Genomic DNA, 288,358 nt, shown 5'->3' on the forward strand with positions numbered 1-288,358 from the left:
TGGCCGGACGAGTCTCTCCTTAGGCCCGTCAGGTCTAAGGACGGAACTCCGAGGGCAGGATGACATCGCCTCGGCAAAATCTGCCTCTTCCGCTGCCTCTTCCCCGCTCGACGTCGATCTTCTTGTAATGATGATGATGATCAGGGTATCTGTAAAGCGCTTACTCTACGCCAGGCACCGTACTAAGCGCTGGGGTGGATCCGAGCCGACAGGGTTGGACGGAGTCCCTGTCCCACCTGGGGCTCACTGTCTCGATCCCTGTTTTACAGATGAGGGAACTGAGAGAAGTGACTCGACCAAGGTGGCGCACTAGACCCGCGGCAGAGCCGGGGTTAGACCCGGGGCCTTCCGACCGCCAGGCCCGTGCCCTGTCCGCTACGCTGTGCCGTTGGATATGAAAGGAGAGGGCGTGCCGGACGGGAAGGAGGGCGGGAGCACGTTGTTAACACGGGGAGAGGAAAATGAGGCACGGGGATCAGAACCCTCTAGGCCGTGAGCTCGTCGTGAGCGGGAACGTGTCCGTCCTTCCTCTCCCAAGTGCTCAGTACGGTGCTTTGCACACAGCGAGGGCTCAATAAATACAGTGGAATGGAAGAATGAACCCTCTCTCCCCTTCTCACTCTCTCAGGCCATACACATTTGTGACGACATACGTATGAATGTGTTTACGTGTACTAGGTGTCATATGTCGCGTCCACAGAGAGCCACCATATGCTGTCAACTCCCGGTGGGCGGGGACTGGGTCCACGAGGTAATGATGCCGGTATCTGTTAAGCGCTTACTAGGTGCCGGGCACTGTTCTAAGCGCTGGGGTAGATACATGATAATCAGGTCGTCCCACACGGGGCTCACAGCCTTCATCCCCATTTTACAGATGAGGGAACTGAGGCCCAGAGAAGTGAAGTGACTCGCCTAAGGTCACACAGCTGACAAGTGGCGGAGCCGGGATCGGACCCCGCGACCTCCGACTCCCAAGGCTGGGCTCTTTCCACTAAGCCACACCGCTTCCCTACTCTACTAGATGGCGCATTCCCAAGCGCTTATCGTAGCGCTCTGCACGCGGGAAGCGCTCAATAAATACCGCCGGCTCCCTCCTTTTGCCCTCCAGGAAGAAGGATCCACAGTCCCAACCTCGCTATCCCCGCGCGCGCACAAACGCACAAGACCTCGTTCTGTAGAGATGACGGATATCTGTTGAGATTTCCAACGGCTTCCCCTTTTGCATCCTCGTCTCTGATTCCTTACACAGCTTCCTCTTGAAAAGAGCCATTTTTTTCCCCCTCAATTGCACCATGCAGATCTGAGGCGATTTGCTCAACCCATCAATCACTGGTATTAATTGAGCCATGGATGTGCGCAGAGTACTATGGTAAGCTCCGGGGAGAGTACGACATAACAGAGTTAGCAGACACGTCCCTGGCCCGCCGGGAACGTTCAGCGTACGGGGAGAGGCAGACACGCAAACAACACTGGCTGAAACGCTAATGCCGGCTGTAGCTTCCTTTGCTCTCTTTTTCCTCCCGCTCTTCGCACAGATTTTTTTATCTGCCTTCCTCTGCTTTGGGTTATAAACTCTTTGTGGGGTGGTGGGCGCCTCCTCTCTCTAGTGGATTCTCCCAGGCACCCATCGGTCCTTCGGTCGTACTCACCGAGTGCTTACGGTGTGCCCCGCACTGTACTGAGCCCTCGGGAATACGATAGGCCATCGGCCCATTCCCTCCTTTCTTCTCCTCCATGGCTGATTTTGTTTATTCCCGTTTGACGGCAGTCCTGGCTGTTAAGATCGTAATATTATTAGCAAATAGGACAATCTGCAGGTTCATTGATGCTTTTAAAGTGACACATCCCTACCTATTCATTTACCCGTCCAGGAAATTGCCTGTTTTGACTTTTTTATTAGCATTAAGGTGGGAGAAAGCAAAAAAAAAAAAAAAAAATACGCCGTGCAAGAAAGACTGAAGCCTAAAACCTTCTTGAAAGAGCCTCTTCTTCCAGTCGACATCCCCCAGTTAATTCCTACTTCCTGAGGGCAGCGGAGCCCAACAGTCTCCGCTGGGGTCAAGGGTCATGTCTACCCACTCTATTCTACTCTCCCCCACGCACCTTAAAAAATTTCCTTTTTCTCATGGTCTTTATTTTAAAGCGCTTACTATGCGCCAGTCACCGCACTAAGAGATCTGGGGTCAATTCAATCATTCATTCCTTCAATCGTACAAGCTTCCAGAGTTGGACCCAGTCCCCGTCCCATGAAAGGCTCACAGCCTTCTTCCCCGTTTTAATGATAACAATAATAACAATGTTGGTATTTGTTAAGCGCTTACTATGTGCAGAGCACTCTTCTAAGCGCCGGGGTGATCAGGTTGTCCCACGTGAGGCTCCCGGTCTTCATCCCCATTTTCCAGGTGAGGGAACTGAGGCCCAGAGAAGTGAAGTGACTCGCCCACGGTCACGCAGCTGACGAGTGGCCGAGCGGGGATTCGAACCCATGACCTCGGACTCCCAAGCCCGAGCTCTTTTCACTGAGCCACGCCGCTTCTCTCCACCCCCGTTTTACAGATGAGGGAACTGAGGCCCAGAGAAGTGAAGTGACCTGCCCACGGCCACGCAGCTGACAAGTGGCGGAGCGGGGATTCGAACCCATGACCTCTGCTACGACGACAGAATTTGCCCTGTTAATCCAATAGCAACTTTACGCTTCCCTTATGCCCCTTCCGTGACACTTCGTCCAGGCGATCTGAAGAGGTACCGAGGAGAAACTACATCTCTCATCATCTCCGGAAACTTGAAGGGGACTCAGGACAGGCTTCATCTAGAAGATTCGAGAAACTAATGACATGGAAGCCCGTCTTTTGACTGGCAATTATTAATCGCCTGAGTTTTTCTTCAGTTTTTCCCTGAAGAAAATATGAAAACTATTCTTGTAAATCATAATAATAACGATAGCATTTGTCCAGCGCTTATTACGTGCGAAGCACCGTTCGAAGCGCCGGTAAATCATCCATTCTCCCCAGATTACAGCGTGATCCATTTTCTCACGTCGCTGTTCTGCGCGTCGTTTATAAACGTCCCAGCCTGGAACAGAAACCCCAAAGTTTTCCATCAGATGAAACGGGAACACATTTTACCAAGCTGCCGGCACTCTTCTTCACAACTCCCCACGATTTCTTCAGGTTTTCACCCCCCCCCCCCCGTTCTTGAACGCGGTCGATCGCACGAGACGCGACAAGCCAAAGCCCTTAAGGTGATGATCGCTTCGATAAAGATGACGCCGAGTGGGGTATCGCGTGAAAATCACTCTTCCTCTCCAAGATCCTCTCAACAAGTCACCTCGGCAACGCCGACGCCACCGGGAGATGGCCGCCCACTTGGAAAAGTCAGATTAGACAGAGGACACGCCCAAAGTGCCCAGCGAAATCGGAATGAAAACGTCCAACGAAGAACGGCTCGCTCACTCCGTCTACCCAGATTGCCCGAGATCGTCCCTTTCCCTCACGGCCCCAGACCCCTCTCGCTCCACCGTATTTACTGAGTGCTTACTGTGTGCGGGGCGCTGTACTAAGCCCTGGGGAGAGCGCGACACAATGTAACGGACGCAGTCCCCGCTCCTGCCGTCGTGTTCCAGTCCTTAGTCGACAATCAGGAGACCGACCGTGGAAATTCTACTCTTCCCACCTCAGCACCCCCATTTCTGTATCTGTCTCTGTAGCCGTGTGGCGTAGCGGGTAGGGCACGGGCCTGAGAGTCGGAAGCTCATGGGTTCTAATCCTGGCTCCGCCACTTGTCTGCCGGGTGGCCTCGTGGGAAAGTCGTTTCGCTTCTCTGGGCCTCAGTTCCCTCATCTGTAAAATGGGGATTGGGCCAGTGAGCCTCACGTGGGACAGGGGCTGCGTCCAACCCGATTTGCTCGTATTCACCCCAGTGCTTAGTACGGTGACTCAAACACAGTAAGCGCTTAATACGCTCCCTCTACCCCCCCGCTTCACCTCCCCGCAGCTAAACCCTCTTCTCCCCCCTTTCCCTCTCCTCCTCCCCCTCTCCCGTCCCACCCCCTCGGCACTGTGCTCGTCCGCTCGACTGTATATATCTCCATCGCCCTGTTTATTTTGTTTAATGAGGTGTACATCACCCTGATTCTATTTATTTGCCATTGTTTTTATGAGACGTTCTTCCCCTCGACTCTATCTATGGCCACTGTTCTCGTCCGCCCGTCTCCCCCGATTAGACCGTAAGCCCGTCAAAGGGCAGGGACTGTCTCTATCTGTTGCCGATCTGTCCATTCCAAGCGCTTAGTCCAGTGCTCTGCACATGGTAAGCGCTCAATAAATACTATTGAATGGATGAATGAATTATTACTCTGCCGTTTCCCCTGTCCGAACTTTATTTTGATGCCTGCCTCCCCCTCTGGATTGCAGACTCCTTGTGGGCAGGGAACGCGTCTACCAACTCGAAGGGATTGCACTTTCCCAAGCATTGAGCGCAGTGCTCTGCACCCGGAAAGGGCCGAATCTATACAAATTACTCCATCGGGGGGTCTGCATATGGGTAATTATTTATATTTGTGTCCGTCTCCCTCTCTAGACCGTAAGCTCCTGTGGGCAGGGATCGTGCCTGTTACATCGGTGCACTGTATTCATTCAATAGTATTTACTGAGCGCTTACTATGTGCGGACCACCGTACTAAGCGCCTGGAATGGACAAATCGGTAACAGATACTGTCATCTGTACTCTCCCAAGCACTCAGCACAGCACCCTGCACGCAGGAAGAGCTCAGTACATATGACAGCGATGGAGAGCGTTGTGCTAAGCACTTGGGAAAGCACGCTACACCAGAATTGATTAGACCCCTTCCCTGCCAGCGCTCTGCCCCGAGTAAGGGCTGAATAGATACCAATCCATCAACGGTCTTCATATCTGTAATTCATTTATTTATATTAGGGTCTGACTCTCCCCCTAGACGGTTCGCTCGATGCGGGCAGGGAATGTGTCTATCGTTATATTGTACTCCCCCCAACGCTTAGTACAGTGCTCTGCACACCGTGAGTGCTCGATAAATGTGATCGAATGAGTGATGAGCTTACAGTCCGGAAATACCACCGATCGATCGATCGATCGGCGGTACTGCGATGGATGGAATTTTGAAGGGATTAGGGCAGGTTTTCCAGACACTCCCCTTCCCCCCAACTAACCTCAAGGCTGAGTCCATTCTTTGCTCTGGAACATGATCAAAACACATCGTTCCCAAGATCAAAACCAAAGCCCAACTACTCGGGAATAATAATGATGATAACAATAACGATAATCATGGTCTTGATTAAGCACTATGTCCCAGGAACTCCATTAAGCGCCGGAGTGGATACAAGCAAATGGGGTTGGACGCAGTCCCCGTCCCCCGTGGCGCTCACCGTCTCCATCCCCATTTTCCAGATGAGGGAACTGAAGCCCAGAGAAGTGAAGTGACTTGTCCAGGGTCACACGGCGGACGAGTGGCGGGGCTGGGATCAGAACCCGTGACCCTATGGCTCCGAGGCCCAGGCTCTTATCAATCAGGCCATACCGCCTCTCAGTGCCCCAGGCAATAAAGCCGCCGTGACCGAGCGCCTGCTCGTTTCCGAGACTTGGACGACACTCGCTTTAATAGGGTTTCGAGGCCCCGCAGGAGGAATAATTCAAATCTCTGGCTGTTTCGTAATTCCGAGTAAAGGTCTGCTGCTGACTTCGGAGCGCAGAGGACTTTATTTGTTCATTTGGGAGTTGACAGCCCAGGTTATTTGTCAATAGTGGGAGGGTGAAAGAAACCGAGTTGATAAACAAAGTAACCTTTCCACGGCTCCACCTCTCCCCACTTGTAATGGATAGTGGCTTCTATCCACAACCCGCCCCGCCGGCTCAGCCGATCGATCAGTCGTATTTATCGAGCCGTTACTGAGTGCCGAGCACTGTTCGAAGCATTTGGGAGAGTACAGAACAACGGAAATGGGAGAGGAATTGATAGTTGGTAGGGAAGCGGGATGGCGCAGCGGCCAGAGCACAGGTCTGGGAGAAGGAAGGTCATGGGTTCCAAACCCAGCTCTGCCACTTGTCTGCCGTGTGACCTCGGGCCAGTCACTTCACTTTCCTGCGCTTCGGTGAGCAAGCAGCTCCGAGACAGTGGTAAAAGGCACTTGACGCACGCAAGTCAAATATTGGTTCAAGTGATCGTCAATGAGTAAAAAGAAATATTGGCACGTGTAAATCGGTGGTATTTACTGAGCTCTTACCATGTGCAGAGCACTGTACTAAGGGCTTGGTAGAATAAAATAACAACAGAGTTGGCAGAAAAGTTCCCTTCCCACAGGAACTTACGGTCATCAATCTACATCATTGATGTCTCTCCCCGCCAGCTCTGGTGGAAACTTTTTGTGGATAGGGAATGCATTGCTTTTTAAAAATTTTTTGCCGTTGCCAAGCGTCTGGCACAGTGCATTGTATAAGAGGGTGCTCAATCAATTCTACCACTACTAGTCATCACTCATTCAGTCGTATTTACTGAGCACTTCCTGTGCTAAGGGCTTGGGAGAGTACAGCCTAACAATCTGCAAACGCATTCCCCGCCCGCAACGAGCTCAAAGCCTAGAGAGGAAGGCAAATATTAACAGAAATAAATAAGCCGCCTCCCCAAGTCATCAGAAAAAGTGGTATTTAGCCATTTCCTGCATGGCCACTGTTGACCTCCAGGGATTATTTTTTAGGTTTATTCTCTGATACGCTGACGGCTAAAATCTCCGCATAAGCCCTCACCAGCCCTCTCTATCCCTACGGCTTAAAAGGAACTTAAATAGCTGAAAATAACCCTTTTAAAGATAAAACAATCGGGCCTATATTAAACAACCTGCAAAGGAGCGATGCTAAAGAGCCAATGTCACCACATGAAGAAAAACCTAGGACAGCGAAGAGCGTGGAATGTCCTGAACCGTCGTGGGAGGGAGGGAGTGAAGAAGGAAGTGTTCCTTTCCACTCGGCTTGTTGTAAGGGTTTGACGGAAATCGTCTTCCTGCGACATTTTGAGTAATTTTCTGAAGTGCTCACGAGCCAAATTGCTGATCTTCACCAAGATGAGTAATTATCCGAGCAGAATGCTTCCCGGTGAACACAGCAAACACAATTAAAGCAGCGCTAACATCCATTCCACCACAGGCCCTATTACATAATTCATAGCCTGAGACACATGGAGAAACCATATCCCACCGAGAGAGCATTTCCTCCACTAAAAGCCCCAGTGGATCATCAGTCAGTCAGTCAATACTACTTACTGAGTGCCTCTGTGAGCAGATCACTGTACTAAGCGCTTGGGAGACTACGGTGCAATAGAGTTCGTATACACATTCCTCGCCCACGAGGCCCTTACAGCGGAGAGGGGAGACGGACGTTGAGATAAATGACCGACGGCCGACATCTTGCTTTCCAAAATGACCCGGAAGGGGGTCGTCAGGCAACCCATCAGGGGTATTTCTCGTGTGCAGAGCGCTGCGCTAAGCGCTTGGGATCGTTCAAAAGAGGCGAAACATCCAGCCCCGGCTCTCACGGAGTTTACCGTCAAAGAAGACGTAATGGATGTAGAAGAGAGATTGGAGTCCGTTAGAAATTATCGCTTAAAAATGGCACCTTAATAACCGCGGTATTCGTTAAATGCTTATTAAGTGTCAAGCGCTGGGGTAGAGTCCAGGTAAATTAGGTTGGGCACAGTCCCTGTACCTCACGGGGCTCACCGAAATACGAGGGAGAACAGGTAGTGAATCCCCATTTTAAAGATGAAGGAACTGAGGCCCAGAGAAGTGAAGTAACTTGCCCTCGGTCACACAGCAGACAAGTGGCAAGTGGGACGATGATAATAATAATGATAATTGTGGTATTCCGTAAGCGTTTAATATGTGCTTGGCATCCTCTTAAGTGCTGGAACGGATACAAGCTGATCGGTTTGGACACAGCGCCGAGGTCACAGAGCTCACAGTCTTGATCTCCATTTTGCAGACGAGGACACGGAGGCCCAGAGAAGTGAAGTAACTGCCCCAAGGTCACACAGCAGACGGGTGGTGGCTCTGGGATTAGAACCCAGGTCCCTGTGACTCTCAGGCCTGGGGTCTACCTGACAGGCCACCTTGCTTCTCTGTTTGCATCACAAGCACTCACGCAGGTCAAGGAGCATGAGGATTTTCATCCATTCATTCATTCAATAGTATTTATTGGGCGCTTACTACGTGCAGAGCACTGTACTAAGCGCTTAGAATGGACAAATCGGTAACAGAGACAGTCCCTGCCCTTTGACGGGCTTACGGTCTAATCGGGGGAGAATGAGCACATTGAAAGGAGTATCCAATGTTCGTGTGTGCCCTTGGTGGTCCCCAAACAACCCCCCTCAGAGCTTTGTCACAGATCCTGGATGACTTTATTAAGTGCTTACTATGTGCCAGGCACTGTACTAGGCACCGGGTGGATACGAACGAATCGGGTTGGACGCCGTCCCTGCCCCAAAATGGGGCTCATGGTCTCAATCCCCGTTTTACAGATGAGTTCACTGAGGCCCAGAGAAGTGAAGTGACTCGCCCCAGGCCACACAGCAGACCCATGGCAGACCAGGGATTGGAACCCATGACCTTCTGACTCCCAGGCCCGTGCTCTAGCCACGACGCCACTTTCCTCTGACATGTTTACACAAATCGTGCAAGATGAAGGCTGAGAGGCAGAAGGGGGGAAGAAAGGCGCTAAAATGACCCGTGATGAAGCCGCAGATCTGTGATCGATCCCCCCGGTGAAAGGCCGGGGGTCGGCGGGGGGAGGACGCCGTTACTTCCAAGTAAGTGCGCGATGTAATGAGCCTACTTTCTAATAACTAGCGATTTTGTAATTAACAGATGAATGAATAAACTGAGGGGTGGCATGAAGCATAGGGCCCGAGGGCAGTGAGATGATGAATCCACCCTCGACTGTAATTATGCCCAGTGAGTTGGGACCGCCATTTCCTTTTCCAGCGACAGCACCTGTTTTATAATCGGGTTCCCAGCATGGGGGGGGGTGATAGGAATCCTGCAGGAATGAAAGCAGAAGGAACCTCCTGGAGTTCACCCGCTTCCCCCCCACCGAGGAATCCTTCCACAATTCACGCCGCTACCGTTCCCGGCCAAGTCGGGGCATCCCATCCATCACGGAAGCCACCTGGCTCTTCTCGGACCCGCCTTCACGTCGAGAAGCCCGCGGGGCCCCAGTTAGCTGCTTGGTGAGAGGCAGCGTGGCCTAGTGGGAAGAGCAGGGGCTTGGGAGTCAGAAGGACCTTGGGCGAGTGACTTCACTGCTCTGTCCCTCGGTTGCCTCATCTGTAAAATGGGGACTAAGACCGTGAGCCCCAAATCCCCCCCCGACCTGATTTGCTTATATCCACCCCAGAGCTTAGTACGGTGCCTGGCACACGGTAAGCTTAAACATCACAATAATTATTTAATAATGATAATGACGGTATTTGTTAAGTGCTTACTATGTGCTAAGTGCCGGAGGGGATACCAGGGGATCAGGTTGTCCCACGTGGGGCTCCCAGTCTTAAGCCCCATTTTACAGAGGTGGTAACGGAGGCACAGAGAGGTGAAGGGACCTGCCCAAAGTCACCAAGTTGGCAAGCGGCGGAGCTGGGATTAGAACCCATGACCTCTGACTGCCAGGTCCGTGCTCTTTCCACTGAGCCACGCTGCTTCTCAAGTTGTTATTAACTTGTACCCACCCCGGCACTGAATACTCCGCCCGGCATACATACGTACTTAATAAGTACCCAAAACACAAAAACCCAAGGGAAAAAAAAGGAACAATCACTTTTCATTGTTGATGGATTTCATAATATTGTGTGAACCGTACTGGCTATCTTTTATATGGGGAGCTTCTTTTAACCATATTCCTTCATGACCACCAACTCCTTCTCTGCTGTGCATGATACAACCCAACTCGTAGTGCCCGGCAGAATAAGCAGCGTGGCTTAGTGGCAAGAGCCCGGGCTTGGGAGTCAGAGGTCGTGGGTTCTAATCCCGGCTCCACCACGTGGCAGCTGTGTGACTGTGGGCAAGTCACTTCACTTCTCTGGGCCTCAGTTACCTCATGTGTAAAATGGGGATGAAGACTGCGAGCCTCACGAGGGACAACCTGATGACCCCGTATCTCCCCCAGCGCTTAGAACAGTGCTCTGCACATAGTAAGCGCTTAACAAATACCAACATTATTATTATTAATAGTTCTAGGACATATGATGAGTGGACCAACTGAGTCACCCCTGCCGTTCTGGAGACTACGACCTCCTCAATTGGCCACGTGACCGCTTCTCCGGTTTAAGATTAATTTTCCAGCGGCCCAGTCGGCTTCAGTGAGGAAGTTCTCCAGTCATCCACTAGAATCTAAGTTCCTTAATCGAGGCATCAAGTCTACCGACTCTGTTTTGCAACAATAATAGTGGCAATAATAATAGTTAAAATAATATCTGTTAAGCACCGACCGTGTGCCATGCATTGTACTAACCACCGGGGAAGAGACAAGATAATCCAAAGTATAAGGCCTTGAGAATCACAGGTCTTGGGTTCTAAGCCCAGGTCCACCACTAGCCTACTGTGTGACCTTGGGCAAGTCGCCTGGCATTCCTGTGCCTCAATTTCCCTGGCTGTAAAAGGGAGATTCAACCTGTATTCCCTCCTGCTTAGACTGTGAGGCCCATGTGCAACAGAGACCACGTCTGACCTGATTATCTACCTACCCCAATGCTTAGAACAATGCTAGATACGTAGAAAATGCTCAATCACCACAATTATTATTAGATTGTAATCTCTTCGACTGCTAGGACTGCAAAATTTACTTTTTCTCTATGCCCTTCAAACACCTCAGTGTTCCGCACATCGTGAGTGCTCAGTAAATACGGTCGGTACTCCAAACCTACTGAGCACTAAGCACTCTACTAAGTGCTGGGATGAAAACACCAGAAGCACACAGTCTAAAGGGATAGAAAGAAAACACCTCTAGAAAGAGCAGATACACAAAGATTCAAAACAAGAAATGCTTCAAGTATATCAAGGAGAAGAATAAGGCACTGAATCTATAAATGAAAATCGAAGTAAAATGAGCATCTTGACCTAAGTTCCGAGGAGAGGAAGTGGAGTAAAATAGAATAGGCAAGTGTTACGGCTCTTGGGTCGAAATGACTGGGGGTTGTAAATTATTTGGCGAAGGTTTCCCGAAGCCCTTATTCTGTTAAATAATTCACCAAAGAGAACATTAAGTACATAACTCAGGCAACCCCTGAAAATGTCCCTTGATAAACCTTACCCCGGCTAACCCTGAAACATCGGTAAAAAGCTCTCGTCTGTGGCTGGCACCTAGAAACGTGAATGGCTGTCACCCATCTGTCTTCTCAACTACGCTTGAACAACCTGATAAAAATCTCACCACGGGTAATATCTTCAAATCCCCTGGCTGCCATAGAGCCACGACTTAGTTGGAATTTTACTCCACAGAACTTTTTTTTTTTCCCCCCAAACCCCAGAAAGAAGCAAGAAAATAAAGGAATAAGACAGAAAGATTGAGAGATGGAAAAGTGGAAAGATGGGAAGGAGGAAGAGATGGAAAGAGAGAGACAAAGAGAAAAAAGAGGGAAAGGGAGAGAGGGAGGGAAAGAGAAAGAGGAAGGAAGGAAAGATAAAAAAAAAAAGAAACTTAAATTTTAAGATTTCTTAACCTTCCCACTATCGAAACAGATTTGGGTCAATTCATGGGGGACACGGTCACCTAAGTATTTAAAACACTGGGGATTAAGACAGTGAGCCGCACGTGGGACTTGGACTGTGTCCAACATGATGATCTTGCATCTACCCAGGCCTTAGTACAGTCTCTGGAACAAAGCAAACGCTGAACAAAAAACAAACAGAAAAAAGGACGCTGGGGCGCATCCCCGCCCTACTCCACCAGCCTGGCGAAACTTTGGCAGGGCTGAGGCTATCAGTTACAGAAAAGCAATTTGCTTCAGGACCCGGGAGAGAATTTGGGGAGGCGGAGGAGGGCACCAACCACTTCCCTCTTGTAAAGCTGCAGCGGCCTGATTTATATAACCCAAAGTCCGAAGAAAGCATGGGTACCAGAAAAGTTTTAGGGAGTTTCGACATCCTGACAGGTGTTTTTATCTTGTCTATCTGCCTTGGTGGTTTAAGGCATGTTTTAGGGCTTTTTTAAAAAATTTCATTGGTCCTCCTGTATCCGCATATTCTTAGACTGCGATTCCTAACCCGAGGGGCCAGGACTCTGTCTCATTCCCATCCCCAGACATGTTTCCGAGAAACCGTATGGCCTGGTGGAGCCCGGGCCTGGGACTCAGAGGATCTGGGTTCTAATCCCGGCTCCACCACATACCTGCTTTGGGACCTTGAGCAAGTCACTTAACTTCTCTTTGACTCAGTTCCTTCACCTGCAAAATGGGGAAATAATACTTGTTCCCCCTCCTTCTTGGATCGTGAGCCCCACTGGGGACCTGATTATCTGATATCCACCCCAGCGCTTAGCAGAGTGCTTGACCCGGACAGAGCGCTCATCAAATACCGCCATTACTATTATGCTCTCAGTGTTTACTGCAGTGCTCTGCCCATAGAAAGCACTTAATAAACACTATTACTTTCTAATGGGAAATCTCAAGAGGCCAATCAACCCCCAAAACCATGAATAAGTCTCTTACGGGAAGCAGCATGGCCTAGTTGACAGAGCTCAGGTCTGGGGATCAGAAGGATCTGGTTTCTAACCTTGGATCCTCCACTTGTCTGCTGTGTTACCTCAGGTAAGTCACTTTACTTCTCTGAGCTCCCGCTACCTCATCCGTAAAATGGGGATTAAGCCCGTGAGTTCCATGTGGGACAGGGACCGTGCCCAACCTGATTAGCTTGCAGCTAGGGAAGCGGCTCGGCAGAGCGGATAGAGCCCGGGCCTGGGAGTCCGAAGGCCACGGGTTCTAATCCCAGCTCCCCCACTCCTCTGCTGTGTGACCCTGGGCGAGTCATTTCACTTCTCTGTGCCTCGGTCACCTCACCTGTAAAATGGCGATGAAGACCGCGAGCCCCACGTGGGACAACCCGATTATCTTATATCTACCCCAGCGCTTAGAACGATGCTTGGCACATAGTAAGCGCTTAACAAATACCATAATTATTATTAGTATTATTCTCATCAACTATCCCAGCACTAAGTACAGTGCTTGGCACATAGTAAGCACTTAAATACCATTAAAATGAAAAAACAAACAAAAAAGCTTACACCATTCTGGGTTTCCTGGACCCTGGGCACAACTGCAGTTTATAGGATAGGTAGCTGTGAGGCAAAAAGTTTCTGGATAACCCTTAGAATTGTTAATCTTTCAACAGAAACCAAGACTGGGCTAGGGAAAGAGGCTAGATTCAAGAAGAGTGTAGTTTCCTTATTATTATTTTTTTTTAAATAGTCAAACGTGGACCAGCTAGGCAGTTAACAGCCCAAATATTTTCAGAAAGAAAAGACCCATCTTCAAATTACATTGGCCTCCGACTCCCCTTGCTTGCTACTCCACGAGTCTTCTGGAATTTCAACGCCTGCAATAAAAATGTCGATTTTCTTTTTTCCCATTCATTTCCAAGTCATATTTCCCTTCTTGCAGGAAAGGCCCCGAACAAACGCAACGTGTTATCGTTGACATTATTTATTGTCGGCTAAATGCACCTGACGCAGCACTCGATATCTCTGTCTCCCTCTCCTGTCCGTCACCAGGGGAAGTCCAAGATAACAAGCCCTCTTCTAGTACGCTGCCGGCCCCGTCAATTTTCCCATTGATAAGCAAGAGAATCATTCCCTCGCCACGGATCGCTCTTTAGGAATGGGAAAGCGGGTTCTTTGTCAGCTAAAGCAGCTTGATCTAGAGGCTAGAGCGCGGACCTGGGAGTCGGAAGGACCTGGGTTCTAATCCCGGCTGCACCGCCTGTCCGCTCTGTGACCTTAGGCCGGCCACTTCACCCCTCTGGGCCCCAGTTTCCTCATCTATAAAATGGGGATCAAGACAGCGAGCCCTCTGCGGGACCGGGACGGTGTCCGATCTAATTACCTCGTCTCCACCCCAGTGCTTAGGACAGTGGCTGGCCCACAGTAAGCCCTTAACAGATACATGAAGGCAAGTAAAATAATTCGGTGAGTGGCAAAACCTGTCATGTTTAAGCTTTTACTTGCCTCCAGGAAGAGAAAAAAGAATGAATCTTGGGCGAAGACGCTGACTTCCTTGAAGGAAAGGGGTTATATGAGGAATACTTTGCTATTTTCTTCTACAACCCAGCCTGCACACCACACGTTGCTCCTCTAATGCCAACCTTCTCACTGAACCTCCATCTCATCTATCTCGCCGCCGACCCCCGCTCCACATCCCGTCTCTAGCCCGGAATGCCCTCCTTCTTCATATCTGACAGACTATTACTTTCCCCAGTTTCAAAGCCTTAATGAAGACACATCTCCTCCAAGAGATCTTCCCTGACTAGTCCCTCTTTTCCTCTTCCCCTTTCTGCATCACCCTGATTCGCTCCCTTTATTCACCCCTCTCTCGGCCCCACGGCCCCAAAGTCCCCATCTGTAATTGATTTCTGTATCTTAATGTCTGTCTCCTCCAGACCGCAACCTCCCTGTGGGCAGGGAAAGTATCAGTTGTATTTATACCGCACTCTCCCAAGCGCTCAGTACAGTGCTCGGCACACAGTAAACAATCAATAAATACAGCCGATCGATTGTTTGAGAATACCGGTATCTCTCCTTTCGCGGCAAACGGCCTGTCGCCTACTGGATTCAGAACAACGCCGATGGCACAACGAGAGTGAGAGTCTGAGAAAGGTGTGCTTTGCCTTTAAGGTTCAAGCTGTACCCGGCTTGGGCCCGAAAGAACACGACGCGTGAACCAGCCGGGACTCCATCCAACTTGGTTCTCTCTCGCTTTCCCTCCTTAAGACACGGCTCGGTTCCCTTTCCCATGGCCCGCTCCCTTTCTTCCGGCCTTCCCAAGGCTTCCCGTTAGCCCCTCCGGACTGCGGGGGGGGGGGGGGGAAGGTTGTGGAGGGAGCGGGATTGCGGCCAGCCTCTCTGCCCCTCGCCCTCCCTCCAAATCCTTTCCCACATCCTCCCGACATTCCACCCTCCTTTGGGGGGCAGGTGCGAAATCCTCGGTGCAAGGACCCTAAGCCATATTCCTCCTCCCGGCCACCTCTCAGGGTTGGCTGCTCCCGGGGGAGACGGGGAGGGGAAGGGGTGACAGAGTCCTGGCTCTTTGAAGCAGGCCAACCGGGCAGAAGACACTGAGCTCCTGTGTTTGGAGCAATGCTGGCTGGCTCCAGTTCAACATCTCTGGCACTCTTGCCTGTCAACAGCCACGGGAAGGATTCTAAAAATCCCGCTGGGAAGATCCGGTCGGTGAATATTCAGAAAAGCGGGGTGGCCCAGTGGAAAGAACACGGGCCTGGGAGTCGGGGCTTGCCGTGTGTCCTCGGGCGAAGTCTTCGCTTCTCTCCGCTTCGGTTTCCTCATCTGCGAAATGGGGTGCAATACCCGGAAACGATGAGTCTCATATACTAATCATAATGGTTTTTGTTGGGCGCTTGCTATGTGCCAGGCACTGTACAAGGCGCTGGGGTGGATACAGGCAAATGGGGCTGTCCCTGTCCCAGGTGGAGCACACAGTTTCAATTCCCGTTTTACAGATGAGGTAACTAAGGTCCAGAGAAGTGAGGTGACTTTCCCAAGGTCACATGGCAGACAAGTGGCGGAACTAGGATTAGAACCCACGGCCTTTCGACTCCCGGGCCCGTGCTCTATCCATTACTCCACGCTTCCTGCTTCTTTCGTTCTGCTAAATATCCTCATCTGCCAGATGGCGATGCAATACCTTAATAGATTGCAAGCCCCATACAATAATGATAATGGTATTGGTTAAGTACTTACTACGTGCCAGACACTGTACTAAGTGTCGGGGTAAAGACAAGGTAATTGGGTTGGACACAGTCCCTGTCCCACTCTGTCCCACTCTGGGCTCAGAATCTTAATCCCCATTTTACAGAGGAGGTAACGGAGGTACCGCAAATTAAAGTGACTTGCCCAAGGTCACACGGCGGACAAGTGGCGGAGCTGAGGTTAGAACCCAGGTCCTTCTATAATAATAATAATGATGTCGGTATCTGAGAGTTTACTCTCTGCAGAGCACTGTATTGAGCACATGGCAGAGTACCAAAGATCAGAGTCGGTAAACATGTTACCAGCCCACAGTGAGCTTACGTTCTACAAGACATTGATATAAACAATAAAAGATATTGATATTGACATTGGAGAAGCAGCGTGGCTCAGTGGAAAGAGCATGGGCTTTGGAGTCAGGGCTCATGAGTTCGAATCCCAGCTCTGCCACTTGTCGGCTGTGTGACTATGGGCAAGTCACTTAACTTCTCTGTGCCTCAGTTCCCTCATCTGTAAAATGAGGATTAAGATTGTGAGCCCCACGTGGGACAACCTGATTCCCCTATGTCTACCCCAGCGCTTAGAACAGTGCTCGGCACATAGTAAGCGCTTAACAAATACCAACATTAAACATTAAACAAATCTGATATATGCACGTAAGCGCCGAGCGGTTGAAGGAGTGGTGACTAAAGGATGCATTCAATCGAGAAACAGAGTGGCGCGGTGGAAAGAGGCCGGGCTTGGGAGTCAGAAGGTCATGGGTTTTAATCCCCAGCTCCGTCACTTGTCCCCTCCGCGAGCCTGGGCAAGTCACTTCACTTCTCCGAGACTCAGTTACCTTATCTGTAAAATGGGGATTGAGACTACGAAGCCCAAGGGATTGTGTTCAATCTGATTAGCTTGTACCTGCCCCCGCGCTTAGTAAAGTGCCTGGCAAACAGTAATCCCTTAACAAATGCCATTTAAAAAAAAAGCGCATAGGCGATGCAGAAGGGAATGGGAGAAGAGGAAATGAAAGGTTAGTTAGCACAGGTAGCTTGGGGGACATAAGCTTTGTTAGATGGACGTAGCTAGTGGAGATCCTTTAATAAGAATAATAACGGTATTTGTTAAGCGCTTTACTGTGTGCCAAGCACCGTTCCGAATGCTGGGGTAGATACAGGGTTGTCCCACATGGGGCTCACAGTGTTAATCCCCATTGGACAGATGAGGGAACTGAGGCACAGAGAAATCAAGTGACTTACCCAAAGTCACACAGCTGACAAGTGGCAGAGCTGGGATTAGAACCCACCACCTCTGACTCCCAAGCCTGGGCTCTTTCCACTGAACCACACTGCTTTAAGTCCCTGATAAAGTATTTCTGCTTGATGCAGAGGTGAGGTGCGTGAGCCAATCTTTCCTTTCCTGCCGGGGAAGATTTTTTCTTTTATTTGTGTAAGTTGTCAGGTAATAACAATAATAATAATGATAGTGATAATAATAATAATGGTGTATGTTAAGACATATGCCAAACACTGTACTAAGAACTGAGGAAGATAGGAGATAATCAGGTGGAAACATAGCCCACGTTCCACTTAGGATTCATTCCAGGCTCCCCGCTTACGAAGCAGAGTGGCCTAGTGGAAAAAACGACGACGCAGTCCTGGGAGACAAAAGACAGGGGTTCTGATCCCAGCTAAAACAGTTGCCTTCCGGGTGACTCTGGGCATGTCACAACTTCTTAGTGCCTCAGTTTCTTCACCTGCAAAATGGACATTTCACGCCCATCCTTACCTCCTACTTAAATTATGAACCCCGTGTGGAACCGGAATGGTGTCCAACCTGATTCATTTCTATCTATCCCAGCACTTAGGACAGGGCTTGATGCTTAATAAGCACTTAAAAATACCACAGAAGATATTTGAACACAGATCTCAATACAGTGAATACCCACTGCACATTCATCAGTGAAGCAAACCAGGCTTGCCCACCGCAAGTTAAATCCGATCGTTCCTACCCGCCGAAAAATTCTGGATCGCCCAGCACGGACCTGCCCTCTTAGAAGATCCCCTTCCTACCTAGAGCTCTTTTTCGTTTACGGCGATCAATTCTTTTTCGCTTTGGGACAAAGGGTGGCTCTGTAGAAAGAACTTGGTGTCGGAAGATTTGGGTTCTGCTCCTCATTCGGCCACTTTCCTGCCGTGTGACCTTAGGTAAGTTATTTACCCACTACAGGCTTCAATTCCCTCTCTGGAACAAGGGGATTAAATATTTGGCCTCGCTCCCTTATGGATTGTAAGCCTGCCTCTGATCCGATCTGGGTTCCAATCCCAGCTCTGCGTGGCTCAGTGGAAAGAGCACGGGCTTTGGAGTCAGGGGTCATGGGTTCGAATCCCGGCTCGGCCACTCGTCAGCTGTGTGACTGTGGGCAAGTCACTTAACTGCTCTGCGCCTCAGTTACCCCATCTGTAAAATGGGGATTAAGACTGTGAGCCCCACGTGGGGCAACCTGATTCCCCTGTGTGTACCCCAACGCTCAGAACAGTGCTCTGCACATAGTAAGCGCTTAACAGATACCAAATTTTTTTTTTTTTATCCGTAAAATGGGGATTGAGACCGTGAGCCCCACACGAGACGGGGACTTTATCCATCCCGGTTTTCTTGTATCCACCCCGGTGCTTAGTATAGTGCCTGGCGCACAGTGAGCACTTAAATACCACAATTATTATTACTATTATTTTCCTTGCGTCCAGAGCCTTCCGTTTAAAGTGTCCGTTCTTCAGACACACGCACATTGCGAGTCCCAAAGAAACTACGCAAACATAGTGAAAACCAAATCAGAATAGGCGGCAGCCCTGGATCAATGACCGTAGTGAAAGGAACATCATTTTAGAAATAACCTCAGCAGGGGACTGAGGAAACAGAGATTACACTAGAATATTCTGTTGAAAATTCACGAGCCTCTTCTTTATGCCTCTCCGGTGTTTGAGCGACTCGCCCAAATGCTGACTCAAATAAAACCATTGAGGAAATATGCACGCTTCCCTCAAATACATCGGGATGTTGCTCAGTGACTATCAGTCACTGCTTCGGAAGGCCTCCAGATGTCTACGTCGGGGTCATTCGGAGACCTGATCGACGTGGTCGTCAGGAAACACGTCTAGCAACCCAATCGCGCTGTACTCTCCCAGGCGAGTAGTCAGTGCTCTGCCAACTGTCAGTGCTCAATAAATAAGACTGATCGATTACTTTACCGGACACGAGGCTGCGCTGAGAAGACCGAGAAAAATGGCAGCCGGTTGGCCTAGCACTGGGAGAGGTCTCGCTAGCTATTCTTTCTCTCAGCAGTATTTATGGAGCACTGAGCGGGCACGAAACACTGTACAAAGTGCAGGGGAGGGTACAACGTAACAATAAACAGAAACATTCCCTGCCCACAATGAGCTTACAGTCTAGAGAGGGAGACAGACAAATAGAAATAGTCAGGATGCAGGGCACCATTCCCGTTCTGAATAATTGCCAGTGCAAAATAATTATAATAATAGTAATCATCTTTCATCTGTAAAATAGACCTGCCTCAACCGGTCGGCTAACTTTCTCATAACTGAACGAGAACACGAAAAGAACCTGGACCGGCACGAACCCGTGACCGGCAGAAAATGTCTTCCCAATGAGCACCGTGGTTTTGATAGTCTCGTGTCCGTAGGAAAAAAATCTAAGCCCCGCGCTGTTGACTCTTGTGAAGTCTGGGCTGGTGGTCAAAGCGCGGAGGCCCCTTCTCTCAGCGGAACAGACAGGGCTCTGTCTCCACGGTTACCGAGGGGCTCGTTTTGGACGGAGCCAGGGGGTGACAGGGCCGCCAGCTTGACCTCGGGGCGCCTTGTTGCTCGATACACTCGGGCTGCTGCCGGCTTTGGCAGCCGAGGAAACTGTCAACCCCCCAGGGGTAGGGGCCTGCGGGAAAGGCAGGGTGGCTTAGTGGATAGAGCGTGGGCCTGGGAGTCTTAAGGACCCGGGTTCTAACGCCAGCTCAGCCACTCATCTGCTATGTGACCTTGAGCAAGTCACTTCACTTCCCTGGGCCTCAGTTGCCTCATCTGTAAAACGGGGATCGAGACCGAGAGCCCCATGTGGGACAGGGACAGTGTCCAACTCGACTAATGGTAATAATTATGGTACTAGTTAAGCGCTTACTATGTGCCAAGCACTTTTCTAAGCCCTGGGGTAGATACAAGGTAACCGGGTTGTCCCACCGTTATTATTATTAATAACCCGTACACAATAAAGACTCAGACGAGCAGAAAGGTGGCAAGGGAAAGCTCTGTGTTTAGAGGACAAGACTTCTTCGGACAGCGGTAACAGTAGATCGAGAGTTGCAGCTCCTTCTGCACACCGAAGGAACCACCGTAAATCAAGAAAGACTTCTGGGCCCGGACCACAGCGAGACGTAACGGCGAGGAAAAAAATAAAATCCTCCACTTGATTCTGACCGCCGCAAATGAAATGCCTGCAGACAGAAGTGTGGGGGGAGGAGTTTAACTGACGGCAACCCTAATCCTTTCCGGGAGGACTGGGACCGGGAGTGAGTTAAGAGCAAAACAGGGAAAATGAGGACATTGAATTTTATCAGAAACAAATTGCAAAATGCTGAGGAAAGTGGAAGGTGCAATCTACTAGGATAAAAGAGAGTGGGTAGCAGGGCGCCAAGAGAAAATGAAAAATGATCATTGAGAAAAGACGAGGCGCCCATGGGTTAGGAATACTGCCTTGGAAAAATAGACTCCGCGTAAAAGAGCGCCGTGAAAATAAACAAGAAGTGAAAAGAACAATTCGGCTACGATAAGGCTCACAGCGGAGAGGCACAGACGCTCAAGTTCCGGAAAGCGCGGGGAACGATTCGAATGTAACGGGGAGAATCGTTTTTTAAATGTTAAGAAAGAGACTGGAGTAAAAGTGAACAAAAAAATAAAATAAAAACAACGGAATGAAGAGAGGAACAGAAGGAGACCGGCACGACGATAAGCAGCAGGAGATTGGGGAAAGCGGCAGAAATGTCTGAGACAGAGGGAGAGAGAGAGGATGGGCAATTTAGCTTTAAAAGAAACCATTTAAATGAATCGGTGGCTTCGGCAGTCACAGAGGGAAAAAAAAAAAAAACCACCATGAAGGGGACCGGGGAATTGATGCATATTTTTTTCCTTGACTAGGGCAGAAAAATATTGAAGATATACCCGTTACACAAAGAAATGATCATTTTCTTCAAGCTGCCTGAAGATCTCTCCAGCCGATGCTGTGGTAAAGAAATAGAATGATAGCGTTGGAGATACGTTACGGGTGCAATACGGCAGGACTTCGGGTGATAGATTCGGGGTGAAGCGCTTTCCACTAACTGGCCGCATTTAGAGGCGTCATTCAGTAGTATTTATAGAGCAGCTGTGTGCAGAGCACTGTATCAAGCGCTTGGGAGAGTACCAATGTACAACAAACACATTCTCTGCCCACAGGGAGCTTCCAGTCTAGAGGGGGAGACAGACATTAATATAAATAAATTACAAACATGCACATACGTCCTGGGGGGCGGGGAGGAAGTAACGAATGAAGGGAGCAATGGAGGTGACGCAGAAGGGCGAAGGAGAAGAGGAAAGGAGGGCTCAGTGAGGGAAGGCCTCTCGGAGGAGATGGGCCTTCATTAAGGCTTTGAACTGGGGGAGAGTCATGGTCTGCGGCGTACGAAGAGGGAAGACGCTCTGGGCCAGAGGTACGATGTGGGCGAGAGGTCGGCGGCGAGATGGGCCCATCGAGGTACAGCGAGGTGGTTGGCATTAGAGGAGCAGAGGGCGCGAGCCGGGTCGAAGTGGGAGAGTAGCAAGGTGAGGTAGGCTGGGGGAGAAGGCGATCTACTGCTTTAAAGCCGAAGGTGAGGCATTTTTGTTCCACGTTCCTTTCACGTGGGTGATCTGTGGCGGCCTCTACCGCATCAACCCTTCCCCCGTCAATTGGCAAAGCGGTCTTTACTGAGCTCTGACTGTGGGAAGGGCACTGTAAGAAGCAGCTTAGGAGAGTATAACACAGTAAAACGGGTAGGCACGCTCCTTGCCCACCAGAATTGAAGTCCCAACTTTCCTCATCTCCCCCTCCCTTCTGCGTCACTCTGATTTGTTCCCTTTGCTCTTCCCTCCCCCACCAGCCCCACGGCACCCATGTACACACCTGTCATTTTATTTACTTGTATTCATGTCTGTCTCTACCCCTCTAGACTCTGAGCTCATTGTGTGGAGGAAATGTATCTGTTTATCGTCGCGCCCTCCCAAGCGCTCAATACAGTGCTCCGCACACAGTAAGCACCCCATAAATACGATCGAATCGAACGAATGAAAAAAGCTCACAGTTGCTGGAAGGCAACGACTGTCCGTCACTGCAGTCGCTTCCTACAAGGCCTGGTGCCATTTTCATCTCTCTCTCTTAGCCCCGTCCTCTGCTTATAGCCTCAGCACTCTTGTTATCGCCCAGCGAATCCCTCGGTGGTATTTATGGAGCGCTTATTGTGTGCAGAGCACTGTACTGAGCGCTCTAACAGATAACCACCCAGAAGGGTTTGATATTCGCCCCACCCCCAACCCCACAGCTCTGAAGTACATACCCCTAAATTATATAGTATAAACTACTTATTTATTCATATTAATGTCTATACTGTCTGTATCTGTTGCGAAACTGTCCATTCCAAGCGCTTAGTACAGTGCTCTGCACGTAGTAAGCGCTCAATAAATACTATTGAAGGAATATATTGCCCTCTAGACTGTAAGCTCTTTGTAGGCAGGGAATATATCGAATTCTGTTGAACTGTGCTCTCACAAGCGCTTAGTACAGTGGTCCACACATAATAAGCACTCAGTGAATACGACTGATGAACTGATAGAGGGAGGGCTTTCCCAGAGACTGCCATTTTAGAGGAGTAATTGATCTTCATAGAAAATTCTGATGACATTTTCATTGGTAGGGAAGGAATTTTTCTTTTGTTTTGTTGTTTTATTTTGTTTTTTCTCCCCAGAGGAAAATTCAGGTAGAGAGCTGGTACTGTCTCCATTTTTTTTTTTTTAAAGGAAGGTAAAAACATTTACTTTTCTCTCAGCCCGACTTTAGTTACATGGAAACCAACAGGAATAACAGGCACTTAAACATGAATTGTTTCCGCAAACTCCGCACAGAATTACAACGAGACCACCGGCAAGTCGGCAAATCCGAGAGAATCGTGTTTCTGGAAATCATGCCGTCGACTGAGGAGAACGAGGCGGTGCCGGGCCTCGAGAAGAACGTCGTCAATCACGACCCTGTAGAAAATGAGGTCTACGGTGCAAATAGGTCCGGTGGGGAGATCCCTGAGAGACAGAACCGTCGGGGAGAATGAAGACGGAGCGTCGCTGCCTTCGGAAACGCTTCGGGATGGAAAGAGGAGAGACAGGTGCAACGCACGGGGGACAACTCCACTAGGGATACGGATGTCGCCGGGTTCAAAGGACACAAGCACCGCACCACCTAAAGCGCTGGAGTGGGTACAAGCTAATCGAGCTGGACACCGTCCCTGTCCCACATGGGCTCGCGGCCTTAATCCCTATTTTACAGATGAGGGAACTGAGGCACAGAGGAGAAGCGCGGTGACTTACCCAAGGTCACATGGCAGGCAAATGGTAGAACTGGGATTAGAACCCACAACCTGCTGACTCCCAGACCCTCGCTCTATCAACACCACCATGCAGGTTCATAGATCGATCAATCAATAGTACGTAATGAGCATTACTTTGTACAGGGCACCGAATTAAGCGATCGGCAGACTGCAACAGAATAAGCGGACTTGATCTTTGCCCTCGGTGCTATTTACTGAGCGCTTACTGTTTGCATAGCGACCTACTAAGTCTTTGGGAGAGTATATGGACCCAAAAGCTTAGAATGATGCTTGACACACAGTAAGCAGTTAAATACCATCAGAAAGAAGGCGCCGTACTAGGCGCTGGGATAGATTCGAGCTAATAGGGTTGGATCCAGTCCATGTCCCACAGGAGGCTCACACTCTTCAATCACGTTTTACAGATGGGGCAACTGAGGCCCCGAGAAGTGAAGTGACTTTCCCAAGGTCACACAGCAGAACAAGTGGTGGAACTGGGATTAGAGTTCCCTGTCACTCCCAGGTCCCGGCTCTATCCACTAGGCCACCCCGCTACGGAATGTTAGTAGGAAGCAGTGTGGCTTCCTAGTTACTGTAGAGAAGCAGCGTGGCTCAGTGGAAAGAGCCCGGGCTTGGGAGTCTGAGGTCATGAGTTCGAATCCCAGATCTGCCACTTGTCAGCTGTGTGACTGTGGGCAAGTCACTTCACTTCTCTGTGCCTCAGTGACCTCATCTATAAAATGGGGATTAACTGTGAGCCGCACGTGGGACGACCCGATTACCCTGTATCTACCCCAGCGCTTAGAACAGGGCTCTGCACATAGTAAGCGCTTAACGAATACCAACATTATTAGCAATGTATCTGTTCTTGGCTATCTTTCTCATACCTCTTCCCCCCACTAGCAACCCCAGTCCAACAAACGCGCAGTCAACCACGGCCTACGGTTCCCGAATTACTGCCCGGTTTCCCAGGAAACCCTCCTAGAAGCATCGGGGAGGAAACCAATATCTAAATAAAAAATATGAATTCCGGCCGATGACTCCGGCAGAATCATCACGTCAAGATTAGTGGATGTTTGCTTTAAAGGAAGAAGTAATCTGGAACTTTTTCAAATTTACAAATCCCCATGGATTCACATTAAAAATAGTCCCGTTACTCCGTAATATACAAATCACTGTAAGTGTGCTCCAAGATTAGCTTGCAATGTGAAATTTTTAAATTGGCCCTCTCTCCACATAAATCACGCTCCATGTGAGTTAACGGGGGATGAGTTCCATGAAAAATTAAATTGCACGAAGACTTATTCACTTTTAAAGTGGATCTATATATTCACACCCATCCCAGACCAAGATAGCATGAGCATGAGTTCTCTCCCCATAACAATAATAATAATAATGACGGTACTTGATAGCGCTTACTATGTGCCAAGCACTGTTCCGATTGCTGTGGGACATACAAGGTAACTGGACTGTAAACCCACTGTCATCCGGCGTCTAGATTATGACCTGTCTTCCCATCAATCGCTTGTATTTATCGACTGCTGTCTGTGTGCAGAGCACTGTACTAAGCACTTGGGGGTGTCCAATATTATCGCCCCTCTTCTTTTAGCTCAAGCTTCTCCTCTTTCATTCCGTCACATCATACAGGCCACGAACTCCAAGTGAAACAATCCCAGTCGGAAATTGGAACCATTTTCTTTCTTTCCCCTGGTTTCTGATACTTTTAGCTTTTACCTCATCGCTCCCTAAATAAGCTGTGATGCCCTTATTTAACAGACTGCTCTCCTCGGTCCCAACTCTCCAACTCGGGCTCCAAAACCCGTCTCTATCGACTCTTCTAGGCTCCTGTTGAACGTCTCTTCGCTGCGTGGGGAAACATAATGGCTTCGTGGATAGAACCTGGGCCAGGGAGTCTGAAGAACCTGGGTTCTACTTTCGGCTCTACCGTTTGCTTGGTGACCACGGGCAAGTCGCTTCACTTCCCTCATCTGTAAAACGGGGATTAAGAGGGTGAGCCCCATGTGGGACGGGCACTACGTCCAACTTGATGAACTTTTATCAACCCCAGGGCTCAGAACAGTGCTTGGCTCATATAGTAAGCACTTAAGTCCCGCAGTTACTATTCTCTGTATCCTCAATCCACTCTGGGCCATCCAACCTCTCCCCATGACCCCATTCTGCCTGGGTTGGAAGCCCGGAACGGTCTTTTCTCAATTCTCATTCTAAAACTATCCCCCATGTTAACCGTCCCCATCTTCTGGGAAATTGGGCAGATCGCTTCCTAGCCTCCCATTTCAATTCCTTCCTGACCTCTGTGAGCCGTCTGCCGCTCCTGGCAGCTGAGGCCGGGCTCGCCGGAATGGACAGATCAGTCGGATAATTCTAAGACCGGTCTGAAAGCGAACGGGTAGCCTTTAGGATTTCGAGACTCGCTCCCTACCCGTCTTCTCCCATCGCTTTTCCCTCTTCCCTCTCCCATTGCCTCCTTTCCCTTCTCCAGCCCCACACCGTTAGAAAACCGGGTCTTTAGACTTGGCATAAAAAGGGGGTGGCCCCAGAGAGGGGTCCGGGGGAGAGAGATGAAATGGCGGAGGAGGTACAGGATATATGGAATTGGATCATAGTAAGTAAACTGGCACTAGAGGGGCAGAGTCTGTGGGCTGGATTGGCATATGCGGTCTTATCTTGTCTTACTCTGTCCAGTCGTCCCCGGCCCATAGACACATCCCTCCCCGAACACCCCACTTCCCATCTGCAAACATTCTGGTAGTGGATCCACAGAGTTTTCCTGGTCAAAAGTGGTTTACCACTGCCTCCTTCCGCGCAGTCCACTCGAGTCTCCGCCCTCGACTCTCTCCCGTGCCGCTGCTGCCCAGCACGGGTGGGTTTTGACTTGTAGCCGATGGCCTTCCGCTCGCTAACCACTGCCCAAACTAGGAACGGAATGGATACGTCACCGCTTGACTATCCCTCCCGTAGTCGAGCCCGGCAGAGTTCTGGAAACTCTCCGGGTGACACCCAGAGGGCACAGGCAGTCTTCAGCAGAAGAAAGGAATGCCCTCCTACCCTGATGTTTCCGTAACCACTTCAGAGGCCGGGTAACTTAGCGGTAGGAGCCACAGGCAGCTCACGTAAACAGGAGGGAGAGCAGGGATTGGACCCCCATTTTTCCGACGAGGGAACGGAGGCACAGAGAAGTGACGATAACAAAAATACCCCAGCGCTCACTACGTTATCAGGCCCTCTTCTAAGCGCTGGGCTAGATACAAGGTCGCTGTCCCACATGGGGCTCCCAATCTTCAGCCCCCTTTTAAGAAAAGTGAAGGGACTTGCCCCTGGTCACCCAACAGACGAGCGGTGGAGCCGGGATGAGAGCTCAGGCCCGCGTTCTTCCCACTGGGCCGTGCTGCCCTTAGGAAGGGCTGGGTTTCATCTTACAGGGAAATGAAGCGTGCATCTTGTTTCACCCAGCCTCTGCTGTGCCAGGTGTGGTGTAGAAAGCAATACAGTGGAAGCTTGTACTTAAATACATGTCAGCACCTGGATATTATACGTCGAGGGCTCCTATTAATCAAAACTGCAGCGTGGCGCACGGTGACACATCTCTTTGTTATGCTAATTGTTTCTTCCTAGTTGTTTGGCGAACATCTGTTCTGTGTGGCAGGCTCCGTTCTGAGCACCGTCCATCACGGGCCTAGTAACAGCAGAGGACCTGCCTCCATTTCATCCCGCGGCTTCGTCCCCTTCGATCAGGAGTCCATTGCTCAGGTGCCTCGGTGAACGCCCCCCTTCCCCCTCCCACCCAGTAGCACAAGGTGAACACTTTCAGGTGTCCTTAGGGGACCTGAAAATCCCATCTCCCCGGAGGTTCCCCCGGCTAATCCCCAACCTCCAGGCTCCATTACTCCAACAGCAAACTCAAGCATCTATTTTCTGCATCTGTCCCAAGAACCTATATCATACACACACACATATTATAATAATAATAATAATGATAATGTTGGTATTTGTTAAGCGCTTACTATGTGCCGAGCACCGTTCTAGGCGCTGGGGGAGCTACAGGGTCATCAGGTTGTCCCACTCTGGGCTCACAGTCTTCATCCCCGTTTTACAGATGAGGTCACTGAGGCACCGAGAAGTCGAGTGACTAGCCCGAAGTCACCCAGCTGACAGGTGGCGGAGCCGGGATCAGAACCCACGACCTCTGACTCCTAAATCCATTCCCTTTCCGCTGAGCCACGCTGCTTCTCAGTATATACACATACTGAAGGTATGTTTGCATATGTGCCTTCAACCATGCATTCAGTTATGTATTTACTAGCTCCCCAGACTTGTAATACAAATAATCATAATAGACCATAAGACTGGATTATTAGACTATATTATTATAAACTATCAACTTAATGAGGGCAAGAGAATTGTCTGGGATACTGTCCTCTCCCAAGGGCACAGTAAGCACTCAATAAATACGACTTACGACTACTAATAACAACAGTAATGGCACTTATTTAGCACTTACAATGTGCCAAGCACTGTTCTAAGCACTGGGTGGGTTCATCCAATATTTACCGAGTGCTTACTGTCTGCAGAGCACTGTACTAAGCGCTTGGGGGATCTACAACATAACAGACACAACAAGCAGGGGAGGTACGAGTTAATCAAGGCGGAGACGGTCCCTGTCCCCGATGGGCCTCAATCAGTTGTATTTTTTGAGGGCTTTCTGTGCGCAGAGCACTGTACTAAGCATTGGGGAGAGTACAGCTTGAGTTGTTAGACACACTCTCTGCCCACAGTGAGCTTACAGTCTAGAGGGGCAGATAGGAATATAAATGAATGACGGATGCGGATTCAAGTGCTCTAAGGCCGAGGGTGGCTTTGAATAAAGGTTGGAAGTCCAAGCACAAGTTTCAAGGCTCACAGCCTAAGGAGGAGGAGAACGGGGATTGGGCCCCCGTTTTGCAGATGAGGAAACTGAGCCATAGAGAAGTTAAATGACTTGCCCGAGGTCAAACAGCGGGGAAAGTGGTAGAACTGGGATTTTTTCTATGTTAAGCTCTCCCTTAAATACTCAATGCTGGGGTAGATAAAATCCAATCAGGTCGAACGCAATCCATGTCACACAGATGAGGCGACTGAGGCCCAGAGGAGTGAAGTGACTCGCGCTTCCTTTTTTTGTTTTTGTGATATCTGTTGCGCACTTACTCTGGGCCAGGCACTGTGCTAAGCGCAGGGGTGGATCCAACCTAATCAGGTTGGACCCAGTCCATGCCTCACAAGGGGCTCCCGGTCATAATCCCCGTTCTACAGATGAGGGAACCAAGGCCCAGAGAAGTGAAGTGACCGGCCCAAGGTCACACAGCGGAAGGGGGCAGAGGTGGGATTAGAAGCCTTGGCCTTCTGACTCCCAGGGCAGCGCTCGACTCCGTGGAAAGAGCCCGCGCTGTGGAGTCAGAGGTCATGGGTTCGAACCCCGGCTCTGCCACTTGCCAGCTGTGTGACTTTGGGCAAGTCACTTAACTTCTCTGTGCCTCAGTTCCCTCATCTGTAAAATGGGGATTAAGACTGTGAGCTCCACGTGGGACAACCTGATTCCCCTGTGTCTACCCCAGTGCTTACAACAGTGCTCGGCACATAGGAAGCGCTTAACAAATACCAACATTATTATTATTATTCCAACGCAACAGAATGTTGGACACTTCAACAGCTAACTCTCAGGAGAGATCTCCGGCTCCCGGGGCGATGTTTAATGAAAATATTGTGGAACAGGGTTGCGTCTACCCCGATTATTTTGTATCTACCCTATCACCTAGAAAACTGCTTGGCACACAGCACAGTAACAGCTTAAATACCATAATCATTTTTTTATTAATAATTAAAATGCACACTTTTTCAATAAGTCCAGTGGTATTTGAGTACTTACTAAGCACTGTGCTAATAATAATGATAATGACAATGATGATGGTATTTGTTAAGCGCTTGCTATGTGGCAGGCACTGTTCTTAGCGCTGGGGTCGATACAAGGGAAGCGGGTTGTCCCACGTGGGGCTCACAGTCTTAATCCCCATTTTACAGATGAGGTAACCGAGACCCAGAGAAGCAAAGTTACTTGCCCAAGGTCACACAGCGGACGTGTGACGGAATCAGGATTAGAACCCACAACCTCTGACTCCCAAGCCTATGTTTTTTCCACTATCACACGCCGCTTCTCCTAAAAAATACTTATGGTATCTGTAAAGCGCATACTAGGGGCCAAGCCCTGTTCTAAGCACTGGGGTAGATATAAGGTAATCCAGGTTGTCCCACGTGGGGCTCACAGTCTTAACCCTCATTTTACAGATGAGGGAATTGAGGCACGGAGAAGTCAAGTGGCTTGCCCAAGGTCACACAGCTCCAAGCACTTAGTACGGTGCTCTGCACGTAGTAAGCGCTCAATAAATACTATTGAATGAAAGTGGCGGAGCTGAGATAAGAACCCACGCCCTCTGACTCCCAAGCCCGGGATCTTTGCAAGAAAAAGCAGCTCTGATCTAGCCAATCGCGGTTCTTATAGGAGACACAAAACGGAGGATCCCGGAGAGAACGGTCCAGGTGCCTCCGAGTCGGACTACGGATTAAGCGACCCGTTCCCGTGACAAGAATTAGAGCACGCAACTCGGAGACCTTCCGTCCCAGAGAACCAGCCGCCGCTTGCGACATTATCATCCCACTATTTAAAGACGCATTATTTCGGAACAATGCTGCAATCAAGAGGTGAAGTATAATAGACAATCAATATGCAGAAATGCCGGAAATCTTCATCTAGGCCATGTGTTTCTCCTGGTTAAAATCTTATGGGAGTCATGAATTATGCACGGCGCTACCGAGATCCTATTAAAAAGCCGATCCATCTTCGGGATCCTAAGCCACGGGAGACTCGTCGGGCATCACTCTCAAGGTTGTTATCGAGTGGTCAGGATGGGAGATTTTTAGACGGCATTGGGGAGTGAAGTTCTATGAGGGGAAGGAAGCAAACTGAGGAAGATGGGACGGGACAACCGCCATCATTTATTTAGCGCCGGGCTTTCTCCGGCGGACGCACGACACAGCAGGCCCGGGGCTCGTTGATGTCACTGGCTTGGAGCATTCGCTGAATCCCCGATTCCGGTTCTCGTCTTCGTTTCTGAAGAAAGGGAACTGCTCTGCACCCTCCCAAAGCCCCATGAAGCTCGTTGTGTGCTTTGCGGAGTGTGTCTGTTGGTACATTTAGTACAGTCGCTTAGTGCAGTGCTCTGCACACAGAAAGAGCTCAATAAAAACGAATGACTGACTGAAAACATTTTGTTCTCGTACAGGGTGACCGTGGGAGTAATTCAGAGACTCAGGGAGTGAGGCCGAGTCATCCTTGGCCCAGCGTTTTTCAGGATTCCCCAAATATCCCGGCCTAGCCGCCTGTCATTATGCATCACCGAGAAGCGCCTTTTCTAGTGGAAAGAGCTCAGGGCTGGGAGTCAGGAGATGCGGTATCTAAGCCCCAGGTCCATCACATGCCTGGAAAGCCAAGTGGCCTAGGGGAAAGAGCACGGGCCTAGGAGTCGGAGGATCTGGGTTCTAATCCTGCCTCTGCCAACTGCTTGCTTTGTGACTGTGGGCAAGTCATTTCACTTTTCTGTGCTTCATTTTCTTTATCTGTAAAATGGGGACTGTTCTCCCTCCTACTTTGCGAACCTCATGTGGGACTGGGACTACGTCTAATCCGACAGACTCTGTATCTACCCTGGCACAGTGCCAGATACATACTAAGTACTTAAATACAAGAATAACAACAACAAAATAATAATGATGATGATGATGATGATGATAATAAGGCAAGTCACTTAACTTCTGTGTCTCAGTTCCCTCATCTGCAAAATGGGGATTAAGACTGTGAGCCTCATGTGGGACGACCTGATGACCCTGTATCTACCCCAGTGCTTAGAACAGTGCTTGGCACACAGTAAGCGCTTAACAAATACCAACATCATCATTATTATTATCACATGCCTGCTGTGTGACAGGAAGTGTGCAATAAATATCAGCGATTGCCGGGTACTTTTCAAATCTCCAGGGGATTATCAATTTGATTCATGCAAACTGCTTTGAAATGCTCCCAGTTGGCATTTTGACCCTTTGAAACACCTGGATCTTTACGCTGGACCATCATGAAAACAGTTATGGAAATGCAGACGTCGATAATACCTCGAATATTGTAATAATAATAATGGTGCTTGTTAAGCACAATGTGCCAGGCACTGTTCTAAGTGCTGGGAGGGATACAAGTTAATCATGTTGGACCCACTCTCTGTCCCACATGGGACTCACACTCTTAATTCCCATTTTACAGATTAGGTAATTGAGGCACAGATGAGTGAAGCCATCTGCCCAACGTCACACAGCAGACGCGTGGCAGAGCCAGGATGAGAATCCAGGTCCTCCCAGGCCCGTGCTCTATCCACTACACCACGCTGCTTCTGATATGAATATGTCTAGGGCTTTTACTTTGCCCGAAGGCTTGTCCGAAACATACCTCATTTTGATCTTATAATACTTCTGTGAGGTACCAAGAGACAGCTATTGCTATTCCCATTTCACAGATGAGGAAACTAAGGCCCAGAGAGCTTGAGCCACTTGCCCGGGGTCACACAGGAGACCGGCAGTCCAGGTGGGACTAGATCTCGGATCGCCCATTTACGTTCTCTCCCGTCTTAAGTGTTTCCGGTGATTTTAACGTTTTGTGAAAGCTCGAGATACAAGCGCAGATTATCGCAATGCAAAATTCCGCGCTTAAATCTCCCCAAATAACCTAACGTCCCTCCCCGCCGCTGGCGCTCAAAGCAGAGAGAGGAACCCGATGTACTGTTTCGAGTTTCTCACGGGGAGGAAGGTTAGAGGAAAATAAAAATAAAGGATTAATCTGAGATGTCTCTGTGGAGCTAATGACTTATTTACCATTATTTTGACTGCAATATGTCAATGTGATCTTATTATCAGATTGAGCCTAATTAGCATCCCCAGTAATATGCAGATGCAATCTTCCATGAATGAATGCATTACCCAGCTACCGCGTACGGCGAAAGGATGAGACGTCTTTTGTGAGAAGAAAGATTCTTGGAACGGAGCCTTTTCAGAGGAAGTTTAGCATCGTTCCTCTCATGCCTGATCAGGTAGCCCTCTTCTCTGAAGACACGGACACTCAACTTTGGTACCAAACAACTTTGGAACACATGTGGGTAGGGAATGTGTCCGTGTATTGCTCTCCCCAGCACTTAGTAGAGTGCTCTGCACACAGTGAGCGCTCATTAAATACGAGTGAATGAAGGAACATCATTCCAGCTACCTGGATGGGGGCTTAACGATAAATTCGCTATCTTGCACTTCTATCTGCTTTCTGCTCTGCGCCTTGAGATATAATGGGGGGCGGTCTCACAAAATCATACTGGATCCACGAAAACCAAACCTTTCATGTGCCCTCTCGTTCGGAAAAATACCACAAGGTCACGGAGAAAGGCTCAAGTTCTTCTCCAGTGGCTCCTCCGGAATTAAATATTTCATTGTCAATATGGACACGCCAGGCCCGAAGAAATGTTGTCCTCAAAGCCTGTGGAATGCCTGACCGGGTACCAGAATTAATCTCCAAGGACATAAATTCAATCCACGAGAAAAGGACATGTTATGAAATGCGTAATTAATTTTATCGCTCAGTAATTCATGAATAAGCAGAGGGTCATATAAACTTTCTCCCTCGGTTTCTCACAGAGCGGCAAGAGTCTTCGAGCCTTGGGGAAGCAGCACGGCCCGGTGGAAAGAGCCCGGGCCGGGGAGTTGGAAGGGCCTGGGTTCTAATCCCGGCTTCGCCACTTGTGATCTGAGGCGAGTCACTTCGCTTCCGTATCTCAGTTCCCTCATTGGTAAAATGGGGATTAAAACTGCGAGCCCCATGTGGGACACGGACTGTGTTCAATCTGATTATCTTGTAATTACCCCAGTGCTCGATACAGTCCTTGACACATAAGGACTGTATCTGATACCAATTTGTACATTCCAAGCGCTTAGTACAGTGCTCTGCACATAGGAAGCGCTCAATAAATACTATTGAATGAATGAATGAATGAACCAGAGCTTAACCAAAACCGTTAAAAAACAAAATAAACAAAAATAAAAACCCCTTTTCATGGTATCCTAACTAGATCTTCCCCGGCACTCAGTACAGTGCTGAGAACATAGAAAGGACTTAAATACCATCATTATTATTACATATTATGGGCAGGGACTGTGTCAATTTGTGATAGCATATTCTCCCAAGTGCTTACTACGATGTTTTGCACACAGTAAGCGCCAACAAATACGATTGAGTGAATGAATTGCTGAGGATAATCTGGTGACCCATACATGTCACCACTGCCCGGCGGTGATTCCGATTCTCAGGATCTGGTCACATTCAGGCCCCTTACAGAAAATCTTCAATTATCTCCTGAAAAGTATCGCTAAAACAGTGCTAACGCTGACACGATCTTGGATTATAAAGCATGGCTACATCAACCGAGGGCACATTTATCAAGACCTACGAGAGGACACGTAAATGGTCAGAAAATAAAAGGAAGCTCGCTCGTAACGAAGACGCCAGAAGCTACTTTGGGAAAATATTCTGGAAATATATTTTTTCTGAAGATTCTAGTCAGTTTGATTCAGTAATTTAGGGAGCACAGGGCAATGTTTGGGTCGGATGAAGAATTAGAGGATTTATATTAGAGTGGCCACCCGACTCAGAGGCTAACGCCAATCTAGGATGGAGGAGGGGATCCGGTTCGGAGGTGGCTATGAGCTACGGTAACCCTGCTTTCCTCCTGAACTTTTATTCACTCACTCATTCGTTCAATTGTGTTGAATGAGCACTTACTGTGTTCTGTGAGGCCCAGAGAAGGGAAGTGACTTGCCCAAGATCACACAGCAGACAAGTGGTGGAGCTGGGATAAAAATCCCATGACCCTCTGACTCCCAGGCCCGTGCTCTAGCCATTACACCATCCCGCCTCTCCCGTGAAGCCTAGGAGGTGGGGAGAGCAGGTAATTAAGCCCATTTTACAAATGAGGTAAGGGAATAATAATAATAATGTTGGTATTTGTTAAGCGCTTACTATGTGCAGAGCGCTGTTCTAAGCACTGGGGTAGATGCAGGGTAATCAGGTTGTCCCACGTGAGGCTCACAGTTAATCCCCATTTTCCAGATGAGGAAGTGAAGTGACTTGCCCAAAGTCATGCAGCAAGCAAGTGGCCGATCTGAGGTTAGAAACCAGGTCTCCCAACTCCCAGCCCCAAGTTCTCTCCAGTAGTCCAGGCTGCTTCTCTATCAGAAGTTTGTATATAAACCAACAACAACAACAAAAAAAACACTTTCAGGAGCGAAAACAGAGGCGTTGTAAGAAGTAATGCCCGTTTATCTGGATGAAAATAGCTGAAGCAGTTCCAAAATGGACATATCAATCAATCATTGGCATTCACTGAGCACGTATATGCAGAGCACTGTGCTAAGCACTTGGGAGAGTACGATACAACGGAACTGGTAGAAATGTTCCCTGCCTGAAATGGCTTACGGTCTAGATGAGTTCAGGGACAAAGTCCTCCCTTTCAGTGCGGGTGATTTTTGGAGTGGCGACTGGCAACTACGTCCTTTCTAAAAGACAGGAGCCTATACTCCTAGGCTTGTTTTTGTTTTAAATGGCAGTCCCAGGCACTATACTAAGCGCTGGGGTGGATAGAAGATATTCAGGTAGACGCAGTGCCCGTCTCACGTGGGACTCACACTCTTCATCCCCGTTTTATAGATGAGGTGAACTGAGAAGTCGAGTGACTTGACCAAAGTCACACAGCAAACAAGGGGCGGAGCCGGGATTAGCACTGGGGTCCTTCGACTCCCAGACCCGGACTCTTTCCACTAGTCTACGTCGCTTCCCACGTGGGTGGAGATCTTGTCCACCCCTTAAAAAATTCCCCAGGCTTCCTTTCGTGGTCAATTGGTTGTTGCTTCAGAAGCATTTTTATTAGGAATTCAGAACTATCACGCTCCTTCCAATTAGCTCCCCGCCTCAACCCAAATATTTTGTCTTTATAAGGCAGGCGAGCACCTAAGATGTTCTTTATTGGATTTAGAAGCCTGAAGATGTTATGGTAAATGTCATTGATTCTGTGCCGTCCATTTACAATCTTTCTTGGCTGTGTGCTTAGGATGATGATGTATGGATTTTCTTATTGCTGAAACGACCATTTGAATAGGTGGTCCCTCATCAATCTCAAGCACACCACACCAGAAAACAATGAGAACGTAAGGCATCTCGTATTCAGCGGGGCTCTATCCGAGGCCAAACACCGTACGCTGACTGGAGATTTTATGGTTTAATGTACATCGGGCTGGGGTTTGCTCTATTTTCAGGTAGCACTTCAGAAAATATATGCGCTCCGGGAATGCGTGCTGCCGAGAGGAGTGAGTAAAATGGGGTGGAAATTAGTGGTGTGTGTTTTTGCGTGTGTGCGCGGGGGCGGGGGGAGAGCACTGAACTTCACGGGAGAGTCCCGGAGTCCAGCCTGAAATGCAGCATCTCCCCACGCCATCACACTCTAAGCATACTTCACTCTGCTGCCCAGATCATTTTTCTACCCAAACCTTCAGGACGTGTTTCCCCACTCCTCAAAAAACTCTCGGGGTTGCCCATCCACCTCCATTTCAAACAAAAACTCCTCGCCATTGCTTGCTCCCTCCTACCTCTCCTCATTACTCTCCTACTACATCTCAACCCAAACACTTCACTTTTTCTAGTGTCACCCTTCTCCCTGGGCCTTCATCTCACCTATCTCGCCGCTGACACTTCGTCCGCGTCCTGCCGCCCTCCCTCCTCAAATCCGACGGACCGTCATTCTCCCCGCCTTCCAAGCCTTATCGAAGGCCCATCTCCTCCACGAGGCCTTCCCTGATTGAGCCCCCCTTTCGTCTTCTTCCACTCTCTTCCGCATCACCCTGACTTGCTCCGTTGAATGATCTCCCCTCCCAGCCCCACAGTGATACCGTACGAATCTGTAATTGATTTAGATCAATGCCTGCCTGCCCTCTAGACTGTAAGCTCATCGTGGGCCGGGAATGTGTCTGTTATACTCACCCAAGTGCTTAGTACAGTGCTCTGCCCACAGTAAGCGCTCAGATGCGAATGACTGAATGAAAGGACAATTAAATTTCCTCAGGGGCTTGTTCTAACTTGAGATTTGGCAAGACTGGTGTACAGAGCATGCATCTAAAACAAAGCATTCTCCAGTTGAGAACCAAACTACTCCCCTTAGATGGGATCCTTTCCAGCTTTACACGTGTAATCCTTGTGCCTGGAGAACACAGTTTGGCTCTCCAGGGGTTTTCCCAACTGAGAAAGAGAGAATTAAGGTGTGAGGAGGTTAGAAGCACTGTACGAAGCACTTGGGAGAGTACTGTCCAATAAACAGGCACATCCCTTGCCCACAACAAATAATATTCTGCTTCGGCACTAAGTCCAGTATTTGGCACCTACTAAGGCCTTAACACCACTGTTATCGTTATTATTTAAAGAATTGAGTTCTAGTAGGGATGCCAGAGAGCAGGTTAGAATAACTGACTTTCATGCCAACCCAAACCCTTTCAGCATTTACCTTTTCATCAGAAGGAGAACTCCATCCCGGCTCAGAACCTGACAGCTTCACAAATATCCACTAAGCCTTTCCAATGGAAGGCTAAACCTAGTTCACGACGAGCGCTTAATACGATAACTTGATCATAGACCACATGATCATAGACCACAGATCGTTACAGGGTGGAATTTGTGGAGTCTGGGGAGGAATCTCAGACTCTGATTCTTCTTGCCTCTCCCATTTTTTTTTTTTAATGGCCTTTAAGTGCTTACTACCTGTCGGTCACTGTATTAAACCTTGGGGTGGATACAAGCTACGGGTCGGCGGGTGATGGAAAAGAAGAGGAAGAGGAGGGAGCGAATGTCTCGTCGCCGCTTCCATTTGGCCAGCAAACGGGGCAGGAAGACAACGTGGCCACTAAAATCCGCCGGTAGTCCGACTGACCTTTGGTGATCACGGAGCCACGTCCGATCGCGGTCGACAGTCGTTATCAGTCACACCGCGGGTCCGGCGATCCGGTGTTATCTGTCCTGCCAGGGCATTTTCCTTCACAGTGTCCTGATAATCGGCTTGATTAAGGGCCAATTTTCTCCCCTTGCTGTTTCCCAACTATAAAGAAGTAGGCTTGTTCCTTAAATTCACATTAGTGAAAGAAAATATGACCTGTTTGAGAAACACGGCGTAATGATTATGTTGACAGATGGTATTAATTTGCCGTGATGATAAGGCAGCGCCTTGCTGGTAATTGACACTAGTCAGGGGGCACGGAGTTAAAGAAAAATAGATTGGAAATGTACTTCACGTGCCAAGGTTATGATTGTTGAATAAAATCTCAACCATAACCCAAGTGAAGTTTTAACCTCCATCAATGTCTGATTACTGATTTAATGGGGAAAACATAAATCTTCAGTCGTAGCGCTAATTTTAAATTATTTAGGAATGATTGAGCGCCGCACATTAGACCGCGGAATTGAAAACTCGGGAAAAAAAAAAAAATTGCGGCCCATGGGGAAGAGATCTAATCCTCAGGATGCTGGGTGACTTTGAGACGTTATTTAGTGATTCTATTTTCTTAGGGCTGTCGTTCGCTTTCTCTGACACTTTTCTCCCCAAACAGTTCTCCAGGCGAAGCCTGTTCTACTCTAGTGAGAGCACTCAATCGACCAGTCCTACGATAAACACTTGCGAGGGTACGAGGGAAGTAAGATTCATGTTCGCCTGGCCCAGAGAAACTTACAATCTATGGCGGAGAGTTAGGAAATGCGTTCATTCCTTCAATCCTATTTACTGTGTGCAGAGCGCTTTACTAAGTGCTGAAGTGAGTACAATATAGCAATAAAAAGACAAATTCCCTGCCCACGACGAGCTTACAGTCTCAAGTCAAACTAAATCTACTTTCTCCCACTTAGACTGGGGGCTCCCTTTAGGTTAGGAACCGTGACTCACCCGATTATAACTTATCTCCCCCAGGGTATTCGAGAGAGTAATTGCTTAACCAATTCCATCATTACTGTGAGTAGAATTGATCCCCTGAGGTTCGGGAAAGGACATTCAATAGGATGACCCTTGGATGTTAGCTGGTACAACCCAAACACAGGTTTGAATGTCAGCAAGGGTGATAATCCTACAGGCACCCTGTGGGAAGAGATGGATACCAGGTCGGAATGGACCTCGCCTGATCCAAATCCTGGACTAGGTCATGGTCTTCTGTTCCTCTGAAGCTCAGGGGAAGATTTGGGGCGGGCGGGAAATCGTCAAGTGACAAGATGAACCCAGGAGGAGGTTGGAGGTAGGTTGCCTCTAAGCTCTCCGAAGACGCTGGTCGGGTACCGACAATGGACAAGCAACTGTAGCGAAATGAAATTAGGAAAAGGAACGGACAATGGTGTTCTCGGGGAGAAAGCAGGGTGGTCTAGTGGAAAGAGCCTGGTCTGGGGGTCCGAAGGATCTGGGTTCTAATCCCAGCTCTGCCACTTAGCAGCTGTGTGACCCTAGGCAAGTGGCTTATCTGTGCCTCATCCTTATCTGTAAAAACAGAGATTAAGACTGAGTCCTCTGTGGGACAGGGGCTGTGTCCAATCTGATTCTATCTATTCTAGCACTTAGTACACGTTCTGGCACTAAGTAAACCCTTAAATACCATTTAAAAAAATTTAAAGAAAGCCAGACTCAGACTCTCTCCTTCAGTCAATCGCTACTTCCCTCTAGACTGTAAACTCACTGTGGGCAGAGAACATGTCTATCAAGTCTGTTGTACTCTACTCACCCAAGCTCTCAGTACAGTGTTCTGTACCCAGGAAACGCTCGAATACCATTGATGATGATGGTACTATTTGTAGAGTACCCACTGTACGCAGAACACTGTACTGAATGCTTGGGAGTGCACAAGATAGTCGGCAGGCGTCATGTCTGCCCTCCAGGAGTTTTCGGTGGAGGATGAGAGGCAGGCACTGAAATTAATTACAGATGGGATGGATTGACTGATAGGAGGAGGAAGGAAAAGGCGATTCGGACATGAGTTAGTGCTGAAGTAATGGGGCATGTATGAGATGTGTGTAAGTGCTCTTTAGCTGAGCCAGCAGCTTAGGCACTTGAGGAAGAATAATGGTTGACTACAGAGAGGAAGAAACCGCAATCGAGGAAGTCCTCTGGGCTCTTAAAGAGGCCCTTCATCCCTAAAGAGTTTCTCTGGGGAAGCCAGAGGAGGAGGGAAACCATTCAAGGCCGGTATGGACGAGCAGAGAAGATGGGAGTCAATGGATAAATCAACAGGACTTCCATAAAGGATATTAATAAAAGCAAATGTGGATTGTGTGAAGGGCCAAGCACCGGGCTAAGCGCTGGCGTCGAGGATGATTATGGTATTTGTTGAGCCCTCATTAGGGGTCAAGCACTGTTCTGAGACAATAAGGTTGGGCACAGTCCCTGTCCCACATGGGACACCCAAGGTAAGGCCGAGGGAGGGCAGGAATTGAATCCCCATTTCACAGATGAGGGAACTGAGGCACGGGGGAGTTTCAGTGACTTACCCAAGGTCACATGGAAAGATCAAGATCCGGATCTGTTTGTGAATTGAGACCGTGGCTAAGTCATTTCCTGTTCTGTGCCTTCAGATTTCTCATCATAAGAATGTGTTAAAATACCAGCTCTCCCTCCCATTTAAGCTGTGAATCCCAAGTGGGACAGGGACTGTGTCCATTGAGATTTTCCTGTCTCTACCTCAGTGCTTGGTGAGTAGTAAGAGCTTAATAAATACATATCAATACCACTACCTGTAAAGGTATAGACTCAGGGAGACTTTTCAGCAATTATTTATATTAATATCTATCTACCCCACTAGACTGTAAGTTCATTGTGGACAGGGAATGTTTCTTTTTATTGTTATATTGTACTCTGTACAGTACTCTGCACACAGTATGCGCTCAACTAAAACTGAATGAATATATTTCAAAAGAAGCCCTTTATTCTATTTTTATGGGATGACTTGGGATGAAATATGTAATTTTATTACAGAGGCCCTTTTTCAAGGGAGCTATATAGAGGAAATCTGGTATAAAATTGAGGGTCAAATCCACACCCCTACATGTGATGGCTTCAGTTTGGGGCACTGTCAAAAGCAAACTCTGCCTTTTTCTTGTGGCTAGTTGAAAAAATAAATTCCTCAATGATCGAGGCATTTACCCCCCGGACTGATAACAACGTTTTCAATCTCTACACCTCGCAGAATACCAACATGACGAGGGGCCGGGCTGGGGAGGGCAAGGAGAAAACTCAATCTGTCGTGAAATGAAACAGCCTCTCCAGCTTCTCGTAGCCAGGTTTGATTCTTCTTGAAGCGTTTCTCTTTCCGACTCGCATTTTGTTCCCACCTTTCGGTTTCAAGTCTAATCACAAAGAACCACTGCGATTCATAATAATAATAATAATGATGATGGCATTGGTTAAGTGCTTACTTTGAATATCAACACAAAGCAAGCTCGATGAGACTCTCCGGGAACGAACCGAGATGCTGACTTTGGGATCGTGGGCACAAGCGTGCCTAAAGTGGAAATATCCTGCGTTTGTACACGGCTGTGGCTCAGTCTGTTACAGTGGCGATTTCATTTGCATCCCAAGCTACTTTTTCTGAAATTCTTCTGGAGGAGAGGGGAGAAACGGACGGGGGAGGAAGGGAGAAGAATGACAGTAGAGGATCCCCTTTGTAATCAACCGTCTATGGCATCGATAGTAGAGTAATCCGCAAATGGGCCAGTTTCCGAGTCTCCACGAGGCTCCCAAGGAGTAAATGGAGTTAACCCAAGTCTCTTAATGAGTTTGAAGTTATCCTTTATCATCTGACAGATTTTGGTTTGAGAAAGTATAGTTTTCCCTTTACAAGAAGGGAGATTTTTAGGTGTCTGCCAAAGAGTGACCTCCCACAGTCAATTATTCAAAGTTAGTGAAAACCACTGTGTGCAGAGCACTTCACTATGTGCCTTACGATAGAGTGGGTTGACAATTCCTGCCCACAAGGAGCTTTCAGTCTCTTCCATCTTGGTGCCGGAAAAAGAGGCGATTTGTAATTATTTAAAATCCCCCTGACACAGTGCCTTCCTCGTTTCTCTTTGGTGTCCCCATCTGTGGAATAAAGAAGCGGAACGAGAAGCCGAGTGATGGGAACCAAATGTGAGGAGGAAAGAGGAGTGCTTAAAGAATAATGAAACCTGGCTAAGAAAACCTGGTGAGGCTGTTTTATTTCAAGACAGGTTGAGTTTTCTCCTTGCTCTCCCCAGCCCTGCCCCTCTGTGTTATATTTGTATTCTGGGAGCTATAGAGCTTCAAGGTATTATTATTAGTCTGGGAGGGAAAAGCCTCAATTTTTCAGGTACTTTTTTTTCCGGCTATCCAAAAGATAAAGGCAGAGCTTTCTTTTGCAAGTACCCCATAACCGAAGGCACTAAATATAAGGGTGCAGCTTTGACCCTCAATTTTATACCAAATATCCCCTATATAGCTCACTTGAACAAGGGGCTCCGTGGTAAAATGACACATTTCAGCCCAAGCCATCCCAAAAACCAGATCGAAAGGTTTCTTTCAAATGTCTCCCCGAGGCTGTACCTCTATAAGTAACGGTATTAACGCGTGCCTACTAGGTTTGTTGCCCTGTACTAAGCATTTGGGGAATCGATCAATTCAAAGTGGATTCACTTCACCTCTCTGTGCCTCAGTTACCTCATCTGGAGAATGCGGATTAAGACTGTGAGCCCCACGTGGACAGGGACTTTGTCCAACCCAGGTGCTCTTTTATTTACCCCAGCATTTCGCACAGTCCTGGCACGAGGTAAACGCTTCAACACCATTATTACTAGCACTTAACATATGGTAAGCACTTAATAAATACCATTATTATTATTATCGTTGGCATTTACTGAAGCCTTACCGTGTGCTATACCAATGGCCTGGGAGAGCACAGCGTACGAGAGTCGGTAGACACGTTACCTGACCACAAGGAGCTTCCAGTTCAACAAGGAATTCACAGTTCTGCCTCAACGTGAGAGGAAACAGCTTTATTTCCAAACAAGTCCCGTCAGTCAGGGCAGAAAATATACTTTTCCTGCCCACAGTGATCTTACAGTCTAGAGGAAGCCCAGGCAAAAGGGTGGGAGTCCTCCATGAGAAAATGTGGGAGATGCCTTCGTCTTCCGGCTCGGAGACCATCCTAAAACTAACACTTTCTATCTGTGTCTCAACCTAATGAGAGAAAATGGTGTTTTAAGTGGGGTCCAGAGAGGGAGGCGGGGGAAGAAGAGTTTGGGGCCGGGGTGAACATAAAACCTCAAGGGTAAATTACACACTGCATCAGCTCTCAGGAGAATTTCATGGCAGCAAACCAAAGAATGAGATTTATAACGCGAAGGGTGACGGGGCCTTAATTTTATGGTGTTATTTGGGTGCCACTAGAATTAATTCTCTCACTTCCTGATAGTAAACGCAACCTGTGAGCTACAATTAGCAGTCTCCGATTAACTCCGTTTTCACTTGGGGTGCCTCGTTGTGCAGACTCAAGAGCCGGAGGTTAGGAAGATGGGTTTGTAGTGGCTTAGTGGAAGGAGCCCGGGCTCGGGAGTCTGTGGGTGTGAGTTCTAATCCCGGCTCCGCCACCTATCAGCTGTGTGACCTGAGGCAAGACACTTAACTTCTCTGTGCCTCAGTGACCTCATCTGTCAAATGGGGATGAGGACTGTGAGCCCCACGTGGGACAACCTGATTACCCAGTATCTCCCCCACCACTTGGAACAGTGCCCGGCCCCTAGTGAGCGCTTAACAAATACCAACATTATTATTATCCATGCAAGAGACTACTCAGTAGATAAGGTCGTTTGATGGATTAGACGAAAAGAGCATAAGCCCGGGAGTCAGTGGACCCGGGTTCTAGTTCTGACTCCATCTGCTGGGTGACCCTTTGCAAGCCACTCAACTTCTCCGGGCCTCCTCCTTCTCATTTGTGAAATGGGATTTCAATCCCCGTTCTTCTTCCCTCTTCTTCTTTTTAGAAGGGTACTTTTTAACCATTTACTAAATGTCAGGCACTGTTATAAGTACCGGGGTAGATACAACTTCATCAGTTCGGACCCAGTCCCTGTCGCACGTTCGGCTTACAATCTAAGTAGAAGGATGATAATCATTCCCACTTCACAGTTGGGGAAACTGAGGCACAGAACACTGAAGCGACTTGCCAAAGGTCACACAGCAGACAGGTATTGATGCTGTCATTAGAACCCCACTCGGCGGACTCCCGGGCCCGTGCTTTTTCCACATGTCTGTGCTGCTTCTCAGACCATGAGTCCTGTTCAACGGGGACTGTGTCAGACCTGGTTATCTTGTATCTATTTCAGCGTTTGGCACGTGGCAAGCACTTAGACGGCTAATATTATTTTTTGACCTCAGAGGTCATGGCATTTCGAAGTTTGAGAGAAACTATGGCCTAGCGGAAAGGGCCTGGAAGTCACAAGGGCCTGGGGTCTGATCCCAGCTCTGCCATCTACCCGTTGTGTGACCTTTAAGTCCCTTCGCTTCTCTGGGCCTCAGTATCCTCATTTGCAAAATGGGGGTTCGATCCCCGTTCTGTTTTTATCCTATGTAATGAGTGCCTACTGTGTGCAGAGCACTGCTCTAAGTGCTTGGGAGAATACCGTCTAGCATTAAACAGACACATTCCCTGCCCACAACAAGCCTACAGTCCAGAGAGACAGACACTAAATAAACTACAAATATAAATTACAGATTACACGAATATAAATTACAGGGCCCACGTGGGGCCCTGGTGATCTTGTATCTACCCCAGTGCTTAGATCAGTGTGCTTAGAAGCAGCGTGGCTCAGTGGAAAGAGCACGGGCTTTGGAGTCAGAGGTCATGGGTTTGAATCCCGGCTCTGCCACTTGTCAGCTGTGTGACTGTGGGCGAGTCACTTAACTTCTCTGCGTCTCAGTGACCTCATCTGTAAAATAGGGATTAAGACTGTGAGCCCCACGTGGGACAACCTGATTCCTCTGTGTCTACCCCAGCGCTTAGAACAGTGCTCTGCACATAGTAAGCGCTTAACAAATACCAACATTATTATTATTATCATCAGTGGTCAGCGTATGGTCAGCACTTAACCAGTGCCACCATATCGGAATTCAAAATGCCACTTGAGTCCTGGAGGACGTACGTACAGACTCCTTTTATGCCACCTGAAGTCCCGTTGTAATCAAACCTCTTTTTGATTCCGAGACTCCTGAGGGACACATCTTACCGGCCTTGCCTTTCAATACGCAGAGAACACCTGGTTTGGGAACGATTTGCTTTCAGGGTGGGTATGAGGTGCCCCAAACCCAGTGTTTTAATAGCTATGGCTTGGGACAGCTTTTTGGTGCCACGGTGCCTTGCAGCTAACTTAGAAATTCCCCAAACCCAGGGATTCATTAGCCTCCCCTGCCCTCGGCCTGAAAAAAGGCAGAAGACGACTGCCAAAGAGATCCTTCGGCTTGTCTTGAGGTACAGATGATAATTCTATTTGGTAAGCGCTTGCTACGCTCCAAGCCCCGTCCTAAATGCTGGGATGGATAGAAGATAATCGGGGCAGGCGCAATCCCTCTCTCGGAGACGGCTCACAGTTTAAGAGAGAAGTAATCCCCATCTGACAACCAGAGAAGCAGTGTGGCCTGGTGGAGAGAGCCCAGGCCTGGGAGTCGGGAAGACCTGAGTTCTAATCCTGATTCCTCCACTTGTCTGCTGTGTGACTTCAGGCAAAGTCACTTCACTTCTCTGAGCCTCCGTGGCCTCACCTGTAAAATGGGGATTCCGACTGAGCCCCACTGGGGACATGGACTGGGTCCAACCTGATTAACTTGTATCTACTCCAGCGCTTTTTAAAGTGTCTGGCGTATCCTGAGCGTGGAACAGATATAATTAAAAACAATTAAAGACGGACACTGAAGCCCAGAGAAGGTTAGTGACTTGCTCACGATCATGCAGCAGGCAATCAGGAACTTGTGAAAGAATGCCATCCTCGTGACTCCCAGACCCGTTTTCTACCCTCTTGGACTCACTGCTTCTCGAGAGAGAAAATGCCGGACAATTTGGGGGGGTCAAACCTTTTTTTTTTTTTTCTTTTTACAAAAGTCAAAAAAAAAAAAAAGCAAAAGCCAAACCACCTCAAATTGTACCTAAAGAAAGCATGGCTTTTCTCTGACTCTCCTTACCTCTGTGCCACTGCCATGATGGGTTGATTCCTTAACGAGATATCGCAGGGTGATAAACTCATCCCCGGGAGATAAACGCGACCCGGTTTACTTTGGACCCCTCTCGCGTAAACCCTTTAATGAGGATTAAATCCTGTATGAAATTCGGGGATGCCGAGGCAGATAATTTCCGCCTAAAACACCCCAGTGGCGAGTCCGAAAGACTTCAAACCCGAGATTGGATCATATGTCATTTCTAGACCCACCAGCTCGTACACAACCCTGGAGGTTAAGGGATGGAAGCTAATGGAAGCCATTCCTTCTCTTTTAGATGGGAGAGGCTAATGCTTCTCGGCTGGTCCTATTGATTCGCTACCCACTAGTGCCTCCGTGTTGCTTATGGAATTGGGTCTCTAACCAAGAGAAGCAGCATAACCTAGTGGAGAGAGCCTGGGCCCGGGAGTCAGGCGACCTGGGTCCTCAGCCCGGCTTTGCTACGCGTCTACTGGGTGACCTTGGGCCAGTCACTTCCCTACTCTGGGCCTCAGTTACCTCAACCTCAAATTGGAGATTAAATCCTCCTCCCTCCCACTTAGCGTGGAACCCCAGGTGGGACAGGGACAGTTCCGACCCGATGAACTTGTATGTAGAGCAGCAATTGATACATAGAAAGCACTTAAATAGCAGAAAAATAATACTATCTACCCCAGGGCTTAACAGTGCTGGGCACATAGCAAGTGCTTAAAAAGTACCATAACTGCTAATATCATCTCTGAAGCACTTTAATATTCACCCAACGGCCACAGCACTTTTATTTCTTGTAACCTCCGCTGCTTCCCCAACCTGTCATTAGGCTTGGAAGTTCTTCGTGGGCAGGGAATGAGTCTACCAACTCGGTTAAATTGTATCTTCTAGACTGTGAGGCTGTTGTCGGGGAGGATTGTCTCTATTGGTTGCTGAATTGTTCTTTCCAAACGCTTAGTACAGTGCTCTACCCATAGTAAGCGCTCGGTAAATACGATTGAATGAATTCTCCCAGTAGTGATGAAAATGGTGATTATTATTATGTACTCGAGTGCTCGGGACTGTGGAAACAGGAGGGTTTTTTTTGTGTACGTGTGTGTGTGTGTGTTTTAAATGGCATTTAAGTGCTTTCTATGAGCCAGACACTGTACTAAACACTAGGGAAGATACAAGATAGTCAGGGCGATAAACTCCACGTTCCGCCTGAGGCTCACAGTCAATCCCATTTTAGAGATGTGGGACAGGAACCGTGGCCAACCTTATTAGCTTTCATCTACCCCAGCGTTTAGTACAGTACCTGGCACATAGTAAGCACTTAAATACCAGAAAAAAAAAATCTCCTTATCTTATATCTATGCCAGCACAACACCTAACAAATACCATTTAAAAATAAAAAAGGAATTCTGATTAACTCGTTTCTACCCCAGTGATTAGTACAGTGCCCGGCACATAGCAAGTACATTACAAATGTCATTTAAGAAAAAAAAAAAAAAGGAGAGAGACCACATTCATTTCTATTTGAGATAAGGGGCCGGAAGCCCCCTTATGAGAGTCGATTAAGGGAAGTCTGAGTCTAGGCCATGACAAAAGAGAACTGGTACGGAAAATGAGATTTGACTCAGACAATGAACATTTACGGGTCAGTGGTGTCGCAACCCAGAGCCCACGTGAAATTAAATCAAACCCTCCTAACGGCATCTAGATCTCAATGGGACATGAGAGCCAGGATGATTGTCATTTGACTATTTCACCCACCCCGGAATGTTAAAAAAAAATATCAAATGAAAGTGTACTCTCCATTTGCGGCTATTACCTATTGGATTGATCATAACTACCGCACATGAGAGGGAACATTATTCATTTCTTGAGATTAGGGCAATATCGGCCAACATCAAATACGGGCGGAATGCTCGTCCGACATCTTAACGGCCTGCTCTTTCTTTCTTACTTTTTTTTTTTTTTTTTTAAGTCAAGTTCCTCAATTCATCCAAGGACTTTGGAGGTGTCTTTTAAATTTTGGGGCTCGCAATTCCTTGGGCGATTGCATGTTCGTTTCCACTGGAGGAGGAGCAGAGGTAGCCTTGGTTTTTTTCCGCTAAAGGGTTTCAGTGGGAGGGTGGGATCGTGGCTAAATTTAACACCCTGAAAGGGGGCAATAGCTCTCGGTTGGGACGCGAGTAGTTATGGCATTGGGACCACGGGAGTCCAAGGTTCGGGGGTGTCGGGGAAGTCTTCGGTCAGTCCAGAGCCCCATTTTTCTGACTTTTTCCAAAATCCCAATCCAGGGTTCCAACCACAGCTCAACAGATCCTCCTCCTCTTCATCATAATGATGGTGGATTGAAGTGCTTACTTGCTCACTGCCAAAATGACATGGTGCCAGTGGGATCGGCTGCAAACAAAAAAACCAAACCCAAACCCTAGGCAAACCCAGAAGCGTGGATTAACCTTACCTCCTCTTTGGCCTATTGCGACGGTAACATTTCCCACACTGTTGTTCGCTCTTCTCCTTAATTTTAACAGTGCAGTGGATCTGTCCCATTTGCATGCCTCATGACCTAAGATCTCACACCCGCAGCCCAAGCACAACCAGGCTTCCCCCAACCTCCATCGCATCCAAAATTCAGCAGACCTTTTTACACTGGTATTTGTTAAGTGCTATGTGCCAGGCACTACATTAAGTCCTGAGGTACACACAAGCTCATCAGGTTGGACACAGTCCTTGTCCCTGTCCCTGTAAAGTGCTGAGGTCGATACAAGCTAATCAGGTTGGACACAGTCCCTGTCATGCGAGGGCCTTGTCGACTAAGTAGGAGGGAGAACAGGACAACTGAGGTACGGAAAAGTGAAATGACTTGTCCAAGGTCACATAACAAGCGCTTGGCAGCGTGAGGATTAGAACCCAAGTCCTCTGACTGAGGCCCAGGCTCTTTCCACTAGGCTACGCTGCTACTCTCAGAGTGGCTGTTTCATTTAACTCCTTCAGATCATTCTGCCGGGAAGGATGGTCAGGAAGTCGACGCGCTCCTTGGTTGAGTGGCGGACTTTTCCAAAACCCAAATTCCTTCAAGTGATCAAGTAATCTGCATCTGCTCCCTCCACACGACACCTCCTCCAGGTGACCAATTTAAACCAAACTGACGTCGGTGAAAAAGGAGAACTGTTTCCCCCAAAGCAGCAGAGGAAGGTCACCGCTTCCCCATGTCCACACTTTAGCTTTTTTTTCCAAGTAGCGGCGCAAATTAAACCTTGTTTTTAAGCAGGTTTTGCATCGGGTGGCAGCTGGTAAGCCAAGCGTGGGCTAATTCAGGTGACCTATTATCCCCATCATCTATTTGTTTGTGGTTCCCGCTTTCAGAAGAATTGGCATTAATTAGAACACTGGAAGTAATTTCAAATGTCAGTTCAGAGTTTTACAGCTTGAAACAGCTCATCCTTCAATAATTAAGTCAATAAAATTAACTTAATTTAATTTAAACAGTGCTGCTTTTTTTTGAGGCCTGGAGGAGTCATTACAATTAGTAATTCATAATTAGTATTTTATTGATGTCCATACGCGGGATTGCCAAGCATCAAGGAACGGTGATGATTGGAGGTAATTTGATAAACATTCAGAACCGTTGCATAAATGACATGCCTCCCAATTACGCCGGGAGTTAATGAGTGCATTTAAATGCTACGGAAATGGATCTAAAGGGCAGCTCAACCTTAATTAGAATCCAGGTACCCCTTTCCCCCCGAATTAGAAAGGGTCCGGTCGTGGCTTTTTGCACCAAGTTAGACTGAGCTAAAATACGCAATTTAAACCCGTACGCTTGTTACGGGAAGGGACCGTCTCCGCTAATTCTGTCGTATCGTACTCTCCCGAGGGCTTAGTACAGCTCTCTGCACAGGAGTACGTGTTCTCTAAATACTGAATGGCTCGGTTGTCCAAGGTGACACTGGTGGAGTTAAGCTAAGGAGGGCAAGGGGAGGGATAAGGGGACGTTGAAGGCCACCTCTCATGGTAGGATGTGGAATGAAAACTGCTCTGGGATCAGAGAAACTGGGGGTAGAGGGTGGGTGGAAGGGGAATAGGTCGCGTGAGGGCAGAGGAAGAATGTCCTCTGTCAGGACATTCAGCACATTGTGAATCCCTCTTTTCCACTCGACCCCACGGGTTCCTGGCTCCAGAGAAGCACCTTCCTCCCCGACAAGGCTAGATCCCCATCGTTGCCTCCTCACAGGCTTAAACTAATAGGTTATAGGTGCAGGGACTATTCCCACAGAAAACAGTTGTTGATTCCTGCAATTCAAAGCAGTAGAGAAAGATCTGCTTGGCAGAATGGACCACAAGCTGGACACCAACCAAGCGGGCGGGCTGGGGGGGGGGGGGCACGATCTGAGAAGCCAACGTCAAGGTGGGCTGCACAAACCAGATGACATCACATCAGCCTCCCCTCATCCCCACAATCTTCGGGCCGACGTGATCCTCCGAGCTATCAAAGTTCTTTTCATTTCTAACGAGGGCCATGATATCACGGCTACAGGCCCACTGCAGGTCTCCCTCTGAGAGACATCCATCTCAGACACACCAAACCAGGGTTTAAGGAAAATACAGTTCCCCAAAACAAACATGCTCCCAAGAGACCCTTCCCTGTTCTCCTCCATCCCTTTCTGCATCATATTCTGTGGCTGTTTCGTTTCATGCAGTCTGGCATTTGCATGACTGCAATCACAGCCAGTGTCTCCCAGTGAAATATCACTGCAGTGACTTGCCTCCATCTAATCCCAGCCATTAGATGAACGGGGTGCCACTTGCAAATCTAAAAAAAAATATTCTCTATCACATGACCCGAAATGCTGAGTGTTTTCTCAACCCTCTCCTCCACCCAACTCACACCATCCAGCTAGGGGGAAAAGAACAGACAGTTCAATTCCACTCTCCAAAGACTTGGCGACCTTAGTATGAGCAAAACCCCATTTTCTCAGTTGTCGGGTTAGTAATGCGTAAAAACAAATAAAAAAATCTTACCAGACCGGGTTCTCTTGAGCTAACTTCATCCTGAGCCACTGGATTCGTCACCCTGTTGTGGGAAGAAATCAGATTAGTCTGATAGTATCTATTATGAAGCCTTACAACTTCATAATCCTAGGTAATTGGCTGGGGAGCAAAATTTACACTCTTTCCCTTCCTCTCCTCTTTCTCCACACATTCTCTCCTCTTTCAACTCTCTCCCTACTTTTTCCTTCTTTCCCTCACCTTTTTTCCATTCATTCCTGCCAAGATAAACTGCCTGACAGGAAATGAGAGTCGTCAAATAGCACCCAACTCTTTTGTACATCTTCATACGGTTCAGGGTATACGGTTTGGAGTAAGCCATGCTATCACTCACTCTCTACTCACACTTTTCCCATCTACAAATCAAAGGCATTCCCTGAGCACTTACCATGTGCACAACACAGTAGGTCCATACCCCTCTACCATTTCCCCCATTCACTTGTTATAATGTCCTGTTTCCCCCTGTAGATTCTAACCTTCTTGTGGGCACAAATCGCATACACCAACTCTATCGTACTGCATACCCTTTGTACAGTGCTCTGCATAGAGTAAGCACTCAGTAATACTAGCGATTGATTGCTATAACACAAAGAATAAGTCAGGCATGATGCCTGTCCACAAGGAGTTTACAGACTCTCAGAAATAAATCCATGAAGAGGGCACCGAACACTTCTCCAAACCCGTGCCGTCCCCCTCAGAGCGACCACGTTGTTTTTATTTTCTACATTACATTTGACCTTGGGGCTAGTGGCTCGCTGCCCCTCCATCTCGACTATCTCATCACCGACCGCTGGCCCCACATCCTGCTTCTGGCCCAGACCGTCGTCCCTCCTGACAGACCCTTTCCGTCCCCACCGTCAAAGCCTCGATGAAGGCACGTCTCCTCCCAGAGCCCTCCCCTAAGACCTCATTTCATGCCTCTTAATCTCTATCACCTTAAAAACCCTCCATTTATTATCCATCTTTCAGATTTTTAGAAATGCAGCATGGCCTCGAGGATAGAGCACAGGCCTGGGAGTGGGAAGGACCTGGATTCTCATCCCGGTTTCACCACTTGACTGCTGATGACCTTGGGCAGGTCACTTCACTACTCTGGGCCTCAGTCCCCTCATCTGTAAAATGGGGGTTAAGACTGTGCATCCCATATGGGACCGGGACTGAGTCTAACCCGATTAGCTTGTACCTACCTCAGCATTTAGTACAGTGCCTGGCACGAAGTGTGCGCTTAAAAACTACCATAAAAAAAATGTATTCTGGTCTCCCTCCACGAGGGAGGTGTTTTCTCCTCCCAGTTTCTGAGCACGCCTAATTCCCCCCACGAATATGAATGGAAATCCCAGTCGCGGAGGAGAGACCTCCTAGTGTAAACACATACCCAGAGAAGGGAAAAAGAGCTTTGCAGCAATCAAATATTTGACTGCGTTTAGAGAAAAGGTCACCCCCAGAGAGGTTACCACAAGGCTTTGGGTTTGAGACACACTCAAACTTCATCAATTCCTTCCCGCTTGTAAAATCTGCTCCTCACAAAATCAGCTCTGAATGCTTTCGGACTCAAACGAGTGAGCTGATTTTCTAGTTGGCTCAATCAATCGATAGTATTTGTGTGGATTCTACGGTGTGCAGAATATTATGAAGAGCCCTTGGAAAAAAACAACAACATAGAATTTGCACTTTACACCATAAGCTTCTCCCTCTAGACTATAAAATCCTCTGGGGCAGGGATCGCACCCACCACCGTTGTGTTGTATCAATCAATTGTATTTTTTGAGCACTTTCTGTGTGCAGAGAGCTAAATGCTTGGGAGAGTACAATACAACAGAGTTGATAGACATATTCCCTGTGCACACTTGGGAGAGTATTGTCCTTAACGCCTAGTACGGTGTTCTGCACACAGTAAACGCTCAGAAAATACCAACTGAACCATGTAATCCCTGTCATTAAGGAGTTTATACTATATTATACTATATACAGAGTATATATTATACTATATTATATAGTAATTATTAGAGAAGCAGCGTGGCTCAGTGGAAAGAACGCGGGCTTGGGAGTCAGAGGTCACGGGCTCTAATCCCGGCTCTGCCGCTAGTCAGCTGTGTGACCTTGGGCAAGTCACTTAACTTCTCTGTGCCTCAGTTCCCTCATCTGTCAAATGGGGATTAAAAAACTGTGAGCCCCACGTGGGACAACCTGATCACCTTATATCCCCCAGTGCTTAGAACAGTGCTTTGCACATAGTAAGCGCTTAACAAATACCACAATTAATTAGGTACACAGATTGGGAGGATTCAAGTGAGTTAGGAGACATGAGCCCTGCCCGTCATTCATTTGTATTTAATGAGTGCTTACAGTGTGCAGAGCACTGTTCTAAGCGTTTGGGACAGGACAGTGTAAGAATAAACAGTCTCTGACGTGAATGAGTTTACAGTCTAGAGGACTCAAGCAGTTTATCATCTACTGCATATTAAGAGCTCTGTATGGAGTGTCTGAGAGGGGACAACAGAAGACCATGATCCCTGCCCTCAAGTAGCTAAAAGTCAAATGACGGAGACAGACAAACTGTGCGACTGCACACGGCAAGCACTCGGTAAATACCACCGATGGATCGATTCTCACTGGCCTGACTCTCCCAAGCAACAGGTCGGCCTAAGGACGATTCCTCGGGCAAACAGCAGCGGGACTGGTGCAAAGAGCCCAGATCGGGGACTCACAAGACCTGGGTTCTAATACCAGCTCTGCCCTTTGCCTGCTCAGTGACCTTGGGCAAGTGTCTTGACTTCTCTGGGCTTCACGGTTACCTCATCTATACAATGGGGATTCAATCCCTGTTCCCCCTCCCATTTAGACTGTGAGCCCCATGTGGGACTTGAGCCAAGCCTGACCTGATTAATAATAATAATAACGCTGGTATTTTTTAAGCGCTTACTATGTGCCGAGCACTGTTCTAAGCGCTGGGGGAGATACAGGGGAATCAGGTCGTCCCACGTGAGGCTCACAGTTAATCCCCATTTTACAGATGAGGTAACTGAGGCACAGAGAAGTTAAGTGACTCGCCCACAGTCACACAGCTGACAAGTGGCAGAGCCGGGAGTCGAACCCATGACCTCTGACTCCGAAGCCCAGGCTCTTTCCACTGAGCCACGCTGCTTCCCGTGATTATCTTCTATTATCCCGTGATTATCTTCTATTTACTCTAGTGCTTGGCCATTGGCAAGTGCTTTAAAAATATTACAATGATTACTACTAGGTAAAGGACAGACTGTAATATCTCCAGAATATTAACTCATCAGTCAATAATTTACTGGGTGAATGGCATTCGTTATTAAGTCTGGGTGCAGAGCGCACCTTGAGCTCGTCTATCTTCCACCCCCGGTCCACATCCCGCCTCTGGCTTGGACCTCCTTCCCTCTTCATATCCAAGAGACAAATCCTCTCCCCATCTTCAGAGCCTTATTAAGAGCACATCTTCCCTAGGCCCTCATTTCCTCTTCTCTCCCTCCCTTCTGTCACCCCTTCGCTTGGATTTTCACCCTTTATTCGCCCCGCCTCAACCGCACAGCGTTTGTGTGCACATCCATAAATCCTTTATAAATGTACAATTGATGTGTGTCTTCCTCACAGGAACTTGTCTCCCAACTTATTTTGTACTGTCCAAACCGCTTAGCGTGGCTCTCCGCACAGAGTCGGTGTTTACTAAAATGATTGATTACTGAGCATTGTGGAAAATATTCTAAGCTCTACCGGCTACACTGTACGCTCCTTGACATTAGGGATCGTGTCTACCCGCCTCTGTTCTATTGTACTACCCCAAACCCTTAGTTCAGTGCTCTGCACACAGTAAGCACCCAAATACTATTGATCGATACCAGAACATTGGTAATAATAATGACGATAATAACAACGACGTTATCTGGTAAGCACTTACTATGTGCCGGGCACTGTTCTAAGCGCTGGGGGTAGAGACAAGATAATGGGGTTGGGCAGAGTCCCTGTCCCCCGTGGGGCTCACAGTCTCAATCCCCATTTCACAGAGGAGAGAACTGAGGCACAGAGAAGTGAGATGACTGGCCCAAGGTCACACAGCAGACAGGTGGCAGGGCTGGGATTAAACCCATGACTTCCTGGCCCATGCTCTATCCGCTAGGCCATGCTGCTTGCCCTACAGACATGATCATCCCTGCCTCAAGGAGCAGGGGGAGAGAGAGAGAGACACCAAAATAAATAGGGGAAGGCAACAGAGTAAAACGGTCGCAATGAGGGCAACGGTGGGAAGTGAAGGAGGAGAGAATTTCAGGGGGTGAGAGGAAATCCGTACTGAGGTGTGGTGAAAGTACTGGGGTAATAAAAGATGATGGGGCAATATTGAGAGATATTAAAGCGTAGCAACCTGAAGGGTGAGGGAAAGAGAGAGAAAGACATGCATATCTCACCCATGCATTCATCTCAGTGCCCTTGGATCCATCTCTCTGGCCCTCGGGGGGTAGATCTGGTGCTCACTACCACCGTCACCCAGTTTTGACCCTCCGATGGACTTCAGAGAAGTGTAACTTCATCCTGTCCTGACATTTAAGAGATCCAAGAAGGAAAATGTAACCTGCTTGTTTTCAGTAGGGCAGGTTTTCCCTTTGAAATTTGCTTTTCAAGGCAGGGCCAGAGTGGAATAGAGGGATTTTGTTTTTTGGGTTGGTTTTGTTTTTTTGCCTACAGCTCAATCAAGCCACCTTTGAAGAGGCAGCGCTTTCACCTTGACATCGCCAGGCTTTCGGTTTCAACGACTTGAAAGCATTTTCAAAAGTCTCCTTTCAATGATGGGGACCATGTTAGGGGAAGGAAAGTGTCAACTGAAGGAAAAAAAAATAGGAGTTTACTGATGGGAGAGGGGTGGGGGTCGTTAGTAAGTCCCATGAGGGAATAATAATAATGATGATGATGATACTAATGATTTTTAAGTACATATATCGTGCCAAACCCTGTACTAAGCAATGGAATAAATACAAGATAATCCCACTCGGGGCTCACCTAAGGAGGAAGAAAAGATAGACTGTTCTCTAGACTGTCTACACTGTTCAAGTGCTTAGTTCAGTGCTTTGCACACAGTGAGTGCTCAACAGATAGGACTGAATGAATCTAAACTAAGCTTGTCCTCTAGACTATTAGTTGTGGGCAGGGAAAGAGTCTGCTATATTGGACTCTCCCAAACATTAATATGGTGCTCTGCACACAGTAAGCGCTCGATTAATATGATTGACTAACAGATAATGAATCTCCATTTCCCGGACTTGGGAATTGAGGCATCAAGGACTTAAATGATTTGCCCAAGGTCACACAAGCAGGCCAGGGGCAGTGCCGGCATTAGAACCCAGGTCCTCTATTACTTCCCAGGTAGGTTCCCAAGAGGACAGGATAGCTCTCAGCCCACGGAGGGTATGTGGGAGGGTTACGTTGAGAAGCAACAGTGTACCTAGTGGAAAGAGCACGGGCCTGAGAATCAGAGGACATGGGTTCTAATCCCAGCTCGGCCGCTCGTCTGATGTGTAACCTTAAGTAGGGCACTTAATGTATTTAGGCCTCGGTTTCCTCACCTGTTAAGTAGGGGTGAAATCACACTCTTCCTCACCCTGTGAGTTCCATAAGACAGGGACACTGTCTTACCTAATTAACAATACAAGCATACACACATTCCCTGCCCACAGTGAGCTAACAGTCTGGGGAGGCAGACAGAGACATTCATATAAATAAATTACAAATAAGTACATGAGGGCTGGGAAGAGGGAAGAACAAAGGGATCAAGTTTTCACTAACTCTGCTCTCTGACAGATGCTTAGAACAGTTCTCTGCACAAAGTAAGCACTCAGTAAATATCACTGATGATGACAGGTTGACAGATTTCCCACCTAAGTCCCCTGTGACCAAATGCCCTTCTTGTTCAAGCAAATAGGCTTCAAGAAGGCCTTCCCTGACTCAGCCCGCCTTACCCCTTCTCCCACTCCCTCTGTGTCACCCTTGCACTTGATTTACTCCCTTTTTTATCCTTCCCACTGCACACATGTACAACTCCAAAATATATTAATTTATATGTCTCTCTCTCTCCCTCTCGACTGTATATAAGCTTCTTCGGGGCAGAGAACATGTCTACCAACTCATATTGTACCCTCCCAAGAGCTTAGTACAGTGTGCTGCATATAGTGAGTGCTCAATAAATACCACTGATGGACTGCAGATCTCTATTAGGGTTTAATTAAGCCCCAGGTCACTGCAGATATTTTGGAGAAAAGTGCCAGAGATAAGGGTTAAGAGACAATCCATAATTTCTACTGCAGGCTGGCCGGGGGTGGTGTGAAGAACAGGAGGGTTGGCGACATGGATTTCTTATCTTTTCGGCAGCTTGTATTTTTCAAGCAGATAGGAAAACCTGCGGCCGATTGTTGTTGTGGAACACCTGTTGTTTCCAAAATTTCTCAAGCTTTTAGAACTGTGTTGATCAATTAGACAGCTGATTACTCCTCGGTAAACATGAGAGCCCAGCTTTATAGCCTTAGAGATCAAAAGTGTAAGTTATCACTACAGAATCCCTTGATTTATTATTTTTTTTTAATGTAGTGAACTTCACACAGTTTGGACATTTCATGTACGCTGACAATCAACAACGGGAGAAGAGGGATACTGATAAAACTGATCAAAGTGGACTTGGGAAACTTCATTTGCAAAGGCAAGTAGGGATGTGATCAATCGATTGTATTTATTGAGCGCTTGATAGGTGCGGAGCAGGGTACTCAGAGCTTGAGAGAGCACCGTACAACAGAGCTGGCCAACATGTTCCTGGCCTATAAGGAGCTTACAGTCTAGATAAGAACCTTTCCTCTAAATTGTACTGTTTTACACAAAATGGCTGGCAATAGCTATGCCGTGCAGAATCATTTTCGTTTTTACCAGCTCAAACCCAACCAAGCTCTCTCTCCACATGAACTGCCTCAACATCTGATCCCCTTATTTCAGGTTCTACGTTTATTTGATATTCCTTCCGGAATGTCCTCTAATAAAGTAAATTTGGAAGAGGGGGGGGCGAAGGATGACCTGATATGACTTGGGTTAGTTCCAAAATACTATTTTGTTTTGGTATCCGTCTCCGCTTGCATCCTGAATATTACACAGAGAATCAATTTCTTACCTGCTCTGTGACTTGGGCCTTTCCTACCCAATGGGGATAAGGTGTATGTTCTCATTCCCACTAGATGGTAAGTGAAGAAAGAGAGAGGCAGTGTTGCCCAGTGAACAGAGCACGGGCCTGGGAGTCAAAAGGACCTGGGTTCTAATCCCAGTCCCGCCACTTGTCTGCTGTGCGATCATGAGCAAGTCAATTTACTTCTCTGTGACTCAGTTCCCTCCACTGTATAATGGGGATGAAGACTGTGAGCCCCATGTGGGACGTGGACTGTATCCAACCTGATTAGCTTCTATCTACCCAAGTACTGAGTACAGTTCCTGGAACATAGCAAGTGCCTAACAACTATATAAAAAAAGAAAGTGAAATATGGTTTGGCAGGAGAGAGAGAGAGGTGTCAGGGAGATCAACAAGGAGGTCAATGCAGTAATCAAAGCGGGTTATGATGAACAACCTAGTAGCCATTTGGAAGGAGAGCAAAAGGAGGATTTTAGCAACAAAGTGACGGTAGAATTGACTGTATTTGGAAACAGGTCGAGTATGTAGGTCGAATGAGAGAGGTGAGTCAAAGATATGGTCAAGATTATGGGCTTGTGAGATCGAGGGTAGTGGTATTGTCCACAGTAAAAGGAAAATCTCAGGAAGAAACTGCCCCAGAGCTTGTATTAAGAGCCTAACCAACAATCAGCCCACTGTCTTTCAATTCACTTCATTCGATCGCATTTATTGAGCACCTCCTATGTGCAGACCACTGAAAAAAGCACTTTGGAATGGACAACAGAACAACAGACACATTCCCTGCTCATAAAAAAGCTTACAGTCCTGTGACCATCCCTCCTGGTCCCTAACACCACCACCATCCTCCATCGACCCCCGCGCTTAGACCAATGTTTGGCCCAGAGAATTCATTTCACAAAGACCGTAACAAACACCGTAGAGTTAAGTTGTTCCAGGAAAAGGAAGTCCCTGAAAGGTTTCTCAACCTTTTAAGTTAGAGAACTACTAATCGCTCTAATAATGATGTTAACAGGAAAACTACAGTGACCTTGTTCAAGTGTGAGCCTGGTGAAAACCTTCATAAATTAAGGTCATTCTTTAGGAAGAGAAAAAAAAAAAAGGCCTACACTCCCCTCCAAATGGAAAAAAATATCAATTTTCATCCATTTGCCCATCTTTCATGTTCACTGGTCATTTCTCCACCCTGTGTTAGCTCCAGGAAGGTTTGTAGCAGGTAATAATTATCCCATGACACCTTTTGATATTTTTAAAAGTGGCATGCTTTTAAACCACTTTTTAGTCACGGCCAATTTAATCCAGTTCATCACGCTAATATCCACAAGGCAGAGAGGCACCTGCAACGATAATGTGTCTATAAAGCAGCCGAATACGTCGCTTTAGTCTGAACCTCCTGCCCGAAGGGGAAAGCTCAAGCTACATTTGTCCCGTTCAATATACTCTGCACGGCAAAAGCGCTCGACTAAGTGCTTGGGAGGCTACACTATAACAGACACATTCTCTGGCTTTGGCACTCGCTTACTGTGTGATGCTTAGTACGGTGCTCTGCACACAGTAAGCGCTCAATAAATAAGATTGAATGAATGACCTCAGGCACCTGTCTCACATGCATCAGGTTCTTCGAACTCAGATCTCTGGCTAACTATCCCTATCCCGCCTGCCCTTCTCCCTATAGAACCCCAAATATCCGCTTCAAAAGACATCAGCTGTTAATAAATAATCCTAATAATCATTGTAATGACATTTAAGAGATTACTGTGTGTGGTAAACACGCTACTGAGTGCCTCGGTAGATAGAAAATGATCAGGTTAGATGCCATTCCTGGCCCACGTGGGTTTCTTGGTCTGAGGGGAAGGGAGAACGTCGTACTCGACAATCATATTTACTGAGTGCTTACTGTGTGCGGAGCACTGTACTAAGCATTTGGAAGAGTGCAATACAACCCTTAACTATAAAAAGCCCATTGGGGAGGTGAATAAACAAGGTATGGAGAAGTCAAGGGACTCTGAGGAGGCGAGAGCTGGGATTCTCATATCCAGGTCCCCTTATTCTCAGTCCTGTGTCTTCTTTCCACCAAGTCAAGCTGCTTCTCAATCCCCCTGGCCCACATACACTGGAGTACAATGTGGCACTGGCCAAGCCCTAACTATGTGCGAAGCACTGTACTAAGCACTGGGGTAGATACAAGATAATCAGGTCAGACACGGTGTCATCAGTCAGGTCGTCAATTCCCATAGTACAGATAAGAAAACTGAAGTCCAGAGAAGCCATGCTACTTGCCTAAGGTCACCCAGCAGGCATCTGGAGGCACTTGGGATTCGAACCCAGGTCTTGGGACTCCCAAAATTGATCCGTATCTTCGGTCTCCGAAAAGTGTTTCTATTTCTCAGGGTCCCCTTTTATTCTTTTTGAAAACTTAGGTCAGGCCCAAGGATTCCCCTTGAGGCTAATCTAAAAGTTTTTTGAGAATAAACGTCGAATCCGATCGTAGAAACGAATGCCTTGTGCCTAGGACCTAGTAAGGGCAGATCTTTTATAGAGTCAACATGTAGTAATTCTATTTGGAGAAAAATAAAAAAAAGGCTTTCAGCTGAAGTCAATCTGTGGTCATTGCCTTGAAAGCCAAAAGGCAAGTGGAGGAAAATTAGGCTTTCATACAAGGCTACAAAAGGTGATGGAAAAAAAAAAAAATCAAGCGATCAACAATCGTTTGCTATTTCTTCTGGGCTATTTACTAGATCAGAAAGAAATGTTTATGGCCGTTTTCTTAGAGCGAACCTTCTGTTCGGCCATTTCGGAAAATAGATCTGTACTTGCTTAATAGTCTTCTGATTGACCCAAAGAACGTTCACCACAGAAGTTTTCTTAATGCTCCTGGAATGGAGTGAGCGTACATCTCAAAATGCCATGGACAACCTGGGAAGCCAGCTCTCTAATGGACATGGCTAAACCCTCTTCTCCCCACTTTCCCTCAGCTCCTCCCCGTCTCCCATCCCATCCCCTCAGCACTGTACTTGTCCGCTCAACTGTATATATCTTCATTACCCTATTTATTGTTAATGAGATGTCCATTACCTTGATTCTATTTATTTGCTCTTGTTTTAATGAGATGTTCTTTCCCTTGATTCTATTTATTGCCATTGTTCTTGTCTGTCTCCCCCGCTTAGACTGTAAGCCCATCAAAGGGCAGGGACTGTCTCCATCTGGTACCGATTGGTACATTCCAAGCCCTGAGTACTGTGCTCTGCACATAGTAAGCGCTCAATAAATACTATTGAGTGAATGAATTAATATATCTTCATTCTTAAGCACCTGTAACCCTTCTTCCTCCTATCTCTAAATTACATTTGTCTGTCACTCTGCTAGCCTGCAAAATCCCTATAAGCAGGGGTGAAGTCTAACTTTCTCCATGGAATCAAGTGTGTAGGGGGTTATTCCAACCACCAGCTGCATTTATTAAGCACTTACTGTGTGTAGAACACCACGCTAAGCACTTGGAAGACTACAATAGAACAATATAAAAGAGTTGTTAGACATCCCCTCCCCACAGCTTGCTTACAGTCTACAGAGATGAAGGCACGTCCTCCAAGAGGACTTCCATTCATTCATTCGTATTTATCTAGCATTTACTGTGCTAAACTGTGCAGTATTTTTAAGGTTTAAAAGTACTGTGTGTAGCACATTGAACTAAGCGCTCCGGAGAGCGCACTGTAAAATAAAGACACATTCCCTGCCCACAGCGAGGTGCCTCAGCCCTCCTTCCGTATTCTCCCACTCCCTTCTGTGTCACCCTGACTTGCTCCTTTAATTCATCCCCCCTCCCAGCCCCACAAGCACATATCTGTAATTTATTTGTTTTTATTAATGTCTGCCTTCCCGTCTAGGTAGTAAACGCTTCGTGGGCAGGGAATGTGTCTCTTTACTGTTCTTTTGTCCTCACTCAAGGGTTTACTTCAGGGCTCTGCACACAAAATGCTCAATAAATACAACTGACTGAAATGAGAAGAAAGTTCCAGAACCTTGGCACTGCACTATTCAAGCTTTTCATCTTCATTTATTCATTTGTTCACCATAAGGTCACGTCCCACTTTCTCCTAGACTGTGTCCTGGTTGGAAAGGGTGAGAAACAAACGTCCCGCTTGAATACGCCCGCGTGGATTTTTATCACTCCCAAGCGAAAGGAGGGAAAGAAAATGTTACTGGGCAAAGGAGCTATCAGTCAGTCAATCAATCCACCTACCAGTGCTTTTAACCGAATTGTACTAAGCGCTTAGGAGAGTAGAAAGGAAGCAAGACGCACGTCTCCTGTCCTCCGGAAGCTTACGGCCTATTTAAAAGCCTCGGTTCCACGGGTTCCAAAATCACTAATGGTCGAAATCCAACCAACTCCACCACTCGCTGAGTCGAGGGAGCGCAGCGGAGATTCCTTGCCTTTGGAGACGGGGAGAAGTGCCTGCATTGCCGACATAAATACTTTATGGAGGAAAAGTGAAGAAAAGAAAAAGGGGACAAAATAAACTTGATGGATCAGCTAGATATTTCACAGCTCAGGTTCTCTATTCTCACGTTTGGCAGTTTCTTATCTCCGTAGACGGTACCTCTCTGCTTTATCAATTACCTTAGGTACACTTTCCTGCAAACACTTTCCGTTCTATGGACTCTTCGGGGAGACCCCTGCTGTTACCTTTGGCTTTTTATCTTCGGTTTGTATCAAATGCTTTCGAGAGAACTTATCCGCAACAAACTCTCCAAAGCTCAGCACTCCACTTTTCAGATCTTTGATGCGAGCAAACAGCTAAGGATCTCGGGATACCTAGTTAGAAGCGAACAGCTTTTTTTTTTAAATAAGGAAAAAAATCTCTCTGATCCCCTGCTACCATAAGGCAAGTTTTATATCTTATTTCTGTTTGCCTTTTTAAATACCATTAAGCGAGTTCTTTTCACTCAAAATTCAGCGGGGTTGGATCCTTGTGACCCCGGAGGAAATATCGGGAGATACATGCGATAGGGAGGAAAAAAATCAAGCCGAGGATCAGAGGTAACGAAGAGCTCCAAGATTCCACAATGCCGATCCAAGACTTCGTGTTGCAGGTTCTCCATTTTGGAGTTGCATCTATTTCTGGCCCTTTTGATAACACTGCTATTTGTTAAGCATTTACCTGACAAGCACTGTTCTAAAGCCCTGAAGTAGATACAACTTTATCAGGTGGGACACAGTCCATGACCCACATGGGGCGCACAATCTAAATCCCCCTTTTCCAGATGAAAGAAGTGAGGCACAGAGATGTGAGGTGACTTGCCCAAAGTCCCACAGCAGCCAGGACTAGAACCCATGCTCTATCTACTAGGCCTAGCTTCACTTACGTATAGATCTGTAGCTTATTTCAACTAATCCCCCTCTAGACCGTAAGGCAGGCAGGGGATGTGTCTACAAACTCTTCTGTACTCTCCCAAGCGCTTTACACAGTCAACGCTCTCAAGACCCTACAAACACGCACACTTATACCAAAAGTTTCTCTGCATTTGAAGATGAGATTCACGCGGGCGGGTGCGCAACCTTCCACACAAAAATGTCAGCGCTGAAAATTTCACTACTCTATCGGGTGAAGCATAAAGGATACAACCGTATTTCCTTGAATGTGTATCTGTAGATCGGCTCTAGACTGGAAACTCGTCGTGGGCAGGGAATGCGTCTGTTCGCTGGTATAGTGGGCTCGCTCAAGCACTTAATACAGTGCTTTGCACACATTAAGTGCTCAATGAGTGATTGGATGAATGAATCTGGTTCCCCAGATTGGTCAGTTCCCTCTCCCCACATCTCACACTCAAATCCCCTTCCTCCTCGTCCCCCATGCCAGCCCATTTCCTCTTTTTTAATGGAATCTGTTAAGTGTTTACTATGTGTCAAAGCCCCAGGGGAGGTACAAGCTAATTTGGTCAAAGTCCCCATCGGGCACAGGGCTCACAGCCCAAGTAGGAGGGAGAACAGGTAATTAATCACCATTTTAGGGTTGAGGAAACAGGCACAGAGAAACCAAGCGACTTGCCCAAGGCCACGCAGCAAACAGTCGGCAAAAGGGGGATGAGAACCCAGGTCCTCCGACTCCCAGGCCCGTGCTCTTTCCATCAGGCCACGGTGCTTCTCTTCAAGCAAATTCTACATAGGCAATTTACTTGCACCCACCCCACTTCTCGGTACAGTGCTTGGCACATAAATAAGCACTTAATAATAATAATAATAGCACAATCATCATCATTATTCTACTTGTCGCCTTTTAACTCTCAATCAACACATTTCCTCCCGCTCTCCACAGACACAGTTTCGGTCCTAAGGTGGAAGGCAGTCACCCCTGACCAGACGTACTGCTGACTCAACTTCCTCCTCAACCCTCCCCTTTACCCATATTCTCCCGCGCTTCCGTCTCTCTGTGTCTCACGGTGGGCGAACTATCGATCTGAAACTCACCCCCGAGCTCCCAGCTGCTAATGGACTGAGTCCGGCCGGTCTCTGGCAGTCAGAGACCAACAACTCCCTTGGAAGTCTTCTCCTCCGCTTTATTACGAACCAGGTGGACAATCGATACCGACCGAGGAGCGGCGTCGCGGGGTTTGGAACGTGATATATTTGGAGAAAGCTGCCCTGGGAAGACCCAGCTTTACGGAACTTGACAGAACTTCAACATGGCTCGTTTTTCCATTTTCTAGGTCGCAGGGAATGCGTCTACCAAGTCTGCTATATTCGTCTGATTATATTTGAGTGCTTACTGTGCGCAGAGCGCCGTACTATAAGGCGAGAAACTCAGGGTGGATGAATTTCAGCAGCAAAGGCACATGAACGTTTTTGTGCTTTCACTGTCTTCACTTCCTCCTGTCCTCACTCCAGTTCACACTTCACTCTGCTGCCTGGATGATTTTTCTACAAAAATGTTCATTCCACGTTCCCCCTCTCCCTCCGGAACCTCTCGTGGTTGCCCATCCACTTCCTCATCCAACAGAAACTCCCCACCATGGGCTTTCAAGTATTCAATCCCCTTGCCCCCACCCACCTCACCCCGCTTCTCTCCTCCCACAACCCAGCCCGCACACTTTGCCCCCCTGACGCCAACCTACTTGCTGACCCTCCATCTCGTCTATCTCTCCGCCAACCTCGGGCCCACATGCTGCCTCTGGCCCGGAGCATCCTCCCTCTTCATAAAATAATGTTGGTATTCGTTAAGCGCTTACTATGTGCAGAGCACCGTTCTAAGCGCTGGGGTAGATACCGGGTGATCGGGTTGTCCCAAGTAGGGCTAACTGTTTTAATCCCCATTTTCCAGATGAGGTAACTGAGGCACAGAGAAGTGAAGTGACTTGCTCACAGTCACATAACTGACAAGTGGCGGAGCCGGGGTTCGAGCCCATGACCTCCGACTCCCAAGCCCGCGCTCTTCCCACTGAGCCACGCTGCTTCTCTAACCGACAGACACAACTACAAAGTTGTATTGAATAATAATAATAATAATAATGTTGGTATCTGTTAAGCGCTTACTATGTGCAGAGCACTGTTCTAAGCGCTGGGGGAGACACAGGGGAATCAGGTCGTCCCACGTGGGGCTCCCAGTCTTCATCCCCATTTTACAGATAAGGGAACTGAGGCCCAGAGAAGTCAAGTGACTTGCCCACAGTCACACAGCTGACAAGTGGCAGAGCTGGGATTCGAACTCATGAGCCCATCTCCTCCACGAGGCCTTTCCTGTCTAAACCTTTCCTCTTCTCCCACTCCCTTCGGCTTCACCCTCATCTGCTCCCTTAATTCACCGCCCCCCGCCCCCGTCTCGGCCGTAAATAGCCGTAATTTATTTATAGTAAAGTCCGTCTCTCCTCCAGACAGTAAGCTCACTGTGGACAGGGAATGTGTCCCAAGCACTTAGTACAGCGCTCTTCACACAGTAAGCGCTCGATAAATACGATCCATTAATTGTTTTCTAGACACCGGGCCTAACGGCCTGTAGCCGGAGAATCATCCCGCTAAGAAGGGGCTCCTCATTTACTCTTTCGCTCCATGTTTTGGCTGCCCGAATTCTGGCAGGGGGCTGGGCCCGTCATTTCACCTTGCGCCTCTGAAGGGCGAGAAAAAGCCGGCCGCCAACTTGCACTAAAAAAAAGAAAAATTTTGACGTGTAAAATGTCCTAATGTATTTCTCCAAAATATAATCTTCCGGCCCGGAAAGGTCCCCAGGGCGTCTTCAAAGGAAGAACTATTTCTTCGGGAGAAGTAAGCTCGGGGACCGAAAAACACTATCATTTTCCCTGTGGCGTTTGGGTGGGACCGGTTTATCGGACTGGGGACGAAAGAGCCAGGTCTGTACTCCGAGAGATCAATCGGCAGACTGAAAAATACCACCGTTAAAGCTGTCTCGCAAATTCCACCTGGTCCTTGACGGTGCTCAAAAGCGTTTCACAAATACCGCCTGGGTGGCGACGGTGCTGACGCTCTACACTGTAAGCTTGTTATAGGCAAGGAATGCCTGCTAGCTCTATCGTACTAGACTCTCCCAAGTGCTTAGTACAGTGCTCTGCACATAGTAGACACTCAATAAATGCCACTCACTGATTGACTCGGACTCTAACAGGGTTCCGAAAAGGGGATCGACCACCGTCATCGTTATCAGAAACAACCTGACCTGGTGGAAAAAGCACGGTCCTGGGTTCTAATCCCACTCTGCCATTTGTTTGCTGTGTGATCTTGGGCAAGTCACTTCTCTGTACCTTAGTTCTCCTGTTCCCCCACCTACTTACACCGTGCACCTTACGTGCGACAGGAACTGGGTTCGACCCGATACACTTTAATCTACCTCAGTCCTTACAACAGCGTTTGACACATGATAAGCGCCTAAATGTCATTATGAAGAATTTCAAAACTGAGCGTATCTCAGGTGCAGATCCCAGCCCCAGGCTAAGCTCTTCCCTCTAGAATGTAAGTTCCTTGTAGGCAGGGAATGTGGGTACCTACTGTGTTGTAGTTATTCTCCCAAGTGCTTAGCGCAGAGCTTCGCACCCAGTAAGGGCTCAATGAATGCCACTGATTGATTCATGCTCAAGAACCACTGTAGTGAGCACTAACTGTGTGCAGGACACCTATTATCGTGGCTCAGTGGAAAGAGCACGGGCTTTGGAGTCAGAGGTCATGAGTTCGAATCCCAGCTCTGCCACTTGTCAGCTGTGTGACTGTGGGCGAGTCACTTCACTTCTCCGTGCCTCAGTACCCTCATCTGTAAAATGGGGATGAAGACTGGGAGCCCCACGTGGGACGACCTGATTCCCCTGTGTCTACCCCAGCGCTTAGAACAGTGCTCGGCCCATAGTAAGCGCTTAACAAATACCAACATTATTATTATTATTGTGGGCAGAGCTCAGTTCCCAGCACCTGGGAACCAACAGGAGCAGTGTGGCCTAGTGGATAGAGCCCTGGCTGGGAGCCAGAGGACCTGCTTTCTAAACCCAGATTCGTCACTTGTCTGCTGTGCGACTTTGGGCAAGCCGCTTCACTTCTCTGGGCCTCGGTTCTTTCATCCGTCCAACGGGGATTGAGACTGGAAGCCTCATGTGGAACATGAACCGAGTTCAACTTGATTAATCAGCGCCTAGCATAGTGCCTGATACATAGTAAGCACTTAATAGCTTTTTTTTTTTTAAAAAAAAAAAAAAAGACTGTAAGCTCATTCTGGGAAGCTAAAATGCCTACCAACTCTGCAGTGATGAACTCCCAATCTCTTAGTCCTGTGCACTCTATGCTCGGAGCACTCAATCAATACCACTGAATGAAAGGAGAAAATGATTTAAAATACTACAAGCATTAACAGCCTAACAAGGGATGACCCTTTTTTGCGCTGGCGGTGTAGTTTTCGCATTAGTCTTTTCAGTCATACATACAGTCTTAAGTGATTTTCACAGTCAGTGGTGTCTTCTCAAAAACACAGGACAACGATATAACGTTATTGACTATCTTTTCTTCCTCACCCTTCTCTCTTGCTTCCCCTCACCATTTCCCAGTCTGCCTTTTCACGTGTTTGCCTCGCCGTTCCTCTCGCCATCTCTCGACCGGCCTTTCCCTGTGTTTCTGTCTTCCCACCCGTCTCCCTCATCCACTTCTCCCACCATTTTTCTGTCCATCCTAATCTCTCTCTTCCCATCCCGCCTGCTGTGTGATCTTGGGCAACTCACTTGACTTCTCCGATTCTCATGTAGAACGGGGTTACGATAGCCTCATGTCCTTCTTCCCCTCTAGACTGTAAGCTCTTTATGGGCAGGGAAGATGTCTGCTAATTCTGCTCTCCCAAGTATTTAGTACAGTGCTCTGCACATAGTAAGCGCTCAATAAACGCCAGTGGTTGTTCGATCCATCTCTTTCTCCACAGATCCACACTCTGAAGCCGGCCCGTTGCCACCTAGTTCCGAAAGCCAGCATTCACGGCTAACAAGAAAGAAAAAAAATAGAGCCAGACGACCAACCACATAAATACTAATGTCTCCGGCCAACCTGACAAGATGGAACCGCTTAACGGGCTTTGATTGCTTCAGACCTCTGCGGTAATTATCGCTTTGGTAACTCTCCAACTGGTGGTTTTCTCCGGCTTCTGCTGCCATACTCTCCCGGCGTTCTGACCGTTAACCTTTCCCGCACAGCCAGAGATGGGGCGGGAGAACCTCGGCTCCGGATTCACTCTTTTAGGCCAACGGAGACCATCTGATTTCCCAACTGCGCTTCCAGAGCCAAGGCGCGACAGCTACTGCTTTACTGACCAGTCAGAGCTTTTAAATTTGGCTCTTGAGATCTCCCGCAGGAGTAGAGGCAAGGGGAACCGAGTCCCCTATCACCAGCAAGGATGTTTGGAGTCCCCAGTTGGCCTAGACTTCCACGTTGGCCAGCAGGGCACCCAAGTCCCTCCCTTCATGCTAAGTTTTAAGCTCTTTGCGTTCAACACTGTCCCAAGAGCCAGCATCGATACTAGTAAATTAGGGTGGACACAGTCCCTGTTCTGCATGGAGCTCACACTCTAAGTGGAAGGGAAAACGAGAGTTCACTGTGGGCAGGCGATTTGTCTGTTTGTGGTGTATTGTACTCTCCCAAGCTCTTAGCACTGTACTTTGCACATAGTGAGCGCTCAATACGATGAAATGAATGAGAAGAGACTGTAAGCTCTTTAACAGGCAGGGAACGTGTGTTTCTCGTTATATTGCACTCTCTCAAGTGCTCAGTACGGTGTTCGGCACACCGTGCGAGTTCAACTGAGGTGAATGAATGAAAAGAGAAGTCAAGTGACTTCCCCAGAGTCACAGAACCCAGGTCCTCTGAGTCCCAGGCCCGTGCCCTTCCCAGTAACCCTTACCGCTTCTCCATAATAATAATTGGATTGACTTAGCGCTTTATGTGCAGAGCACTCTACCAAGGGCTTGGGAGAGGACAATACAACTGAGTTGGTATACGCGTTCCCTGCCCGCAACGAGTTGACTTTCTAAGGGGGCAAACATTAAAAAAAAAATCACAGATACAGATGTAAGTGCTGTGGGGCTGAGATGAGGGTGAATAAAGGATCCGGATCCAAGGGAAAGGGAGACGCAGAAGCAAGAGGGAGTAGGGAAACTGAGGGCTTAGTTGCCTAAATCAGTTTCCCCACCCTCATGAGATCCTCAGTCCTGGAAGTCGCTTGACCCCCCAAAACCACAGCTGTCAAAGATCCTCCAAGTCTCCATCCCCATTTTATGGATGAGGTAACAGAGGCCCAGAGAAGCTTGAGTGACTTGCCCGAGGCCACACAACAGACAGTCGGTGGGATCAGGATTAGATCCCAGCTCCTCTGTTAAACTACATTTGGTGCTTTTTCCCCTATAGGTGAAAATACATAGGTGGCCCAGGTACATCGACCACCGGCCCCGGGGATACTTGTGTGGCAATTGAAATAGTAATAATATTAATAGTATCTGTTAAACACTTACTATCTGTAAAGCACTGTTTTAAGTGCTGGGGTAGATAAAAGTTCATGAGGTTGGACACAGTCCCATTTTTCGGTTGAGGGAACTCAGTAACTAAGTGACTTGCCCAAGGTCACTCAGCTTGGGAAACCAAGATCACATAGCCATCCCACGCACTGAATCACTTTTAAATGTGTCTCCCCCGGAGACGATGAGGTCCTTCTGGGCAGGGATCTTGTATACTGCATGCTCCCAAGCGCTGAGTACATTTCCCTGTACACTCTAAGAGCTCAATAAATACTGCTGATTGATGCACGGATTGATTGATGACCAAGTTAAGCTCACTGTGGGAAAGGAAAACTGTGAGCAAGCCTTAGTATGGTGTTCTCCACATGGTAAGCGCTCAATAAATATCACCGATCCATTCCCAAGGTGTCCTCGGCTCTTATAGCGGAGAGGTAGCGTGACCCAATGGTTAGAACACGGGCCTGGGAGTGAGAAGGAGCTGGATTCTGATGCCGGCGCAGTCACCTGTCTGCCGTGTGGTCTTGGGCAAATCGATTCACGTCTCTGGGACTCAGTTACCTCACCTCTAATATGGGGACTTGAGACTGTGAGCCCCACGTGGGAGAGAGGCTGTGTGCAACCCTATGTGCTTATAATAATAATGCTAATAATAATGATAATTATGGCATTGGTTAAGCACTTAGTTCCAGGCACTAAGCTGTGGGGTGAGTACAAGCTAATCAGGTTGGACACAATCCCTGTCCCACTTGGGGCTCACAGTCTCAATCCCCATTTTTTTACAGATAAATCACCAGGCACACAGAAGTAAAGTGACTTGCCCAAGATCACACAGTAGACAAGTGAGCGTGGCTAAGTGGAAAGGACCCGGGCTTGGGAGTCAGAGGTCGTGGGTTCTAATCCCAGCTCCGTCACCTGTCAGCTGCGTGACTTTGGTCAAGTCACTTCACTTCTCGGTGCCTCAGGTCCCTCATCTGTAAAATGGGGATTAAGACCGCGAGCCTCACGTGGGACAACCTGATTAGCCTGTATCTACCCCAGCGCTTAGAACAGTGCTCTGCACATAGGAAGCGCTTAACAAATCCCGACATTATTAGTGGTGGAGCTGAGATAATGAACCCATGACCTTTCGACTCCCAGGCCCGGGCTCTCTCCACTAAGCCACGTCACTTGTAGCCACCCCAGCGTTCAGTTCGGTGTCCGGCGCGTAGTCAGCACTTAAATACCACGATCATTACCGTATCTGACGCTCCCTGAACATTAGGGGGTAATAACCCGCTGTCTGCTCAACTAGCCGGGAGGCTAGAAGCGCTGAGCACAGTGCTCCGTACGCAGTAAGCGCTCAATAAATACGATCGATGGAATGATCGCTAAATCGCAACCCTCCCTCCCAGAAGCCGTCCGAGCGGACGGAGCGTGATTTAATCAAGCGCAGTTTAACAGGGCCCACATAGCTCTGCCACTTGTAAACATACATCACATTAGGCTGTGGTTCCTGCTAGGGAATCAAACAACCAAATGAGAAATAAAAGCCGTTCGGATGGAGGAAAATGCAGCTAAAGATGGAAGTAAATATTGAGGGATGTGTAAGCCCTTCAATTGCCACAATAGATCGGTTGGAAACCGTTTAGTTTTCGACTGATTTATCGTCAGCAAACCCAAAACCTATCCCCAATCTGTAACTCCGCCGGCCTACTGTATATGAAAATGCATTTCATATGTTTCCGATTGATCGGGTAAACGTAAATCAATCGGACTTTTCAGGAGCAGTTTTGTCTCCCCAAATCACCCGTCTTTTCAAACCATTTTCATCTTTCTTCCTCAAATCACGGCCCCCTTGTCTTGCCAAGGTTAAGCCGACCTTGATTCTCAAACGCGGGTCCCACGTTAGCACTCAAGAAGTAGTTAGTAAAATGAAAAGAACGAGCCTCTGAACGATTCTGATCAGATGGAAACGAAAGGCAGAAGAGGAAAGGAATTCAATATGCCACATTATACTACCACCAAACTGCCTCCCTGAATCGGCCCCGTCTATATAGCACATTTGAAGTTATCGCTCATCAATTTTTGCGAGGCAAGTACAGTCCTAAAATTTTCCAACAGATCATCGATCCGACGTTCGGTTGTCGGGAGGTTTTGCGTCTACCAACTCTCCCGTGCTCTCCGAAACAGAACTCTCTACATGGTAAGCGCTCGATAAATGCCATTGATCGGTGTCGATCATATTTATTGAGCGTTAAGCTGTCAATCACCGTTTTTGAGCCCTTTTTGTGTGCCGCGCACTGTATTGAGAGCTTGGGAGTGTAAAATATAATAATAATGTCGGTATTTGTTAAGCGCTTATTATGTGCAGAGCACTGTTCTAAGCGCTGGGGGAGAGATAACGTAATCAGTTTGTCCCATGTGAGCCTCACAGTTTAAACCACCATTTTACAGATGAGGTAACTGAGGCATAGAAAGTTAAGTGACTTGCCCACAGTCACCCAGCTGACAAGTGAAAGAGCCGGAATTCGAACCCATGACCTCTGACTCGGGCACTCTTCCTGCCCACAGTGAGCTAACAGTCTAGAGGACGAGACACGCATTAATATGAGTAAATTAAATTATAATGAATAAATTGATCAGTAGATGGAGGAACGCAGGCCTTCTGGGCTAGAAGAACTAGGGGTATCTAAGACCCAACCATCTGCAGTTATCCCGGCTCCCCACGGAGCCGTTCTGTTTTGCGTTTACTATACGTCAAACACTCTTTTAAGCAGAGGGGGGAGATACAAGAGAATCGACTCTGACACAGCCCCTGTCCCACCTGGGGGCTCCCAGTCTTAATCCCCGTTTTACCAATGAGGCCACTGAGGCAAAGAGAAGTCAAGAGTCGCCCAAGGTCTCGCAGCCAAGTGGCGGAGCAGGGATTAGAACCCAGCTCCTGCCGACTCCCAGGCCGGGGCTCTAGCCACTAGGCCAGGCTGCTGCTTTGCCACATCAAGCGGAGACGCCTGATGATTCACTTTAAGGCCTTCGTTCCTCTCCCCCTGCTTACCTTCGCTCCTGTACTATACCCCGGTTTCATTCCTCTCAAGCCATTTCACTCTGCCTCTGGCCTGAAAAAGCTCCACCTCCTTAAATCCGAAATACGACGACTCTCCCCCTTCAAAGACTTACCGAAGGCCCAACTCCTCCAAGAGGCCTTTCCTGACTAAGCCTTCCTTTCTTCTCCTCCCTCTCCTTGCTGCGTCTCCTAAACTCGCTCCCTTCATTCGTCACCCCCTTCCATCCACTCATTCAATAGTATTTATTGAGCGCTTACTATGTGCAGAGCACCGTACTAAACGCTTGGAATGTACAAATCGCTGACAGATAGAGACAGTCCCTGCCCTCTGACGGGCTCACGGTCTAATCGGGGGAGACGGACAGACGAGAACCATGGCGATAAATAGAATCGAAGGGAAGAACATCTCATTAAAACAAGAGCAAATAAATAGAATCGGGGTGATGTACATCATTAACAAAATAAATAGGGTAATGAAGATACATACAGTCGAGCGGACGGGTACGGTGCCGAGGGGATGGGACGGGAGAGGGCGAGGAGCGGAGGGAAAGGGGGGAGAAGAGGGTTTAGCTGCGGAGACGTGAAGGGCTTCCAGCCCCACAGCACTTAGGCACGTATCTGTAATTTATTTATTGATATTAATACCCGCCTCCCTCTGTAGAACGAAAGCTTACTGTGGGTAGGCAACGTGTTGACTTATATTGTCCCCTCCCATGCACTTAGTACAGTGCTCTGCACACAGTCGGCGCTCAATAAAACTGAATGAATGTTTCTCTAGTTCTCGCTCTCCCTTCCGGCTGGGACCCCCTCGCCCTTGACATCCATCCACCTGCCGCTCTCCTCACCTTCGACTCACTTCTGAAATCCCACCTCTTCCGTTAAATCGCATCTATTGAGCGCTTGGAAGTTGAGGATGAAAACCGAGGCGCAGAAAAGCGACCTACCCAAGGCCTCGCAGCAGGGCAGTGGCGGAGCAGGAATAAAAGCCATTCGTCAGCTGTGTGACTGTGGGCAAGTCACTTCACTTCTCCGTGCCTCAGTTACCTCATCTGCAAAATGGGGATTAACTGTGAGCCTCACGTGGGATTACCCTGTACCTACCCCAGCGCTTAGAACAATGCTCTGCACATAGTCGGCGCTTCAATACCAACATCATTATAAAAGCCTGGGTGGCTTTTTCCACTAGGCCACGCTGCTTCTCTGCCGGAAGAAATCAACTATTGGAAAGGGGAAAGCAAGGTGAGGTGAATGGCTGAAGAGAAAAAATGATGTTGTTCCGCCCCTGTGGGGAAACATTTTTAACCTGAGATACTTCCATTATGAAATGAAAAGTTACTGTCAAGGAGATCTTTGGCAACAGACTATGGCGGTGTGACTTCCACACTATCCTCTAAATATCCCCTGTGAGGTAATGAAGAAATCTATAAAGAGATTGAGCATAAATTTTACCCAGGTGAAGTAGATTTTTTTTCTTTTACGGAGTGCTCAGTCTATCTCCTGCGTTAAAGGATGGCTCTCTCTGGCTATGGCAAGTCCCTCTCCCGGAATGTTACTGGCTTCCTGGGGAAATCGGCTTGGAAAGCGGGGCAGCGGCCTGGTCTAGTACATCAAACACAGGCCGGGACCTGGGTTCTAATCTCCACCGGCTTCCTGGGGAAATCGGCTCGGAAAGCGGGGCAGCGGCCTGGTCTAGTACATCGAATACAGGCCGGGACCTGGGTTCTAATCTCCACCGGCTTCCTGGGGAAATCGGCTTGGAAAGCGGGGCAGCGGCATGGTCCAGTAGATCGAATACAGGCCTGGGACCTGGGTTCTAATCTCCACTCGGCCACTTGCCTGCTCTGTGACTTTGGGCAATCAATCAATGGTATTTTATTCCACTTGCCAAGCACCGTATTAGATAATTGGAAGAGTATTCTTCCACAGAATTAGTAGAAATGCTCCCTGCCCATAATGAGCTTACAGTCTAGAGGGGGTGACGCGCATTAATATGACCAGATAAGTGATAATATGATTTAAAAACATGTACACAGGCACAACTTCTCTGTGCCTCAGTTTCCTCACTGGAAAATAATAATAATGTTGGCATTTGTTAAGCGCTTACTATGTGCAGAGCACTGTTCTAAGTGCTGGGGTAGATACAGGGTAGTCAGGTTGTGCGTGAGGCTCACAGTTAATCCCCATTTTACAGATGAGGTAACTGAGGCCCAGAGAAGTGAAGTGACTTGCCCACAGTCACACAGCTGACGAGTGGCAGAGCTGGGATTCGAACCCATGACCTCTGACTCCGAAGCCTGGGCTCTTTCCCCTGAGCCTGAGGATTCGAATTCTGTTCTCCCTCCTGCTTAGACTGTGACTCCATGTGGGATAGAGGCTCTAACTGGCTTAACTTCTATCTGCCCCAGCACTTGGAGCAGCGTTCGACACACAGTAAGCGCTTCAACAAGTACCATTAAAAAAAAAAAAAAATCCCAAAAGCAGGTTGGCTGATTTCAGGGAATGAGATGCTATCTGCAAAACTAGGATATTAAAGTAGCTGGTCAGAATCCTAAAACATAATGACTAGAAAGTGATGAAAGGAAAACTAATTAAAAATGGTCAGGGTCATTTCTTTTGGGGAAAAAAAAAAAAAAATAAAAAGGGCAGTGAAACGCCAACCGAATCCCCGAGCGATACGGCACGGAATTCCACCGCGCGTATTCATTACAGGAAGTTCTCAAAATGTCAGCCTGGCAAATGCGACCAGAGGTGAGCTTCTTGTTGGCAGGGAATGTGTCTACCAACCCTGTCGCTTGGGTCTCTACTGAGCGCTTAATGCAGTGTGCCGCAATAGTAAACCCACACTAAATGACAGATTGATCCATTGATGAAATCAGCTGGGGAAAGTAATTTCTTTTTAAGCAACAGGGGCAAATCCTGGTGCCAAAGTGGGGCAAGAGGGGACTCCTGTGTCCTCTGCCCCGTCACATGCCAACAGTTCCCCCACACCTGCTCACCTCCTCCAAGAGACCTTCCCAGACTGAGCTTCCCCTTTTCCCTCTGCTCTCTCTCTGACCCCCCTTCACCTCCCCTCAGCTAACCCCCCTTTCCCCACTTTCCCTCTGCTCCTCAGCTCCCTTCCCCTCCTCTCAGCTCATCTGTATATATTTTTATTACCCTATTTATTTTGTTCACGAGGTGTACATCCCCTTGATTCTATTTATCGTGATTAGGTTGTCTCGTTTTTGTCCGTCTGTCTCCCGCGATTAGACCGTGAGCCCGTCGACGGGCAGGGATTGTCTCTATCTGTTGCCGAATTGTACATTCCGAGCCCTTAGTACAGTGCTCTGCACATAGTAAGCGCTCAGTAAATACTATTGAATGAATGAATAGTCCGAAACCCTGCTCCTTCTCCTCCAACTTACTGATAGAAAGGGGCTGCTGGGATCAATTCCAATCTGGGAATGGAACTAAATGGGGCCCCAGTACCAAGTAGTCGTAATAATAATAATAATGATGGTATTTGTTAAACGCTTACATTGTGCCAGGCACTGTTGCAAGCTCTGGGGTAGATACAAGATAGCCGGGTTGGGCACGGGCCCTGTCCCACTTAGGGCTCACAGTCTTAACCTCCATTTTAGAGATGAGGGAACTGAGGCCCGGAGAAGTGAAGTCACTCGTCCAAGGCCGCATGGCAGACAGGTGGTGGAGCTGGGATTAGAACCCAAGACCTGCGCTCTATCCATTATCTATGATGATAATACAGCCCGCATCCCATATGGAGTTCAGAGTGTTTAAAGGAAGGAAAGACCCTTTATACAGATGAGGAAAATGAGGCCCTGAGATCTTCAATGACTTGTCTAAGGTCACGCAAGCGGCAGGAGGCAGAGCCAGGGTGAGAATCAGCCAGCGGCAGTGAGCGCTTATCGTGTACAAAGTGCCGAACTGAGTGCCTGGGAGAGTACAGTACCGAATCGGCAGTGGACACCCATGTCTCGTTACCATCAGGCCTGCAGTCTTTCCACTTGGCCGCTTCCGTGCCCTCTTTCCAATAGACCACACACGTTAAGCCTGACTGCATCAAGACAAATCAGAAAAAGGCCTTGGAGCCAGTTAATAGGAGAGGCGAGAGTTCAGTTCTCCTTCGATGGCACCGTTCAGCAGAAAATCAAGTCGGCCCGGTCACGAAGGGATCATCGCGTGACGCGTCACGGGATCTGTGCACCTGTTGGGCACGTTTCCGTCTATATTTCATCCGCTGACCTATAACACTCTTCTGCCTTCGGGGTCCATGAAGGTCCGGGCATTTTCAACGGGAGTCGTAAGCATCTAGAGATTTAGAATGGGTGTCAAATGCCTAGTGTCATCAGATTTTATAGGCTAACTAAAATGACCTATTCAGAATATAAAGCAATCGCTCGGTCCACCAGCCATCCGATCGGCCTACAGAGCTCAGCTCGGCAAAGCTTTGACCCCCAATTCTAGAGAAGATGTCTAAATGCTCAAGAGGACGGCTTGGCCTGGTGGAAATAGCCAAGATTGGGAGTCAAGGGCCCTGAGTTCCAAGCCCGGCTTGATCACCTGCCTGGCGTGTGATCTCGAGCAGTCCACTTATCCACTCTACCCTCAGTCTCCTCACCTGTAAAATGGGGATAAAAATCCCTGAACTCCCTATTAGATTGTAAGTCAGCTGTGGAACGGAGACTGCATCTGTCCTGATAACCTTGTGCCTACCACAACAGTTTCACTGTAAACTCTATCTAAGTGAGGATCATAATAAAAACGAGAGTATTTGTTAAACCCTATGTGCCAAGCACTGTTCTAAGCGCTGGGGTAGATACAAGGTAATCAGATTGCCCCACATAGGGTTCAGTGTCAATCCCCATTTTACAGATGAGGTAACAGAAGTGACTTGCCCAAGGTCACACAGCAGACAAGTGAGGAAACCCGGATTAGAACCCACCACCTCTGACTCCCAGGCCCGTGCTCTTGCCACTCGGCCATGCTGATGATGCCCTGTATTATTATTAGTGATAATTTCTAACACAGGACATTATTTTTGCACTATTATTATTATATCACTTCAATCCTGGGGTAGAACAAAATCCGGGTGGACCCAGTCTATGTCCCACCGGGGCCTCACGCTCTAAATTGGTTTTAATGGGGGTACCCCCAGTTTAGATATTTTGAGGGTTCACGAGTCACCTCGTCTGTTTTCCCTGATTAAAAAGAGACCTACTGTCTTCAGGCAATCTTCATATTGAGCAACCTTCGTGTTAAAAGACACGGTAAACTTAATAAATGTGTTGCTATGAGTGCTTTGATAATTATAATAATAAGGACAATAATAATAATGGTGATTCCTCACCTGGTAAGGTTAAAGGGGAAAAGCTTCTGGCTGAGTTAACCCCCGCTCGGTGTAAAGAATAATTACGCATGGCCCTCTCTGTGATTCTTCTTCTCCCAATAGCTAGATTCTCACTCAGCTTTAGGAAAGGAATCTGTTTAACACAACAGGTGCGAAGAAGGAAGAAATTTGACCAAGGAGGAAAAGAGAGTCAGAGAGGTGCCCCTCCTCCATCGCCCCCACGCCCAGCTTTCTAGTAGAATAACCGATGTAATTTATCATATAAAATGTAAAGACATGTACATAAGTGTTGTGGGAGCGGGCAATTTCAATTCTCTGTGCCTCAGTTACTTTGTCAGTCAAGTGTGGATTATTACTGCCAGAGTGGGAGATCCATGTGGGACTTGGACTGGGTCCAACCTGATTAGTCCGTCTCTACCCCAGCGCTTGGCACAGAGTAAGCGCTTAATATCTTCTTAAAAAAAAGAACAGATATTTATGCCCATTTTATAGTTGAGGGAACCGAGGGCCCGAGAAGTAAAGTGTCTTACCCAAGGTCAGGCAGCAGATAAGCGGTAGAACCGGGATTAGAACCCAGGCCTTCTGACTCTCAGGCCCGTGCTCCTTCCACAGTACTAGTGGATACAGCACGGGCCTGGGGGTCAGAAGGATCTGGATTCTAATCCTGGCTCCACCACTTGCTTGCTGTGTGGCCGTGGGCTAGTCACTTCACTAGGCTCAATAAATACCACTTACTGATGATTTCCTACATAAACGCAAGTATACAAACAATAGATGGTATTGACGCCTACTCGTTTTGCTGCCTTTCACCCCCTTTTAGACCGTGAGCCCGTTGTTGGGCAGGGATCGTCTCTGTCTGTTGCCGAAATGTACATTCCAAGCACTTAGTACAGTGCTCTGCATATAGCAAGCACTTAATACGACTGAATGAATGAAATTTTAAAAAAAGTCTCCATGTGGAATCAATCATATTTACTGAGCACTTACTGCGTGCACAGCACTGTACTAAATGCCACTTTTTCTTTTGGAGCACGGGGTCGGGGGGGAACAGGAGCAGAAATTTGATGTGGGGAGAGATGGTGACTAGGAAGGGCAGATTTACAAGAGATATCCGACCAGAAAGTGACAATCTTGGTTATTTGCAGCCATGAAAAGGACAAAAAAAAAACAAACCCAACAACCCAACCTCTAAAATCTCGTCCGACTTGGTTTGATCAAGGCTGGGTGTTTAGCTCAGAAAGCCAGACCCGGGGAGAGGGTGCCTGAGGGACTTAGATATTATTTGATAGTTTTGACATTTCTCACTTATTAGATTTTATAATCCCTGGGCCTGTGATGATTATTACCGTGGGAATATTACTCTCTAGATACTGAATAAATCTCTGCCCCTTTCCTTAACCTCCAGCTCCTGCAGACAAGTAGATTTAAATAGAGACTAGAGAGACTGGATTGAAATGAGAAACATGCTCGCGGTAGAGTTCATTCTCGCCTGGAGGGCAAAACAGCCCTTTCCTCCATCTTTCACTCTAAGTTCTCAAAAAAGAAAAAAAAAAAAAGACACGCTCACACACATTTTCCTTCTCATTTGTGTTTCTCCCCACGAGGTGGAAAAACACAAGGCGACCAGATCTTTTTAACGTGCGACGTGAATTAAAAGGCTCCCTCTCCCCGAGCTTGGCCTCGAGAGAGGGGGATCCATCAATCGGCTCACAGATTTCTCACTCCATTTCTCACTCCAACCCGGGTCTCCCACCCAGAGGAAGATGACTCCTTTGATGGTACCTGAAAACTGCCAGTAGATCCGAGCCCCAATCCAGCAGCAACGCGGTCCAGTGGATAGAGCCCGGGCCTGGGAGTCAGATGACCCGCATTCCAATCCCAGTTCCGCCACTCGCCCGCTGTGTGACCTCGGGCAACTTACTTCACTCGTCTGTGCCTCGGTGTCCTCACCTGCAAAATGGGACTCAACCCCTTTTCGCTGCACTCACACTGTGAGTGTCGTATGGGGCCTGATGATAATAATAATGATGGTATTTAAGTGCTTACGTGCCATGTATTGTTGTAAGCGCTGGGGTTGACACAAGTTGTCCCACGTGGGGCGCACGGTCTTAATCCCCATCTCAGAGATAACGGGCACAGAGAAGTTAAGCGACTTGGCCAAAGTCACACACGTGATAAGTGGCGGAGCCGGGATTAGAACCCACAACCTCTGATTCCCAAGCCCCTGCTCTTTCCACTAAGCCACACTGCTTCTCTGCACGTCACTGATGATGAGGTATCTCAGCGCTCAGTAGAGTGGTTGGTACATAGTAAACGCTTAGCACGTACCACTGACAATATGAACATCCACGTATATCAGTTTATACCTTCCTTAACTGCTTCCTATTTTCCTCTGCAGTTATGGCTTTAGCTATTTAGCTAAGCAGCAGCATGGTATAATGAATAGAGCACAGGCCTGAGAGTCAGAAGGTCATGGGTTCGAATCTTGGTTCCTCCATTTGTGACCTTGGGCAGGCCACTTTGCTTCTCTGGGTCTCAGTTCCCCCATCTGTAAAATGGGGATTGAGACTGTGAGCCCCACGTGGGACGGAGACCGTGTCCAGCCGGATTTGCTTGTATCACCGCCAGCATTAATACAGTGTCTGGCACACAGGGTTTAATATCATAATTATTATTATTATAAGAAAATCCGGTTGGCAACAGTCCCTGTCCCACACGGGGCTCACGGTCTCAACCCCCATTTTGCAGATGAGGTAACTGAGGTAAGCGAAGGAAAAAGGGACCTTTCAAACGGATCTGCTGGGCAACACTGAACACGTCCAGTGAGTTTTCCAATTCTGAAAAGCTCAGTATTCTGAAACTCTTCGGGTGCCTCAGAACGCACAAAGAAAAAGGTGTATCTGAGTGAACTGGCACAGCTTTAGGCAAAGATTCTTCCAGTCCCCACTCTTCAACAATTCATAATTACTCTCTTCAACCTTCCGCAGTGCAGTTGAGTTATTGAGACTGCCTCCGTATTAGATTCAAATTTATTGATTCATATTTCAGGAGGGTAACCGATAAACCTCACCCCCTTTCAGAAGCTCAGAAAAATACTTTCTGGAAGAGGGGCCCATAATTAGAAGAGCTGGGACGCTAATTGGAATGACGGTAAGGTTTTCAGAAGACGGGGCTCGTGGCGCTTTTCAAAATCATTAGTGCTCAAAATTAATCTTGGAGCTAGATGAGTTTGGAGGCTCACACTTCCTTCACACTTGTCGAGCACAACTCCGCTGCCATAAAGTTCAAGGTGCCCTCTCGGAGGCTTTAGAGATGAAAGGGAGCTTGTCGTAACTCGGGAAAAATCTCTCTTTCCCGCCTCCACGCCAGAGACAAGTCAGAGCCCTTGAGAAGGCGGCAACGCTGAAGGTTGAATGTTAATAAATCGTGGTGTTTGGTAAGTGTTTTTCTACGTGCCAGGCGCTGTACTAAGCGCTGGGGTGGATACAAGGAAATCAGGCTGGTCAGGGCCTGTCATTCATTCAATGGCATTTATGGAGCGCTTACTGTGTGCAGAGCAGTGTACTAAGCGCTCGGAAAGTACAATTTGCCATCAGAGAGATACAATCCCTACCCAACAACGGTAGGGCTCAAAGTCTTAATCCTGATGATACAGGTGAGTTGACTGAAGCCCAGAGAAGCGAAATAATTTGCCCAAGGTCTCACAGCAGGTAAGGGGCGGAGTTGGGATTAGAACCCAGGTCCTTCTGACTCCCAGGCCCGGGCTTTATCCACTAGGCCACGCTGCTTCACACTGCAGGGAGTCTGGTGGTTTGTTTCTGAGCTCTGTCAGCTCCACAGCACTTAAGCACATAATAAATATCCATAATTGATTTATATTTATGTGCCTTCCCCTCTGGACTGTGAGCTCCTCGTGGTCAGGGAACTCGACTACCAACTCTGCTGTATTAGACCCTCCCAATCACTTAGTATACCACTCGGCACACAGTGAGCACTCAAGAAATGCAATTAATTGATTGGCCTATGTCCCCACAACAACATTTGCTCCCTGGCTTATTTAAAAGTTTTTCCCATTAACACAAAATCTAGGTGCCTAATAAATACCATATATATATATACACACACACACACACACACACATATCATTACCATTATTTTTCCAGCTCTACATTATTTTTCCAAATTTCCCTACAAATCCTTAACACCAGAGTTAAAAAGCCTCAATGCTTGCCCTCCTGGAGCTTTCAGTCTCTGAAGGGAGACAGACACAAAAAACGTACATATGGGAGAAAGAAAATAGGCCAAAAGATAGGTGAATAAATAAGTGCACAAGTAGTAGAGAAGGTAAAAGCCTAATGGATGGTACTCTACAGAGAAGCAGCGTGGCTCAGTGGAAAGAGCCCGGGCTTGGGAGTCAGAGGTCATGGGTTCGAATCCCAGCCCTGTCACTGGTCAGCTGTGGGACTGTAGGCAAGTCACTTCACTTCTCTGGGCCCCAGTTCCCTCGTCTGTCAAATGGGGATTAACGGTGAGCCTCACGTGGGACAACCCGATTACCCTGCATCTCCCCCAGCGCTTAGAACAGTGCTCTGCACATAGTAAGCGCTTAACAAATACCAACATTATTATCACCAAGTTCTTAGTACAGTTCTCTGCCCACAGTAAATGCTCGATAAATACCATTAAGACGACGCCTCTTTCTAAAATGGTTTCAGCTATAAGAAACAAATGCGCCATTTCGTTCTTTTATCGGAGGTCTCTGCTTGAACGACTTAAGATCCGTCAGTCCAACGGTGGTATTTATTTAGGGCTTACTATGCACAGGGTACTATACTGAGCACTCGGGAGATCACAACAGACTCAGCAGACGCGTCCCCCAAGAGCAACTAGCTTCCAGCCTCAAGGGACGAGGGAGCCATTAATTTAAAACAATCAGATTGCTTCAACGGCTGTCACCGGGGACGAGAAAGAAGCCCGACGGTTGTAAAAGTATTTCACGGTTTCGTTCTCTTTGAGATCGGCCCGAGATTAATTCCTCTCCCCCCCCGCACTCCTGTGGCTCACCCGAGACGAGTCGGTCCTAAGAGTCTTTGTTCTGAGATTGTTATTCTCCACGATGGGTTTCAAAGACCAGATGACCCCAGAACCTCTTTCTTAAGGACATACTGGAAAATGCCATTTGTGTGAAGGTTGAAATTGGCTTAAGCATTTGAAATAATTGTCACTGTAAGCTCACTGTGGTAAGGGGACACGTCTACCAACTCTCACATTGTACACTCCCACTAAGTGCTCAATAAATACGATCCATCGATGCGCCTTCTACGTGTCAAGCACTATGTCGCTGGATACAGTCCCTTTCCCACATGGGGTCGACGGTCGAAATAGGAGGGAGGACAGGGGTCAAATCCCCGTTTTACAGGTGAGGAAATCAAGGCACAGCCAAGTCAACTGCTCTGACCCAAACCCTACAGCGTCAACCGGCAGAACTGGGATTAGAACGCTGATCGGCTGACTCCCATTTTCTTTCTGCCAGTCCTCGCTGCTTCTCTTTAACCAACAAAAATAGCTAGAATTCCCGGGAACAGCCCCAGTGAAATGAAGGGCCCCTCAGTTGCCTCATTTTTACTTTCCTCCTCTAGCCCTCCCTCTCCTCCATCCGTGGGAGCCTTTTCCACACTGGATGAGGAGGAAATGGGAAGGGAGATTGGGTGGGAAGAAGATGCATTACCTTGACTGATGACAAGGGGTCTTTTAATTTTCTGGTGTCCGTTAAACACCTATGTGCCACGCACTGTACTACGTGTAAGGGTAGGTTCAACTTAACGAGGTTCAACAAAGTCCTCGCCTCACATAATGATTACTAAAAATTATGGCATCTGTTAACGCCATGTTAAGCCACTTTCAACCTTCACGTAAGCACCGTTCTAAGGCACTGTTCTAAGCGAGGGGGTGAATACAAGCAAATTGCACTGGACACAGCCCCCGTCCCACACAAGGCTCGCAGTCTCCATCACCATTTTACAGATGAAGGAACTGAGGCGCAGAAGCAAAGTGACTTGCCCAAGGTCACACAGCAAATGAGCGGTGGATCCGGGATTAGAACCCACGACCTGCGCTCTATCCACGACGACATGGGTCACCGTCTTAATCTCCATTTTACAGATAGGGTAGCTGAGGCCCGGGCAAGGGAAGTGACTCGTCCAAGGTCTCACAGCTCACAAGCGGCGGAGCCGGGATCAGAACCCGGGTCCCTCCCGTCTCTCGTGCTGTATCCATTGGATCGCACTGCGTCCCGGACAAAATCAGTCAGAGCCGCAGGCAAGTCTGACCAAGAGTTCCCGCTCCCCAAGACCCCAGCCTCAGGGGAGGGGTGGCACCCCAAGCCCTCCGGCGACAGGCGAGTGGCACTGCCAGCCGAAGTTACTCAGGCCCAGTGTCTCATCAGGTTCAAGAGGGTTTTGGCTCATTTCACGGATGAGAAGTCCGTAAACGGTTACGGCAAAGAACGACAGGGAGGGTGGGTTCCGCAGCCCTAACCCTGAAGCTCGGGGAGATAACCTCCGCAGCAACCTTCGGGCACTCCAGGGCACTGACCCCCAGCCACCATCATCACGGTATGTGCTAAGCACCGTGGCAGATATTCAAAGTTACGCCAACAGACAGAGCCTCCATCCTACCAATGTTTTACCACCATTTTAGAGATGAGAGGCTACGTGACCCGACGGACGCCACGTAAGCACATCAGAGAGGCGACGTACGCCGATGGAGGTGGGATTTGTCAAGCTCTGATTATATGCCAGGCGCTGTACTAAGCGTTGGGGTGGATACGGGTCGGACACGGTTCCTGATCCACGGGGCTCACGGTCTCAATCCCCATTTTACAGATGAGGTAAAGGAGACACAGAAAAGTGAAGTGACTCGCCCACGGTCACACAGCAGACAGGTGGCGGAGCCGGGATTAGAACCCGAGACTTCTACTCCCAGGCCTGTGCTCTATCCGCTACATCGTGCATTATGATATTGTACAATACTCTGCACCCATTAAAGTCAATTAATGTGATGGGAGGATGGACTGATTGATGGAGGCATCCCATCAGCACCAACCCCAAGATCCGGGAGGGACTAAAACCAGCAGTGAAATTAGACCGTAAGCTCATCGGGGGCAGAGAAGGTGTCTATTGCTTTATTGGGAAGCAGCATGGGTCAGTGGAAAGAGCCCAGACTTGGGAGTCAGAGGTCATGGGTTCGAATCCCAGCTCCGCCACTTGTCAGCTGTGTGACTGTGGGCGAGTCACTTCACTTCTGTGCCTCAGTTACCTCATCTGTAAAAGGGGGATGAAGACTGTGAGCCTCACGTGGGACAACCTGATTACCCTGTATCTACCCCAGCGCTTAGAACAGTGTTCTGCACATAGAAAGCGCTTAACAAACAACATTATTATTATTATCATTATTGTACTCAAATGCACAGTACAGTGCTTTGCTCACAGTAAGCACTAAATACGATCGAGTGTCAATATACGGAGCGTCTCCTTTCTCTAGGGCGTGAGAACCGTGTGACAAAATGGGAAATGTCACCTGCAATTTCGATTCCCCCACCGCCGGCCCAAGGAACCGCTCATTACGGGGTGCGGGAAATCTTTTGGTTCGGTCGCCGGTCCTTTAAACTGCACTTTCCTTTAGAGATAGCAAGTCATCCTGGCTGGAACGTAATGGAAAAGGACATCCCAAGGCTTAAGGTCGGTTGGGAAAAAAAATCACCAGCTAGGCGGCCGCCGAGCTCAACTGATCAGAAAACATTTCTGTTCCTCTCTGAAAGGTCAAATTTATTTATTTGCTACCACACGGATAACGCGACTCCTTTTGTCGGCATACACAGTTCACTTGTTATCTGGGGCCGGGGAGGCTACAGAGATCCTCTGCATGTCGTTAACATTTGCAAGGAATTAAAGCCGGGAGGTGGGGGGAAGGGGGTCTAGCAGAGCCTTGGTGGGAGACATTTTTAATGTGTCGTTTGAAACGCCGAGATGGGGGATGAGGAGGACGGGAGAAGTAAACTTTATTTCTGTCACGGAGATGAATCGCTTCCACCGTGCCTTCTTGAAGAATAGTATCCTGATTTTTCCCCCGGAATAATCATTTCCTTCCGCGGGGAGTCCGGGGGGGGGGGGGGGGGGGGGAGAGGCGAGGCAGGTCTCTAGTGTCGCTTTCAGCATTCGAGGAATGGATTTCTGCTTTGTCAAAACGCCTTATCATTGTTTAATGATATATTTACTGAACTATTTTATTGCTGAAGAGGAGAGAAAAATGACAGTCCCTTTCAAGAGTAAGAATGCCTAGAACTACAAATAACCCCATTCATGGTTCACCAGCCGATCAATATTTTAGGTTCATCAGTGGTATCTATCGAGCACTTAACAGACGTGTGCAGAGCACTGCACTAAACTCTTAGGAGAGTACAGTGTAACAGAGTTGGCCGACACGTTCCCTGTTCACAGCGAGTTTACAGTCTAGACGGTTTCCAGGCTACAGTTTGGGTAATTACAATAACACTAATAAATTGGGGCATTGGTTACTTGCTTACTATGTTCCAAACACTGTACTAAGCGCTGGAGTAGATTCGAGATCATCTGGTCGGGCACAGCTCCCATCCCACACCTGGCTCACAGCTTTTATAATAATGGTGGTATTTGTTAAGCGCTTACTGTGTGCAAAGCACTGTTCTAAGCGCTGGGGGATACAAGGTGATTAGGTTGAGCCACGTGGGGCTCACAGTTTTAATCCCCATTTTACAGATGAGGGAGCTGAGGCACAGAGAAGTGAAGTGACTCGCCCAAAGTCACATAGCTGGCAAGCGGCGGAGCCGGGATTAGAACCTGTGACCTCTGACTCCCAAGCCCGGGCTCTTTCCACGGAGCCACGCTGTTTAGCATCATCAGCGGTACTTACTGAGCGCTAACTGTGTGCAGAGCAGCCTCCTAAGCGCCAGGGACAATACAGTACCACAGAATTGGTCGACACGACCCCTGCCTATCGCAAACTGATAGTTTTGAGGGGCTATTGCGGACCTTCAAAATATAATCTCGTGATAATAGTGGATTGGATGATTGCGAATCACCATCGGTTGGGGGAAGAGCCCGGGTTTAAAATCATTCCTCCTCCAAGAAGCCTTTCATGACTAACCTCTCCTTTCCCCATACAATTCACCCTCCCTCTGACGTCGCTTCAACACGTGAGTGTGTACCTCTGAAGCCCTTGGAAACTCACCCGCCCGCCAGCCCCACAGCGCTCGTGTACACCCATCAGTTATATTTAGTGAACATACATCTCCATGCTATGTCTTTTTCCCCATCTGTAATTATTTTAATGCCCGTCTTCCCAAGTAGGCCCCGGGTCTTTTTGGGCCGGCCTCACGCCCACCAATTTTATCCTACTGTACCTTCCCAAAACCTCGGTAATCTCAACCCCAGTAAGCTCCCCAGTGCCCTTGATCGTTTGATTATAAGGACCAACTCAGTCCACCTCCACTGCCCTCATCGATTTCAGTCTGGTGCATAATCGCTCTGTGTCCTTAGAAAAGCTGCACGACTTCTCTTAGCCTAATCTCAGCTGTGTGACAAGTCACTTAACTTCTCTGTGCCTCAGTTACCTCATCTGTACAATGGGGATTAACTGTAAGCTTCATGTGGGACAATCTGCTGACCCTGTATCTCCCCCAGCGCTTAGAACAGTGGCTCGGCACATAGTAAGCGCTTAACAAATACCAACGTTATTATAATCTGGCCAACGGGTAAGGAATAAAGAAGATACCAGTAGGGAAGAAGCTCCCTCTTCTCCCACATCTGCCCCCAAATCTTCACTCTATCACTCTCTTCTCTCCCCCACCCTTGACTTTTGTTGTTACTCTTTTCCTCTTTGCTCCTCGCCAATTCCTTGTCTTTCATTCGGTCGTATTTGGATGCTTATTGTGTGCAGAGCACTGTACTAGGCGGTTGGGGGAGTCCAATACCACAATAAACAGTCCCACGCCCTGCTGCCGTGTCTGCCCCTCTGAGCCCTCTCCATTTCCCAGACTCTCTACTCTGTCCCAAATCTGTTTGCTTGTGTTTTCAGGCTGCTTTTTCTCTTCTGCTCCATTTCCTTCTCCCCCTTTGCTCCGCTCCCCTCCACCCCTCTCTCTGCATCTCTGTTCATTCATTCGGTAGTATTTATTGAGCGCTTACTATGTGCAGAGCCCTGTACTAAGCGCTTGGAATGGACAAATCGGCAACAGATAGAGACGGGCCCTGCCCTTTGACGGGCTTACAGTCTTGACATCCTTGCTGGGCAGGAGACCCAGACTGCTGGTCCATGTGGAGCTGAGACAGGATAATCCAATCAATCGACGGTACTTACTGAGCGCCCACCATGTGCAGGGCACTGTACTAAGCACATGGATAAGAACTTAGACCGTGAGGGACTGTATCTACCCCAACACTTCGATAAGTACTCCGCTAGGCACCAAACACTGTTCTAATAGTAAAAACCAAAAAGTATAAACCAACTGAAAGCCTTTGAAGACCCCATCAAGCAAAACGTCAAGCCCCGGGGCATCGGTCGACAGTTGGAATATCGTCGGGATCTCGGTGCCTCAGTTCCCTCATCCGTAAAATTGGGATTCGATACCTGCTCTCTCTCCTCCGACTGCGAGCCTCAGGTGGGACAGAGATAGAGAAGCAGCGTGGCTCAGTGGAAAGAGCGCGATCTTGGGAGTCAGAGGTCGTGCGTTCGAATCCCAGCTCTGCCGCCTGTCAGCTGTGTGACTCTGGGCAGGTCACTTCACTTCTCTGTGCCTCAGTTCCCTCATCTGGAAAATGGGGATTAAGAGGAGCCCCACGTGGGACAATCTGTACCCTCCCCGGAGCTTAGAACAGTGCTCTGCACATAGTCAGCCCTTAACAAATGCCGTCATCGTTATTATTGAGTCCGGCCTCTCTGATAACTCCTCCAGAGCCCAGTAGAGAGCTAAGCACACAGTAAGCTCTTAAATCCCACCATGATCATAACATTATTATTATCATTAGTAATAATAACACTAGCCATAAGGGATAACATTCAATCTGGCAGCAGGGAACAATCTCCATCAATCAAGGGACCGTCTATCACTCACACCCTCACCGACAGGTAACGGTCTTGGAAGCAACGGCGAATCCTCCAATCTCAACAACGATTTCAATTTAAACGGATATTCTTCTGCCTTCCCCTTTGTCCCTCTTCCTTTTAGTGCATTTCGCCTCATGAAAACAGAAGCCCTCTTCTCTTGGTCTCAGTGTCCTTGTTTTTGTATTTTTTTTTTTTTTTTTTAACCGACGGAGACGCAATACCCGTTCTCCTTAGACTGAGCGTCTCATGCAGGACAGACTGTGTCTGACGTGACCTCTGATCTCCTCCAGTGCTAACAATCCCACTCCTCCCGGCTTCAGAGCCCTACCTACGAAGCAGCGTGGCTCAGGGGAAAGAGCCCGGGCTTGGGAGTCCGGGGTCATGGGTTCGAATCCCAGCTCTGCCACTTGTCAGCTGTGTGACGGTGGGCGAGTCACTTCACTGCTCTGTGCCCCAGTTCCCTCATCTGTCAAATGGGGCTTAAGACCGTGAGCCCCACGTGGGACAACCTGATTACACTGTATGTACCTCAGCGCTTAGAACAGTGCTCTGCACATAAGTGGTTAACAAATACCAACATTATTATTACCAAAGGCTCACCTCCTCCATGAGGTCTTCCCAGACTAAGCCCCCCTTTTCCTGTGCTCCTCCTCCCCTCCCCGTTGCCCCGACTTGCTCCCTTTGCTCTACCCTCCCGCCTTACCGGACAGCACTGACGTATGTACATATTAATAATTCTATTAATAAACTTTGACGACGTGTATATATCTACAATACTATTTATATCGATGCTGCTGATGCCTGTTTACCTGTTTTGATGACTGTCTCCCCGCTTCTAGACTGTGAGCCCGCCGCGGGCCGGGATTGCCTCTGTTGCTGAATTGTACTTAACTGCTTAGTCCAGTGCTCTGCACACAGATAGCGCTCAATAAATACGATTGAATGAATGCTTAGGACCGATCTTGGAACCCACTAAGCACTTAAAATCCACCAGTATTATTATTATTTAATGGAAGTTATTGAGCATTTACCACACAGCAGGCACTGTATTAGGCGCTGCGGTAGATACAAGCTAATCAGGATGGATACAGTCCAGGTCCCACATGGGACTCACAGTCATAATCCCCTTTTTACAGAGGAGGCACAGAGAGGTGATCCTGCCCCAGGTCACACAGCAGACAAGCAGAGCTGGGATTAGAACCCAGGCCCTTCTGATTCCCAGGCCCATGCTCAAGTCCCTGGGCCATGGTACTTCTTCTTCTTCTTCTTTTTTTTACTTGTTAAGTGCTTACCATGTGCCAAGCGCTGTTCTAAGCTCTGGGGTAGATACAAAGTAATCAGGGTGTCCCGCGTGAGGCTCCCAGTTAATCCCCATTTTCCAGATGAGGGAACTGAGTCACAGAGAAGTGAAGCGACTCGCCCACGGTCCCACAGCTGACGAGCGGCAGAGCCGGGAGTCGAACCCATGACCTCTGACTCCGAAGCCCAGGCCCCCTCCCCTGAGCCACGCTGCTTCAGTTGAGAATTGAGATCAGAGACGCCAACCACCAAGGCTATCTATCCAATCTACAGCCTGAAGGGCAACCAGATGTACAGAGCAGGCTTTCGGACCATTTCCCCACATATCTGGGTGAGATGTGGTGGATTCCCGCTGCAGTGGACCAAAAAAAAAAAAAAAAATCAACTCGAGGGTGAGGACGGACGATTCTTTTCCCCTGTCCTCAGGCAGGGGCAAAGAAAGTGGAGCAGAAGGGTCTCGGCTGAATCACTGCCTAAAGATTTCTGTGCCACACCGCTGATTGGATGTGAATTAGTAACCCTCTGATCTAAGATGATGGACTATGACTTCCTATTACACCACGGCTTCATCTGTCCCATTGTCAGAATGTGCTGGAAACCCAGAGCTGCTGAGCACTTTTCCTGATTATCAATAGCGCTGGACTCTGATCTACGTGAATTATTCCCACTTTCTCAGCAGCCTTCTGCACGCGCACCTCGTTAAAATATGGGCCAGTGCCTGGAGAAGTGGAAAGGCAGAAGGATTTAGCTTGGCAGGGTGAGACCTGCCCCGGGCTCGATCGTGGAAAGACGAAGTTTGTCCGTAGAGCTGGGGAGGTCGAGCTGTGCACGGTCGGGCAAAGAGCAGAGGGAAGAGAGGCGTAGGCCTGGGAGTCAGCGGACCTGGGTTCAAATCCTAGCACGCCCCCTTGTCTGCTGAATGACCCTGGGCAAGTCACTTTTGGTTTCTGCGCCTCACTTCTCATCTGCAAAATGGTGATTCCAAACTTGTTTTCTCTCCTACTTAGAATCTGAACTCCGTGCAGGACCCGATGATCTTACCTCACGACTTAGTACAGGAGGTCTTATCAAATACTAAATTATTATTACTAGCATTATGGGGAGTGACTTAAAAGTAGCCCACTCACTTGGTCCTCTAATGCCAACCCTCTTGCTGTGCCTCCATCTCAACTTGACCACATCCTGCCTCTGGTCTGGAAGACCCTCCGTCTTCCTATCAGACAGACATTGACTCTCCCTGCCTTCAAAGCCTTATTGGACGCCCATCTCCTCCAAGAGACCTTCCCTGACCGAGCTCTCCTTTTCGCTTCTCCCACTCCCCTCTGCGTCACCCTGACTCGCTCCCTTTATTCATCCCCCCCTCCCAGCCCCACAGCACTCACGTCCGGATCTGTCACTTATTTATTTCTATTAATGTCCGCCTCCCCCTCTAGACCGGAAGCTCGCTGTGGTCGGGGAATGTGTCTTTTCAGTGTTATATCGTACGCTTCCAGGCGCTCAGTACAGTGCTCTGCACACTGCAGGCATTCACGTACGAATGAATCAGTGAGGTTTAGCAGCTATTTCTTCTCATCTTGCTCTTCTTACTGAAGCCCTAAATTATGTTTGGCGATGACACCCTACTGGACTCATGTACATATTCCTGTTTTATTTTAATGTCTGCCTCCTTTTCGTTCATTCATTTCATCGTATTGATTGAGCGCCTGCGTTCAGAGCCTTGTACTAAGGAGCAGTCTGGCAGTGTGGATAGAGCACGGGCCTGGCAGTCAGGTCATGGGTTCCAATCCCAGCTCTCCCTCTTGTCCGCTGTGTGACCTCGGGCAAGTCACTCCGCTTCTCTGGGCCTCATCTGTCGAATGGGGATTAGGAATGCGAGTCCCATGAGGGACGGGGACTGCGTTCACTAGACAATCTCGTATTCACCCCAGTGCTTAGGACGGTGCCCGGCACAGAGTAAGCTCTTAAATACCATGAGAAAGAACAAACCAGACATCTTGACGGATGAGGTTCTTCACCAACAGATCTGTGGGTACCGAGGAACCCATCTCGATTCCCTCCTACGTTCGACAAGCCACGCTGGACGCTGCCGTTCTATTTGGCCGAGTGTGGTTTCCCGATTTAACCGCTCTCGAGGAAGCTGTTTGACAATGAAAACCACCCACTGAAAAGGCCTAGTACAAAGGAAATCTTCCTGCCTGACGGCCATCTGGCGTTTTTAAGAGAACCTAAGCGCTTACTACACGCCAAGCAGCGGACTAAGTGCTAGTTTGTTGTTTCTAACAACATAGAAGTCCATCCGTCTGCTGTGTTACCTGGGGCAAGTCATTTCCCTTCTCCGGGCTTCGGCTCCCCCATCTGTAAAACGGGGATTGAGACTGTGAGCTCCACGTGGGACGGGGACCGTGTCCAACTCCATGCCCCAGCACTTAGTTGAGTGCCCGGCACAAAGTGAGCACTTACATAGAATTTTTTTTAACCATGTTTCAGATGGGGCTCACAGTCTGAATCCCTATTTTACAGATGAGGGAATGAGGCACGGAGAAGTGCAGTGAGGAAGTCACAGCAGACAAGTAGCCAAGCCAGGATTTAGAATAATAATAATAATGATGATGTCGGTATCTGTTAAGCGCTTACTATGTGCAGAGCACTGTTCTAAGCGCTGGGGTAGATACAGGGTTATCAGGTTGTCCCACGTGAGGCTCACGGTCTTCATCCCCATTTTTACAGATGAGGGAACCGAGGCCCAGAGAAGTGAAGTGACTCGCCCACAGTCACACAGCTGACAGGTGGCAGAGCCGGGATTCGAACCCAGGCCCTTCTGACTCCCAGGCCCGTGCTCTACCCATTAGGCCTCTCTGCCTCTCAGTTGGTTTATGTCCTCAATCACCAGAATTCGGAGTCTTCTAAATTCTATGCCAATGGCACACGGTATCTCATACGGATAAAAATACAATCTTTGTGGAGCACGCGCTCAGTGGAAAGAGCCTGGGCTTGGGAGTCAGAGGTCATGGGTTCGAATCCTGGCTCTGTCACTTGTCAGCTGTGTGACTGTGGGCAAGTCACCTCACTTCTCTGGGCCTCAGTTACCTCACGTGTCAAATGGGGATGAACTGTGAGCCCCACGTGGGACAACCTGATTCCCCTGTATCTACCCCAGTGCTTAGAACAGTGCTCTGCACATAGTAAGCGCTTAACAAATACCAACATTATTATTATTATATTCCGGGAAATACGCTCCCCTCGTCTTTCTCCCACAAACCCTCAGCTTGTACACACCCTTGTTCTCCAGAATGGAAGTCAGAAAGGTTGTTTAAGCTGTGTGCCTCAGGGACAGTGGCACTGAATGCCACAGAAATTGACTCTGCACTCCAGTTTCAATTTCCCCTAGCGAGCGGTTGTTATATGCCAGCGCGAGGTTCTGGGATGGATTCAGGCTAATGCCACCCGACACACTCCCTGTCCCTAAACTTCACTGTCAGATACACTGCCTACATCAAAATCGATGCCTTCAATGAATATCTGCCTTTAGTGTACCAAAAATGGTCATTTTACCCTGTTGGTTTGAGTTGACAATGGGTATCTTTCAAGCATTGAAAATGGTTCAAGTGCCACTGTGGCTGTCAAAAAGAAAAAAAAGCCAATAAAAGGAGGCGCCTCTGATGTATAATCTCATACTGGGATTTACAGAGAGCTGAACAGCAGAGACATCTGGAAGTCAGAAGACCTGGATCCTAATCCTAACGCGGCAAAATGAGGATTAAACATTTTCTCCTTCCTAGACTGCAAACGCAGTGTGGGACAAGGACTGTTGTATCTGACTTGACTGTCTTCATTCAAATCGTATTTACTAAGCACTCACAGTGTGCAGAACACTGTACTAAGCTCTTGGGAAAGTAAAATACAATAAACAGTGGCATTTCCTGCCCACAACGAGCTCACAGTCTGGGGGGGGGTGGGGGGCTGAGGGGGAGACCGCCTTCAAATAGATAAAATTACAGATCAATACACAAGTGCTGTGGGGCTGGGAGGGTGGGGGAAGAGCAAAGGGAGGAAGTCGGGGGACAAAGAAGGAATGGGAAAGGAGGAAAAGTGGGACAGTCTGGGAAGGCCTTTTGGTGGAGATGAACTTTTAATAAGGCTCTGAAGCGTGGGGAGGGTCACTGTCTGTCAGATTTGAGGAGGGAGGGCCTTCCAGGCCAGAGGCACGATACGGGCTAGGGGTCGGGACGTCAACAGGCGTGAGGGAGGTACAGTGAGAAGGTTAGCACTCGAGGAGTCAAATAAGTGGGCTGGGTTGTAGAAGGAGAGAAGCAAGGTGAGATAGGAATGGCAAGATGAGAGAGAGCTTTCAAGCCAACGGTGAGGCCTTCTCGTTTGATAAGGAGGTGGGTGGGCAACCACTGGAGATTTGAGGAGGGGGTGACATCCCCTATATATCTATCCCAACACTTAATAAATTATTGATACTCTTCAATGGAGTTGTTCTTCCTGGATTAGGATTTCTGCTATTTTTCCTCTGTTGCTTCACCCCCAAGCAATTAGTACAACGCCCTGGATAGGATAAGCACCGGAGACTGTGCTCTGCACACTGTAAGAGTCCAGTAGAGCACTCTGCACTCAGTAACGCCCTGGTACAGTGCTCTGTACACAGCGGACATCTAATGCATCAACTGACAAACTCTTTGAGATTAAGTGATTAGCTTTTTCAGTGACACTGAAGTAAATATTTTTAGACTTGACATTTCTCAAAAACTCAGGTACAGAATTAATACGTCATCAATGGTATTTATTGAGTACTCACTGTGTGCAAAGCACTGTACTAAGCGAACTCAGGTACAGAATTAATACGTCATCAATGGTATTTATTGAGTACTCACTGTGTGCAAAGCACTGTACTAAGCGCTTAGGAGAGTACAAACGAAGAGACATTCCCTGCCCACTACGAGCTCGCAATCTAGAGTTTCCCCTCACTTTTAGGCCTGAGCTCTTTCCGCTGGACCTTGCTGCTTTGTCCCTTAAGATCATAACACCCTCCATAGTAGACAGGTATTAAAATGTACCCAGTTACCTATTCTGCCAGATTGAGTTGAAAATATTTTTAATGTTTGTCTCTCCCATTAAAGGATAAGATCACTGAGGGCAGAGACCATGTCACTTTTTCATTCTGTCCTTAGTACAGTGCACTATCCCGAGTGGGTGCTCAATAAATACTCCCGCTAATACTTGATCTTTGGCTTCCCGTGGTTCGGTAGAATAATAATGTTGCTATTTGTTAAGCGCTCACTATACGCAGAGCACTGTTCTAAGCGCCGGGGGAGATACAGGGTCATCAGGTTGCCCCACGTGAGGCTCACAGGTTCATTCCTCATTTTACAGATGAGGGAACTGAGGCACAGAGAAGTGAAGTGACTTGCCCCCAGTCACACAGCTGACAAGTGGCAGATCTGGGATTCGAATCCATGACCTCTGACTCCCAAGCCCGGGCTCTTTCCACTGAGCCACGCTGCTTCTCTAAAATCAACTCTTTTTTCCACTCAGCATCCAGGCAGCGAGGCAGGCGGAGATAACAGTACCGGGCAAAGGCTTTAAAGGGTTTAAATATGTCTGACAGAACAATCAATATCTCCAAGCCACCAGGAAAAAAGCCAAGAGAACTGCAGGGTTAGCTCATCTCCCACAGACATGGGATTGGGATTTGGCGAGGAATTCAGAGTCCCGCTCCGTCTTTCCCAATAATCCCAAACGCAACACAAGAGAGGCCTGAGACACAAAGGGGAGAAAGAAAGATCGGAGGGGAAAAACAACTCAAAGTCCAAATCCCAACTAGACTTGGAAGCTCCTCGAGGATGGGGGGGCTCGGATATACCAGATTTAGTACAATGCATTCTCCCCAACGCTTAGAGCTCTGCACATAGCACTCAAAAATCATAATAGTGCTACTTGTGGTTAGAGCACAGAATCAGATGGGCTTGGGTTCTAATTTCGCTCTCCCACTTGTCTGCTGTGTGATCTTGGACAAGTCCCTGTGACACATGGTAAGTACTTAGCCAATACCATTAAAGAAAATAAAAATACTTTGGGTTCAGAAGCTCTTTCCTGCCTGAGTGAGCGTTCTAGATGCTATGCTCATTATGGGCAGGAAACGTGTCTGATTCTGCTGCATTATAGTAATAACAATGATGATGGTATTTATTAAGCGTTTACTATGTGTCAAGCACCGTTCTAAGCACTGGGGCAGATACAAGGTAATCAGGTTGGCCCATGTGGGGCTCAGTTTTAATCCCCATTTTACGTATGAGGTAACTGAAGGACAGAGAAGGTAAGTGCCTTTCCCAAAGACCCACAGCTAAGTGGCGGAGGTGGGATTAGAACCCATGGCCTCTGACTCCGGGTACTCTCCCAAGCACTTACTGCTGCGCTCTGCACATAGTAACCTCTGAATCAATACCATCAATTGATTGTAGAGAATACTCAATCCCGAAAAAAGGTATAAAGGCAGAGATCACTGTAGAGGTAATGCAGTTTAAGTCCTCTCTGTAAAATGGGAAAAAAAAAAAAGATATTTCATGACCTTGCTGCTTTTTGTAAAAAAAAAAAAAAGTAACGAAAATCAAATTACAAACTACTTCTGCAAATGAAGTGTCATATGAATGCTGAGTAATAATAATGTTTTTCTCTGAGGACATAATTGGTGGTCTGAACGTTTTGAGATTCTGTACTTAGAAGAGATTTTGCAAATGAGAAGCTGACAGGACACAGTGGAGCGTTAATGGCTTTGGAGATATTTGGGGAATGCGTTTGTGAACGTGGCATGAAAAATAAAAGCAGGGCTTCCTAGGTAGCCCTTGGCCTTCTTGGGCATCGGACGGGAGTTAGGATTGGAGAGGGGAAGCATTCTCCCAAGCACTTAATCCGGAGCTCTCCACATAGTAGACTGGAATCTTCCCGAGGCAGGGGTTGGGTTTGCTAACTATTATCCTCTCTCAATGCTTAGGACAGTGCTCTGCACACAATAGACCCTAAATTCCTAGAGGACAGGGATCCCTAGCTGGAGCCCCTAAGCTAGTAAACTAATCTAAACTAGATTTTTGTCTGCAGACTGTAGGGTTTTTGGGTTAAGAAGCAAACTTCCTTGATTGAAGAGGCGGTGGACGGAAGGAAGCTGACTCTGGGGAGAGGGAACTGCTTAGAGAATGACTCCAATCCACACTTGAGTTTCTGTTGTAGGGAGGCCTAGGATCATAGAGGTTCTCTGAGCCCCCAATACAAGCTCGTTGGTGAGAAATAATAATAATGACGGGAATAATACCGATAATAATAATGATACTATTTGTTTTGTGCCTACAATGTGCCAAACACTGTTCTCAGTGCTGGGGTAGAAGCAGCGTGGCTCAGTGGATAAAGCGAGGGTCCGGGAGGCGGAAGGGTGTGGGTGCCACAATCCCATCTCCATCCCATGTCTGCTGTGTGACCTTGGGCAAGTCGCTTAACGTCGCTAGGCCTCAGTTACCTCATCTGTAAAAGGGGATTAGGCGTGTGAGCCCCAAGCGGGGTAATGACCGTGTCTAATCTGATTATCTTATATACACCTTAGTGCTCAGAAGAGTGCTCGGCACATAGCAAGCACTTTTTAACAAATAGCATCATCATCATTATCATCCCAGATGCTACTGAGCTGAATCTTTGCCATCCAAAAAGAAGAAAACCGGAACAGTTCCCAAGCCCCCAATTGTTAACCTGAAAATGAGTTGCTAAACTCGGTGCCATTAAGAAACAGGAAGAGACAAAAAGAATCCTTGAACTTCATTATTATTTTATACACACTATTGTGCACTTTGTCTAGGCCAGACATGCTCAGCTTCTCTGACTGATTATTTTAGGTTATAACAAAAACTCTCGCTCTTCAGCATCTTTTATTTATAGTAGCAAGCCAAATATAAGGCAGAGACAGTGACAGGGACCCAGAGAGAGAATCATATACGTCTCCTTAGCCTTTTCACTGATAGAAGAGACACACTTCCACCCTGCTTCCCTATCTCAGAGAGAACTTCCAGTTCTCGTCGACCACTTCTCTACTTCCCCCCTTAACTCCAACCCCTCCTTTCCCTTAGATTTTCCAGCATCAGCCCCTTAAGCGGGTTTTTCCATCGCCGTCTCTTCCCTTTTCATCGTGACTGATTTTCCCCACAGCCTCCATCTTGGGTTGACAACTGTTCCCTCCTCGGACACTCCTCAGGCCAAATTCAGAGCCTCTCTCTCCTCCACTGTCCTTTACCTATGACTCTTTTTCGGACAGGGACCCTGGCTTCAAAGTTGTGGGACTACCTTTCTTTTTCTTCCATCTTTCTAGCTGCCTCCAACTCCTCTCTTGAGCTCTCTTTCTTTCTTATGGAGACATTTATTGAATGCTTATCCTGGGCTAAGCACCGAGCTAAGGGCTGGAATAAGAAATGACATCCTCGGTTCAGATAGAGTCCCTGCCACGCAATCTAAGAAGTACAGAGAGGTGGGATCTTCTCCGCAATATACTCATGAGAAGATTGAGGTGCAGAGACATTCAGTGGCTTGCTTAAGATCACACCGCAGGAGAATAACAGAGGACTCTCTTTTATGGTATTTGTTAAGTGCTCACTCCTGTGTCAGAGGTAGAAAGCAAGCTTATCAGGTTGGACACAGTCCATATCTTAATCCCCATTTTAAAGATGAGGGAAATGAGGCACAGATAAGGGAATTGCCTAAGGTCATAGGGCAGGCAAGTGACAGCCAGGAATCTGAGGTAACTGAGGCACACAAGTCAAGTGATTTCACCAAGGTCACCCAGACAAGTCGTGAAGGCAAGAATTAGAACCCAGGTCTCAGTTCTAGGCCCATGCTCTAACCACTAGACCATGTGGCTTTTCACTGACTCTCAGTGCCCTGCTCTTCCTGCTTGCCTTTAGGATTAATAAGGGCAAGCAATTAGGATTAGCAATTAGGATTAGCAATTAGGATTAAGAAGCAGCGAGGCGCAGTGGAAAGAGCACGGGCTTTGGAGTCAGGGCTCATGAGTTCGAATCCCAGCTCTGCCACTTGTCAGCTGTGTGACTGTGGGCAAGTCACTTAACTTCTCTGTGCCTCAGTTCCCTCATCTGTAAAATGGGGATGAAGACTGTGAGCCCTACGTGGGACAACCTGATTCCCCTGTGTCTACCCCAGCGCTTAGAACAGTGCTCTGCACACAGTAAGCGCTTAACAAATACCAACATTTTTTTTTTTTTTTAATATTCATTCATTCATATTCATTTTGAGCATCAATGGCATCTACTAATTTCTCTGAGGACAAAGCACTGTATTAAGTGCTTGCGAGAGAACAATTCAAAAGTCAGTCGACTGTATCTACTGAGCTCTTACCACGTGCAGAGCACTGTACTAAATGCCTGGGAGAGTACAATCCCAACAGTAAACAAATTCCCTGCCCACAGTGAGCTTGTAGACCTTCAAGGAGCTTACTCGTGTTCAATTCCGAGCCCTCTCCTTTTACATTCACCTCCAAAGGGGTGCCACATCTGTGCAGATCTCCAGATCTACCGTCTCTCATTCTGAACTCACCTGCCCTACAAATATTTTCCTTTTGTCTCTAAGACAAACCTCTTGGCTCTCTCCCCGTCAACTCCAACGTAACACGCCTAAAACAGAAGTCCAGGTCATCCTTCCCCACTTCCTCTCTCGCCTCCATCGACCACAGGAGCAGAACCCGCCTCTTGTGTGTGGTAAAATGGGCCACATCTTTAACTCCCAGTCCCCAACAGCTCTCGTTCACTTTGGACGTTTGGACTCATCTGTCCGGGCTGGAGCACGCTCAGTATACGTGAGGTTGTCCCACGGCTTTCTGGAATATGGAGCAGATTCACACTGAGGAGCATATCTACTCCTCAGCGAAACGGCACGGCCGAGTGGATAGAGCGTTGTCGAAATGACTTGGGCTTTAAACCTAGCTCTGCCACGTGACCTTGGGTAAGTCACCGATTCACTGTGACTGTCATCTCACCTGTAAAATGGGGATTAAGAGAGAGAGCCCCACGTGGGGCCTGGACTATATCCAACCTGGTTAGCTTGTATCTACCCCAGCGCTTAAAACAGTGCCTGGCACACAGTAAGCACTTAACCAATACCATAAAGAAAATAAATAACCCTCCTCAGTTGCCCTTCCCGTTTTTCCAACCGACGACTTCACCTCTCTCACTCTCGTCTATTCCAGCTCCAAGTAATTGCTCACCAGATACACAATCGCTCCTAGACTTCGCCAAGGCCCAACCCGTTAACCTTAACCGCCGACCATCTCGCTTGATTTAGCTCTTCACAAGCTTGTCGGCAGCGGGCAATCGTCAAGTCTGAGTTTCTCGGACTCCACTCTGGGCCTTCTTCCCTTACATCTGTTTTCATAACTTTACCCTCTGTGGAAGAAAAGTGTTCAGGGCCTTGCATTTAACGCTGAACTCCTGAGCTGTTTTGTCTCTAAGCCTGCTTGATTATCTCCTAACCATCTAAAGCGAACAAGAGTAATTCCGGTGATTACTACTATTACTAACTGGTATTTGATAAGCGTTCACCACGTGCCAGGCACTGTACTAGACACTGGGGTAGATACAAGGTAATTGGGTTGGACACAGCTACTGTCCCACCCTGGGCTCACAGTCTTAATCCCCATTGTATAGATGAGGCAACTGAGGCCCAGAGACGTTACTTTATTTATCCAAGGTCATAAAGCGGACAGGTAGCAGAGCCGGAACTAGAACCCAGATCCTCCCGACTCCCAGGCCCGTGGCTCTATCCACTAAAAGGTAAAAAAAAAAAAATGGTGGTATTTGTTAAGCACTTACTATGTGCCAAGCACTGTTCTATGCGCTGGGGGATACAAGGTGATCAGGTTGTCCCACGTGGAGCTCGCAGTTTTAATCCCCATTTTACAGATGAGGTCACTGAGGCACAGAGAAGTTACGTGACTTGCCCAAAGTCACACAGCTGGCAGGCGGCGGAGCCGGGATTAGAACCCACGACCTGTGACTCCCAAACCCGGGCTCTTTCCACTGAGCCACACTGCTTCCCCTAGAGTCCCCAAGAGTGGTAGAATACGAGGGGATGGAGTGTGAAGGGCATTTAGACCTGGATTCCATCTTGTCAGGCCAAGCCTCCAGTTGGTTACTCAAAACAGCACACATCACCTATCCCCCCATCTCCCATCATTTCTCCTGTCCAGATGTCTGCCTTATTAAAAGCCTTGGTACATCAAGTCTCGAGACAGGATGGAGCGCATCTTCCTTTAGCAGGATCAGGCCCTCTGACCTGAGCGGTGTTATTTGCTCACCTTTCTAATGAGGAGAACCAGGGAGGGCCGAGCAATTACCCCAAATGGAAATTTACTGCCGCTTTTCTTAAATTGCACGGCACGCATCGCACTCCTCGATCACGTGCAAAATTCAGGTGCCGGACCCACGGTATATAAAGAAACTCTGTATTGTGTGGAGGCAAGTTGGCCTTGAGTAGTCAAAGAAAATGCCCAAGCGCCACTCTCTACTAACTGGTGGAAATAAACTCGTCTCTGACATCTCCGCTTCAGCACGGCGCAGAGTCCTTGAAGTTCTCTTTGACACCTCCCATTTTTGAGAGTGCGTTCCTCAGCGAAACACTTCTTTTTTTTTGGATAAATAGGGTCAGAATCAGCCTGGAGACATTCGTGAAGCTTTCTGGGCGTTCGCAGCACGAGAGGGCATGAATCCTTTTGCCGAAATCCTTGTACTTACACCAACCGCTGAAAGTGTTAATTTGTATTTAAGTGATTACTCAAATTTTTAAATGGCTCACTGGCGCATGAAAAGCTAGACCTTACTCTGTTGTTCAGTAACCATTGCAGCTAAAAAAAAAAAAAAATACGTCCTTCCAAGGTGGAATAGCTAACACTGATTCTTGAAAAGCCTCCCCGCTTTACTGAATAAGGTCGGTAACGCTTTATCGAGAAAGTTTGTCACCACTCAACTGGGGGAAAAAAAAAATAGTACCCTAAGCAATTACTACATCCCAAGGCTCTGTACTAAGCACTGGGGAAGATGCAAGCGATTTGGGTGGGACACAGTCCCTGTCTCACAAGGGGTCGAGTCCTCATTTGCACTGTACAGATGAGATAACTGCAGCCCGGTAAAGGCAAGTGACTCGCTGTAGGTCGAACAACACGCAAGTGGGAGAACTGGGATTAATGGGCAGGTCCTAAGACTCCAAGACCCCACCTCTACTAGGCCACAGAGGTCCTCTTCCCACTTTCCCTTCACATCCCTTCACTTCTCTATGCCTCAGTTACCTCATCTGTAAAATGGGGATTAACCGTGAGCCTCACATGGGACAAACTGATTACCCTGTATCTACCCCAGCGCTTAGAACAGTGCTCTGCACATAGTAAGTGCTTAAATGCCAACATATTATTATTATTATCCTTCCATGTTCACTGAGGGAATCCAAGTTGCAGAGGCAGACTCAACCTTCCCCACACAGTCACTACTCTACTCCTTCCCCAACCCATTCTCTATATTTCCTCTCCCCATCTGCCCCACCTTCAGGAGTTCCTTGGTCCCTGGAGACCCACCAAATATCAGCTCCTCTCCGTCTGGAGACAAGAACCCATGGGGCACTGTGGAGGGTGAGGGCTGGAGTGGGAAAAGGAGGGAAGGGAAGAGGCTTTTTTTTCCCCAAAGCAGATGGAAGGAACAGAAAGGCTAAAAATAAGCACACCCAGTTGTTTCTTCAGAGCAGAAAGCAAAACCCTCCAAGGTATTTATTGAGCGCTTACTGGCTGCAGAGCGCCGTACTGAGCCCTCGGGAGTGTACAATATAGCAGACACATTCTCTGCCCGACACGGAGCTTCGAGTCTAGCAGGTAAAAACCCTCCTTTTAGTCCAGCTTAGTTCATTGAGAAGACCCCGACTGGAGAAGTGTTCTTCGATCAGCTGCCCAGAACGTTTTTCTACAAAAACCTTCAGGCCACGTTTCCCCCCTCCTCAAGGAACTCCAGTGATTGCCCATCCACGTCCACATCAAAGAAAAACTCCTCACCACTGGCTTCAAAGCACTCAGTCACCTTGCCTGCCTCCCCTTACCCCCTCAGAGCACATCACCTCGCTACTATCCTACTACAACCCAGCCCACAAAATTCCACTCCTCTACGTGGCTCAGTGGAAAGAGCACGGGCTTGGGAGTCAGAGGTCATGGGTTCTAATCCCTGCTCCGCCACTTGCCAGCTGTGTGACTCTGGGCAAGTCACTTAACTTCTCTGTGCCTCAGTTACCTCATCTGTAAAATGGGGATTAAAACTGTGAGCCCCACGTAAGAAAACCTGATCCTCTGTATCCCCCAGCGCTTAGAACAATACTTTGCACACAGTAAGCGCTTAAATACCACAATTTATTTTATTTTAATGCTAACCTCCTTACTGTACCTCCGCCTCGTCTACCTCACCGCTAAACCCTTGGCCCATGTCCCGCCTCTGGCCTGGAAAGCCTTCTGTCCTCAAATCCAACAACTACTCTTCCCCGGTCAACTCCTTATTGAATAATAATAATAATGTTGGTATTTGTTGAGCGCTTACTATGTGCAGAGCACTGTTCTAAGCGCTGGGGTAGATACAGAGTCAACGGGTTGTCCCACGTGAGGCTCACAGTCTTAATCCCCATTTTACAGATGAGGTAATTGAGGCACAGGGAAGGGAAGCGACTTGCCTACAGTCACACAGCTAAGTGGCAGAGCCGGAATTCAAACCCATGACCTCTGACTCCCAAGCCTGGGCTCTTTTCACTGAGCCACGCTGCTTCTCTGAAGAATCATCTCCTCCAAGACACTGTGAGCCCCACGTGGGACAGGGACTGTGTCCAACCCAGTTTGCTTGGATCCACCCCAGCGCTTAGTACAGTGCCTGGCACAGAGTAAGTGCTTAATATCTTAAGCCTTCCTTTCCTCTTCTCCCACTCCCTTCTGAGTCACCTCATTTGCTCCCTTTTTCCACACCACCTTCCAGTCCCACAGCTCATGTACATCACTATTTTTTTTTTTTAATATTAATGTCTCTGTCCCCCTCTAGACTGTAAGCGGGCAGGGACTCTGTTTATTGTTGTATTCTCCCCAAGTAATTAATACAGAGCTCTGCACACACCAAGCGCTCACTAAATACTACTGAATGAAAGACGTGCAGCCCCATGTTCCAGTTCTTGAAAATCCCCTATGGGGTTGCCAGAATTCTGCCCTAGTTATGTGGCAGACTGTCTTTCAGAAACATTGCACTGCAGAATCTAACCGCAGACCCAAGGCAAGGCCAACATCATACACTTCTGTTTTATGAGCGGCACGGTGGAGAAGTGAACTGTTTGCCTTTTATATGGATTAATAGAACTTGAGTTATTTACCACTTGGGAGTCTGTTGGTTGGTGGGCATGACTTCGTTGGAAATTCACTTGTTTAAAATCGCTCTTCTAGGTGCCTTCCATTCAGTTCCCCAAAACCCTTCCTCTCCACCACCTACGTTCTCTGGGAATTACCGGGGCATTTTGAGGTATTTCTTTCCCCGTGCTGGTATTCCTTCTGCCTCGCTCACTGGGTAAAAGGAGGAAATTCCCTGAGGTCAGTCAAGCATACCTACTGAGCGCTTACTATGTGCAAGGCACTCGACTAAGAGCTCGGGAGAGTGCAATATAACAAACACGTTCCCTGGCCCCAACAAGCTCGCGGTCTGGAGTTCTGACTCCAGAGGTTTCCAGCTTTGAGGGCTGAAACAGTAGTTTCCCAATAATAATCATCATGGTCTTAAGTGCTTACCACGTGCTAGGCCCCGCACTAAGCGCTGGGGTGGATACACACAAATCAGGTGGGACACAGTCACTGTCCCATGTGGGGCTCACAGTCTCCTTCCCCATTTTACAGATGAGCTAACTGAGGTCCAGAGAAGTTAAGCGACTTGCCCGAGGTCACACAGCAGGCAGGTGGAGGAGCGGGGATTAGAACCCATGACCTTTGACTCCCAGGCCCATGGCCTCCCCCTCCAGCCTCACACATCTCAAAGAGAGCCCAGAAGGACCCACAGTTTGGATCGCTCTGTCCTTCTGACTCGTCCAAGGCCACGGCCCCTCCCTGCCTCAACCCACACAACCGAGCTCACCGCACAACGTTAGCACACAGGGGCTGACTTAAAATTGGAGCTTGATACTCGCCCCAAACTGGGATTTGGTACCATTCAGGGACTCTTTACTGCTTAATGCTGAGTCTCCCTTAAATCTTTTTTTGTATTTTTTTTATTACTCTCTGTTAAAGGGATTTTAGCTTAATCCCAAGAAAAGAATTTAACAGCGTTTTAATATGCTTTTAATGTTCTTTCTTCACTTAAAAGGCTAAATAATGACTGCCTAACAGTCTGCCCTTGAAGTGCACCATGCGTTCTACCCTGCTCTCGCCTCCCCTCCTTTTCTCTCAAAGCCCTGACCAAGGAGATTAATTGGCCAAGATTGCTTTAAGTTCTCAATACTACAATAGTAATAATAATAATAGCAACAATGATCATTGTGGGATTTGGCAAGCACTTCCTGTGTGCAAACAACTGTATGAAGCACTGATTTCTTCAACCAAAAATGCCTGGTAAACAAATTTTCTGATATCCCCCAATTTTAGAACAATCTGGTGCTCTGGTAATAATAATAATAATAATAATAATAATGCTGGCATTTGTTAAATGCTTACTATGTGCAGAGCACTGTTCTAAGCGCTGGGGGAGATACGGGTAATCAGGTCATCCCACGTGAGGCTCACAGTCTTAATCCCCATTTTACAGATGAGGCGACGGAGGCACAGAGAAGTTTAGTGACTTATCTACAGGCACACAGCCGACAAGCGGCAGAGCCGGGAGTAGAACCCATGACCTCTGACTCCCAAGCCCGGGCTCTTTCCACTGAGCCACGCTGCTTCTCAGTACAGTGCCCTTTTACACAGTGGGCGCTCAATAAATACCACTGATGAAGTGAGGGCAAGGATCGTGTCCACCAATTGAAATAGCCCTGTTCCAAGCACACAGCACAGTGCTCTGCACACAGTATGCACTCAAAAATACTACCGATCGACAGTAAAAGACCTGCTTCGGAGAACGCTGTCACCAATAGTATTTATTTCTATATTCCGCTATTTTTTTTATGGTATCTGTTAAGTGCTTACTATATTCCAGGCCCCGTGGAAGCAAGGCAGCGAGGTCGGAGCCGGTCCCTGTCCTACATGACGCTCACGGTCTCAATGCCCATTTTACAGATGATGTCAATGAGGCCCAAAGAAGCCGAGTGACCCGCCTAACATCGCACAGCAGACGAGCCGTGGAAACGGGATTAGAACCCAGGTCCCAGGCCCGGGCTCGATCCACGCTGTGCTTAGGACAGTGCTCTGCACATAGTAAGGTCTTGTCCACTCTATCTAGCCTTCCTTTCCCCTTCGGATTCATACTGAATATAACACGACCAGTTGGAGCCCGTGGCCACGAAGCCAACCATTCCTCTGTGATTTTATTTAGAGTATTAACGAGTGCGGGTCACTGTACTGTGAGTCTTAATAGACCCAACAGAAACATGATACGTAACCCTGCCCACGAGCAGCTTACCTGCTAAGGGGGTCGGCGTATACGCCTTCTAACACGTTCTAACACACTAATTATCTCCCAAATCCCACCGTGCTCATCTACGAGGTGGCTGCACAACTTACATGGCTTCAGATCACTTGTTTTTCAGTTCTATTTGCTCGACTTCGGGGCGGTAGATATAAGATCATCAGGCCCCGCCCCACTAAGAAGGTTGGTCGGAGAACAGGCATCTCATCCCCATTTTCTAGATGAGGAAATCGAGGAACGGAGAGGTCAAGTGACTTCCCCCGTGACACGCGGAGGATGAGTCGTCCAGTTGGGGCCAGAATCCGTCTCCCGGCTTCCAGGCCTACGCTCTTTCCACTCGGCCACACTGCCTTCCAATCCTCACTCTACTTGATGAAAATACTCCGCATTTCATTCCCTGACCTAACCATCACTCAGCTCTACCATCCTACTTGCTCCCATCATTTATTGCTTTACTGTACCTTCTCAGGCGCTCAGTAAAGTGCTCTGCGTACGGTAAGCGCTCAATACAACGGAATGAAATGAATACTATTGCAAAAGTCCTCGGACAGAGATGTTCCCGTCAGATAACGCAGCATCTCCGGATGGACTTCACAGCGGACGAGGAGCACGTTTTCAAGCAAACCTTTCCTCCGTCTCCAAATAACGACAGAACGCCCTGTGCTTCTGTTTTGTCAAAACCGGCTTTCGGCATCCCCGCCCGGGGCCGGATTTGATTACTACCTCTGGCTCTTGGTTGTCTGGGCCCCCCAAGTTTTCATCTTGCCGCCTCGGACTAAAAGCAACGGTCCCTTTGATGGGCTTTATCCATCTAAAGCAAGAGGACTCGTTTCTTGTTTTGTCATTTGCAAAACTGGATTTTTTCCTCAGTTCCTTTGTACTGGGGGAAAACGTGCTTCTGGGTTTCGCCTCTAAAAAAGCCCTGGGAGTTTGCCATGCCTAATCCATATGGAGCGTATAATAAAGATGAATAATTTTAACAGTGGTATTTGTTAAGGGTTTACTATGTGCCAAGCTCTGCCCTGAGCACTGGGGAAGATACGAGATAATCAGCACCCACATGGGGCCCACAGTTTGAGGGGGGGAAAGCGTATTAATCGCCCAGCGTGCTGATGGAGTAATTAGGGCACAGCAAAGTGAAATGACTTGTCCAGCGTCACATAGGTAATAATAACGATGACGTCGTTTGTCAACAGCTTACTACGTGTCAAGCGCTGTTCTAAATGCTCGGCTAAAACAGGTTGGAGAGAGTTCCTGTCCCATATGGGGCTTTATACCCTTAAAACACCATTTTCCCGACAAAATAGCAGCGGCACAGATCAGTAAAATGACTTTCCCAAGGTCACAGCAGCCACGTGGTGGAGCCGGGATTAGAAGGCGGATCCTTCCGACTGCCAGGCCCACGCTCTATCTGCTAGAGGAGGGGGAGATTAGCACCCAAGTCCCCTGACTCCCCGACCCGGGCTCTTGCCACTGGTACACTTCTTTACTGCTGCTTCCCTCTAGGGTTAATCGTGTGATCGTGGCTCATTCGTTCATTCAATCGCATTTATTGAGCGCTTACTGTGTGCAGACCACCGTATTAAGCGCTTGGCAAGTGATGTTTTTAGAAATTTTTCCAATTCCCTTTGCTCCACTTCTCCCATCACCCCTTAGAGACTATAATTTCCTTGAGGGCAACTACCTTGTCTACCAGCTCCATGGTATCCAACTCTGAGCGCTTAAAACAGTGGTTTAACACACAATAGGTGCTCACTAAGTACCACTGATCGATTGACGTGGCCCAACGTGACCCTTGCTCTCCGTAACTGAGGCTGTGAGCGACGCTATTACGGAGTCGGGTGGATGCGCCATCTGGACCAGAACTCTGCCCGCAACCATGACAGCAGGATGCTTGGGACAATCGTCCTCAGGTTCACGCCTGGGACTTAGAGAAGGAGCGCGGCCTCATTGTAAGAGTACGGGCCTGGGAATCAGAAGACCCGAAATCTAAAGCCAGCTCCGCCACTTGCCTGTGATATTGTGATATTGGGCAAGTCATTTCACTTTTCTGTGCCTCGGTTCCCTCTTCGGCAAAATGAGGTTTCAAAACCGGTTCTCCCTCCTTCTTAGACTGGGAGCCTCACGTGGGCCTTGCTTATTTTTTCCTCCACCCGAGCACTTTGTAGCTAGGAAGCACCTATCAAAAACAATAATCATTATTAGGTAGGGTGTAAGACTCGATGATCTTTTAATCTATCCCAAACCCTCAGTACGGTGCTCGACCTATAGCAAGAACAAAAAGGGAAACTATTATGGGATTGAGTGTTGGACTCTTCGGATGAGCAGTAATAAGAGCCAGTGGTTCTCAGAGCCATCTGCATTTCTTCTGGAGCAAACAAATCCCTACTGTGTCACTGTGTGACCCTGGGCAAGTCATTTCACTTCTCCGGGCTTCAGTTATCTCATTGGTAAATCCTACTCAGTCCCTGTCCCACACAGGGCTCACGTTCTGTGTCTAACCTGATTAACTTGAACCTACCCCGGTGTTTGGCATGGTGTTTGGTGCACAGTTAACATTTCAAGAGTGCAGTAATCATTATTTCATAATTTAAACTATCAAGACGATCCAACTGGAGCCTCTATAAACGGCTTATCAGAGTTTACCCGATTAACACGTCACAGCACAAAAATGGGACGCTCTTCCGTCAAGGGATCCGAAAGGGTAAGACAGAAGCAGGGCGCCCGGACCCTGCCCTCGAGGGGACTGCCAACAAATCTAGAAAACAATCACTATTCACAGATCTCAGAAGGAAGGTCGACACTAAAATACCCCTGGTAATCAATCGTATTGATAGAGCACTTACTATCTGCAGAGCACCGTACTAATCGCTCGGGAGAGTACAACACAACAAAATCTCTTCCCAGAGGCCTTCCCAGACTAAGCCCTCCCATTTCCTCTTCTCCCACTCCCTTCTGCATCACCCTCACTCGCTCCCTTTATTCTTCCCCACTGCCAAGCCCAAAACACGAGAGCGCAGACCTGTCATTTAGTCATTTAATGGCCGTCTCCCCCTCTAGATCGAAGCTCGTTGCCGGCAGGGCACGTGTCCGCTACATTGCACTCTCCCAACGCGTATTACGATGCTCCGCACACAGTAGGCACTCAATGAATACCGCTGATTGAAGCCCCGTGTCTTAGATCGCGAGGCTCTGGTCGCGCCTCGGACCGCGTCTCCTCCGTCCTTTATTGTCTCTTTCCCCAGTGCTTCAAATATTGCAATGCGTGGAATAGATGCTCAATTAATATCCCTGAATGAATAGCAGGAGGTAGCACAATTGCATCAGAATGAAGAAGCCCACGAGCATTAAAAAACATTAAATTGCAGCAAATGGCGCTCACAGTAGATATTGGCCGAGAGACTGTGCTGGTTTTCCTTTTTTTATTTTCAAATCAGTTCCCCCATTCCCACAACATTATGAGATTTAAACCTTATCCGTCAAGCCGAAAAATCTGTTCTCAGATTAAAAATACCAGCAACGTAAAGTGTATCTGACAGCCCGATTTTTTTTCCCTTCCAGAGCTTCCCGTGTTGCCCTTTAGTTAACAATCTTTCCTGAGTGATTCTTTAATGAGATCTCTCCTAAACAGATTTTACGTTCTGCTATCGCCAAACTCTTCCAAAATGAAGGTGAACCAATCGCCAGCGAAATCCTCTTTACATTGCTCTTCTCCTTGAGCTACTGAGCTCCAAATGAGGAAAAAAAAAAACCCAGGACTGCATCTCTCCATGTGTGGGGAATTTCTTTAAAAAAAAAAAAGCAGCTATCGATACCTATTGATTCTGTTGAATCATTCTGATAATTATCAGCCGATACCAGCCCAAGGGGGGGGGGGGTCACGTAATTTGAAGTCTACCCATCAGCTCTTTTCTTTGGGGATATCTGAGGGAGAATGTCGGTCGTCTGCTTCGATTTCAGACCTAGAAAATTCTGAATTTTGAAGCACGTCAAATGCCCTACTTAATTGAAAACAAAGGGTGATGCGGAACACTTGAGGAACATCCAGAGGGAACCAGGATTCATCTAGACCCGGGAAATCCCCGAATCGCCCGGGGAAATCGTATAACCTTCGGGAATCGATGGCAGTTATTGATTGCTTCCTACGTTCGGGGCACTCCAAGCCCTTGACAGAGTACAACACGACAAAATTTAGCCGACAGTTCCTGCCCTTAACGAGCTTTCAGTCTAAAAGGGACTGGCAGAAACCCTGGGGCCCAGGGGAATGAGCACAGGGCCGAGAGTCAGCAGGCATGGGTTCCAATTGCAGCTCTGCCACTTGCCTGCTGTGTGACCTTGGGCAAGTCACTTCTAGTGGATAAACAGTTTAATCCTCAGCAAAATGGGGATTAAATATCCATTTTCCCTCCAGCTCACACAGGGTCCAATACGGGACAGAGGCTGGATCTTGTCTGCTTCTCTTTCATCTTCCCCATCACTTGGGCAATGTTATTAGCAGTAGTAGTAATAATAACGATAGTTAAGTTCTTAGTAGTTGTCAAGTACGGTACCGACTCTCAGTGCTGTATCTGGCACCCGGTAAGTGCTTAATGAATATTATTATTCCTGGGTCTGGGAGTCAGAAGGACCAGGTTCTAATCACTTTGCTGTGTGACCTTAAGCCAGTCACTTCACTTCTCTGAGCCTCAGTGACCTCATGTTTAAATTGAAGATTATGACTGTGAACCCCATCCAAGTAGGGGTCTGTACCCAGCCCCATCTATCTGTATTCACCCTAGCGCTTAGAACAGTGCCTGGCACATCGTAAGCATTTAATTACTACAAATTATTATAATTTCTGGGGAAGAGAAGATAAATGTGACCGCCATCAAATGGTGGAGCTCGGTGTAGATCCCAGGTTTCCTGCACGCAAACTCTCAATAAACATGATTGATTGACTTCATATTTATTGAGCTAAACACGTGGCAAACGCAAACAACAGAGAGACAATCGCTGCCCAAATGGGCTCACAGTCTAGAAGGGAGGGGTGGGGGTGTGAGGGACTCCCAGAGAAGCAGCATGACTCAGTGGAAAGAGCATGGGCTTAGGAGTCAGAGGTCATGGGTTCTAATCCCAGCTCTGCCACTTGTCAGCTGTGTGACTGTGGGCAAATCACTTCACTTCTCTGGGCCTCAGTTCCCTCATCTGTAAAATGGGGATTAACTGGGAGCCTCACCTGGGACAACTTGACTACCCTGTAGCTCCCCAAGTGCTTAGAACAGTGCTCTGCACATAGTAAGCACTTAAATACCAACATTATTATTATTACCCCCTTCCCATCCAGAAGTTCACTTCTATTCCCATTTTCAAATCTTTCTGAAATCACTGCGCTCCCAAGATCGTTCCAGATTCAATCCCTCTTCCCCCAGAATACACAGCTCCGTAATACACATCATGACCCTTCTGTGTCAACTACACACTTGTGTAGTACTCACAACCCCATAACTCTCATTTACACACCGTCTCCCCATACCCCTTATTGAAACACTCCTATCTACGCAGTGACATATCCTTCTTCCACCTCTCTGCCAAGTACTTTTGTGACTCTCTTCCCTGCTAGACTAGCAGCTTCTTGAGGTCACACTGATCATTTCCTCAGTTCCATCATACTCATTGAGCACTTATTTTGTTAATGAAATGTACATTGCCTTAATTCTATTTATCTGCTATTGTTTTAATGAGACGTTCATCCCTTTGATTCTATTTATTGCTATTGTTCTTGTCTGTCTCCCCCGATTAAACTGTAAGCCCGTCAAAGGGCAGGGACTGTATCTGTTACTGATCTGTCCATTCCAAGCGCTTAGTACAGTGCTCTGCACATAGTAAGCGCTCGATAAATACTATTGAATGAACGAATGAACTGTACCGTCTCCTAGTTCCATTGTGTTCCCCCCAAAGGCTGAGTTTGGTGCTCTTCGAGCTCCTTGAGGTCGGGGATCTTGTCTCCTTAAATCGACTGGACCCCTCCAAGCGCTTAATACAGTGCTCTGCACAGAGCAGTTACTCAGTGAATACCGTTGAATGCTGTACACCCCCCCAGTACACTGATCTGTTCCCAGCGGGCAGGGAACACGCTCACCCATCCTGTTGTCTCGACTCTTCCAAGTCCTTAGTACAGAGCTCTTTTCACTTTTTTAAATGCTTTTAAGCACTTACTATTTGTCCAAGACTGTACTAAGCGTTGGGGTAATCAGATTAGACACCATCTCTGACAACATAAGGCCAATAGTTTAAGTAGCAAGTAGGAACAAAGGTATTGAGTCCCCATTTCACAGATGAGGAACCTGAGGCCCAGAGAGGTGAAGTGACTCGCTCGAGATCACGCAGCAGGCCGGCGGCAGAACCGGGATTAGAACTCGGGTCTTCAGGCTCCCGGGCTCTTCCCACTAGGACACGCTGCTCCAGTTTGTCCCATCTCAGGGACAGAAGGTTTCTCCAGCTGGATCCCAACAAAGTTAGTCAAGCACTCGATAATTATCCCTTTGTAATCTGATGCTCTATTACTAATTGCCAATGTGTACCTCCGGATCCGCTAATATTTCAAGTACGAGCCTCCACAAAACTGTCCAAATATTTCCCTCCTTCTCTCTTCCAAAGTTGACTTTTAAGTGGGTTTTGCTCGCCGTTTACGACGTTTGTGTCTAATTATACCCCAAATGTCAGTGTAGTAGAAATTGTCCATTTAAGAACCGCTTTAATGTTTCCAAACCCGTTTGACTTTGTTCTTTCACTCCTGAGAGTTGAGAGCCTATCCTCTATTGTGTGCTATTTTCTTTGATGTTTGTTTGTTTGCTTTAATATGCATTCTTTAGAATGTCCATTCTGCTCCATTTTCCATTTACGGGGATGGCAAAAAAGCACCCAACCGGCGTCGGGGGCATTTGGGGCAAGAGCTTTGATTGTGTTTGGATTAGTTTGATTGGCCGATTGGGGCTTTTTGATCACGTTGTAGATTTCTTTTTTCTTGTCCGCCTAGCGTGTTGCTTTGATGCTGATCAGGCGAGAGCCTGCATGATTTATTAGACAAGAAAATAGCGCGTGTGATCGGCTTCAACAATGTCCTTGAGGGTGCAGTTTTCATGTGCCGCTCTTCCGTTGATGACGTCTAGCCCAGAGGGCGCTTCCTGTTCTTTTAAAGCCCTACTGAAGGCCCATCTCCTCCGGGAAGCCTTCCCTGACTAAGCCCTTCTTGCCTCTTTTCCCACTCACTTCTGTGTTGCCTGGATTTGCTCCTTTTATTCATCCTTCCCTCAGCCCCACAGCCCTTTAATAACTACCTGTAATCTCTTTATATTACTGTCAGTGTCCCTCTCTACAAGGTGAACTTGTGGTGATCAGGGAAAGATGTCTACTAAGTCCGTTGTACAGTCCATGCCCAAGCGCTTCACGCAGTTGCTCTGCACAAAAAATACAATGGATGATTCTGGAAGTTCCCCTCCAAAGTAAACTCTCAGTCAATTGCCGGTACTGAATGAATGCCCAGCGCTCTATCAGGTCCTTGGAAGACTGCATGAGGCAACAGCTGTCTTCTTTCCGTAGCAATCAACTGTAATTTGCCGAGCGTTTAGTGTGTGCGGGACACTGTGCTGAGCGCTTGCGAGAGTACAACACTACTGCAGACTCTCTGACCCCAAAAAGCTTACAGTCTAGAGGGAGAGACAGACATTTATAATGATGTTGGTATTCGTTAAGCGCTTACTACGGGCAGGGCACTGTTCTAAGCGCTGGGGGAGATACAGGGTCATCGGGTTGTCCTACGTGAGGCTCACAGTTAATCCCCATTTTACAGATGAGGTCACTGAGGCCCAGAGAAGTTAAGTGACTTGCCCACAGTCACACAGCTGCCAAGTGTGAGTCTATTTACTGCTATTGTCAATAGCTTGTCTGTCCGTCTCCCCCGATTAGACCGTAAGCCCGTCTCTGTTACCGATTTGTACATTCCAAGCGCTTAGTACAGTGCTCTGCACAGAGTAGGCGCTCAATAAATGCTATCGAATGAATGAATGAAAGTGGCGGAGTCTGGATTCGAACCCATGACCTCTGACTGCCAAGCCCGGGTTCTTTCCACTGAGCCACGCTGCTTCTCTGCTGTCATTTATAAAAATGAATACATTACAGATGGGGACAAAAGTACTTTGGGACTGCGGGGGGGGGGGGGGTGGTGAATAAAGGGAGCAAGTCAGGGCGACTCAAAGGAGTGGGAAAAGAAGATGGCGAGGCCTAGCGGATAGAGCGCAGGCCTGGGAGTCAGAAGGATCCAGTTCTGCCACTTGTCTGCTGCGTGACCTTGGGCTAGTCACTTCACTTCTAGGCCTCGGTTACCTCATCTGTAAAATAGGAGTCGAGACCGCGAGCCCCAGGTGGAACAGGGACCGTGGCCAACCTGATGAACCTGGACCTACCCCAGTGCTTGGAACAGAGCTGGGCACCTAGTAAGTGTTGACTAAGTCCTATGATTATTATTAGTCAGGGCAGACCTCTTGGAGGAGATGTGTCTTTAAAGGTGGGGAAAGCGATGGTCCGTCAGATGCAAAGAGGAAGAGCGGTCCAGGCCAGAGGGGGGACGTGGGAGAGAGGTTGGCAGTGGGACAGGCGACATCTCATAATTCAAGGGAGGAGTTGGACAAAATCTATTTTGGAATATAGTGTGTACAGGAGGCTGGCTCAGCAAGTGCTGCTGCCTCTTCATCCAAGCTGCAAATCCACTGGCGCAAGGACATATCACTTTCCACTGCCCAGCGCACCAGTCTCCTGGCTGACCTCTGCTTCATCTCTCTCCTTCTCCGGTTCGCACGTCGCTCCGTCGCCCAGATCATTTTTCTCGGAACATGTTCAGTCCCAGTTTCCCCACTCTTCCTAAACCTCCAGCGGCCGCGCCCGCAACCTCCCCCGCCTCCAACTCCCGACCAACAGGTTTTAGGCCATCCATCAGCTTGCCCCTCCTGCTTTACCTCCCTATTACCCAGCCCGCATACTTTGCTCCTCTAGGGTCCAGTCCATCTGCCGCCCTCCAATACCTTGGGCACGCCCTTCCTCTGGCCCAGAACTCCCTCCGGCTTCATAGTCCTCTGTGTGACCCTGGGCGAGTCACTTCAGCTTCTCTAAGCCTCAGTTAACTCATCTGGAAAATGGGGATTAAGATTCTGAGCCCCTTGTGGGACGTAGACTGTATCCAACCCCATTTGCTGGTATCCACCCTAGTGTTTACACCAGTTCTGGCAGAGTAAGCACCTAACCAATATCAAAATTATTTTTATTATTCTATCCAACAGGCCATCACTCACTGAAGCCTTCCTGAAATCACAACTCTAAGGGGCCTTCCCTACGTCCTCGTTTCTTCAACTCACCTGTGGACTCGGCTCTGTACCTTTTACGCACTGATACTAGAAGCAGCGTGGCTCAGTGGAAAGAGCATGGGTTTTGGAGTCAGAGGTCATGAGTTCGAATCCCAGCTCTGCCACTTGTCAGCTGTGTGACTGTGGGCGAGTCACTTCACTTCTCTGCCCCAGTTGCCTCATCTGTAAAATGGGGATTCGGACCGTGAGCCCCATGTGGGACAACCTGATTCCCCTGTGCCTACCCCAGCGCTTAGAACAGTGCTCTGCACGTAGTAAGCGCTTAACAAAAACCAACATTATCATTATTACTCCACAGCAGTGATGTATCCGTTATTAGATTCTGCCATTTCCCCTGGCTGTAATTTCTTTTAATATCCGTCTTCCCCTCTAGTCCGCAAGCTCCCTGTGAACGGCAGTCATACCGACCAACTCTACTGTTGCGTATTTTCCCAAGCATTCAGCATCATGCCTGGCACGCGCTAAGGACGCAAGAATCAGTGGCCTAGTCGATACAGGACGGGCCTGGGAGCCCGAAGGGCTTGGGTTCTCATCCCGGCTCCGCCTCTTGAATGCTGTGTGACTTCGGGCAAGTCACTTCACTTCTCCGAGCCTCGGTCACCTCATCCGCAAAATGAGGATTAAGACCACCAGACCTAGGTGGGACAGGGACCGCGTCCAACCTGATTATCTATACCTATTCCAGCCCTCAGAACAGGGCCTGGCACATAATCAGCGCTTAACCAAACTCCCCGCGAAAGAGAAATAGCACCGCCTGATTGATGAAATGACAGAACAACAACTTGAAAATACACATGGAAAATCGAAAACCTGTCCCAACGACCCGATTGTTATTCGACTCCAGCTGCTTCCTCTTTCTCAACAGCGCAGGTTCTTGGACAAAACAATACCTTTTCCCTTAAGGATGATTTCCTTGTCGCTAGAAGATGAGGAGCCAAAGATAGATGAAGAGTCAATTCTTTCTTTTTCGTCTGGAACAACGGTCGAGTTTCTCTACTGGGGGACTGTCGGTCCGGTCAACTTAGTGACCTTGTGGGGCCATTGTATTTTTCCAGCAGCTCATCTGTCTTGCCGCTGACCGTGTTTAACTCCTTCAAGAATCGAGTATGTACTTAGCGTATTTGGGGGGTGAGGGGGTGTCCCGTCGAGTGGATAACCGCTCTTACGGTTTTGCGTTCCGACTCCCCCTTTCGCCGCTCGTCGGTGAAATCAAAATAGCATTAGGGGAGGAGGCGGACTCCCCTTTTCAGTTGAAGTGGTCATTCCACAAATAAATCTGCTCGCTTGAAAACCAATTTCCTGGAATGTGAGAGAATCAGTGGCCCCATGTGAGCCTAGGTCAATAAGCATTATAATCTCTATCCCTTCCAAAGGATGAGTCTCACCTTTCTGAGCTAGGGACATTTGAGGGACTGGAGCGGAGGAAGGATGGGGACAGCCAGGGTTACGGCGTATCCGTTACAGAAGTGCCAGTCATTAGGGTATTTGTGAAACCTTTTCTACATGCCAAGCACTGTACTGAGCACTAATCAGGTCCCCGAGGGGATTCACCGTCTGTGTAGGAGGACTAACAGGTACAGAATCCCCACTTTTCAGATGAGGGACCTGAGGCCGGGAAAGTGAAGTGACTTATCCAAGGTCACACAGCACATGCGGCAGCACCATCTGCGGTCGACGAGTGAGGGAAGAAATGCCCCGGCAACAGGGTGCCCTGGCAACAAGGTACCCCGACATCCGGCGCATCATCTTTAGACCTCGGCTGCGCTCACTCGGGGCACCGACGGGGAGAGGAAAATCACCGGGAGCACCTGGCCTCTGCCGGGAAACTCCCTTTTGCATCCACTTCCCGGGTGGGAACATGATTGGTGAGGAAGATGGTGCGAGAGTACTGTGCAAATCGCTACTATCAATTCCCTGATAGAGGCTCTCCATCCTCGGATTCTCGGGACCCGAGGAACAATAAACGTGATGGATTAACAAGTACTGAATCCCCATTTTACAGATGAGGAAACAGGCACAGGGAAGTGACACGCCTAAGGTTATCCCGCAGACAAGTGGCAGAGTCGGGATTAGACTGTGAGCCGCACACGGGACGTGGACAGTGTCCAACCTGAATTAATGATTATCTTGTATCTCCCCCGGCTCCGGGTAGAGTGCCCGGCACATACTAAGGGCTTACATTAAAATAAAATAATGCCAAAACCTCAACGGCACAGCCCTGTGCTCTGAAGGCTGGGTGACCAAAGGACACCAGTTTTCCAGATTTTCACAGCACTGCTCTGCTGGTATCTCTGCCTCCATTAGGCTAATTCTTTAATATCCCAATTCTTCCAAGCGTTTTGCAGATCCAAACCTACTTAGACTACCCCATCAACAGCAAAATGGGGACTTCATTCAGTAGAACGAATGCCTCCTCTCTCCCCCCGCCCGGTAACCCCACAAAAGCCATCCCTTATTCTGCCCTAACGGGCTTAAGGGAATTAAAAACATGTAATCCCGCGACATGCTATGGCAACTTAGTAAATATTGACTTAAGCAGACTAAAGCCTTGGGGAACACTCATGTTGTTTTATGACTCCTGGAAAGGGCATCGTCCAAATCTCCGTGTCCTTTCCTATTTACAAATCAGCCCCCGGGGAATTCTAGATCTTTGCAAATTGTGAGTTAGGATTATCAGTGTGGACCCAGAGCACCCGGTCGCTTTCGACTTGGCATCCAAACTCCATCCTAACAGCTACCCCGTTAATACTCATCCTATCCCTCCTGGATGACTGCATCGGCTTCCTCCCTGACCACCCAGACTCTTGTCTCTCCCCACTCCAATGCGTACTTGACCCTACTGCCCGAATCCTTTCACTATACAGACGCTCCGGACGTGTCACCCCGCTCTTCAAGTAGCTCCGGCGGTTGCTCGCCGTCTGCTCCGAAGCACTCCATCATCTTGCCTGCTCCCACCTCACCTCAGCCTGCCTCAATCTCACCTGTCTCGCCTCCAACCCCTAGCCCGCATCCTGCCTCTGGCCTGGAACTCTCTCCCTCCTCAAATCCACCAATTCCTCTCCTCCCTGTCAGAGCCTTACTGCAGGCCCATCTCCTCCAAGAGGCCTTCCCTGACCGAGCCCCACTTTTCCTCCTCTCCCACTCCTTTCTGCGTCGCCCTGACTTCTTTGGCTCCCCCCCCCCCCCCCGCCCGCCCCTCAGCTCTTATCTACATATCTGTAATTTTATTCCCCTCAGCTTTTATCTACATATCTGTAATTTTATTTATTCACATTGATGTCTACCTCCCTCTCTCTAGACCATGAGCCCGTTGTGGGCAAGGAATTTGACTTACTGTACTGTACTCTCCCAGGCGCTTAGTACAGTGCTCTGCGCACGCTAAGTGCTCAGTGTGATTGATCGAATCAACACACGAGTACCACGCCAGGTAGGATAGTATCCTGAGGAAGCCCCATGTCTTCCATGGGGGACTCTGTCATGAACGCCCTGAGAGAAGACGGCAACTACTTAGCTGCCAAGGGAGCCCGTGGGCAGAGAGAAAAAGGGCAGATAGAGTCCGGCTCAATTCCAGACAATCCTTCTGCGGCCCACCTTGAAGCTTCCTGAGGGCAGGGAACCAATGATAATGTTGGTATTTGTTAAGCGCTTCCTATGTGCGGAGCCCTGTTCTAGGCGCCGGGGTAGATACAGGGTCATCAGATTGGCCCACGTGAGGCTCACAGTCTTCATCCCCATGTTACAGATGAGGTAACGGAGGCGCAGGGAAGTGAAGTGACTCGCCCCCAGTCACCCAGCTGACAAGTGGCAGAGCAGGGATTCGAACCCATGACCTCGGACTCCCAAGCCCGTGCTCCTTCCACTGAGCCACGCTGCTTCTCTATATTTCTGTGTAACTCCCACTCTAGACTGTAATCTCAATGTGGGCAGGGAATGTGCCTGCTCAGCGTCATACTGCTCTCTGCCAAGCGCTTAGTATTGTGCTGTGCACACATTTAGTTCTCAGAGAATGCTCTGGTACCTAAACAGAGGTGAAACTGAGCATGTTTCAGCCTCTAACCTGGCCCTCTGGGCCTTAATATTCAATCATATTTACTGAGCGCTTACTATGTGTAAAGCACTGTACTAACTGCTTGCGCGAATACGGTATAACAGAAGGACAATCTGGTTCCCAGTGAGCTCACAGTCTAGAGAAGAGGGAAGAGAAGCGGCGCGGCTCAGTGGAAAGAGCCCGTGTTTGGGAGTCAGGGGTCACGGGTTCGAATCCCAGCTCTGCCGCTTGTCAGCTGTGTGACTGTGGGCGAGTCACTTCACTTCTCTGTACCTCAGTGACCTCATCCGGAGAATGGGGATTCACTGTGAGCCGCAAGTGGGACAACCCGATGACCCTGTATCTTCCCCAGGAAGCGCTTAACAAATACCAACGTTATTACTACTAGAGGGGGAGTGAGTTCATCAGCTAGGGGTTGGTGCTAAGGAGGCTAGTTCAGATGGCACGGCCTCAACCTGTCGGGACCCCGGGGATGGGGTGGGAGAAGAATCAGGGGGTCCGGTCATCTTGGGAATTCCAATCCGCCTTCTGGACATTTCATTAATAGTCCATTAAAGTAACGTCACGTCCCAGAAGGTGGTCCGCGATGAATGCTTCGGTGGAAATACTGGCACTCTTCCTATTCCCCCGACCCTCGCCGTCGAACCAGCTAGAGAAAGTTTTCCGCATTAATTGATAGTCCGGGGACATGTGCTTAATAGCCCTCCCCATACTTAATGGATAGATGAAATACCAGATTTTTCTGGCTTTAAAAGGCTCGCCCTCGAGGGAGAAGAGAACTCTGAAACTTCTCCCTTAATGATTGATGCATCAGGCTCAAATAAATAATCACCAACGGGAATATTGTAATTTTTACTAATGTCTCTCCATCGCCTCAATAAATCAGACGACTCGCCTCCGAAAGAGTTGTAAAATCTACGGCGATTAGTTATACCCGCAACGGATTACTGCTAGTCCAGGCTGACGTGACCATTTACGCATCACCTTCCGGCAGAGGGGGATTTCATATTTATCTCATCTGACCGTTTTTCAAGCGACTCACGATACCCTTGCATTACTATTAAAAGACAACCAGAGGCACCAAAATTCAATATAATTATCGGCCTCAGACGAGGGAGGGAAGCTCCGATAAGGTTGAGCTGCACGTTGGCTATCGGAGAGCGCCACAGGTTCCCTCCTGTTCTATTGGTTTTCCACCGCAGCCCAGCCCCGGTCCTCGAAGGGAAGCATAGATGAGGATGATGATAACCATGCTATTTAAGTTAAGCTATTAAGCGCCACTTCCCGCTCATTTTGGATGCCATCCTAAAACCTCACCTCCCTTAATAATAATGTTGGTATTTGTTAAGCGCTTACTATGTGCAGAGCACCGTTCTAAGCGCTGGGGGAGATACAGGGTAATCGGGTCGTCCCACGTGAGGCTCACGGTTAATCCCCAATTTACAGATGAGGGACCTGAGGCCCAGAGAAGTGAAGTGACCTGCCCACAGTCACACAGCTGACAAGTGACAGAGCTGGGATTCGAACCCATGACCTCTGACTCCCAAGCCCGGGCTCTTTCCACTGAGCCACGCTGCCTCTCATGATTTTTCCCTGATAAATTGAGAGATTTTCCATAATAAATTCAATCCAGGGGATTTACTGAGCCCTCACTATGTGCCCAGCACTTTTCCCATTATTACAATATAATAATGGGAATGAGTATGGCCTAGTGGATGGAGCACGGGTCCAAGAGCCAGAAGGACCTGGGTTCTAGTCCTTCCTCCACCGCTTATCTTCTGGGTGACCTCGGACAAGTCGCTGAACTCCTCTGCACCTCAGTTACTCATCTGTCAAATGGGGATTAAGAATGTGAGCCTCATGTGGGACAAGGTCTGTGGCCAACGTAATGGATCTATCTACTCCAGTGCCTAGAATTACAACAACTATAAGAATAATTATGGTGGAATTTGCTTACTATGTGCCAAGCACTGGGCAAAGCACCAGTGAAGGTAGAAAATAAGCAGGACAGACACATCTCTTGCGTCTCTCAGTGTAAAGTAGAAGGGGGAACAGGTATTTAATCCACATTTTTACAGATGAGTAATCTGAAGCACAGTCCGATTAGGCGACATGCCCAAGGTCACACAGCACTCGAGACGGAACCTGGTTTAAGTCCTCTGGCTCTGAGGCCCATTTTCTATCCACTATGTCACTAGCTCAACTTGGCAAACTCTCCGGTCAGATGTTTGCAAAGCTAAATGAGAAAGTCTTTTACACAGTCCCCCTAGGGTTGGAATTTAGTCTAAAGACTGCAAAAAGTTTTCCCTGTAGGACAGTCTCTTTTTAGAAAATATTTTCCGTTATCTGCGAGTCGAAGTCTCCTATCACTCATAACCTTTGTGACGGCTTTCAAATGAAAATAAAAATTAGGTCACCATATCTTTCGAGTTTACCGAGGAAAAATTCTCCGGTAGAAAGAGCGAATTATTTTTTTTTTAAGCAAGCAATTCAGATCAAAGAACATTTGTGAGGAAACTGGAGGAGTTCCAAAGCAAAATGGGAAACAATAAAATCCATTACATGTTGGACATGGAATCCAGTGCTAATTCAATCGTCGTCCTCTAGAATTTCCAATGATTACGCTTAATCCTCAAGCACCATCTGCTCCTAATAACTTTAGAAACAGATAAGCAAATGGAAGGGTAGGTGTGATGCCAGAAATATGACTTCATTGTGGAGATAAATAATGCACCCGTAATCGTGTGGATATCACATGTGTCAGGGCCGGATTTTCTAGTAGCTCTGCCTAGCATTTGGAGATTTTATTGCCTTTCCATCAGAGCTTCTCTGGGTAAAGGGACCCGCTTTCATAGGCTAAGACAATCAGGGTGTTACTTCTAATCCTCTCCCAAAGTTTAGCCTTCTGTCTTGTCAAGTCACAGAGAAAGGATCTCCATCGTACTGAGGGACAACTCGCCTCGCATCACCAAGGAGGGGCAGAGTAATCAATCAGTCGTATTTATCGAGTGCTTAGTGCGCGCAGAGCACGGAAGCCGATACCCGGTCCTGTCTCCACAAAACCTTGGGAAGACCGTGGCTGGCACAGTGTTTATTAAATACTACAATTATTATCAGTCTACTCCCCCAAGTTCTCAGTACAGTCCTCTGCCTAGAATACTCAATAAATACCACTGAGTGATCGTGATTTGACATTTGAAATTCTTTTAGCTGCAGCACCCTACTGACTCTTGTCATTCCTTTGTGTGGGTCCACGTCATCTGGTTGATTTAGTGCTTTGTTTCATCTCTCCTGATGTGTCTGTCAGCAGTCCCCTACCTCCACTTGTATTTTTAGATCGCGATAACCATCTCCACTTCGGCATTCTTTTCTAGTGTTCAGCACGCCTCTCCGCACGCAGTAAGCGCTTTACAAATGCTCTAAATCTAACTCAGGTTGGGCCTTTCAACGTGGAGCCATTGAGAGCACTGATATGTTGGATGCGGGGGAGTTTTCGAAGGACTGAGGGTCTCCCCGGAAGCCACTACGGTGCTCGAGAGAGAATTCGGCCACCCTGTCAGCCAAGTTTCTGCCGCCGGGCCGGACCCCCACAGCCGACGGACTGAGGAAACCGCCGAAGTGAATGGCGGAATTCAGCCTCCCGCTCACTGAGCTCTCGTGCATTTGCCGAGCGGAGGGCAGTACTGAAAAACATCGCCACTCAAGCCATCCTCCTGTTGGGGTCCCTTCCTTGGCAGTGAATTCAAAATGCCCTTTCCGTCTATAAACTCAAAAAAAAATGGTAATAAAGTGTGTTTTTCATTAAGCACTTGCCACGTCCCAAGCAGTGGGGTAGATAAATCAGGCTGGGCTCTGTCTCTGCCCAACACCAGGCTCGCAGTCTAAGGGGAGGGAGGTCGGGAATTTAATTTGATGGCCAATTTTACAGATGTAGAAACTGAATCCCCGAGACGCTGAGAGCTTTACCCAAAGTCCATTCATTCGTTCATATCTGAGTGCTCACTGTGCGCGGAGCACTGCACTAGGCACTTAGGAGAGTACAAGATGAGATCTATTCCCTGCCCATGACCAGCAGGAGAGTGGCAGAGCTGCCATTAGAACCCAAGTTCCCCGATGTCCAGTTGGTCTATGGCTTTGCCATTTTTTAAATCTAGAAGGCCAAGCTGGAGCCCTGATACCGGCCCACCGTCAGGATGGAGAAGCCTCGGGGATGCTCAAGTCCACATCCTTTTAGCAGGAGAAGGCCTCCAAAATCCAAATGGGGGCACTTGGTTTTCTCCATCCTTCCCTCCTTCCAAATGTATATTGATGTCTTGCTTTAAAACTCCACCTGGAGGAATTCAACTTAGCAAATTGCCTGGCTTTCTGAGCGGGAAGTCTCCTGATGATACTGAAAACATCTTGCTTTTTGCACATCTGCCTAGATAAAGCCCCTCTCTACGTATGTGGCTGAGCCTCTCTAGCCAAAGCAGGAGCAGGGAACAGGAGCCTGATTTGTGACATTTGGTTACACGATATTGAAACCGACTTGGGTGCTCACACCTATTCTGTCCAAGCGACTGGCTGTTTAGAGGAAAACATCGCTACCTCGCTGAGTTTCTTTTATTTTTCTCCCCGGCACGTAGCTAGGCTGACTATATTTTGCTGAAAACAGAGGCATGAGAAACCATTTCACACTGACACGCGTCACAGAGGATTGGCGATCCGTAGACGAGGAGGGTTAGGGGAAATGGGTAGATTTCTCTGGGGTATTTGTTCAGTGCTTACTAAGTATCAAGCACTGGGGTGGAAACAAGTTTATCAGGTTTGTCACAGTCCCTGTCATTCTTTCAATCGCATTTACTGAGCGCTTACGGCGTGCAGAGCACTGTACCAAATGAATATCAAGTGCTTAAAGGGTACAAATTCAGGAACAAGGACTGATACAGAAGTGAGAGATTAGTCAAGAAGCAGCATGGCTTCGTGGAAAGACCACGGGCTTGAGAGTCCGAGGACCTGAGTTCCGATCGCAGTTCGGCCAAATGTTTGCTGTGCCATCTCGGCACGTCACAACCTCTCTGGGCCTCAGTTCTCCCGTTCTCCCTCCTACTTATCACTGTGAGCCTCACGTGGGACAGGGACTGTGTCCAACCTAATTCACTCACATCTACCTCCGTGCTTAGAACAGCATATGAAATGTCGGAATCGCGTAACAAATGCCATGAAAAACAAAAACGGAACAAGAAAAGGGTCACGTTCCAGATTGCTGTGGGACCTGAGCCCAACACGATTTGAAATGCCATCTACCCTAATGCATTGCAGACAATGGGCAGTTAAATATCACAATATTATTATTCTATAAGATTAGCAGACCCCCTCCACATTTTATGGCTTTTTGTTTTTTTTTTTTTTTTAAAGCACTGAGTACGCCAAACACCGTCCCGATTTGGGTAGATACAAATTCATCAGGTTGGACACAGTCCCTGTCCCACATGGGGCTCATAGTCTTCATCCCCATTTTACAGTTGAGGTAACTGAGGGACAGAGAAGTTAAGTAATCTGCCCAAGGTCATCCGGCAGACCAGTGGCGGATCGGATTAGAAATCAGGTCCTTCCGACCCCAAGGCCCGGGCTTTAGCCAGTATTGATTCATTCGATCGTATTTATTGGGCGCTTACCGTGCGCAGAGCACCGTACTCTGGGCTTTGGCAAGTATAATCGACATTCCCCGTTGACAATGAGCTTATAGTCTAGAGGGGAGACTCCCTTGCTTCTTCAAGCCCTTAAGGAGCTTACAGTCGAGTCAGGGAGACTGTCACTTGAATAAAATTATGGAGCCGGGGGGGTGAGGTAGGACAAAAAAAAAAATATCCTCACACAACTGCTTCAGGGCTCGGGAGAATTTGAGTCCCTGGGTAGCAGAGGCCAGTCATTATTGGCAATTATGTTGGCTCTCCACACAGAGAGCTCTAGGGGACCTGAATGCACAAGACAACGGGGAATGAAAATCTGGGCTCCCGCTCACTGGTTCGAATCAATCCCCAGGATCCGGGGGTGGGATAGAAGGATGCCTCGCTATTTCTCGTTCTGGGCCAGCTTAATCTCTTCTAAGGCTGATTGACAACTACACTGAAAAAGACAAGTGTTCCGATGGAGATTTGGGTCAGCACGACAATTCAGCCATTCCCTTAATTCACTGCAGCGCAGTACAGGTCCGACGGCGGGTTGCTTTAGCTTGAGGCTACCGCAGCCGGGCCTCGCCAAGCTCAGAGAGACCTGGGGAAATCCACCTCTGGTGATTTTCAGCAGAATATATTCAGTACATTTTCTACCAGCGATTCTCACGACCCTTCTCGTTTTGGAAATAATAAATCCTCCTGCACTTGAGCTAGCTCAGTCCCCGGAAAAAAAAAATGAAAATCAATCCTAGGAGGGTTACCTCTGTGGGATCCTCCTATCTGGGAGCTCAATTCCTTTTCACTCCAACGATGAACTCAATAATAAACAACAACAACAAGAAGCATTTAAGTGTTCACTATGTGTCAAGCACCGAATTAAGTGTTGAAGTAGATACAAGGTAATCAAGTCCCACCCGGGGCTCACGTTCTAATCGCGTCTTCTGAATCCGCTGTGTTTGGAGCACTGTATTAGGCGCTTAAAAAGCAGGAGAACAGATACTGAATTCTCCATTTTGTAGATGACAGTCTAAAAAAAGCTCGATAATGACCGTCTATAAGCCTCTTGGATCGGAACGGGGCTTGCCCAGTTACAAGAACGGTTATTCTCGTCTTCTGAATCAGCCGATCCATCGGTGACATTTATTTGGCACCTACTACATGCAAAGCACTGCACTAGGAACTTGGGAGAGTACAGTCAAGTTGACTCACCACGGTCAGAGGACACGTCGACCGACTCCGTTACACTCTCCTTTCCGAAATGTTTAGTTCAGTGTTCTGCACGGAGTGAGCCCTTAATAAATATGTCTGCTTGGATCCCTGACCGCGAGGAATTTACAGTCAACTGGGAACTATTTTGAATATTGAGATGAGTTGAAGCTTAAGTCTCAAATTCTCAGTATCTTCTCCAGGAGAGGGAAATGTAGAAATCACGGCAACAACCGTCGCGGCTGTGATCGATTGAGATCCCTCCTTAGGAGCAGGAGAGCCCTGCTGGAATTTTCCTTTCTCCCCCGTTATCGCTTCATAGGCAGCTTGAAAGTTATCAGGATGCATATGCCTGCTCAAGTATGTTCAATTTCTAAGTTTACCCACTGAAATATGAGTTTGTTTTACATGTTCGGGCTCTTCTGGAAATGTTTTCTTCTTTTTCTGGATCATTTGCAATGCCCATATGCTGCAGAAAGCCACACACTTGCCAATGCAAGAGACAAACATTTTTAAGGTGGAAATATGGCTCTTCATATGTCTGTTTTGGGGCAGAAATTACACTGCACATTGGCCAACTTGCTGCCCAGGGAAAGCGGAAGACACGGGGCGCGGGTCTATGTCTGGGAAACCGGATGGGTATGCGTTCAGTAAGGTGCCCTGCACACAGCGAACGTCAGTGAACACCACTGATGCAACGAGAATGCAATCGCCTACGGAACCTCCTCTGGCTCCCAAGCCCGGACTCTTTCCACTAGACCATAGTCTTCCCAAATATTTATGGAATTTCCCTAGGAGCTACATACCGCGATAAGCAGGGACAGGACCCTGCATCCAAAGGGTAAATCAAGTGAAAATCGATGTCCTCAAAATGCCATCTAGAAGGGACTGCTAGAAAAAAGTGTTATTTTTGCATGAACGTATTCACGCTAGGGAGTGACACTGGGTTATAGTGTAATAATAATATTTGTATATTTATCTCTGCATTTATATTAATGTCTGTCACCCCCTCTAGACTGTGAGCTCGATGTGGGCAGGAATATGACCGCTATATTTGACTCACCCGAGAACTCAGTACAGCGATTTGCAGGCAGTAAGCGCTCAAGTACGATTGAATGAATAATAATGCTACTTGTTGCATGTTTACTTTGTGCTAAGCACTGTTGTAAGCGCTGGGATCGACTGAAGATAATCAAGTTGGACACAGTCCCTGCCCCACATGGGGCTCACTCAGTCTCCATTTTACAGACGAGAGAACAGAGGCACAGAGAAGTTAAGTGACTAGTCCAAGGTCACCCAGCAGACGTGGCGGGGGCTGAATTAGAACCCAGGCCCTTCCGACTCCCGGGCCCATGCTCTATCCACTAAGCCACACTCTCTCTCTAATTACACTCTCTCCCTCTCCTCCAGGTTTCTGGTTTACATAGCCAGTGTAGACCCAGGCCCAAGAGTAGGCGATGAGCAAAACCATCCAACCTCAGCCTCCTTGATCCGTGTCCGCATGGCTGGGCCGACGCTTTCACTGTGAAATCCTGGATCTCTATTATAATTCCCTCTCATCTTACTCTTTCCTGCTTGAAAACCTCTGCTTGCATAAGGTTACTTTTAATCCATCTGTGGAAAGACAAATACAATTATCCGCCAGTAACAGCCCCTCGAGGGAGAGGGATTGCTCGGTCTCGATTATCTCTTATTTACCCCAGTGCTTAGTATAGAGCGGGGCACATAGTAAGCACTTAACCAATACCACAGCAATTATTTCATGCCTCCACCCATCTGTCCTTGGAGGTATATGATCAAGCAAGAGTTTTCCTTGGTATATCAAACATCAAATCCTTACTGTTGGCTTTGGAACACTCCAGCAACTCACCCCTTCCTATTTTACCTCCATCGTCCCCTAATACTAAACACTCTCCATACGCTTCTCTCGTCTCGCGCCAGCTTTCTAACTGTGCCTCGGTTTCCATCTCGCCCCCGACCCATTTTCCACATCCTCCCCCGGCCTGGAACTCCCTCCCCCTCCATATACGCCAGTTCCCCGACTCTCCTAGCCTTCGAAAGATTTATTAAGGCCACACCTCCTCCAAGAGGCCTTCCCTGATTTCGCCTTCTTGCCCTCCACTCCTCGTTCTGCGTCGTTCGGATCCGTGACCTTTAGATCTACACCCCACCGCACTTGAGGATCTACATATAAAATAGATTAGGAGCCGCATGGCCGAACGGAGAGAGCACGAGCCTGGGAGTCGGAAGGACCTGGGTTCTAATCCCGGCTCCACCAATTGTCTGCTGTGACCTTGGGCAAGTCACTTCACTTCTCCGTGCCTCAGTTACTTCACCTCTAAAATGGGGATTAAGATAGCGAGCTCCATGTGGGAAAGGGCCCGTGTCCAACCTGATTCACTTGTAACCAGGGCTTAGGACAGTGTCCGGCACTTAGTAAGCTCTTAAATACCACAATTGTTATTGACAGTAATATCGGTCACCACCTCTAAAATGAAAATTCATTACAGAAAGGGAACATATCTATCACCTCTGTTGCTCTGTACCCTGAGTGCTTAGCACAGTGCTGTGCACACACAGTAAGCACTGAATAAATGACGCATCGGTTCAGCTAGGATTGCTTATACTTTTCGCCAGTGCGTCCCATTAGATCGAAAAGGCCAGGAGGCCACAGGTCACGAGGCTCGTTCTGCTGTACTCTCCCCAGCTTTTAGCTCAGTGCCATTGGCCTAACAAATTGCTCCACGAACCTCACCCGCCCAACCCGGATAGGATCTCGCTCTCAGCGATGATGCCTTAGAGCACGCGGGACAATTTCCTCTCGCCGTATAAAATTAACTCCTCCAAGAGGTAAAGGTTGTTTCTCAGAGAGGAATCGGATGTGTCGCTCCCCAAGGTGGGGTGTTTTTTTTTCCAAGGAGCAGGCTGGCCTATCGCTAAGGGGCCCGACGCACAGCTTACATGTGTTGTTAAAGCAGAGAGTGTCACGAGAGATCGGTGGCCTAACAAGAAGGCCGTCTGCATTGCCGCCCTCTCAAGAGCCAGTGCCGGGATTACCGGATTAACGGAGACGTTTTCAAGGAGCCGCGATTTCCGTCTGGGGTTTTTTTTAAAATCGAGCCGTGATCCACGGCCGGATTTCCCGGTGACACGTCGGGGGGGGGGGGGTCCCTATGGCCTGCGGCTTCATTTTGGGGTCCCGGGAGATTTCGACTCATCACGTTCCTCCTCACGGCTCTCTCTCCTGACACCGGTCGAGGCCCAGACTCAAACCGGTAAAGGCTGGAAAGGGGGACAGTCTAATAGTCAACTTTAACGTCTGCTTTCCCAGCAGATGGTGTTCGGGAAACAGAAGAGGCAATTCGAACTTGCAACAGTGGAATTACAAGCTTCACAAGCCGCAGTTTCGGGCCTACCTGCAATCCCCCTGGCCACGGGAATGAATTGGGCTTGTTAAAGCTAAGCGATCCCCTTTTAATATTCAAGAAAATAAGCCCGTTTCTCATAGGTTTTAATTTGGGCTGCATCGTAATTAAAAACCCATCTGGGGGAAATCCAGAAGAGCATTTCAGCCACGCTGGGTTGCAACGGAGAGTGTTTCACAGATATTTTGAAGCGGGGAATGGGCATGAAAACATTTTGGGTTCTTGTTGAAATCAAAGCACTTGTTAACCATTTGATGGGTTGCTCTTTTGTTGTCTTCTCTTCTTTTATATCCACCCAACTACCATTTGAGAACTTCTGTGTCACCTATGCGTTTTCATGTTTACAGTTCCACAGAGCTCTTCTGTACCTATCGGTTTACCCCATTATTTAAGCATAATACACCTTTTTCCATTGCTTCCTCCTATCTATAAGTTTTTTCACAATCCGTCTCCCTTACTGCACATTAAACCCCTTGAATAGAGGAATCGTGTCTCATCCTCTACCAAGCCCTTCATCAGCGTTCACAGTAGGGGCTCAAGAAATATGAGGGGGGAATTGTATTTTACTTTCCCAAGTGCTTAGGACAGTTCATTGGCTCATTCATTCATATTTACTGAGCACTTAGTGTGTGCGGAACACTGTACTAAGCTCTTGGGAGAGTACACTGCAGCAATAAACAGATATTCCCTGCTCCAAACCAGTCTAGAGGTGGGGGAGACAGACAAGAGAAATAATTGTACATAAGTTCTGTGGGGCTGGAAAAGGGGGGAGGATGAATAATAATAATAATAATAATAATGTTGGTATTTGTGAAGCGCTTACTATGTGCAGAGCACCGTTCTAAGCGTTGGTGTAGATACCGGGTCATCAGGTCGTCCCACGGGAGGCTCACAGTCTTAATCCCCATTTTACAGATGAGGTAAAGGAGGCACAGAGAAGTGATTTGACCACAGCCACACGGCTGACAAGTGGCAGAGCTGGGATTCGAACCCATGACCTCTGACTCCCAAGCCCAGGCTCTTTCCACTGAGCCACCCTGCTTCTCTAATAAAGGGAGCAAGTCAGGGTATGCAGAAGGGAGTGGGGGGAGAGGAGAAGGGGGCTTATGGAAGGACCCTTAGAGGAGATGTGCCTTCAGTAAAGCAGTGTTCTGTTCTCTGTACACAATAGAGTGCACAGCAAGCCCAGTACAGTGCTCTGCACACAGTAAGCGCTCAATAAATAACAGCCCCGATGAACTGAGTGCTTCCTAGGGAGTCAGGCACGATGATAGGTCCCGGGTAATCCCACGGGGCACGATTCCCACCCCACCCGAGGATCGTAATCTATATCAAGCTTGTTTTACAAATGGGGAAACTGAGGCGTCCCAAGTTGAAGCCTCTTGGCCAAGGTCACAGTGCAGGCCTGTGGCCCAACTGGGCCCAGATCCCGTGTCTCACTGCCAGCACCGAATGCGCTTCGCCGTTGGCCAAACCCCCCTCGCGACGTGAGCGGCACTTCAAGATCTCCAATCAGTAGCCGGCGGCAGTCCAGTGCTGATCAGCTTTCACAGTTACTTTTTAAGGACAAATTGCATTCTAAATGGCAATCCAGAGTTTTTTTTGGGGGGACACGTTTCAGATTCGAAGAAATATCAGCCAAATGCCACCTCCCTACTCCCTACTTTTTGTGCCGCGGCAGCCGAGTTGCTTCTGATTAGGCTGCCGACGGAGACGAGCTTTTCACGGAAACGGCGGCCGTGGATTTGAGGACTCGCGTCGGGCCTCATCAGGAAAATTGCCGGCTACATCCCAGTTGCCTATTTTCATGATTGAAGTTTTTTATGGGATGTGTTAAGCGCTTACGATATGTCAGGCACGGTTCTAACCGCTGGGTTCTATATAAAATAATCAGATCTTACAGAGTCCGTGACCCACATGGGGCTCACGGACTTAATCCCCATTTTACAGAAGAGGGAACTGAGGCACAAAGTGAAGTGACTTGCCAATGGTCATCCAGCAGACAAGTGGCAGAGCCTGGATTAGAACCCAGGTCCTTTGACTCCCAGGCCCGTGCTCTATCCACTACACCACAGTTCTCGTCACTTAAAGAGGCAAAAGGGATATAATGTCTTCCTTTTTGAGGACGGGGTGGTGCTGGGAATAAAACCATCTATTTTTGACCTGTTACCCAAGCACACTTTATCACCCCCACCCGAAAGGAATCACCTAAGACCTCTTCTGCTGCTCTTTCTTTTTTTCTCCCCATCTGTAATGTATTTCAACATCTGTCGCTTCCCGAAAACTGTACGCTCCTTGTGAGTAGGGATCGTTTATACCGACTATTATTTTGTACTTTTCCAAATGCTTTGTACGCAGCAAATGCTCAATGAATATTATTGATGGGGTTCAAGCACACGCAATGAGAAAGCTTTTTCATTGCCTAATTCTCTATTCCCCCCGCCCATCCTCTTCTCATATCCTTGTCCGGGTTGTGGACGCTCTTCAAATCTGCCAGACCACGGCTCTTTCCATCGTCAAAGCCTTCTCAGATGTCTCCACCTCCAGGAGACCTTCTTTGTCTTATTTTTCTTCAACCCGGGTTATAACTTTCAAACTATCCTTTAGTTCCTTAATTCCCTCAGGGACCTCCCCGGCTCCACGCATACAGTTGGAGCACAATGAGGCTGGTGGATAAGGAGGGTTACCCCCAAGACAGCGCTCTGCTTTTCCTCCAGAAGAAATGCAGACAAGCTCCAAGCATCACTGGTTGTCACAACAGCTCATCCGTCGCAGCCCACCCTTTCTCCAGTAATAACGGTTGTTTTTCAGTGCTTCGTATGTGCTAAAAGATCAGCAGGGCTCACATGGGGCTCGCCGTCAAAGTAGGAGGGAGGACAGGGATTCAATTCTCCATTCTGCAGAGGAGGGAACTGAAGCAAAGACAAGCCAAGGGACTTGCTTGAGGTCACACAGCAGAAAAGCGGCAGAGCTGGGATTAGCTCTCAAGTCCTCTGACTCTCAGGCCCGTGCTCTTTCACCAGGCCACGCTCCCTCTCCTCACGATCTCCTGAAGCCTCTCTGCCAAATCTCCTTCCGAGCTGTGCTCTGCAGTCTTGGGGGAGAGCTAAACGCTACAACCTCTTGGGCGAGCGACAAGATTCAGCAGTAACCACTCCAGGAAGGATTCAGCACTCCATCCTTTGCTTTCCACTCCCCTCCCCGCTCACTAAGACCATCTGAAACTCAGGTGTCTTGGAATCCCCCTTTGGGTGTGATGAGTCCAAGCTTCCTGCAGCAAAATTAATCGTCTTCAAAGGCCGGAACACAAAGCCTATTCAGAGCGATACGGTCTCATCCCTGCCCAGAGTCAACTTCATCTGTTTCCTGTTCAAATCCAGCCCCGCTTCACCCTTCGTCCGACAGCTTGGGTACTGAGACGGACAAGAGTTATGGGCACGTGGGGGTCGGAGGATGGGAAAGCAGGCCTTCCATCCCCATTTGCATTACGATGAATTTAAAAGCAATTGCCAACACTGGCGTTGGCAGGATTTTACTTATTATGGAGTGGGAGAAGAATAAGGGCTGTCAGGATGAGAAAACCGTCAGCCCTCTCCAAGTGCCGTTTGCATATCACAGACGCCAGGATCAACCAACTTGTACCAAATAGGTTGTGTCAAAAAATAAGAAAAAATCCGTCACACCTGCCAATTTTAATACTCATCCCATGGTTACGTTGGGGGGAAAAAAGTGCATTTCAATACACATCAAAGTGGAGAGGGCTATTTCTTTTTGTCTGTTCACTGATACATTATACTCTCCCAACTGCACATAGTAAACACACAACAAATACAACTGACTGTGACTGGAAGAAGTTAAGTCCTCCTTAAGTTTTCCCTTGAGGATAAAGTTCCGCTTTCAATGTTATCTAGCAAGGACTTACTGTGTGCAGAGCATTCTATTAAGCCCTCTGGAGAGTACAACGTCACAGAGGTGGTAGTCACATTCCCTGCCCACAACGAGCTGACAGTCCAGAGGACTCTCATTCCGACTCGGCTTTCTACATCCAAATCCTGCCGTGTGAAAATGCTTCCCGCCTCTGGCCCGGGACGACTTCGACTTCCCTCCTCCCATCCGACAATTACGCGGACCGGCGATTAGAAACCATGACCTTCTGACTCCCAGGTCCTTGCTCTACCCACTACATCACTTGAAATGACCTCCCAAGGTACCACATCAGAAAAATGGTGGATACAAGATACCCAGACCCTCGCTCTTTCCTCCAGAACCACCTATCGTGATGTGCCCATGCTTCCTCGGCTCACTGTAAGATTGTTTATGAACATTTAAAAGAGGTTACTCTCATATTTGGCCCGTTCCAGCTGCTAGTGGAATAACCTCAGAGGCACAGAACCCTTTTGGGAAATTTATCTGTCCTCTTAAGTCCCCGCGAGAAGGACGCTCAAATGTCAGTGACAATTCAATTATGAAGTTCCACGCACAAGGCAAGCACCGTTTCCGAACCGGTCCTGACATTTTCATCTAGCGCAGCGTTCGCCCCCTGAAGGGAGAAGCAGTTGGATTCCGGCCGTCTCTTTTGTACAAGGATTTGGCCACCGTTCTTCTCAGTGCGTACCACTGTTATGACCTCTTTCTTGTGAAACAACTCCTCCTCTTGGTGGCCTTACCTGGTTAACCTCTCCTTTCTTTCCACTTTTGTCTCCCCCACTGCCATTCCTGTCCTTCCATGCTGTCTATTCATTCAATCCTACTTACTGAGCACATACTTCGTGCAGAGTATGTGCTTGGAAAGTACAATTCAGCAACAGAGAGAGACAATCCCTACCCAACAGTGGGCTCACTGTCTAGAAGAGGGGAGACAGACACCAAAACAGGTAAATGGGCAGCAATGGCATCAATATAAATTAGATACACACGCACGTCATCAATAAAGCCCATGAACTTGAATTCTCTGTAAAATGGGAATTCAATCCCACTCCCTATTTAATAATAATGTTGGTATCTGTTAAGCGCTTACTATGTGCAGAGCACTGTTCTAAGCACAGGAGTAGGGTCATCAGGTTGTCCCACGTGAGGCTCACAGTCTTCATCCCCATTTTTACAGATGAGGTAACTGAGGCACAGAGAAGTTAAGTGACTTGCCCACAGTCACACAGCTGACAAACATTGAGCTCCATGTGGGACAGGAACCGTGTCCAAACTGATTAACCTGTATGTTGCCTGGTGCTTAGAACAGTGTTTGGCATCAAGAAAGCACTTGCCAAGTACTGTAATTGCTATTCACAATGACCTCTAGCACTTATGTTTCATATACATCTCATTGCTTGAATCTGAACTCAGGAGCCATACTCTTTTCCCTCTCCCTTGAAACAGTTTTGAGTGTGTTGCTCCCACTTTTTTTTTTTTTTAAATGGTCTCTAAGTGTTTACTGGGCAGGTACTAGGTAATCAGGCTCGATACGGTTCCTGTCCCACATGGGGCTTCACGTTCCAAGTGGGAGCGAGAACGGGACAACTGAAGCACAGAAAAGTTCAAGTCATTTGCCCGAGGTCACATAGAAAGCATTTGGTGAAGCCAGGATTAGAACCCAGGTCCGCTGATCCCAGGCCTGTGCCCTTTCCACTCGGCCACGAGGTGTCAACTCCTTGAGGGTAAGCACTCACTTATTGAATTTCCTGATAATTGATGGGATTTCTCAGATCTGGCTTTCAAGAACCAATTCAAGGTGGATTTGATAATTCCAGAAATTAATGTATACTGGGAGAGGTCAAGGTGCTTATTCTGGGACCGTGGACACCAGGAACAGTGACAAGGTAACCAAGATGAACTGCTTTTAGCAAACAATCTCATTTACGGAGTGCTTACTGTGTGCAGGGCACCGTACGGAGGTCTGGGGAGAGTACAATTTAACACAGTTGGTAGACATGTTCTTTGCCTACGACGAGCTAAGCGTCTAGAGGGGCGAAAAAGACATTAACATAAATTATCTTCTCCAGTGGTGGTTGACGGAATAGGTACAAAAAATGTACCCATCGTAATAATTGTGGCATTTAAACGCTTGCTACGTACCAAGTACTGCACTAAGCACTGGGATTGATACATGATAGGTCAGGGCAGACCTTGTCCCATCCCATCCGGGGCTCGCAATTTAAGTAGGAAGGAGGGTAGGTGCTGAACCCCCATTTTACAGATGACTCGACTGAGGCCCAGAGAAGTCAGGTGACTTGCCCAAGGTCACACAGCGGCCACGTGCCCAAATGGAGAGTAGACCTACTCTAAATGTGGCTAACACAGCAGGCCTCCTTTCTATTGCACTTGGATTCCATCCCTGCCCTTTTGAAAGATATTAGCGCAAGAGGGGTGAGAACGAAATACTCAATATGACAGAGAGTCACGTTCCTCGAGAGCTTGACCATCCTGTTGACGAGGTAAAATGTCACAGGAAGTAGGGCCCCCGTGCATCCAACGTCCTGGGCACCCCTCACCCAAAGCCAAGTGCTTGTCATCCTGCTGCTCTGTCCGCTTCCCCGGGCCCGACGTTTCGTCATTAATTGTGTCTCCTTCACGCCACCTTCACTGTTACAGTTTAATTGATGGGGTGGACTATTCTTATCCTGGTACTTAGTCACAATAATATCAGGTTGCTGATGATCTTCTTGAAGTATTTTTAGGCAATCCTTTTTAGATCGCTTTGCCAGGCGAGGTTTTTTTTTTTTTTTTTTTGCGGGGGCAGAGCCGGGAGCGTAGTAGGAGGAAATGGGCTGAGACATCTGGGGGAGACTGGAGACGTGAGCCAACATGGGTTCTAATCCCAGCTCCAGCACTTGTCTCCTGGGTGACCTTAGTCAAGTCACTTCACTTGCTGGGAATATCACTCCCCTCCTCGAAAATCTGCAGCCGTCGCCTGTCAACCTCCGTATCAAGCAAAAATTCCTCACTATTGGCTTCCAAGCTCTCCGTCATCTTGACCCCTCCTACCTCACCCTCCCTTCTCTCCCTCTCCAGCCCGGCTCGCACACTCCGCTCCTCTGCTGCTGCTAACCTTCTCAATGGGTCTCCTCCTCACCTGTCCCGCTGTTGACCCCTGGCCCCACGTCCTGCCTCGTCAAATCTGCCAAACCATCCCGCTTTCCCCCCTTCGAAGCCCTACTGAACGCTCACCTCCTCCAGGAGGCCATCCCAGATTAAGTCCCCCTTTTCCTCAGCTCCCCCTCATCACCCCAACTCTCTCCCCCTGCCCCACAGCACTTGTGTACCTATGTACCTACAGGAGCCCGGGCTTTGGAGTCAGAGGTCATGGGTTCGAATCCCGGCTCGGCCACTTGTCAGCTGTGTGACTTTGGGCAAGTCGCTTCACTTCTCGGTGCCTCAGTTACCTCATCTGGAAAATGAGGATTACGACTGCGAGCCCCACGTGGGACAACCTGATTCCCCTGTGTCTACCCCAGTGCTTAGAACAGTGCTCGGCACATAGTAAGCGCTTAGCAAATACCATCATCATTATTGTTATAATTCTATTTATATTCCTGCCTGTTTACTCATTTCGATGTGTATATGTAATTCTATTTATATTAATGCTATTGGCGCCTGTTTACTTGTTTTGATATCTGTCTCCCCCCTTATAGACTTTGAGCCCATTGTGTGCAGGCATTGTCTCTGTTGCTGAATTGTAATAATAATAATGTTGGTATCTGTTAAGTGCTTACTATGTGCAGAGCACTGTTCTAAGCGCTGGGGGAGATACAGGGCCATCATGTTGTCCCACGTGACGCTCACAGTCTTAACCCCCATTTTACAGATGAGGGAACTGAGGCACAGAGAAGTGACTCGCCCACAGTCACACAGCTGACAAGTGGCAGAGCTGGGATTCGAACCCGTGACCTCTGACTCCCAAGCCCGGGCTCGTTGCACTGAGCCACGCTGCTTCTCTCTAATATAACTCTAATATATAGAATTTGGATATCATATACATATATATATATAATGCATCTATATCTTACGTAATGTATTACATACATTATATACATATATTTTATATATATATATATATTATATATACATTGGAATTGTACTTTCCAAGCACTTAGTACAGTGCTCTGCACAGAGTAAGCCCTCAATAAATATGACAATGCCGCTATTCTGTGCCTCAGTCCCTCATCTGTGAAATGGGGATTGAGACTGCAAACCCCATGTGGGACAGTGACTCTTGTCCAACCCCAGCACTTAGTCAAGTGCCTGGCACACAGTAAGCATTTCAATATCACAAATATTATTAAAATGAAGGAGATGGAGTCTAAAACCTATTAGATGCAGGAGAATTTAGGGATTGTTCAGAAACCCAAACCATCTCCACTCTCTCATAAGGATAGCAGGCAGAAGGGGAAGAAAATAAAAAAATCATATTTATTGAGCATCATATTTATCTATGCAGGGCACTGTATTAGGTCTTGGGAGAGTCCAATATGGGACAATTCCTGCCCACAGTGAGCTTACAGTTTGCGGGGGGACTGGCATTAAAATAAACAAACTACAGATATGGACTTAAGTGCTGTGGGGCTGAGGAAAGGGGTAAAAGGGGAAATGAGAGCTTAGTCAGGGAAGGCCTCTTGGAGGAAGTGTGCCTTCATTAAGGCTGTGAAGTGGGGCAGAGTCATTGTCCGATATGCAAAGGGAGAGAGCTCCAGGCTAGAGGCAGGATATGGGAGAGAGGTTTGTCGGGAAGATAGACGAGATGGAGGAAAAGGGCGTCAGGAGAAGGGAGAGAAGGAAACCAAGCAGAATTATTCTCTGATGGTAGCACAGAAAGCTTTTAGTTGATTTCCCTGCGGTTCTCCCTCGGTGATCCCACGTCCCAATGGAAGGAATGGAGAAGATATCTCCCACCTAAGCCCTAAACGAAGACAACCGTTAAAAATGGCAAAAGTTATATCGATAATAGCTTCCGTTAAGGGCTTAGGAGGTGGCGAACACTGTACTAAATACGGGGGTAGGTGTACAGTCTCATCAGATCATCCCTGGGGGTTACAGTTTTTGCACATCCCCCCCGCCGGCTTCTTTTTCCTCCTCTGTAAAATGGTTAATGGCTGCCTGCTCTCCCAACTCGGATGTTAAACCCTGGGTAGGTCAGAGTTTGTATCTGTTCTCATTATTTTCTATAACCCAATCGATACCCAATCGATACCCAAACGATTATCTATATTAATAATAATATTGGTATTTGTTAAGCGCTTACTATGTGCAGAGCACTGTTCGGAGCGCTGGGGGAGATACAGGGTAATCGGGTCATCCCACGTGGGGCTCACAGTTAAATACCATTTTCCAGATGAGGTCACTGAGGCCCAGAGAAGTGAAGTGACTCGCCCACAGTCACACAGCTGACAAGTGGCAGAGCTGGGAGTCGAACCCATGACCTCTGACTCCGAAGCCCAGGCTCTTTCCACTGAGCCACGCTGCTTAATACTAAACGGCCCCTGTTTACCTCATCCTTTAAAGGTCATCTGTGCCGTTGGATCCATGATGATGGATGCCAATCTGGGGGGACTCGAGCCCCCCAAAACAACCCCGTTCTGGAGCTCTGTCCTCCGAGCAGGAGGGAATCTCTCCATCCTCTCTTGGATGAGAAAGGCAGATGGCTGGCACAAAAACCACAGGTGTGCTTGGCAACAGTTATCATCATCCTGACTTCGCAATCACCAAACCCTCTGAGGGACTCGTTGAGAGAGTCAGCCGGGTCCGTGACACGTCCCCACTCAAGCGAGAGTCTGGAAACGATAAAAGCGAGGGGAGACGGCAATTACGCAGCCACTTCCGACTGGGCTGAGTGTTCTGTTTGGTCCAAGTGTTTTATCCCCATAACTGTCTCCACCGCCTAAGGTCGCTAGATAATTGCTCCACCCTCAGTTCTGCTTTCCTTTGTCTGAATGACCCGGTCCGTGGGCGACACAGAAACAGCACGAGTTCAACTTCTAAACGGGAGTTTGATCCGTGTGGGAGTTGGCTATTCAACAGATAAAGGATGGGGGCCGGGGGCGGGAAAAAAAGAGGCCTGAACTAGGAAAAAAAGGAGTGAACAGGAGAGATCGTTCACAAGAAGAATCCAGAGGACTCATCTGTCCCAAGAGGATCACGGAAGCAAAGACTCGGTTACCTTCGACAAGCTTTACCGAGTCTCTGGGGGCTGCATCAACAATTCAATAGCCAACTTCAAGGACTAAGGGAGCAACTAGCCAGTCGAGATGAACGTTAGCAACGTCAGCCCCTCATCTGCTCTTTCCCTCAAGCCCACAGCCTTTATGTACGTATTTCAATTATATATTAAAAGTGTTTATATCAAGGCCCGTCGCCCCGGCTGGACTAACTCTATTTCCCTTAAATCTGCCCTACCACGCTCTCCCAAGGATTTAGTACAGTGCCCCGAGCAAAGTGTTCAAATATAGCTTTTAATCAAAATCATTGTTTGATTTAAAAAAAAAAAAAAAAAGCTCCTTTCATTTATGGGGGTGATTGGATATTCCTGGTTTGTTCGTTAGGAGGATGGGAGTTTTTGAAGCTAGGACATAGGGATAGAATGCTGTTTCTGCTCAATTCTAAGGCAGCAAAGAGAAACCAGGTGGCCCAGGGGAAAGAGCACAGGCCTGTCAGAGAACCTGGGTTCTAATCTCAACTCAGCCAGTTGCCTGCTGTGCCACCTTGGGCAACTCATTTCAATTGTCTGGGCCTCAATTTCCTCACGTGTAAAATGAGGGATTCATTACATCCCGTAAGCCCCGAAAGGGTCTGTAGTCCAGCGCAAGAAGGCTACATCACCAACTTGGAAAAAGACTTTCCTGGTAACTTGGCCGACAGATTTCTACTGCTTCTGATTACCGGCTTTTGAATTTCGATCCCACCGCAGGCATTGCAAGTGTATTCCATGGATTCATGTTGGTCCACTGAGTAACAACATGATACCATCTCTTAATAATGATGATAATGGGCTGCAGATACTAGACTCTAGACTGTAAGCTTGTCCTGGATAGGGAATTTGTTATGCTGTATTCTCTCAAAAGGTTAGTGCTCTGCACAGAGTAAACGTTCAATTAATACTATTAACTGACCGACCAACAGGACTGCAAGCTAGTTACGCGAAGGGAACGTGTCTGCTCGTTTTGATGTACTGTACTCTCCCAAGCACTTAGCACCGTACTCATTATATAGTAAATGCTCCAAAGATACCACCGACTGATGATTAGGATGTTTGTTTAATACTTACTATGCCTTAAGCATTGTTCTAAGGGCTATGTTAGATACAAGCTCAGAAGGTCGGACCCACCAGTGTACCACAGTCTCCGTAAGGAGGAAAAGGGGCCCTGGGACCCCATTTTACCGATGAGGAAACCGGCCCAGGGAAGTTAAATGGCCTGTCCAAGGTCTCATAGCGGTCACTTGTCAGAGCTGGGATTAGAATCCAGGTCCTCTGAATCCCCGGTCTGTACGCTCTCCGCTAGGCGACACTGCTCTAGTAGCATTTGCTTCAAATTAGACTGGATTCGACTTGGCACATTCCACCTTCTTTCAGTAGCCTCTTTTCTGACCTCCTTTCCTCCAGCCTTTCCCTTCTCTGGTCAATTTGCTGCTTGGATTTTTTTTTTTTAAAAAAAAACAATTTAGGATTGCACAATCCATCAACGGCATTTATTGAATATATTGTATATATTTTCATTACCCTATTTATTTTGTTAAGGAGATGTACATCGCCTTGATTTTATTTATTGCTACTGTTTTTGTCTGTATCTCCCCATTAGACCGTAAGCCCGTCAATGGGCAGGGACTCTATCTGTTGCCGATTTGTCCATTCCAAGCGCTTAGTACAGTGCTCTGCCCATAGTAAGCGCTCAATAAATACTATCGAATGAATTTATTGAGCACTTACTGTGTACAGATACTGTACTAAGTACTTGGGAGAATACAAGCGAATTAGTAGACATTTCCTGCCCACAAGGAGCTTACAGCCTAGAGGACTGTCCACCCAACTCTAAAAACACCAACACCTCACCGTCGGCTCTCCCCTCTTAACTGACCTCTCTGATCTCCCACGACAACTCATTCGGCACGCTTCGTTCCACCGGACCAGGGCCGGGATCTCGGGGAATGGAATTCATGCTGGTCCTGGGGATACATTAAGTAGAAGGCGGACAGTTGGAGTGGGATGCTTCAAAAGGACAGAGGGCATTTCCTCCCAGGGAAACGGAGCAGGGAGCTCCAATAACTGGCTCTACAGAGCAATTTTATTTTATGGAAGAGGAAAGGACGGCAAGACACTCGATCCCCAAATGGACTTGTGCGAAAGAGACAGGATCCTGGAACGAAAAATGGAATAACGCAGCAGACTGCAAACTGTACAGAGGGAGCCGAGATGGACGAGGAATTCATTCATTCGACTGTAATTCCCTCTACTGTCTCTCTAGCTCTCTGATGCGTGAACAGTGGACGCTTGCAAAATATCGGCTAAATGAGGGAACAGAGACCCACAGATGAGGCAGTGTTGCCTAAAGGAAATAGCCTTGGAGTCAAGAGACCCAGGTTCTATCCCTGACTCTGCCACTTACTGGCCGATTGACCTTGTTCGAGTCAATTACCTTCCCTACTCCTCAGTTTCCTCATTTGAAAACTTGACTGAAAACGTTTATTCTCCCTCCGCCTCAGACTGAGAGCTCTGTGGAACAAGGGCCGTATCCCAACCGACGATATGTTCTACATCCCAGTGCTTGGAACAAAGTAGGCATTAATAAGCTCCATCATTTTGACGGAGACCTTTTTTAAAAAATGGTATTAAGTGCTTCCTCTGTGTTAGAAACTGTTCTAAACACGAGATGGGTACAAGCTCATCAGGTGGAACACACTCCACGTCCCACGTGGGGCTCACGGTCTTAATCCCCATTTTCCAGATGAGGGAACCGAGGCGCAGGGAAGTGAAATGACTTGCTCGGGGTCACACAGCGGACTAGTGGCAGAGCTGGGATTAGAACTCAGGACCTTCCGATTCCCAAGCCTATGCTCTATCCGCTAGGCTACTCTGCTTCTCACGGCGCAAAGTCACTAGGGGTGTACGTATGAGGGAGGCAACACCTCTTTCTCACGTTTCTTTGAGTCGGCCGACATTCCAGTAGCACGCGGAAGCCAACAGAACATCTTCCCGCCCCTCTCACCGCTCGCGACCGAGTGCCAGATGATTCCTTCGTCTGAAACGCCACAGGCTACCCGAGACCCCCGCGGCACCATCAACAGAATCAAAACCTGGCACTTATCGCAGCTACGGAAACACCTAGGCTAAATAGCTCCGGGGTGCCAACCTGGAGTGCCTCGGTAGCCTACAAAACGGGTTCGGCTTCTCATTTCGAAGGGAATCATCCGGGAGAAAGAACTTGGCGAGCGCTGAGCCGTACCTTTATCACGGCGGAGGGAAAAAGTTACCCTCTGGTGGGGGTGATAATGAGCAGTCATTCAAATCAGTCAGTGGTATTTATTTTCTCCGGGCCTAGCGTTTTACTAAACACCTGGGAGAGTACGATTAAGGTTGCTATACAGTAATAATAATGTTGGTATGTGTTATGCGCTTACTATGCGCAGAACACTGTTCTAAGCGCTGGGGGAGTTACAGGGTCATCGGGCTGTCCCACGTGAGGCAAATAGTTTTAATTCCCATTTTACAAGATATTTGCCTTCGAAAAACCTAACAGTCTCGTGTGTGGAACAGTGTACTAAGTGCTCAAATGAGTGTACTAGAGTTACTACGCATCATCTCTGCCCTCGACAAGGTTACTGTTAAAAAAAAAAAAATATGCTATTGGTTAAGCACTTACTATGTACCAGGCACTGTACTAAGCGCTGGGGTGGATACAAGCAAACCGGGTTGGACACAGTCCCTGTCCCACGTGGGGCTCACAGTCTCAATCCCCATTTTACAGATGAGGTCACTGAGGCAGAGAGGAAGGGAAGTGACTTGGCCAAGGTCACGCAGCAGACAAGCAGTGGAACCGGGATTAGAATCCGTGACCTTTTGACTCCCAGGCCCATGCTCTAGCCACTACGCCATGCTCCTCCTTTACTGTCTAATATGTGTGGATCAGTGTACTGAGCGCTCGAGAGAACAGACCTGGGTATGTAGATGCCATCTCTGCCTGTGAGAAGCTTACAATCTGTAGTGTGTGGAGCGCTCTACTGCTAGAGAGGCAGCGTGGCTCAGTGGAAAGAGCCCGGGCTTGGGAGTCAGAGGTCATGAGTTCGAATCCCGGCTCGGCCACTTGTCAGCTGTGTGACGGTGGGCACGTCACTTCACTTCTCTGGGCCTCAGTTACCTCCATCTGTAAAATGGGGATTAACCGCGGGCCTCACGTGGGACGACCTGATGACCCTGTATCTACCCCAGCGCTTAGAACAGTGCTCTGCACATAGTAAGCGCTCAACAAATACCCACGTTACTGAGCGTTAGAGAGCGCAGACACGATCTCTGCTACTGTCTGTGTGTGTAGGAGTGTACTGAGTGCACTATATTAGGGTCGGTTAACACAATCCCTGACCCCCAAGATTCTTCCAGGGCCACCTAGGCACCTGGGTTCGTGCCATTTGGATGCCCACGCCAACCCCAGGCCACTCCCTTCCACTCCGCCGGCTCCTCTATCTGGAATTCACGTCTCTCCCCTACTGGACCGTCACCTCTCCTCTAGATGGTGAGCTCACCGGGGGGCGGGGATGTGTCCGTTCGTTATAGTGTACTCTCCCGAGTGCTCAGCACAGTGCTTTGCCCACAGTAAGTGCTCAATAAATGAGCTAACCAATCAACGAGGGCAATGTCCATGTGCTTAAGTGCTTACTATGTGCCAGGCACTGTAGTAAGGGCTGGGGTGGACATAGTAAGCCCTTAATACAAGAATTTTTACTCTGATGATGCAATTATACCTATAATTCTATTTCTTTATTTTGATGCCATAAAGCTATAATTCTATTTATATTGATGCTATTGATGCCTCTCTACTAGTTTTGTTTTCTGTCTCCCGCCTTCTAGGCCGTGAGCCCGTTGTTGGGTAGGGATTGTCCATTTTTTTTGCCCAATTGTACTTTCCAAGCGCTTAGTAGAGTGCTCAATAAATACGACTGAATGAATGAATGCGACCAAAGTCCAGAGAGGCTAAGCCACTTGCTCACAGTCACACAGCAAGCCAGTGGCAGAAATGGGACTAGAACTCGAGGGTTCTGACTCTAGTCTCAATGACCTTTTAGGGAGCACTGATGTCTAAATGATTATAAAACCCGTATCCACCTTTTCAACTGACGGAGATTGGTCTTCAAAAAAAACCAAACAGTTTTAGAGCATCTACTGCGTGAAGAGCATTGAACTAAACGTTACGGATGGTGTACAAGTGCTACCACCACGGTTTCTTCATCTCAAAAATGAGGATTAAATGAACTGTCGTCTCTCCTGCTTTGACCACGGACTCCATTGGAGACAAGGACTGTATCTGACTCGATTAACTTTTATCCCTACATTGAGTACAGCGCTTCGCGGACAGTAAATGTTGAACAAATAGCACCCGATTATTCCTGTCCTCAGCGATATCATCATTTAAGTGGGGGAGACCGACATGAAAATAATCATACACAATATAAGAATACAGAGAGCGGTTACGTTCCGTAGTGCAATCATAAATAAGCAGAAGGGCTCAGATGTCTGGGCAGGGAATAGAAAATGGGGAGATGAGAGATTTATCAATAATAATAATAATAATGTTGGTATTTGTTAAGCGCTCAGTCTGTGCCGAGCACTGATCTAAGCGCTGGGGTAGACACAGGGGAATCAGGTTGTCCCACGTAGGGCTCACAGTCTCAATCCCCGTTTTACAGATGAGGTAACTGAGGCCCAGAGAAGTCAAGTGACTTGCCCACAGTCACACAGCTGACAAGCGGCAGAGCTGGGATTCGAACCCATGACCTCTGACTCCAAAACCCGTGCTCTTTCCACTGAGCCACGCTGCTTCTCTGCGTGGAAGCCTCCTGGAGGAGGTGGATTTTTTTTTTATGAGGAGGGAGTTTCAGGAGTTCCTGGGAAAGCAAAAATAAAGGATTAAACCAGGATGATGGGGGACAAGCTCTAACCCAGGTTTGTTAGTTTGAATGGTTCAGAACAAGTCGTGTGTGTCCAACTTTAAGCTATGAACTGTAGCACTGAAATGAAGCCTGCAGGCCTCATTTGAAAAATCTTTCTGGGGCAAAAAATTACGTTGGTGGGTAATTAGTTGTTGGGAAATGAAATTCTGGACGGAATCACTCCTAATTTTCCGTTGCCACGGTTTTAATACCAACCCGTTTTCAGTCAAGCAATTTCTGTCCTCCTGACTTCCCAGAAAGTTTAGAGATCCTGTTTTTCTTCCTTCTGCTCCCAAACAGCATTTCTTTAACCTTCTCCCCCCATTTCCATCTGATTCAAGTACCACTAGATAGTCTTGGAGTGCCGTCTCTGAGTAAAACAGTTTATTTATTGCCTTTTTGCCCTGTGTCAGTCGATTCAATCACTTTTGATCGTTTCCACCCCTCCCCCAGCTGCCATTACGCATCGCCAAAGAAGTAAATCATCGAACTATGAGTAAAACTGATAGTTAAGGCAGTGACTCAGACTGCTCTGATTGTCTGTCTCGGTTCACCTAATTCTTCTGTAATTTCTGATTTTCATCCAAGACTGTCAAGGGCCTGGAGAGAGATGCTTTGCTGTCCAAGACAGTCACTGGAACAACACACTCGTGTTCACACATTTCAACCCCGCTGAAGTATCTCTCAAATCAAAATCAGAACTGCAGTGCCAATCTGCATTCTGGGGCTATTAGATATGATGATAATGATGAAGGCATCGCCAGCTAGCGGGTCTTAATCTGCACTAATTGTATTTATTGAGCACTTACTACGTGCAGAGCACTGTACTAAGCACTTGCGAGAGCATAATACCACAGAATTAGCAGACTTGTTCCCTGCCCAAGAGGAAATTAAGATCTATGAATAAAAACTACAGCGTAACAAGTCGGTAGAGCTGTTCCCAAGGAGCTTACAAGGGTTTAGAATCGTCCACGCTCCTTAGCTCCAGGGAGAATTGGGAGCAGAACCCAGGTTTCCTAGTTCCCAGGGGAAGGCTCTTCTTACGGGAACCCCAGAGGGGCTGAAATCAATTAGAGAGCAGTCTTGCCTTCCAAAAAAAACCATCTCTTGTTCTGATAACCCTTCCCACTTCCATTCATTTCGACTCTCGGATGCTCCAATCTCATTAGCGCCCTTAACTGGCCCCCTGAAAATTAGTGTTTCATAAAGAGCTCTAAGTAAACACTTTACAAGGAAAATATTCAATACTTGATCGCGTTCCCAGGATTGGAAACGGTTACCAAATTAGAGTAAGGGATTAAAAAAAAAAAGGTAAATAATGAAAGAGCAAGGAAAGTATGTACCACGGAGGATTAGATATTGGTGTACGTGTGTAAGATACTTACTAACCGAAGCCAACTCTTAGATAGTCTAATCGGAGAGGCCCTTTTACAGAAATACTAGAGATCGATCATTATCTGTGCTAAATGGGCTTTAAGCAAGCCACGATCCAGTCGTCAAAATACTTTAAAATGTAGCTGCAGCAAAGGGAATGGGTTAAATCACGGAAAATCTTTAGCCTCATCTCAAAATGAGAAAAAGCAGCAAGCCAGGGAATGTCATTTTGCAGCCAGGTAGTCTTTCCCAGTACTGAATCTAACCTGAATTGCTTGTATCCGCCTCAGCGCTTAGTACCGGGACAGGAATATACTAAGCGCTTAATACCGCAATGATTATTATTACAATGCTCCACATACAGTAAGCACTTAATAAATGCCTTTACTATTATTACTATTAATTTCTGTTTCTGTTCTCTCTCAAAACAGTGTGATGCTCTACAACCAAGCAACCAATTCACTCATGTATGGGTACTGACTCTATGCAAAGCACTGTACTAAACACTTGGGAGAGTACAATAATTAACTCATTCGGTAGATATATCGCTTGCTCACAATAAGCTGTTAAGCCTAGAGGATTTATTAGGTGCATAATAAATTTCACTGGTGGGTGATTCCTCAATTCAGATCATTTCATATGGTTTTTTCTGGATTCTTCATCCAATTCAGGGGACTGTAAACTTGTTGTGGACAGGGAACATTTCTACTAAACTTGGTTTATCCCACTCTCAACCACCTTGGCCAGCGCTGGGGACACAATAAATGTTCAATAAATACCACGGATGACGACGGCCACCGGCCGCTTCACGATAACCCATCGCCATTCCAGAGATACCAAGATCTGTCTCATCCTATCGACTCAGCATTGGGGCCACATACAGTTGGGTTCGTTAAATGTGGTGAAAGATGGTTTTATTTTAAGATGCTCTCGGCTTTCTATCGGGGAACTTAGTGTCAGGCTGAGGAAAATAAAAGACTCCTGACCGCTAGATGTTTTACATCATCACTTCTCGGGTGGTTGTGCCCACTATTTTGTCCTGCCTTCCCCTGAGCTGAGCCAAGCTTGGCATCGAGTTGGCTTACAGTGACTGACTCCATGATAACGTGGAAGAGTGAGAAGAACCGTGGCCTAGTAGAAAGATCACGGGACTGCGAGTTAGGGGAACTGGATTCTAATCCCAGCTCTCCCATTAGACTGCTTTAACACCTTCACTTCTCAGGGCCTCAATTCCTTCATCTTTAGAATGGGGATTCCTTTACAGTGCCTGGCACAGAGTAAGCATTTAAATATCATAAGTACTATTATTTGTTTCCCACTTTAACTGTGAGCCCCATGTGGGACAGAGATTGTGTTCAACCCTTATTAGCCTAAACTTACCCCAGTGTTTCACACTGAGTAGGTGCTTGAGAAATACCATCACGAGAGTTAAAATGATTTTTCCCCAAATAGAAATAGAAGGCTGCTTCGTCAACTGTTCTCAGAAGAAATAGGAGGGAAGAGGATCTTAAGATTCAAAACGTGCCAACTTCAAAGTGACCAAGGGCACTAAGATTCACCTCCTTTTTCCTGCGGTGAAGGCAGCCGTCAGGGAGATGTGCTTTTTAGAACTTGGGGACCCGAGACACGGTGCTTTTCCCAAGGCACTTTCAAACGTGCAGGTGTCCGCGCTCGCATATCACGAAGCCAACTAGGAGAACAAACTCCTTTTGAGCACCTGCTGGCCCCCTGATGATCCGTCTCAGAGAACGAACAAACTAACGTGTTTTTCCCCGGGGACAGCCGCCTCGGCGGGGTGATTCAACAGAGGGGAGCCTTATTTTCCAACGTGCAGTTCACTGAGCTGGAATTCAAGCCGAAGGACTCGGCCAGTTGGAACGAGACTAGAACACCCGTTTGTCTGGTGTTCAGTAGGGTAGGGGGCCAGGTGGTGAGGCAGCGTAACTAATATGAGCAGATGATTCCCAAATCTTGAACTCCAGCCCTGATCTCTCTCCCTCTCACGCTTTTCCTCTGGCCTTCGAGACATCTCTACTTGGATGTCCCGCTGACACCTCCAACTTAACCTGTCGAAAAGATAATTCCTCATCTCCCCATCTAAACAGTGACCTCCCTCTGATTTTCTCCTCACTGTAGACAGCACCACCACCCGTCCTGTCTCTCCAGCTCGTAACCCGGGCATTTCGTTCGACTCTCCTCCGACCAAAAATTCCGTTGATCACTAGATCCTTTCAGTTCAACCTTCTCAGCAGTTAAAAAATCAGCCTTTCCCACTCCATCCAAACTGCTGTGTTTATCCAAGCTCTTATCCTTTCCTGCTTTATTAGTCTCTTTCTGACCTCCCTGCCTCTCTCTACTCCAATCTATACTTCCCTCTGCTGTCCCAGATCACTTGGGCAAAAAGGTTCCGTCCATGTTTCTCCACTCAAGAACTTCCAGTGGTTGTCCATCCACCTCTGCAAACCAACTTACCACAGGTTTTAAAGCACTGCGTCACCTAGCCCCCCCCACCTCACCCCTCTATTACAACCCAGGCCACACACTTGTCTCCACTGTCAACCACTAACCGTGCCTCCATCTCATCTATGTCGCTGCCAACATCTCACCCATATCTGGCCTGCAATCCCCTCCCTCTTCATATCCAACAGACAACTACGTGGCTCAGTGGAAGGAGCCTGGGCTTTGGAGTCAGAGGTCAGGGGTTCGAATCCCGGCTCTGCCACTTGTCAGCTGGGTGACTGTGGGCAAGTCACTTCACTTCTCTGGGCCTCAGTTCCCTCATCTCTAAAATGGGGATTAACTGTGAGCCTCCCGTGGGACAACCTGATCACCCTGTATCTACCCCAGCGCTTAGAACAGTGCTCTGCACATAGTAAGCGCTTAACAAATACCAACATTATTATTATTATTAACTACTCTGCCCATCTTGGGAAAGTCTTACTGAAGGCACATCCTCTCCAAGAGGCCTTACCTAAGCCCTAATTTCCTCTCTTCCCACTCCCTTCTGCATCATTCTGATTTGCCCCCTTTATTCACCCTGCCTCAGTCCCACACTTATGTCCATATCTGTAATTCATTTATATTTTCTCTCTCTCCCCATAAACTATGAGCTCCTTATGAGCAGGGAATGTGTCTACTCTCTGTTATATTGTAGTCTCCCAAGCCCTGAGTACAGTGGTCTGCACACAATAAATGCTCAATAGATTTGGTGGATTCTAATCCCAGCTCTTCCAACTCTGTTTTGCTGCACTCTCCCGAGCACTCAGAGCAGTGTTTGGCACCCAAATGCTCAGATACAAATGATTTTAATCCTGGCTCCACCACATATCTGCCGTGTGACCCTTGGGAGAATTATTTCATTTCTCCGTCCTTCAGTTACCTCATCTGTAAAATGGTGATTAAGACAGTGAGCCTTATTTGGGACAGAGACTGTTTTCAACCTGATCATCAAGCATCAACCCCAGGGATTAGTACAGAACCAGGTACGTAAGAAGGTCTGAACCGACGCCATGAAACACTAAACACTTAGGTACCAAAAAAAAATCTGATTCAATTTCATGTGCGTCTCTCCTCACCTTTATGGTCAACTCCTTAAGGGGTGGGATCTTTTCAATCACCTATATTCTACTGTATTCTCGTGCCACTTACCCTATCAATAGGCTCACCCCTAGCTGTCACTGATTTTAATGTCGGATTCCCCTGCTAGACTGTAAGCTTTCTGAGGGCCAGGATGGTGCCTATTTATTCTATTTCTCTCTCGCAAGTGCTTAATCCAGTAGTCTGCACAGAGCGAGTGCTCCAAAAATACCATTTGATCCTTTGGGTTTAAGATCTCACCAACTGTCTCTCAGTCCTGAACATGGTCAGTGGAGTTTTCCATCAAAAAAAAAAATAGCAACCGGCCATGTCCTCTGCTGGTTTATTGGTGAAGGAACAAAATTCTATTTCTCATTTCCGGGACTCATTATGCATGTATCTTTGTGAATTGTTTAATGCTCGTGACAATACCAGGGACACAGATATACGATCACATGCGACAGTAAACTAATAAGAAAGAGAGAGAGAGGGAGATAGCCAAAAAAAGCAGTTTGCATTAAAACAGTTCTAAGTCTCAGTTAATAACTTCTTGTGAGTCTTAGTTAATAACTTGTCGTAAGTCACCTAAGTTGCGGGAAATACTAGTCAAACCCTGATGCTTTCCTTCTTAATAAATTGTCGCAAATAAAGTCTCAGCACCAAACAGCTCAAAGCCATTATTTCAGGAGATAGCAGTACCCAGAGCTGGGATAATCCGCAAGGACCCTTGATCTCTTCGTGTCCTTCTTGTGCTTGGCTTTCTCTCCTTCTCTTTGAACAAAAGGCAATTTTAGCTGCTCTCTTTACTCTGATGGAGAAAAAATGACTTTTCCCTCTCTTTGTACTCCTTGAGGCCACAGACCATTGGTTCATATGCCGTTGCATTCTCCCCAATTCTCAACCCAGTGCTCTGCATGCAATAGCTGCTCAATCAACACTATAGATTTACCGATAAGTCCCCTAATAGGTTCATAATTCCAGATTCTCAATTAAAAGCCTTCCTCAAATCAAATCTTTGATTCTCCATGGTACTACCCTAACTAGCTAGAAAAGGATGTGGTTAGTACTTTAACCTACAGCGTAAGGGGAACATCTGGATTCTCTATCTTTAAAAGGACCAGTTCAAGTTACCTTCATGGTATTTTGCATCTTGAGTGTGTCAACGGCCAGCCATATTGACATCCTAGAGTACTTCTGAAATAGACACGACTGCAAGCGTATGTCTCTGAACTTTGAGATTTAACACACACACGCAGGCAATCCTAGCCGTGGCATGATCCTATTTGTGTGGAATGGGCATTATCATTTTTTCTAAATTTGATTTATTCAATTTACTTGAGCTGTTATTGAAAAATTACATTTGTGAGGGGAGGAAAAAAAAAAAAACCATCGGAATTTTGGGAAAAGCCACACAAAACCACACAAATGATCTATATGACTTGCTCGTCTCCGACTGCTTGTTTCCATTTGCCTCGTAAGGAAAATTCAATTAGAAAACCAAAAAAAAATCAAATATTGCTCACTCTAATTTCTGTTTCAGAATTGTGGACGGCATTTTGAAAATGAAGAGCTGGGTAATCGAACCAAAACAAGAGACCCCCAAAAAAAAAAAAAAAAAGGCTGATCTCATCATTTCTTCCATCCCTCTGATTTATCACCCCAAAGAAACTCGTAATTAGCATTTTGACCTTTAAAGGAGGTAATTCAGAGGATCTTTAGAGCCCGCCAGGCAAAAATCGGGCAGCAACTGGCTAGAGGCGTGCGAGGTTGAAGGCAGCGTGTTCAGCAGAGCGCGAACACAAGTCTAGTTCTGCACAAAGTAAGCGCTTAACAAATACCAACGTTATATTGTATATGGGGGAGCAAAAATTTGGCCTTATGTTTTTTTCTTTAGGAGAATCAAATAGGCATGCACAACACTATCTCTAGATCAAACCAACGGATCATCCAACAAGATCTCCACCTACTTTAGTGCTAAGGGGATGCCCACGGGATGGCTGTCCTCATGATTAATACTCTTCCCCCCTCCACCATCTATCAGTGCTATTTACTGAGCGCTAATTGTATGCAGAACACTGTCCTAAGTGCTTGGGAGAATGCAATACGACGGAGTTGGTAGACACATTCCTTGTCCACAGTGAGTTTAAACCCTGGAGGGACAGACATTAAATATAAATATCCGAATTACGGCTGTGCATCTAAGTTCCGTGGGACGGAGGGTGAGGTGAATATCAAACGCCTCAAGGGTGGTAATAATGATAATTACAGTATTTGTTGAGCACTTAGCATGTGCCAGGCACTGTAATAATGTTGGTATTTGTTAAGCGCTTACTATGTGCAGAGCACTGTTCTAAGCGCTGGGGGAGATACAGGGTTATCAGGTTGTCCCACGTGGGGCTCACAGTTATTTAATCCCCATTTTACAGATGAGGTAACCGAGGCACCGAGAAGTTAAGTGACTTACCCACAGTCACACAGCTGACGAGTGGCGGAGCCGGGACTCGAACCTATGACCTCTGACTCCCAAGCCCGGGCTCTTTCCACTGAGCCACACTGCTTCTCTACTAAGCACTGGGAAGCATACAAGCAAATCGGGTTTGATATGGTCCTTCGTACTTCGCGGGGCTCCCAATCTCAATCCCCATTTTACAGATGAGGTAACTGAGGCACAGAGAAGCGACTCGCCCATACAGCTAAGAGGATAAAAGACAGAAAAGAGGGAGGGAGGGGAAGAAATGAAGACTTAGGAGATGCCTCTTGGAAGAGATGGGATTTTAATAAGGCGCTGAAAAAAAGGGAGAGCGGTTGGGAAAGGGGAGGGATTTCCAGAGAGGGAGGAAGTGGGGAAGGGGGTCAGGGGTGAGACACGAGATCGAGGTACAACCTGTCGGATGCGTCTGCTGCTGCTTATTATTTCCAAGTCAACGACCGATCCCCAAACTACCAGTACTGATAGTGTGGCTCAGTGGAAAGAACACGGACCCGGAGGTCAGAGGCCCTGGGTTCTAATGCTAGCTCCCCCCGGCCGCTTGCTGTGTGATCCCAGTCAACTCGCTTCACTTCTCTGTGCCTCGGTTTACTCCTCTTTGAAACTGGGACGAACTCCCGGTTTACCTTAACAACAACAACAATGTGGTATTTGCTAAGTAGTTGCTATGTGCCAGGCCCCGGGCTAAGGACCGGGGTGGACACAAGCGGATTGGGTTGGACAGTCCCTGTCCCACACGGGGCTGCAAGTGTCAATCCCCATTTTACAGACGAGGTAACAAGCACGGAGAAGTGAAGCGACTCATCCAAGGTCACGGGGAAGACAAGTGGCGGTGTGGGATTAGAATTCGTGACCTTCTGGCTCCCAGGCCCAGGGATGGGCCCAGCCACTAGGCCACGCTGCTTCTCCAGGGCCTCCCGAGGAAGGACGCCGTGTCTCACCCGATTCTCAGCTCTAACTCAGAACTGAGTAGCGGGCCCGACATCCAGCTTACCGGACGCCACCATCGTGATCATCTCTCGGACGAGGCCTGACGCTCCCCACCGAAAATGCTCTTTTAGGAATGGGGGAAGAACACGACACGACGAAGTCACGGGAGAGAGAGACGGGGAGGAAGAAGGCTGGATCGACATCACAAGCTGCCGACGCACGCATCCTGCAGATAGCCATTAATTGGCACCGGACGTACCGCCTGACCTGTCACCGATTCCGAAGGGTAATTGCTTTGGCCATTGACAAATCTGTTGCTGCCATCCAGGTGGTGCGGCTGACGTCCCAGTTAACATCAAAAGCGCCTTAACTGCGTCGGGGCAGGAGCTGACTGTGCATATTTGTGTTGGAGGGGAGTGTGTAGGTGTTTTACTTGTCAGATTTTGATTAAATTCCCATGCGCCTTAAAGTGGCAGACAGGCGACAGGTCCTTTGATGAAACGTTCTTTTGTTGGAAGTTGTGGCTGGAGTTGGAGGAGGGGTTTTTTTTTCGGTTTCCCACCCGGAGGGGGCCTCCAGACTTCAATATCTGAGGCTCCCTCGAGGCAGGTCCATCCATCGGAAGGTGAAGCGGTGCCTTCCGCTGGAAAGAACCCGACCCTGGGAATCTGAGGACCTGGGTTCTAATCCCACCTCTTTTGCTTAACATGCCGTGTGACCTTGGACGAGTCACTTCACTATCATGATCAATTTACAAGGCGCCTACTATATGCGGAGAAGCAGCGTGGCTCAGTGGAAAGAGCACGGGCTTGGGAGTCCGAAGTCATGGGTTCGAATCTCTGCTCCGCCACTGGTCAGCTGTGGGACTGTGGGCAAGTCACTTCACTTCTCTGTGCCTCGGTCACCTCATCTGGAAAATGGGGATTAACCGTGAGCCTCACGTGGGACAGCCCGATGACCCTGTATCTACCCCAGCGCTTAGAACAGCGCTCTGCACATAGTGAGCGCTTAGCAAATACCAACAGTATTACGCAGAGCAACGTACAAAGCATTTCAGAGAGGACGATACAGCCGTCAGCCGTCACGTCTCCCGCCCACGACGCGCTTACGGTCTCTGTGCCTCAGTTTCCCGATCCGCATAATGGGGATTCCATATCTGTTCCCCTGCCTCTTTGGATTTTAAATCCTAGGTGGAGCCTGATTACCTTTGATCTACCCCAGGGCTTAGTCCAGTGCTTGGCACATAGTAAGCACTTACATACCACAGTTATTAGAGAGGAAGGAAAATGAACACCCGCACGCCGCCGCATGCTACTATAGGTTCCTGGCACATCCTCGGATGAGAAGAAATCAGTGGTGTTTACTGAGCAGCTCCTGTGTGGGGACCACTAGACTTAGCGCTTGGAAGATATAAAATAAATCCTTGCCCTAGAAGAGTTAGCACTCTAACAAAAAAATAGTTTGACAATTTAATTACAAAGGGTTGGAAAATGACAAAGAAATACAGCAACTACTGTTGATAGAAGGACGTACGGTAGGGCACGTCACTTAATTTCTCGGTGCCTCAGTTCCCTCATCTGTAAAATGGAGATGAAGACTGAGCTCCATGCGGGACCTGGGCTTTGTCCAACCCGATTAGCTCGGATCCAGCGATTTATATAGCGCACGCTTAAATATGGTAAAACAAATTGTAATTTAATGCCGGTGGAGACCCTAACAGGGATGACAGGGTAGCATTTAAATATTAAGTTTCTGGTTTAACTACTGGACTCACGTAGCTCGGGGAGGTGAAGCTTAATGAGAGAAGCGCAGTACTTTGGTAGAAAGATCACGGACCTGGGAGTGGGAGGAGGTTCTTTCCTCAGTGGCGTTTGTTAAGTGCTTATTATCTGTCACTGTTCTTAGTGCTGGGGTACGTTTGGATTAATTAGGCTGAGTACAGTCTCTGTCGCGCACGTGGCTCCGGGTACGAGGCAGAACGGGCATCTCTATTTTACAGTTGAGGAACCTGAGGTGCAGAAGAGTACAGTGACTTGCCCAAGGTCAAGCAGAGAAGCAGCGCAGCTCAGTGGAAAGAGCCGGGGCACGGGAGTCAGGTCATGCGTTCGAATTCCCGCTCTGCCACTCGTCAGCTGTGTGACTGTGGGCAAGTCACTAACTTCTCTGTGTCTCAGTTCCCTCATCTGGAAAATGGGGATGAAGACCGTGAGCCCTACGTGGGACAACCTGACTACCCTGTATCTACGCCAGCGCTTAGATCAGTGCTCTGCACATGGTAAGTGCTTAACAAAAATGCCAAGGTCGCACAACCAATGGGCAGAATCGGAATTGGAACCCAGTTCCTTAAGACTCCCAGGCCCCTACTCTATCCATTGGCTCATGTCGCTTCTTAGATTTGAGTTCTAATTTGGATGCTAACGTGCTTCTGCCTCTTGCCTGCTATTTGACCTTGAGCAAGTGGCTTGACTCCTCTGTGCCTCACTTTCCCCGGCCCGTTCTCTCAGACTGCGAGAACCACGTAGGACAGTGATCTGTTTATAGAATATCTACCTTTGTGCTTGACACATAGTAAGCACTTAAACATCCCTATTACTATTATCATTATCACTATTTAAGGTGGGATTCCTGGTGCAGGAGGAATTTAAGGAGAGCAGGGAAGACGTGGAAAGCCGTGACCCGGCACATTTTTAACCGGGAAGGGGCTCCACGTAGGAAAAATGGTGTGAAGCAATGGGTCAACTAAGAGGTGCAGAAGTCAAGAACACGGGAGAAATCTTAGTCTCCCCGTTTAATTTATATCCCGTAGCCAAAGATTTCATCTTCCTATAGGCTTGCGAGGAATCCGACACAATTACCATTTGCAGCTCAGCTGTGACACCAGAAATGCTATCTTGACTTAAGAAATGGAGTCCGGTACTACAGTGGCGATAAGCTTTCTTTCAAAGAGAAAACCAATAGACGATTTAAGAAACGTACTGACTTTTGGGGTTGAGGGGCAGCTGGGGGTACTTCGAGTCTGGTTGTTCTTTGGAATAACAATCCTATTGGCTTTTGCCGTCGGCTGACAGTCACGTAAATATGAAGTTTTAATTGCAATGGGATGAAAGTGCCTGTTTAGTGGATGGAAAACCTTCTCCACCATTTTCTTATTCTGGCTCCGCACCGACATTTTGTTTTCCGAGGGAGCTGCAGGAAATGCTGACGAAAATCACTCTCTTTCAGATCCCACTACTGAAGCAGCGTGGCCCAGTGGACGGAGCAGGGGTCTGGGAGTTAGAGGACATGGGTTCTAATCCCACCTCTGCCACTTAATTGCTATGATCTTGGGCCTCAGTTACCCATTCAATTTTATTTGGGCGCCTACTGTGTGCAGAATACTGTATTAAGTGTTTGGGAGAATACAATGCAACAAGAAATGGACACATTTCCTGCCCATTAAGAGTTTTCAGTCCATAGGGGAGAGGAGACAGACATCAGTACAAATAAAATTACAGATGTGTACCTCAGTGCTGCGTGTTTGGGAGATGGGAGGATTAAGACTGTGAGCCCCAACTGGGACGGGGACTGGGAACAACCTGATCATTCATTTATTCAATAGTATTTGAGCGCTTACTATGTGCAGACCACCGTACTAAGCGCCTGGAATGTACAAATCGCTAACAGATAGAGACAGTCCCTGCCCTTTGATCGGCTTACAGTCTAATCGAACGTCTTATCTCCCCCAGCACTTAATGCCTAGCCCCAAATAAGCTATTCAACACCATAAAGAAAAAGATACTAGCATCTCATCTAGAACGACAGATCCGTGTATGACAGAGAGACGGAACTCTATTTCAGCGGTCGTCGGATTTAAGGTAGAGTCACCTTTTCATTCATTCATTCCATTGTATTTACTGAGCGTTGACTGTGTGCAGAGCACTGGATTAAGCCCTTGGAAAGTACAATTCGGCGACCAAGAGACAATCCCTAGCCAACAACGGGCTCGAGGGTTGGAAGCGAGTGGTTCAGTGGGGAATCCCTCCCATCCTTCAGCAGGGGGATTCGAGGCTCCATCTTCCAGCTTGGCTGCGTACCTAACCCTTACCACATCTCTGACAGCTGGATGCATCTTATCTCCAAGCAGCCTTTAACGCAACCCCCTCGATGAGATTCTGAAGGCAGCCACCGAGCGAAAACCTTTTCCCTCCGCTGTTCTTTGGGAGGGGGCAGGCATAGGAATAGACTTTTTCAGAAGTCTTGTTCATTTGGGAAAGCTATTTAAATGCTAATTTAGATGTTCGGGGGGGGGGGGGGGGATATTTCTGTGCTGTATAGTATAAGCACCTGTTTCAATGGAAAGACTATCCATTTGCTAATTGGAGAGAAACTCTAATCTATCGACTAGAATAGAGGCAATTTGGGGACGATTATCAACTCCAATGAGGCCTTCCGAATAATTGTGGGCAGGGTTATTTAAACAAAGGTAGTTATTTTTAAAGAGAGAAATGTAGTGAGAATATTAGAGCTGATGACAGAAGATTGTTTAGGGTTTTCAGTCTAGAGAGTTGTTCACAGTGCCTGTCCCACATGGGGTTCCTAGTTTAAGTAGGACAGACAACTGCTATTCAATCTCCATTTTAGAGGAGGAAACGGAGGAACAGAGAAGTGAAGTGGCTTGCCTAAGGTCACATAGCAGGCAAGTGGCAGAGGCAGGATTAGAATTCAGGTCTGCTGACCGAGGTTTGTGTTCTTCACATTATGCCACGCTGCTTCTGACTTGTTCCACTGGCTACATTAATCAATTATTAATATTTAATCCAGCTCTACTGTTAGCAGAGCACTCTACTCAACACTGGGGAGAGTACAAGAGAAATTATAAGACAAGAACAGTGCACTAAAACATCATTATCTAGAGGGGAAGGCAGATGCTAAAAGAAGGGGCAAATAGAGGAATAAGTTTAAGAAATACAGAACCACCGAGAAAGAGTGTGGCTAGTGGATAGAGCACAGGCCTGGGAGTCAGAAACACCAAGATCCTAATCCCAGCTCCACCACTTGTCTGCTGTGTGACCTTGGGCAAGTCGCTTACCTTCTCTGTGTCCCCATTCCCTCATCTGGAAAATGGGATTTACAACCGTGAGCCCCAAGTGGGACATGGACTGGGATTAGCTTTTATCTACCCTCAATGCTCAGTAGAGTGCCTGGAACATAGTAAGCCCTGAAAAAACCGTTCAAGAGCTGAAGGGTTTGATTTATGATAAGAAGGATCGATGGACTCACGAAGTGGTTTGGGACATAAAATGGGAGCAGGTTAGATCTCATGGAAAGTCTTGTGGAGATGTGATAACAGAACCAATCAGTGCTATCAATTGAACACCTACCTTGCACAGAATTGTAAGACGCCCTTCTCTCCCTGCAAGGAGGTGACAGACTAAAAAGAGCAAGAGAGACATTAAAACAATCTATGGGCACGTACCCAGTGCTGTGGGGTTCAGAACGGATTTGAATACGTGAAAGGTTAAAAGTCTAAAAGGGGAGGGAATTCAGAAAGGCTCAATATGGGAGAGGCTGTGGCTAAGAGAACAGCTATTAATTATAATTGTGGTATTTGATAAGTGCTTGCCTTGTGCCAGACGCTGTACTAAGTGCTGGGATGATTCAAGCCAATTGGGTTGGACACGGTCTCTGTCCCACATGGGGCTCAGTCTCAATCCCCATTTTACAGATGAGGTAACAGGCACAGAGACGTGACTTGCCCAAGGTCACACAGCAGACAAGTGGCAGAGCAAGAATCTGTTAGATTTTACTCTCGCAAGCGCTTAGTACAGTGCTCAGCACATAAACTCTCAATAAATACCAGTGATTGATGTGACACCCATATTGGTCCCTTCTCATTTTTAAGAAGCAACGTGGCTTAGTGGAACGAGCACCGGCTTGAGAGCCAGAGGTCATGGGTTCTAATCCCCATTTGGGCACTTGTCAGTTGTGTGACTTTGGGCAAGTCCCTTCACTTCTCTGTACCTCAGTTACCTCATCTGTAAAATGGGGATTAAGATTGTGAGCCCCACGTGGGACAACCTGATAACCTTCTATTTTCCTCTGTGCTTAGAAGAGTGCTTGGCACAGAACCACTTAAAAATCATTTTCATTTTAAACTTACAGTGAATTCTTTGAGGGCCAAGGAAAACCTGTCTGAGTCCCACCAGCCGACTCTCACCCAGGGCTTAAACCCTAAGCTCCTCGTGGGCCGGGACTGTGTCTGTTAGGTTGTTATATCACTCACCCAAGCGTTTAGTACAGCTGCTCTGCACACAGTAAGCATCCCGTAGAGACGACTGGCTGCCTTACAGTGCTCTGCAAAGAGTAAATGCTTAAGACTATGACAAAAACCTACATCGGTAACTCCAGTTCCTGTTTTTCCACTGGCTTCCCACATCTCGTCTCTAGGAAACAAGCCCATCTCTCCGCCGCTGCCAAGAACCGAGAAACTCATGGTTTTCCCACTCGCAACTCAAAAAAGTCTCCTGAAACTGCCAAAAATGGATGTCAACTCCCTCTTCCAATCGAGGTATTGGTTAAGCATTTAAAACTTGCCAAGACTAGTCCTACTCCCTGGGCTAGAATCCGTCTGAGCGGGTCACTCGATAATAATAATAATAATAATGTTGGTATTTGTTAAGTGCTTACTATGTGCAGAGCACTGTTCTAAGCGCTGGGGGAGATACAGGGTAATCAGGTCGTCCCACGTGAGGCTCCCAGTTAATCCCCATTTTACAGATGAGGTCACTGAGGCACAGAGAAGTGAAGTGACTCGCCCACAGTCACACAGCTGACAAGTGGCAGAGACGGGAGTCGAACTCATGACCTCTGACTCCAAAGCCCAGGCTCCTTCCACTGAGCACGCTCACCTTCCCCTGGCCAGCCCCACTTGGAATTTGACCTTTTTGCCACAACTCATTCCCACCCTGGGCTTAAAGAGCCAAAATTAACAACCTCACGGGCCTCTTCAAAACTTTACGTAGCCCCGTGACATGGCAGTGATACTGCCCGTCTCTCCACGGAACCGTTTGGAGGACTTAATCACCAGGCAAGAAAGTCATTTTTCTAACCTCTGAGCTAAAGGAAAGGGGAGGCAAGACACCATCTCTCTCTGACATTGACATGGTCTATTAATATGATTCATGTGAAGGACATTAAGCCAGGCATTAATATTAATTCTTCCAAGTGGGACAAAATGTTCTCTGAAGAGAGGTCTGTTATGGCTGAGGCCATCTCTCCAGATCCACCACACACGGCACAAACGGTTACTGCTTGCCGTCACCCAAAGTGACCAGAGATTAGCATCAAACACTCCATTTTCCTGCGACTTAATGCTATTTGTTCAGCGCTTCCTATGCGCCAGACACTGCCTTAAGTGCTGGGGTGGATACAAGCAAATCCACTTGGACACAGTCCCTTGTCCCGCATAGGACTCACAGTCTCAATCCCCATTTTACAGATGAGGTAACTGAGGTACAGAGAAGTGAGATGACTTGTCTGCTTTGTGGCCTTGGACAAGTGAAGGAGCTGGAATTAGAACCCATGACCTTCTGACAACCAAGCCCGTGCTCTATCCACTAGACTACGCTCTGGTCTGAAAAAGTCTTTTTCAAAGGAGTCAGGAAACCTGCATTTTCATTTCGGCTCGGCCACTTGCCCGCTGTGGGGTCTTCGGCGAGTCACTCGCTGTGCCTCACTTTCTCCATCTGTCAAGTGGGTATTCAATGCCTGTTCTCCCTCCTTCTGTGAGCCTCATGGGGGACGGGGACTGCGCCTTATCTGACTGTATTCCACCTACCTCAGTCCTGAGCACATACTGAGATGTAAACCAAGAAAAAAAGCAGCCTGGCCTAGTGAAAAGAGCCCAGGCCTTTAAAAGTCAGAAAGTCACAGCTCCACCACTTTTCTGCCACGTGACCTTGGACAAGTCACTTGGCTTCTCTATTCTTCAGTTACCTCTTCTGTAAAAGAGAGTTTTTAAAGTCAACTGGCTCCTCTTTCGACTGTGGCCTCATGTGGTACAGGAACTGTGTCCAACCTAATTGTCTTGCATCCACCTTGGAGATTAGTACAGTGCCTGGCACATAATAAGCACAAGGACCATTAAAAATAGTACCAGGTACTGCGGGACTTAAGCGCTCACTATGTGCCAGGCACTGTACTAAGCACTGGTATGGATACAAGCAAATTGGGTTGGACACAGTCCGGGTCCCCCTTGGAGCTCACAGTCTCAATCCCCTTTTTACAGATGAGGTCACAGTGAGGCCCAGAGAGATGAACGGACTTCCTAAGGTCACACAGCAGACAAGTGGCCGAGTCAGAATTAGAACCCATGACTTCTGACTCCTAGGCCCGTGCTCTACCGTACCACACACAGCTGTTTCCCAGGCTGCAGCACACCCATGGAAATTTTTAAACAACTTAGTCTTGAATTTGGAGAAAGCATGTAGGCATGTTAGTAAGAAACCTTTCGAGTTGGAGCATTTTTCATTATCCCCAGTGTTAGAAACCACCCCCAACTCTACATTATCCAGCTACAAGTCATCGTTACCATAATTTTCCTCCACCACCTCCATTTTCCCTCACCGCTGGGTCCCATCAGCTGGTCAATTTCAGGAAGTGATACAAATTTCTTGTTTAATATGGCATTTAAGGGCTGAATATGTGGCAGGAACTGTACTAACCACTGAGGTGGATACGATCAGGTTGGACACAGCCTGTCCCGTATACAGCTCACAGTGTCCATCCCCATTTTAAGAGTTGAGGTCACTGAAGCACAGAGAAGTTAAGGGACTTGCCCCAAGTGACCCAGCAGACAAGAGGCAAGGTGGGATTCGAACACAAGTCCTTCTGATTCCCAGGCCTGTACTCTGTTACATCACACTGCTTCTCTAACAGTTAGCTGTTTAGGGGAAGAGAAAGGAGGGGCTACCGTGCTTCTTTTCAAACTTTTAAGGATTTGAGAGGGTGAAAGAGGCTGCCCCTTAATCCATCTGAACTCCTCAAAAGCTGGGCCCCCACATCTGTGTGAAATGAACTTGATCATCTCAGCTTTCTCAGAGTTTCCAGTCAGAGACGGAAGAAAACCCCAAATGGAAGCTTTCTGGCATGTTAGTTGTTTTTTTTTTTTTTTTTGCAGATTGGCACTTCACAGAATACCTCCTTTCTTACTACCACCCACTACAACCCGTCTCATTCTACTCTCAAAGATAGAGATTCTCCCTCTTTAGAGTTAAGAGGGTCACAGGGCAAGAGAATCACAGGGTAAAAATGGTGCAGAACATGAATCTTTTCCACTCCCAAATCAATTCCATCCACAGCCCCTTTTACTAAATCAAGTTCACTCCCCCATAATCCCAGGGAATCCTACTCTTTAGAACGGTGAAGGAATAAAGTCCAGCTCATATAAACTAGACTATCAGACATGAAGCATGCAAATTTTTAATATCTTGAAAGAAGAACATTGAGGCCAGAAGTTTAAACACCAGGATCATCTTTCAAAGAAATTTAAAAATCACAGCACTGGTTCCACACGGTGAATCTGCATACAGCATTCCGTTCACCATATAGACCCCATTTTGACCCGCCTGTCGTCGACTGATTTGTTTCTCTCCACAAAACGGTGGCTGGTCTCTATTCTCTCCAGGGAATCACCGTGTCTCTTTTGAAGACATTCAAAATCCCCGACTCAAATCGGAAGACACCTAAAACGGAAAAACCTTTCTTTTTCACGTTGCTTCCCTTCGAAGATGACAGAACAGGGACCCAAAATTCAAACCTAAAAGGTCCTCGGTTCCATTACAGGAACGGCCCAAGCAGAGACGCTCAAAGAAAACACAAGGAGTGAAAGCGATGTCCCATTCCTGAATTCACAAAGAACATCGGGAACCCTAATCAACAAGCAGTGGAAAATAGGAAAGTAAAGACTTACCGGATCTGAGGCAGGCAGAGCGGGTTGAAGTTTTCCTCAGGAGGGGAAAGGAGCGAAGGAACTGAAGACCACTGACCAAACTTGCGGCTGCCTCCCAGCTTTTACTGTCCCTGAGTCTGCGGATTAATCAGAAGACAATCAGTGCCAACCATAAGCAGCTGGACTCTCTTGCCTTTCTCCTCTTTTTCTTTCTTGGTCCGCCGCTCTTTCTCTTCCACACTAGTCCTCTCTTCCTTTCTCTTTCTATCCCTCTCTTCCTTTCTCTTTCTATCCCTCTCTTCCTTTCTCTTTCTATCCTCTTTCTCCCCCGAGGAGAGAGGATGGAGAAATGCACGAGTGTGGTCAGGGAAAAGGGATCTTGCCAGCAGTAGACGGGTAGGCATCCTGGGTAACTGGGTGGGGCCGTTTGAAGCACAGGTGTAAACACTTCGGGGATTAGGACCTTCACAGCTGTGTGTGATGGACTTGATCATCCCAGCTCTTTCAGAGTTTCCAGGCAGAGACGGAAGAAAACCCAAAATGGAGGCTTTTCGGCCAGTTAGTTTTTTGAGGATTGCCCCTTCACAGAACGCCTTCTTCCTCACTGCCACCAACTACAACCAACGTCTCATTTTTCTCTCATAGACAGGGATTCTCCCTCTTTATTTGGAGTCCCAGAACGGAAAGAAGGTAGGGATTTTAGGGAAGATGAAGACAGAGAACAAAGACTTCAAAGAGGAACAGAATAGCTTGGTGGAAAGAGCACGGGCCTGGAAGTCAGACAATCTGGGCTATGCCGGTTTCCAGTTTCACGGCTGTGAGAAAGTCACGTAGATTCTCCGTGGCTCAATTTTCTCATCTATAAAACGGAGGTTCGGTGTCGGTTCTCCCTCCTACTTAGACAGCGAGCCCCATGTGGGACAGGAACTGTGTCTGACCTTATCATGATGTACCTACCCCAGCGCTCGTACAGTGCTTGACCCAGAACATGGACTTAACAAATACCACAATAAGAGTCATCACACTAAAAAAGGTCTCTTTGATACTCACCCCAACCCCTCAGCATTTTGGTTCATATTCATTCAATAGTATTTATTGAGCACTTACTATGTGCAGAGCACTGTACTAAGCGCTTGGAATGTAGAAATCGGTAACAGATAGAGACCCTTGTATTCTACTATTTCTCCTGTCTGTAATTTATGTAAACTCTCTAGACCGTAAGCTCATTGAGGACAGCGAATGTGTCTGTTTATTGTTATATCGTACTCTTGCTAGAACTTAGCACGGTGCTCCGCACGCAGTAAGTGCTGAATAAATAAATGAATTTTAATGTCTGTCTTCACCCTCACATACGCCAGGTCTTTAAGGCAAGGATTATTTCCACCAAATTTATGGCACTATATTTTCCCAAGAGCTCAGGAAAAGCAGCATTATCTAGTGATAAAGCTGGGAGTCAGGGCTGTAATCCTAGATGTACCACCCATCTGCTGAGTGACCTGGGGGAAGTCACTTCACTTCTCTGGGCTTTGGTTCCCTTATCTGTTAAAATGGGAATTGAGGCTGTGAGTCCCATATAGGAGAGGGCCTAGCTAGTTCCTATCCCAGGACTTGGTACAGTGCTTGGAACACAGTAAGCGCTTAACAAATACCATAAAAGCATTGTGATATTATTTATTAAGCCCGTACAGCATGCAAAGCACCGTTCTGATTGCTAGGAAAGAGTATATCCTGGACTGTCCCGTGAAGAACTCACTGTTAGGTCAGTATGAGTGCCCCTCTGTCCTCAATCTCATCTGAAAACGCTTCCTGGAGGAGGCGGACTTTCTGCTGGTCCTTGAACCACAGGAAAGAAAGCAAGTTCTTGGTGGAGGGGGGCTTTCAGAGACATAAGGATGGAAGCGGCGTGGTCTCGTGGAACGAACGAGGGACTTGGAGTCTCAGGAGTCCTGGGTTCTAATCCTAGTTCTGGCCTGCCTTGACACCTTGGGCTAGTCACTTAACTTCAGTTTCCTCATCCGTAATAAGGAGCTGGGACGCCTGCTCTCCCATACCTCTAGACTGCGATTCCTAAATAGGGCAGGGATTTGGGTCCAGTTATGATCGGGGAAGCAGCGTAGCTCAGTGGAAAGAGGCCGGTCTTGGGAGCCAGAGGTCACGGGTTCGAATCCTGGCTCTGCCACTGGTCGGCTGTGTGACTGTGGGCAAGTCACTTCACTTCTCTGTGCCTCAGTTACCTCATCTGTAAAATGGGCATTACGATTGTGAGCCCCACGTGGGACAACCTGATGACCCTGTATCTCCCCCAGCGCTTAGAACAGTGCTCTGCACGTAGTAAGCGCTTAACAAATAACACTTTACTATCTTACATCTACCCCAACCCTGAGGGCGTAACATTGAATACGTAGTTATCCGAGTTACCACGGTTTCTCCCTCTACACAGTAAACCCACTGCAGGCGGCCATCATAACTACCAAGGGCTTATTACAGTGCTCTGCTCACAGTAAGCGCTGAGTAAATATAACTGATGGATAAATACGATCGATAGATTATGGTTCCCGACACCACCTAAAACTCTGGAAATGGACATCGCCCCGCCCAAAAACTTGCTCGGTAAACTCTTTTCGGAGTACCGAAAGATCAGTCGACTTGGAGTTTTACTGGGAACTGTGTCACAAGGCCCACCGAGTTATTTTGGGCCGGACGCATGAAAAACAACTTCCCTATTGGTAAATGGACCTTGCTCAAATTGACCAGGCATGTGAGTTTTCAAGAACAACTGCTTAACAACGAGGGTTCATGATCTCTCAAAGTGACTCTTTATGATGTTCCCGCTGTGAAGAACAAACTAATTAGATATCAAAATGTCACCGGGAGTGAATAAAATTCTCTAAACACTTAACAGGGAACGGTTTCGAACCCGCGGGTCCCTAGAGATGGGTTCGGTTTTGCTCACAGCGAATTCAGAGGGACCGTCAAAATGTAGGGGAGAAACAGAAAAGCAAACCTCACAGAGGAGGGAAATCAACCCCGAGAGTGTGTACCGGTATATTGGAAAACACTTGCAAACCTGTGGAAAATTACTTCATTTCCAGATTTACAACAACGAGAATGAGTCAACGGTGATATAACTAAAAATACGGAAGCATATTGGAGCTGGGGGCCTGAAGAGCTGGGTTCGAGTCCTCGCGCTACACCGACCCTGCTGGGTGAGCTCTGGGGGGAAGAGAAAAAGAGAAATCAACCTTTCAGGCCTCGGCTTCCACATCTACAAAACGTGCATGATGAAACCTGCCTCTGCCCGCTGCACGGGTACGTTGTGAGGACTGAAATGAGATAACTCACGTGAAAGCGCTTTGTAAAAGTGCTCTACCCTAAATAAGGTATCATTATCATGGCTCCGAGCCCCATGAGGACAGGGATTGAGTCCAACCTGATTACTTAGTGCTTAGAAGAACGCTTGAGTCACAGTAAGTGCTCACCCAGTACCAAAATAATGATTATTTGTAATAATAATAATGCTGATATGATGAATCTAGCAAAGGTATTTATTGGATGCCCGTGTGCAGCTAAGTGCTGGGAAAAGTACAATGAATAGGCTGGATCTCTGCCTCGAAGGAATCTAGCGGGAGAGGCTTTTTCCGTTTTTAGAGGTTATTTCAGCTTCCTCTCTGAACAAAATAGAAACACAAGGGCTCTCGCCTGTTGAGAACCTTTCCTACCCCCAAAAGGAGGAAGTACCGAGAAGCGTCGTAGCCTAGTGGATCGAGCACAGGCCCGGGCATCAGGAGGACCCGGCTTCTAATCCCTGCTCCACCTCTTGTCTCCGTGACTTTGGGCGAGTCACTTCATTTCCCTGTGCCTCAGTTACCTCATCTGCAAAAGGGTGATTAAGCCTGTGAGCCCCACGTGGTACAGAGACTGTGTTCAACCTAATTAACTGGGATCTAACCCAGCTGGGAGAGCAGTGCCTAGAACATAGAAGCAGGGTGGCTGGGTGGAAAGAGCCCTGGCTTGGGAGTCAGGGGTCATGGGTTCGAATCCCTGCTCTGCCACTTGTCAGCTGTGGGACTGTGGGCAAGTCACTTCACTGCTCTGGGCCTCAGTTCCCTCATCTGTAAAATGGGGATGAAGCCTGTGAGCCCCAAGAGGGACAACCTGATTACCCTGTATCTACCTCAGCGCTTAGAACAGTGCTCTGCACATAGTAAACGCTTAACGAATACCAACATTATTAACATCATTATTATCACATTCAAAGAAAACTGCTAAAAAAAAGGAAACTCCCTATCGATTATGCAATAGTGCACTCTTGCTAATATGCTTTAGTGTCTCTGGCAGAATGCCGGAACTATGTCAGCAAAGGACAGATTTTCAGAGGTCAAAAGGAGGGAGGAGGCTTGGGGGCAGACGGCAGCAAACCATACAACTGTCCAGTATCGGCGGCGCCGACTGCAAACTAAGAGAATCCTGTCCGGTGTTTGTTTCTCGCACTACTGCTGTCCGTGAAGAAAACAAGATGGTGACTCTGACAGAAATCCATTTCGTTTGACCAGTGTAGAAGTAACGGGAGGCCACAGGAAGGTCTTAAGATCTTTTGTGGAAATTGATACGGCAATTTCTTCTAAAGCATCAATAGGGAACCCGTCCAGAGTTTGAGCGAAGCTCCCGGACATTCATTTTCTTGATCCCTTGTCACCCAGATTTCAGTGATTCTTTGGCCGCAGAAATGACAAGAGAGTAAATTGGAACGGGAGGCGGCGTGGTCTGGCAGAAAGAGCACGGGCTTTGGAGGCAAGAGACCTGGGTCCCAACCCTGTAATTGGCCTGTCGTGTGACCTCGGGCAAGCTGCTTAACTTTTCCGCACCTAAATGTCTTCGGATGTAAAAGGGGGAGGAGATTCCTCTCTGAGAGAAGCAGCGAGGCCTAATGGAAAGAGCACGGGCCTGAAAGTCGGAGCAACTGGGTTCTGATCCCCTCACTGTCATTCGTCGGCCTTGTGACCTCGGAAAAGTAACTTGACTTCTCTGTGCCTCAGTTCCCTCAACTATAAAATGAGGATTAAGACTGTGAAGCCCAAGTGGGACAGGGACCGTGTCCAACCTGATTACTTTGTATCCACCCCAGCGGTTAGAACAGTGCTTGGCACACAGTAAGTGCATTATTATTATTAATAATAATCAGGTTGGACACATGGTCCCTGTCCCTCTTGGGGTTCACAGTCCAAGAGTCTAAAGAACATTTTCACTTCTGGATATCAGAGATTTTGTGTCTGATGCTGTCTGGGGCAGGAGTCAGGGCTGAATGGAGCGAAAAGGTGATTTGCAGCGCTGTTATTAATTACCAGTAATAGTAATTAAGAAAGAACATGCTTCAGGGACTCTAGTGCCAACTTGTTCATCGGGTTGCCCTCAATTCTCAGAACAACGAGAATGCTGACATTCGCTATTCCCTAGCGACGCAAAACTTGAGTCGTCCTATCCCGCCGGACTCTCCCAAATCAATCACTGGGTGGTACTTACTGAGCGCCTAACTCGGTGCAGAATACTGTACTAGATGCTTGGGGAAGTACAGTACAAGCTAGTCGGTAGGTGAGATCTCTGCCTACAAGAGGCTAAAAGTCTAGAGTGGGGGGGGAGAGACATTAAAATAAATTACACGTAGGGGAAATAAATCCCCAAACGCCGTTCCAAGACTGGCTCGATTCCAGCTAAGCAAATTCCTCATGGAATGTTTCTTTTCCAAGCCAAAACGGCCTTGTCGGTGGGAAGGGTACGAGATTGGGAGCCAGGAATCCGAAGTTTTGGTCCCAGGTCCCCTGTCCTGCTGTGTGACCTCGGGTAAGCTACGTAACCTCTCTGGGCCTCAAGTTCCACACCCATAAAATGAGAATTCAATATCTATCCTCCTTCCTAGTTAGCCCGTGAGCCGGACGTGGGCCAGGGGCTGTGTCCGGCCTGATTTAGTACAGTCCGTGGCATATAGTAAGCGCTTAATGAAGGGCCCAATTATTATTATTTGTGATCTGATCCGACCGTGTATCTGGCAGATAGTGGGGGAGAAATGCAGTGACTCCCTATAGACTGTAAACTCGCCGTGGGTAGGGAATCCGTCTGTTCGCTGTTATATCATATTCTCCCAAACGCTCAGTACACTGCTCTTTGCGCTTGAATGGATGAATGACTGAATGGCATCTGAGAACTATGTGACCTGGTGGAAAGAACACAGGACTGACCCGATGCCTGACCCTGACACTTGCCTTGCTGTGTGACTTTGAGCAAGAAACCGCCCTCTCTGAGTGTCGGTTTCCCCCTCTGAAAAATGGGAATGCAACGCCCGTTGTCGCTCCTCAAGGGTGAGCCCCCACGTGGGATGAGGATTATTTCCAGTTTGATTATTCTGCATCCACCAAGCCATTACCGGTACCAGTACCTAATAAATACCATCATTGATATTAATTTAGCGGCTGAGATCTGACCCAAAACACAGCTATTAAAGAGAACATCAGCCAATCATCTTTCCCTCGGCTTCCTATCCGGGTTTCTAGTCTTGAGAGTCGGGTAAAGATTTACAGTTATCAGCAACCGAATCCACTGCATTTTTTGAATCCTCTGCATCTCTTCAAAAACATAGCCCGAAGCAGCAACGCCACACCAAATGACATGGATAATTAGAGGGAGTATTTGTTTTCCATCAGAGAGAACATTTTTTGGGGAGGAGGGGGTGAAAATCCTCTCGCTCCTCTAATCGCATCTCTGTCGGCAGAGCGTTCTCCTTTCAAACATCGGTACAGAAGACTTCATCTTAAACTTCTCTTAGCATTTTTGGCATCATTCTAATTACTTCAGCACAGAGCTCTTAAAACTTAAGTCAGACCCAGTCTTAAGTACCGTCATCAACAAGAATGAACGATTTGGTGGGGGGGGGTGGAGAAGTTAAATAACAACATAAATGGTAAATTCATTTCTTGTGTTCTTCCTGAAAGCCTAATCATCTAAAAAAAACGTTTTGCATTTTCTACATCCTCTCCTCTCCAGATCCTGCAAACTTGTCAAACCACTCGGCGAGAGAACGCTCATCTTTCATTCAGGTGAGAATAGAGACCGTGATAGGCTCACCTTCCAAAATCCTCCAGGCAATGATCATCCCCACTGAATGATTAAAGACCTCACACTTGAGATTAATTCCTTAGAATTACCCCCACGTTGCTGTTTCAGACGTTTCTGAAGCTACAACCCTCCCGTTCCTCATTCCTTATTTCAAAGCCTGTTCTGTTAGAAAGATTTCCTGAGCAGAACAGGCCAGCAGGAGGGATTATTTCACATTTTCAATGGTTGGTTATCTCAGGGAACCTAAATGTCAGCGCTCCACGACAAGCCTAGAACGTCTTTCAGATGAGCCACCATCTTATCTCTTGGGTTTCATTTGCATTAACCCGCCTTCCACCTCCCGACTACAGTCCGCCCCGATTGCTGTCACTATTTAATGAGACTGTTTATAACCGAAGGAAACCGCGGATTGGATCTGGTACTATAAACCACTTGAAAGATCAAAGCGTGAAAACCTCAGTCCTTTAACGTTCCCAAACTGGGCTGAGAACTAGAGAGTTTTAGGAAAATGAAAATATTGACTCATCTTTAAGGTCCACCTTTGCATATCTGCTTGGCATGAAACTTGGAAGCTTTTCTGCCCCAAACACAATTCCCTAGATGACACCGCACGGCTTTCTGGTTTCAAGGCAAGACACTCCTCTAGGAGGGAATTCCTTCTTTCGGGAGGGGAGATAGTCAAGGAGATGAATTTATCCACATGACAACATGGGAAAATTCCACACTTGTAAAAGATTTGATGACGTGGCAGGGTAACTTATTTCTAACGTTGCTGTGGACAGAAAAATAAGCAGGTACACTTGAAAACGGGAATTAACAAACGTGGGAGCCGCGGGAAAAAATTACGATAATTGTGTAAAACTCTATTTTCTGATCAGTTGTAAGAACTCAGAGCACGAAAAGGAGGCCTAGGCATTTTGCTGACAAATTATTCTTCTCGCCTTTTTTCAACCAGAGACTTAAAAATAGCTGCATAAAAATTTGGGTTATCCATCTAAGTCTATGAAAAAGTCATTTGATAAAGAGCACCAAAATTCAGACGGATATTTAAACTGCAAAATGCCAATGTTTCCTGTTACTAAATGGACCTCTATAATTTAAACAACTTCCACTGAAAGTCAAAATTTGCAAAAAAAAGGAAAAAAACAACCAAAAAAAACACCCAACAGAGTTTTAAATAACCGCTTCTTCCCGATGCTGGAATAATAGTCCTAACACCGAAAGGAGACATTTTCTCAGGTCACACGGCTTTATGGTATTTAAATATTTAAGCTGCTTTCAAACATTATTGAAGTCAAGGAGGAGGTTAGAAACTATTTTTGCTGCCCCAGGTTTTTTTCCTTATGTAGATGCGCTTAAAGCCAACGTGTTTTCTTAATTTTCTTAGGATAAAAGAAATCCGACTCCTTTTCATACAAATATAGATTTACGAGAGGAGAACGCAGATCGTCTGAGCGGAGCAAATGACAAACGACCGCCATCCCGGTTGAGGTACTTGTCGTACGTATCCTGATTCGAATATTGCTTCAGTCTCCCTGCAGACCTCCCTGCCTCCAGCCTCTCCCCTCTGCCGTCCATTTTTCACTCTGCTGCCCCGATCGCTTTTCAAAAGCACCATTAGCTCATGTCTCCCCAATCCTCAGGAACCTCCGGTGGTCCCCCAACCCCCTCCACGTCGACCCTAAAACTCCTTACCCTCCGCTTTAAGACACGCAGTCCGCTCCCTCCTTCCTACCTGTGTCCACTCTTTTCCCGCTTCGACCCGGCTCCCACTTGGTTCTTCTAATACCAACGTAATATAATAGCTGTGTGACCTTGGGCAAGTCACTTAACTTCTCTGTGCCTCAGTTGCCTCATCTGTCAAATGGGGATTAAAACTGTGAGCCCCACGTGGGACGATCTGATCACCCTGTATCCCCCCAGCGCACAGAACAGTGCTTTGCACATAGTAAGCGCTTAACAAACACCACCATTATTATTTCCACTAGGCCACCCTCAGCAGCCGCAGGGTAGACAGAATCGAACGAGGTGGAATTTACAAAGCTTGGCATGTTCTGACCGGACATATTTCCATGATGCTTTTTCTCGTACACAGGAAATGTGCATCTTTCTACCAACTCAGTCATTATCATCAGTGGGATTCATTGAGCGCTTTGTACGTGCAGAGCACTGTACTGAGTGCTTGGGAGAGGAAAACATAACATAGAGACACATTCCCTGCCCACAGGAAGCTTACAGTCCAGAGGGGGAGACAGACAGTGATGAGAATAAATAATTTTTAATTTGCGATTTATAGATATGTCCAAAAGTGCAGTGGGGCCGAGGGCGGGGCGAATACCAAATGCCCAGGGGTCACAGATCCAGGTGCGAAGGCAGGATAGAAGGGAGAGGGACCTGGGGAAAAGAGGGCTTAATCAGGGAAGGCTTCTCGGAGGAGAAGGCGCCTGGATAATCCCTTGAAATGGGGGAGAACGGCGGTGTGGCGTTCACGGAGCGGAGGGAATTCTGGAATAATGGATGTGGGAAAGGGATAAACGGCGAGATAGACGAGATCATCTCCCAGATACAGTCAAGCATCCAGGACGCCGAGCAGATCCTCAGTCAATGTCAATGACCGAGTCGGAAGAGGGAACTCGATCAGCCAGACTGAATTGAGGAGAACAGAGGATTAATCTCGTAATTCGCCTGGCTTGACAACATTAATCCTCCGCCTCAAGAGTTTGAATTCCCTTGAATATTCAACTCCAGAAAAGGCAAGTCCTTCTATTTCAGCTACAATCCATCAGGGAACTTTATCGCCCATCAAAATTATGGAGTTTGGAGAATATTCGATTCGAGGCTGGCTGAGAGTCTTAAACGAAACCAACTCGACAGTTAAACGCCCTCCCGTCTCCTATTTCATGTGCAATGAAAGGCACTTTCTCGTCCGAGGCGGTTTATAACGCAATTATGATTTTATCTAAAGTATGAAATCCGAAGCGCCCAGCCTAATGAAAACCAGGTGACCAAACTCAATTTCAATATTCAGTTCCTGTTTGACTATCGTTCTGATTTTATCGCGGTCTTTGTCCACGGAATTAATCTATTAAAAAAAAAAATGGATCCACCAATTCCGAGAAACCATCGTCTCTCGACCTGAAAAGCCGCCTGTGTATCTTTGAGCGTGAGATCGATCTACATTAGTCTTCCAGCCCCTTTCCCGATCTACGAAGTTTCAGCCTCCCGGAGATCCCATTTCCACCTTTCCAAAGGGGCTTTTGGGCCGTGACCTTCCCGAAGCAGTCTCGTGGACCGAGCACGGGCCTGGGTGACCGAAGGACCGGGGTTCGAATCCCGGCTCTGCTCCCTGTGTGCTGCGTGACCTTGGGTAAGCCACTTCTCTGTGCCTCAGTTAAGACTGTGAGCCTCATGTGGGACAGGGATTACGTCCAAACTGACTGGCTTGTATCTAACCCAGTGCTTAGAGCGGTTCTGGACACATAGGAAGCACTTAACAAATACTATTATCGTTATTATTATGAATATGTTCATAACTTCCAGGGACAACGTCTCCATTTTCTGCCGACTGCTACCTGTGAGGAGTAGCAGAGAAGCAGCGTGTCCCATGGGAGCTCTTCCTGCCACTGCTTGCCTGCTGTGTGACCTCGGGCAAGTCGCTTAGCTTCTCTGAGCCTCGCTGACGCATCTGTAAAATGGGGGATTAAATCCTCCTCCCTCTGATTTCAACTGTGAACCCCGTGTGGTAAAGGGATCGTGTCCGGCGTGATCATCTTGTATCTACCCCAGTGCTCAGTACAGTTTCTGGCACAGGGTGAACGCTTCACAAAGTGCGTTACAAAAAAAGTCACGACTTCTCTGTACCTCACTTTCTTCATCTGTTGAATGGGAATTCAATACCTGGTCTCCCTCCCACTTTGAATGTAAGCCCCAGTCAATCCATCAATTATGTATATTTAGCGCTCATTACGGGCGGAACAATACATCACGCTCCCGGGAGGGTAAAATATAACAGAATTAGCGGATGCGTTTCCTACCCATAACGAGCTTACAGTCTAGGTGGGAGAGAGTAATATGAATAAATAATAATATATAATTTAAAGAAGGCACATCTCCCCTTCAAGCCCCCCTTTCCTCTTCTCCCACTCCCTTCTGCGTCATCCTGACATCCTCCCTTCATTCATCCTCCCTCCCGGCCCCACAGCACACAGGTATATATCTGTAATTTTTTTTTTTTATAGTAATTAATGTCTGTATCCCCCTCTAGACTTTGAGCTCACTGTGATTAGGGAGTATTTCCGTTGTGGTGTCGAACTTAGTACGATGCTCTGCACACCGGAAGTTCTCAATAAATACGATTGCTTGACCGAATGAGTGAATGGGTGGGGCGAATAGCAAACGTCCAAAGGCGACAGAACGAAGTGCCCGGACGACGCAGAAGGGAGAGCGAGCCGGGAAAAAGAGGGCTTAATCCGGGAAGGCCTTCTGGGGGAGGTGACCTTAGTAATGATAAAAATGTTGGTATTTGTTAAGCGCTTGCTATGTGCAGCGCACTGTTCTAAGCGCTGGGGTAGATACAGGGTAATTAGGTTGCCCCACGTGAGGCTCACAGTTAGCCCCCATTTTTACAGATGAGGGAACTGAGGCACCGAGAAGTGAAGTACCTTGCCCACAAACACACAGCTGACAAGTGGCAGAGCCGGGATTCGAACCCATAACCTCTGACTCCCAAGACCGGGCTCCTTCCACTGAGCCACGCTGCTTCTCTAACTAACCCTTTGAAGATGGAAAAATGGTGCTCTGGCATATGAGGAGGAATACGCAGAGAATCAGCGTGGCTTAGTGGAAAGAATACGGACTTGGGAGTCAGGGGTCACGGGTTCTACTCCCGGCTCCTCCGCTCGTCAGCTGTGTGACTTTGGGCAAGTCACTTACCTTCTCCGTGCCTCAGTCACCTCATCTGTAGAATGGGGATGAAGACTGGGAGCACCAGGTGGGACAACCTGATAACCTTGTATCCCCCCAGTGCTTAAAACAGCGCTTAACACCAACATTACTCTTTTTATTGTTATATAACACCACCATTACTCTTATTATTGTTATATGGGGGCAGGGACTGGGTCCGACCTGATTCTCCTGCATCTACCCAAGGGCTTAGTTCGGTGCTTGACATAAAATAGGCTCTCGCTGGAGACCATTAACAACAACCACAACAAAAGATGTTGTTATTGCGTGAGCCGGGAGGGAGAGGTCGGGAGAGTGGCAGAGTACTAGAAGTGGAGAAAAAAACCGGACAGAAGTGACGAGGAATGTCGGAAACACACACGTGCCTTGGGTCCCACAGGCTCAGGCTGATGTTTATTCAGGAGAAATGTTAAATGCCGTTTGCTGTCGGTGCAGGACTTGACCTCAATTACCTGGAATTGGCTCGTGCACCTTGTTGACCAACATTTTCTATCTGAAACCTTCCACGCTTATCTGAAATTGGCATTTTCCAAGGTTATTCTCTGATTACCATTTCTCCGGTGATAACTGGGCCGTAAGGACTAGTAACTATTCAGTTCCGTTGAGGTGGGTTCTGCTGTTCCTCCGCGTATGGGGTGAGAGTAAGACACGTATTCCCTGATAGGACGCCAAGCCCCGAGCGGAAAACGTTCTTCTCGCCTCCTAGTTCTGGACTAACTCTGTTAGGTGAGTTCTGGGATTCTCTAAGATGTTTAAAAGCCAGGCCGAGTTTCTCCATCCATGACTTTGTATATATAATGGCATTTGCTAGACTGTAAACTCTGTGGGGATTATTCATTCATTCATTCAATAGTATTTATTGAGCGCTTACTATGTGCAGACCACTGTACTAAGCGCTTGGAACGGACAGATCGGTAACAGATAGAGACGGCCCCTGCCCTTTGACGGGCTCACGGTCTAATCGGGGGAGACGGACAGACGAGAACCATAGCAGTAAATATGACTATCAGAAGAAGCATGGCCTAATGGATGAAGCACGGGCCTGGGAGTCAGAGGGTCACGGGTTCTAATCCCGGCTCCGCTACTCCTCTGCCGTGCGAGCTTGAGCAAGTCAGTCGGAGTGAGAAGGTTTGCGTCAGAGGAGCGAGGTGCGCGGGCTGGGTCGTGGTGGGAGGAGAGCGAGGGGAGGTAGGAAGGGGGAAGGTAATCGACTGCTTTAGGGCCCAGGGTGAGGAGATTCAGTTGGCTGCGCAGGTGGTGAGACGACAACCGGAGGGTCTCGAGGGGGTGGAGAAACACGGACTCGACGTTTTTGCAGAAAGACGGAGTCACCTTGGAACGTGGCCGAAATCAACGCGTTAAAATCAACCGGGCAGAACGAGGCGAAGCCCGTATGGGAGACGGTTTCCAGATTGACACCACTTTCCCTAACCAGAGATTTGTTCCTCCCGAAAACCCACGATTCCTGTCATGTCTCAGCCACACCGTCCGATAACAAATGGGTAGCTTCGCGAGCATCTGAACGTGTAAACTAACATCCGCGCGAACGCGGTGATTTCAAAAGAGCATCAACAAACCCTTTACTTTTGCCTCAGCAAGTGATCATTTGCCACCCGGGCTCACCGAGATTTTCTAGAGCCTCTTTAAATGCCGCTCCGTGGTCCACGTCCTCGGCTTTCGTATTAACACTCGGCTGGCGTCAGCGAATTTACCGGGTAGATGATGACGACTGCGAAGGACTCATTACGCTACTTGAGGTCGGCGATACCTATTTAAAAAGCTTCCTCACAGATACGGCGCTTTCTAGAAACGCCATCGCACCTCCAAATAATCGGTGTTTAAAAAGTCCCCGAATGCCATTTAGGCCACTTGCAAATCAAAATGTCTATAAATATGTACGGTGTTTATTGTACGTGATGGATGGTAATAGTTCCTCTGGAAGCATTAGAGTTCATCATTCCATTGTATTAAGGCAGTTTCCTTTTGAAAACCCGCGGATTTTATTAACTCATGCATTGTTCTATGAGCCTCGATTTATTCTCCACAAAATCTCGAACTTCAAGTTGACAAGTTTTCTCCCAACCGACTCGGGAAGAGTTCGACGCATAAAAAGCCTGTCCACTCTTTCGGGAGTCAGCCGAACTCAGAATCAAGGAGAGATTAAAGACAGCTTCGTAATAACGATAATATTGAGGGCATCTTCCTATCTCTCCACTTCATTTCTTTTCTCACTTCACAGTCTCTTTTCCTCCAGCATTTTCCGATCCTTCTGGTTTCGCCAGTTCTGGCAGAGGGCGGGAATAGATTCACGTGGACGTCTTAGATGGGAAAGGAAAATGAGCACTTTGTTACTCACTGGTGCTGAAGTAAAAACCGACTGGATCCCTGACGGTTCGGGATCATTATATTTCTCCGACAACGCGCCAGGAGCAGATCTCCCCAAATAACTGCCAAGACGATCGTCTGGCAAGGAGGGCGGGGGCATCAGACGGGGTTGTTTTTAATGTCGATGCCATCTGGCAGCGTCGCGGCTGGGGAAAGGATGGGATACAAAATGGTGGCGTACGCGTCTGGAACCCAAATTCCCCCAGACAGGATAGGGCCGGGCCTCGCTCACGAGCTCAGTGACTCTACATTCCTGATGTAGTCGCTGAACAGCGACAGCTTGGGGAGAAGAAAAATGGGTGGGATTTTTTTTTTAATGGTCTGAAGTGCTCAGCATGTGCTCGTCACTGTACTAAGCGCTGGGGTAGATACAGCTGAGAAGCCGCGTGGCTCAGTGGAAAGAGCTTTGGAGTCAGAGGTCATGGGTTCGAATCCCGGCTCGGCCACTTGTCAGCCGTGTGACTTTGGGCGAGCCGCTTAACTTCTCGGTGCCTCGGTGCCCTCATCTGTAAAATGAGGATTAAGACCGCGAGCCCCACGTGGGACGACCTGATTCCCCTGTGTCTACCCCAGCGCTTAGAACAGTGCTTGGCACATAGTAAGCGCTTAACGAATACCGACATTATTATACAAGGTTAGACACAGTCCATACCCCACGGGGGGCTCAGTCTAAATACCCATTTTCCAGATGAGAGGCACGGAGACCTTAAGCAACGCGCCCAAGCAGACAAGGGGCGGAGCCTGGATTCGAACCCAGGTCCCTCTATCAGGCCCGGGCTCTCTCCACCGGGCCACACTGCTTCTCTTGAGGATGAAGCTTCAACTGGCAGCTCGGAAGGGGCGAAAGAGTTTCGAGCAGAGGGAGAGGTGGGTCCCCCCCGACGTTCCCCTGGGGACGCGGAGTGCTTAAAGGTGATTCATTCCTTACGGTCCATTAACTTTCCACGTATCAACTGGTTCAGATGGTGGAGGAAAAACACCAAATGGATTTCAACTCTGGATGCCCCCTTCTCCGTGCTTCCGCTGATATATTTACACCTTTACAGCAGTCACCCGTTCGGTGTTAAAAGCATACTCGGTAATGACACGGTGTTCAGAGGCCCCGGGAAAGAAATGGGTAAGGAGTGTCAAACGCAAAGAGACGGAGGAAGAAGTGGCTGGAGAGAGGGAAAGCACAAACGGGGCCGACGCGGAACACACAACTTTAACCCCAGATCTCTCCTGGGGCCCAAAGGCCGGTACGCTTCTATTAGCGTTCTTCGGGAGAAAAATAATGCAGATCGAGAGCCGGCAGACTCACGGCCCTGGCCGAGAGCCCACGCGTCCCCGAGGTTTGAAAATTCAAGGATATTCGCTACGGTGACCATCCAGCGCAGTGTGTAGAATCGAGTTCCAGGAAGGAACTGGAGAAGCGGCACGGCGTAGCGGACAGGGCGCGGGACGGGGACCTGGGTTCTCATCTCAGCGCCGCCACCTGTCCGCTGGGCGACCTTGGGCGACTCATTCCGCTTCCGCGGGCTCCGGTCCCCTCATCTGTAAAACGGGGGTCACGACTGTGAGTCCCATGCGAGACAGGGACTGTGTCCAACCTGACGGACTTGTAACTATCCCAGTGCTTGGCGCCGAGTGGGCGCTTCATGAGCGTTATAGTAATCACGATTAAGGAGTTGAGATCGTAAAGCTCCAGGGGTGCGGAGCTTAAGGGGGTGGGGCAGGTCCTGATGGACAAAATGGCGGAGCAATAATAGTAATAGTAATAACGGTATTTAAATAAATAAAATAAAATAGTCGAAATTTATTTCACGTTTAAGCATCCAGGACACTACTCTACATCAGAAAGTGTGAGTCCACTGGTCTGCACGCAGAATTGCTCTCATTCAGCAGAAACTCAGATTGTGAGCCCCATGTGGGACAGAGACCGTGTCCAACCTGATTAACTTATATCTACCCCAGCGCTCAGTAGAGTTTCTGGCACATAGAAAGCGCTCAACAAATACCATTAAAAAAGCCAACAAGACCCTTCTCCGCCACTTGTCCACTGGGTGACCTCGGGCAAGTCACTTGACTTCTCTGGGCCTCGGTTCCCTCATCCGTAAAGCCGGGGAGTGAGACCGCGAGCCCCACCTGGGACAGGGACGGCGTCCAATCTGATGAGCGTGTATCTACCCCGGCGCCTTGCACGTAACATCTTGCACATAGGAAGCGCTTAAAAAAGGGAGCTCAGTCTACTGCTTTACGCATGGAAGTCACAAAAAACCCCGCTCTGCCCACGGTAGTCACTCAGTACACTGTTTTGCACACAGAAAGCGCCCAATTCACTGCTCTGCACACGGCAGTCATCCGAAACACCGCTCGGCCCATCGGAGGCAACCAGTACACTGCACTCCACACACAGGCCCAATTCACTGCTCGGCCCACGGGAAGCCGGGACGCCACAGAAGTCGTCTAGAACGGCACCCGACCGTCGCCGGATGCTGTCGCGCAGTAGCTGACACGGATTGAGTCACGTTTCCATTCTAACATGCGTCACTTCTCTCACCGGGACAGGGTTGCAGGAAATGTGTTCCCATTGGTAAAAACGGCTCCGAGGTCCTGGGTTCTAATCCTGGCTCTGCCACTCATCTTCACCCTGGGCAAGTCGCTTCACTTCTCTGGGCCTCAGTTCCCTCATCTGTAAAACGGGGATTGAGACTGTGAGCCCCAAGTGGGACAGGAGCTGGGTCCAAACTCGATTTGCCCGTATCCTCCCCAGCGCTTCGTTGAGTGCCCGGCACATAGGACGCGCTTAACAAAAACCATCATTAATTAATTGATTAGAATGAGACAAGAGGTTGGGGGGGTCCCCACGGGGACGCCCCCCCCCCGGGCCCCTCAGCCTCGGCTGCCTCCCTCCGTGTCCCTGCTATCTGCAACCGCCCCCAATCCCGGAACCGCCCAGCTCTGGCAGCGGGTTGGTTAGCAGCAGCAGAAAGATGGAATTGCATTGGCACCTGGAATTTTCGGAGTCAGAAGGAGCTGGGTTCTAATCCCGCCTCCACCGCGGGTCGGCTGGGTGACCTTGGGTGAGCCACTTGACCTCTCCGTGCCTCAGCTCCCTCAGCTGGAAAAGGCTGTGAGCCCCGGGTGGGACAGGGACCGGTATTCAACCCATTGAACTTGTACCTACCCCAGGACATAGTAAGTGCTTAACAAATACTTCAAAAATGTATCTCAAGATATCTATTCTCCACTCACGATAGGCCTCGGGTGAGATTATCCAGCACCTCATAAATGCCGGCACCACCAGAACTGTTTTAAAGGCAAAAGTAAACTCTCCGCCTCCTTGAATAGCTCTGTTTTCCCCGCTTTTTCCCGCCGAATTAACCTAATTCCGCAGCTCCTCTTTCCTCCGGAAACTCTTCTCATTGGGAAAAGGAGTTAGCCATTTTCTCAACATCCCGTAGAAATTCCACCGGGACCGAACCAGGCCGGGCCGGGGGGAACCTCCAAGCCTGCCGTCCGGGTGATTCTCCGGGGTGTCGGAGTCCTCTCCCGCCGAGCTGGGCCTAAAGAAATGCGTTTTTGATCTTCCCGGAGGGCTCGTCCGCTCCTCCGAAACGCGCCAGACAGAGGGTGATGGATGAGAAGGCCTTTTCCCAGCTTCTCCCGTCGACTTCCTCGCGATGACGGCGGACGGAGGGATCCCGGTGTCCGGGCCCCCTGGGGACGGTCACGGCCGCGACGCAATTAATAGGCCCGGCGAGAGGAATCATTCGTGACGGCGAAGGGGCCCGACACAGCTCGCCGTAACGGACTGTCACGGTCGGCCTCGCTGGCTCCGCACGACGACCCTACGAGCCTGCGGCGAAGCAGCGTGGTCAAGCGGAAAGAGCCCGGGCCTGGGAGTCAGGGGACCTGGGTTCTAATTCCGCCTCCACGCTTAACTTCTCTGTGCCTCAGTTCCCTCATCCTATCTCACCGATCTCCTACTATAGCCCAGACTGCACACTTTCCCCGATCTCATCTATCTCGCCGCCGAGCCCTTTCTCACACTCTCCCTCTGACCTCAAATTCCCTCCCCTTCCACAGAAGCCAAACCGCCTCTCTCCCGAGCTTCCGAGCGATATTAAGGTCACATCTGCTCCGAGAGGCCTCTCCCCGATTAAGCTCTCCTTTCCCCGCCTCCGCCTCCCTTCTGCATCGTCTATTCACTTGGATAAATACCCTTTTAGTACTTGATATTCGCCCCACCTTCAGCCCCACGGTAGTGATGCACATATCCTTAATTTCTTTGATTTTATTCATGTCTGTCCCCACCTCTAGACTGTCAACTCGTTGGGGGCAGGGACTTTTCCAACTCTGTTGTATTGCATTCTCCCAAAGTGCTTAGTACGGTGTTCTACACATGCAATAAGCTCTCAACAATAACCGGGCTGTTTGTCAAGCGCTTACTATGTGCCAAGCACTGTACTAAGCGCTGGCGGGGGGGGATCCAAGCACATTAGGTTAGACAGCGTCCCTGTCCCAAGTGGGGTTCACAGTCTCAAAACCACTTTAAAGATAGAGAAGCGCTCAACGAATACTAACATTATTATCCTCCCTCCTGTCTTCCCATCATTTTTTCACCCTCGACCTCCGCTTGCGCTTTTTTCGTTATCCGTTTACACGTTCTCCTATTTGCGCGCTGCTCTCTGTAAATCATTTAACCTCCGATTCCCCCCTTTTAAGCTCCTCGTGGGATGGAATCACGTCGTCTTCTATTGCATTCTACCCAGAGCTCAGCACAGCTTGCCGCACACAGTGGGCACGCAATCGGTTACGATGGTTGGATTCATCGATCGAAGGGACATTCGACTTTCTCTCCCTACCGGCCCGTGGGGATTAATGAAGCCGAAGAGTCGACGTCGTGGTCGGGAGGTAGGAGAAAAGAAGCGGAAGGCCTCATTTTTTTATTAGATTGTTCTGCCTCAGTCTGAGTTTCCAGTCCAGCGGAAGAGAATTACTCTTCAATCTATGTTTCCCCTCTCCTCCGCCTGCAATCACCGGATTCAGAAAGCTCTCCGGAAGCAGCTGGAAATCCACCCGTCATCCATGTCTTCTCCATGCCCGACTCCCCGGAATATCCTCTCGTGCCCCCCTGAACCCGCTTGGAATAATCCCAAAATGCTGCCTCCTTGGGAAGGGATGAAGTCCCATTTCTCCGCACGACAGGAGAGAAAATGCATCCTCGATCGTTTCAATCCACCCCCTCCCTCCTGGAATAAGAAAGCATCTCAGCGAATCGAGCCAACATCGAGGCCGATGAGGGCAGAGGCAGATGAGAGGGGTAGAACCTGCTGGGTCGGCCACTTGGGCGTTGTGTGACCTTGGACAAGTCATTTAACTTAACCTCGCTACGACCCCTGAATGATGGGTGGGACAGGGACCGTATCCAACCTGATTTTCTGACCTCTCCCCCAGAGCTTAGCACATAATAAATGATTATCAGTGGAGCAAACAAATCTATTCACTGAGCGCAGATTTAAGGAAGGATCACTGTAAACTCGTTGTGGGAAGGCAACGTCGCTGAATTCTGCTGTGTTGTACTCTCCCAAGTGCTCAGTACGGTGCTCTGTTGTATTGTGCTCTCCCGGGCACTTAGGAGAATGTTCTGCACGGAGTAAGCGCTCAATAAATACCACCGGATGACGGAATGAAGTACCATCTCATCAGAGAGTCGGCCGACACTCCCTCTCTCGTTCTGTCCTGCATCGATGAAGCTCCAGCATTCCTCACAATGGCGGAATCCCACCGATTATCACAGTAACGGTGATCAAACGAGCAAGTCGCTCCTTTCCAAACCGATAATTACGCCGTATTTCATGCTATCGGGGTAACGTTAAACTCGAATCACTGTAATTACACTGCGGGCCGCTGGAAAATGGAACTAAACATTAACTTTATCTCTGTTTCGCAACCCTCTCCGTGATGATGCTGACATCAATTTTCTGCCCGCGTTATACGGTGCACACTACACAAAAAACCCGGGGTTGCATTTCGGTGTTTTTATCATCTTGGACCGTTGCGTATCTTTGTTTTTCTTTCCTTTTCGTTTCTGGTGTGCGCACCATCCCTCAGGCAAAGAGTGAGGGACCACCGATATTTATAGCCTACTGTGTGGCAAGCCCTGTGCGGTTAGGAATCTCAAAGAGTTACCTAGAACGGTCAAATTTTGATTATTACGGTATTTGCTGAAAGCTTACTAAATGCTTACTGTACTAAGCGCCGGAGGGAGACAGAAGCTAACCAGGTTGAATACAGTCCCTGCCCCACATGGGGCTCACAGTCTTGATCCCCATTTTACAGATGAAAGAACTGGGGCGTAGACAGGTTTGTTTATCTCTTGGGGGGAGGATTTGGAGGGGAGGATGATTTTATGCGCCTTCAATAAGGCTTTGAAGGTGGGGAGTGGGAAAACCGACCGTCTGTCCTTTATGAAGACTGTAAGCCCTCAGTGGGCAGGGACCGTCTCTATCTGTTGCCGATTTGTCCATTCCAAGCGCCAAGTACAGTGCTCTGCACAGAGGAAGCGCTCAATAAATACTATTGAATGAATGAATGAATGAATGAAGGACTCCAGGTTAGAAGGACGTGGGCGAGAATTCGGTGGCGAGGTAGATGATATCCAAGGACAGTGAGTAAGCTGACGTTAGAGAAGTGAAGTGTCCAGGCTGTATTGTACTAGGAGAGCTCATTCCCCGCCCACGACGAGCTTAAAGTCGAGAGAGATGCGTATTATTATTATTATTATTATTATTGTTATTTGATATTCACCACCCTTACCATCAAGGACCCTACAAACTAACAGGATAGATTATACCCACTTTCTAGGTCCTATTAATTCGCGGGCTCCTAGAGGACTTATATATCCAGCAACTTACACACTTGTGCGCTCAAATATTTCCATTCTCTTCTTCCTTATATCTGCAAACCATTTTGAGACTGTGTCTCTTCTTTCGTCATAAACTCCTTGAGGGGAGGGATCATCTCTTCTGATCCGTGAGACTCTTCCGACACCCAGTACAGTCCCCCGCAAGTCGTAGGTGCTTAATAACTGTTGCTCGACCACCGACTGATCGATGAATGGCGGGACCAGCTAATTCCTTCCAGGGCTCATGGTCAGATAAAGAAGTCATACAGAATGCAATCCATCGATCGGTCAGTGGTATTTATCGAGTGCTTACTTTACACCCGGTGCTGTACTAAGCGCTTGGGAGAGGAAGGCGCCTGCTTATTGTTATGTTGTAATCTCCCAAGCGCTTAGCGAGAAGCAGCGTGGCTCAGCGGAAAGAGGCCGCGCTTGAGAGTCAGAGGTCGTGGGTTCGAATCCCAGCTCTGCCACTTGTCAGCTGGGTGATTGTAGGCAAGTCACTTAACTTCTCTATGCCTCAGTTACCTCATCTGTAAAATGGGGATTAACTGTGAGCCTCACGTGGGGCAACCTGATGACCCTGTATCTACCCCAGCGCTCAGAACAGTGCTCTGCGCATAGTAAGCGCTTATCAAATACCAACATTATTATTACAGTGTTCTGCACACAGTAAGCGCTCAGTAAGTACGACTTACTGAATGAATGTTCTCTGCCCACGAGGGGCTTACGGTCTAGAAGGGGAGATGAGCACTAATATAAATCAATCCAATCCAAGTGCCTTACCTCTCCAGCAATCGTTCAGAGGAGAAAGATACTAATAAATAACTCTTAGAGACACCCTGGGATCCACATTCTGCATACGTTCAAGGGGGGGGGGGGGAATAAATTGCAGTTTTTAAGATTAGCCAATTAAGTTAGGGAAGTTGCTCTTGGAATTAGAAGGATGCTTCAGTTTAACAGGTTAAATGATTACACTGCTCCTCTTAGTTAAGTTGGATGTCGGTCTTTGTCTCTTCATTCCTTTGCTTCCGAACAGATTTTAAATAAGATAACGAATATCCATTCAAACAGAGAGCGAGAGCGAGAGAGAGAGAGCGCTTTTAAGACTAGTCCCCTCTCTCATATCCACGTCTGAGATTTCGAAAGAAACCTGGACTGCTCAAGGGTCAGTCGCTTCAGGATTATCACGTCTGGTCGGTTGCCATCAATCTTCATTACATTCCTAAATAGATGATTTCTCTTCCTGTCTTTGAAAGTTTCAGGAGTTTCACCTGTTCATTTGTTTTCAAGGACACCGAGAGAGGCCGGGGAAAAGCGGTTCCATGACTAGATGGACTTCTTAGCCCCATCCTTGGAAAACAAGATAGCGGAGCGGGTAAATTTTGAATATTTGCTTCCACGGGAAAACACGTTTTTCTGTCTTTGGAAATCACACACTGTAGAAGCACTGTGGCCTAGTGGGTAGAACACGAGCTTGGAAGTCAGAAGGTTCTAATCCCGGCTCTGCGTGACCTTGGGCAAGTCAATTCCCTCTTTCTGTGCCTCAGTGACCTCATCTGTAAAATGGGGACAAAGACTGTAAGCCCTATGGGGGACAGGGCTCCAACCTAATAATACTTTTGGCATCTGCTAAGCGCTTACTATGTACCAGGCACTTTACTAAGCGCTGGGGTGGGTACAAGCAAATCGGGTTGGACACAGCTCCTGTCCCACGTGGGGTTCACAGTCTCAATCCCCATTTTACTGATGAGGGAACTGAGGATCAGAGAAGTGAACTGACCTGCCCAACGTCACACTTCAGACAAGTGGGATTAGAACTCGTCATCTTCTGACCGCCAGGCCCGTGTTCTATCCACTACGCCGTGATAACTCGCATCTGCCCCAGCGCTCAGTCCAGTACCCGGGACATAGGAAGCGCTTAATAAATACCATAAGAAAACCACCCACAGAGGACGCTCGTGTGTTTTATATAAAATATAACACTAATTATATTACGACTAGAAATGATCATAAGAATGGCATATGTCAAATGCTTAGCGAGTGCCAAATGAAGATAATCAGGTCTCACTCGGTCCCTGTCCCACATGGAGCTGACAGTTCCTAGCCAGGAGGGAGAACTGGTGTCAAGTCCCCATTTTACAGACGAGGAAACCGAGGCCCAGAGCAGTAGAGTGACTTGCCCGAGGTCTCGCGCAACATGCCGACGGTGGAGCTGGGTCTCACATCTGGAAAATGGGGATTAAGACTTCGAGCCCTTTTGTGGGACAGGAATTCCGTCACCCCAACTGACAACTTCTCTGTGCCTCCGTTTCCTCAACTGTAAAATGTCTCTTCGATACCTGCTCTCCGTCCCATCTGACCACGGGAGCCACACGGGGCACGGACTGCGTCTGGCCTGATTAACTTGCATCTACCCCAGTGCTCAGAAGGGCAGGTGACACATAGTAAGCGCTCAACCAATGACATTAAAAAATCGGAGCGGTGGGAGGTAGGTAAAACACTTCTGTTCTCCTTCGCTACACCAAATGGCTTTCCTGTCATGATTTTATTCGGCCTTGCCCTCCGATTTCTTCTCCCCACCCATCATCTGATGTTTCGGAGTGGCTGATATCCCCCACTGCCAAGCGCCTGCTAAGCGACTATTCTTTCATTTATCGATTCTGGTTCTGCCACTCCATTGTCAGTCGAATTTGTCCAGGCTGCAATTCAGGCCGTAGTGTCACGCCAAAAACCTTCTAACCTTTCTCGGTCCTTTCATTAACTATCGGTTATTTATGTTCGCTATGTTAATCAGATTATCGAGTGCTTTATCGATCCAGATTCTCCCAGTGGGTAAGGAATCATTTCCTCAGTGGAACCTTACTGGCCTGAAATAATGAATTCGGCTCCCCTCACCCAGCTAACTAGAAGAATGTGCTCATGAATGCCGACAGCGTATCCACCACCTTAGAGCCCCGGAGACACGGTAGGATTCGTGACAGTTCCCTAAAACATCTTCTCTTTTCCCCCACGTCATCAATCGATGGGTGGTATTTATGGAGAACGCACCGCGGGCAAGCACTTGCGAGAGTGCAAACCAACAGAATTGACATTCCCTGCCCACGGTAAGCTTACAGTCTAAACGGGGAGACAGACGTTAATATAAATATCTAAATTCCAGATATTCTTAGAAGTGAATGGAAGAGAGCGACAGGCACCCGCCACGTACAAGTAGGTGGAGGAGAAAGAAGCGACGCCGCGACGGAGAAAGTGGGTCTGGAAGATTAAATAGATAACTATAAATCAATCCAGATCATGTCCGCGACGAAACAGATTAATAAAGAGAGCCAAGAGACCACCCTTCCTTGCAGCAGGCCACGTATTATAGTGCCACACATCGCTACTATGAGGGATTTCATTTCCCGTTCTCTCACCCGCCTATCTTCAGGGCGTTTTCCCGCTATCGGGAAGAAACTGAGATCAAGAAGCACTGCTGCCTAGTGGATCGACCGCAGGAGTCAGAAGGGCCCGGGTTCTAATCCCGGCTCCGCCGTTCGTCTGCTGCGTGACCTGGAGCGAGTCAGGGCGACGCAGAAGGGAGTGGGAGGAGCGGAAAGGAGGGCTTAGTCAGGGAAGGCCTCTTGGAGGAGTCCGGCCCTTAATGAGACTCCGAAGACGGGGAGAATCATTGTCCGAGAGAGGAGGGAGGGAGGGCGTTCCGGGCCGGAGGCAGGACGCGGGCTAGAGGCCGGCGGCGGGAGAGATGCCATCGAAATACAGCGAGAAAGTTCGCGTTAGAGGTTAGCATTAGAGGTTCTCTCTCTTTCTCAGATGCTACCTCCCCCTTCACTGTCGGTATTTCTTGGATCTATATTTAACTGAGTTTGAGCCCCAAACTCTTGCCTACAAAGTCAGAATTTCCCTCAAGACCAGTATCCTGTGGTGTCGGCAAATGGACAACCTGCTGTATTCAGACTCCCAGGAGGGGCTCCCTGGGCTCTCCTGACGCAGGGGAGGGGGGGGGAAAGTCGCAGCTCCTGTTTCTGCTCACCCGACAGAGGACGACGTCTGGGCGTCAGACGCGGGCTGGGCGGTTTGAACCGGTACCGTAGAAAACAATCTCCGCTACCTTCCCAGACCAAGCCCCACTTTTCCTCATCTCCCGCTCCCTTCTGCGTCGCTCCGATTTGTTCCTTTTGCTCATCCCCCCTCCCAACCCCAAAGAATTTATGTACAGATCTGTCATTTTATTTCTCCCTTTGCTCTTTCCCCCTCCCATCCCCAGAGCACTTTTGTAGATATCTGTAATTTGATTTTTTGTATTGATGTCTATTTCCCCTACTCTAGCCCGTGAGCTCATCGTGGGCAGGGAATGCCACTGTTTATTAGTCCGGTGTACTATCGCAAGAGCTCCGTGCAGTGCTCTGAACACGGTAAGCGCTCAATAAATATCACTGAATGAATGAATGAATGAACCATCACGGGGGCATCTGTTGAAGCCCGACGACGTTCCCCGCGCTGTGCTGATGGCCGGGGTAGGTGCCGGTCAATCAGACGCGGTCTCTAAACCTCACGGTGCTCACAGGCTTAGGGAGAGGAAAAGAGGTATTAAATCCTCATTCTCCCCCTCTAGACTGTAAGTGTGAGTTCCTTAATAATAATAATCATGGTCTTTGCTAGGAGCCTACTATTGGCCAGGCACTGTACTAAGCGCAAGGACAGATGCAAGATAATCGGGTTGGACGTAGTCCCTGTCCCACACAGGGCTCCCCGTCTCAATCCCCATTTTTCAGATGAAGGCGCAGGGAAGTGGAGTGACTTGTCCAAGGTCACACAGCAGACTAGCGGCAGAGCCGGGATTAGAACCCAGGTCCTTTTGCCTCCCGAACCCGTGCATCACCCCCTAGGCCTTACTGCTCGTGGGCCTTGCCCTTCAATTTCGTTCCCTTATTAACCCCTCCCTCAGCTCCACAGCACTGGTGTGCATATGCGTAGTTTATTACACATAAGAATGCTGGTATTTAAGCGCTTACTATGGGCAGAGCACTGGTCTAAGCGCTGAGGTAGATACAAGGTAATCAAGTTGTCCCACGTGAGGCTCACAGTCTTCATCCCCGTTTTACAGTTGAGGTAACCGAGGCACAGAGAAGTGAGGTGACTTGCCCACAGTCACACAGCTGACAAGTGGCGGAGCCGGGATTCGAACCCATGACCTCTGACTCCCAAGCTCGGGCTCTTTCCACTGAGCCACGCTGCTTCCCATATGAATGCCTGCCTCCCCCCCCCCCCAGACTCTAAGGTAGCTGTGGACAGGGACCGTGTCCACCCACTCCTTTATGTTTTAGTCACCGTAGTGCTTGGCACAGTGCTCGGCATTCAGAAAGGGCTCAAAAAAGACAAGTGACTGGGTCATCGACTGGCGGGGAGCACGACTAGCAAACCTCTTGCGTTGAACTCCCCCAAGCGCTTAGTATAGTGTTTTGCACTCGGTGTGCGCTCACTCAATCCCACCGATCGTTTGATCTCCTTCCCGGTGACTTCTTCCCCATCGAGACTGAGGAAGTTCATGTTTCTTTCCCCCCGCTCCAAATGCGAACGGAAGGATCGGAGCGCCACCATTACCTCTGAAATTCTCAATTTCAAAGAAGGGCAGAACAGTAAAACGGTAGGGGGGTTGGGAGGTGACACCCTGACGGCGTTTCGGCCCGGGTTCCCCGTCGTAAAATTAATCGAGCGTCCGTTTGTTAGCGGTTGGGCATCGGAGTGGGACGCGTGGAAGCGCGGGTACGTATTATTTTAATGAACGGCGACGTGTGAAACGAATCCTAGCCCCGTCAACAAGATAATGGTGAATTATAGGCTGTTGACGGTTGAGAGGACGGGAAACAAAGCACAGGGGGTCGAGTTCCGAGGTGCTGCTGGGCGACATTTATATTTGAGAAGTAGAGGATAAAGACGGGGGAGGAGGGGCGAAGGCCCGTACGTATGGCGTTGAAAAGGTCTCGCCCGTGCCTAGCGAGGGAAGGGGGCCGGTGTGTTTGAATTCTCTCAACCCTCCCTTAACGTTCATTAATTATAGTGTGAGTTGGAAGGGGACTAGCAGCCGTCCTCCAGACTGTAAACTCGCTGGGGGCGGCGGCCGTGGTTGTACTCCACATCCCCAACTGAGCACGCGGGAAACTACAGTTGAATAAAGAGACGTGATCCCTGTCCGCAAGGAGCTTATACAGAGAGGAGCAGCGTGGCTCAGTGGAAAGAGCCTGGGCTTGGGAGTCAGAGGTCGTGGGTTCTAATCCCGCCTCTGCCACTTGTCAGCTGTGTGACTGTGGTCAAGTCACTTAACTTCTCTGTGCCTGGGTGACCTCATCCGTAAAACGGGGATTAAGACTGTGAGCCTCGCGTGCGACAACCCGATTGCCCTGAATCCATCCCGGCGCTTAGAACGGTGCTCTGCACATAGTAAGCGCTTAACAAATACCAACATTATTATTATTATCTAATGGGAAGACGGATATACAAGATCCACACCAAAGAAAATGATCTGAAAGGAGGTGGGAGACATATACCGAGAGAAGCAGCGTGGCCTAGTGGATAGAGTACGGGCCTGGGAGTAAGAAGGTCCTCGGTGCTAATCCCAGCTCCTCCACTTGTCTGTGTGACCTTGGGCAAGTCATTTCACTTCTCTGGGCCTCAGTTACCTCGTCTGTAAAATGGGGATCGAGACTGTGGGCCTCCTGTGGGTCAGGGATGGTGCCCAACCCGATCTGCTCGTAATCCACTCCAGCACCTAGTACGGTGCCTGGCACATAATAAGCACTTAACCGATATCAGAATTATTATATTTATTATTACGGTCCTTCTGACTTCCTGGCTCTGCCCGTTCCACTAAGCCTTGCGAATTCTCTCTGCTCAGTACCGTGCCTGCGACATAGTAAGCGCTTAACCAATACCATCAATATACGCATTCAGAGGTCTTCTGTGAGATATCTTTCAACGGGTGGCGAAAGGTTGGCCGGGACTCTGATTGGATCAGCTGCACTGGGTCCATACGGGGCAAAGGAGAGAGAACATTATTAGTCTTGTCATTTGAGAAATATTTATGCAACCCGGTTCAATTCTTCTTTATTTGTTCTACACTTGGGTTTCCCTGACTGATCATTTTTAAACCTATTGTAAACTGGAACTTGGGTTCTGTTCATTTCTCATTCCTCCTATTTGGCCATAATATGGAATCAAAAACACGGGCACAAATATAATAATTTTTCTAACCCTTTTTTTTTTTTCCCCTGTTAGCAGTGGGGATTCCTGGCTTTCTTTTATTACTACAAAAATATTTGCTCTGTCACAGAAAATGCATAATGGTCTTACTGAGCGAGCAGGTGGGAATATGGATTTCTCGCCAAGCGGAACATTTTTGTTTCGACGGAATATTTTTCAGAACAAAGAACAGAATGGGAATCCTAAAATATGTAGAAGGAAATGAGATTGTAGCTGGGGCCGTTCCTCGGATCTCTCTTGGTGCTCCTGTCAACTTCTCAATCCGCATCGAGTATGCATTATCCAGAGATTTATTGAGTTGGAGCTGAAAAACCCAACCCGGACAACAACAAAATATAGATGTGGGATTCAGGATGGTGAACAAATACAAGTCTGGGGCAGGACAACGGGTTTTCAGTGGAAATGAAAGCATTGTTCGGGTTAGACTATAAACTCCTTGTGGGCAAGGATCCTAAGCAGCGTGACTCGGTGGAAAGAGCCTGGGCTTCGGAGTCAGAGGTCACGAGTTCGACTCCCGGCTCTGCCGCTTGTCAGCTGTGTGACTGTGGGCGAGTCACTTGACTTCTCTGGCCCTCAGTGACCTCATCTGTAAAATGGGGATTAAGACTGTGAGCCTCCCGTGGGACGACCCGATGACCCCGTATCTCCCCCGGCGCTTAGAACAGTGCTCTGCACGTAGTAAGCGCTTAACAAATACCAACATTATTAACCACTATGACTCCCTTGTATCGTCCTCTTCTGCGCGCCTGATACGCTCCGTGCAACAGAAAGCTCTCTATAGATCGACCAGTGGTATTCATCGAGCGCTTATCACGCGCAGAGCACTGTACTAGTCGGTCGGGAGAATACAGGAGAATTAGTAGACGAGCTCCTTGACCATAACAAGCTCTCACGGATTGATCGACTGAGGCTCACCGGAGTAGAGGCGGAGGGGCAGAGGGGGTGGGAGAGAGGAGTCGGAAAGGCTGGGTGACTCTCTCTGGAAAAGCACGTTGGCAACAGTCCATCTGGATGCAACCATCCTGCATCTCTCCGGAGATTTCTCCCGTGAATTCCCCCCGCCGTGGCTTTTTCATCCCTCGCCCGACGCAGACGCGAAACGCTCGCGTGTGGGTCCTCTGTCGTGCCAGACCCTCGTTACCCTGTAGGAGCAGGGCAATATCTGGGCTGTTTCCGCCTTTCCGGTCCTCGTGGATAAGTCTCGCATCTCTTAATCACTCACGCTTAGCCACGCTAAGTCAGTTCGGCTCCTGCAATTTTCCCTCATAAGGTGATGACTGGATTCCGTTAATCTTGGTCGTTCGTCCCTGAATTCCTTCCAACTTATCTCCCTGCCTTGGCGGTGAAGATGCCCCCAACAAGGCCCTCCCAGCCCAAGCCCATACTACCGGCACCTTAAAGGACAGGGCCGACGTTGTTCTGGACCCTACTAGACGTCCCTCGACACGGGTATTTGAGTGGGGTGCGCTGTGTTCTCCCCAGGATTCTCCACTCCATTTCACCCCAGAGAAGCCAGGACCTCAAACTCAACTCCCGAAGGAGCGGGATACGGCCTAGTGGATAGAGCGCAGGCCTAGGGGTCAGAGGACCTGTGTCCTAATCCCGGCTCTGCCTTGTCTGCTGTGCGCGACCTAGGGCGATTCACTTAGCTACTCTGCGCCCCAGTTCCCTCATCCGTAAAATGGGGATTAAGACTGTGAGCCCTTTGTGGGACGGGGACTGTGTCCGACCTGATTAGCTTGTATCTACCCCAGCGCTTAGTACAGTGCCTGGTATACTGTAAAAGCACTCAACAAGTACCATTAAAAAACAGCAACCCACCCTTTTCCTCTGTTTCCAGCCGTTCTTCTCAGTAATGACAACCGGGATATTCACAGATTGGAAAGCCCTCAAACAGAGCCTGGATCTAATTTTCACCTGTGTATCCTTTCTCAGTGCTTAGTACAGTGTTCTTCACATGGAAAACACTGAATAAATACTAGCACTACAGTTCGTTAAGCCCTTACTTGGTGCTAAGCACTGGATTAAGCACCGGGGTAGACGCAAGATAATCAGGTTGGACACAGTCCCAACCCCACATGGGGCTCACTATCTAAAGGTAAGCTCGCGGGGAGGGACTGCGTCTCTTTATTGTTGTATTGTACTTTCCCAAATAATAATAATAATAATTCCGGTATTTAAGCGCTTACTGTGTGCAAAGCACTGTTCGAAGCGAGGGGAGGATTCAAGGTGATCAGGTTGTTCCACGTGGTTGCTCACAGTCTTCATCCCCATTTTACAGAGGAGGGAACTGAGGCATAGTGAAGTGACTTGCCCTAAGTCACACAGCTGGCAAGCGGCGGAGCCAGGATTAGAAGCCACGACCTCTGACTCCCAAGCCCGGGCTCTTTCCACTGAGCCTCGCTGCTTCTCTACGCTTAGTACAGTGCTCTGCACACAGTAAGCGCTCAGTAAATGCGACGGAATAAAGGGGAGGGAGAACATGAATTTATGAGGAACAGGGAATTCAAAGGACTTGCCCAATGTCACACGTCAAGCAAGTGGCTGAACTGAGTTTAGACTCCTAATCCTGTGCTCTTTCCCTCAGGCCGTGCTGCTTTTTATGTGACCTTTTTAATATTCTTCTTCTTCTTAGTAATAGTATGCAATATTAAGGGCTTACGCGTAAAGTACCGTTCTAAGTGTAGGGTAGAGACGAGTTAGCCGGGTTGGATGCAGTTCCTGCCCCCCACGTAAGTAAGAACAGGTATTTCGCCCCCCCCCATTTCGCAGATGAGGTAAACGACGCGGAGAGAAGTTAAGTGACTCGCCTAAGGTCGTACAAGAAAGCAAATGGAAGAGTTTGGAGAACAACAGGTATTTCACCCCCCCCCCCCCATTTCGCAGATGAGGAAAACGAGACGCGGAGAGAGGTTAAGGGACTCGCCTAAGGTCGTACAAGAAAGCAAATGGAAGAGTTTGGAGAACAACAGGTATTTCACGCCCCGCCCCCCCCCCCCCCCCCGCATTTCGCAGATGAGGAAAACGACGCGGAGAGAGGTGAAGTGACTCGCCTAAGGTCGTACAAGAAAGCAAATGGAAGAGTTTGGATTGATGAACCAACCAGTCGGGGCTCTCCGTTGAGGGCTGAAATGTGCAGAAGTACCACACTAAGAGCTAGGGAGAGAACAATCTACCGGAGACGTAAGAGACATTCCCTGCCTACGGCAACTTAGGGTCTAGAGCGATTGAAATGGCCTGAAGATCTGACTGAGCTCCGAGGATGTCCCTCCTCCTAAATCCCTCCCAGCTCCTGCAGTCCCCAACTCTCCTCCTTCAAGGACAAATGCAAACTGAGAAAGATCCTCCGTGTTCCAGCTCTGTTAATAATGATAATGTTGGTATCTGTTAAGCGCTGACTATGTGCAGAGCACCGTTCTAAGCGCTGGGGTAGCCACAGGGGAATCAGGTTGTCCCACGTGGGGCTCACAGTTTTAATCCCCATTTTTTACCGATGAGGTAACTGAGGCACAGAGGAGTTGAGTGACTTGCCCGAAGTCACACAGCCGACAAGCGGCGGAGCCGGGATTCGAACCCATGATCTCTGACTCCAAAGCCCATGCTCTTTCCACTGAGCCACACTGCTTCTAAAATCTGCTCTGTTCTAAAATCACTCTCCCTCCCTGGACTACACAAGCACCTTAGCCTCGTCTGGCCCAAGCGAAGCAAGGATGGGCAAGGGGAGGCTGGATACGAATGCTCTCTTCTTCCACTCCTCTCTTCCCTCCTCTGCTTTGGAGACGCAGCGTAGGCCTGGTCCAGAAAGCTCAGGCCTGGGAGTCAGAAGGACCCGGGTTCTAATCCCGACTCCGCCACTCGTCTGCTGTGCGACTTCGGGCGAGTCGTTCTCCGTCTCTGTGCCTCGGTTCCCTCCTCTGTAAAAATGGGGATGAAGACTGTGAGCCCCATGGGAGATCCAGTACCGAGAACAGGGCTTGGCACGTAGTAAGCACTTAGAAAATACCATTATATCATTATTAATTATAATTATATTTTACATAGTATATATAAAATAATATACTTATATATTATATATAATAATAATCATGCCCAATGCGACTTGCTCATACCCACCCCAGCGCTTAGTACAGTGCCTGGCACATAGGAAGCGCTTAACAAATACCACAATCATCATTAGTATTCTCCCTCCCCTCTTGGGGCCCGGGTCTGCTCTCGAGAAACATTTCACGGACCCAAGCAGCTCCCGGCCCACAGAAAGTCTCCACCCGCCTGCATCGTTTATCGAGATCCTTTTCCGAACTGCGCTGACGCACCTGAATGTAAAAGTGCATTCCTAAAGTTCATGAAGTGTTCGCCAGCGCAGGAGTTCATAAAAATGAAGAAACGCTTTCTGGCAACGATCCTTGATTGCTTCTCAGTGTTTACGAACCAAGGCAACCTGTAAAATCGAATACATTCTGTTCTCCCTCCACGCCGATGAAACGTAGCTAAGAACGCTCTGGCGCCGTTAGGCTTCTTCTTCCGGGATCTTGGCTCCGAGAATCAGAGGCGAGTTAAGGTCGAGCTATTTAGCCAACGGGAAGCAAGCGTGAATTCACCGGGTTCGGCTGGCACCACGGTGACCACGGCCGCCTTGTTGGAGTACGGCCTTGAAAACCGAGGAAGCGACTCTGACATACAGACTCGGGAACGGAAGTAATGCGTTCCGAGGTAATCGTGACGGCAGAATGCTGGAGAAAATGACCCATATTTTGTGAAAATCACGACTTTGATCTAGAGCGAGGTGTCTTCTCCAGGAGCAGGCGAGCAGCCTGCGCTTCTCCTCGGGTGAAGCAATGAATCTCTTTAACTTTATATCATTTTCGAGAAAATGTTTTCTCGCGGGGGGAAAAGAATCTAAGTGGAAAGCCCTCTTTGGCGACAATTCGAACAAAAACACGCAGACAACGCAAGGCCACATCTGTTGTCGGGCAGGTGTCAAGGACGAGCAAATCGTAATTGTTTGGGGCGGACTCTGGTAGAACCTAACTTCTGAAATGTGCCTTTTTTTCGATCGTTCAATTGGATTAAGGCCCCGAGGGCGGCACGCTGCGATTCTAACTTCTACTGTAGATTGATCGTCAAAGTCTCGGATGCAAACGCACATTGCGCTTTCTCCCAAAGCAGGGTATTCATTCCTTGTGAGCATGGGGTTATGGAGGAACCACAAAACCGGGATGGAGGTACGGAAGAAAATTGTTTTTCTAGAATGCCCACTAGAGTTTTAAGCTCCCTGTGGCCGGGGAAGCTCTCGACTCTGCTGTGCTGTACTCTCCGAAGTGCAGTCCGGTACGGCGCTCTGCTCGATAAATACCTCCCGCTGATTGAAATCAAGCGTAACGGTTGCCCTGCCCAATTCTACCCCAAAATGCAGTATCCCCCTTCGGCTCCTTTGGCCATAGATGGTGCGGTCCTCAAATTGCTCTGTGGTAAGAAAAACTCCTCATACACTGTAGGACGCCCCCAGCTAACACAAATTTCCCTCTCACTACGAAAACCGCAACGTACTGTACTCCCCCGAGCACTTACTACAGCGTTCTGCACACGGGAAGTACTCAGTGAATACCACTGATCGATCGAAGGCCAGCTCTGTGGAAGTAAAGCAGAACTAAACAGGAATAATGAAGACAAGAATGAAAATAATGGAATCTGTTAACCACTCACGATGGGTCAAGCACCGTTCGAAGAGCTGGGGTGGATTTCAAGGTTTTCAGGTTGGATGTAGTTCCTACGGCACATCGGGCTCACAATCCAAGTCGGAAGGAGAACGGGTATCCAATTCCCATCTTTACAGACGAGGAAATCGAGGCACAGCGACTTGCAGACAAGCGGCAGATCCGGGATTAGAACCCAGGTCCTCTGACTCCCGAGCCAGTGCTCCTTCCACTAGGCAAAGCTATTTCTAATACAGTCCACTATTTTTCTGTAATCTCAATGTTGCCTTCCCTTCCACGGCTCTTCCACCCGGTCTCATTTCGATCCCGTTAAACTGAAAACTATTTGTGGGCAAGGGATTTTTCTTGTTTCTTATACTTTCCCAAGCATCTGTACAGTGCGTTTCCACCCAGAGGAGTAGAATATCTCATTCAATCCCATTTACCGAGCGTTTACCGTGTGCCGAGCACTATGCTAAGCACTTGGGTAGAGCACAATATAACGGCGTTCGGGAGACAAGCTCCCTGCCCACCACAAGCCGCGTGGCCTAGTGGATAGAGCGTGGGCCAGAAGGTCATGGGTTCTAATCCCATCCACCACTTGCCTGCTGGGTGACCTTCAGCAAGTCACTTCCCTTCCCTGGGCCTCGATTATTTCGGCTGTAAAATGGGGATTCAGACCGTGAGCTCCACATGGGCCACGGACGGTCTCCGACCCGATTCGCCTGAATCTGCCTCAGCACTCAGTACGATGCCGGGCGCTTACTATGCACTGTAATATCACAAAACAAACCAAAAACCCATTGGCTAGACCATTATTACGATTACTAGGTGCCCACAGGCTTCGTCCAACTGCCCCGGCGCTTAGCACAGTGCGTTTCACTCCTACGGACTGGAATACATATATGGTTAATATTATCACTACTATTGGAACGCAAGCTCCGTCCAACTTTCCCATGAGAATGTCCGCTTCCGGAGGGCAGGGGATGGGTGTCTGGCTTTCCCCGTTTACTCCCAAGAGATGAGAGCAGCCAGCGTACTGCACTTCGGTGGCGTTCAATAAATACCAGCGCTACTAGGAGGTGTATACAAGCTCGGCCTTCCCGCCTCCGTCAGATTACAAGCTCCTTCAAGGTACGTGTCTCTCCCAAGCGACTATTAGAGTGCTGACGACTATTCCGATGTTCAGCGATCCTAACGATCGACCCACCGAATCCAGATCAATCCCACCAGTTTTGATTCACCAGGAATCAATCACGGGAAGACCACCGCATAAATGTTCAACCATCCGCAGACCCGTAAAGATTCCGATCCGCGCTTCGAAATATTTCAGAGTAAACACCCAAGCATCTTTAGACTAATAATATTTGGAGACGGCAAATACGGTTATTTCTCCATTTACTTACCTCGTTAACGTGTCACAACCGGCTTTATTTTCCATCCTTCATTTTCGCCTCAGCTTTCCTCACCCTCCGTAGAATCGTAAAAGGTGTGGGCTGAAAGATATATTAGGTCTCCCGGCCTGGCGGCCAAGAAGTGCAAGATTCTTCCGCGTAATCTATCTGCCGGTGTTTTATTAAGTCTCATTTCGACTGACTCTGGCCACGGAACTCGCAGCCGTTCCCGATCATAACCTCGCGCCATAATAATTCTCGGCAGAAGAATCTTTCCTAGCCTTAGGTTTCACTTCGGGATCACACGCTGAAGAGCGTTCAACGCCTGCTGTGTCCTTGAGCTAGGCCGGGGAGAAGAGGAGCTGTCGTCTTCGTTGAGCGCTCTCCTTCAGGCAGAGCACTTGCGCTCATCGTCTGGGAGAGCACGGTCCCGCCCAATTAACCGACATGTTCCCTGTACAGAGTCTTTAACGTGACGAAAATGAGTAATTTATAATAGACGAGGATGGTGAAGATTGGGTCGAGAACACCATCATGGTTTACTTTGCCCCTTGTCAGCTGTGCCACTGTGGCCAAGTCACGTCACTTCTCTGGGCCTCAGTTACCTCATCTGTAAAATGGGGATGAAGACCGTTAGGGAAGCAGCGTGGCTCGGTGGACAGAGCCTGGGCTTCGGAGTCAGATGGGTTCGACTGCCGGCGCTGCCGCTCGTCAGCTGTGGGACTGTGGGCAAGTCACTTCACTTCTCTGTGCCTCAGCGACCTCACCTGTCAAATGGGGATGAACTGGGCGCCTCACGTGGGACAACCCGATGACCCTGTATCTACCCCAGCGCTTAGTACAGTGCTCGGCACATAGTAAGCGCTTAATAAATACCAACATTATTACATTATCGTCATGAAGGAAAGACGGCACAACGACCCTCCCTTCTCCCCCAAGTAGTAATCAATCAATCCACCAATCAGCGGTATCACTGAACGCTTACTGTGTGCACAACACTCTACCGAGCACTTGCGAGAGCCCGAAACAAAGGTGCTGATAGACTCGTTCCCTGCTCACAACGGGTTTACGGTCCATTCGCTGTGGAGGGCTGACCGTGTGCAGAACTCTGCACTAAGCGCTTGGGAAAGTACAGTAGAACAGTAAGCAGACACATTCTCACAGCGAGTTTCCAGTCTAGAAGGGGACGCTCAAGCAGCGTAGCCCGGTGGAAAGAGCCCGGGCCTGGGAGTCAGCGGACCCGGGTTCTAAGTCCAGCCCGGAGCCTTGTCCGTTCCGCGACCTGGGGCGAGTCGCTTCACTTTTCGGTGCCTCATTTACCTCATCTGGAAACTGGGGATTAAGACCGCGCGGCCTGCGTGGATCAGTGACTGATTATCTTGTATCTACCCCAGGATTTAGCACAGTGCCTGACACGGAGTGAGCCCGTAACGCATACCATGAAAAAACAGCAACAAAAAACCTACTGTCTGCGGAGCACTGTGCGAAACACTTAGGAGGCTTCAGGAGAGTTAGTACACACGAGCCCTGCCCTCAGGGAACTCATACACTTGACTCAGCCTATTGTCTGTGGCCGATATCGCTTTTCTCCCTCAGTCCTTGTGGAGTGGACTGTGACCAGAGCCAGTCTTGCTTAAGCTTCCCTTCTGGGAGCGGGAGGTTATATTTTGCCTCCTCTAGAAGACGTCAGAGACGGTGGCAAAGCGATGACTTCGAGTCGAAGCTATCGTTTTCCTTTCCGAGCATTTCCCCCACGGACCCTTCAGAGCTGAAGTTCCATCAGACCTCGCCCCGCCTTTCTTAGACTTCGTCTTCGTCCATTCTGGCCTTTGTGGGTGATGTTCTTCGGATGCATTTTCAATAATAAGCCATTCACTTGCATTCAGCATTTTATCGTCAAAGTGCGGCAGAGTTAACATTTTGGGTCCAGGCAGGAGAAAATGACTTGCTCTCCCAGTCACCCTTTTAGAGAGGAAGAATGAGAAACGCACCATTTTAATGCACCGGCCGTTCAGCGCTCGCACAATTTTGTTCTTTCGTCGGTTAAATTTCGGTGGGTTATGGCATATTATTTTGCAACTCTCAGTCTAATGGGGAGAAAACATTCTTTTAACATTTTCATTCATTTCACCATTTCAAATTGCAGCTGGTGTGGACATAAAGCAGTCATTCAGAAAGCCGTTCTGGTCCTCCGTGATTTAATTGTTCAAAAAAAGCACAGCGGTCCGATGGGTGGAAACAAACGGACGGTAGGGAATGTTTTCTTTCAAAAGACGACTATTGATTGCGCTCCTTGTCGCTGTTGAGTCCGTCTAGACTGCGCTGTCTGAAAAGCTTCAGAATATGGTGTAGGCACGTGTTCGGAATACGTAAGAAGCGGCATGGCCTAGTGAGAATCGGCCTCGGGCCAGCGGAAAGAGCACGTGCCCGGGAGTCAGAGGACCTGGGTTCGAATCCCAACTTCCCCACTGGCCGGCTGTCTGACCTTGGACACGTCACTTCATTGTTCTGAGCCTGTCACCTCTTTCACACAATGAGGATTAAGAGTGGTGGCCCCGCGTGGGACATGGACTGTGTCCAACTTGATTAGCCCCTATCTAACCCCGGTGCTTAGTACAGTGCTTGGAATATAGTAAGTGCTCAACCAACTCATCGAACAAAAGAATAATTAGCTTCTACTTGATTAGAAGCCGAATCACATGTCAAATTCACGAGAATCGCCCATATCCTAAAAATACTACCGTACTTAGAACTGACCATCCCGGTGCCTTGTACCTAGTTGACACATGGAATGTAACTGTGGTATTTTTGTGCCTCAATCTCGTCCTTCCCATCGCCAACCCTCTGCCCACGTCCTGCTTCTGACCCGGCATGCCCTCCCTCCCCAAATCTGACAATGACCGTCCCCCCGCTTCAAAGCCTTACTGAAGGCACGTCTCCTCCAGGAAGCTTTCCCTAATCCCTCTTTCCTCTTCTCCTACTCCCCTTCTGCATCGCCCTGACGTGTTCCCTTTGTTCTTCCCCCTCCCTTGCAGCCCCACACCGCTTGTACATATCTGCCATTTATTCACTTACACTAACGCTCTCCCCCTTCTAGACTGCAGGCTTCTTTGGGGAAAAGGATGTGTCTGATTATTGTGGTAATATACTCTCCCAAGCGCTAAATAAAGTGTTCGTGATATAGTAGGTGCTCAGGAAATACCACTGAATGAAGCAATAAAAGTTTACCTTGACAACAGTCTTGGGTAAGAAGTAGGGAGGAATTTCTGGGGTAAAGTGGGAGTTGGGTTGTGAAAGAGCTTGTGTCGGGGGTAAAGTCACGTCCGCGTAACAGTTGAATCAATGGGAATCAATGGGCTAGAGCGATTTGGGGGAAATCCCTGTAACGATCAAGTCCGTGTAACCATGAACTGATTGGAAGTCAATGGGCTAGAGTAATTTGGGGGAAATCCCTGTAACAGCACATCCAGGTAACTGCTGACTTAAAGGGAATCGATGGGCTAGAGCCATTTGGGGGAAATCCCTATAAAATCGCACCTGTGTAACCAATAACTCAAAGGGAATCACTGGGCTAGAAAGAAAGAGGGGTCAGAGAAACTCTCATGACTCTCATTTGGGAAAGAAAATCCCCAAACGCTGTTGCATTAATAATAATAGCAATTTTGATATTTGTTAATCTCTCCTTGTGTACCAGGCACTCTACTAAGCCATGGGATGGGTACAGGTAAATCGGGTTGGACACAGTCCCTGTCCCACGTGGGGCTCACGGTCTCATATCTCATTTCACAGATGAAGGAACTGAGGCCCAGAGAAGTGAAGTCACTTGCCCAAGGTCACACAGCAGACAAGAGGCAGAGTGGAGATGAGGATAAAGATTGAAGGCTAAGGATTCAAGTTAGCGAGACCTCACAGAACATTAGGAGAATGCCCTCCACCCCACAGGAGCTCAGTCAAAACCCCTGATAGATTGACTTCTCAGGATGAGGTGCAGGTAATAAAGTCAATTTTCAAGCCAGTCAGTGGTATTTACTGAGCACTTGCTGTGTGCAGAGCACTGTACTAGGGCTCAGGAGAGCACAATATAACAGAGTTGGTCATCATGTTTCCTACCCACAGGGAGTTTACAGTCTAGAGAGGGAGAAAGACAAAATGAATAAAGGACACGAATATGTACGTTGGACACAGTCCCAATCCCACATGGGGCTCACAATTTAAAGGTGAGCTCGCGGGGGAGGGAATGCGTCTCTTTATTGTTGTACTGTACTTTCCCAAATAATAATAATAATAATAATAATGTTGGTATTTATTAAGCGCTTACTGTGTGCAGAGCACTGTTCTAAGAACCGGGGTAGAGACACTGTCATCAGGTTGCCCCCACGTGAGGCTCACCGTCTTCATCCCCATTTTACAGATGAGGTAAATGAGGCCCAGAGAAATGAAGTGACTTGCCCACGGGCACACAGCTGACAAGTGGCAGAGCCGGGAATAAAGGGTACATATCCACGTGAAGGGCGAGATGCAGAAATTCCCTACCCACAGTGAGTTTAACTAGAGAAGCAGCGTGGCTCAGTGGAAAGAGCACGGGCTTTGGAGTCAGGGCTCATGAGTTCGAATCCCAGCTCTGCCACTTGTCAGCTGTGTGACTGTGGGCGAGTCACTTCACTTCTCTGGGCCTCGGTTCCCTCATCTGTAAAATGGGGATGAAGGCGGTGAGCCCCACGTGGGACAACCCGATTCCCCTATGTCTACCCCAGCGCTTAGAACAGTGCTCGGCACCTAGTAAGCGCTTAACAGATACCAACATTATTATTTAACTGAAATTTCTGCCGCTCAAGACCTGGTGGTGTTTTCTTAATTCTTAAAATTCTCTATCCAATGGCTAATGGACAATCTCTCTCCGTTAATTCCGGCTCTGCCCCGTGTCTGCTGTGTGACCTTGGGCTAGTGGCTTCATTTCTCTGGGCCTCAGTTACCTCATCTGTAAAATGGGGATTAAGAGTGTGAGCCCCACGAGGGACAGAGATTACACTGTACCTACCCCAGAACCCAGCACTTAGAATGGTGCTCGGCATACGGCCTTCATTATCATCATCATCATCATCATCTCACCAAGAGTGTCGGCACATAGAGGCGGATGTCCTGACGACCGTCGGTGATTGCCTGATGGACGTAAACCAAAGAGAGACTAACGGCGTGTTTGAGGAAAGCCCCAACAGGAGAAACGAACGGCAGCACAAATCCTTTACAAGCCTTTCCCTGCTGTGTAACAAAGATATCGGAAGCGCTTTCAACCTTAGACGGCCCCAAGCAAATCAACAAATAATTTCCGCAGATATCTGTCAGGTTGTCTATGCCCCCGAATGACCGCCTGCTAGGAGATTTTTGGAAGAAGGGAACCAGGTCGATTCTAAGTCTGCTATTACCGTCTTCGACCCGACGGCGAGGCTTTGGCCGATGGAGCAATCCGTCGATTTATGGTATTGACGGAGATCCTACTGTGCGCAGAACACTGTACTAAACTCCTTCTACACTCTAAGCACATACAATTTAACGGGGGAGACAGGTGCTTATAAATGATTAACGAGGAGCGGGAGAGGGAGGGCAAAACGAGGATATAGCAGGAAGGAATACGAATACGTCCAGAGGAGACGGCCGAATGAATAATTCAGGGTAAGAAACATCATGGACTACCCAAAAGGGCACGCAACCGGCACGGATCCTAATCCCAGCTCCGCCATTGGCCGGCTGTGTGACCTTGGGCAAGTCACTTCCCTAGGCCTGTTTCTTCACCGGTAAAACAGTGAAGAAAGAGGGTCAGTTCTTGGCCCTCTTCTGTTCTCCATTTACACTCACTCCCTCGGTGAACTCATTCGCTCTCACGGCTTTGACTACCATCTCTACGCAGATGACACGCAGATCTACATCTCCGCCCCCGTCCTCTCCCCCTCCCTTCAGGCTCGCATCTCCTCCCGCCTCCGGGACGTCTCCGCCTGGATGTCGGCCCGCCACCTAAAACTCAACATGAGCAAGACTGAGCTCCTCATCTTCCCTCCCAAGCCCGGTCCGCTCCCAGACTTCTCCATCACCGTGGATGGCACGACCATCCTTCCCGTCCCGCAGGCCCGCAATCTCGGTGTCATCCTTGACTCGTCCCTCTCGTTCACCCCACACATCCTATCCGTTACCGAGACCTGCCGGTTTCACCTCTACAATATCGCCAAGATCCGCCCTTTCCTCTCCACCCGAACGGCTACCTTACTGTTACGGGCTCTCGTTATATCCCGGCTAGACTACCGTGTCAGCCTTCTCTCTGACCTCCCTTCCTCCTCTCTCGCCCCGCTCCGGTCTATTCTTCACTCCGCTGCCCGGCTCATCTTCCCGCAGAAACGATCTGGGCATGTCACTCCCCTTCTTAAACAACTCCAGTGGTTGCCTATCGACCTCCGCTCCAAACAAAAACTCCTCACTCTAGGCTTCGAGGCTCTCCGTCACCTCGCCCCTTCCTACCTCTCCTCCCTCCTCTCTTTCTACCGCCCACCCCGCACGCTCCGCTCCTCCGCCGCCCACCTCCTCGCCGTCCCTCGGTCTCGCCCGTCCCGCCGTCGACCCCCGGGTCACGTCCTCCCGCGGTCCCGGAACGCCCTCCCTCCTCACCTCCGCCAAACTGATTCTCTTTCCCTCTTCAAAACCTTACTTAAAAATCACCTCCTCCAAGAGGCCTTCCCAGACTGAGCTCCTCTTCCCCCTCTACTCCCTCTGCCATCCCCCCTTTACCTCTCCGCGGCTAAAGCCTCATTTTCCCCTTTTCCTTCTGCTCCTCCACCTCTCCCTTCCCATCCCCACAGCACTGTACCCGTCCACTCACTGTATATATTTTCGTTACCCTATTTATTTTGTTAATGAATTGTACATCGCCTTGATTCTATTTAGTTGCCATTGTTTTTACGAGATGTTCTTCCCCTTGACGCTGTTTAGTGCCATTGTTCTCGTCTGTCCGTCTCCCCCGATTAGACTGTAAGCCCGTCAAACGGCAGGGACTGTCTCTATCTGTTGCCGACTTGTTCATCCCAAGCGCTTAGTACAGTGCTCTGCACATAGTAAGCGCTCAATAAATACTATTGAATGAATTGAATGAATGAATGAATGAAGGAAAAGAGAGAAGAAAATCTCTCTTCTCCCTTCCTCTACGACTCCAAGCCACTGGGACTGTCCCGAATGATTATCTTCTATCTACCACAGTGCTTATTCTAGTGTGTGGCACAGAGAAGGCACTTAAGTGCAAAGATGACTACTATTTGTTATGATTAGTAATAAATGTGCTGCTTTTTAAGCGCTTACTATGTGCCGGGCACTGTTCTAAGCGCTGGGGGAGATACAAGATAATCAGATTGGGCTCACGGTCCCCATTCCCATTCCACAGATGAGCTAACCGTGGGACAGAAAAGTGAAGTGACTTGCCCAAGGTCACGCAGCAGAAAAGTGGAAGAGCCTGGATTAGAATCCATGATCTTTTGAGTCCCAGGCTGGCGCTAATAATGTTGGTATTTGCTAAGCGCTTACTATGTGCCGAGCACTGTTCTAAGCGCTGGGGTAGACACGGGGGGATCAGGATGTCCCGCGTGGGGCTCGCGGTCTTAATCCCCATTTTACAGATGAGGTGACTGAGGCCCCGAGAAGTGAAGGGACTCGCCCACAGTCACACAGCTGACAAGTGGCAGAGCTGGGATTCGAACTCATGACCTCTGGACTCCAAAGCCTGGGCTCCTTCCACTGAGCCACGCTGCTTCCCAATGGTGTTCTCGCCATTACTCCATTTGGGAGAGGTGGGGAGGGAGCGCGCGTACCAAATCTAGAGGGAGGAAGAGCAGATTTCCCCCCCCAGCTCTGAAATCGCCCCCTTTCATGCAGAGAGAATTCTGACTGTCTCTAAACCACATTCCCACAACGGACCGTTCTACATGAAACTAATTGAAAATCTCAGCTACAGCGATCCTCTGATAGTCAGAATCAATTCCTGGATTTTCTATGCATGCTCCTGTACCGCCTTCAGAAAAATAAATAAATTCCCCATCAATCTCTGGAATCATTTAAATCCGGCAGCAAGGCCCCGGTCTGTGATGTTTGTGGAATGTATTATTTAGTTTTTCAATTCCCCCGCCCCTCGGAAGCATGCTACTCAAATATTTGGGCAGAGAAAGAGAAAAGCGGCCATCTAATTTTTTTTTCTAACGGAATTCTCCTCAAAATCTGAATAGTCGGAAACACCACGGGCCACAGACAAATTACAAGATAAAATGGAATTTTCAACTCTGAATGGCCAGAAACACCGCGGGCCACAGAGGTGGTCTTCGATGAGAGAACCTCAAGCCCTGGGGCATTCCAAAACGAGCAAGGGAAACCCGTGGGTGAGAGACGTTAGAATAAATTTAAAGGATCAAGCGGCTAATTCTCCTCGACGGGCTCCCCAGTCCCACCGACCACCATCCCAGCCGTGCAGAGTGCTGGGCACGGTGCTCTGTCCATGGGTACGCGCTCAAGAAAAGCCACCGATCGACTGACAAGTGGTGGGAGGAAAAACGGGGAAGCGGCGAGGTCGGGGGAACGCAAAGGGGGAGGGTGTAACTGAGTCCCACCGGGATTCGCCTGCACGATCACCCTGCCGTTGAAATAGCTCTACCCTGCCGGCCCAACAGCGGGTTATGGGCAAATTCCCTTCCCGCCTCTCCGTCTTCGAGCGGTGTAAACCCCTCCTCAAGACTGTAAACTCCTCGTGGGCAGGGATCGTGTCCAGGACGGCAGCAGCGTGGCTCAGTGGAAAGAGCACAGGCTTGGGAGCCGGCGATCGTGGGTTCGGATCCCGGCTCTGCCGCTCGTCAGCTGGGTGACTGCGGGCGAGTCCCTTCACTTCTCTGGGCCTCGGTTCCCTCATCTGGAAAATGGGGATTAAGAGTGTTGTGAGCCTCATGTGGTGACCCTGTCTCTACCCCAGCGTTTAGAACAGCGCTTGGCACATAGTAAGCGCTTAACGAATACCAACATTTTTATCATTACAGTGTCTGGCAGACAGGAAGCCCTCAAATACCGTGATTATTCATCATCACCATTACCATCTCTATATCGTACTCGCCCAAGAGTTTCAAAATAGCGCTGTGCTCACACTGAGAGCTAGATACATGCCGTCCGGTCACTCAGTCCATAATCCTTACCGAGCGCTTACCGTGCGCAAAACACTGTACTAAGCGCCTGGGAGAGTACGAGCTAACAACAAACAGGGACGTTCCCTGCCCACAACAAGCTTATAGTCCCGACTGGGAGACCGACATCAATGTGAATAAATCAATTACAAATGTGTATATAAATGCCGCGGGACTGGCAAGCACTAAAATATTCAATAGTATTTATTGAGCGCTTACTGTGTGCAGAGCACTGTACTAAGCGCTTGGAATGTACAAATGCACAAAATGCCACACAGTATTATTATCAAATGAGGGGGCAGTGGGGTTCGTCTCCCGGGGCGGTAAATGAGGGTTGAGGGACGGTGGGCTTTTTTTTTTTTTTAAATGTCAATGTCCTGCGGGTGAGATTTGTCCTTCGGTGAAAAGAAAATCACCAACCGGGCAGGGAAAATCCCGGAGAAAACCCTTTAAAATTAGGAATAAAAGAAAGTAGGTGAAGACATGAATTTCCCCGCCCCTGACGAGCCTCCTCCGACCCCGCGAGGCTTCTCCTGTTAGCCGGGCGATCACGTGGCCAAGACTTATTAAGGGCTTTATGACCTTTGCAGTCTCCATTTCTCAGAGATTTCTTCGCCTCAAGCGGTAAAAGCCTAACTCTCTCGGTGGGCCAGGCACGAAAGTCAGTGCTCAGAGGAACAGATGGTGACCTATTTAGTCACAGTGTTACGCGCTTACTGTGTGCTGACCGCTGAGTTGATAACAATCCCATCAGACACAGCTCCCAGTCCCATACCGTCCCCACCCTAAGAGGCTGGAAGCAGATATGATCATGATAATTAAGAATAATTAGGTTAGTTGTTAAGCGCTTACTACGTGCCAGGCACTGTTCTAAGCACTGGGAGAGATACCAGTTAACTGGGTTGGACGCAGTCCCCGTCCCACGTGGGGCTAACAGTCTTCACTCCCCTTTTACAGATGAGGGATCTCTGTGAAATGTTCCTCAGAGAAGTGAAGCCCCTTGCCCAAGGTCACACAGCAGACAAGGAGCGGGTGGGGATTAGAACCCATGACCTCCTGACTCCCGGGCCTTGCTGCTTCTCCCCTATGGCCTCTTGTATTTCATCCCCGTTTTCCAGAATGAGGAATAAGGCCCAGAGAGGGATGGCGGCTCGCCTGAGGTCACGCAGCCGGCCGACAACACCGTGGGCAAGTCATTTCACTGCTCTGGGCCTCAGTGACCGCATCTGTAAAATGGGGATTAAGACCGTGAGGCTCACGTGGGACAACCTGATGACCCTGAATCTCCCCCGGCGCTTAGAACGGTGCCCTGCACACAGTAGGCGCTTATTCTCGATTCTATTTATTCTTGATTCTATTTATTGCCATCGTTCACGTCTGTCCGTCTCCGCCGATCAGACCGTGCGCCCGTCGAAGGGCAGGGACCGTCTCTCTCTGTTACCGATCTGTCCATTCCAAGCGTTTAGTACAGTGCTCCGCCCATAGTAAGTGCTCAGTAAATACTACTGAATGAACGAATGAACAGATACCAACATTATCATTATTATTACAACAGAGCTGAGATGCGAACACAGGACTCTTCACTCTCCTCCACACGCTCTTTCTCCTAGGCCACGCCGACCTCACATGCCTCGCCCCGTAACTGCAGGCAGCAGAATTCAAGGCGAAGAAAAGGGAGCCCCGACTCCTTTCCACAAGTGGATCTTGGGGTTCCACTAAGTCTGCGGGGCTCAAAACGAAGTGAGGGGACAGGAATGGCGTCATCGCAGACTTCGAGGAAGAAAGAATGGGCCTCATTCTGAAACCTTCGTAGCGAAAAGATGTGCGCGCTTCTTCAGAGCTATCTGAGAGGGTGCTCCATCCTCCTGGTCTCCACTTTGCGTCATCTACGGAGGAGGGCACAGAAGCCTGCGAAGCTGCGTAGCCTAGTGGAGAGGGCTTTGGGTCTGGGAGCAGAGGACCCGGGCTCTCATTCCACCACCTGTCTGCTGGGTGACCTCGGGTAAGTCACTTCCCTTCTCTGGGCCTCAGATCCCTGCTATGCCACTTGTCAGCTGTGTGACTGTGGGCAAGTCACTTAACTTCTCTGGGCCTCAGTTACCTCATCTGTAAACTGGGGATGAATACTAACGTTGGCACTGGTTAAGCGCTTACTAGGTGCAGGGCACTGTTCTCAGCGCTGGGGTAGACACAGGGGAATCAGGTGGTCCCACGTGGGGCTCCCAATCTTAATCCCCATTTTACAGATGAGGGAACTGAGGCACAGAGAAATGAAATGACTCTCCCGAAGTCACACCGCTGCCGAGTGGCGAAGGCCGAATTGGAACCCAGTTCCTTCTAACTCCCAGGCCCGGGCTCTATCCGCCAGGCCACGCCGCCTTACTACCTCTTTGACTGCGGGCCCCACGCGGGGCAAGGAACTGTCTGATGTGAACGGGGCTTTTCTTTTTAATCAGCACCCCATCCACCCTGGGTCCCGGGATTTACAGCGACACCTCCGAAGACGAGGGGACGGCACCGGAGAAATACCCCGTAGAAATCAAACGAGCGTTCTTTCTGATCTTTATGCTTTAATTTTCGATTGAATACGTGTACTCCCTGCTCAAACAATATTAATTACTTCTATGAGCAGAAATGTGATGGATTATCACATCCTTAATGAGAACCAGAAAAGGAAAATGACTAAATAAATGCAAAAGTGTCTATAATCATAAATCATATCCGTCATCCAAAAATGAATGGACCTTTAAAAGTAAATAACGCTCAAACCGATTATATTTAAAGAATGGAGAGCATCGCTCGTTCCCTAGGTGGGGATTTTATCTAGGCTGACGCTTATCTCGATACTCTACATTCAAGCACATTATTACGCTATTTTCCAAGGGTCCGGATATGTGAGAACAGCACAGTGGAGCTGGGAATAAATGCCTGTCGGATGCCGAGAGATGATTCCAGTCCCAAAACGTCGGCTTGTGTTAACCCGCTCGGAGAATTCGGGATTCGGTGCCGCGAACGGGGATAATATAGACTCGTCTTCCGGTTCCGCTGATAGTCAGTGAAACCGACGGTGTCTTTGTCATTGGAAAATTTGCGAGAAGAGAAGGAACGTTCCCACTTTGGCTTTGGGCTTTGGGACACATCTGGGTAGAGCGCGATGCTAATAATAGTAGTGACAATAATAATGATATTAGTATTTGTTAATAATGATGATATTAGTATTTGTTAGGAACTTAACATGTCCCAAGGAAGCAGTCCCCATTTGACAGATGAGGGAACTGAGGCACAGAGAAGTGAAGTGACTTGCCCAGAGTCACACAGCCGATAAGTGGCGGAGCCGGGATTCGATCCCATGACCTCTGGCTCCCTAGCCCGTGCTCTTTCCACTGAGCCACGCTGCTTCTCTAGATCCCCGTGGGGCCTCGGGCAATTCTCTGTGCCTCAGTGACCTCATCTGTAAAATGAGGATGAAGACTGTGAGCCCTGTGTGCGACAGGGACCGGGTCCAACCTGATTAGCTTGTAGCTACCCCAGCGCTCAGTACAGCGCCTGGTAGGTGATAAGCGCTTAACAAATACCGTGCAAAACAAAACAAACACGCGAGTACCCAAGAAAAGTCAACTGGTAGGGAAAAGTCCCTAAACCGGAGAAAAACAAAATGGAAGCAGGGGTTTTTTTTTGTGGTGTGGTTTTAACATAAACCTACGTGGTGATGGAATCTCCTCCTCTTTCCACATCCAGTTTCACGGCAACATTTGCGTATTATAAACTATCAATTTCTGTTCACGCCATCCTTCCGCTCTCGACAGTCAACTCGTTACGGGAAGGGAGCGCGTCTCCCAACTTTGCCCTGTTGTGCTCTCCCAAGTGCTTTACTACGGGGCTTAAAAGATAGTAAGCGCTCGGTAGATGTTCATCGCGGAAGAGGGGAGAAAGGGAAAAGGAGCCGAAGGACCCATCTCTCAGACCGAGGAGGGATGTCGAGGAGAGCAATCGTCACGCGGTTTCTCCTAGCATCCTCTGGGGCTGCCGTTGGAGATGGAAAAGATGGTTGGCTGGACCGTGCACCCGGCCCGGCCTGACATTTCTTATGTTCCCCTCTTCCCTCCTCCGCTGCCACACACGTCAAAACCAGAGCCCGCGTGAAAATGAAATAAGATTTCGAGAAAGGAGTAGGGAAACGAAACCATCCCTCGGCGTTAGCTGGAGTAGCCGCCGCGGCGAACGCTATAATGTATGGAAAATGGAATTCCGCTGGTGACAGACTGGAAAATCGGGCGGCACGCGAATCGGATGTCCTATCAACATAGAGAAATTGTTCCCGTCAAGCATGTTATTGAATGTGACATCACCATAACCTTCCAGACAGGAGGTTTTGATTGATAGCTCAGTCTAAAACTACAATACAGATGAGCGGTGTTCAATATCTATTTACCTGATATCAGGCGGCTTAGAACGGTTCCCTCCATTTTATTTCCCGGGGTGGCTGAAGTGGAACTTTAGGTGGCGAAAAACTCTTTTGAGTAGACAGGTACCTCTCGGGATGACAGAGACAGCCGAGTGCGAGAGTAAAAATCGAGGGATTCTGTAACTGAATTCCGCCGTACACGATGAACCGCAGAGGGAGTTCATTCATTCATTCATTCAATAGCGCTTACTATGAGCAGAGCGCTGTACTAAGCGCTTGGAATGGACAAATCGGTAACAGATGGAGACGGTCCCCGCCCTCTGACGGGCGCACGGTCTAATCGGGGGAGACGGACGGACGAGAACAATGGCGATGAATAGAGTCGAGGGGAGGAACGTCTCATTAAAACAATGGCAGATAAATAGAAGCGAGGCGATGTACAGCTCATGAACGAAATAAAGAGGGTGATGAAGATGTATACGGTCGAGCGGACGAGTACGGTGCCGAGGGGATGGGGCGGGGGAGGGGGAGGGGCGGAGGGGAAGGGGGGAGAAGAGGGTTTAGCTGCGGAGACGTGAAGGCGGGCGAAGAGGGTGCAGAGGGAAAAGGGGAGCTCAGTCTGGGGAAAATTCTGGGGAGGGGAAAATCACGACTCGGTTTCCACACTGGGAAGCAGCTTGGCCTAGAGGAAAGAACTCCGGGCTGGGTGTCAGAGGCCGGGGGTTCTAATCCCAGCTCCCTCGCTTCCCTGCTGCGTGACTCTGGGCAAGTCACGTCACTTCTCTGTGCCTCAGTCAGCTCATCTGTAAAATGGAGATTAAGACTGTGAGTTCCACGTGGGGCAACCTGACTATATCTCCCCCAGGGCTTAGAACGGTGCTCGGCACATAGTAAATACGTAATAAATGCCTTTATTATTATTGTTATTTTTTTTGTACAAAGCACTGTAGGTCTCTGGGTCAACCATAATGGTGTTACTCCTCCGATGACACTCACAGTGTCATGGAGACCCTCCATGAAGATTTCCTTGAAAAACTGTGATTTATTCACATTCTCTCGCTCCCTCTCTCTCCGTCCCATCAACTGATAATTTCCTCGGCTCGTATCCCGAGCATGCAGAGCAGGGCTTCGGAATTCCGCCTAAGCAGAATATCGCATAAAACATCTTGAGGGAGTTCAGTGAATATTAACCGAATGAATGAAAGGTGGAGTGATGTATGATACTCATTATGCTTCTGATTTAACTACATTCTTAGAAAGATGAAGTTGTGTTTTAAAGCATTGAATAATTGAATCAGTGAATGGGAGCAATCGGCTTATCATTCAGATCTTTTCTACCCGCCCCCAACGCTGTTCTATTGTACTCTCCTAAACGCTTAGTACAGTGCTCCGCCCACAGGAAGTGCTCAATAAATATGACGGGTTGATCGACAGTTGCCCACCGGAAATGAAATCAATCCCAGTGCCGTTGACCAAAATGTCCATAACGCACGTCTCTCCGGGCCGGGTCCTGGAGTGAACTCTCCTGAGACCCTAACCAGTTGGTACGAATCCCAAGTCATAAGAAGCCGCGTGGCTTAGTGGAAAGAGCCCGGGCTCGGGAGGCCGAGGTCATGGGTTCTAATCATTCATTCAATAGTATTTACTGAGCGCTTACTCTGTGCAGAGCACTGTACTAAGCGCTTGGAATGGACAAATCGGTAACAGATAGAGACGGTCCCTGCCCTGGGACGGGCTTACGGTCTAATCGGGGGAGACGGACAGACGAGAACGATACCAATAAATAGAATCAAGAATCTAATAGAATCTAGATAGACTCTAATAGAACAGAATTAGATAAATAGAATCTAATCTCACCTCGGCCACGTGTCGGCTGTGCGACTCTGGGCAAGTCACTTCACTTCTCTGTGACTGTAAAATGGGGATTAAGACTGTGAGCCCCATGGGGGACAACCTCATTACCTTGTATCTCTCCCAGCGCTTACAACAGTGCTTGGCCCTTAATGAGCGCTCAACAAATACCACAGTCATTATTCATCATCATTATCACTACCTGGGTTCCAATCTCGGTTCTGCCACTTTTCTGGTGGGTGAACTGGGGCAAGTCACTTGAGTTTCCCGTGCCTCGGTGCCCTCACGTGCCAAATGGGTATTCACACCTTGTTCTCCCCTTACTCTGTGAGTCCCAAGTGGGACCTGATTTATTCATTCAATAGTATTTATTGAGCGCTTACTATGTGCAGGGCACTGTACTAAGCGCTTGGAATGAACAAGTCGGCAACAGTTAGAGACGGTCCCTGCCCTTTGACGGGCTCACGGTCTAATCGGGGGAGACGGGCAGACGAGAACGATGGCGATAAATAGAGTCGAGGGGAAGAACATCTCGTAAAAACCGATGGCGACTAGATAGAATCGAGGCGATGTACATTTCATTAACAAAATTAATAGGGTGATGTAAATATATACAGTTGAGCGGACGAGTACGGTGCTGAGGGGATGGGAAGGGAGAGGGGGAGGAGCAGAGGGAGATGGGGGGAAAAGATCATCTTGTAACTACCCCAGCACTTAGTCAGGTACTTGGCATGTAGTAAGTGCTTAACAAACAGCACAGTCATTATTATTACTATGTTATTTGTATTCACAGTAGTAGTTAATAGTAATATTGTTAGTATTTTAAGAGCCAAGGTCAGGCAGGGGGAGGAAACAATAACAGGACGTTGAGGTAGATGTAGAAATCAGGACAGGAACGTGGTCGAGAATCCTGGCTGTGTTGGCAGACGTGGAATCACGCACGCTGCATGGGACCCGAGACGTTAGGAGCAAAAGACTGTGGATGGAGAGGGAAAAGTAGAACGGAGGGGCACGTAGTCACACCTGGGGGAAACTCCCAACGTTCTCAGGAAGAGGACAGAGGAAGAGACGGTGAGAAACGCTCGGAACAGGAACTAAAAGCGAGAGGAAAATCAGTGTGGAAGGGCGCCTTGGATCCCAGGTCAGGGAAAGCAAAATGTGAGAGAGACATCATCCGTGCGCCATTCACTTGCTGTTGTCTTAATCATGGATACACCATTTCACGTTTTAGGATTTTCATACGGGCCAATTCTGCACTCATATAAACTCAATGAGGGCAGGGAGTGTGTCTACTCTATTATACTGTACTCTCCCAACCGCTCAGTACAGTGCTCTGCATCCGGGCTCCGCTCTATAAATACCACTGATTATTTACCTGAACAAAGAGTAAGTTATGGAGAGCGACGAAAGAGCATGGGAACTACCCTGTTCTATTTTAAAGGTTTGAAGAGCTAGGAATTTAAGTCCGATACTTAATTTTAATGATAGAGCGATTAACACAAAATTAAAATGGAATATAGATTTTCAAGGAGGCTGACAGGATGAGTCCACTGACGGAAGTCAAATGTGTTATCACCGCTTTCACAATGAATACCGAGTCAAACTAGCATTCACTGAATATTGAGTTCATATTGCTTACCATTCCAGAAATATACAAGCACATAATACAAATTTATGTAATATTGGGATATAATCTACCGCTATAACGTATATTATATATAATACCTAAGGAAATATATCTACAGATTATATTCATTCATTCAGGAGTATTTATTGAGCCCTTCCTAAGTGCAGAGCACTGTACTAAGCGCTTGGAATGTACAATTCGGCAAGAGATAGAGACAATCCCTGCCCAGTCCCGACATTAACCCAATGTTACACAGAAGCCTATACATGAGATAAATAATATATAGAATTTGGATATCATATACATATATATATATATAGTATGCATCTGTATCTTACGTAACGTATTATATAATACATACATATACTTGCGGTACTTCAAAAACCTGCAGGTGTCTAATTTATGATCTTTTCCCAGGTGAAATAGTGCGAGCGAAGTTTACGCGCACTCGGGCTGCTCTTTTCTGAGCTCTTGGAAATATTTCAAAAGTCACTTGGTCACCCGGCGATGGAGGCCTATTTTCATTTCAAGAATCGGAAGGGGGATTCTGTGGAAACCACAGAGCAGAGCTCGCTGATGGAGGTGAAATTAGCGACAGGCGAATTGGCGGAGAGAAAATGAGGAATGATCCGACCCGGGACACTCATTCCGGGGCTGGAGCAGACGTGGAAAGGTCTGCCAGAGCCCCTGGAGTTGGAGAGAAACTAAGAATACCCTGTCAGCCGAAGGACGGAAAGCGAGGTGAGTCGGTGCTGGTGTCAATGAGGAACCGAGCAGCGGGTCCACGCAAGTGACTGAATCAGCTCTAATACCTGTCCCAAAATCTCCAAAGGTCTAGATCTGCTCTGCTCTTTGTGGGCAGGGAACGTATCTACCCCTGACTCGCTCCCTTTTTTCTTTCCCCCTCCCTCCCAGCCTGGCTTCTCTCTAATGCCACAAGGTCAACACTGATGGAGGAGAGAATTCATTTATATTCATGGAGCGCTTACCGTATGCAAAGCACTGTACTAAGCACTTGGGAGAGTACAATAAGACAATAAACAGACACGCTCCCCGCCCACAAGAGCTCAGAGTTCAGAGGGGGAGACAGACATTCGTAGATGTAAATAAATATAAAAATACAGATCAAGAGGTAGGCCGATCCACTAGAAGGGAGAAGCAGAGAGTTAGAGGCCCCGCTAAGTCTAATCAGGTAAAAGGGGTGTCTAGACTATAAGCTCGTTGCGGGCGGGGAACGTGTCGACCAGCCCTGCTGTAACCGAGTCACCCGAGCGCTTGGGACAGTGCTCTGCACCCAGCGTGTGTTCAATCGATACTCCCCACTGATTGATTGATGGAAGAGATTTCCCACCGAATGGGTGGATGGAAACTGAAGTAGCCATTTGGTTCGCGCCGCGACTCCCGTTCATTCGTCAGCTGTGTGACTGCGGGCAAGTCACTTCACTTCTCTGCGCCTCAGCGACCTCATCTGTAAAATGGGGATTAACTGTGAGCCTCCCGTGGGACAGCCTGATGACCCCGTATCTCCCCCAGCGCTTAGAAGGGTGCTCGGCGCGTAGTCAGCGCTTAACAGATACCAACATTACTATCATCATTCATTCGTTCCACCGCATCTACCGAGCGCTTACTGGGTGCAAGGCACCGTACTGAGCACACAGGAGTACAGTGCAACAGAATCGTCCCCTGCCCACAACGAGCTTCCAGTCCAGAGAGGGAGACAGACGTTATTAGAAACGAGTAAATGAATTACGGATCATCCAGCCAGCTTTTTCATACCCCCGAGTGTTTTCCACATGTCCAAGTGAGCTGTCTCTGCAGACAGAAGGCGGGGAAATCCAATAATTAGCCTACTCTCGAAGACCCAGTCGATTTGGAAATCGATCGTCACCCGAACTGATGGGGGAACGGACGGAGGAGGGTCTCGAAGACGCTAGTTGGATGCAACTGCTAACACGTCCGAAGGCGCGGATAAAGATCAACAGGTCAGAGGCTTTTAACAGAGGCACATTCGTTAGCTCCGCCTGGAATTTTTCAAGGCTCCTTCCTCGACAAAGCTTTCGAGAAGTGGAGAGAAAACAGAGCGATCCCCAAAGACGACGAATGGACCAATCACTGACTGTTTTAAAGGAAAGGAAATGCTGTGGAACGGGGTGGGAAATTATATTTCGAAAACACAGGCCTATAGCCCGGGTCTGCTTGAATTTCGGGGGTAGCCAAGTTCCTGCAAGACTTGGAAAGGTGACAGAGTCAGGTAAGGGCGGGTTCTGCCCCTCCTTAATCGGCTCTTTAATGTTCACCTGGGAGCTCGCTCGCTGACACGCGGCCACACTCTTGGCCCTTAACTTGAAGATCGTACGTGTATTTTCCAAGACGACAACCTCCCGTCAGTCAGGAGTGAGCGGTGCTCTGTTGCCATGGGGACGAGATGCATCCCAAGCCAACTTGCTCGCACTGCTATGGAGTTTTCTGAGGCATCTGGTGCTAAATTCAAAAGTACATCTACATTTTGGGTACCTTCGCTCTAAAATATTCAAAACAGCCAAAGCATCCCCCGCTTACCCTGACAGCTTCATCAGACACTTCATAATCTGCGGTGGAGGTTGGACTTTCAAGTTCCGGGGGGGGGAGGGAAAAAGAAAAATAAAACCAACCTCTACGTTGAAAAGCCACCCGGTCTAGTGGAGAGAGGATGGGACTGGGAGTCAGAGGACCTGGTTCTCATCCCAGGCCCCCCACTCATCTGCCGTGTGACTGCGGGCAAGTCATTTACCTTCTCTGTGCCTCAGTTTCCTCATCTGTAACACGGGCATTCATTAGCTGTTCTCTCTCCTATTAAGACCGTGAGCACCAAGAGGGACATTAATTGTGCCTGCCCCGATGATCCTGTTTCTCCACCACCACTCAGTAGAGTGCTCAGCCCAGCACGAGAACTTAACATCACCACGATTATCATCGTCATCCTTCAACGTCATCGGAAGCAGCGCGGCTCGGTGGAAAGAGCCCGGGCTTCCCGAGTCAGGGGTCACGGGTTCGACTCCCGGCTCTGCCACTTGTCAGCTGTGTGACCGTGGGCGGGTCGCTTCGCTTCTCTGGGCCTCGGTTACCTCATCTGGAAAATGGGGATTAACCGTGAGCCTCACGTGGGACGACCTGATGACCCTGTATCTCCCCCAGCGCTTAGAACAGTGCCCTGCATGTAGTAAGCGCTTAACAAACATCAACATTATTATTATTATTATATACTGAGCGGTAACTACACGCAGAGCACTGCACTAAGCACGTGGGAGGATACGATGCAACAGAGTTGGCAAACACATCCCCTGCCCACACGAGACAGGAGGAGAGATAGATACATTATTTTCTGAAGCCATTAAAGGAAAAGTCTTATAAATTCAGGCCTGAAGATGGACATTTCTTACTGTATTTAGCGATCAAAATCAACAATAATCAAAACAAAAATAATAACAACAACGTTACGGGATTTAAGTGCTTAGTTTGTGTCATACTCTGATTTCGAGATAAGATATACGCAGATCAGACGCAAATTCCTGTCCGACACAGGAATCACAGCCAAAGCAGGAGGGAGAACAGGTGATGAGCCCCTATTTTACAGGTGAGGGACCAGAGACGCAGAGAAGTTAAGTGACTCGCCCAAACTCACACAGCACGTTCTTGGCCAAGGAAGCATTAGAACCTGGGTTTCCCGGGCCCTGGCCTTTTTCACCAAGATCCAAAATTCCGATTCTTTAACTTTTCCACTGAAATAATCAAGCCCCTACGTTCCCGGGCATTCATCTTGTCGGGAAAAGTCGCTACACTATCCAATTAGGGTTTGTTAGTCTCGAGAACAGATATCATCTTGAACTACGACTGACATTCTCATCAGATCTCTCAAGGCATTACCCTTCAATTCAGATACTTTGGGCCCAGAAAAGCTTAAAGCAAAAAACAACTCATAACATCCTTGTGCGCTCATGTCGTCCCTGAACCCGGGACTTTTTTAAAATTTTTTACGATCGATAGTTTCCCTTCTCCTCGGGACGGTGTGATTTTTTTCATCCCCGACGTGGTGAATTATCCATCAGATGACTCGATCTGAATCTTCTGGACCAACAGAAGCGCATCTACACTTAACGTACTGCTTTGTAAATTCGGGGGGGGGGGGGGGGCGGGCGGTGAATTGTTCTTCGAAACCAGGACCAGAGAGCTAATGAGGATTCATTCATTCATTCAAGAGTATTTGAGCGCTCACTATGTGCAGAGCACTGTACTAAGCGCTTGGAATGGACAAATCGGTAACAGATAGAGACGGTCCCTGCCCTTTGACGGGCTTACGGTCTAATCGGGGGAGACGGGCAGACGGGAACAACAGCTTGTCCTCCCTCGCCCTTCCTCGGAACCCCATGTGGGACGGTCTGACCTAATCATCCCGTAGCTACTCCAGTGCTGAGTAGATTGTTCCACCCCTATTGCCCGTTTAACAAATGCTTCCATTATTATAATCATTTTCATTTTCCATCCAACCCGATAATCTTGCCTCTTCACTAAGGCTTAGCAGAGAGTTCGGCATTTGACTGCTTGATTCTTTATTGACCGCATCGCTATTGTTATTCATTTTCCCTGGGTGAAGGAACGTCTAATGACACTACCATATTTAGACCCAATGATTTTCAAGGTGGTATTTTTAAACACCTCCCTGCGTTCCAATCACTCTATCGGGCGCTGGGGTCGATGCAAGATCAGTCAATCGACGGGACTGGTTGAGCGCTTTCTCGTGCAGAGCACTGTACTGAGCGCTCGGGAGAATACGCTCCGACAGAGATGGAAGACACTTTTCCAAGATGATGAACTTGGACACATTCTCTATCCAATGTAGGGAATCAGTCTCAAAGGGAGGGAGACGTGTTCCTTGCCCTTGAATCACATTTCAAAGATGGACGCAAGCCAGAAATGCCTCCCCGGTGTTTTCAGTTAATAATAATGATAAGAATGTTGGTATCTGTTAAGCGCTTACTAGGTGCAGGGCACTGTTCTAGGCGCTGGGGTAGACACAGGGGAATCAGGTTGTCCCACGTGGGGCTCACCGCCTTCATCCCCATTTTACAGATGAGGGAACTGAGGCCCAGAGAAGTGAAGTGACTCGCCCACAGTCACACAGCCGACAAGTGGCAGAGCTGGGATTCGAACTCATGAGCCCTGACTCCAAAGCCCGTGCTCTTTCCACTGCGCCACGCTGCTTCTCTTCCACCTCCTCACTCTGTTCCACATCCTCACTCTCTCTTTATTGAATGCCAGCCTTAGGAAATATAGGTGTCTCCATTTTTTTATGGTTTACGTTAAGTGCTGATCATGTGTCAAGCACTACTCTAAGCACTGGAGTAGATACAGGTTTATCAGGTTGGACTCCTTCCCGGTCCCACAGTCTAATTAGGAGGGAGGATTGAATCTCATTTGACAGCTGAGGAAACTGAGGCCCCGAGAAGTTAAATCACTTGACCCAGGTCACACGGCAAGCAATTGGGAGTGTCAGGATTAGAATTCAAGTCGTGAAACCCAGTCGGTGAAAGTAGGGGTGGTTATTAAGTTGCTCTGCACACAGTAAGCGCTTAACAAATACCAACATTATTATTGTTATTATTAAGTTGCAATCTGTAAAAGACCACCCTGGTCTCATTTTTTTTAATGGTATTTATTAAGTGCTTACTATGTGGCAGGCGCTGAGCTGGATATAAGCTGATCGGGTTGGGCCCGGTCCCTGTCAGGGAAGCAGCGTGGCTCAGTGGAAAGAGCACGGGCTTTGGAGAAGTCATGGGTTCGAATCCCGGCTTTGTCACTTGTCGGCTGTGTGACTGTGGGCAAGTCACTTAACTTCTCCGTGCCTCGGTGACCTCTTCTGTAAAATGGGGATTAAGACTGTGAGCCCCACGTGGGACGACCTGATTCCCCTGTGTCCAGCCCAGCGGTTAGAACAGTGCTCGGCACATAGTAAGCGCTTAACAAATACCAACATTATTATTATTATTACCCTACATAGGGCTCACAGTCTTCATCTCCACTTTACAGATGAGGCAACTGAGGCACATAAAGTAGGTGAAACAGAGTCTCTATCCAACCCAAACATCTTTAATGCAAACTAGTGCTCAATACAGTCCTTGACACCTAGTAAGGGTTTAACAAATACCACGATTATTATTAACAGCACTAAGAGCATTTATTGAGCACCTACCGGATGCAGTGCACTGAACCAAGTGTTTAGGGAGTAAAACACATTTTTTCATCAGACCGGACACAGTCCAATCTATCCTTTTGGCCCACAGTCGTAGAAGCAGAGTAACCTGCCTCTAGAGAAACAGTTGTGACCTAGCAGAAAGAGCCTGGACGTAGGACTCAGTGGGCCTGGGGATCGGGGTTCTAATTCTGACTTGGCCGTTCGCCTGCCGTGTGACCTCGGACAGGTTACTTCACGTCTCCGGGCCTCAGTTTCCTCAGCTGAAAAAAGGGGATTCAATATCTGTCCTTCCTCTTACGTCGGGTGTGAGCCCCATATGGGACAGGGACTGTGTCCGACCCGATTCATTTGTGTCTACCCTAGCGCTTAGAACGGTACTTGACACCGAGAAAGCGTTTCAGAAGTACCATGAAAAAAAAAAACCCAACACACAAACACTTCGAAAGGATATCTCTGCCTAAATAATAGCTCAGTATCAGTCCCACGGTGACCACGGTAGACAGTGGCAGATAAGTGAACATCGAGGTAAGAATCAGCTTGGAATTTGTTGTAATTTGCTGTTATAGGATGTTGTAATCAAATTTATTCTTATTAAAACGCATCCCCTTCCAATCATTTTCAGCTGGGCTTAACAACTGACCTACATAATACTTATACATCGTAGCCAGTGTTAGAGCCTCTTAATCGATCATCTAAAAAAGGCCAGTAAAATCAATTCATCTAAAAACAAAAACAAAAAACCCACCAAACCTTTCCCTAACTATCCTAATATCCAAAGTTCTGGTTAAACCGAAAAAAAAAAACCCCACTTTTAAGTAGGTAAAATCCCACTGTGGGCCGTCGTGACGCTTCGACTGTGGCTGGCCGTTTGGTGGATTTATTTCTCTCTAATATTTGAATCCGGGGCCTGCTAAGTGTCTAGAAATCATGAATGTCAGATCTCGTGAAGGACGGGTAAAATATGAAGTGATGAGGCTCTTCGAAAATAAACTTATCTAATAGAGGGCTTCAGCTAGGGAGATAATTTCTGAAATAATAACTGGCTGCTACCATTTTGGAATCAATTTAAAGGGCCAATTGTCATGAGGGGGACATATTCCATTTAATAATAATAATAATAATAGTAATGTTGGTATGTGTTAAGCGCTTTCTATGTGCCGAGCACCGTTCTAAGCGCTGGGGGAGATACGGGGTCATCAGGTCGTCCCACGTGAGGCTCGCGGTCTTAATCCCCATTTTGCAGATGAGGTAACTGAGGCACAGAGAAGTGAAGTGACTCGCCCACAGTCACACGGCTGACGCGTGGCAGAGCCGGGATTCGAACCCATGACCCGTGACTCCCAACCCCGGGCTCTCTCCACTGGGCCACGCTGCTTCTCTGATTCAGTCAATAAACCAGTCAGCGTGGGCTACCGGAAAGAGCAGGGGCCTGGGAACCGGAGAACCTGGGTTCTAATCCCAGCTACTTATTGGGAACCTACCCTACGCAGAGCACTGTACTAACCATCTGAGCTCTGGGTTATCTTTACGCACCGGCCAAGGCCGACTGCCCTCCCGCACGGTTCAAAACTCATCTCTCTCGCTGGCTTCCGCCTTCTTTTGGCAAACGTCTGCAGCTTAGGAAAGCACTGCCCAGCGTCAGCGTTTTACGAGGTATGGTATTCCATTTCTTATCTGGCGTCCTATAAATCTGAAAACAAACAAGCCAACGTGTCGCAAAACTAACACGTAATAACTCCCCTTGGTAACTTAACCAGATATCGATCAAGTAACAAACAGGGGATTCGGATTCTTCAACGTCGAGAGGTTGCAGTATTAAACGCAGAGCTATAAATAAGAACAACATAAATAGACGGCGCTTACATCCACTCCGAGACTCGGTTTTATGGAGCAATCCGGGTTACAGGAGGAACAATTCCCTTTCCCGGTTAGGTTCCCCGATCATTCTAAATTACGACGGAAATTGCGCTTCTCGGTTCCGGCGACGGTAGATCTGAACTTTGAAGCGTTAGAAGCGGTGCTGACGCGGAGGAGAGGCTTTTTTTAGGCTTTCCCCATCCGTCGCGAGGTCAACGGTTCCTCGACACCCAGGCGGCAGTCCGGTGCTGTGCTTCACGATAAAAATAATAATTATGGTATGCGTGGAGCACGTTCAAGTGCCAAACGCTGTTCTGAACACTAAACACCATTAATCCACTGTGGGAGGCGGGAGATGAGACGGCTGAGGAGAGAGGTAGAGGGGCAGCGTGATCTAGTCGAAAGAACACAGGCCTGGGGGTCGGAAGGACCCGGCTCTCGACTCGCTAAAAAAAAAAGGGGGAAGTTGATATCATCCTTTCCTTCTTGACAGGGCTCTGCGCGTATAAAGTGCCTTAAATACCACCGATTGATCGAGTCATCACCACCTACAGAAGATGTGGAAGATTAGAAGCAGCGTGGCTCAGTGGAAAGAGCCCGCGCTTGGGAGTCGGAGGTCACGGGTTCGAATCCCGGCTCTGCCCCTCGTCAGCTGTGTGACTGTGGGCGAGTCACTTCCCTTCCTCTGTGCCTGTTCCCTCATCCGTAAAACGGGGGTTAAGACCGTGAGCCTCGCGTGGGACAACCGGATGACCCTGTATCTCCCCCAGCGCTTAGAACAGTGCTCTGCACAGAGTAAGCGCTTAACAAATACCAACATTGTCATTATTATCAAGAAGGACCATGGCAAGGGTTGTGATCTGTCCAGGGGCCGAACCTAAAGTTCAGAATGATCATTATTATTAATACTACTGCTGATAAGAATGCCGTGGGTGAACCACTGCAGGCGCTAACCCCCGCACTAAGTGCTGGGGCAGATACAAGAGCATCAGGTCCACAATGGGGTTCAAAGTCTAAGTGGGCTTGGGAGCAGGTATTGCACCCCCAACGTTTAGACGAGGGAGAGTTACTACGGGTCAGGCACTGTTCTAAGCACTGGGGTTGATAGAAGATGAGCAGGTTGGACACAGTTTCTGCGCCACGTGGGGCTCCCAGACTTAATCCCCGTTTTACAGCTGAGGTAACTGAGGCCCAGAGATGGAAAGTGACTTGCCTAAGGTCACGCAGCAAGTGGCAGAGTCTGGATGAGGCCCCGTGTTTCCTGATGCCCAGCTCTGTGCCTTTTTTGAAATGATATCTGTTGAGCACTTACGAGATGCCAGGCACCGTACTAAAAGCTGGAGCAGATACAAGCTAATCACGTTGGATACGATCCACGCCCCACATCGGGGCTCCCAGGCCTAATCCCCATTTTACAGATCGGGCCACTGAGGCACAGCAAAGCGAACTGACCTGCCTGAGGTCGCAGAGCAGACGGACGACCGACTCGGTATTCGAACCCAGGTCCTCCTGACTCCTAGACTCTATCCACTAGCCAACACAGCTCCTCACTCTTTCCACTTGGCCTTTTGAAATTTTATATTCTCTCTCTCAGTCTCTCTGTTCCATCTCTCTCTCTCCCCTTCTTCACCTTGAAGGATCGGTCGGGGAGGTCATCCCATGTAGCCGTAGATATTCACGATAGAAACGGCACATTTGGATCACAGGGTTGATCTGCTCTCCACAGCCGAGGAAAAATGGTAACAACACTATCTTCTTGCTTCCATCCTGGAAGAAAGATGTCCCCGTACGAGATGCAAAAGGCATTCTACATCATTTCGGTGGCATCCAAATATGTTCCCGGGAAGCAATAATTCCGACGCTGGAACAGCCACGCTCGAAATCCGACCGAGGCTAAATCAAATCTGGATATCAGACACGCCGTTTAAAATAAATTCCCACTGGCTTTTTTGCGGAAAAGTGTTTGCATTGAACGGGAATACCAATTCCCCTTCAGGACGTTATTCCCTAAACTCCCTCAGATATTCACTCCCACATGCTGAGAAACCAGAAAGCCATTTTTTTTTTAAATGGCATCTGTGAAGTGCTTGCTGTATGTCAAGGTGCTGCTCTAAGTACTGAGGTAGGTACAAATCAATCAGGTCGGACGGAGTCCGCGTCCACCGTCAGGATCACAAGTCTTATCCCCATTTCACAAAGGAGCTATCTGAGACCCGGAGAAGTGAAGTGGCTTACCCGAGGTCACGCCGAAGACACGTGGTGGAGTCTGGATTAGAACCCAGGGCCTCCTGACTGCCGGGCCCGGGATCTTTCCGCTGAGCTCTGCTGCTGCTGCTCTGAGTCTGCCTTTCTGCAGTGGTCACAGCGGTCAAGACGTTTTCCTAGCATTCCTTCGACCCTTCTGGCTTGTGGGAGGACCCCTTTTTAACTCCCCCATGCCCCGGCAATTTGGGTATTTTGCTGTCGCCCAATCACCCCGCGGGGCCAACCCGGGGGAGGGGACCCCAGACCAGGCACTTGAAGACCATCGCTCAAGAACAGCAAAGGAGTACGGGTGTTTGGGTCTAATATAAACGCAGAAATGAGGCTGGGATGTGTTCAGAGACAGTGCTATTTATTCAATCCATCGATCTGTGGTATCCACTGAGCGCTCACTGGGTCCAGTCCACTGTACTAAACGCTTGGGAGAGGACAATACACCCAAGTCGGTAGACCCGTTCCCTGCCCACCCCAAATCGACCATCTAGAGGAGCTCTTAACTAGACCCTGGGCCAAAAACACCACCAAGAGTCTGACCTCCTTGCCTCTCTCACTCCCCTCTCCACTCCACACTTCCCTCCGCTGCCCGCATCGTCGTCTTCACTGTCCTCAAATGCCTCCAATAGTCGTGCATCCACTTCCGCGTCACACGGGAACACCTGAACCTGGGGCTTCGAGGCACCGGATCAGCTCTCCCCAACCTAATCTACCCTGCCGATTTCCTAATGCAACTTAATCATTCATTCATTCAATAGTATTTATTGAGCGCTTACTACGTGCAGAGCACTGTACTGAGCGCTTGGAATGGACAAATCGGCAACAGATAGAGACAGTCCCTGCCCTGTGACGGGCTTACGGTCTAATCCACACAGTCCCCCTGTCTAGTGTCAACCTCCTCACTGTACCGCGATTTTATTTTTCTCACTCCCAGTGCCTTACCCACATCCTACAGCGTGGCTCAGTGGAAAGAGCCCGGGCTTGGGAGTCAGAGGACATGGGTTCAAATGCCGGCTCCGCCACTTGTCAGCTGTGTGACTTTGGGCAAGTCACTTCACTTCTCGGGGCCTCAGTGACCTCATCTGTAAAATGGGGATGAAGACTGTGAGCCCCATGAGGGACAACCTGATCACCTTGTATCCCCCCAGCGCTTAGAACAGTGCTTTGCACATAGTAACCAATACCAACATTATCCTATCCCTGGCCTGGATTTCCTCCTTCCTTTATTGGGTGCAGCCCGCCGCTCTCCCCTCCTTCAAAGACTTACTAAAACCACACCTCCTCCTAGAGGCCTTCCCTGACTTCCCTAATAATACTAATGACAACAGTAACAGTGACAATAACGGTGGTATTTGTTAACCACTTACTATGTGCCAGACACTGTACTTGGCCCAGGGTAGAGGCAAGCCAATCGGGTTGGACACAGTCCCTGTCCCACATGGGCCTCAACGTCTTAATCGCGCTCTACAGACGAGGCGACTGAAACACGGAGATGTTAAGCGACTTGCCCAAATCACACAGTGGACAGGTGGCGGGGCCAGGACTCAAACTCAGCTCCGGGGACTCCCAGCCCTGTGCTCTATCCACTAGGCTACGCTGCTTCCCCCAATCAGCCCTCCCTTCTTTATAACATAGGAGCTTGGGTCGGTTCCCCTTCAAAACCTGGCTATTCACCCCTCACGCTCGTTCCACGATACTTCCGTACGTTTCCACCTGTGACTTATTTGAGTGCCCGTCTCTCCCTGTAGACCGTAAGCTCGTCGTGGGCAGGAATCCCGTATACCTACTGGAGAGAAGCAGCGTGGCTCAGTGTACAGAGCGTGGGCTTGGGAGTCAGCGGTCATGAGGTCAAATCCCGGCTCTGCCACTTGTCAGCTGGGTGACCGTGGGCAGGTCACTTCACTTCTCTGGGCCTCGGTTCCCTCAGCTGTAAAATGGGGATTAACCGTGAGCCTCACGTGGGACGACCTGATTCCCCTGTATCTACCCCAGCGCTTAGAACGGTGCTCGGCACATAGTGAGCGCTTAACAGATACCAACATTATTATTATTATCATTATTACCGTAGGGAGCTCTCCCAGGCACTCAGTACGGAGCTCCGCACACGGTAAGCAATCAATAAATACCAGCGATGGATTAACGGATCGCCACAGAGCTCTCAGCCGGCAGCGGGCGAAGCTAACGTAGGGACCCCGACTAAGGGGATGGGCCGCCTTCGATTAACGCTCATCTCTCCGTGGCCGCGGAAGAAACCGATCAGACAAACAGCCAGTTTCAATAGGCGAAGAGCCGATCCTTCAAACTAAGTCTACTAAATTTGATTTGATGTTCTCATTGATTCCGAAAGACCAAATGCCATTTACAATTGAATTATGACTTAAAGTGAAGCAAAGCATCACGCTTTTAAAACAGCAATCAATTATACAGGATATAAACACATTTTCTGACTGCCATAAATTAGAGTTAATAGAACTTTCGTGATTCATAACGGATGAAATTTCAAGCTATCGCGTGAGTACATTTATGGGTCTAGACTCTTGTTTTAAAAAGGGAGAGCAAGACACAGAGGTCTATTAAGGGAATTATTCATTTAGATCAGGAATCAGTAAGAAGCAACAACTGAAAGAACAGTTGCTTGTAAAAAGAAATGTCAGGAATATAGCTGGAACATTTAAAGCTTACCAGACAGGAAATACAAAACTTAGAAGTTCATCGGAGACATAAAAAAAGATCCTACGGGGTAGTATTTTCCCATAAATGCCTGCATTTTATAATCTTGCGGCTATTTTACGGTTTCACCATCCAAGTGGGGTTTTTTTTAATGGTATCTGTTAAGCCCTTACTAGGTAGCAGGCGCTGTACTAAACGCTGGGCTAGGTAGAAGCTAATCAGGTTGGACACAGTCCATGTCCCACGTGCCGCTCACGGTCTTAATCCCCACTTTGCGACCGAGGGAACCGAGGCACAGAGAGGTAAAGGGACTCGGCCAAGCTCGCCCGGCGATTTTGAGGCCGATGCAGAATTAGAGCCCAGGCCCTCGTATCCCCGAGCCCGTGCTAGGCCTCAGTGCTTCTCTAAAAGTTCTAATAGTGGTGATAGAATAATAATGATCATAAAGTTGGTGTTTGTTAAGGGCTTACTATGTGCCGAGCACTGCTCTAAGCGCTGGGGTAGATACAGGGAAATCAGGTTGCCCCACGTGAGGCTCACAGTTCATCCCCATTTGACAGATGAGGGAGCTGCGGCACCGAGAAGTGAAGTGACTCGCCCACGGTCACACAGCTGACAAGTGGCAAGGCCGGGATCAGAACCCATGTCCTCTGACTCCCAAGCCCGTGTTCCTTCCATTGAGCCACGCTGCTTCTCTCAACAATCCCTTCACTGTTCCCACAGTGAGGAAGGGAACTCAAACTATTACTAATTCTTTACGAAGAAACTGATAATAACATATTACTCTAAATATTTTCTTTTAGGAGACCCCACTTGGTAGCAATTTGAACCTCTGGCCCTCATTCCCTATCGACTCTCATGTTTCTCAGGGACTGATCGATCGGTCAATCGATGTCATTTAATTAAGCACTTACACTGTGCGGAACACCGTCCTGAGCGCTTTGAAGAGTAATCAAAATGACGATGCTGGCATTTGTTAAGCACTGTACTAAGTGCTGGGGTGGATACAAGTAAATCAGGTAGGACACGGTCCCCGTACTATGGAGGTCCCAGTCTTTATCCCCATATTACAGATGAGGGAACTGAGGCACGGGGAAGTTAAGTGACTCGACCGAGGTCACCCGGCAGACTAGCGCTGATTTGTCCATTCCAAGCGCTTAGTGCAGTGCTCTGCACATAGTAAGCGCTCGATAAACACTATCGAATGAAGGAACCCAGGTCCTTCTGGCTCCCAGGCCCGGGCTCTATCTACTAGGCCAAGCTGCTTCTTTCATACAAGAGATCTGACGGATCCTTTCCCAGCCCTCAAAGAGCTTACATTCTAGAGGAGGAGAGAGACATTAATCTGAATCAATCATGTCATATTATTTGTGGAATTAGGCGTAAGTGCCGCGGGGCTGCGGGTGGGGCGAATACCCAATTCCCAAAGGTCACGGATCGAAGGGCGCACATAATAATAATAATGTTGGTATTTGTTAAGCATTCGTTCTAAGCGCTGGGGTAGATACAGGGTCATCAGGCTGTCCCACGTGAGGCTCACAGTCTTAATCCCCATTTTACAAATCAGGTAACAGGCACAGAGAAGTGAAGCGACTCGCCCACAGTCCCGCAGCTGGCAAGTGGCGGAGCCGGGATTCGAACCCATGCCCTCTGACTCCCAAGCCCATGCTCCTTCCACTTAGCCACGCAGAGGGGAGGGGAAGCGGGGCGAAAAGGGGTTGAAATGGGGAAGGTCTCTTGACCTTTCACACAAAAGTCAGGAAACTATACAGTAAACGATTTAGCGGCAAGGAGGAGGAAACAAACCCATCACGGACAGATGTTGGACACTAAGGCCTCGAATCACTTAAGTCGATTACAAAAAAAATAATGATCACTCTGGTAGTTGTCAAGCGCTTACTAGGGGGTCAAGCGTCGTGCTAAGCGCGGGGGTAGAACTAATAATAATAATGTTGGTATTTGTTAAGCGCTTACTATGTGCCGAGCACTGTTCTAAGCGCTGGGGTAAACACAGGGGAATCAGGTTGTCCCACGTGGGGCTCACAGTCTTAATCCCCATTTTACAGATGAGGGAACTGAGGCACAGAGAAGTTAAGTGACTTGCCCACAGTCACACAGCTGACAAGTGGCAGAGCTGGGATTCGAACTCATGAGCCCTGACTCCAAAGCCCGTGCTCTTTCCACTGCGCCACGCTGCTTCTCTAAGCGTGCTTATCTATTAACTAAGATAATCAGGTGGCACACGGTCCCTCTTCCACGTGGGGCTCTCAGTCGAAAGAGAAGGGAGAACAAGTATTGAATCCTCGTTTTAAAGGTGAGGAAACGGAGGCACAGAGAGGTTGAGGCACTTGCCCAAAGGCGCTCAGCTGGCAAATAGAAAACAGGTCCTTGGACTCCCAGTTATTCTTTCCACTAGGCCACTCTGCTTCTCCAAAAACAGTCAGAGAGGGAGGCAAGATCAGGTTTAACGTACATACGCGCACGGGTAATCGTAAGCCCACGGGGCAATGACTTATGAGATCAACTCCCATTTCAAGGCACAGAGACACCATCGTTCTACAACTTTGAATTGTCCCTTTTTCAGTCTGATTTCTTCACCCTAAGTCCAAAACGGCGAGGTAAATATTTGGCAAAAGAGATATTCACACTGATGGGCAATTTCCACATGTATATTTCATGCTACCGTTCAGAGATGTTTGATTCATTTGAATTCTATCAAAGCGAGTTGTTTCGCATTGAGTCGTTTCTCATCACGGAAATGGAAAGTGTCAGAATGAATTCCACCCAGATTATTTCACGGTTCTCCTCGACCGAGGCAGGTATTTCGAGGGACGGGAACTTTGTTCAATTGAAATGATACACATTTCCAATTATGGACCCTAGAAATTTCCTTTCCCATAATCCTGGTTTCCAAGAACCCGCGCAGGATGGGATTGATCTTCGGAACGCATTTTTAAAATCGTGTCTCCCCGCCCTTTTACAGAAGGCCAATGCTTTTGCGCTAGTTTCTATTTCTCCTGGACTCAATTTTGAAAAATATCAATGGAGCTCACTGTTCTTCTGAATGACTGCTTAGGAACGTTTGAAACCCGGATCGCGTTTGAGTAAATTTGAAGGTTACCGTTTGTCAAAAAGGATGATTCCCCCCTCACATCTTCCTGCCGAATGTTGCCGAATACTTTTGGAAATCCTTCCTCTTTCCAACGTTCCCACCGCAACTTGGGACCAACCGTACAAAAATCCACAAATTCTCCATGGTCCATAAGATTTCAATCCTCCTCCTACCAAATCTCTCCTACAAATCCCTCTGTTCCTGACACCCGGATACGACACCATCGCTTACTGATGTATTTATTCGCTTCAAAAATTTCTATCTATTCTCTCACTGTGAATCCTTGTCAATTTTTGAGTACGTATTTCTCATTAATTATTAAGGTCCCACGGGGGTCAGAGGGTGTGTCTTGGGGTTTGCCTGGCAGTTTCCTACGAATGCCCAGGGGATGGCTCTGAACACAGTGTCTCTCTCAAACTCTAATGTTTGCCCCTAATTAGTCCTCCCCTCTCTCTAAAGCACCACATATCTTTAGGACACCACTCCCTCCGGTATGAATTTCCCCAAACTCCAAATCTAAAGAAGGGGAGGAAAGATAAATCAATAAAGATAAAAAGCCCCGCTGCCTGATTTTCAGGCCCGCCCCCCGATTTCTTTTCCATTTTGGGATAGCGGGTCGGTATTTCTGGTCTCCGCTGCTTCAGGCACCTCAGATGGATTCTAACTCTGGACGAAACTCATCGAGCAGGGCGACAGACGGGTAGGTGGAAGAAGCAGTGTGGCCCAGTGAGTGGAGCATGGACCTGGGAGGCAGAAGGACCTGGGTTCGGATCCCAGCTCCGCCACTTGGCTGCTGTTGTGACCTTGTGCAAGTCACTTCACTTCTCTGTGCCTCAGTTCCCTCATCTATAAAATGGGCATTCAGAGACAGTGGTCTATGCGGGACAGGAACCGCGCTGAACCTGATTATCTTGGGTCTACCCCAGAGCTTAGGACTGTGCCTGACCCTTAATAAATGTCTACCAAATACCACTGTCGTCATTATTATGTCAATTTCAACTGCCCCATTTGGATAGCCCCGATTAGAACAAGGCCCCGATAAATCTGATTTCAAATTTTAGATCCTCTCCTCATCCTCCGGGATAAATGGCGAAGTAAAGACTGGTTGTTTTCCAGAATCAGCCTCCCTTTCCCTCAGTTCCTCCTCCCCTCCCCATCACTCCCTTTGTTCTACCTCCCTTTCCCGTCCTACAACACTGTGTATCTATGTACATGTCTATAATTCTATTTATTTATATTCATGCCTATTTACTTGTGATGTGTATGAATCTACAATTCTATTTATTTATATTCATTCATTCGATAGTATTTATCGAGCGCTTAGTATGTGCAGAGCACCGTACTGAGCGCTTGGAATGGACAAATCGGTAACAGACAGAGACGGTCCCTGCCCTTTGACGGGCGCACGGTCTAGTCAGCGTGGCTCAGTGGAAAGAGCACGGGCTTTGGAGTCAGGGCTCATGAGTTCGAATCCCAGCTCTGCCACTTGTCGGCTGTGTGACTGTGGGCAAGTCACTTAACTTCTCTGGGCCTCAGTTCCCTCAACTGTAAAATGGGGATTAAGACTGTGAGCCCCACGTGGGACAACCTGATTCCCCTATGTCTCCCCCAGCGCTTAGAACAGTGCTCGGCACATAGTAAGCGCTTAACAAATACCAACATTATTATTATTATTATTATTAGTCGGGGGAGACGGACAGACGAGAACGATAGCAATAAATAGAATCGAGGGGACGAACATCTCATTAAAACAATAGCAAATAAATAGAATCAAGGTGATGAACATCTCCTTAACAAAATAAATAGGGTAACGAAAATACTGATCCTATCGATGCCCGTTTACTTGTTTTGGTGCCTGCCTCCTCCCTTCTAGATTGTAAGCCCACGGTGGGCGGGTACTGTCTCTCTTTATGGGTGAATTGTGCTTTCCAAGGACTCAGTACAGTGCTCCGCACACAGTGAGCGCTCAATAAATACAGATGAATGAACGAAAGAATAAAGAGGTAGAATCCGTCCCACTCCGTCAAAGAGATTACTCTAATCCTAACGATAAGGAGAAGGAAGAAAGCGAGACAGTTTCATTACACTAGATGATGCTTTGCGAGCCTGAATGGCCTGTCGGTCGCTCAATCAAGGCTATTTATTGAGCGCTTATTGTGAGTAGAGCCCCGTACTGAACTCTTCGGCGAGTACCACAGAGATTCATTCATTCAATAGTATCTCTTGAGCGCTTACTATGTGCAGAGCACTGTACTAATCGGCAACAGATAGAGACGGTCCCTGCCCTTTGACGGGCTTACAGTCTAATCGGGGGAGACAGAGAGACAAGAACAGTAGCAATAAACAGAATCAAGAAACAATGAATAGAGATCTACTCATAATAACCGTGGTATTTGCTAAGCGCTTACTTATGGGCCAAGCATTTTACTAAGCACCGGGGGAGATGCAGACAATCAAGCTCGACATGATCCCAGTCCCCCTCAGGGCTTCCAGTCCCGGGGGAAGGACAAACAGACGTTGAATTCCCATTTTACCGATGAGGAGACCAAGGCCAAATGACATTAGTGACTCGCCCAAGGTCGTGGACCTTGGATTAGAACCCATCGGAGAAGCAGCGTGGCTCATCGGAAAGAGCACGGGCTTTGGAGTCAGAGGTCACGGGTTCGAACCCCGGCTCGGCCACCTGTCAGCCGTGTGACTTTGGGCAAGTCACTTCACTTCTCGGTGCCTCGGTTCCCTCATCTGTAAAATGAGGATTAAGACCGCGAGCCCCACGTGGGACGACCCGATTCCCCTGTGTCTACCCCAGCGCTTAGAACAGTGCTCGGCACATAGTAAGTGCTTAACAAATACCAACATCATTAGTATTATTATGACCTTTTGACTCCCAGGGGCTCCTTGCAGCGGGCCGGGCTGCTTCTCTACAACATTCACGTTTGTCCGTATCGACGTTCAAGATTCTCAGGGTGTTTCCAGTCAGCCGGTTGATCACTAAGAGCATTTACTAAGCACCGCCAGCGTGTGATCAACCAATCACTCAGCCGGCGGTATTTATGAGGCACTTACCGTGCGCAGAGCACTGTGCTTTGGGCTTGGGAGACTGCACTGCAATACTCCCTGCCCACAGAGAGTTCACCGTCTCGAGTGCGACGTGCTCTATTCAGCCTACAGTGGATACACTATGTAAAGAGGGGAAGAATAAACACACAGGAAAGGAGGGAGAGAAATAAAACAGGCTACCAATACGCACATCAAAAGCAACACCGAAGAAATCGACCTCTCCTTTCCGGCGGAGGCTCGAAACTTGGGTGAGAGACAGCACGACTCTGTAGAAAGAGCACAGAGTCGGGAGAGCTGGGTTCTGATCCTGCCGCTGGCACTTGCCCGCTCCGTGACCTCTAACGTCTCTGTGCTTCCGTCTCCTCATCTGTAAAACGGGGCTCAGATATTCCTTCTCCCTCCCCCATCTTCCGTGGCCCCTATGGGAGACCGAACTATCTTGATAAGCGCTAATTAATGTTCATTTTAATGTTCCCTGTCCGCTAATGGGTGAATTAGGTACGGACCTGTCTGCTAGGGCAACTCAAATCCTCCTCGAGTCAGTGATATATTCCGTCTCCTCACCTTCCTGTGGCTTAGTGTCCCTCTAGGCTGCGATTTTTTTTTTTTTTTATCTCTTCCATCCATTTTCCCAATCTTCTCCCGCTTGGTTTTGGAAAGCGAAGAGATGAGTTTCCGTCAAGTCCAAACTGAACAAAGACAGCAATTGAGATGTGGCAGGCTCATCGCGGATGTCGTCACCTGCCGTCTGGCCTCTGGATTCCAAACTAGACGTCGGCCTGTTGCTAAAACCGGCGCCAAAATGAGTTTAGATAATACAAGCGACGAGATGAGCAGAGAGCGCGGTGATGTGCTAATTACTCTTTGCTTGCCCCACGCTTGTTAAAATTATAGTTATCCGTCATCCAAACCTGTCATTCCGCAGATGTTTACGGCTCAAGAGCGCAACTTCTCCGTGCCGGGAATCCTTAATGGTGATTATGAAATTATTCCCATCAATATTGTAGAAAATAAGCAATTAGGATGGCAAAATCTGATATGCTCACAATAATGACGGTATCTGTTAAGGGCTTGCAAGTTCCTCGGAGGAGGGGCAATCGGGAAATCACGGAGCGCTATTCCGGGTTCGCGATTAAATCTCCGCCAGTCGCCACTTGCTCACGGACGGTCCGGCCGCAAATGAAGTCGGCGATCGCCAGACGGCCGAGATTCGGGGGTCAAGAAGGGCAGCCTCGACTCTCGGGCCTGACTTAACGGAAGAGAGGCTTCTACGTGGTCAGAAGCTCAGCTTTCCATCCCCAACACCGGGCCGGGCTGGCCGGGAATGAAGCCCCGTGGTCCTATAATTGTCCTCATAAAGATGATTTAATAACAATGATGATAACAATAATTGTACTTAATAACAACGATAACAATTGTGGTATTTGTTAAGCACCTATTATGTGCCAGGCGCTGTATCCATTCATTCATTCTTTCAATCGCATTTTTTGTACGCTCACTGTGCGCAGAACACTGTACTAAGCACACGGAAGTGTGTGATATGAGACATTCCCTGCCCACAAGGAGCTTCTAGTCCAGTGTGGGGAGGCAGGTATTAACATAAATAAAGAAATTACAGATTTGGACATAAATGCTGTGGGGCTGAGGGTGGGGTGAATAAGGGTGTTCAGAAAAGTACAGTTCAGAGAAGTGATAAATTCCCTGTCCACAAGAAGCTTACACTCTAATGAAAAGATGGGTAGATGCAAGTTAATCAGGTTGAGCCAAGTCCCTTTCCCACACGGGGCTCCTGGTCTAAGTAGGAGGAAGCCGAGGTATTGAATCCCTATTTTATAGCTGAGGAAACTGAGGCACAGAGAAGATAATTATGGTATTTGTTTAACACTTACTATGTGCCCAGCACTGTTCTAAGCGCTGGGGTAGATACAGGGTCATCAGATTGTCCCACGTGGGGCTCGCAGTTTTTAAATCCCCATTTTTACAGATGAGGTACAGAAGCACAGAGAAGTTAAGTGACTCACGGAAAGTCACACAGCCGGCAGTTTATCACCTCTCTTTATGGCACTTTCCCAAGTGATTAATAGAGTGTTTCAATAAATGCTATCATAACTACTATCACTACCGGGGGGAGAAGTAAGAGCCCCTCTCACTTAAAGGTTGAGCAATCTTAACACCGTCGGTCCTACCGAACTTCGGGGCTGGAGTCGTGAACCGGACGTCCCACTGGACTTCTTGGTGTCTCCTTCGAAGGCTTATCGAAGGCACATCTTTTCCAAGAGGCCTTCCCACCCTAAGCCCTCGTTTCTTCTTCTCCCACTCCCTTCCGCGTCACCCGGGCACTTGGATATGCTCCCTTCACTCACCCCCCCCTCAGCCCCACAGCATTTATGAAAACATCCGTAGTTTCCTCGTTGCTATTTACGTCCGTCTCCCCTAACAGACCGCAGACTGACTGTGGGCAAAGAACGTGTCTTCCGACGCCACAGCATTTATGAAAATATCCCTAGTTTCTTGTTGATATTTACGTCCGTCTCCGCTACCAGACTGCAGACTCACTGTGGGCGAAGAACGATTCTTCCAACGCCATCATAGTGGACTCTCCCAAGTGCTCTGCACCCAGTAAGCACTCAGTAAATACGACCGATTGATTGGTTATTCTCGTTTATATCCTCTCGGGCTGCGAGGCCCAGTGCAATCAGGAGTCTGCTTACGTTTCAATCAAACAACTATTCTATCCTTGATGTTTCTTTACCCCCATCCGGTCATCAGTCAGTGGTATTGAGAAGCGGTGTGGCCCAGTGGATAGAACACGGGCCCGGGAGCGGGTTTTCTGGCGGGGATAGGTCTTCAGAAAAGAGGGAATTCCAATCCCCTCCATTCCAATTAGCTCTGAATAATGGCGAACCATTTTAATCCTAGCTCTGCCACTTGTCTGCTGTGTGACCGTGGGCAAGTCGCTTCACCTCTCTGTGCCTCAGTGACCTCATCGGGAAAATGGGGATTAACCGTGAGCCTCACGTGGGCCAACCCGATGACCCTGTATCTCCCCCAGCGCTTAGAACAGTGCTCTGCACGTAGTAAGCGCTTAACAAATACCAACATCACTGGTTCAGGCCTCAGTTACCTCATCTGTAAAATGAGGATGGATTGTGGGACTGTGTCCATCCTCATTAGCTTGTCCCAGCGCTTAGGACAGTGCTCGGCACCGAGTAAGAGCTCAACAAATACTCTTAAAAACAAACACAAATGTGTCGAGCACCTACTGCGTGCAGACCGGTGTCCTAAGCTCTCGGGACACTTTCCCAGGCTCTGCTCGGGAATGAAATGATTTGTACAGGGGGGAAAACTTGAAACATTCCTCTCACAGATTCGCCCACTACGTGTTTTGGGGAGAGTACACTACTGACTCCCCAGAAAAGCGGGCAGTATGTCGGAAACATACGGCCGTGCTTTATAACGACGTTAAGTAGTCGGAGGATTGCGGATTTTCATACAGAGACAATTCAGTCAGGGCCTAGCTCAGATATTACCAGATGCTTATACAAATTCTCTCCGCTTAAAAAATACCAGGCCTATTTCTAATCACAGACCAGAATTTTAAAGGGAGTAAACCAGTCGGTTACATCAAGCGGCGTGGCTCAGTGGAAAGAGCACGGGCTTGGGAGACAGAGGTCAGGGGTTCGAATCCCAGCTCTGCCACTAGGCAGCTGTGGGACTGTGGGCAGGTCACTTCACTTCTCTGGGCCTCAGTTACCTCATCTGTAAAATGGGGATTAACTGTGCGCCTCACATGGGACAACCCGATGACCCTGTATCTCCCCCAGCGCTTAGAACAGTGCTCTGCACATAGGAAGCGCTTAACGAATACCAACATTATTATCATCAATCTTTTCCTCTCATCCTCCACGCTTCTGCGGATCACTTATCAACCCCTAGCGCTCCTAATGTCACACCTCCTCCAAGAGGTTTCCCTAAGCCCTCCTTTCTTCACCCTGCTCTCCTCTCTGTGTCACCCATGAGCTCAGATATTGCCCAAGCGCTTAGTGCAGCGCTCCGGAGAAGCGGCACGGCTCAGTGGAAAGAGCCCGGGCTGGGGAGTCAGAGGTCATGGGTTCCAATCCCGGCTCTGCCGCTTGTCAGCTGTGCGGCTTTGGGCAAGTCACTTCACTTCTCTGTGCCTCAGTGACCTCATCTGTCAAATGGGGAATTGAGACTGGGAGCCCCACGTGGGACAACCTGATCACCTTGTATCCTTCCCAGCGCTTGGAACAGTGCTTTGCACATAGTAAGCGCTTAACAAATGCCATCATCTGCACACAGTAAGCAATCGACAAATACGATTGAATGAATATGCACCCCTTCAGCACTCGATATGAGCCCCATTCCCCCCTCCCCACATTACATATCATTAGATTCTGCCATTTCCCATATGCAAAGTGTATTTTAATGTCTTCCTCCGGCTTAGTGGATAAGGATTAGCCCTGCGAGTCAGAAGAACCTGAGTTTTATTCCCGGCTCCACCCCACATCTGCTGTGTGACCTTGGGCAGGTCACGACTCCTCCGGGCCTCCGTTACCTCACCTGGAAAATGGAGATCGAGAGCGTGGGCCCCAGGGGGACGGGCACTGTGTCCGACCTGATTAACTTGCATTTACTCCAGCGCTCAGAACAGAGCTTGACACATCGTAAGCGCTTAACCGGTACCGCAGTTATCCTCTCCAGCATTTCGAATAGCGTTTGGCACATAGTAGGGGCTTAACAATTACCACTACTATTAATTCTTATTAGATCCTAAGTTCCTTGAAGGCGGGGATTATACTGTATGGTAGTGTCCCAAGGGCTTAGGACGGTGCCATGTCGAAAGCGCTCAACAAATACTATCGACCGAGCAAAGGGGCCGATTCAATGTGCATCCCTTCCCTCTACTGATACTGCAAGAGGGACAGACCTGCTTAAGTGTTATGGGAGGAGGGGAATTTCGTGTACACTCCTCTCTGGTAATATGATTTGTTGTGCACCATCATTTTGGCCGAGAAAAATGAATCCGTAATGTTTCCGTTGAAAGATACAATGTCGCTATTACTTCTTTCTATGAAGACGTATATTTTGCAGCCTGTGGCTTTCATATGACAATCATAACATCTGGCAATTCCTTTCCTAGAGCTCACACCACATTCATAAGACATTTTCATAAATCAAAATAGGCTCGCAAGTCAAGGCTTCGGAGTAAAGTGTGAGTTCTCGAGCCCAAATGGGTTAAATCATAATACAGCCTTTAGAGGTGAATTCCATCATCTCTAACAATGCACAGACAGTAAATTCTTCAACCAAACTAGAGTTAACCTCTCTGACAGATGATTCAGAGTGTTTCTGAGATACCTAGAGTTCCTTGACTTTGGAAGAAGGGCTGCAGGGATAAGCTAAAATCTTCTGGCTCCAATCCGCAGTCATAATAATCAATGTGTCGGAAAGACACAGTGTGGCGGCTAGATTGACTGTCAAAGGAAATTGTCACCGTTTCTCTCTATTTATGACAGCGAGGTAGGGAGGTGTAATGGGTAAAGCACAGGACCTTGTTCTGAGCCTAGCCCTGCCTTGTAGAAGCTGTGTGACGTTGGGCAACTCGCTTGACTTCTCTGAGCTTCAGCTCCTCATTGGAGAAATGAGGAGGAAGGGAAGGTAGGTGTTTTTGAAAAGTGAGACGACGAGAAGACACCAACACTATAGCTGTTGCTGGAAGTCTGGCTAGACACATACACGTGTAAACATTCAAAAGTTCTAGGGCTAAGAGTATTAAAGAAAACGGTTGGATCGACCCAACTTGGGAAACAGGAGATCAGTGGGAGCGGGTTTTCTGGCGGGGATAGGTTTTCAGAAAAGAGGGAATTCCAATCCCCTCCATTCCAATTAGCTCGGAATAATGAAGAACTAAATGGAAAAATCAAGGATGGTGAAACGTACATCATTCATTAATAAGAGTCACCCCGGTTCTGCATAAAACTGTTCCCATCCACGTCAACTCCTCATCGTTGGCTTTAAAGCAGTCCACCCCCTTGCCCCCTTCTACCTCACCCCACTTCTCTCCTTCTACAACTCAGCCCGCACACTTTGCTCCCCTAGTGCTAACTTTCTCTCGGAGCCTCCATCTCGCCTGTCTCGCCCCAAGCCCACATCCTGCCTCTGCTTTCCAAAAGGGTTTCATGAAATGACCTCATCTTATCTTTCACGACAAAACCCCCGTGAGGTACAGAGAGACAGGCATCATATCCTCATTTTTAGAGATGCGGAAACTGGGGCCCAGAGAGGTTAAGTGATTTTCCCACAGTCCCCCAGCAGGCTAGTGGTGGGGGAACTGGAACCAGGGCCCTGTTCTTAACAAATCCGATGTGTTAAGCACTTAGCGTGTGGCAGGAACTACACTAAGTGGAGTTAGTTACCAAGCCCTGCTTGGTAAAATGCATTTCTCTGACCAGAAATGCAATGGAGGACTCTCTCACCTTCTGTTGCATTAGTGACAGAGATGCAGTAACAGCCCCAGATCACCTGAATCTCCCTGAGGAATATGTGTTAGATCCTTTTTACACTTTAAAACCACTTCAAAGTCCAGCCCCTTGCAATTCAGGAAGAAGGGCAGTGTGGAAAAGAAAGCAGTGACATTCTTCTCATTAGAAACCGTCTACTCGATCAGATTCGGACTCCAAAAGCAGCTGGTTTCTCCTCAGCGATACCCTCATCTGTCCCTCAAAACTAACACCTCTGAATCCTCTCGCCTCACCCTCTACCTTTCTACTGGGCCAGATACTGAATACATTTCCTCTATCTGAGAAATTCAAGAGAACAGGGTGAATTCATCATTGTCCGTATTCGGAGACTTCCAAATTCTCCGGCTCCCATGATAAATTGGGTTACTCGAAGGTCTCCAACCCCCATTCATCAAAAATCCCATTTAGAGAACAATCCCACACCCGCTGTAATGGAGGTTCAATAAAGCAGTCTGGGTTTTATAGATCACACTCCAATCTTCCCGTTTTCAAACTCCCCAACTGTAGTTCTGAGTTAAGCTCAGTGTGGGCAGGGAATGTGTCTGCTTATTGTTGTGTTCTCACAAGCGCTTAGTACCGTGGGCCCCGTACAGCAAGCATTCGATAAATACGACTGAATAAATCAATGAGGTGTCAAAATGCAGACCTGAAGTCTCAATTTTAAGGGATCAAGGGGACGTTCTTCTGCCTACTGCTGTCTTTTCACGGAAGTTGGCATGGGATTGGAAAAGCAGCGTGGTCTGGTGGATAGAGCCTGGGCTTAGGAATCAGAAGGAACTGGGTTCCGGTAAGTCTTCACCACACGCCTCCACCGTAACCTTGGGCGAGTCGCTTCTCTGTGCCTCAGTGATCTCATCGGAGAAATGGAGATTAAGACCGTGAGCCCTACTGTAAACTCTTTGAGGGCAGGGATTATGTCTTTGTCGGTCTCTTCCACGTGATCTAGCCACTGACTGTAAGCTTTTTGAGGACAGGAAAAGCGACAACTAATTTTGGGGCACTCTCTCAAATAAAAATAATAATTCATTCGATAGTATTTATTGAACGCTTACTATGTGCAGAGCACCGTACTAAGCGCTTGGAATGAACAAGTCGGCAACAGATGGAGACGGTCCCCGCCTTCTGACGGGCTCACGGTCTAATCGGGGGAGACGGACAGACGAGAACGATGGCGATAAATAGAGTCGAGGGGAAGAACATCTCGTAAAAACCGATGGCGACTAGATAGAATCGAGGCGATGTACATTTCATTAACAAAATAAATAGGGTAATGAAAATATATACAGTTGAGCGGACGAGTACGGTGCTGAGGGGATGGGAAGGGAGAGGGGGAGGAGCAGAGGGAGATGGGGGGAAAAGAGGGTTAAGCTGCGGAGAGGTGAAGGGGGGGGTGGCAGAGGGAGTAGAGGGAGAAGAGGAGCTCAGTCTGGGAAGGTCTCTCGGAGGAGGTGAGTTTTAAGTAGGGTTTTGAAGAGGGGAAGAGAATCAGTTTGGCGGAGGTGAGGAGGGAGGGCGTTCCGGGACCGTGGGAGGACGTGGCCCAGGGGTATATTATGTATATTATAATATCAGATATTATATTATATAATTATAATTACGGTATTTGCTAAGTGCTTACTAGGTGTTAAGCACTATTCTAAGCACTGGAGTAGGTACAAGGTCATCAGGCTGGACACAGTCCTTGTCCCACAGGAGGTTCAACCAGTCTTAATCCCCATTTTACTTATGAGGTAACTGAGGCAGGGAGAAGTTAAATGACTTGCCTTAGGTCACACAGCAGTGGCGGAGCAGAACCCATGTCCTTCCGACTCCCAAGCCCACGCTCTTGCCACTAGGCCACGCAAGTCCAACACACAGTAAGCACAGTCCAAAAACTTTTACGTGATGGACTGTTTATTTTCCAAGCTTCCAGAAAATGACATCTTAGAAGCTGATGCCAAATAGGCCGACTGTTACTGGCAACTCTGACCAGAACATTCCAAAACGTATCCAATGACCTTACACCAATCGATTAATAACGATGATGATGATGTTGGTATTTGTTAAGCACTTACTCTGTGTAGAGCACCGTTCTAAGCGCTGGGGTAGATACGGGGTCATCAGGTTGTCCCACGTGAGGCTCACTGTCTTCATCCACATTTTACAGATGCAGTAACTGAGGCAGAGAGAAGTTAAGTGGCTAGCCCACAGTCACACAAATGACGAGTGGCAGAGCCGGCATTCGAACCCATGACCTCTGACTCCCAGGCCCGGGCTCTTTCCACTGAGCCACGCTGCTGAGAAACAGTATAGCCTAGTGGAAAGAGCACAGTCCCGGGAGTCGGAAGGACTTGGGTTCTAATTCCGGCCCTGTCGCACGTCTGTTACGTGGCCTTGGGCAATTCACTTCCCTTCCCTGTGCCTCAGTTACCTCAGCTGTTAAATGAGGATTGAGACTGTGAGCACCACGTGGAACAGGGACCGTATCCAATCCGATCTGCCTGTTATCGACCCCAGTGTCCGGTACAGTGCCTGGCACGTAGTAAGCGCTTACCAAATATCACAATTATTGTTATAATTATTTCTCTAATGACTGCTACTAAGAGAAGGAAAGCGGCCTGGGAGTCCAAAGACTTGGGCTTTATTCCTGGCTCTTCCATTTGCTGTGTGGCCTCTGGCAATCAATCAGTGATATTTACTGAGCAATGACTACGTTCAGAGAACTGCATTAAGCGCCGAGTACAATACAAGAGAGTCGGTAGAGTCGATCCATTGCCACCATCGTGTATTTACAAATTTGCACAGTACTATTCTCGAGGTGTTGTTTATTTGGAGTTATTCCCTATTTCCAGACCTGCCAAACTGATGATCACTGAGAGAGAAGACCGCTCCAAACCTAGGTGTCTCCTCTGAGTCACAGGCACGGCGTCGTGGAAGGAACACGGGCCTGGGAGTCAGAGGATATGGGTTCTAATCCTGGCTCTGCCACTTGTCTGCTGTGTGACCTTGGCCAAGTCACTTCACTTTTCTGTCTCTCGGTCACCTCGTCAGTAAAACGGGGCTGAGGATTGAGAGCCCCATATGGGACAGGGACTGTAGTCAACCCAATCACCTTGTATCTATCCCCGGCTCAGTACGGTCCCGACACTAAGTGCTTAATAAATAGCACGGTTCTTATGACCGTCGCTTAAGGCAATGCGGTTCTAATAGAACACACAGTTTCCAGATCAGGTGATCGGGACTCTCAAAGAGAACGTCCCACCCGCTCAAGTTCTAACGGTTCTTGGTGAAAAAAGGGTCCTTAAAACCCAAGCAGTCACTAAACCTCACCGTTTGGGACATTTCCCAATTTCATTCTTCTGAGCCCCACTCTTTATTTCTCCATTACAATGGTTTTATAGCGAGCAAGTCGGCTCACAGAGTCATTTTACCAAATGCTCAGAAGAATCATCCGGAAGGAGCATATTAAGTTTTATATAAGCTGGGTTTCGATGTTCGGCTTTATTGCCGCGTGGTCCACAGACCCTGCCTTGTTTATGGAAGCTGCGGGCTACGGTTGTAGTCTTTAAACCATCTAGCCAACTGTTTCCACATCTTCAACATCCTCCGGTAGCTTAAAAAAAAAAAAAAAAGCACCAAAATCTTCAGTAATCGACCCATCGAGAAAGGAGGAAGCGTTTGGGGAGCGGGCGTCTTCCAAAACACAGCTCCCCGACGATGGAATCCATCGATCAATCATTGGCATTTATGGAGGCGGCCACATAAGGAAGGCCGTGGCTTGGCCGATGATCAAGATGGTGGATCGGGGCGGATTTTTTTATTTTCCCTAGCAAACGATCTGCCTTTGGAAAGGAGAGCATGGTCTGGTATAAGCCTGTGGAAGCCACATCGGATTTTCTGTTTCGTTACTATAAGGCTCTTCTTTTGGTCCTAACGTGAAAACTCGGCTATTATTGAGAAATCCTCATTCGTGGCCGTAGCGGACAAACCACCTTACTCAGTTTAGCTGCGCGGTACAGTGCCGTGTGCCTAATAGATGCTCGGTAAATACTAGTGAGTAATTTGACATCCACGTTTGACACAACGAGTAGTCAGAAAGATCCTTTAATTCTCTGATCTGGGTCCCGAATCCTTCGCACAGAATCTCCAAGGGGGAAAAAAAGAAATTTGGCAAGGGTTACTTTCTGACAAAACTAAACTGAGTCGGTCTGGTCAGACTCCTCAGTTCATGACGCGATTATTAGTAGAAATAATGATATTGGTATTTATTAAGTGCTTATTGTGCATCAACTTGGAACAAATATCTTTTTTTCTTTCTAACCCTAAGCAATCATTTCCTCTTTTTCCGCCCCTTCTGCATCGCCCTGACTTGCTCCCTTCACTCATCCCTCGCTCAGTTCCACAGTACTTAGGCACATATCTGGTATTTATTTATATTAATGTCTTGTCTCCTTAGCCCTTTCTTCACCCTTCCCTCAGACCCACAGGACTTTTATTTATATCCATGTCCGTCTCTCTTCACCGCGGGAAGGGAATGTGTCTATCAACTCTGTGATATTGTACTCTCCCAACTGCTTAGCACTTTGTTCCGCACTGAGTTAAACGCTCAATAAATACAATTGATCGAGTGAAGCCTGACGTGCAACCAGACATTGACAGAATCCGCTTCTGTGGCTTACAAAAGACTCTGCCTAGGCCTCGTTGTGGGCCGGGAATGTGTCTACCCACTCTGTATTACTTTACTCTTCCACGCGTTCAGTACTGGGCTCTGTACCCAGTAAAGCGCTCAATAAATACCACTGATTGACTGATTGATGAGGGAAAAGGGGGAGGAGAAAAACCACAGATTTTGGTTTCCTCTCCACTGGCCACATCCTACAGAGAGATCAAGTACGTTTACTCTACCTGCAAGACGGATCTACCTTTGTTTAACCCGTCTAGTGATAAACCGCCTTGTTAGCCACGCGCTGTCCCTATCCGTCTTCTCCGAAAAATCTACTAGGTTGGTAGTATTTTTCCAAGGTTTCAGGCCCGAAAACTGGTCGATCTTTCAGGTAACCGGTGGTATTGAGTGTCCACGGTATCGACTGCCTTCACTGGGTGAGCATTTTTTTCACCACGGTCCAGATGGTCTTATCTTGGGCACCGCTGTCTCCATCTCTTCAACGAGTTTCAGGAGAAGATATTTCTTATGCCCCCGAGGCACTGCTTGGACATTCTTGGAAATTGAAGTGTCTTTAGGAAGGCAAGGGTCCGTCTTATCAAACGGGAGCCAGAGCCCAAATATCATTTCGTGGAATGGATGGAAAAAAATCCTGTCAGTGCCCGGTACATAGTAAAGCACTTAAATACCTCTATTGTTATTATTATTAATATTAACAATCACATTTATTAAGCACTTACTGTGGGTAGGAACTATACTAAGCTCTTGGGAGAGTACAGCACAACAATATAACAGACATATTCCCTGTCCACCGCGAGTTTACCGTCTAGAGGTGGGAGACAGATAATGAAATGAATAAATTATGGATACGGACATAAGTGAAGCAGCGTGGCTCAGTGGAAAGAGCACGGGGTTGGGAGTCAGACATCATGGGTTAGAATGCCGGCTCCACCACTTGTCAGCTGTGTGACTGTGGGCAAGTCACTTCACTTGTCTGGGCCTCAGTTACCTCATCTGGAAAATGGGGGTGAAGACTGTGAGCCTCACGTGGGACAACCTGATTATCCCGTATCTCCCCCAGCGCTTAGAACCGTGCTCTGCACATAGTAAGCGCTCAACAAATACCAACATTATGACTATTATTATTATGTGTTGCGGAGCTGGGATGGTGCATAAAGGGAGCTAGTCTGGGTGAAACAGAAGGGATGGGGAAAAAGGGAATGGGGGGTTAGTCAGGGAAGGACTCTTCAAGGAAATAGGCTTTCCATAAGTCAATCTACCAGTGAATTGCACTCGGTGAGTTTCCACTGTGCGCAGAGCACTGTACTAAGTACCAGAAAAGGATCTCTGCTCCCAGAGCTCTAATAGCCTCACAGGAAAGGCAGTCGCTATATCGTGACCAGACAGGACAGATGATATCAAGATCTCACACCAATCCACACAAATTCACCCTTTTCCAGTGTACTCCAAAGACGATGGGAATCCCATTTAACGGTTTCGTTCTGCATAAGAGAAGTCACAACTACAATTCGGAGTTTTTCAAAAGTCTCTGATTCATTTTCAGTCTGCCAAATCGCAATCTTTTTTGTGTGTGTGTGTGTGGCTATGTCTTTTGGACATTCCTTGAATTCTATCCCCCGGGGTGAATGATGTGTCCGGAGGTATCCTCTACAAAGTTAGTATTAGTCATAGGGGGCTTATTCCTCACTTCAGTCCACAGCCGTGTGCATTCCGATTGAAGTTCAGAGTTTCCATCGACATCAAAGACGCTTACTTTCTCAGATCAGCGCAATAGGGAATGAGAACATACCACAAAGAGGCAGGAGAATCTCAATTGCGCGACCTACCCTTGTCTGGGTTCTGACACCCCCGGGTTTCATCTGTTCTGGTAAAAAAACATGTCTCCTAAAGAGAAAAGGTTCGCTCTGGGCACCTCTCAATGGCCCGGTTCATATTTGGTGAGGGCTTACTATGTGCCAGTCACTGTACTAAGCGCTGGAATAGAAACAAGCCAATGAGGTTGGACTCGCTCCGTGAACCACACGGGGCTCAAGTCTTAATCCCCATTTTACAGACGAGGTGACGGCGGACCAGAGAAGTGAAGCGACTTGCCCCAGGTCACACAGCAGACAAGCAACGGAGCCCGGATTAGAACCCAGGAGTCCTCCTGACTCCTTGGTCCGTGCTCTATCCAATAGGCCAATCTGTTTCTCACTTGTTTCTGTTCCACTTTGAATACTTCATTTGTTGGGTCTTTGGTTCATCCTTCCCTTACTCTTACTTCTACGTGACGACCGGATTAGGCTCTTGGGAGAGTCCAACACAGTAGAGTCGGTAAACATGATTTCTACCCATGAGGAGTTTAGGGTCCAGAGGAAGACTCACCATAAACCAGGAGCTCTCAGGATGAAAAAAAATAGGATTGATTCCTGCAAACCCTGAGAAATTCGACTACAATAGCCTTTTACAGAAGTGAGCTGACAAAATGTCAGTTGCCTGCTCTCTTGGTTTACAAGGGGGACTGGAAAATTACCATCATTATGTTACTTTTATTGGCTTTCAACTGCTCAGGAGAAAAAGCAAGGAGAAGTTCCCCCAGATGAGAGAAATAAGATGAGCTGGCTGCTATTTGCAACGCCGACGGGTAGTGGGGATATATGAAGGGCTTCATAATGTAAATCAAATTTCATTTCAAAATAAAATGGAAATCCAGTCATCCGCCAAAAAAAGGTGTAGTTAATTCTTGACCTCACCTTGTTAAACCTAAATGATGTGACAGCTTTGTATTGTAAGATTTACTTTTCTGAATTTCTTTAGAGAAGGAGAAGTTAGAAGGCTCAAGAAGGCATGAAATAGATTCATGGATGATAACTCCATGGTATGTTATGAGAAAGCAAAGTTAGGTTAAATTACCGTTATTGTTAGGTGCCCCACTACATTTCCCACAACCAGAGTTCCTCTTTTTGTGGGCAAGGGGATGTGTCTACCAAATCCGTTGTACTGTCCTCTCCCGAGCGTTTAGTACAGCGCTCTGTAGACAGGAAATGCTCACTACATTGGACAGACTGGGCTTAATGATGCTCGCATTCCTGCCTACCATCTCCCCGACAGCAGAATCATCTTCCAACTGAATGACAACTCTCTGTGGGTCTAGGCAGGGGAGTCCTATCTCTAACGTCCAAGAGTAATGATACTTACTCTGTTGAGCGCCTTACTCCGGACATCCAATGCAGAATGGAAGAGTTCAGCCCTTCCCTTCTCAGAAGCAATGTGGGCCTGTGGGTATTAAGAATGATAATAATAATGCTGGTATTTGTTAAGCGCTTACTATGTGCAGAGCACTCTCCTAAGCGCTAGGGGAGATACAGGGTCATCAGGTCGTCCCACATGAGGCTCCCAGTCTTCATCCCCATTGTCCAGATGAGGGAACTGAGGCACAGAGAAGTGAAGTGACTTGCCCACCGTCACACTGCTGACAAGTGGCCGGGATTCGAACCCATGACCTCTGACTCCCAAGCCCGGCCTCTTTCCACTGAGCCACGGAGCCAGCGGACCTGGCTTCTAATTCTGGATCTGCCATTCTTCTGTTGTGTGACCCCGGGCGAGGAGCAGCGTGGCTCAGTGGAAAGAGCACGGGCTTTGGAGTCAGAGGTCATGGGTTCGAATCCCAGCTCGGCCACTTGTCAGCTGTGTGACTTTGGGCGAGTCCCTTAACTTCTCGGTGCCTCAGTTCCCTCATCTGGAAAATGGGGATTAAGACGGTGAGCCCCACGTGGGACGACCTGATTCCCCTGTGTCTACCCCAGCGCTTAGAACAGTGCTCGGCCCATAGTAAGCGCTTAACAAATACCAACATTATTATTACCTCATTTTCCTGGGCCTCAGTTCCCCCGTGCGGAAAATGGAGATGAAGAAAGTGAACCTCCCGTGAGACGAGAACTGTGTCCAACCTGATTAGCTTCCTTCTACCCCAGCGGCTGGCAAATAAGAAGCACTTAAATACCATTTTTTTTTTAAAAAAAGAAAGATACCAAGGCCAAACGACTTTAGTGAGAATTACGTTTTGAGGATTCATACAAAGGTCACCTGTTTTATGTCTATTGCTTTCTTACTGACTCTCCAAGTCTTCCAGGGTCTTAAGCCAGAACTAAGTGGTGTAATCAAGGATGGTTGAGTCATGGGTCTCGAGTTGGGAGGAAAAAAAAAAGAAAATGATTCATCTGGCTTCGATCGCGGCTCTATCCTCTATCCCATAACTTGTTCTCTCTCCCGGGTCCTCTGGCACCCGATTAGCCGCTCGCCCACTCCGAAAAAAAGGACTGCCGGGAACCGAGACGGAGAGAAATGATCCTCGACGAAAGAACAGACCTAGTGGTGATGACGGTGAGGTTTGGACTTCAATCAATCTTATTTATTGAGAGCTCACTGTGTGCAGAGCATTATACTGAGCGCCTGAAAGAATAATAATAATGTGGGCATTTGTTAAGCGCTTACTATGTGCAGAGCACCGTTCTAAACGCTGGGGTATATACGGGGTAATCAGGTGGTCCCACATGAGGCTCACAGTCTTAATCCCCGTTTTACAGATGAGGTAACTGAGGCCCAGAGAAGTGAAGTGACTTGCCTACAGTCACACAGCTGACAAGCGGCGGAGCCGGGATTCGAACCCATGACCCCTGACTCCCAAGCCCGGGCTCTTGCCACTGAGCCACGCTGCTTCTCTGGTTCTTCTTCTTCTTCTTCTGGTTCTTCTTCTGCTTCTCTTATACTGTATTCTTATTCTTGAATAAGAATATAGTATAACAGAGTCGATGTAGCCCTTTGGCACTTTGATAGACGCCACACTCCCAGTCCCACAGTGCTTAGCTACACGACCTTAAACCCTCCCATTTCCCTCATCTGTAATTCAGTTTAACATCCTTCTCCCCCTCTAGACTATAAGCCCCCCTCTCAGGGTGGCACCTGGGGGGTTTCCACTACTCTATCAGTCTCTACTACGGGAGGGAGAGTCAAGAAAGCAGCGTGGCTCAGTGGAAAGAGCCCGGGCTTGGGAGTCCGGGGTCATGGGTTCGAATCCCGGCTCTGCCACTCGTCAGCTGTGTGACTGTGGGCAAGTCACTTCACTTCTCCATGCCTCAGTTCCCTCATCTGGAAAATGGGGATCAACTGTGAGTCTCACGTGGGACAACCTGATTCCCCTGTATCTCCCCCAGCGCTTAGAACAGTGCTGTGCACACAGTAAGCGCTTAACAGATGCCAACATTATTATCATTACTGAGAGGCCTACTCGTTTCATTCCAAGCTTGGGTAGTGGCTAGCGAGTGGAAGGCCACCTGCCACAAGTCAAACCTCATTTGGACTGGGCAGCACAGTCTTAATCTCCATTTATGGAGTCATAGTCTTAATCCCCATTTTCCAGATGAGGGAACGGAGACAGAGACAAGTTAAGTGACTTGCCCAAGGGCATACAGCAGCCGAGTGGGGGAGCCAGAATTAGAACCCATCACCTCTGACTCCCAAACCCGTGCTCTTTCCCCAAAGCCACGCCGCTTTAAAACCGGCGCGTTCTGGGTCACGAGCCCGTCATTGGGCAGAGATCGTCTCTATCTGTTGCCAAATTGTCCATTCCAAGCGCTCAGTACGGTGCTCTGCACATAGTAAGCGCTCAATAAATACTATTGAATGAATGAATGAACTTCTGTTCGGTTGCCTCCTGGTGCGTCTGACGAGTTTCCGCCGGAAATTTCACGGCAATATAAGTGAAGGTCCAACGGCCACTGCTTTTTCCGTGTCAGCTTAGCCCAGGGAACATATAGATTTACAAGAACCACTATGGACACCATTTTAGATCATGGGTATAATTATCCTAACAATTGTATTTGTCCAGTGCTTACCACATGCCAAACACTGGGATAGTTCTGAGATCATCAGGTCGGATACAATCCCCATCCCACAGTGAGCTCACCGTCCAAGGAAGGAGAATAGGTATTTAATCCCCATTATACAGATGAGGAGACTGAGGCTAACATGTGACTCTTCTTCGGGATTCTACAGGAACAATGGGTTCAATGAACTGAAAGGGATGCAAAAAAAATCGGAGAATCGAAAACAGATCTCCATCAAGGCAGCCGATCGATAGTGTATGGATTTTTAGTGTTTTATCGGGCGAAACTCAATTTCGAATCAGGAATCAATGTTAAGGGGATAAATCCTGCTCTTAAGGAATAAATCAAATTCTTTTTAAGTTTCTCTTCATGCTTTTGCTGCCAAAGTGAACGGAAATCGAGTTACAAATCTAATCACATTTGGCCTTTGTGGATTTAAACCAATCCACAATTTGGAGGCCCCCACGGGAATGGCTTGCGTTATGGGAGGTGACGGTAGGAAGATTCGGCTGGTTTCAAATGCCTCATATTTGATTTTTCGTGGGGGTGGGGGGTGGGAAGAGGGAGGGCATATCACTTTTTTCATCACTTTCTAAAGAGCCTGGACATTCCTCCAGCAAATGGAACGAGTTCAGGTGTTTATGTTCTCTTGCCTCTTACCCTCACACTGAACCCTATTTAATGAATGTACCTTATTCCTGGGGTCTGATATCCTAAATTAAGCAACCTTATAGTTACACTGCTGTGTGTGGGCCAGTGGATTTAAGGCAGCTTGCCCCCTCCTACCTAACTTTGCTTCTCTCCATTATAACCCAGCTGGATCCTCCTACATCCTCTAACCCATAACTTACTTAACTGTGCTTAGATTCTGAGAAGCATCAGGGCCAAACGGAACAGGCCCGGGCATAAGAGGACCTCGGTTCTAATCCCAGCTCCGCCCCTTGCCTGCTGTGTGACCTTGGATAAGTTATTTAACTTTGCTGGGGCCTCAGCTTCCTCAGCTGTAAAATGGGAATTCAGATCGCGAGCCCCACGTGGGGCTGTGTCCATCATGATTGGCTTCTATCTACTCCGGTGCTTCGAAGAGCGACTGGCACATAGTAAGCACATAAATACCACGATTATTATTATTTTTGTTATTTTGTCTCTCTTGCTATCGATTCTTGGTCGTGTCCTCCTCCTCCCGGGAACTCCCTCCCGCTACAAATCTGACAATCCACCTCTTTTCATGCCTCCTCCAGGAAGTCTTCCCTTATTAAACTCTCATCTCTTCACTCTACCCTCCCTTATCACTTACGCATTTACATCCATAGCCTTTAAGCACGTTGATACCTGCCTCACTCCTCAGCACGTATGTACATATCCATCTGTGGCATTTATTAAGCACTTACTCTGTGCAGAGCACTGTACTAGAGAGTGCTGAATAATATTGGCATTTGTTAAGCGCTTACTACGCGCAGAGCACTGTTCTAAGCGCTGGGGAAGATACAGGGTAATCGGGTTGTCCCACACGAGGCTCACAGCTAATCCCCATTTTATAGATGAGGTAACTGAGGCACAGAGAAGTTAAGTGACTTGTCCACAGTCACCCAGCTGACAAGTGGCAGAGCCCGGAGTCGAACCCATGACCTCTGACTCCGAAGCCCAGGCTCTTTCCACTGAGCCAAGCTGCTTCCCAAGTGCTTGGGAAGGTAAAGAACAGCAAAATTAACAGACACGTGTCCTGCCTCTAAAGAATTTACAGACTAGAAGAGGAGACAGACTTGAATATGACTAAAGCCTAGATACGCTTCTGCTTCCCTATCTATAATGTATTTTAATAGGAATGATGGTATTTACTCAAGTGCTTACTACGTGCCGAGCACTGTTCTAAGCGCCGGTAGATACAAGGTTGTCTAACAGTCTTAATCCCCATTTTCCAGATGAGGTAACTGAGGCCCAGAGAAGTGAAGTGACTTGCCCAAGGTCACGCAGCTGACAGGTGGCGGAGCCCGGATTAGAACCCACGGCTTCTGACTCCCAAGCCCGGGCTCTTTCCACTGAACCACGCTGCTTCTCAACGTCTACATCCCTCATTAGATGAAGTTCCTTGAGGGCAGGGATCATGTCTACGAACTTCATTACATTGTACTCTCCCCAACGCTTAGTACAGTGTTCGCTAAACAGCAAGCATTCAAAAAAAAAATACTTCCGAGAGATTAATATCACTGAGGAACGACAATCTTTATAGCTTGGCTCCCTCTCCGTTATCCAAAGTATCTGATTAACTCCTGGCTAGTTTTACTTGCTTAACCGGCCTTGCTTCAGTGAATCGAGGCAACTTATTCATATTTTTTTTTTTTTGGTTTCCCTTACCATTCCTCGAATTTCAACACAGCTATCCCGCCTCTAATGACTCCCACACTTGGGTGTTAGAAGTGTGGACGTTTGATAAAGGTTCTTGGCCTGCAGTTATTTCGCAACTGACATTTTACACCTACTCTCTCCAGCTCACTTCTTTAAATCCCAGGGTTTTTAGGCTGAGAAAGTACCAAAGGTGAAGAGGTCCACTGTTCTTCTCTTGAGGGGAACACAAAATGCCCCGAAGAAGAGCTTGTTGGAATGGCGACTGGGGGTGATGGCGAGGCGCTAATGGGCTAAATACTTCAACTAAACTCACCCCACATCAGAATCTATAAAATCCTCGTCCTTCTCCCGGCAAAGAGATTTGGGAGGATCCTTCTTGATCTAGCCGAAACCACTCCTCCAAGACTGAGTAGCTCCTTAACCCCAAATCTCAACCAAAGGAGGGCAGGTTTCATCGACGGATTCTCTCTCCAATTTGCTGTCTGAAGTCTGCTACGTGTTCGCTTCTGAAGGAGAAAACTGCAGAAACACACGGACCATCAGGCTGTAATCGCATTCACTGAGCAGCTGTGTGTCTAGAGCCCTTTACTTAGCACTTGGGAGAGGACATTCCAACAGAAACACACATATTGCCTGTCCTTAATAAGCTTAAAGTCTAAAGTATGAAGCTTACCGTCTAGTTGAGAGACGGTGGATGACAGTAATAATAATAATATTGGTATTTGTTAAGCGCTTACTATATGCGGAGCACTGTTCTAAGCGCTGGGGTAGAAACGGGGTAATCGGGTTGTCCCACGTGAGGCTTACAGGCTTAATCTCCATTTTCCAGATGAGGTAACTGAGGCACGGAGAAGTGAAGTAATGTGCCCACAGTCCCTCAGCGGCCAAGTGGCAGAGCCGGGATTTGAACCCATGACCCCTGACTCCCAAGCCCGGGCTCTTTCCACAACGGAGTAAGCCAATGACTCCATCAGACAATCATATTTTTAAAGTTCTTTTTCTGGATGGAGACACTCTATTAGCCCTTGGAGGAGCACTGTGGAGTTTGTAGGCATGATTCCCGCCCTTGGAGACTTTCCCGTCTCAAACACACCCAGCTCAAAAATAAACCCCACTCGTTTGATGAAGCCGCTAGGCTTAGTGGCTGGAGCCCGGGGTTCTGGAGTCAGAGGTCTTGGGTTCTAATCCCGACTCTGCCACTTGTCTGCTTGTGACGCTGGGCAAGCCACTTCACTTCTCTGGGCCTGTTACTTCATCTGTAAAATGGGGATTAAGAGTGTGAGCCCGACAGGGAACAACCTGCGTACCTTGTATCTATCTCAGCGCTTAAAACAGCGCTCGTCGCATAGTAAACGCTTAACAAATGCCATAATTATTATTATTACTCCCTCTACTTATATTATGAGCTCCATGTGGTACAGGGGCTGTGTCCAGCCTCAACATCTTCTACCTACCCAAGCACTCAGGGCAGTGCCCAGCACATCGATCCACAATGGTAATAATGCTAATTATTATTATTCCCAGAATTTAGCACTTCCCTCTCGACTCTAAACTCCTTGTGGGCAGGGAATGCGTCTTCATTTCTTACAATGTCCTCTCCCGAGTGCTTAATACAGTGCTCTGCACAGTAAGTGATCAATAAATATGAATGATTTATACAGCGCTCTGCACTCTGAGCTCAATAAATGGCATTGATTGCTGGCTAGCAGTTTGGTTTTTAGGATTCATCAAGGCCTTAATATGTCCGAGCACTAAACTAAGTCCTGTGGTAGATAGAGGAAATTAGATCAGACACCATCCCTGCCCCACTTGGGGCTCCTACTGTAAATGATTTTCAAAACAATATAACTGGAACGATTACAGCCTGTCTAACTTTCCACAGAAGAGACGGGGAAGACAGTAGGCTTGCTCTCCCTTTGATTTCAGCTAATTTGAAAGGATAGACCGATAGCTTTTATTTAATAAGCACGCTATCGCTTGGGAGCCCGTCAAGGAAAAGCACAGACGATGTCATTAACAGATATTTTTCTCAGTCGCCAAGAAATAACCACTACCGTATGGACGGCTAACAGTTAAAGGGGCGAGAGGTGGAAAGAAAATGTTTCAATCTGACTAATGCCTAAGGATATTACAAACCTTTTCCATTCAATTTCACCTGCAGGTCGGAGTATTATAACCCAATTGCCAAGTTCTCACCCCCGCGCATTCTTCCCAGGAGAAGCATGGTGTGTGCTGCGATTTTTCTCTTCAGATACATTAAAGTAAGACGGATCGGAGGCAGGACGTGGCCTAATGAAAGGTTAATGGTTCTTAGGAATTACCGTATAAGGTAACCTTCCCCCCCACCCTTTCTTTCTCTTCCACTCCCTTCTCCCTTCGATCGTATTTATTGAACGCGTACTGTGTGCAAAGCACCGTACTAAGCGCTTGGGAGAATACAATAAGCGGGCAACATATCCTTCTGTGGCTCTTTTCCTAGAGCAGAGCGCATTGTAATCGGTAGATGCTTAATAAATAACATTACTACTCTATCACCATTTAAGGTAGAGTTCGAGAGAAATGAGACTCACAGGCGGTAAACTCATCAAAATGGAGTACGCGCAAATGGATTCCTTATATTCAATAGCTTCCAACTCATCGACTCGTCCTGAAAGATAAATCTCTTTCAAGGTGAAATGGTCCTGTATCTATTCTAGCTGCTTATTTTTAATTCCCTCCCGCACATATATTAGCTGGCCATGACAGTTCCCGTTCTTCTTCTGATTTTTCTCATCAAACCTATTTCCATAAGATCGCATCGGCTATTGAGCGGTTCGACAAAGACTTGGCACGGAGGATAAAAATGTATGGGGAGGCGAAGTTTAAGTGATGTTTCTTCAAATTCCTGGAAATTGGATGCAGAAGGATACTGTGATATTCGTCTCAACTGGGGTCTCTTTTAGGAAATATCCGTTTGCTGATCTTCTTGATCAGTGGCATTCAGTGTGCTGAGCCCTGATCTCTAGTGTTTGGGGGAGTGTAAACAGTAAGGTAAATTGGCTATTTTGAATCCTCTCCAAGTCCTTTCATCCCTCCCTTCCTCATCCCAAGAAGCAGCATGGCTCCGTGTGGATAGTGCCGACCTGGGAGTCGGAAGGACCTGAGTTCTAATCCTGTCTCCGCCCCAAGGCTGTTGGGTGACTTTGGCCAAGTCACTTCACTTCTCTGTGCCTCAGTTACCTCAACCCTAAAACGGAGACGAGTGTGAGCCCTCGGTGGGTCGGGGACTCTGTCCAACCTGATGAACTTATATCTAACCCAGAGCTTAGAACAGTGCTTGGCACGCAGTAAGTGCTTTACAAGTACCGCTGTGATTATTACCCCAATTTTGGGCAAGGAAAAGGTACAGGATTATAGCCTTGGAATACGAGGTCACGTGCATCTGCTCAGCGTGGTCTAGTAGATACATCACGGGCCTGGGATCTAACTAACCGCATGATAAGCCCGGGTCACCACCTTCCTCATTATGCTTTTTCTCCAGACACACCGCCGGATTATTATTACGGTGATCATTATTATTGAATTTTTTAAACACTTTGTATCTGTCAAATATTGTTCTAAGGCCTGGGTAGATACAAGTTAAGCAGGGTGAGCACGGTCCCTGGCATATGGAGCTCACAGTGTGAGGGCAACGCTATACCCAGCCACGCTTGTGATGCATACGCAAGAACGTGTAGGCGAATAGGTTACTGTGGGGAGAAAAACCAAGAACAGGGATTCATAGTGAGCGGGAGCATGGCTTGATGGCAAGCGCACGGGTTTGGGGGTCAGGGGATAGGGGTTCTAATCCCAGCTCCGCCACTTGTCTGCTGTGTGACCTTGGGCAAGTCATTTCACTTCTCTGTGCCTCAGTTACCTCATCTGTAAAATGGGGATTAAGATTGGGAGTCCCAAGTGGGACAACCTGATTTGCTTGTACCTACCCCAGTGCTTAGAACAGTGCTTGGCACAGAATAAGCGCTCAACAAATACCCTCATTATCATTGTAATCGAATGAGGATCAGAGAATCTTACCTCTAACGACATTTCTGGTCTCACGGGTCACTTCCCGTGGGAACCAAATCCGAAGGTTCTTCAGCAACCGAGTGAGGCTGTTTCTTTTATGTGGACCTCGTCTTTGCTAATGGGAATCCCTCATCCTGACCGACGGATTAATGTTTTTCGAGTGCTTTCTGTGTGCAAAGCACTGTGCTGAGCACTTGGGAGAGCATAATGGAATTGAGTTGGTAGACACGTTCCCTGCCCACGACGAGGTCACAATCTAGAGGTGGAGACGGATATCGGTATGAGTAAATAAATTGCGGAGATGCTCATAATGGCTGTGGGGCTGAGGGAGGGGTGAATAAAGGGCTCAAATCCAAGAACAAGGGTGACGCAGAAGCCAGCGGGAGACGAGGAAATGAGGGGTTAGGCGGGGATGTCCTCTGACGGGGTGGGAACCCGTTAAAGATATTTCCCCTTCCTCCAGTTCCTTCAAGGAGATAAATGGCCACGATTTCAAGAAGATCCATCCTGAAGAGGCTCTGTTCTTGTCTCAGACAACGCTGCGGTTTCACTGCAAAGTGGGAGTCATTTGAGGAGGACAGACCTACACAACATACCTGCCTTCCAGAAGGGAGGAGTTGTCTTTGAATAAAAGTTTTTCATGGAAAGACCAGGAAGCTCTCCCAAGCATTTAGTACAGTGTTCAGCACATCGTAAGCGCTCAGTAGATACGATCCATCGATCGAGGCGTAAGGAGAAAATGGCTCCTGCGCTGCAAATATTAACCACGACAACACAACCTGTGACAACCCTCTTGGGTGTCCGATGCGGCCGGGACTGTGGGTCATCTCATCGGCCTTTTTGCGCCACATATTTTTATTCATTTTTAATGGCTAATCAGGTAGGACACAGTCCACGCCCCACATGGAACTCACAGTCTTAATCCCCATTTTACAGATGAGGTAGATGAGGCCCGGAGAAGTGAAGGGACTCGCTCAAGGTCACGCATCAGACAAGCGGCAGAGTCGGAACGAGAACCCAGGTCCTCGCTGTGGGCAGGAAAGTGTCTATTGCTTGTTGTCATGTCCCAAGCACTTAGTACAGTGCTCTGCACACAGTAAGCACTCAATAAATACCATTAAAAACAGAACAAAACAGTCCTCAGACTCCCAGGCCTGTGCTCTATCCCTACAATATGCTACTTCTCGTACATGTACTGAAAGGTTAAATTCACTCCAAGTGGCATCTTCTCCGAACACAAAGGGCAACCGTATATCCCAAAGAAAAGAAGCCTACTGCAACAGAAATTATGATTTTCTTTGCATCGAACCCAGAAGTGGGTCAGCATATTTTTCGTGGTTGCTTTCACCTCCTGCAACTGTGAGCCTAACAACAGGATATGATTAATTCATAAGCCACACGAAATTAAAGATATGGTAAAAAAAAAAATCAGTCTTAGAAAATGGGTTTGAAGATTGAAAGCTCTAGCAAATGATCTAAAATGAACATTAAAATATGCATTATGAATATTCAGCTCGAAATACGCATATTTAAAATGGATCAAACCTTAAGAAGGAAACCAACCTAAGACAAAAATTTTGGGCGGCGGGGAAAACCAAACCAAATCAGAAGCAGTTGACTGTGTAAGACCCAGGTTTTAAATCTTGATATCAGTATAACGAATAGAAGAATATATGTTTGTTAATGAAAATCTTGAGTTATTTCCACTTCACAGCTATTTCTGAATGGCTGATTTCTTGCCACAAAATAAATTAACCTCTTGAAAATAGCCTGGGGCATTTCTCAGACTCCCCTAACCCAAAGGAGAACGATCATGTGAGTAAACACTTATCTCAAAAGGCGGAGGGAGTCGTTACCAAATAAACAGAATAAAAACAGCGGAGAAGACAGGCAAGCATGGTTGTCTAATTTCTCCGGAGCTGGTTTCCATAAAGGCTTTCTGAATACTATACCGCAGATCGATCAGTCGACCGATCAATCGTATTCATTGGGCCCTTACTGTGTGCAGAGCACTGTGCTAAGCCCTCGGGAGTCAGATTTGGTAGACAACATATTAAGACAGTTGATATGCTTCTGAAATTTCACCTGAATGGGTGTATCATTTCAAAAAATCTATGACGTAAAGCTGGCGAGATCACACCTGGAGGTCATCTGGAAGTCTGATTTGATTTTTACTCCACCCAGAATATTCGAATTCCTGGGAAACATTTCCATCCAAATTGGAAATGAGAATTTGTTATTTCACCACGGGTCGCTGGGCTACCTTGGCGTAGGAAAATCACCCCTCGGAACCTCGAGGAGACAAATGTTAGCTGCAGACCAGAGGAGTTCCGCAACTTTCACTTTCTTGCCAGGCGTCGTAAATAAGTAGTCCTTGGCGAACAGTTTGTTAAACGAAGGAGAATAACAGCCACTGAGCTGGCAGATGGCCCTGAAGAGATAACAATTCTTTCAAAACTTGGGAAAAGTTTCCCACTGTCACCTCAACCCTCTCATCTGGATGATGCCACATTCTTAAGAGTAACTCTGGAGAGTTTGCTCTTTAATTGAGTGGAAAGAGCATCTGGGGATATTCGGTATGAACCGTCTGTGGTATTTATTGAGCGCTTACTGTGTGCCAAACACCATACTAAGCCTTGTGTTATCTGAAAGATGTTCAGGTCGCATACAGTCTCTGTCCCACATGGCGCTCACGTCTAAGGATGTGGGAAAATGGGGGTTTACAGCCTATCACACCCTGAAAAAATGTTTCTTGAGGCGAACTGGAAAGTGCTCTAATCTGCCACCTTTCCAGAGAAGTGTAAAATAAGCCTAATTTGTAATTCCACATTTGTTCTCCATCATTCTGATGCTTTGGAATTGCAATATGAAAACCCGACTTAGTGACGAAGGGTGTCCAGCATGTTAAATCCCCTATTAGAATGCAAGATGGAATGCTACCTATTACCAAAATGAACTCAATTTATAGTCCAGAATCTAGTCACAACGGGCATGGTGGCGATTTTTAATTTAATACAATTGGGAGTGGAAGGAGCGAGTTGGAATGGAGAATGGAGAAGGAATAAAAGCTCTTCTGTGAGGAATTTCAAGGTTGGAAAGATATTTATGGGACTCTTTCATCCCTGTTGACCTGTTATTCCTTGAGCTGTGCTACCATTTAAAAAAAAAAAAAAAAAACCAAAATGGTACTTAAGTGCTTCATCACTAGCCTGCTGTGTGACCTTGGGCAAGTCACTTAGTTTTTCCGTGCCTCAGTTATCCCATCTGTAAAGAGGGGAATAGGACTGTGAGCCCCATGGGGGACATGGACTGTGTCCTACTTGATTAGCTTGTATCTAACCCAGAGCTTAGTAAACTGCCTGGCACGTAGTAAGCCCTAAATAATTACCATATAATAATAATAGTAGTTGTGGAATTTTTAAGTACTTACCATGTGCCAAGCACTCTACTAAAAGCTGGGGTGGGTAGAAGTAAATCAGCCTGGACCCCATCCCTGTCCCACAGAGGGTTCACAGTCTCAGTCCTCATTTTATGGGTGAGATAACTGAATCACAGGGAAATGAAGTGATTAGAACCCAGGTCCTTCAGACTCCCAGGCCCACACTCTATCCGCTAGGCAACACTGCTTCCGGACTGTGGGAGTAAAACAATCAAATCGGATGCAAACCCCGGACCCCACAGGGCCAGCGACCTATGAGGGAGGGAGAGCATAAACCTCATCCTCATTTTTCTGGGGAGGAAACTGAGGCACAAAGAGGTTGACCTGCCCAAGGTCCCACCACAACAGCCCAGGGGCAGAACTGGGAACTCAGGTCACTGGATTCCCAACTCCAGAGTTTTTCCACTGGCCCACACTTTGAGAGATTTAGATAATCCTTTTAGACTCCTAAATTACTAGTGACTGCTAATATGGCTCACAGTTGAGTGAAAGGGAGGATGAGAGAGAGCTTAGATGTAGCCTTTTAAGGGGACAGAAATGACAGATGGCTCATTTATTACTGGAGAAACTGGTGTTTAAAGCTCGTCACACCTTTACCGTTCAATTCTCAGAGCTCAGGAAAATGATGTGAGGAACTTCGGGGAAAAAATATTTTCCAGGATAGAAGCTTTCATTCGGGGTCATAGGCCTGAGGCTACGACTTCATTGCCATGTAAAGTGAATTTTGTTTGAGAACCTTGTTTGGGACTGGGGCAGCCACGATGACCTCACTGACAAAAGACACCAAAACACACGCGATGACATGTCCCCGAAGCTGAGAACAGGGAGTAATACGATGAAACTCCTCACCAACGGTGTTAAAACGGGCAATCCCCTTGTCCCCACCTACCTCACCTCGCTACTCTCCTACTACATGCACCTCACTCCTCAACTGCCAACTAACCTCCATCTCGTCTATCGCAACGCCGACCTCTCGCCCACGTCTGTCCTCGGGTCTGAAACCCCCTCCCTCTTCATATCCTACAGTTACTCTCCCCACCTTCAAAGCCTTATTGAAAGCACATCTGCTCCAAGAGGCCTGCCCCGACTAAGCCCTCATTTCCTCTTTTCCCCTCGTACATCTTCCTGATGTGCTCCCTTTATTCAACCCTCCCTCTGTCCCTCGGGACTTAGGTATACATTCATGATTTATTTGTATTCATATTGATGTCCGCCTGCCCCTCTAGACGGTAAGCTCCTTGCGGGCAGGGAACGGGTCTACACGTTCTAATACACTGTACTCGCTCGTGTTCTTGGTATAATTCTCTGAGCATCTTAAGCGCTCAATAGAAAGTATCTTAACTTTGTCAAATAATGATTTTATTGAGCGTTTACTAGGTGCAGGGCACTGCACTATATTAAACACTTGCGATAGCCTTGCCCAAAATGAGGGAATGAGGGAAAGGGAAAGAATCGCTACTCTGCCCAGACCTAGTCTTCTTCCGGGGGTGACCTCTGCCCCCCCCCAGACTCTCTCCAGAGTCACCTCGCTCCCCTCCAAGACTCCTATGAACTCGGGCGCCGATGGTCCTCACGACACCAGGCCAGGATGACCCAGATTTCAACTGACGGCTTCTACGAACCTCTGGAATGGCTCTTCTTAAATCTAACCGGTTTCTCTGGAAAACCCAAGTCTGATCTACAAGGCGGAAGCAGATTTCTCCTCGAAAATGACTTGGAACGGCCTATCAATTCCCCAATCCACTAGGACAAACGGAAAGGCGACCGTTCCTTCTGGCCATACGAACCACGAATCCCTGCTTTCTTTTTCCCAATGAGGTTTATTGTTTGGAGATTCAAATGAGAGAAGACACTCGATCTGCAGAACGTGAAACCTCCTATGTAAACCTCGTGAGCGCTACCTTTATTCTTCACAAGCTTTGAGTAATTCAAGTTTTTATTTGTATTTTGAAATCCATAAATCAAGCTGTTTCCCCGCGTCTGATTCAAGACTACATTTCAGTGGTTATTCAAAAAGTTGTCTTTTTGTGGACAATATAATTACAACCTAAGAGAGGCACAGTTTCCAAGACTTATCTATTGAAAGTATTGAGTGCCATAGTGAGATAAAAGAACCATAATTCAATTTGATCAAAGTGCTTTAAACAACAATATACAGTAATGAAACTCCATGAAATATTGATCTCGGCTTTCAAGCAGTCTTGAGATCATCGAGTTAAAGTCTTAAGGAAGTTCACTGGTTTCCTATCTTAATTGTCTGCAATGATTAAACAGTCTTCTCATACAAATGATGGCTAAGATTTAGGAGTGTTTCCAAATGACACTAAGCAATCCTGTATTAATGAGGTATTCAGACATAATCTGACTCCAAACCCTAATGTTCGGCTTTTGATCCGATAATTTCTGAACTAAGTGAATGAGATCGGATGACATCTCCGGCCTACCCTCCGGAAAACACAAACAGATCATTTGGATAATTATTTTTGAAATATAGCTGGATGACAGTTACATCTAAGAATCACTGACAAACTCAATTCTTTAAAAACTTTATCTTTAATCCCTCTTCTGTGAAGGCAATATTTGAGTTTGGAAAGACCATATTTTTCCTGACCGATCCCGTATTTTTCCCCTTATAAAGAGTGATCGTTCACACGCTATCTGTATGGATTCTCTTGGTTTTTTTTTCCACGACGTCCTTTTCCTTTGTTCTTTCACATCACCTACCTTTTTCTCAAATTTGCCTTCACAGCTCAGGGGCAACTTGCCTAGCTTACCCATTAATTTTAGGGAGTCAGAGGAGAAAACCATAAATTAATGTTTGTCTTGCAAACAGTGATGCTTCCATTTTAAATAAAACCTTGGCTTTCTACAGTGATAGCGGCAAAAAAAAAGAGCAAGCAGCAGAAGAGTCATTCTTCTCTCCGGCTAACGACTGTGTTCAAAACACTCTACCACTGTACTTAGGAGAGTCCCATAGAGTTGGTAGAGATAATCCGTGCCCTCGAGGATTTTTTCAGCCTTTCGTTTCCAGAGCGCTGTATTGAGCGCTCGGGAGATCCCAAGAGAGTCGGTAGACACCATCTCTAAACTAGAGGAGCTTTTTACCTACCATATGCAGAGCACTCTACTGAGTTTTAGGGAGATTCCATTAGCGTTGGTAAGCACCATCTCGTGCTAGGAGATCTGGGATTTGGGAGATCTAGTCGAGTTCAGGCAGTCAATTGGATTTATTGAATGCTTACTGGGTCCAGAGCACTGTACTAAGCGCTTGGGAGAGTGCAATATAACAATGAACACACTCACACCCTGTTCACCACCAGATAATCCAAATTGGCTGCCGCAACAAACGCCCTGGCCGGAAAACTCCCGGGCACCTGCTCCCTGGGTCACGCGCCTCTTTTCTCCAGGACGAGGACCTCGGCCGCCACTGGGAAGCTAGTCACCGGCTGACCGACCGACGGGGGGATTCACTGAGGACTTTCCCGGGCTTCCAGTCCCTCTACTGCCTGTTGAAGACGTCAATCACAGCCTGATCTAATGGAAAGGCCTTGGGTTCTAACCCGAGCTCTGCCATTTGCCTGCTCTATGACCCTGGGCAAGTCACTCCACTTCTTTGAGCCTCAGTTTCCTCCTCCAAAATGGGCATTCTGTACCTGTTCTCCCTCCTATTTAGTAGTGCCCCATAGTAAGGGCCGAAAAAGTTACCGCTGGGTAAAAAAATAGGTAATGCCTAGGTGGGGAGGGTCTACGGCACCCAGAAGAAATTTTAGAACGAAATAGCCGGCAGATACTCAACTCGCTGCCCTTGCCAATCTCGTGATATGATCTGGAGTGTCTTCACCGGACCTCCGTTGCAATGAAAATCACGGAGCTAAAGGGAAGCGACTTAAGGCGTCCGAAGACAATCAAAGCTGACACGCCACATTGGAAAATCAATAGGTTTAAATAGAGACAATGGTTTCCGTTCTATACCGCCTCCGTTTTAATTTCAGGATGAAGCCTGAGGTAACGGAATAGAACACCAACCGTTTCTCCAGCAGTTTTCATCCCACGGGACCTTCCGATACCTCACCCCACCACGGAGTAAATCCCGCTTCGGGAAAGGAATGCCGACAGAGGTGGAATGAGGCGTTGGGAAGCGGCACGGTGCGGTGGATAGAACACGGAACCTGGGAGTCAGAAGGTCACGGGTTCCAATCCCGGCTCCACCACTTGCCTGTTGTGTGACCTTGGGCAAGTCACTTGACTGTGCCTCAGTTACCTCATCAGTAGAACGGGGATTAAGACCGACAGCCCCCTGTGGGACAGGGACTGTGGCCAACCCAAATTGTCTGTACCCACCCCAGCGCTTCGTATGGCGCCTGGCACATTGTAAGCGCTTGACAGACACCATCATTATTATTAATATCATTAACACCATTAAGGGACTCTCTGTTGGAAGTGTAACTGGGCAAGAGAAAAGATACGCCGGCAAGGTTAGCTACCACATGGTTTTGAGTGAATAAGGTTTGCCATGCAGGATTAATACTGCGGTGTCTCTTTCATCAAAAATTTCAAAAAAGAAGGATACGTACCGCTCCAGTCTCTCTGTCTGTTATTCATTTCCGACCACGAAAGGATTTGGCATTGATTTTCCCTGAAGCTTTCCTAATCGATAGAGCTAAGATAAAAGGACCTCAACTTTTCTCATATTTATAATCCGGGTCTGCGGAGAGACTCCTATCGACTGCTACCGTTCAGAATCCGCCTGGCGTCACGTCTCCCCGCCCTCTGTAGACATCTAGCCTGACAGGACAGGGGCAGGGGACTGGAGCAAATGGGGGAACGACTCACAGTTTTAGCAGCCCGGGAGGTGGAGCGGAGCTGTTGGAAGAGGGCATTATAGCTGTCGATGTCGTGGCAGGGCGGTGGTTATGAAATGGGGGGTCACTTTGTCACCATCGGTTCTCCTCAAGACCGTAAGGTCCTTGTGGACGGGGAATGTGTCTGTTTATTGTTCTACTGTACTCTCCCAAGCGTTTGGTAGAGTGCTCTGCACATTATAAGGGGAAGGAAGGAAGGAAGGAAGGAAGGGGGAGGACGGAAGGGAGGACGGAAGGACGGAAGCAAATTCTCAAATCTAAATGGTCTCAGAACTCTCTCCAAAGCCGGGACCCACTGCCTCTTTGCCATCTCTCCCGTCTCTCCTGACTGGAAGCTCGTGGTGGGGCAGGGAACATGTCTATCGACTCTGTTGTACTGGACTCTCCCAAGCGCTCAGCACAGTTTCCTGCATACAGTAAGTGCTCAATAAATACCAGTGATCGACTGATCAGTCGTAGGAGGCGCGGAGTGTTGCGGGTGTGGGTGGAGGTGAAGGGAACATTTACACCCAACACAAATTTGGAGCTTCCTGCCCCGACCATAACTCTTAGAGTTTTGGGAACCCACTGCTATCCTAGAAGCTGCCTAAATAATGGTTTAATCAATCATATTTACTGAACCCTTTTGGAGAGCACTGTACTGAGTGCTCAGGGGAGTACAAACCAACGGAGTTGGTAGACGTATTCCCTGCCCACAACGAACTGGCACTCTAGAGGAGGAGACAGATATAAATATGAATAAATATAATGCAGTGTTCCACATATCCTGGCTTTCAACACTCCTGCCCCAAAGAGGCGGAGTATTTAATATCTAGGGGTGGAAATTGGGAGTCAGAGGGCCTGGGTTCTCATCCTGGCACATATCCGCTGGGTGACCTTGGGCAAGTCGCTTCACTTCTCTGTGCCTCAACGCATCTTCAAAGTGGGATCCAATGTCTTTACTCCCTCCTAATTAGGCTGTGAGCACCATTCGATAGATCAAGTATCTAGCCCATCTCTTAGTCCTCTAGACTGTAAGCTCACTGTGGGCAGGGAACGTGTCTGTTATACTGTACTCTCCCAAGCGCTTAGTAAAGGGCTCTGCACACGGTAACCGCTCAGTGAACACGATTAAATGCCTACAGTGCTTGGCACATAGTAAACATAATGAATAACACAATAATCATTATCATCAGCTACTGCTCTGTGACGACTTCTTCATTCCCTCAACGACAACACTACTCCAACCTAAGCATATAGTAAGGCCGAATTTAAAACCCAGTATAATTCCATCAAGAGTGAAGAGAAGGGCACTGCAAAACAAAGCAGAGGACGCCAGAAATTACTCAGGGGTTTGGGGGATTTGAATGGTGATGAAAGCTTCGTCCGACAAAACCCCTGAGCTCAGAAATGCAAGAAGAAAAAGGAGGCTTATTGGACTACAAATGATCTCCAAGGGAAGGGACATTAGGATGGCAAAGAACTTTTGGAAACCCAACAATGCAACCTCCAGTTATTTTTTAATGATTAAAGTCAAGAGAGTGAGGATAATACCCCTAAAGGGACAGGGTGTTTTTTTCTCTTTAAGAAGCGGCGAGAGCCGGAGTTACCTTTGAAGCGGAAAAATGTGCTGGGGATGGGAGGGGTGAGGTCGGCCAAGGTAAACTATCCCCTAATGTGTGGCCTAATGGACACGGCACGGGCCTGGGAGCCAGAAGGATCTGGATTCTAATGGCAGCGCTGCCATTTGTCCGCTGTGACCTTGGGCAAGTCACTTCACTTCTCTGAGCCTCAGTTCCCTCATCTGTAAAATGGTGATGAAGACTGTGAGCCCTGTTTGGGACAGGAGAGGGGCCGACCTGATTATCTTGTGTCTATCCCAGTGCTTAGAACTGTACTTAGCACATGGTAAGCACATAGCCAATGCCACAACTGATCCACCAGGCACGCTCGATCTTCAGATGAGGACCACCATTTCCTCAATGTCTGCTCTTTTGAGAGCCACGCAATTCTGAATGCTTCTTAAGAACGGGGAGGATGTAGAGGAAGAAAACATATGCTAATTTTCACGTAATGAGAATCTCCCGTATTCCATTCCTTATTGAGTGCTATGTGCAGAGCATTGTACTAAGCGCTTGGGAAAGTACAATGCCATAATAAACAGTGGCGGCATTCCCTGCCCACAACGAGCTTACATTCTAGAGGAGAATCGGTATTGACCGAGCAATCCACTATTTCACAACCACCACCTTGCCAACACATCAACTTTTCTGATTCCGTAATATTCTGATACCAATAAACTTAATGGACAAGATTCTCTGCCTTCAAGGATCTTACCACCCTCCCAATACATCAACTTTTCTGTTACCCTCCTATTTGCCACGTGTCTTTTTTTTTTTTTCCCCACAATACCCTATTCTTCATCAGTTGACACAGCTGGGAAGTGTGGTAGATTTTTCAATGGTTTTCAAGGGCTTCATCCATTCATCCAATCACATTTATTAAGCTCTGTGCAGAGCACCGTACTACGCGCTTGAAAAGTTTGAACGGTACATTCAATTTACATAATGCTGGGGGAACTCACTGTAACCGTAGATGCTCACTCATTCACTCAATTGTATTTATTGAGCACTTACTGTGTGCGCAGCAGTGTACTAAGCTCTTGGGAAGGACAATTCGGCAACAGAGACAATCTCTGCCCACAATGGGCTGACTGTCTAGAAGGGCTCCAGCATTTAGTACAGTGCCTGGCATGGAGTAAGCGCTTAACAAATACCTTTATGGTTCTTCCTATCAAGTCTGCGGCCCACTGGAAATTTGCTGGTGCTTTTCCCCCCTAGACCACTGATTCTAAAGGCAGAGGATTCCTAGAGGATGCCGAGGCAGTTATCTCTGCTCAATCAACAGGATTTATTGAGCACCGCCCCTGAGCCTGAGGAGCACTATAACGGTCTCGGAGAGTCCAATAAACTTAACAGATAAGATTCCCTGCCTTCAAGGATCTTACAGTCCACTGAATGTGAGAAGTAAAAGGTCTTCACCAAGGTGATAACGGCATACAAACGGCAGAGCTGGGATTAGAACCCAGGTCCTCCAACTCCCAGGCCCTTGTTCTTTCCACTGGACCCATGATGTTTCTCAAATACAGTTGACAGTGACTTAATTCTGTCTCCAAATTTCTTCAGAAATAACTTAGGAAAGCACTCGGTTAAACAAGATAAATTGCGACACAGCAAGGCCTTGTCCGTATTGGGGTAAATGATATTTCTTTGGAAAATGAATGATCAGCAACTGCTTCACTCCACCAGTGGCATAACTATTTACCAAAAAAACTTGCCAAGCCAGATCAACCTATTTCTATCTTTTACAGATATTAGCACATGTTTTTTTAATTGCCTATGATGTTAATTTAATTCTGTGTGGAATTATTATCCAGTATGTTTTTAAAGAAAACTGAGATTTTAATACAGTCTAAAATGAGTTGGTTAAAGGACAGTGCTATACTGATTCTATGGTTTCTCTTCTTCTACTGCGCTCTTTTCTCTCCGGCATTGAACGCTCTGAGAAATGGGGCCTCTTAATCCTTCCATAATTTGTATCTTTTCTAAGTTACAAGAAACGAATTTCCTTCTCTGTGTCTTTCTAATGACAGAGATATCAGAGCAGCTCTCACTTCCGCTGCTGTACATTTGCAACGCCGTCAATGGATTACCGGAGCGAGCTCAGAAATCCACATATTCGCCTTTCCGCCGCCTGTCTTCCGCTCTAATTTGTAGCCTACTGAAGTCGTTACTCCACATTCTATTGCGAGGCAAATTTGGTTTACTATGTATAAATGTGCAGACATTTTCTGATGTGTTTGTAACCGCTTATTACGTCCCTCACATCTGTTCTCCCCATGCCCAAGAACCCTCCGCTGAAAGGGAAAACTCTGCTAGAACTTCTACTCTTATTAACAGTGTCCTTATTTTCAAGACAATCAAATGCTGTTCAGTATTTAAACTATTTCCTTTATTCCATCGGTGGTTTAAGTTGAAGAAGGGTGGCCTAGTGAATGGAATCAAGAGAATCCTGGGTTCTCTTCCCATCTCCACAACTTCTCTGATGTGAGACCTTGGGCAAATCACTTCTCGGCCTCAGTTACCTCATCTGTAAAATGGGGATTAAGACTGTGAATCCCATGTGGGATCTGGACTATGTCCAACCTGATTAGCTCCTATCTACCCCAGCGCTTACTACAGTGCCTGGCAGGAAGTAAGCGTTTAAACAAATACCATAAAAAATTGAAAAGCTAGGAGAAGTAGAGATTTGAGGTAATTATGGAGATAAAGTTAGAAAACCCTGCTATAGGTGTGTGAGACTTTATGAGCTGAGTAAAGCAGTCTGTTCCACTGATCAAATTTACCCCAAACTTGCTCTCCTCTTTCCCTTCACTTCAGTAAATACAGCCTTGAGATCTTGAATTTCCTGCACGGCATCACTTCATCTCATAGCCAGCTTCCTGCTGAAGACCCAAGGCCTTCTATTTAATCAAGTGATATTGTTTATTGTGTACTTACTACTACTACTACTACTACTAATGATGTTGGTATTTGTTAAGCGCTTACTAGGTGCAGAGCACTGTTTTAAGCGCTGGGGTAGATACAGGGTAATCGGGTTGTCCCACGTGGGGCTCACAGTCTTCATCCCCATTTTACAGATGAGGTGATTGAGGCACAGGGAAGGGAAGTGACTCGCCCACAGTCACCCAGCTGACAAGTGGCAGGGCCGGGATTCGAACCCATGACCTCTGACTCCCAAGCCCGGGCTCTTTCTGCTGAGCCACGCTAACTAATCAATACTTATCGAGCACCTCCTGGTGCCAGACACTGTACTAAGCATTTGGGACAGTGCAACGTAACAGTGGGATGAATCCCGCCACCAACTCTTCATCTCTGTCCTGCCTCTGGCCTGGATCTCCATTCCAATTCATATTCCACATTCCACCTGAAAAAAATCTTCCAAAACTCCCATCTTCTGCAACAAGTCTTCCTTAACTAAGCCCCCAGTTCTCCTATCCAGCCTTCCCCGTGATGGACCTCACACTTGCCTATAAATCAATGAGCCGTATTTTCTGAGTGCTTACTGTGTGCAGAGCGCTGGGTTAAGTGCTTGGGAGAGTACCAGACAACAATATAACCAATTCATCAGGACTTTGATAACCACCCCAGCCCCACGGCACTTACGTACAATTCCTTACAGTCTCGGAAAAGCAGTGGCTTGGTGGAAAGAGCACGAGTCGGAGTCAGAAGGCTATGGGTTCTAATCCCGGCTCCACCGCTTGTCTGCTGTGTGACCTTGGTGGCTCAGTGGAAAGAGCCTGGGCTTCGGAGTCAGAGGTCATGGGTTCGACTCCCGGCTCTGCCCCTTGTCAGCTTTGTGACTGTGGGCGAGTCACTTCACTTCTCTGGGCCTCAGTTCCCTCATCTGGAAAATGGGGATTAACTGTGAGCCTCACGTGGACAACCTGATGACCCTGTATCTCCCCCAGTGCTTAGAACAGTAAGCGCTTAACAAATACCAACGTTATTATTCTTCTTCTCCGGGCCTCAGTTACCTCATCTGTCAAATGGGGATTCAGTGCCTGTTCTCCCACCTACTTCGATTATGAGCCCCATCGGATTATCTTCCATCTACCCCAGAATGGAGCTGAGGCTTAGACAAGTGTAGTAACTTGCCCAAGGTCCACACAGGAGACAAGTGGCGCAGCCGGGGTGAGAACTCAGGTTCTCTGCCTCCTAGGCCCCACTGCTTCTCTTTAATTCTAACCAATTTCCTTTTGAACATCTGCCCAACTCGCTTTATGGAAAAGCCTCCTGGGACGGTTACAGCATAACTAAAACGGAAAGTGAACAGAAATGAAATGGGCAAGTGCCACTCGAGAAGGGGAGGTTGGGTGGACCTAGAAATAATCCTGAGGTCCTCTGGAACCATCTCTACCTGGACTCTCCCTCAAGTTTCTGATTTCTCCGGACGATGAGGCATGCGGATTCGGTGTCACTTGGCTTTCATTTTCGGCTCTACCCACTGCAAATATTATCGTGACTGGAGAAAGAAACTTCTCCCCTTCAGTGTTAAGGGGGTAATTAAGTTCATGGACTTTTGCCAATTTGATTCAAAGCGTAACTGTCGGAAAATAGATTCGCAAGAAAATATCAATGAGAAGCATGCTAATTCCGTAATAAAGCATACATTCTGTGGAAGGAGAAAGAGCAATCGATCGAGTGACAAAAATAGCGAACGTTCCGCAGCACTTTGCTTCCCTTGTAAAATCCTTTCGAGTTTCAGCTGTTTTTGCTGAATTCTTTAAAGCAATTACTCCCCCAAATCATTTCAAGTCAGCCATAATCATGGACTTTTAATGTGATTCTCCACTTATGAGAGGTTTTCTACTGATTCCAGCTTTAGAAGCACAATCTTTGGTGTGATCTAAATGGGGCCAGGGAGACACCTAAATAATAATAATCATAATTAGGAAGGAGACGTGTTCAGCTCTAGGTACTAAGCACTTTACAAAGTGCTGGGGTTGATACAACATAATCAAGTCAGTCCCTGTCCCACATGGGGCTCAAAGTCTAAGGATGGAGAGGGGAAGTGCTCAATCCCCATTTTGCATATGAGTTCAGTGATGCACTAAATAGTAATAATTCTGGTATTTAAGCACTTACTATGCGCCAGACACCGTACTGAGCGCTGGAACAGATATAAGGAACCCGGGTTGGACACAGTCCCTGTCCCACTTGAGGTTCACCGCCATAATCCCCATTTTACAGATAACTGAGGCACAGAGAAGTCAAGTGACTTGCCGCAAGTCACACAGCAGGCTAGTGGCTGAACTGGGATTCGAAGCCAGGTCTCCGGACTCCCAGGCCTGCGTTCTTTCCATTTGGCCATTCTGATTCCCAATTCATTTCTTTCTCTTTATTTCCAGGAGTCGACACATTGTTTCCTCGACTTTTAGGTGGTTGGGTGAAGTTTCCTTGAAAATGGCCAATATACTTTTCGTCTCAGGTTGAAAGCTTGAAATAAACACCATGGTCCCCCCAGAAAAGAATAGGGGAAATAATAATTTTGGGCTTGTTCTCTTTTTTGACAAAGTGGCCGTTCTTGGAGAGGGGAGATTGAATTCTGAAATGGAGCTCTTTCAGGAGAAATCAGCAACTGCATCATCCTACTAAGAAAGAGCAGGCAAAATTGAAAGTGAAATCCACAAAAGGAGATGGAAAGAAAGGGCAAAAAGCAGTAGGGAAGGGGGAGAGGAGGGAAGGGTGTTGGGAGGAGAGATTGGAAAAGAACAACGGAGAGATAACGCGAGAGAGATAGAGAAATCAAGGGAAGGACTGGAGGAGAAAGAAAGCGAGAAAATGAGTGGAAAAAGCACATATCAGGAGCCCGAAGATCTGAGTTCCAATCCCTACTCAGCCATTTGCCCGCTACGAGACCTTGGACAAATGACTTATAATCACTTAACTTTTCTGTGCCTCATTTACCTCATCTGGCAAATGGGGTTTAAGACTGTGAGCCCCAGGTGGGTCAAGGATGTGTCCAACTTGATCTTTTATCTACCCCAGCGCTTAGTACAGTTCTCGGCACCTAATAAGTGCTTTAACCAATTCCAGAGACTGAAGGAGCACGAGAGAAAGGGAGAGAGGGAGTGGTGAAGGGAGAGAGGGAGATCAGGGGAAGAGAAAAAGGAAGAGAAGTGGGGGGGGGGGGGAGACTGGAGGGAGAGAAAAGAAGGGGAGAGATGGGAAAGAAATAAAAGGAGAGATTAGGGAAGAGATGAAAGGAGAGATGGGGAAGAAATGGGGGGAGAGCCGGGGATAAGAGAGAGAAAGGGAAAGACCAAAAGGAAATACAAAAGGAGAGATGGGGAGAGAGAAAGGATAACAGAGAAAACGAGGGAAAAAGTGAGGGTAAGATCCGTAAGTAAGCTGTACTTGGCTACCAATGACGTTGCTAAGCATTCAATTTCCCCACTGTTTCACAGCAAATGCTTCAGCATTTCATTCTCGCAGAATGCTTTCAAAGAGGTTTAAAAGCATTTTCCCCTTCTATAGATTTGCTAGCACAAGAACCCCAACCAATAACCGACATAGAGCGGCCAGAGATGGCAAGAAGCTTAGTTAGCACATTTCCTAAACCGAGGAAAATCTTGAAGACAAATTCCTGTGATCACTAATGTTGCCACACAGCCTCGCTGCCCACGCCAACAGCCATTCCCATCGGAGCCTCTCAGTAAAGCGCTCTCTAATGATTCTGATGTTGATGAAGGCAGCCTTTTTCATTCAAACTCATTAATTAATATTTAATCTGAGAGCATATCATAAATCAGGTGCTGAGCAGCGGGAAAATCTCCATTTGAGGAGAAACCTGCTGCTGGCTCTTAAATAATACAGAGAAATCCTTCATGGTGACTGAACTCCAACGATAAAGCTAAATTTGAAGAAAGTCAGACTTCATTATTTTTTGTGGGGGTGCGGGGGGAGATGGTAATCTCGCAAAAGTGGTCTTTCAACGAGCATTTCCAAGAGACGACGGAGGAGGCAGTTCATGGGGACATAAACTGAAAGGACTAGAAATCATTATGTCTAGAGAGAAAGATGTATTCGGGATCCGGGATGGACATATTGATTGTTATTCTCTGGCTCTTTTAAAGGTCCAGCTCCACTGAGGCGCCTTTCCCCACTCCTACACATAACCCCGAGTCACTTCAACCTAACAGCCAAGACTAAAGCATATGCCAGCATCTGTTACAGAAAGTGATAATAAGAACGATAATAACTGTGGCGTTTAAGTGCTTACTGTGTGCCAGGCACTGTACTGAGCACCGGGGTGGATACGAGCAAATGGGGCTGGATACCGTCCCTGTCCCACATGGGGCTCCCAGTCTCTACCCGTTTTACAGATGAGGCACAGGCAAGTGAAGTGACTTGCCCAGGGTCACACAGCCAACAAGTGGTGGAGCCGCGATTAGAACCCTTGACCTTCTGACTCCAGGCCCGGCCTCTACATCATCCTGCTTCTCTAGGAGTCAATAACACTGACTGGTTGATTTACACGGGACACGGTGAGCAGTTTTTAGAACTGTGTGCCTGCTTATTCGAGGCTCAGGAGGACCGACAAATTAGCGAAGCTGTCCATATTCTTCGGCTTCTCCTAGCTCTAGCATACTTTAAAGGCTGTCTCCCCCACTATCGTCGTCATCATCGGTATTCATGGAGCTTATACTGTGTGCTGAGCACCATACTAAGCGCTTGGGAGGGTACAATACAGCAGACTTGGCGAACAAGTTCCTTGCCGCCCAGAGGGCTCACACTTCAGACTGCCGGCGCCTTGATCGTGAAAATTAGAGACGGGAGATGAAGGGAGAGGAAAGAGAAGAAGAATGGAGAAAGAAGGGAGATGAAGGAAACAACAAAAGGAGAAAGCGGGGAATAAGAGAGCGTGAGGTAAGAGGGTGGAATTAAAAGCAAGAGGGTGAGAAAGGGAGACACAGAGAGAAAGAGCACAGAGATGGAAAGAAAGGGAGAGAGAGAGAGAGAGAGAGAAAAATATGATGCCCTAATGAGAATTTTCTTCCTTAGCCAATTAAAAGTTGAAATTTTTAAAGGAGTTATGCAATAAGGAAGCGTTTGGAATTAGCATAGCCTTTGACAAAGTAGGACCCTATCCCAGGGCTACTTCAAATATTTTTAAAAGCTGTAATAATAATAATGGCGGTTCTTGTGAAGCGCTTATTATGGGCCAAGTACTAAGCAATGGGTTAAAAAGAGGACCATCAGGTCCCCTATGCTACTCACAGTCTTATTAGGAGGGAGAACAGGGATTGAATCCCCATAGTATAGAAGAGGGAACGTAGATCCAGAGAACGGAAACAATGCGCCCGAGGTCACTCAGCCGGCAAGAGGCGGAGCGGCATTAGAACCCAGGACCTCTGACTCCAAGGCCCGGGCTCTTTCCTCTAGGTTATGCTGCTTTATACTTAGTCCAAATATGAATGTAAAATCAAAGGAAGATCGACACATAAAGCAAATGGTTCAAATGTGGTTCCAGCAACCAAACCAAGACCTGACCCTACCTCATCAAATGGTCTGCTGGATTTTAAGCTGATTTCTGAATTCATTAAACAGTGTGGCTCCGTGGAAAGAGCAGAGGCTTGGGGGTCAGAGGTCATGAGTTCTAATCCCTGCTCTGCCACTTGACAGCTGTGTGACTTTGGGCAAGCTACTTCATTTCTCTGTGCCTCAGTTACCTCATCTGTAAAATGGGGATTAAGACTGTGAGCACCACGTGGGACAACCTGATCGCCTCGGATCCCCCCGCCCCAGCGCTTAGAAAAGTGCTTTGCACATAGTAAGTGCTTAACAAATACCGCCATCATCAAAACCGCACAAAAAATGAAGGCAAGTATTGTTAAGTCCATCTTTTTGGGCTTAGCCCTAATTTTCTAATATGTTATTAGATTTGATGATGATGATGTATCATCTCACATTTCTTATTAACTTTATCAAGTTCACTTAAAATTCTCATTATGTGGCTCAGCATGTCTGTTCCATGTATCCTAAAGATTCCCAAAATATTCTGTTTTATTATGAAGAATTCCTTGAATTTATCCGCAAGCAGAATGTGCACATCCAAAGAGAATTTGGCTATACTTGGTTTAAAACATCTACTTGTAGACTCTGCATATCTCCATTTTCCCTTGTAATTCTTTTTTTCCCTCCTTCATAGCTCAGAGCCTTCGTGTTCTATAATAAAATCCTGGGGTGACTCAATCAACTTTATGTATTGCGCATATCACTGTATTAAGCGCTTGGGATAATGCAACAGAGGCAGGTCATGACCTCTGTTATTGATTGTGAGCCCCCATGTCTAATTCTCATTTGTATACTCTCTCCAAGCACTTAGCACAGTGCTCTGCATATGGAAAGTGCTCAGTAAGTACTATGAGTACACTTAGAACAGTGCTTTGCCACATAGTAAGCACTTAACAAATGCCATAGTTATTATTACCACCCTCAAGGAGCTTACTAACTAGGGGGAGAGAGAGAGTTTAAATATGCTTCAATTCACCTCAGAATAAGTTAGCTCTCCTTCTGTGAAGAGGAAAAATAAGAGGAACGAGTTTCAACATTTCTGATACAGATACGAACGTAACGGACGTAAGCTCTTTTTGTTGTTTTTTTCTTGTTAGTGATATTCGGCACGTGCTTACTACAGGCAAGGCACGGTATTAAGTGATGGGGTAAATACAAGATCGTCGGGTTGGACCCAATCCCAATCCCACATGGGGCTCAGAGTCTTAATCCCCATTTCTCAGATGAGGTAACCGAAGTCCAGAGAAGTTCAGTGATTTGCTCAAAGCCACACAGCGGACAAGTGGTTGAGCTGGGAATCAGGACCCAGTCATTATTTGCACCTTTTTTAATAATGAAAAACAAGCTATCTGAGCTCCCTATTGTTTTCTTGATCAATAGTCTTCCAGCCAGAGCGAGCAAAAAAAAAATCACCGTGACCAAAATCTAAGGAACAAAAGTTTTGAATTCGATCTACTGTGTTCTTCTGAAAGAAAAATGTTTGGTATTCATTATTCCCTTGTTTATGCCTAGATATTAACCTTTCTCAGTTACCTCGGGCTGCTTTTCCAGTGTTTGTTCAGATAGAGGGAGACGGTTCTTTTAAATGTGTATTATCTACCTCCCTTAGCCTAGAGGACCTCATTAAACTGAAGAAAACATGAACATATTCATAAATTTGGGAGCATCTTTATCTTCACCTTCCGCAACCCCCATAAATAATGTCAGGGAAGTAAAGGGCTTGACCAGGGACTTCTTAAGAGGGAAAAGGTTCGGGAGTTGGTAAAAGTGTTGAGAGTAGGGAAATGTACCCTTCCAAAGTAATTCGTCACGTCGCATGAACTTGTAAATCTAGCATACAGAATTGGACTGGACTGGTGAATCGCCTGCTGAAAGAATTGCAGGCTCGGAGCATGTATTTCCAAATATTTTCCTCCCAAGTTAACACAGTGTCATTAAGGAGTTACTTACTAAATGCATTTCTTTTTACTTGGGAGTCGTCTGTTCCCCTCGATACCAGGTAGTTTAGTTATCATTCACATTCACCTCTACCTATTCTGTGCAGAACACTTGAGTAAGCCCTTAGCAGAAAACAAAATGTCTGGTAGTCACCAAACTTGACATTTAAGGTGATTACTATCTGGTGGGGTAGAAAGGCTAATATAATTTAAAGGTAAGAAGAATACGAAGGGGATTTACATGCACCCACACATATATATATATATATATATATATAATAATTACGGTGTTCGTTAAGAGCTTACTATGTGCCAGGCACTGTTCTAATCTCTGGGCTGGTCACAGACAAACCGGGTTGGACGCCGTGCCTTGTCCCATGTGAGTCCCTGTAAAATCCCTATTTTACAGCTGAGGTAAACTGAGGCCCAGCTGACTTGCCCTCGGTCACACAGCAGACAGGTGGAGGAGCCAGGATTAGAACCCATGACCACCTGACTCCCAGGCCCTTGCCCTATAAACGCACATTTCATCAGTCAACGCTATTTATCGAGCGCTTACGAGCAGAGACGCATTCCCTGCCTACAACCAACTCACAGTCTCGAAACGTTGAGCAGTACCAAGTGCTCAGCACGGGGCTCTGCGCTCAGTAAACGTGACTGAATATCTGGTAGACGAAGTAAGAGCTTTTGCATTATTTAGGCAACGTTGAGTGTGACCCCAGAAAAAGAAGTAAATCAGCCATCTGAAGTCAAGAACTCACGGGAAGGAGAACATCCCAGCATCCTTCAGTAGAGCTGCGCCACTGATGACGGGGGAGCCGCCCGTCCGTAATCAGAATGAAGTAACAGCCTGAAGTCACTGGATGAAAGGAGGTCCTGAAATTAAATCAAAATCCATGCCCCAAACCCGAAGGATGACCAAGAGTTGGACACGTTAAGAGCCCTTAGAGAACATCCCCAAATTTACCACAGGTATAGGGGTGGATCAGTGTGGTTTAGAGAAAGAGATCGATCAAAGTTTGACCTGAGACGATTTGGGATATGCCCAGGATGGCTTGAACCAGCTGCAGGTGCAGGACCCAATCAACAGCCCAAGCCTAACTCCCTTTTGACAGCTCAATTCCCCTCTTCCACTATGAGATTCCCAAGTGATAGGTCGCGTCAACTTCCCGTTCGGGTATTCTTTCCCAGTGTTTACTACTGTTAATAATAATTACGGTACCTGTAAAGCACTTACGTGCCAATCGCTGTTCTAAGCAACGGGGGTAGGTACAATTTAATCAGGATGAATGTAGTCCCAGTCCCACGCAGGGCTCATACTCTTAATCCCCGTTTTACAGATGAGATAACAGACGCAGAGAAGTGAAATGCCTTGTCAAATAATAATAATAATGTTGGTATTTGTTAAGCGCTTACTATGTGCCGAGCACTGTTCTAAGCGCTGGGCCAAAGGTCAAAGAGCAGACAAATAGACTAGCTGGAATTAGAACCTAGTATTGACTGAGTGCTTACTGTGTGCTGAGCACTTGGGAGAGGACACTACAATAGACACGTTCCCTGCCCACAGAGAGCTTACAGTCTAGAGGACCGCATAGGTATTCAGATTTTTAAAAAGACGCATTACGTCGGTAAATGCCGAGTATGGAGAGGAGCATGTCAAGGGAAAGGAGCCTATCTACCAACCCTCTTATACTGTACTCTCCCAAGCGCTCAGTACAGTGCTCTGCACACAGCAAGCACCCAATAAACACGTCGGATTGATTGAGCTAATTTTTAAGATGGCGTGAGTGGGTTGGTGAGAACTCCTTTGGCGAAGGCTTCCTGGGGGAGGTGGGATTTGACAGTCTTTGAAGAGGGGAACAGGTGCGGTCTGGCAAAATTTCGCAGCGGCGAGGGAGTTCCAGGCTGGGAGAAAAAGGAGGAACGAAAGCTACCGTGGTCTGTTTACAACTAAGAATAACCTCAGGACTGGCGACCATCTGCTCAGCAACAACCAAGAGTCACCTTCATTGGAGACTTGAAATGGAGACTAATTTAGCCTTTAGGTAATTACACCTCTCCTCAGCACTTATCCACATATAGATTGGTGGTATGTATCGATCTACTTACCCTAGTCATTTATTCACTGATTTATTCACCTTTTCCGTCTTCCACATTCCTGCTATTGCCACTTGAATCCTTCTTCTTCCTCCTTTTTCCACTCTCGGGACTTAATGGGTGGCCGTGTACCTCCGCCGTTAAAGTATAGATTCCTTGCTTCCGTGGGGGGTCTTCCCCATGTTTCCTACGGTGCTCTGGGCCCTGTGAGCACTCAGGAACACACCACTAACTGGCTGCGCCTGAGAGTCATCTTGGCAGCGATCTACTTGAACCGGAGCCGTGTGGTCTAGTGGACAGAGCGGGGGCCTGGGACTCAGGAGACCTGGGTTCTAACCCTGGCTCAGCCACTCGTCTGCCGTGAGACCTCGGGTCAATCGCTAACTTCTCTAGGTCTCAGTTACCTCATCCGTATAATGGGGTTAAAGGCCGTGGGCCCCATGTGGGACACGCACTTTGTCCAACGAGATTATCCTCCATCTCCCCCAGGGCTTAGTAAAGTATCTGGCATACAGGAAGTGCTTAACAAATGATATTAAAAAAAAAAAAAAGGCATACATAGGACACCAGGGCCACACACACACATTAACGATATCCTACACACCATTTTGATGTAGTCTGAGCCACTCCAATCAAGAGCTCTTCTCCCTGGGGAAAGCCACCGCCTTATAAAATCCTTTGAAGCATTTCTGGAGCCCGAAGACGACTGGGCCTTTAAAAACACTAGACATAGAGGTGTCCAGCAGGGCCCGGTGGATAGAGACTGGACCTGAGAGTCAGAGGACCCGGGTTCTGATTCTGACCCCGCCGCTTGTCTGCCGGGTGACCTCGGGTAAGTCACTTCACTTGCGTGTGCCTCAAGTAACTCATCCGTACAAGTGGGGATTAAGACCGTGAGCCCCATGTGGAACAGGGACTGTGTCCCGGTTGATTAACTTGCATTTACCCCACGGCTTAGAACAGTAAGTGTTAAACAGTAAGTGATTAACAAATACCATCATCATCATCATCGTCCAGTGGCATATCAAATCCAGGCGGGGGACCAACTCCCTGGAAACCAAAATGTCTCTGAGTATTCTAGGCCAGTGCTTCATTTTGAGTGATCTCCCCCTGCTCTAGTTACCGAACGACTCCTCCAAGGAACCCCCACATTTGCCAGATCCCCTCTGGGTGTAAGAAAAAAACACACCATTTCCTAAATTGAGAGGAATTCTGATCACTTTTGCTTTTTCACACAGAGTTAGGGTACTTTACTGAGCCCAGATTCTTGTCAATTCAGCACTCAACCCAGAGAGCGGCCTTAGGAGCCAAGTTTGGGAACACTTAGCGTCATTAAGAATCGCGGATCCCATTAAGAGCTAATCGGAATGTTGTCTTACAATAAAGATAATGTTATTATAGCAAAGTTCACACTGGCCTTAGCTTGGTTTAGGCTTCGGCCCTCCACATCAATACCGAAGCTCTCTGTGCCGCCTGCGTGTTCGTGAAGGGCCTGTTGAGAAGCGGCGGGGGCTGGTGGAAAGAGAGCCTGGGCCCCGGGTTCTAATTCCTGCCCCACCGCCTGGGGTCAGTTCTCGGTGTCTCGGTTACCTCATCTGTGAAGTGAGGAGGAAGACCGTGAGCCACAGTGGGACATGGGCTGTGTCCGACCTGATTATCTTGTATCTACCCCCAGACTAAAGTACAATGCCTTAAATAGGCATTTAACCGTACTCATCGAGTGCTTCCTTCACCCTCCGACTCCCAGGGCCGTGCTCTCTCCACTAAGCCAGACTTCTTCCCCAACGGGGCCGAGGATTCCCGGAACCAACGAGATGCTAAGCATGACTTCTAGAGAAGCAGCGTGGCTCGGTGGAAAGAGCCTGGGCTTTGGAGTCAGAGGTCATGAGTTCGAATCCCGGCTCTGCCACTTGTCAGCTGTGTGACTGTGGGCAAGTCACTTCACTTCTCTGGGCCTCAGTTACCTCATCTGGAAAATGGGGATTAAGACTGCGAGCCCCATGTGAGACAACCTGATTCCCCCGTGTCTCCCCCAGCGCTTAGAACAGTGCTCGGCACCTAGTAAGCGCTTAACAAATAGCAACATTACTTGGGTAACATGATTCTGAACCTATTTTTTCAGCAGCTCAAAGTAGGGAAGAATTCCTCAAACCCAAACACCAATGTGGCTATTTCCAGAATTGGTGTAGTTTGTTGGGCATCCCAGGAATTCATCCATTTTACAGATGAAGTAACTGTAGCCCAGAGGAGTGAAATGACTTGGACAAGGTCACACAGCTCAACCGTATATATTTTCATTACCCTATTTATTTTGTTAATGAGACGCACATCACCTCGATTCTATTTATTTGCTACTGTTTTAATGGGATGCTCATCCCCTCGATTCTGTTTATTGCTATTGTTTTTGTCTGTCCGTCTCCCCCGATTAGACCGTAAGCCCGTCAATGGACAGGGACTGTCTCTATTTGTTGCCGATCTGTACACTCCTAGCGCTTAGTACAGTGCCCTGCACATAGTAAGTGCTCAATAAATACTACCGAATGAATCTACCGCCTGCTTCGGACGCGAGGCGAGAATGTCGAGCAAGGCCACCGTCTCTTTCCTCTCAAGAGCCTCCTTCAGAGCCACTGCTGGACTCTCCCAAGCGGTGAGTACAGTGCCCTGCACGCCGTAGGCTGCAAGCTCCGTGAGCACGTTAGAGGTCTGCCATTTCTGTCATACCGTCCTCTCCTAAGTGCTTAGCGCAGGGCTCTGCACACAGTACATGCTCAGTAAATACCACCGACGACGAGTACATTGTTGTGATGCGTTGGCTGACTTGGAAACAGAATGCCGGGGTCGATGGAGCGTTGTCTCAAGTTCCCGTCGATCAATCAATTGTATTTATTGAGCGCTGAAGTACAATCAAGCGTACTTACCGTGTGCAGAGCACCACATTAAGCGCTTCCAGGATAAAGGCCGTTTTTTCTACCGTTCGTCACTCACAACTGCCACTTGTTCCATCCGTGACCCGAGAGGGATAATAACTGCCTTACTTCACGATGACCGTTTCACGACTGCGCATCCAAAGCCTGTGAGAGGACAGCCCACATGCCGACGGACACCTCTTTCCGTCCGGATCCCGATCTCGCCGTCGAAAATCCCGCGTCATCTTGCCGACACCATTAAAGTGCAATAATGGCTCCTCTTCGGCATCCGATGACTAAACGTGGGATTGCGGGCGACAGATCATCGAACACGTCACAGTTGAATGTTCGGCTCAGCCGATACAAGAAGGACTTTCTTTAGAGCCAAACAATATTGTGGCATGTTTATGACTCCGCGATGTAAACCAATTTGAGACCGATTGAAATGCAAACTCGTCTGAGGGAGTCATCGTTCACGTCGCGTGTTGATATTTCCAGACCTGGTGCCGTTTGTTTTCTATCCCAAGAATTCATCTATCACCTGCTTAATTGCCTGTAACAAACATTCAAGCCCGTGGAGGCGAAAAGAGGCGTACGCATCTTCGGCACAGAGAGCAGTCAGGGTTGTTGCCACGCTTCGTCTACTGGGGTCCGCATACGTACCCTTAGTCCCAAATCTCACTGCCGGACTATGAGCAGAGGGGAGGAGGCAATCTGGAATGCTGAACTGGACACTCCGAGCGCTTAGCACAGTGCTCTGCACATAGTAAGCGCTCAATAACTACTACTGCATGAATGAATGGATTCCAATCTGTTTGTCTCAGCGAGGAGATGTTCTTTGCGCGTCAGCCTCTCTTGGCAGAAAGTTGGAAAGCTGCTCAAGGGCAGGGAATGGGGTCTGTCCTCCTAATCTATGTCCCCATGCACTGAATGCAGGGGTCCTAAAAACAGTAGGCGGCCAGTGTAGCTCTCTACACACAGGAGGGGTCCAGTACAGCACCCTAGCTGCAAATGGGGGCCAGACCAGTGCTCGGCCCCATAGAGACATCCAAGACAACCTCTACTCATAGTAGAAGTCCAGGCAAGTGTGGTGCTCTCAACAGACGTGAAATTCAGGGCTCCACGCACATTAGGCATCCAGTACAGTCTTGGGCACGCATTAAGGAATCAGTGAATGTTCTCGAGGATGATTCTGAGACTAGTCTGGACGTCCAACACCACGGCACAGTTGTGTTCCTGAAGGATGTGAAAAAAGCTTCCCTTTCATTTCAGCGGCAAGTGGGAAGAATCACCATTACTGGAGTCAGAGGAGAAGACAGATCTATTTTCTTTATTAGTTGCCAGCTGTAATAATGATAATGTTGGTATTTGTTAAGCACTTACTATGTGCAGAGCACTGTTCTAAGCGCTGGGGTAGCCACAGGGGAATCAAGTTGTCCCACGTGGGGCTCACAGTCTTCATCCCCATTTTACCGATGAGGTAACTGAGGCGCAGAGAAGTGAAGTGACCTGCCCACAGTCACACAGCTGACAAGTGGCAGAGCCGGAGTTCGAACCCATGACCCCCGACTCCAAAGCCCGTGCTCCGTCCACCGAGCCACGCTGCTTCTCAATCACAGCGCCGGGAGTCAGAGGGCCTGGATTCTAATCCTGCCTCTGCCAACTGCTCGCTGAGTGACCTGAGGCAAGGCACTTAGCTTCTCTGTGCCTCAGTTCTCCTGCTGTCCCTCGTACTTAGACTGGGAGCCCCACG

At 48.0% G+C, this 288,358-nt stretch overlaps 2 long non-coding RNA genes across 3 annotated transcripts; both read right to left on the reverse strand.

The window, feature by feature from the left end:
* Window positions 1-2,672: 2,672 nt before the first annotated feature.
* LOC114817676 lies at window positions 2,673-166,098 on the reverse strand. Of its 2 annotated transcripts, XR_003765529.2 has the most exons (3): window positions 165,861-166,098; window positions 51,025-51,076; window positions 2,673-3,072 (listed from the first exon to the last, which is right to left on the reverse strand). It is a non-coding gene; the product is annotated as an uncharacterized LOC114817676 (long non-coding RNA). The 2 variants fall into 2 exon arrangements; XR_003765530.2 differs by lacking the exons at window positions 2,673-3,072; window positions 51,025-51,076 and adding an exon at window positions 165,351-165,633.
* A 93,251-nt stretch (window positions 166,099-259,349) lies between these two features.
* On the reverse strand, window positions 259,350-261,407 carry LOC114817677. Its single transcript, XR_003765533.2, has 3 exons — window positions 261,256-261,407; window positions 259,773-260,196; window positions 259,350-259,491 (listed from the first exon to the last, which is right to left on the reverse strand). It is a non-coding gene; the product is annotated as an uncharacterized LOC114817677 (long non-coding RNA).
* Between the last annotated feature and the right edge of the window lie 26,951 nt (window positions 261,408-288,358).

This window comes from Ornithorhynchus anatinus, chromosome 17 (genome assembly GCF_004115215.2).
Source record: "Ornithorhynchus anatinus isolate Pmale09 chromosome 17, mOrnAna1.pri.v4, whole genome shotgun sequence".
Classification (NCBI taxonomy): Eukaryota; Metazoa; Chordata; class Mammalia; order Monotremata; family Ornithorhynchidae; genus Ornithorhynchus; species Ornithorhynchus anatinus.